At 41.7% G+C, this 288,358-nt stretch overlaps 1 protein-coding gene across 1 annotated transcript; it reads left to right on the top strand.

Annotated features, from left to right (window-relative positions):
- Nucleotides 1-102,319: 102,319 nt before the first annotated feature.
- Nucleotides 102,320-268,842, top strand: SEMA3C (semaphorin 3C). The gene is made up of 18 exons (XM_030559674.1): nt 102,320-102,651; nt 105,855-105,995; nt 194,066-194,226; nt 196,965-197,027; nt 204,561-204,680; nt 211,011-211,101; nt 216,883-217,002; nt 219,004-219,146; nt 221,276-221,390; nt 223,582-223,651; nt 226,815-226,959; nt 233,591-233,813; nt 245,735-245,823; nt 249,105-249,146; nt 250,421-250,578; nt 253,981-254,048; nt 262,763-262,893; nt 264,666-268,842. Exons 2-18 carry the CDS (start codon nt 105,893-105,895, stop codon nt 265,077-265,079), a joined length of 2,256 nt encoding a protein of 751 aa, XP_030415534.1. The 5' UTR covers nt 102,320-102,651; nt 105,855-105,892; the 3' UTR covers nt 265,080-268,842.
- Nucleotides 268,843-288,358: the final 19,516 nt, after the last annotated feature.

Genomic DNA, 288,358 nt, shown 5'->3' with positions numbered 1-288,358 from the left:
CAGACTTTGCTACTCAGGAGAAGATTCCAGGCCTAACTCCCCTGTCAGCATCTCTAGTCCTACAGAGTGATTGCAGAGTCTCCCTGCAGCCCCCTTCTTCTGGGCTGGGGCTGGGGAGGCTCCCTGCAGCCCCCTTCTGGCTGGGCAAGGGAGGAACAGCACTTCCTCTTTTCCTGCACAGCTGTGGAAGGTACGGGGAGATCAGACCCACCTCTGAGTACTTCCCCTGGCTGCAAGAAGCTCCCAGCTGCACTGCCTTCAAAGCCCAACTTCTGTCCTCCCCTCAGAGACATTGATGCAGGGGTCGCTCTAGGTATTTTGCCGCTCCAAGCATAGCAGGCAGGCTGCCTTCGGCTGCTTGCTTGCGGGAGGTCCCCTGTCCCGTGGATTTGGCGGCATGCCTGCAGGAGGTCCGCCGAAGCCATGGGACCAGCGGACTCTCCGCAGCCATGCCGCCAAAGGCAACCTGCCTGCCGCCCTCACGGCGACCGGTAGAGCGCCCCCCCCTTTGGCTTGCCACCCCAGGCATGCACTTGGCGTGCTGGTGCCTGGAGCCGCCCCTGCATTGATGGACCTTTTCTCCATGAACTTTCTGAAAGCCCAAGTACACAATATCCACTGGATCACCCTTTTCCACATATTTGTTGACCCCCTCAAAGAATTCTAACAAATTGGTGAGGAATGGTTTCCCTTTACAAAAACTTATTGACTCTTCCCCACCATATCATTTTCATCTATGTGTCTGATAATTCTGTTCTTTACTACAGTTTCAAGCAGTTTACCTAGTACTGAAGTTAGACTTCCCAGCCAGAAACTGCCAGAATCACCTCTGGCACCTTTTTTAAAAAATGGTGTCACATTAGTTATCCTCCAGTCATCTTGTGCAGAGGCTGATATAAGTGATAGATTACATACCACAGTCATCAGAATAGCAGCCCTGTTAGTCTGTATCTGCAAAAAGAACAGGAGTACTTGTGGCACCTTAGAGACTAACAAATTTATCTGAGCATAAGCTTTCGTGGGCTAAAACCCATTTCATCGGATGCATGTAGTGGAAAATACAGTAGGAAGAGAGAGAGAGCATGAAACAATGAGTGTTACCATACACACTATAAGAGGAGTGATCAGTTAAGGTGAGCTATTACCAGCAGGAAAGAAAAAAAGACTTTTTGTAGTGGTAATCAAAATGGCCCATTTCCAGCAGTTGACAAAAAGGTGTGAAGAACTGTGGGGGGGGGGAATAAAAATGGGGAAATAGTTTTACTTTGTGTAATGACCCTTCCACTCCAAGTCTTTATTCATGCCTAATTTAATAGTATCCAATTTGCAAATTAATTCCAATTCAACAGTCTCTCATTGGAGTCTGTTTTTGAAGTTTTTTTGTTGTAATATTGCAACTTTTAGGTCTGTAATCGAGTGATCAGGACAGTTGAAGTGTTCTCCAACTGGTTTTTGAATGTTATAATTCTTGACGTCTGACTTGTGTCCATTTATTCTTTTACTTAGAGCCTGTCTGGTTTGGCCAATGTACATGGCAGAGGGGCATTGCTGATACATGATGGCATATATCACATTGGTAGATGTGCAGGTGAACGAGCCTCTGATAGTGTGGATGATGTGATTAAGTCCTATGATAGTGTCCCTGATTCAGAGGCGTAGCAAGTGCCCTCCGTACCTTCTGACCGGAGGAGGCCCCGCAAGGAAGGGGGCCCCTAAAAGTGGCAAAAAAAATGTAAGGTATAACTAGGTAAGTGACATTTATTGACTCTATTGCACAATTCATGTTGGTTTTACTGACAAAACCGTGAAGTCATTATGATACATCATAATGCTATTGGCTACATCAGTTGTCTGTCGGTCAGTTTCGAATTTTAGTTGGACCCATTCAAAGAATGTGTATTTGCGTTCATAATGGCGGTCGACGGATAAATGTTATTAATTTAGTTGTTTAGTTTTTTATCATTTCCAAGCGTGCTTTGTGATGTCTAAGAGAATGCATAAGAGCGGAGCTAGTAAACGAAAGGCAGCAAAAGATGCCGAGAAGGAACTTGAGAAAATTCCAAAGTTGTCAACGTATTTTGCGCTGCAATCCAACGTACAGGTACAGGTATATGAAACGGACAGTGCTAGCAGCGACGAATCGTATCCAGACATATACAGAAGTGCTTCATGTGAGGTTGAAGGTGAAGCCAGTTGTTCTACCAAACAAACTGTGACAGATATTCCAGCTGCTGCCGGGAAAGAAGTATCTGAAACTGAACCACTGACTGATGATCCAGGAGATTGGCTGTCTATAATATCGGACAGGCAAGTGTGTGACATTGTTGCATGTGGCCCACTGCAGCAGAATGAAAGTTATGAATTTCCATTTAATGAGGAAAGACGGAGGTTCACAAGTACTCATTTTTATTGAACCATGGCAAATGGCGAGAAAATAAGACTTTCATGGTTAATGTACTCAGTTCAGAAAGATGCCATTTTTTGTTTTTGTTGTAAATTATTTGGCACTGGCGACATACCGCTACATCGTGGAACATCTGCTTGGAAAGCACTGTCAAAAAGACTTCAGCAGCATGAAACAGGCAAAGGTCATCAAGACTGTATGGTGAAATGGTTTGACCTTCAGTCAGGCATAGTAAACCGTGCATCTATTGACCAACTCGAATTGCAGGCTTTTCTGAAAGAAAGAGATTTCTGGAGAAATGTTGTCAAATGCATGGTTGATGTCATTATTTTCTTGTCCGAAAAAAACTTGGCATTTCGAGGAAGTAATGAAAAGCTCAGCGATCCTTCGAATGGCAACTTTTTGGGACTGTTTGAATTGCTTGCAAAGTATGATACTGTCCACAGCGAACTTTTACAGAGGATTAAGAAGGCAGAGACACATGTTCAGTACCTCAGTCACCACAGATCCAAAACGAGCTGATTCAACTTGTTGCCAGTAACATTCAAGAGGCCAACATAGCACAGCTTAAAAAAGCAAAATATTATTCAATTGTTTTGGACTGTACTCCCGACGTGTCACATGAAGAACAGATGTCTGCAGTGTTACGCTTTGTTGAATGCAACGGTGAAGATGGTGTCAATATTCGTGAAGTGTTTGTTGGTTTTCTTAATGTTCATGATGCAACTGGCGAGGGCTTATTGGAAGCGTTTATTGAAAAGGCAAACAACTTAGGAATAGACATTGCTGACATGAGAGGCCAAGCTTATGATAACTGCGCAAATATGAGAGGAAAGAATAAAGGAGTTCAAGCCCGCATGCTAGAAATAAATGACCGTGCCGTGTATGTACCATGTGGAGCTCACACTTGGAATCTTGTGATCTCAGACGCGGCAAAATCATCGAAATATGCCGTTGACTTTTTTGGTCTGATTAACAGAATATACGTTATCTTTTCTTCTTCACCTTCACGTTGGGATATACTTCAAGAACATATGCCAATATCTGTTAAAGGGTTATCGGACACTCATTAGGAGTCGAGAATTGATGCTGTGAAGCCATTGCATTATCACCTTGAAGAATTGTGCAATGCTTTGTCATCTTTGCGAGAATATGCTCTTGAAAAGAAAGATGGCAATACAGCAACAGAAGCCGGTGCGCTTTTAGACCATGTTACTACGTGGCCTTTTGTTCTGACTGTATACACGTGGTACGATATACTATTTCACGTCAATAAAACCAGCAAATTAATTCAGTCACCAGATGTGTCAATTGACGTACTGCAGGCAGAAGTCGGTGCTACAATGAAGTTTTTGGAAGACTATCGAAATACAGGATATAACTCTGTGGTCACAAATGCACGTGAAATAGCAGAGCATATGGGTATTGAGCAAGTGTTTTCAGAAACCAGGGTGCGACGTAAGAAGAGAATGTTTGATTACGAATGTGCTGCCGAAGAAAAATTCAAATCGCAGTTCTTTCTTGTTCTCACTGATCAGGCCATATCTTCTGTTTTGTCGCGATTTGACCAACTCGTGGAGTGGTATAAGTTGTTTGGATACCGCCTTCCAGTTTCTGCATTGTAAGGGGCCCCAGACATATGTTTGGAGGGGGCCATGTTCTTTGTTGCTACGGCCCTGCCCTGAATAGATATGTGGACAGAGTTGGCAACAGGCTTTGTTGCAAGGATAGATTCCTGGGTTAGTGTTTTTGTTGTGTGGTATGTGATTGCTGGTGAGTATTTGCTTCAGATTTGGGGGCTGTCTGTAAGCAAGGACTGGCCTGGTTCCCAAGATCTGTGAGAGTGATGGCTTATCCTTCAGGATAGGTTGTAGATCCTGGATGATGCGCTGGAGAGGTTTTAGTTGGGGGCTGAATGTGATGGCTAGTGGTGTTCTGTTACTTTCTTTGTTGGGCCTATCCTGTAATAGGTGACTTCTGGGTACTCTTCTGGCTCTGTAAATCTGTTTTTTCTCTTCAGCAGGTGGGTATTGTAGTTGTAAGAACACTTGATAGAGATCTTGTAGGTGTTTGTCTCTGTCTGAGGAGTTGGAGCAAATGCGATTGTGCCTTAAAGCTTGGCTGTAGACAATGGATCATGTGGTGTGGTCTGGATGAAAGCTGGAGGCATGTAGTTAAGTATAGCGATCAGTAGGTTTCCAGTATAGGGTGGTGTTTGTGACCATCGCTTATTAGTACTGTAGTATCTAGGAATTGGATCTCTTGTGTGGACTGGTCCAGGCTGAGGTTGATGGTGGGGTGGAAATTGTTGAAATCATGGTGGAATTCCTCAAGGGCTTCTTTTCCATGGGTCTAGATGATGAAGAGGTCCTTAGTGTAGCACAAGTAGAGTAGGGACATTAACTCACATTAACTGATCACTCTCGTTATAGTGTGTATGGTAACACCCATTGTTTCATGTTCTCTATGTATGTATATATTTATATATTCCTACTGTATTTTCCACTGCATGCATCTGATTAAGTGGGTTTTAGCCCATGAAAGCTTGTGCTCAAATAAATTTGTTAGTCTCTAAGGTGCCACAAGTACTCTTATTCTTTATATCACAGTTAGTAGTTCTGCAATTTCATATTTGAGTTTCTTCAGAACTCTTGGAATAATACTATCTGGTCCTGGTGATTTATTACTGTTTAATTTATCAATTTGTTCCAAAACCTTCTCTCACAACACCTCACTTGGGGACAACTTCTCAGATTTGTCACCTAAAAAGAATGGCTCATGTGTGAGCATCTCCCTCACATCCTCAGCAATGCAAAGAATTAATTTAGCTTCTCTACAACACCCTTGTCTCCCTTGAGTGCTTCTTTAGCACCTTAGTCATCCAATAGCTCCAGTGATTGTTTGGCAGGCTTCTTGCTTCTGATGTACTTGAACAAATGTTTGCTATTAGTTTTTTGTATCTTTTGCTAGTTGCTCTTTTAATTCTTTTTTGGCCTGCCTAATTGTACTTTTACACTTGACTTACCAGAATTTATGCTCCTTTCTGTTTCCCTTGATAGGATTTGACTTCCAATTTTTAATATACATATTTTTTCTCTCTATCTGCCTCTTTTACTCTGTTTAGCCATGGTGACATTTTTTTTGGTCCTCTTACTGTTTTTTAATCATTATTATTATTTTGGATATACATTTAGTTTGAGCCTCTATTATGGTGGGGGGAGTGTTAAAGTTTCCATGCAGCTTACAGGCATTTCATTCTTGTGACTATTCCTTTTAATTTCCATTTAACTAGCCTCCTCGTTTTTGTGTATTTCCCATTTTGAAGTTAATGCTACTGTGGTGGGTTTCTTTGGTATTTCCCCCCCTACAAGAATGTTAAATTTAATTGTATTATGGTCGCTATGACTGAGCGGTTCAACTGTATTCACTTCCTGGACCAGATCCTGTGTACCACTTAGGACTAAATCAAGAATTGCCTCTCCTCTTCTGGGTTCCAGGAACAGCTGTTCCAAGAAGCCATCATTAATAGTGTCTAGAAAATTTATATCTGCATCCCGTCCAGAGGTGGTATGTTGCCAGTCAATATGGGGATAGTTAGAATTCCCCATTATTATTGGTTTTCTATTCTTGTAGTCTCTCTAATTTCCCTGAGCATTTCACAGTCACCATCACCGTTCTGGTGAAATGATCATACACAGTCTAGAACCAAATAAGATCTAGATTGATCAGAATGTTTCTGCAGAGAGAGGAACATTATTTCTCGCATCCGTGCTAGGTTTTCAGGAATATGTTCGATTCTTTAGCGTAACTGAGCACTGGAGAATGAACTTCTAAGGGAAGCAAAATGGGCATCACTATTTGAGGTATTCATCTGAGTCCAACTGGTCTCCGTTATTCTGATGTTCACAGCTCATTCCTCTTCCTGAGTTTAATTTGAAGGGATGGGTTGAGGAATATGGCTGGCTTGACAGGAGCCACTATTATTTTATAATGAGCTGATTAAAATAAATAATTGACTAATATATTTACAGATGGGATCAGTTTTGGAAGCAACCGGTAAGTATTGATACTTTAGGGTTTTTTTCATTTTTGTACAAGCATAATTAACCATGGACAGATGCTTTTTAAAATAAACATGTATGGGGCTAGGGTCTAGATAGCCCATTGGGAGTTAGATGCTTAAACTTCTTAAGTGCTTTTGAAAATCCCACTAGGCACCTATCTGCATCTTTAGATGCCTAAATCCCTTTGAAAATCTGCTCCTGAGTTGCCAACAGCTGATTTGGGTTCCATCACTAGTAGGGTAGAGTAGATTCTTTAGCTTACACTAACTCCTTGCTGACCATTTCATTAGAATTACAGGCCAAACTCTGGTCTATGGTTACAGCTCCATCTTGGGAGTTTGCAGAGCCCCAGAACTGTCCAGGAGTGAAGCTGATGTGCCACCCTTACAGACTGCAGTGCCACTCACTGAGCTCCATCTTGGGAGTTTGCAGAGCCCCAGAACTGTCCAGGAGTGAAGCTGATGTGCCACCCTTACAGACTGCAGTGCCACTCACTGATGGGGGAATGGGGGAGGGGCATACCATGGCCCACTCCCTCCCCCACCCCTTTAGCAGATGCTATAGGGACTAGAAATACCAGACTTGGAGGAGAGTTAAAGGTAGGGTTGCCAACTTTCTAATCACACAAAACCGAACACCCTTGCCCTGACTCCTGGCCTGCCCCTTCTCTGAGGCTCCACCCCCACTCACTCCAATCCCCCTCCCTTTGTCACTTGCTGTCCCCCACCCTCACTCACTTTCACCAGGCTGGGGCAGGGGTTTGGAGTGCAGGATAGGGTGCAGGCTCTGTGGTGGGGCCAGAATGGGGTGCAGAAGGGGGTGCGGAGGTGCAGGCTCCAAGAGGGATCTAGGATGCAGGAGGGGGCTCAGGGCTGGGGCAGGGGATCAGGTGCAGGAGGGGGTGAGGGGTGTGGGCTCTGGGAGGAAGTTAGGGTGTGGTAGAGGTTCCGACCTGGGGTATAGGGTTTGGGGTGCAAGAGGGGGGTAAGGGTGCAGGTTCAGTCTGCGTGGTGCTTACCTCCAGCAACTCCTGGAAGTGGCCAACATATCTGTCTCCTTGGTTCCTGGCCAATGGAAACTGTGGAGCCAGTGCTTAGGGCAGGGGCAGTGCACAGAGCCTCCCTGGCCACCCTTATGCCTAGGAGCTGCAGGGACATGCCATCTGCTTCTGGGAGCCACGTGGAGTCAGGGTAGGTGAAAAGCCTGCCTTAGCCCCACTGCACCACCACCGGACTTTGAGCAGCCTGGTCAGAGGTTCTGACTGGAGCTGCAAAGGTCCCTTTTCGACTGGGCATTCCAGTCGAAAATTGGATGCCTGGCATCCCTAGTGCAAGGACTCTCATTGTGCCTACCTCTTGCATGGGACATGGGGGTGCAAGGGAGTAGACAGCCCTTGTGCATCCACACAAGGTCTGGAGAGAGCCTGGCCTACTGAATTTGCTATGTCTCTGTAAATTGAGCCTCTAATGCCATGCAAGATCTGGTCTGGGACACACACAGGTAAATAAGTTTGCATGAGGAGAGCTGAAGTGAGTTCAAATAAGGCAAGAGATTTGATTCATTGAAATCTTTCTTTTTGAAGTGACTTAATTTAGGTTTGACTGTTAAGAGTGCTGCGGCTCACAGTATCTCACTTGTGGGACCCATTTAGACAGCACTCACTTTCTATATTAAACCAAGGGTTGAGGTCAGGGTTTGTTTAAGCATGCTGACTCAGCATCATCGCTGCTATATGCGCAGTGTAGCATGAAACTTAGCTGCCTTATGCCGGTCTTCTTTTCGTTGTTTCATTTGATAGTGCTGTCAATGAGGGCCAAATTGCAATAGGTCCTGAGGCAGGTGCATGGGAGTGAGGGAAACATGCCAGGTGCCTCCCTACCCTAGCACGTGTAACCCACTGTTCTGAGTATGTTATGCAACCCCTCTGTGCCTGACCTACAGAGACTGAGTTTGCTGCAGCTACCAGTTATGGAATTTAACTCTTTTCCTCGGGCAGTAGAGGCTCATGCTCTTAGCTCTGAAACATAAACCTCAGTGATCACCATGATGAAGGTTAAGACAAATTCAGACTGGAAATACAGCAAACAATTTTTGTCAGTGAGATAAAACAATTTTGCCAAGGGTTGTGGTGGATTCGCCATCAATGACAGTTTTAAAATCAAGATGATGTGTTTCTAAAAGATCTGCTCTAGGAATTATTATGGGAAAGTTCTCTGGCTTGTGTTATACAGGAGGCCAGAGGAGTTAATCACAAAAGTCCTTGCTTGCCTTGGACTCTATGAAAAAAATACACACACAAGGACCTGTTGCAATTGCAACCCTTGTGCTCAGAGAAGCACCGGGACCAGTTCCATGGTGTGCCCCTGGGAGCGCACAGTGCTCCAAAGGAAATGGCAGATGGGGAGGCTATCACTGTGTCATCCTCACCTCTGCACACCCCAGACCACAGAACGGGGTGCCCTCTTGGAGGGAGCCACATGTGCAGTCTCTCTTGGGGATGGACAGAAAAAAAATGACACTGAAAATCAAAACAAACAAAATAACCTGGAGAAAGATTTTAAAAAAAAAGACATATATGATCAGTAATGGAAAAATGCTTATGGAACACCATCATTAAGGAGAAAGGGAGGGTCTGAGGCTGTCGATGAGATCTTAACAAGGCCCAGCTCAGGGTGGTATTTCATGATGTAAAACTTCTGACAGCCCTCACTTGGAAAACACAGTCTGAAAACTCAGCATCCCAAAGGCTCTGATCTGATTGTGAGCTGAGTGCATGAACACTTTTAAACTCAAATGTTAGGACACTGGCTGGCTAAACCTAGGAGGCTGCTTTCAATGTCCAGATTCATTTCTCAGCTGAGATAAATTTCTCCATGGTTAATGACATTTCTGTGAACTATTTCTCCCTTCTTTCCAAATGCATACATTGATGCAAAGCTTTAGGAGACTGCCTCCTGCTTTAGTTCCCTGTTTTTAACTACTCTTCTCCTACCTACTCTCTTCATGGTACACCATGGCACCTAGTCTTTCCCTGGGTTCTCCTCTTCCCTCTCTGCTAAACAGAGGGTGACCTCAAACTTCTTCCCAGCAGCCTTTGCTGCTGCCAGCTTCCTGGGTTTATACTAGCCTAGCAGTGAGCTTCCTATGATCAAGGCACTCTATCAGCCTATCTCTCACTTGTTTGCTACTTACTTGGCTAATTGGGCCTAGCTGGCCTAATTCAGCCCTCACAGAACCGGTGTGGGGAGCATACCCCATCACAACTAAATAATTACAGGTTTTTTCACATTTTCATATCCAGGCTCTATGTTTTGAGAAGCAATTGCCAGATCCTATTAATACTTACACCCAACATACTTTATATTTTTGTGACATATTGTGACATTGCCATATGTCATCTCTGACATAAAAATGTCAACCTAAAATAGGCTAAGCAGTTAAATTTTATTCTATGTTATGATTCAGAAACAATGGAATGGAGTAGGCTTTAACGTTTATTTCAGCCTCTAGGTTATGCCTTAACCTTGGCATGTTCATATGTACATATTGTATGCTGACATTTTTATGTGAGAGATGACATATGTATATGACAAAGTATGTGACAAAATTGTGAAGAATGCTCGGTAAAAGCGTTAACAACATCTCGAAACGGTGAAATGCAGATTTATCTCCACAGTCTCTGTTTCATTCATTTCACTGTAGTTATGCCATTTTTTAAAATCTATCTTTTGGCATCTTCTGATGAGCTTAGAACTGAACAACTGCAGCATTCCTGACTACCACAGATTTTGACCAGTCTACCACTGACACCAACAGGTGTTTCTGCTCTTTTGAGGAATGGCACTCATGCAGTCCCTCCATCCCTGCTCCCTCGGTTTAATTTCTTTGGGGCTGGATGCCAACAGAAACGACAGTCTATAAACGTATCACTTCACAAGAGAAACAAGCAGTGTGAGCCTGTGGAACCAACAGATTGACTCATTTACACTTGTGTAAATCAGGAGTTCCACCGCTGAAGTCAACGGAGTAACAACAGCATAAAGCAGGAGTACAGGAAATGACAGGAGAATAAGGCCCAATGTATCAACGTCAGTATTTGCTTAACAGCCAACTGTTTGCAAATAACAGGGAGTGGAAATTTCCAGAGACAAACTAATTAAGTGCCAGATTGCTCACTACCCCAGGAAGGAGCACCAGGTACGGAGAGAGAGGCTAGGAGCCCCTCCCACCTCCCTGCACTGCTGAATACAATGACAGTTCAGGCTCACACAACTGAAGCTGTGCAAACCAGTGGCCAAAAAAAAAAATAAAAAAAAATAAAAAAAGTTTGATGTCTAGTGAAAATGAAAATGTTATGATTTTTTCCAGTAAACACAGAGTTGAAAAGAATTTGTTTGAGGACAATCTGTTTTATTTCACTTGAGCTTTTTGTAAACTTAAAAAAAATTGAATTAAATCTCAAAGCAAAAAACCATTTCAAACAAAATGCCCCCATGAATTTAATTTAAAAATGTAGAAATCGGAGGGGGTACGGGGGGAGAAGTGTTTTTGTTTTTCCCACTGAAGCCATTCAGTGAAGACATTAACTGACAAAACGTTTCAAGTCAACTGAAATCTGCATTTTTCAGTACAAACCAGTTTTGGATGACAAAATATCACCCAGTGCTACACTCAATGTCACCACCCTCCTAGAAAGGGGTTGGACCATGATGGCAGCCCCACCCCACTCATGCAGTGGAAGAACATTCTGTACCCTTACAAATGGATTTGTAGCAGTCATAGTCTTTCTGCACTAAAACAGGCTTTGGTGTAGGTCTTCAAAGGCATTTAGTCAATGGAAGTTAGGAGTGTAAATGCCTACCCTTAACAGAAGGAGCAGGGAATATCTTTGTCACATACATATACAGTGCCTAGCATGACTTTGCCCTGATCTCTAAGTGGTGCCTCTCAGAGTTATCGCAATCCCTATAATAATAATAATAATTGTTTGTATTGTAGTGACATCTTGGTACCCCAGTCATGGACCAGAACCCCACAGTGCTGGGCATGGCACAAACCAGAATAATGACTCCATGAGCAACTGCTGGGGTAATACATCATCCTCTCCTCATAGACACAATTTAGCCCTATAGCTTTGCTTTTGCCCATTCTCACCCCCTATTTTATTTTGTTGTGAGCTTATCTGCCTTGAAAAGCCCAGGTTTTTTTTCAAAATTAGGAAAAAGTTAATGCAAAAATGCCTGGGGAGAATAAAGGATACATGATCAAGTTTTTTTCTCTGTCATCTGCTACCAAAGCATTTGTCTAATTTATTCTCTTCCTATCAGCTGTTTAGAGCGCATCTGTTTTCCAGCTGGTTTGACCGTTCCTGGAGGTCAGTAACTAATCAGTCTGACCTCAGTGAGATCTGTGTAGACCTCAAGCAAGTCGAGGAGTTGTTGCTTCAGCAGCATAAGGATTCTTTAATGCTTTGAATGCCAAACTTTAACAACCCCACCTATTTTCTGTATCACAATTCCAAACATTGTTTATAATCTTTACTACATTTAAAAAAAACCACCTTTTAAGCAAAGTATACTTTTTCATTTTCCTATATTGTGCTTCATCTTCTTAAATTACCTTCCTAGGCAAATTGAATGGGGCTAGTTCTAAACTTTCATTTAGAATAGTCCACATTCTACATATATATTAACAAAACAATAATAATAATGGCAAAGGTACATGGTGAGACACTTGCACAGCAACTGTGTTGTGGTTTGTAATGGCTGTGTGTTGTTCTAACTTTTCTCTGTGTTACAAGGTTTGGATTCCAGGTGCAAGCTATTTTCTTGTTGAGGGGCAAATAAACTGACATAGGAACAGTACAGAGTTCAACTCTAATTTATTTATGAGTATCTACATTCTTACACAGTTATATTAGGCAGCCAAAATGCAGCCTATAACTCAGACGTGGCACAACACTCTCAGAACTCCAGTAAACAACTGTGTTCAAATCTTCAGCTGGATTGTTTTTGACTGCTGCTTTCAAGCACTGATCCAGCTTTCTTTAGCTATGAAAAAGTCCAGATTTAATATCATCCTCCTCACCTCACATGGCCTTCTTTTCAGAAAAATGCTGAGCCATCTTTTTCCATGTGGTTCTGAAAGTTGGAAAAGTGGGTCACCCCATCCTCTGCCAAAACCACACACACATACATGCATGCATGTCTGCGGTTATTTTACAACAAAAAGAAGATACCTAAGTTTAGGTATCAACAACTGTCCTTCATGGACAGAGGAACTTTCACATCTGCTGTTAAAAGGCCATGAGTACAATCTGGACCTTTGTACTTTCCAGTTAATTTAGTTATTTTTATCAGTTTAAAACAAGTGCAAAATAAGAACATAAGAAAAGCCATACTGAGTCAGACCAAAGGTCCATCCAGCCTGACAGTGGCTAAAGCCAGGTGCTCCAGAGTGAGTGAACCTAACAGGTAATGATCAAATAATCTCTCTCCTTTCATCCATCTTCATCATCTGACAAACAGAGGCTAGGGACACCATTCCTTACCCATCCTGGCTAATAGCCATTAATGGACTTAACTACCATGAATTTATCTAGTTCTCTTTAAAACCCTGTTATAGTCCTAGCCTTCACAACCTCCTCAGGGAAGGAGTTCCACAGGTTGACAGTGTGCTGCGTGAAGAACTTCCTTTTATTTGTTTTAACCTGCTGCCCATTAATTTCATTTGGGAGCCCCTAGTTCTTTTATTATGGGAACAAGTAAAAAACTTTTCCCTTTACACCTAAGTAGGTGTAAAAAGCTTGCAAATCAGAATGACAACATTTTACTTCCAGTATACACAGATATAAATTACTACACAAGGTTTAAGTCAACAGTTAATCAAGTACTCGCTTTGCGCATTTCAGCAGCCATTTTTTTCTGAGAGTTACTGCAACCTGAAGCAGAGGGAACAATCACACTCTGCTCACTCCTGGAGACTTTACTTTTGTTCTTTCTCTTTATTGTTTTTGCTGATTTAAAATGAAACCCATAGCACAGTGAAAGTAGATAGGAACATGGAAGAAATGCAAGTTTCAAGGAATATGTCATGTTTCAAATAATACATCCTTTTTAGTAATTGGAAACACACTATAACAGTTAAAAGGTTAATGAGACAGCAGATAAATACGATAAGTGAAATGATTCAAACGGCATAAAATGAGAAACACAAAGTTCAACATTACATTTTTTTCTTGGCGGTAGTTATACACAAAGTGATCTCTTACATTTATACTTCCAATTAATCCTGATTCCCTAAAGATTCTTCTGGTTTCAGTGGCTGGAGATTCAGTCAGTGAGTGACTTAATGTTAAATCTCAGAGAGGGATTTTGTCATGGTTAGAAAATCTCTGCTGCTGGAAAGAGCTTCTAAATGAGGGTAACTCCTTTTTTATTTATTGTTTAAATCTAATCATATGGTTTCTTGCCTTGCACATCTGTTCTGAGATAGTCAGGCCTGGAAACTATAACTTCATGCACTGTCAACACCGCCCAGCAGGGTCAGTTAGAGCCTGATCCAATATCCACTAACACCAACAGGCATCTTTCCATTGACTTCAATGGAATTTGAATCAGGCCCTTATTGGTGTTTGCAGATGACATACAAACTGGGGGGAGTGGTAAATGTGGAAGAGGACAAGTCACTGATACAGAGCAGTTTGGGATGCTTGGTCAGAGGGGTTCAAACAACCAATGGGTGATTTAATATGGCTGAAAGTAAATGTATACATCTAGTAACAAAGAATGCAGGCCATACTTGTATGACGGTGGACTCTACCCCAGGAAGCAGTGACTCTGAAAAAACCTGGGTGGCAGGGGAGGACAATCAGCTGAGCATGAGCTCCCAGTGCAATGCTGTGGCTGAAAGGGCTAATGCAATCCTTGGATACATGAACAGGGCAATCTTGAGTAGGAATGGAGAGGGTACTTTATGTCTGTATTTGGCACTGGGAGTTTTGGGGATAAGTTCTGCTCTCACATTGGTATAAATCATGAATAACTCTCTTGTAGTGACTGGTGTAAATGAAAGCTGAATTTGTCCCTAGGTATTCCCTAGCCCCTCTTGCCATACTGAGGAGTCTTGTTTGCTATTAAATGTAAAGGTTCATTATGATTTATTCAGGAAATAAACAATGGAGTTGTTGCTTTTATTATGTGTCACTTCATGTTAAACCTGGATGTGGGGCAAACAAGTTTACCTTCCCAATTGTGTTCCCCTTTAAAAGACTCCAGAGTCTCATCATAGTTAATTAAAGTGAGCTCCTCTGGCTAAGACAATGATCCATGTTCTTTAGTGCCATTAGTTGTATAATGCCAATGTAATGATTCATTATTAATTCGCAACACATTTTTGATGAAATGCTAAGTCAGTCTCTCTTGCTTAGAAAGCAGGAGAGCAAGCCACAGCTTCCCTTCATTCTAATAGTATTGACGAGGTTGCTCCCCTAAAACATTGACAATAGAAGAACACTGTGTATAATAATAATAATGAGCCAGACTGTAATTTTTCCACTATGAGCATGGTGTGTGTGTGCGTGGTGGGTGGACCTGGGGGGGATAAGGGCCCTAAGGAATAGAGCTAGAGCACTTAAGAAATTATTTCTGTGAAGAGCAGACTCTGCCTGAGTCCCTTGGGGCATATGGGTAGGAGACAGGGAGAGCAAGCTTAGCAAAAATCACTCCCGATTGTTTTGAACATTTGCAGCATGTGTTACTGCAGTGCCTGCCTCTTGGTGCTGGTAGCTGTCCCTAAGGAAAGGAAAAACGCCAGCCCAATCCAAAAGCTGGTTAGCTAGGACCAACTGGGGTCAAAACATGCTGCCATGTGCTTTAGCTGGTTCACGAGCCCAGGGTGCAAAAGAATGGTAGATTTATTCCATATTCTGACTCATATAGTAGTGTTGATGCAGAAGGGGTGTTGGGCAGGAAAAAGACTCCTGGTGCTATTCTCTCTTGCCACTTATGCAAGGAAAACTGTCATTTTAGCAGCATGAAAATTTGAGACACATTTTTAATCAATGTAACCCTTCTGCCCCTCTGAATTGGCAGCAACAAGGGCTGGGTTCAGTATCCAGGGGTTCCGTTTCAATAACACCATGCATAACCGGTTCGAGCCCCCACCCAGTGACCTGGGACACTTACATACCACACCCCCCTGGGCACCTCTAGGAGGCAATACTTCCCCTCTCGCAAGCACGGAGTCTGAGTGTAACAAAATCTTTTTAATAAAGGAAGGAAACAATGCGGCATCCCACTGGAGAAACACCACAAACAGGATTATAACATAAACCATAAACAACAAAAAAAACCCACCCCCAGGTACGTTTGGCAATGTTCTTTTCCCCTAAGGGTCTTAAGTCCAATTACCCCAAAGAGCAACAACCCAAAAGTCTCTGGTCAGTGCCACCCCAGAATTCGAGAGTTTATCTTCAGAGTTTCCCCCGCCCCAGCCTGGGTGGAAATGGGGGGGGAAGTCCAAACAGGGTGTTAAGGGGCACCTTATATGGGCCAAGGCCAACTGCTCCGCCTTTCCATGGAGTTCTGCTGCAGGGGGGAAGTCCAAACAGGGTGTTAAGGGGCACCTTATATGGGCCAAGGCCAACTGCTCCGCCTTTCCATGGAGTTCTGCTGCAGCCTTCACCATGACCAGCTCCACCACACCAGCTGTGCTGCTCCTCCAGCTGTCCCTGCTAACCACTTCACTCCACTCACTGTTCCATGGGCTGCTCCAACAAGCTGCAAACTGCTCTGCTCTGCCAGCCACTTAACAATAGGTCTTCAGGCTCCCCCACTAGCTAACACAGGACTCCATGATCTCAATTCAGCTCTTTCAGTGATTTCAGCTCTTAGTAAGGAAGCCCTGGTGCTGGTGCACCATTAGCCCAACATGAATTCAGCTCAGTTGTCTCTAGATGAACTCCTAATAGAATCAAAAATTAGCTCTACTCTTTAACATTGAAGAGAGAAGGATGTGTAATTGGTGTTCCAGATCCTCAAAGGGGGCCATACCATTAAGCAAACACACCAGTCCCCAACCTCTCTCCATTCATGGGGAGTTGGAACCCATGTCCCATGTTTAGCAAGTACCACCCAACTGAGATTGAGTCATTTCTGTCACAAAGCAGTCCCACAGCTCCCCATTCACACAATCAGGGTGACAAACTTTTTTTTTCCTGCCCCAATAACAAAGAAATTGGGGATCCCAGAGCTGTTAAAATCACCATCCCAAGCTGCTGTGGGGTTATGTTAAGGGAGGGTGGAGGGGGTGGATGCCAATGCAAATTCTTGAAATTCTTTCCACACTCTCTACAATTCACCACCAGATGTCAGGGTAGCGCTCATCCTGACTCTGCTTACATCAATATTTTACTATTTCCATGCCCCAGATATGCCACCATTTATCTAATTTGTAAATCATCCATCACTGTAATATTAGATGCCTTAAACAATATCTTTCTATGAATGTATTGCCTTTCTTATATACAAAACCACCTGACAGCATAGCCTTTGAAGTCAATGAGAGGCTTTCCATGGGCTCTGGTCAACCAGTGAGGGAAATGAATTCCAGACGCAATTTCCCTCAGCTGAATGTCAGGCTTTCAGCCTGCAGATGTTCAAATCTCAGGACTAAGGGCAAAGTTCCTCAGCGGCCTTTAATAGTGATGGTGCCTGGGAGAGAGAAGAGGTTGACTCTATATGGCTTTTCTGACCATATTTTCCTGAACTTGTCTTCTTCTTACACTAAAAACCTTGAGGAAAGGCTTTGCCTGAAGCCCTTTCTTGGAAACCCCTGAAAGATGTGTTCTGCTGTGTCTGTGACTATCCTTGAGTCTTTCCAGAAACTACTGACTCACATATATGCTAGTAAATTGTTTAAGATTTCAGTGGCGGGGAGAGGGGGGCATGCAGATAATGCAGGGGAAATATGTAGCAGATCTGGTTATTCGAGGTGTTATTCAAAGGTCAAAATTTCATAACTGCACATCATTAATGTTATGAGATGAGCTGTTTCATTTGCTGTTTTCATTTAGATTTTCCTCATCTCTCCTTCATTGTATCACTATATTTCTATATCCTTTCCTCATGAAGTATTCTTGAAACTGGGGCTGAATTTTTTAAAAATTGTTATTTGTTTACTTGAATGTCTGTGAAAGTGCAAAAATATTTCCATTTCTTTCCATTCTTATCTCAGGCTGGTCCGCACCACTTCCATTCTGTGCTGCTGAAAACGAGACTATTGTGTATATGTGTGGGGATGAAGTGGAGCAGTTATGAAGCAATCTGGTAGCTAGCATGAGCAATATGTAAAATTGTTGTGCTGAAATTGTGTGGATGGTTTCAAGTGCTGGGCTTTACTTGGATTTTAACTCTTCCCTGTTCTCCTGTGGGACTCTTTCCATAAACTGAGACAGTTTATCCCAGTGAAAATCTAGTCTCTTAAGGTCCTTTTCCCTTTGTATTGTTTTAAAGGATCCTTGCTGCATGGCCCTAGCTGACATGACAAGTAAGCCTGGCAATGGATGCAAATAAAAAATACACAGAGCCCTGGGGAGGAACTTGGTACCATCTGTCCATCCTCTTGGAAGCGGCAGGTATTGATGCTGGAGTCTGCCACAAGTCCTTTGCAGGCTCTAACAGTGCCTTTTTAATAGAGATGGTGAGTCTATCTACCAGTTATGGAAGGGTGCAAAATGCATAGCAGCTTGTGTTACTTCTCTTGCACTACTTCCTCTATTTTGTCAGGGCTTGGAAGTCTTCAAGTTATCTGTCAGACAAGTTGCAGAGAGATTGATTATCTTATTGGAGAGGGTGATGAAACGGTTGCTGAGATAATTGTTCCTCCACTTCTCCCTGATGTTTTGGAGCATGAGCTTTCATGGGTGAATACCCTCTTCGTCGGATGCATCCGACAAAGTGGGTATTCACCCACGAAAGCTCATGCTCCAAAATGTCTGTTAGTCTATAAGGTGCCACAGGACTCTTTGCTGCTTTTACAGATCCAGACTAACACGGCTACCCCTCTGATACTTGACACTTCTTCCTGTTGATTTTCCTCATGCTTAGAGGAAGGGAATCTAAGGCCATGTCTACATTTCCACTTATGTCGGCAAACCTTCTGTCACTCAGGGATGTGGAAAAAACCCACCCCCAAGTGACATAAGTTTTGCCTGCTTAAGCGCTGATGTGAACAGCACTCTGTCTGCGGGAGACGCTTTCCTGCTGACATAGATACCGCCTCTCTTTCAGGTGGTTTTATTATGTCAATGGACAGCTCTCTCCTGTCAGCAAAGTGTGGCTACACGTGTGGTCTTACAGCGGCACAGCTGTATCAGTACAGATGTGCCGCAGTAAGCTGGCTAGTGCAGACATAGCCTCACCCTGGTGACAGAGGTTTCCAGCTTGTGTGCAGTTAGCTGCATAGACCAGGGTGCTCAGGAAGGCTGTGAATGATAACCCTATGTATACAGGTCTGGCGGTCACAGAAGACAATACCAGGGAGTCTGTGAGATCCAGGCCTTCTCCTCCTCAAAGAATGTGGAGTTCCTCCTTGTCATGCCCAGGAGGGGAAGGGGATGAGCAGCAGATGAGTCTCTCTGTTGTGTTGGAGAAGATGAAAAGGACTTGTCCACTGGAAGGGCTCCCCTTTCTAGTGTGCTAGGGCACTGCTGCATCCCTTCTATCTGGATACAGAAAGAAGGAGATGTCTTAATTGACTGAAGTCCTAGTATGAGGGCCCATGGATCCCAAACCTGGATCCACGGGTCCCCAGACACCTCTCAGACTGCAGCCACCACCCAGCAACTTGCTGGTAGTAGTAGGGAGGGTGGGCTGGGGGACCCTAGCTCACCTGAAGCACCACCCACAAAACTCCTGATTGGAGATGTCTGGCCTTTCTGATTGGGTCAGACTCAAGAAATGGTCTGAGCAACTAGGTGAATCCCTGTCTGGCTGCTATACTGGATCTTGCCTTGTTTGAGATCCCTGAGTCTATGCTCCATCCCTGGCTACGAACTCTGACTCTCATCTTTAGCTTGGTTCCTAACTCTGACTCTGACTCTGCCCTCCAGCTCCATTTGCTGGTGCCCGACCACTGCTCTGACCACTAGGCCTGACCACCACTGCTCTGACCAGTAAGTCTGTCTGTCTATGATCCAGTCCATGACACCTAGTTACCAATGCTGATATTGTACAAATCCACAAGGGGAGGAGGGGCAGGGAGGCTCTGGTGGCAGGCCCACAGAAAAGTCAGGCACCGAAAGAGGAGACAGTATCGATGGGCTGAGTCCAAGGCAGCTGGGTACCAAGAAAACGCATGCCAAAGAGTCACTGCTGGAAGATAGGCTATCTGTGAATTTTGCTGGTACTGTAGACATGCGCTTCACAGCCAGGATTGAGGCACCAGAGAGAACTCTCTTAGGTCATTGGCTGCCCTTTGGCTGAGGAGCTTGAGAAGAGTCTAACACGTTGACTCTTGTGTCTCAGTTCTGAAGGTCCTGGAGACGGAGACCAACATCTCATCTCATCTCTGCATTGATGCTCCTTCCTACCCCTTCACTCAGCTCTGTGCAGGATATAAATTAAGATAGCTACTGCCTGAAGGAGCTACAGTCAATTAGGCTCAGATTCAGCAAAGCACTTCGGGCTACATTCACATAGGGTCTTAGGCAATGTCATGCTCAGCATCACAATACCTTAACTTTTAGGATTCTAGAAAATCAATGGGATTCCCAAAGCCCAAGTTACTTACAATTAATGGAGGGAGCTAGGTGCATAACAATGGGATTCACAAAAGCCAGCACACTAGGTAGCTCCTAGCCTAAAGTAACCAATGAAAGTTGCTGGTAAAATGGGTGTGTCCTTAGCCCCATCCTTCTCAGGGAGCTCAGCACCTATCTCTGCTTGGGATGGGAAGCTGGGAACCCTCTTGGGGTTAGAAGATAAGGTAGGGAGGGAGCAGGCACTGATGCTCCCTCACCCTTTTTAGCCCAGGGGTAGGGTACTCAATTGGGATATGAGACACCCTTGGTTCTAGTCCTCCCTCCACCAGAGGGGGAGAAGGGATTTGAACAAGTATCTACCATCTCTTAGGTGAGGTGCTCTAATCACTGGGCAATGGGCTATTCTGCTGTGGGACTCCCTCAGTCTCTCCTGTTGAAGTTGGATAAATAATTCAAGAGTCATTAGACTAGACAGAGAGAGAGAGAGAGAGAGCAAACACAAGAATGACTCTATAGTTTGGTGGTTAGAGCACTCAGCCAGCATGTGAAAATTCCAGCAACCAGTCCCCCTGCTCCAGTGAAGATTTAATTATTTATCCAAAGTGGAACAGCTTCAACAGGAGAGAATGTGGAAGCCCTGCATCAGACTAGCTCATAGCCCAGGGCCTGATCTGGTAAGCATGCTCACTGCATAACTATCTTCCTCTGGTTCATGCATCTTACTGGGGCTTGGGCATCTAGATGCCTAGAGTGGAGAAGCAGTGCCCATGCTCAGAGGCAGAAACAAACATAATCAGCTAGGGAAGTTCTACTGCAAAATTGTAGGCACCAAGTGATTTTACGGTGCTCGGTGGCAGCTGAGCAGGCATTTTGTGAGCACTAGTTGTGCCTAATTCTGGGACTTCAGTGCCTAAAGTGGCAGTTAGTTGCCTAAACTCTTGTGAATCTAGCCCATAAGTTCATGCTGAAGTCCCACTGAAGTCAAGACCACGTTGGATAGGGATGGACATATGCACATCCTTAGAGTTAAACATGTGGCTAACTGCTTTGCTGAACTGAGCCCTTTACCTTTCAGTAAAGCATGTAGAATAGTACACCTGTTTGGAAATTTTATTCTTTTTCCCCTGTGGAAAATTTCAACTTTCTGCTGAAAAATCTAAAATGGAATTATTTCAGCTGAAAACTGAATTTATCTGATTCAGAAATGCCACTGCTATGCCACGCCTCATGAGAGTTGTAATTTGGTCTCCTTGTGTTCCCATTCTCCTATACAGGTTGGGCTCCCTGGTTGGACTACATCTCCCATGATATGCCACTGTCTCCCCTTTTTGATGGGCATCACGGGGGCCCATGGCTGTATGGTAATATGAGAGATGAAGCCTGGCTGGAGGGACATGGCCCATACAAGAGAACAGATGCCTGAGGAAACTTCAATACAACTTCCACGAGGCAATGTAGCAGCATATTTGAATACATTTTTTTGTTTAACACTTGAAATATTTCAACTTTCTGAATTAAAAAAAATCCAAAAATTTCAGTTGAGAACAGATACTTTCTGTGAAAAATTAATTTTAGTCAAATATCCAATTTTCCATCAAAAAACTGTTTTGGATGTCAAATTTTTGACCAGCCCTCTAGGATACTCTTGGTTTTCCAGAAAGACCTGCAGTGGAAAATGTGTTGATTAAAATGAACAAAATATTTTATTGAACAAAGATATGAAACCTCACTGGAATTTTCATATAGACCAAATTAATTAACTCACAGACTTTAAATCACATAGTTCCAGACCTGTGGATTTTTCAGCATCCTCACACTGGAGAGAGTTAAAGGGGTCATTGTATCCCTCAAGTCTGCAATCCACAGCTCTGATTCATTCCTCTGATTGACTTTACACACATCTTTCGTGTAACACCTGCTGCTCAGCAGTATTTTGGGGAAAATCCAAATAATCTGAATACACATTTTTTTCTGATGATTTAATGTTAAATGTAAGCTGGTGACGTACAAGCCTTCACTTTGTTATGAGCACTGCTTCTGATCAACAACCTCTCCCTCTCTCTGGGGGCCCAAATACTGAGCTGTAAGCTTGGGCTGTAAGTATTCCCTTAATCCAATTCTATTCCACAGGCTAATGCAGAAAATCATGTTTGTTTTCAATATGTCAGACTTGTTATATTAGTGCATGAATTTCTTTCCATCAGCAACTATTACATAGGTCAACATTTACAAGTTTGTAAATCTACAGATACTCCCCATCACAGCAAACATTTTGACAAACCCTGATTTCTGCTGGATAATAACTGTTGTTTACTTTCTATTTTGTTTACACTGAAAGAAATTGATAATAACTGGAAACTGCTAGCTTAGTAATAAATTGTGCCTTTTGTTAGACAAGCAAGAGGAAACATTACAGCTTTATTATCTTGTCTTTCAAAGGCCAACACTAATACTGTTTGCATTCAGCAATATGTGTCTCATCAGCATCTTTGCAGCCCTTTTAGAAATTCAGTTGATGCAGATTGTTAGGGCCCAATTCTGCGCATCTAAAAGTTGTGGTGCAAAAAACACTGGATCCCAGAGACAGAATTATCCTTGCAGATTCACACAGTCAAAGTGGACTGTGATATTCTGCCCTCTTCATTTGTACAGCACACCAGTTTTCATGAATGGGAGTTCCCCACACGCAGGGAAGACAGCATATCAAAGCTGGTCTCATCCATGTGGACTTGAGGAGAGAAGGTTTTACTTCCTGAGTGGCTTTACTCTGTAACAGCTCCACACATGGAACGCTGGCTGATTTAAATGAGTATATCTATACGAAGAGGACAGAGTTACTAATCCCCACATCCATGCAAACTCAGCATATAGACAGGCTACATAATCTGGTGCTGGATCTATCAAATTTGGGGGAAAAAACCACCCTGGTTTATTTGGCAAAGAAAACAAAAATTGCTGAACATAGTGAGATCAGATGCATTAGCCAGTTGAAGAGTCTCCCAGGGAAATGGTGCACACTCCAATGCTAGGAATTTTAAAAACGAAATTGAACAAACTGCAGGGAAGAGATCATTAGGGAACAATGCAATGTTGGCAGAAAGACATACTGGATAATTTAACCAGTAGAGTTGGTCAAGAATTATATTTCTGAAAAGTTTGTCATTACAAAAATACAATTTCCTTCAAAACAAAATTTTCCTGGGAAAGAGTTAGTTTCAACAAACTTCTCAGCTCAAAAATCTATTAAACAGAGTTTCCAAAAATTGTCAAAGTGTCCCATTTTGACAGTTTTGAAACAGTTTTCTGGTTTGAAATAACTTTTCATTTCTAAATGTAAGCTAGAGTTTTAAAAATGTTGGAATTCAAAACAAAATGTTTTGATTGATCCATATCAAGAGCATTTTCACATTTTGGTTCATGACAATTTTAGAGCTTTAGACTTGTTTGTCTCAATTTGGGATAAGAATATTTTTTGAAATCTCAAATTTTTTCACAGGCTGGCAAAACCATTTTCTGACCATCTCTATTGACTGGTTGCTTCCATCTCTGACCTGTAGGAAAGTGGGCTAAATTAATTACTGGGGTAATGTCATTGACTTCAGGGGAATTACACTAGGGATACGTTTAGCACAATGGGTCAAATTCTGTCATGAATTATATTGCTATAGTCATCCATGCAGGGCCGCGCGGGGAAGTGGATGGGCAAGCGGGGCAATTTGCCTCAGTCCCCGGACTCCACCGGGGCCCCCATGAGAATGGCTGAAGCTCCCTCCCCGGCCCCGGCCCGACCCCACCTCCACCCCTCTCCCCGAGCCTCAGCGCATCCAGCAGCGTCCCCGAACAGCTGCAGCGTGGCTCCCACGGGGCCCCTGAGCTCCGCCCCGCTCAGAGCCCTGTGGTAAGGGGGCGGGGCTGCGAGCTCCAATGGGGCCTGAGCTCCCTCCACAGCCCCTCCCCCTTACCACCCAGCTCTGAGTGGGGCGGAGCTCAGGGGCCCGGTGGGAGCCATGCTGCAGCTGTCGAGGGACGCTGCTGGATACACTGAGGGTCCGGGTGATGGGGGGCTGGTGGGGTTGGCTAAGGGGCAGGAAGTCCCAGGAACAGTCAGGGGAGGGGTGGGGGTGGTCAGGGGACAGGGATTGGGGGGGTTGGATTATGGGCATTCTGGGGGTCTATCAGGACTCAGCGGGGGGGGTTAATAGGGGTCGGGGCAGTCAGGGGACAGGGAACAGGGGTGGGGGCCCGGTGTGGTGGTTGGGGGTGAGGTCTCTGGGGGACAGTGAGGGGACAAGGAGCAGGATGGGTCAGGGATTCTGAGGGGGGTTGACAGTCAGGGGGCAGGAAGTGGGTGGGGGTCGGATGGGGGCAGGGCCAGGCTGTTTAGGAGGCATAGCCTTCCCTACCCTAAAGATCATTCAGCAGTTTGAGCTTGGAGAAGAGCCAAGCTGTTAACTTTTCCATTAAGGCTACCATCCCTTTCACTTCTCAAATGCCAAATTATAGTCTATATTTAATTTCAGTGCCATAGGGAGATTCATGTCAGGGGAGGGTAGCTTCATTTAAAATTAGCCATTGGGGGAGAGATCATATGAGAAGAGCAATATCCTTCCCAACCCTTCCAAGGGAGACCCCCCACCCCTCTGCATTCCTTGAGGCTCCAGAGGGGTTAATTCAGTGGTTCTCAAACTTTTATACTGGTGACTCCTTTCACATAGCAAACTTCTGCGACATTCCCCACCCCTTATAAATTAAAAACACTTTTTTATATATTTAACACTATTATAAATGCTGGAGGCAAAGCAGGGTTTGAGGTGGAGGCTGAAAGCTCGTGACCCCCACTAATAACCTCGTGACCCCCTGAGGGGTCCTGACCCTCAGTTTGAGAACCCCTGGGTTAATTTAATTTTAGCACTCTGTGTCCATTCATATGCATGTGCTATTTTGAGCATTTCAGTTTTCACAACATAGGCTCATCCCACATTTTGGAACAAGCTCAAATGCTCAGTTTGTGGAGTATATATATAAGCTATACTAAAGACAAACCCACAGGAACTGTCTCCAGTTTGTGAGGGACCCCATGGAGCCAGTCTCTAGGAAACAGATAAATGCATGGAGGTTAAGTCCATTAATGGCTATTAGCCAGGATGGGTAAGGTATGGTGTCCCTAGCTTCTGTTTGTCAGAGGGTAGAGATGGATGGCAGGAAAGAGATCACTTGATCATTACCTGTTAGGGTCGCTCCCTCGGGGGCACTTGGCATTGTCGGTGGACACGATACTGGGCTGGATGGATCTTTGGTTTGACCCAGTATGGCTTTTCTTATGTTCTAAGCTAAATGAACCCAAAGTTATGGAGACAGATATGAGTCAAGGAAGCCAGCAGAGTATCAGAAACCTGGAAAAATCTCTGACTGGATGGGCTCAGGCATCTGGTCACAAGCTGAGGTGGTTCAAAAATTTTGGATTTTTTTTAAGCAGAATTATTTTATTGTTTCTTTAAACAATCAAACACAGCAAGCAGCAAATATTTGGCCACACGCTTCTGAAACCCCAAACCATATTCAGGTTTAGGCAGACTAATTTCAGCTTTTCAATTAAAAAAAAGAAACACAACAAATTTTGAAGGAAAGCAGACATTGTCCTTGATTTTTTTCTGCTTTTTAAAAACCCCTAATTTTCAATCCAGAAAAAGTTTTGATGGAAAATATTTTTCCAACCCTTTTAATGAGCTTTAGTGCCTTTTAGCACTAGCTGATACTGAGAACCAGTGATACCTTGTAAAGAAGTTTTCTCAAAACAGAGTTTGTGCCGTGATGCACAAGGTTTATTTTTCCCAGGGTCGCCTGTGGCGGGGGAGCAAGTGGGGCAATTTGCGCCAGGCCCCGCAGGGGCCACCACGAGAATATAGTATTGTATAGTATTGCAATTTTTTTTATAAAAGGGGCCCCCCAAATTGCTTTGCCCGAGGCCCCCTGAATCCTCTAGGTGGCCCTGCATCCATGACTTAGAGAGAGAGAATGTGGCCCTTCAATGTCAAAGTTTCAATTAAATAGTATCTGAGATCCTTATTATTCCTTTACAATCAAATTTGATTATAAAAGGCCAAATTCCACCCCAGATTATCTCTGTGTAACACCTCTGAAATCATTATGATTACATTATTATTACTATTTATTATTTTTATTTCAGGAGCACTGAAAAGCCCCAAAAGGGATCGGAGAGACTATTAACACACATTTAAAAAAGGCAGTGCATGCCCCAAAGAGCTAAAAATTTAAGTATAAATTAAGAAACAACAGGTAGATACAACAATCAAATATGCAGGGAACACAAGGTAATTCTACAGTATAATGGATCTCCTGGTCAAACAAGGAGGTGAGGCAATATCTTTTATTGGACCAACTTCTGTTGGTGAGAGAAACTTTTGAGCCACACGGAACTCTTCTTCAGATCTGGGAAAGGTACTCCAAGCGTCACAGCTAAAAGATAAAAGATATTACCTCACCCACCTTGTCTCTCTCATATCCTAGGACCGACATGGCTACAACTACACTGCATAAAACTCCTGGTCAGAATATTTTGACTATCAGCCTAATTCTCCATTTCTTACATTTTTCGCAATACTTGTTATACCCACCTTGTATTACCCCAAACACAATAGTCATGATTCAAAAGTCAACATTTCTCAAACTATCACACAATAGTATCCAGGATACCAGTTTCTCTGATTGTTAGAACTAGGAAATGATTGTTGTATCTATATAGTAAACTTTGTAATGGTGACCCATGTAATTCCAGCTCCGTCCCTGGTGTGTATAACTTTTATTAAAAGGCTGGTCTAAGCAGTCATTTTATGTGGCATACCTATAGTGAAATATAGCAACACAATGGTAAATGATATTCATAGGAGACAGGTTTCAGAGTGGTAGCCACATTAATCTGTATCAGCAAAAAGAACAGGAGTACTTGTGGCACCTTAGAGACTAACAAATTTATTTGGGCATATGCTTTTGTTCTCTATGTATATATATCTTCCTACTGTATTTTCCACTGCATGCATCTGATGAAGTGGGCTTTAGCCCACGAAAGCTTACGTCCAAATAAATTTGTTAGTCTTTAAGATGCCACATGTACTCCTCGTTCTTTCTGCATTCATAGGCGGGAGAATTGAGCTTTTTCATTCAAGATGCAAATACAATATGCTTTAAAAAGGGCAGTGTTTTGATTGTGCTTTGCTCATAAGAAGCACGATTTTTTGCACTAGTTTTTCCTATTGAAATACAAACACCCAGAGATTAATTCATTTTTTTTTAAATTAAGTTGACACACATTCTCTGTGCCTTTTTCACCAGAATGTTACTCTGGTTTTATGCCATTCACCGGAAAACGAATTAATGAGTGATAAATCAAGTCCTCTGGGTTTTCTACATAAATTCACTGTAAGGGGATTCTCCATGCGGTTTAATGCTCATGCAACCCCTTTGGCTCAGAGTTAGGTTTGGGAAAGGGTGCTGGAACAATTTGTATAGTGGGGATGCTGAGAGCCATTGAACCAAATGGTAAACCCTGTATATAAAGGAAACCACTTTAAGAAGGCAGTGGAGCAGCACCCTCCACACCCCTACTTCCAGCATCTATGGGTTGGTGTAAAGACAGTTCGCTGGAGCAGAGAATCACGTCCAACACGTTTAACAATTTCTCCCATAGCTGAAGTGGTGAAAGATTCTATAAATTTTGCTCATATCCTCCGATTCCTTCATGGCCTTACAATACATACTTAAAACACGTGAGCAAACAAATCTGTACAGTTGATAACACAGAGAGTGGTTTTTCTTCCTACAGAGACAGGTAATAATTTAAAGTACAGAGGGGTGATCTTTGTCCTCTGTTCTGTCATTAGCGGGGTTTACCATTTAACCTTAGAATATGTCTACGCTGCAATTAAAATCCCCTGGCTGGCCTATGCCAACTGACTTGGGCTTGCAGAGCTCAGGCTGTGGGGCTGCTGAATTGTGCTGCAGACGTTCAGGCTCAGCTGGAGCCTGGATTCTAGGATCCTGCAAGGTGGGAGAGTCCCAGAGCTCATGCTGCAGTCTGAGCTAGAACAGCTACACCATGATTAAACAGCCCCTTAGCCCGAGTCCCTTGAGCCTGAGCCAGCTGGCATGGACCAGCCGCAGGTGTCTAATTGCTGTGCAGACATCCCCTTAGAGTCAACAGTAGCAAATGGACCAGCAGATAATCCCGTTCAGATGCACAGAAAACCCTGTATTTGCACAAGTCCTCACACGTTGGTTCAGGTACCTCAAAAGATATTATTAATTAAAAACTGCATGCAAAAAATAATGCACAAGCAAATGTCCCCATGCTTTACCCAAAAGGGCTGCTCTCATGAGACATCATTTTCTCTCTTTAGCATCACTTTAGATTATCCATCCATCCATCACTTGATCATCAATTTCAGCTACTTCCTCTGTGCCAAGTCTTTTTCAGGTTTCAAAATTCCTTCTGTGTCACTGCATTTTCCCTTCATTCTGTAATGTACTGGCTTGTGTATTCTCTGCATCTGCTATCTTTATATCCTGGATGGAAGTCAAACATGCTCGAGCTTTTACCAGGTGCTTTCACTATTTGAGCTAACACACCTAATAAAAGCCTGTGCTTTAGTGAATAGGAGTGTGGAGTTGTATCAGTGCTATCCTTCCACCCCAGGATTGGGGTGGTAATGGACTACCATGCTTTTCCTTCTTCAGCAGTGATGGGAAGGGTTGTGGGACCTTATTGGGATACTTCCTGTACCCTTTTATTCATGCGACTCCAGTGCTTTTCTTTCAATGCTTTGCCCCCAGAAGTGTCCTGTATTACAAACTGGGAGAATCTGTAAGCAAATCCTGCTCTCCCCTTACAGTGATTGTAAGTCTGGGGTAACTCCATTGAGCTCAGGTACCATGTATTCTATGATCTGCTTGCATCACAGGGTTCCTGTGGAAAATCCTTATTATTGCTATTAAGATAACACCTAGTGGCCAGCCAGGCTCGATTGTGCTAGGTGCTATGCAGATGTATTGTACAGGATGGTACCTGCCCCCATGAGTTATCCTTGAGATGATCCCCTACCAAAAGTTGCTTGTGCTGCTTCAGAGCTCCCCTCCCCACCTCATGATTTTATATTTTGCCTATTTCTGTGACTGGTGATACCCACTTCAGAGGGAGTGGTTTTCCCATGGTATTGTGGGGTGTGTGTATTACATATTTTCTTCTTCCCTTAGTGCCGTCTGGAATGCCCTTGTGGTGCTCTCGTTGTTGCTATTCTTCTGTGGTTTGGTGTTTTTAATAAAATAGATCCAGCCTGACCAAGAAGGAGGCTGCACCAGAAATATCCCAAGGAAGACTTCTGGCTCTAGTTCACTAACGGAAGAAGTCTGGATAGCTCAGATAATTGGCTGGATGTGCAGCTAAATATGTGCATGCTTATCCTGACTGAGCCCAAGCTACATGTCTTTTGAGAGTCACCGCTCTATGACAATAACCTTATTTGGCTAAAGATACATAAATCAATTAATGTTTTTTAAATGCATCTAGATACTTATATGGTCAGAATCCCCATAGTATGTGATTTTGTTGCAGTCACTAATGGATTTTATCTGTGAGGAAAGGGAGTATTATCCCCATTTAACAGAGAGCGAACTGAGGCAACTGTTGTTGAGCCAGGAAATGAACTCAGAACTCTTAAACCCAGTATACTCTTGTCCACTAGACCATCCTTTCCAATCTCTCTGTTCTCTGCAGCAGAGAGATTGATCATATGCTGGTGAAAATTAGGTGCATAGTTACAATGGTGTACAACCAGTGCCCATAATACCAGAACCTGACCTAAAATGACTGTGTCAAAGAAGACCCTCATGAGAGAACATGACAGAAGCAAATGACTGACCCTGTGCTTGCAGGAAAAACATGGAGTGTGTTCAGTTTCCTGGAACAGTCTCTGTACAGTTCTTTAGGGTCTGATTCAGCACAAAATATTCTTGGCCTTTCTGACCAAGCAAGCCTCTACGTCTCCAGTTCCTGGCACTGTGGGAGACCGCTCTATTCAGCAGGAACCCAGCCCAGTCCTGATACCAAAGTCCCACACAGCCTTTTAAAAAAAGCCCCAAACCTGCTCCGCAGCCAAGAGCTGCAGCCAGGCAGCAAGAGGGAAATAAATACCCGCTCTAAGCTAGAGCAACAGTGCTCTATAGGTCTGTCTGTACATGTGTGAGTTAGTGGTAGGTGGCCAATCTCTGTGACTGTTAAAAACACCACCACATTGTGACAGTTTTCAGGGTTACCTGAGGTGTCCAGGGTGAATCACTACCACCTGCTCACAGTGTGAGGAAGCCCTGTCTTTGCCCTCCAGGGGAAATTCTGTCCAGTTACTAGCTTCTGGCAACAGAGGCATTCCCTTCTGGACTTCATGAGTCCCACTGTTTCCCTCTTCAGACTAGCAATTTTATAAATTGTTCTACTCTAGTGCCTAATCCCCTCTCTTCTGGAGACTTGCAATGTATAGCGATCTGCTGCCTCTGTGGAAGCAGTGAACCCCAATTTGTTACTTTCACCTCAGTTCAGCACTCTCCTTAGCACAAGGCAGGATGTGCTAGTAAAATGAAACTGAACTTTATTTAACAAAGCATGAGATAGAGATTCAAATAAAAACAAGTTTAGGGATCTGGAAACACAGGGTTATTGTAAAAGAAAATCATAAAACACATATACTTATTAACATTTTACTTTCATGTCTTATAAGGTACTTTTCACCCAATTGTCAGTCAGTCTTTACAGTGCTTGTCCAGTCCAGAAAGCTTGGATCTACCTTTCGTGAGGCACCTATGTTAGCAGAGTGTCTTCTTCATAATGGATACAATTTTGTGACCTCTCCTATTCTCAAGTTACAGACTATTGTCTCTTACCCCAAAAGGTCCCCTATTTAGAGACTTCTCGGAGTTCTTTTGTCTTTGTACATTCTTGAACCTTCCCCTTGAAACATAGGGCTGGCTCCACAGATATCCATTGCTCTCAGCATTGAGTTAGCCTTGAGACATACTTTGTCTCGTGATAGGTTTCATTTCAAAAGTTTTGAAACCATATATTCTACATATCTCTTAAACTATATATCATACAAACATATTGCAACAATCTTGATGATCAGTTGGACCTTAGCATTTGACAAAGACCGTGCATGACCCCCCTCCGCCCCTTGGTAAGATATTGAGAAAATGGTTAGACACATATAATATACCTGTCTGGTAGTTCTGTATCATACACACAGCAGTCACTGCTTGTTGGAGATTAAATGAAACACCTTTCCCCTCTATCTGTTTGTTTGTTTCTCTGAACATCCTTGGGACTATCTGAATGTTCACAGCTAGACCCAACAGTGTATTATTCTTTTAACAATGCTACTCCTACCTTGTGTTGTGGTTTTTTTGGCACAGTAGACTTCCACTGGGTCTTTTGTGTGCTGAGAGAGGCGATCATTTTAGTTTTAGTTGGCTAGTTAGGAAATTTACTAGCTTTCTTCTTTGTAATATGCCTATAAAAATAGTCTTCCCAATATAAACCCTTATCTTCATTCTTTTATCTTGGCTAAAAAAAATAAGCAAGTCAAAAAAAATAACATTAAAAACCCAATATTAGAAGCAAGTGAACTAGGATCCCACAGAATTGAAAACTCTGGAAGGCTTGATTGCTTCCCAAACAAACATAAGTAATCTTCTGGTCACAAGAGCCTGGGTAGTTGTCTTCTGGAGGTATATCAATCATGAAGTGAGGGCAAATAGCTCCATTATCTAATTTCTTTATATTTATATTCAGCAAAGGGGATCAGATATCTGCTGAATATCTATAAAAGGTAGGTCTTCTGAAATGGAACACTGTTATTTTATCCATTGAAGGGGAAAAACACACACACATGAATCCAGGGCTAGATTTTGCCAAAGCACTATTATGAGGAATTTCTTGAAGCCACTTTACTTTTTCCCTTCTGCACTGGAATTTTCAAATGCAATATAGCAATTTATTTTTGAGACCACTTCCTACTGGCTTATCAGAAGATATACATTTTGCAATTACATTGTGGCATTTTGTTATTATTAGCTTTTGAAAGAGAGGAAAGAAAATTCAAGCATTTCCCTCAATGAAACTTAATCACCAATTCTGTTTTTGCTATTTTTTCCCTGCTGGCAGGAGGAACTTAATATGCAATACGATTGCTAATTTGTTAAATGCATTTGGAATCTTAACATGGATGTTACTAAGTGAAAGTGAGAGAATCAAAATACTTTTATAGTGAAGAAAAATAGCACTATTTCCTGTTAATTGTACTGGTGAGTTTGCTTTAGTTATTTATGGTGAAGTGACCAAAAGGAAGTGGACTGAGACTAGCTCACTTCTCCTAAACCACACTGTAACCATCAAAGAGTAGAGATGTTCAGGCAGTCATTTTCTACTTTGTTTAAATAGGCCAGATCCACAGCTCATTTAATTCTATGGAAATATTCCCAGTGACTTCAATGGGTTTTGGATTAGGTGCTACAAGATGTTAACATCTCCAGTGGGCTTGCTCTTATACCTGTTGAAGTGAAAAGCAAAGCTCCCCTGGATTTCTGAGGTGTAGGAGCAGAGTCTATGTCTTGACCAATCTCTTTGTAAAGTTGGTTGCTTATCTTAGTCTGGTCCTGTGATTTTTAACCATTGCTACAGTCAATTGGTTCTACCCTGTGTTTTAATGAAGCATTAGTTTGATTATACAATTATAAAGATATACAATTGTTCAGATCTGGTGGACAAGTCACTCAATTTTTAAGCTAAACTAGACCTTTGTGAGACTTCATATTTTTTTTCCAGCTGAGCTAGCTCCCTCTCTTACCCCAACCTTGCACTTTCCTTTACTCTGCACCAGTCTCACATCTAGTTTCTGTGTCTTATTTTCATATACAACCCATTCTCTCCTCTGGTTTTCTTCAGTCATTGTCATTTCTCCCTTGTAATATTCTTTATTACTATACATAGACTATTCCACCCATTTATTTCAATTTTTAATCATTACAAAAACTGCCCGTCCAAACTGCTCTGGATGTTTTAAAAAATTAACCCCCACAACACCAAACCATAACAATAAAGTGACAAAATGCTGAGATACCTTAAACATTTGCTTCCCAAAATAATAAGCCAGATGTCTCCAGAATTCCAATCTGCCCCCTGTCCAAATGCTGAGCTAAAACATTTTCACCATGTTACTTTTACCATCCCATTTATTTCTGAGAAGTGATGTCCAATATCCTTCTGGCACAGAGCATTAAAGAAATTTCCCATTTGTCATATTCTAACTTTAGTTGCCTCTCCCATATGATGCTGGCATCACACTCTCAGCATTTTGACATAGAGGGATAAATCCTCAAGTCCCTGGTTTTCATGCTTTGTTCTGCTGGGATTCTGGCTATGTAGAATGCTCTGTTGGTTATATGCACACTCACTCCCTCTCTCTTGGCACATGTAAGATCAGGGTTGGAAGTGACTATAAGAGATAATCTATAGTCCACCCCCCCTGCTCAAGGGAGGACTAATCCTCAGACAGATTTTTACCCTAGTTCCCTAAATGGCCCCCTCAAGGATTGAACTCAGAACCTTGGGTTTAGCAGACTAATGCTCAAACCACTGAGCTACCCCTCCCCAAACATGGCAAATTGGGGCATGTTATGCTGCTATATGTTGTGACAGGGGCTGTTTCAGCCCCTGGCTGGTCCTGGATAAGGAGAGAAGATAGGTTCACGTCATCTTTCCACTCCCTTCTCCTTAGTTACACTGAGAGCAAGCTCAATTTAACTGAGAGCTGATCCCTGAGTGATGTTTTATATCTTGTCCAGAGTCTTCTTCTGACAGTCTATTGAAAAAATGCCTTGTTAGAGCAATGTTTCTTCTGGGTTAATTTCCCTAGACCTAAATGAGGCCAAACTTTGAGAAAGCTTGGGTCTAATCTGAGCTTTGTGGCTCACCTGAGCAAAGGGATGGATTCAGAGCAATAGACTCAGAAAACAAATGCAGTGTCAGGTGTTGTTTGGAGTGGTAAGGTGCAACACATGATTTGGGTTGGGTGTGACAGCAGAGCAGGAGAGGATATAAATTTCTAATCATAAAGGTATATTTTCTTTTTTCTTTCCCACCATTTATCTTCTGTCTCTTTTCTGTCTCACTTTCCTCTTTGCATCGTTTTATGCTTTTCTTATTTTTTTCACTCTCCCTTTTAATATTTTCTAACCTCTTTTCATCTGTACCCTTATTGCATCTTTTCCCTATTCCATAGATGCCTAAACCTGTAGCTATCTTACAGGCTGCTTTTGTTCAGTCCTTAGAAATGGACAGGTTCCTGGAGGCCTCTGTATGAGGGAACCACAAAGGTGACTTACAGTCACCATTGTCCCCACTCCCAGCAAGCTGTTTGGGTTATGAAGGGCAGGTCCCCGTAAACTAACCCTGAGAATATGCATTGACAGTATTCACAGTACTTTTTATTTTCCACAAACATTTGTGCCAGCAAACTTTTCTTCTCAGGAATGTTGATGGAAAAACTGGAAATACCTCAGGCAAATATGTTTTCACATGAAAATTTGCACCAGAAGTGTGTGGGTGGGGCCATCTTGGAAACTCATTGTTTGCTTGGGAGACAATGGGTTGGAGGGAGGTGGATGGAAACCATATGACACAGGTGATCTGTTACACAGCATGAATAAGGACATATAAAGACGGAATATTGGAAACAATAGTTGCAGCAAGCAGAGTGTGTACAATCCATAGGTTGAAATGCTTTCAAAACTATTTATTGAACAATTTCAAGTAACAAACAGAATAGTAGAAATCAAAATCTGTTCATGTATAATTCAGAATCCTCCAGCACACTCCTGGACCCAGAATTGTGCAGGGGAGATCCCCTCACCTGTTACCCAGGGTTCTTTCAACCTAAAGCTCTTGGTAACTTTTACTCTGTGCGAGGAGGTGTCAGGTAATAAATCAGGGGAGACACGGCCATCCAACCGATAGCTGGCTGGCACAAACAGGACAACACAAGGCAACAAGATTAGTAAAACGCCCCCAGCCCTTGATAATTACCAAAGCTGAATGTGGCTCTCAAGCGACACAGCGGCAGGCTTCTGGCGGCCAAATCTTCCATCTGCCAGTGGGGACCGCAAGATGTATCCAGAGGGAGAGTCCAAAAGAGTCCCCAAATGAGTCCAACTATCTCAAGCTTTTTCCTCTTATTTATGCATTAGTAATAGAATGACATGTCCCTTAAAGAAACCTTGTTAAATAAGCAATTTCAATGATCAAGCAAGAGGCTCCTTCTGATTATTGATTAAGCAGGTGTGGGTTTTTTCAGAGTCTGCAGCCTTGAGACCCCAAAAGACATTCCCAAGGGTACATCCTGCTCTTTTAAAATGCATGTATCAGCAATTTCAACATAATTCTTATCAGGAAGGATGTGGGGTCAAGCTGCCCTTGCTGTAACCCCCTCCCCTTCTGCTTTGGTCAAGCTGAGGTTGCTGAATGGCCAATTTACAGCTTGCTGACTAGGCTGCCTTTAACAATAAGCCGTAGTGGTTTTAGGCACTTTACTGGTTTGCTGAAGTCTCCTCGTACACACCCTCCCACCCAAATTCATACATACATTTAGGGGGCATTATACCCAGGTGATGACTCCCCACTTCACTCCTCCCTGCTGTCATTTGGCCTTTGGAGAAAACTGCAGAGAGCAGCCAACCAGAGACTCCAGCCAATAGGGCCAGAAGCAGCCAAAGCAGAAACCTTTAGTCCTCTGGTCATTCAGAGGACTTTCTCTGCCCTATGCTGGTCAGCTGTTTGCACCAATCTCTTTCCCACAGTCTCTTCATCTCAGCTTCTCTCCACACCCGGCCCATCCTAGCCACTTCTTCCCTGCCCAATCCTTCTCACTCCCTTCCCTTTTCTTTTCATTTAGCTGATCCCCTCTTGACTATAATACACCTCGACAAAAAAAAAAAAAAGTGGGACTAATGATGTTTGATGCCATCACATTGGTCACTCTGCTGGTATGTTCTGCCCCTTCTCCCAGTTGGTGTCTGTCTTGTCTACTTAGATTGCAAGCTCTTTGTGGCACTGACAGTCTACTCGTCTATGTTTGTACAGCATCTTGTGCAATGGGGCTTTGCTTTCGATTGGTCTGTAGGCACTACTGAAATGAACATGATTAATTAATAAATACATAATAAAATAATAATTCAAGAAAAGGGCGACATTAATTGAATACATTTCCCATAGACAATAGTTTGCCCAAATCAAGAGACAGCAAAGTATGCATGTTTAGGTAGTAACTTTTGACTTATCAGTTCTGTGCTGGTAAAAAGATTCTTCCCTGTGACATTGTCCCTTCAGCAGTAAAGGCACTCATGAGCAAAGCAGATCATGCCTGGTTATTCCATTACCTCCTCCGGAGATCTATAAAAATGCTACTCTGATTTCCACAGTTACTTTTATTGTTTAGTAGAACATGACCCATATCCACGGAGAGGTCACTTTTGCATGTGCATATCATTGGCAAGCCCTTTCCACTCAAAAGATGTCTGCAATTTAGACATGGACAATTACTATTACATATTGGAGTTGCCATTGTTTATATCTTTTTACAAAAAATACCTGGATGTTCAGTTTTAGCTATTATTATATTTATTTATTAGGTCATATCAAGCTGATGTTTTTAAATAATTTTAATTATCATTGAAATTATCCCTGGAGATAGGACATTTTGCATGTTATAACAGGGAGTATACTGCAATTAATTTTAATTGTACGTATTGAAACTCCAGACAAAGGACTGGCAGCTTAAAGCGCGTTACAATGGAAAGTTGTTCAAAAAATAGGTTAATCTATCAATATCTTATTTGAGATGTATATTAAATCCATATTATATGAATGAATTCCACTTGCTTCACTTTGTGGACTGGGAAAAGATCCAAAAGCTTTGGATTGCCAGGTTATTCCCTTTTTGGAGATTAGCTTTTTGCCTGGATCACCCTTTCCCATACAAAGCATTATGGAGGTGCAGGGATATGTCATATGCTAAGCACCAGCTCTAGGACTCCCTGAATCTCCTCTATAAAAGTGGGTTACCTGGGCATGGATCAATTGCCACACAGTAGATAATACAGTCAGAACTTATATAACTAAGAATCAAAATAATGGATTCTCCTTACCTTCCAAGCCACCTGGGGGAAGCTGAGCCAATACAATCTGACTGATCATAAATACATTTTTGGCATTTTCAAACTCCAGAAAATGGGCTCCACCCTCTCACCAGGATTATTTCTTTTATAAACTTACCTTGAGGTATTTCTTTTCATTAAGCAGTGTTGACAGCTCTCACAATCTTACCATGACTTGTGATATTTAATGGGAACATAAGATGTAGGACTGGAAGGGAAAAAGGGAGTCCATGAATCTAGTCCCCTGGTATTTCAGGCAGCCATGTCACTTAATCCAAAACCATAACCAAAAACCATAGACAGAAAATAACATTGGCGCAAGAGGAAACTAGGAAAGTGATCACTTTTGGGAATCATTCATTTTCATGGAATAAAAGACATTTTGTTTTGCCTTAGGGATTCTTCTTCTTTAAAAGCTACTGACTATATTTAAAGTAATGTAAATGCATGAGAGAAAATATTTATATTTGAATTTTAAACACAAGTAAATATAGCTCCCAGTTCTGCAATTTTAAATAAATATTTCAGAATATAGAAATTATAGGATGAAAATGCAAAACTATGTTTTCTTTATTTTTAACAAGCCACTTTAAAGATCAAAGCATTTCTCTTTAAACACATTTTATATAAATGACATGTTTTAAGCTCAGAAAACTTCAGAATACATTGATTATAAACATTTAATTCACCCTGGCTTTTACTCTGTTATTGCTCGATGGATTCTGATTTTTCATGAGAAAACCAAAAGTGCAGCCAAAAATCAGAATGTTTCAGTTTGCAGCTGAATTTTTTGGTCAGTTTTTTACAAAAATTCAAAATTGTTCATTGAATATTTTTAATTTTTTTTCCCAAAAATTTTCTGTGGGGGCTGAGGGGAACGTTTTCCAACCAGCTCTAATCATTGTATAATAGTTATATTACTTTGCTAGCATGTCACATAGTAGAACCATTATAACAAATAAGACACACCTATGGATGGCAGCTCATTCCCAACCTGTAAGAAAATCAAGCTTTCCCACAAAGAGTTCTCCATCTGTCCAAGGAAGACAGATGATCTTTCTTGGGGATTCAGCATTCAAAAGAATCAAAAGCACATACTGGAATGTACAGGATGACAACAGGATGGTGTGCTGCCTTCCTAAAGCCAAGAATAAGATGTCACTCCAAGATTAGATACATTTCTGAAGTCTCCAGACAAGAATCCATTGATGATGGTTCATACTGGCAGTAATGACACATATCAGGATATCTCGCAGATAACATGACTTCAGGGAACTTGGAAGTGTGCTGAAGAAGTGATATTCTCAGAGATCCTTCCTGTCCCATGAATGAATGAAGAGAGAAGGCAGAAGTGAACTGCTGGCTAGGTAAGTGGCATAGGGTGGAGCATTGGTTCACCTTCTCTGAGGAGAGGGGGCTGTATAGTTTGGATGGTTTCCATCTGAATAGAATGGGAACCAATCTCCTTGGGGACAGGCTAGCTAGAGTACTCAGGAGAGTCTTAAACTAGCAACAAAAAGGGACTGTAAACAGAGGGAAGATAGGAGCATTCATTAAGCACAAAATTGAGATGTTGAGAACAAAATTAATCAAGGAACCGAAGGACATGAAGAGAAAAAGTTCTTTAATTGCCTGTACACCAATGCTAAGAGCCTGAGTAATAAGTAAGAGGAATTGGAATTGCTCATTTCTGAGCATAAGTTTGATTTAGGTGGTATTACTGAAATCTGGTGGGATCATTCACACAATAGGAATGTTAAAATCAATGATTATAACCTATTTAGAAACGATCAAGTGGGGAAAATGGGAGAGGAAGTGGCAATCTTTTTAAAAAATGCATTATCTGTTTTCAAGTCACCGATAACTTGGAAGAAAATGATCTTGGATGCTTACAGATCGATATCCTAATAGATAAAGCACAAAATGGGGTATTAGGTGGTGTCTGCTACAGAGTACCAAATCTCATTAGGAAACAGGATGACTGGCTCTTTACTTAACTATCTATAATGTGTAGGAAATAAAGTTGTGTGACCATGGGGGTCTTCGGTTTAATTGACAGATGGTCAAGATCTCATGCTGTCAATACTAAAATATCATTGGAATTTCTAAATATTATAAATGACAATTTGCTAACTCAAAAAGTGTTGCATCCAACATGAGAGAATTCTGTATTAGACCTCGTCTTGACAGATAAAGATAAAGTAATTACAAAACTAAAAGTTAATGGTAGCTTAGGTACAACTGATTATAACTTGCTCACATTTATAATGTGTAAACAAAATAAAACCCAGATCGATTATATATTGGGGCTTTAAAAGGCCTATTTAACAAAAGTTGAAAACAATTATGAGTCAAATCAGCTGGGAGAAAGACTTTAATAAAAAAATGTGAATGACAATTGAGAATTGTTTAAGAACACTTTAATTTAGATATGGCTTTTTATGCAACCTCACAATCAAAGAAGAAGGCTACTGGTACTGGTTAAAAAAAACTGATCTCAGAGGGGAAGTGAAGCTAGGTATATAAAATCATAAGTGGTGTGGAGAAAGTGAATAAGGAAAAGTTACTTACTTGTACCCATAATATAAGAAGTAGGGGCCACCAAATGAAATTAATGGGCAGCAGGTTTAAAACAAATAAAAGGAAGGTCTTCTTCACACAGCGCACAGTCAACCTATGGAACTCCTTGCCTGAGGCGGTTGTGAAGGCGAGGACTATAACAGGGTTTAAAAGAGAACTAGGTACATTCATGGAGGTTAAGTTCATTAATGGCTATTAGCCAGGATGGGTAAGGAATAGTGTCCCTAGCCTCTGTCAGAGGGTGGAGATGGAAGGCAGGAGAGAGATCACTTGATCATTACCTGTTAGGTTCATGCCCTCTGGGGCAGCTGGCATTGGCCACTGTCAGTATACAGCATAGTGGCCTGGATGGATATTTTGGTCTGACCCAGTATGCCCATTCTTATGTTCTTAGCTATGATAGATAGATAGATAGATAGATAGATAGATAGATAGATGGCTCTAGGCACCAGCAAACCACGTGCTTGGGGAGGCACATTTTTCAGGGGCGGCATTATGGCCATCTTTTTTTTTTTTTTGCTTAGGGCGGCAAAAGCCTAGAGCTGGCCCTGGCAGCAGGAGCAGTGTGTCATGCGCCGGGGGTGTCTTGGGGCCACTGCAGTTTGCACCAAGGGAGAGCAGCACCCTCACCTTGTGGCTGGGCCGGGCAGGCTCCAAGTAGAAGACAGTCAGGCTGGAGGCCACCCCGCGGGGCACAAGGAGCCTCCTGCAAGTGCCACAGGGCGGCCGCCCCCCAGTGCTGCAGCTGGGGCTGGGCGAAGTGGGCCGAGCCACCCAGGGACTGTGGCACGGCAGCCAGAAGCAGCAGCGGGGCCATACAGGGCAGGGCACTGCTGTGTGGGACCCGTGTTCCACTTTCTGGGGCTCCAGTCCCTCTGGGGCTACCCTGCCCCAGCTCCTCAGTCCCCTGCCAGGACAGTCCCCTGGCTCTGCCCTCCTGGAGGCAGGAGCCCTGGCTGGAGGAATCCTGGGCTGACGCACAGCCTGGGAGCCCCTCTGTTTACCCTGACCCTGACAGCGTCAGACCGGCTGGAGGTGAGGGGAGAGCAGGTTGAGTTAGCACTGGTGTGGCGAGCCCAGGGCTGGGGCAGAAGGGTGTGTGGGTGGGGTGGAGTGTAGGGGGGTGAGATCCCAGGGCTGGGGTGGCGGGCAGCTAAATTTTTTTTTGCTTGGGGCAGCAAAAAACCTGGAGCCAGCCCTGGATAGATAGATAGATAGATAGATACATCTAACAAATACAATAAAGGGGAGGTTGACAGTAATGAATATAAACCATAAGCTAAGAATTGTAGAAAATTGATAAGAGAAGCAAAGGGACACAAGGAGAACTCTATGGCTAGCAGAGTTTAGGATAATGAGAAGGAGTTTTTTCAAGTACATTGGTAACACCACGAACAAAAAAATCCTAGCAATGGTATTGGTCCATTGATAAATGGAAATGGTAGCTTTATCAATAATAAAGCAGAAAAGGCAGAAGGACTCAATAAATATTCCTGGGGGAAAAGTGATTATGTAATTATATATTATGATAACACTCTTGCCATTTCTCTAGTTTCCCAGGAGAATGTTAAACAGCGGCTACTGAAGTTTTTAAATTAGGGGTCTGAATAGCTTGTATCTAACAGTTTCAAAAGAGCTGGCTGAGGAGCTTGCTGGACTGTTAATGCTGGTTTTAAATAAGTGTTGGAAGACTGGGAAGTTCTAGAAGATTAGAAGGAAGCTAATGTACATCCTAAAAAAAGGATGACCCAAATAATTATAGCCTTGTTAGTCTGACATCAACCTCAGGCAAAATAATAGAGCAGCTGATATAGGACTTGATTAATAAAGAATTAAAGTGTGGTAATATAATTTTAATGTCAATCAGTGTGGGTTTATGGAAAATTGATCCTGTCAGACTAACTTGATATCTTTTTTGATGATAGTACAAGTTTATTTATTCATTGTACTAGCACTGATGAAATATACTGACTTCTGTAAAGTGTTTGACTTGGTACCACATGATCTTTTGATTTAAAAAAAAAGACAACAATATAAAACGAACATGGCACACATTAAATGGGTTAAAAGCTGGCTAGCTGATAGGGCTCAAAATGTAATTGTAAATGGGGAATAATCATAAAACGGGTGTCTTTCCAGGGAGATCCGTTCTTGGCCCTACGCTAGTTAACGATTTTATCAGTAACCTGGAAGAAAACATGAAATCATCACTGATAAAGTTTGCAGATGACACAAAAATTGGGGGAGTGATAAATAATGAAGAGGACAGGTCACTGATACAGAGTGATCTGGGTCACTTGGTAAGCTGGGCACAAGTAAACAACAGGCATTTTAATATGGCTAAATGTAACTGTATACATCTAGGAACAAAGAATGCAGGCCATATTTACAGGATGAGGGAACTCTATCCTGGGAAGCAGTGGCTTTGAAAAAGTTTTTTTTGGGGGGGAGTGGGGTTCATGGGAAATAATCAGTTTAACATGAGCTCCTAGTGCAGAGGTGGGCAAACTACCACCCGCGGGCCACATCTGGCCTGCAGGACCGTCCTACTCAGTCCTTGAGCTCCCAGCCGGGGAGGCTAGCTCCTAGCCCTTCCCCTGCTGTTCCCTCTCCCCTGCAGCTACTTTACTGCACGGGCAGCACTCTGGGTGACAGGGCTGCACGCTCCTGCGGAGCAGAGTGGCAGCTTGTCTAGCTCTGGCTGGGCAGTGCGGCACGGCTGCCAGACATGCTGCTCTGAGTAGTATGGAAAGGGGGGTGGGGGTTGGATAAGGGGTGGGGAGTCCCGGAAGGCAGTCAGGTGACAGGGAGCAGGGGGCAGTTGGATGGAAGGGAGATTGGAAGGGTTTCAGGGGATGGGGAATGGGGGGTTGCATAAGCATGGGAGTTCCAGGGGGCCTGTCAGGGGGCAGGGGTGTTGGGTGTGGATAGAGGTCAGGAGACAGAGAATGGGGGAGTTGGATAGGCATGGGGTTACGGGGAGCCTGTCGGGGGCAGGGGTGTGTATAGGCGTTGGGGCAGTTAGGGGACAGGGAGTAGAGGGGTTGGATATGGGAAGGGGTGCTGGGGCAGTTAGGGTACAAGGAGCAGGGGGGGTTGGATAGGTCAGGGGTTCTCAGGTGGGCAGTCAGGGGTCGGGAAGAGGAAGGGGGTGGATAGGGGGCAGAGAGCAGGCCTTTTGGGGAGGCACAGCCTTCCCTACCCAGCCCTTCATACAGTTTTGCAACCCCAATCCCTCGGGCCAAAAAGTTTGTCCATCCCTGTCCTAGTGCGACACTGTGGCCAAAAGAGACAGTATGATCCCTGGATGCATAAATAGTAGAATCTCAATTAGGAGTAGACAGGTTATGTTACTTCTGTATTTGGGACTGATGCAACTGCTGCTGCAATACTGAGACCATTCCTGGTGTCCACAGTTCAAGGATGTTGATAAATTGGAGAGAATTCAGAGAAGAACCACAAGAATGATTGAAGGATTAAAAAGCATGCCATATAGTGACAGATCAGAGAGCTCAATCTATTTCTCTTAACAAAGATAAGTGTTAAGGTGTGACTTGATTGTAATCTCTAAGTACATGGAGAATAAATATTTAGTAATGGGCTCTTCAGTCTGGCAGAGAAAAACATGGAAACCAATGGCTGGAAGTGGAAGCTAGATAAATTCAGACTGGAAATAAGGTATACATTTTAAGAGGGAGAGATAGAAAACACTGAATTACAATGTTAGTTGAGTGGAGCTAACTTCTACACAATACTCCTTTCAAATATGGACTTGACATTGGCATGAAACTTTGTGCAAATAATCAGTGTATCCAACTCTGGTCTCATTCACACAGGTGTTACACTAGTGACACTCCATATACTTCAGTGGAGTTACTCTTTGTTTATACCAGCGTGAGACCAGAATCAAGCCTGGTAAACGGAGGGCAATTCTTGAAAAATCTTCTTGATTTTAGAAACAATTTATTTGTTAGTTGAGAACTGCCATCTTCTCAAAGGATTTAAAGAGTTAAAACTTTCCCTATGCTGTTTTGCTTATTTTCCTAACATCTAAACTGACTTATTTTTCCTACAAAAAATATAGGGACAGCTGTAATTATAGCTGCTCAAATTCGAAGGGGATAGCCACTCTGCATAGCATTTGAAGAACTCTAATTGACTGCTGGTGAAAGCTGATATAGCCATTTGAAGATACTATATCATACTGGTTGGCATTAAAGTCTGTGCCATTTTGCCTTTTCCTGATTAATCTTGGAAATCGCTGTAATTATTATAAAGAATACTGAAGTATTGGCAATTAGTGACAAGCAGGAATGATAAGTTCTAGGGCATATGACTATACTCCACATTTTCCTGAAATACTTACATAATACTTGGTTATTGAGAGAGGGGTCTGAAAATATGCTTGTGTCACAGCCAAGCGACTGACCTAAACTTGTATAGTGACGTCTTAGACAAAGCTGAATAAAATAATAAAGCACAATCATTAATAAAGAGGAATTCAAGTAACCCTGAATTGGAGCTTCCCTATGCATCCTCTCCAACTGCAGCACTTCAGGATTCTAGCAGAGCCATACTCCTGCCTAAGCTCCTGCTGAAGTGATCTTTCCCTCCCTTGGCTTCTGCTTTGACAGAGTCTTGTGGCACCTTATAGACTAACAATACGTCTGTTAGTCTATAAGGTGCCACAGGACTCTCTGCTGCTCTGACAGAGCAGATTACGCACATTGTAGTGCCTCAGTTCCTGCTGACCAATTATTGCTGCATCTGTGATGCCTTAAATTAGCTACAGCTGTACTGGTGAAGATCTAACTGCTGCCACTTGTCGGGAAGCTGATGTCTCACTCTGTGGATCCTGTTGGAGAAAGGGTAAGTCCTATTTCCCCTCAGACATAACTTCTACCTATGGGAACTGGAGAAGTCAGGACTATACCGTGAGTCTTTTCCAGCTCCCAGCTTCAGCCAAGCTGCAATCCTCCTTTAAGCCCTTCTGTAGAGAAATAAGAAAAAAGTTGTTAGTTTGTTTTTTCAGGGAAAAGTATGAAATTGAGAAAGCATCTCAGCAGTCTAGGAAAGCAGAATAATGGAATAGATTGTTAAATACTTTGGGCTAGATCTTCTGCTAGTGTAAATCAGTGTAGCTCCTTTAGAGCTTGTGAGGATGACGTCCTGGTCCTATTGAAGTCAATGGGAGTTTTGCCATGAACTTCAATAGGGACAGGATTACACCCTGAGGGTCTGGCTCCTTCTCCATGCACCATTTGTATCCTGTTCTCTCATATATACATGTAAATAGGGGGATTCTGAATGCAAAAGAGGAACTAAAGAATAAAGGGGACTAACCCCAGGGTCTTAGAAAGGGAAGGGAGTAAATCTTCCACGGTGCCTACTCAGCAGCTTTGTGGAAAGGCTCCTTTTAAATAACTAACAAATAAACAGGAAACTCTTAAGTCCATATTGAGCTACTGTAAATTCACGCATATCTCCTTCAAAGTCAGTAAGAGTTACTCTCTAATGGCGTCCAGAGAGGAAGAGAGAATGGTTCATTCATCAGCTTCCTGAGGGACTTCAGTAAAGCTATGCTAATTTACGTCAGCTGAGAATCAGACTCTATTTCTTTCCATGCAGTTTCCTAGGAGTCCTTATATCCCAAATAAGCCATTTTTATAGATACAGATAACATTGATATAGATAATCTCCATGTCACAGCCTACAGCTTCGTAAAAAGGATTCCTGGCTAGGACTTTTAGCTTTCCTCAGTTTTATGTGCAGTGGAACTGATCCTATCAACTTTAAAAAGTAAAGAAATTGTGAAGCTACATAAATAGTTTATTTCTACAGCACTTTCCATGGGAATATCCAATGATCTTTATAACTATAAATTCACAAAGCATTATGACATATCTGTTCTCTCAACACCTCTGTTTTTACTAGAGCTGTGCAAAAAGTTTTGCACAAAAAAAGTTCCATCAAAAATGCAGATTCAGTGACACCAAAACACGTTGCTAATTTGGTCAATTTTGCCTGATTATTTCAGTTAAAATAAAACTCTAAAAATCCAAAAAAGATACATTTTGTTAACATTTTTTAAATATAACATTTAGATTTTTTTGTTCAAAACAACTTTATTTAAAAATTTCCTTCAATTTTATTAAAACATCAAACATTGAAAAAATGCTTAATCAAAGTATCTCATTTCAGATCAAATAAAACATTTTGTTGACCCAAAACAAACTTTTTCTTCATTTTTTTTGATTTGTCAGCGAATCAAAAAAGCAGTTATTCACCCAACACTAGTTTTTACAGCTGGGGGAACCGAAAGAAGGAATGGCTAAGTTTCCAGGTCACATAGCTATAAAACCCAGGTCACACACAACACAGGACCAGGAATAGAATCCAGGATTAAGATTTTCAAAAGTGATTCTGAGCACCTCAGTTTTTGGGTGCTCCCCTTGAGACACGTTAGGGGCTCTAGATTTCCAGTGAAGAGCTGCTCAGACCTTTCTGAACATCAGAAAGCATCCAGCTCCAGCTGGACACAGAGTGCAGTGAGGTGGCAGTGTGTGCTGCAGAGGAAGTGTGCTCGTCAGCCTTCAGGTAGGTGAATTCAATTACATACTTTTTGTTATCAAAAAACAAAACAAGATACAGAGATTCTAATTTAGTCACAGGGGCTTGCCATGCTGCTAAGGGAAGTCAGAAACACAACTGATGACAAACTTGAAAATTTGAGTTCAGAATCTGAGACGAAGTACCCTCACTGGCCATCACTGCTGTTTTGAATGGGGGGAGGGATAGCTCAGTGGTTTGAGCCCTGGCCTCCTAAACCCAGGGTTATGAGCTCAATTGTTGAGGGGGCCACTTAGGGATCTGGGGCAAAATAAGTACTTGGCCTGCAAGTGAAGGCAGGGGGCTGGATTTCATGACCTTTCAGGGTCCCTTCCAGTTCCATGAGATAGGTATATCTCCATTTATAAAGACCCTTTTTTCATGCTCATGAGGGCCAGGCAGAATTATTTATGATGAGCTTGACTTTGCCATTAAGCCATTTTAAGGATGACACACAGCTCCAGGGAAACACCAGCACATTCCCCTTTGGGGAGATTCAGTAGACTAAGGCTGAGCAATGGAGCAGATCAGGAATTTTTTAATGACATGTTTTTCTCTGAATTTGTCAAAATTGAAACTGTTCACAGGAAAAGGACAATTCTGGTGAATTTTGCACTTTGAAAAAGTTTTGATTTTTTTTTATTTCAGTATCTGAGGTCTAAACACCTCTTTGTTTAGAAATTGACATGAAATGTTTCTGAATTATTGGAACATTTTGATTAAGTTGGTCTGAAGGGGATCTTTAGCGTGTGATTGACTTTTGTCCTGTTTGGGGGGGTGGGGGGAAATGAAATCTTAAAAATTATTGTGGGATGGGAAAGCTGTTTCCCACCCAGCCCTACTGAGCATTCCCTGCTACCTCCTTCTATGTGCTAATGGACTGCCTCGTGTACTGCCAGCCATCACTCTGGGAAGGAGTGAAGGGGGAGCAGAGATATATCCCCAGTTCTTACCTGCTCCCTCTGCAGTTCTGTTATCCCCACAGGACCCCTGGACTTCTCCTGAGCATAGGGACTGGAATTCTGCCCTGTTCTTATATGGATCATGCAAGTGTGGGAAAAGTTCCTCACACACTCCCTCCCAGTGTATAGGTGACTAAGGGCCAAGCAGAATGTGGCCATAAGGCAGTTTTGCAAGGTATGTAAGTGTGATGCCAGTACTGCCTTCCAGCCTTCTGCATGCATTTCCAAATTAGACATGCAGACACATTGTAACTACAGATGGGCTGGAATCCAAACCCCAGATCTGAATACCTCTGAGCATTGTGAAAGTCTGGAGGTAGGTTTTGCAGCTTGGGCTCATCTCTAGTTGTAATATAATCTATCGTTGCTCTTTTACAGCCTCTTACAGCTTTTTGTCAAAGACCAGTCAAGCTCAGCCTGCTTCTACAACAAGTTTGGTTCACTGTATGACATATCAAAGCCATTAGTCCTTCCTGGAGATCAGTAAATATGGGAAGTCACTCATCAATGCCCAAGCCTCAGCTGTGCCTGGGTTCATGGAGAGTGAAATATTGCAGCATCTGCAGAAGCAGCAGCACCAGGAAAGAAGAGATTGAAAAGGATGGTGGTAAGCACAAGGTGAGTATATTCTTGGTTTATTCCCTCTATTTCCAACAAACAGATGATGTAGCTGCTGCTTTTTGCTCATAATGCCTGGGCACTGGGCTTCTTTGATGTTATGCCTGAATCTCCTTACACACTGGTTTCACCTTAGTATAAACCCATTTATTTCAGTTTAGTCAGACCAACATAAGCAAGAAGAGATTTCTACCTGTTCCATTAATTCCTGAAGGTCAAGCAAAGACTGAAACTAATTAAGTAGTAATGGGTGATAACAGTGTTCACTGATATGTAGAGTTGAATAGCATAATGTAATGGACGGAGCAAATGAAGCTTTTCTACTATAAAGCTCAAGTAAAGTAAACTTCTAAACAACTATTTCCATGCACCTTATAAGACATGACAGAACTTGGCAGGCCAAAGTGGTTTGTAGCTTATATGCTCTTCTACTACAGAGATCTGTTGGATTTACCTGAAATTCATAGGTTCAGAATGGTCACTGACTAGAGGAAGAGAATAAACTAATGGATTCCTGCTAGTCACTAGCAGAATCACTCTTAGGACTGTACTTCTCAATACAAAGTCATTGTTTTTTTCTAAAACACAGAGACTATGGATACAATATCAATTTTTGATTATATGAAGGAAACTCTGTGATTTAGGCCATGATCTAGCATGTTATTCGAGCATGCACTTAACTTTAATGGGCTTACTCACATGCTTAAAGTTAAACATGTGATTAAGTGTGTTGCTTGATCAGAGCCTACTGATTTTCACAAGATCAGTTATACTAGCAATTTTTGTCTTGTCCCAGCTCTGCAATGGATGTCCTAATTGCTTGAAATCTCCCTGTTGCTATTTTGGTCTTTGGCTAGCTCTTGTTTACATAGGTTTAAGGGAGGCCAGGTGGCTTAATGTTTACTTAAAATATTAAATGAATTAAAATTAATTTACTACAAAGTCTCCCAGTATGTTTTGTGTTATCAGTGTGTTTAGATTGGAGAAGTGTCCATGTCTCCTTCTTCTTGAAAATGCAAGAATGCAAGTACACTGTATATACTCAGCAAATAAATAATCATAAACTATACAGCATATTTTCTAATTATCACCAAAACCACAAACCAGAGTAAGGCAAAATTTAACTCTAAAACAATTTAACTGATAAACAAATAACTTTCGGGGCCAAATTCTCTTTTCTTTAGTCAGAGCTGCATGTTATTACTGTATATAAAATGACCACACACCAATTGCCTTGGTCTAGGGCCTAGAAACCACAGATTTCTTCAAGAGAAATTTAATTCTTGTGTTCTCAAGTTTGCTCAGTTTACTTAAAAACAAACTGTCCGTTTTAACATGACTTAACCACTTAGCCCAGATTCATGCAAAGAAAGTCCTCTTCTGCTTCAACAACTCCGTTCTATAGGTATCCTCCTTAAAACGAGTTCACTTAATATAATCTTCAGTCCAGACTTCCCCCTCTCCCTAGTTTAGAACAATATTAGTGAAGGTTATTTCCCCCCAAGCTCCTACCTTTTCCCTGTGGGAAAAGTTTCACTACCCACATTAAAGCCATACAGCATTTTATTGTCAAATTGACAAAATTTGACGATGCTGCTGGGACTCAGACAAACAACAAACCAAATCTGCTCAAGACGGCAAGCCCTAAAATCTTCCATCATGACAATACTGCAAGTTGAGTAGACACTGGAGGGTGGGATTTTCAAAAGGACTCAGAATTGGCCTAACTCTGCTCCCAGTGATGCTGATGGGAGTGGTTTTCAAACGCTATTTTGAAAATTCCACCCATCTTTCTTCAACTTCTCAGTATGCTATTGGCTTGATAAGAAGGACTAGAGCTCTGCTTTGTAAATCCTCCTCTACTAGGTTGTGTCATCTAGTGGACAGGTCACCAGACTCTGAATCACAAAGCCCCAGTTCTGTTCCTGGCTTTGCCACTAACCTCCTGGGCAAGCCACTTCACAGGTCTGTATCTCTATTTCTGTGATGTTGGTGATTACTGTCTAGCACAAGGGGGTCCCAATCTCTATTGGAATAATGATTATTTGAGCACATCCAGCCAATCAGAATTACAAGTGTGCCCATAATTTATATAGATATTTAATCATGACACCATTAGAGCCTTATGGTTACTAGCTCTGAGAAATCCTAGATTCCTAATAAGGAACTTTAAAAAGGGAAATTGCTGCCTACTGGTAACTCCTCTTAGTACACATACACTATCCTTCACTGATGAATAGAAACTCCCAACATGTTGCAATACTTGAAAAGCCATGTGTTTGGGCTGTCAGTATGTTAAATATCAGAGGGTAGCCATGTTAGTCTGGATCTGTAAAAGCAGCAAAGAATCCTGTGGCACCTTATAGACTAACAGACGTTTTGGAGCATGAGCTTTCGTGGGTGAATACCCACTTCCTCAGACATGACGTGCATCTGAGGAAGTGGGTATTCACCCACGAAAGCTCATGCTCCAAAACGTCTGTTAGTCTATAAGGTGCCACAGGATTCTTTGCTGCTTTTACAGTATGTTAAAGTCTCTGCATCAGTAGGTCACCGTCCTGGCCCCACTGAAATCAGTAGGCATCATCAACTTCAGTGGGGCTAACATTTCAACCACGTTGTTAAAGCCACCTTTTGAAGAGACTGAGAAACCTTCAATATTGCTTTTATGATTGAATCCGTGATGTTATAAAAGTAGCAGGAATGTGAAAATAATCAACTGTAAGTAGAGATAAAAAAATGGAATCAAATAAATACAAAACAAGGTATCCATTTTTTGGTTTTTTTTAGTGTAGGAACTAATCTAAAGTTTCTCATTACAGGTGTCCATAGGCTTGTGTTAAAAAGGTCACATTTTGCCAGAACAGTGGTAAATAGAGTTGCCAACTTTCTGATCACACAAAACCAAACACCCTAGCCCTGCCCCTTCCCCAAGGCCCCACCCCTGCCCCAAGATCCCCCCCAATACATTCCCCCTCCCTCTGTGGCTCCTTCTCCCTCATCCTCACTCACATTCGCTGGGCTGGGGCAGAGGGTTGGGGTGCAGGAGGGGAGTATGGGCTCCAGGTGAGGCCAGAAATGAGGGTTTCAGGATGCAGGAGGGGGCTCTGGGCTGGGGCAGGAAGTTGGGGTGCAGAAGGTGGTGAGATCTCTGACTGAGGGTGTAGGCTCTAGGGTGGGGTTGGGGATGAAGGTTTTGGGGTTCAAGAACAGACTCCAGGCTGGAGGTGTGGGGCTAAGGGATTTGGAATGTGGAGATTAGATAACTGGGTCTGTGGATGAGGGGAAAGCAGTGGATGTGTTATTCCTTGACTTTAGCAAAGCTTTTGATATCATCTCCCACAGTATTCTTGCCAGCAAGTTAAAGTAGTATGGGCTGGATGAATGGACTATAAGGTGGACAGAAAGCTGACTAGATCTTCGGGCTCAACAGGCAGTGATCAATGGCTCCATGTCTAGTTTGCAGCTGGTTTCAAGCAGAGTGCCCCAAGGGTTGGTCCTGGGGCTGGTTTTGTTCAATATCTTCATTAATGATCTGGAGGATGGCGTGGACTGCACTTTCAGCAAGTTTGCAGATGACACTAAACTGGGAGGAGTGGTAGATACGCTGGAGGGTAGGGATAGGATACAGAGAGACCTAGACAAATTAGAGGATTGGGCCAAAAGAAACCTGATGAGGTTCAACAAGGACAAGTGCAGAGTCCTGCACTTAGGATGGAAGAATCCCATTCACAGTTACAGACTAGGGACCGAATGGCTAGGAAGCAATTTTGCAGAAAAGGACCTAGGGGTTACAGTGGACGAGAAGCTGGATATGAGTCAACAGTGTGCCCTTGTTGCCAAGAAGGCTAACAGCATTTTGGGCTGTATAAGTAGGGGCATTGCCAGCAGATCGAGGGACGTGATCATTCCCCTCTATTTGACATTGATGAGGCCTCATCTGGAGTACTGTGTCCAGTTTTGGGCCCCACACTACAAGAAGGATGTGGAAAAATTGGAAAGAGTCCAGCGGAGGGCAACAGAAATGATTAGGGGGCTGGAGCACATGACTTGTGAGGAGAGGCTGAGGGAACCTGGATTGTTTAGTCTGCAGAAAAGAAGAATGAGGGGGGATTTGATAACTGCTTTCAACTACTTGAAAGGGGGTTCCAAAGAGGATGGATCTAGACTGTTCTCAGTAGTAGCAGATGACAGAACAAGGAGTAATGGTCTCAAGTTGCAGTGGGGGAGGTTTAGGTTGGATATTAGGAAAAACTTTTTTTACTAGGAGGGTAGTGAAGCACTGGAATGGATTACCTAGGGAGGTGGTGGAATCTCCTTCCTTAGAGGTTTTTAAGGTCAGGCTTGACAAAGCCCTGGCTGGGATGATTTAGTTGGGAATTGGTCCTGATTTGAGCAGGGGATTGAACTAGATGACCTCCTGAGGTCCCTTTCAACCCTGATATTCTATGATTCTATAAGGGGGCTTCAGGTTGAGGGGGAAGTTGGGGTGTGTGGGAGGGATATGGGCTCTGGGCTGTGGATGGGGATAAGGGGTTTGGGGTGCAAGAGGGGACCCCAGGCTGGGGGGTGAGGCTGAGGGATTTGGAGTGAATGAGTGAGCTATGGGTTGAGGCAGGGGGTTGGGGTGCAGGAGGTGGTACAGGCTCTGGGCTGGGGGTGCTGGCTCTGGGATGGGGACAGACATAAGGGGTTCAGGGTGTGGGAGGTTGCTCTGGGCTGGGGTAGAGGGCTGAGGTACAGGGGGATGAGGAATCCAACTGGGGGTGCAGGCTCTGGGGTGGGGCCAGGGATGAGGGGTTTGGGGTACAGGAGGGGGCTCTGAGTTTGGGGGGGGCTCAGAATTGGGGCAGGAGTTTGGGGAGGTTCCCAGTCAGAAGCACAGCGGGGCTAAGGCAGGCTCCCTGCCTTTCCTGGCTCCTTGCTGCACCCTGGAAGCAGCCAGCAGGTCCAGCTCTAGGGGTGAGGGGGTCGGCAGAAAGCTCCATGCACTGCTCTGACCTGCAGGCACCTCCTGCCCAGCTCCCACTGACCATGGTTCCCAGCCAATGGGAGTGCAGAGCCAGTGCTCAGGGCAGGGGTAACCTGCAGAGCCTCCTGGCCCCCATGCCTAGGAGCTGGACCTGCTGGCTGCTTCCAGGGCCAAACACGGTGCCAGGACAGGTAGGGACTAGCTTGCCTTAGACCTGCAGCACCGCTGACCTGCCTTTTAATGGCCCAGTTGGCTGTGCTGACTGGAGCTCCTAGGGTCCCTTTTCAACCAGGCATTCCAGTCGAAAACCAGACATCTGGCAATGCTAGCACTGGAAAAGAGCATGAGGCCCAGAATTGTTCAGCTTAATCTGAAGTTTCTTTCCAATATCATTCACAGTTTACACACAACAAGAAATGCTTAACTCTAGTGTGTTAAAATTCATGACTAAATATCTCATGCAAATCTAGACTGAGTTTTAAAGCATAATATTTATGCAAGTCTCCAAATGGTTTCTTTTATTATTTTTAACTAAGTCTGTATCTTGGCATCAAGAAGCAGAGATTTTACCATTGCTGTGTCTCATCCAGCATGAAACCACAGAGTTGCAAACTGTCGGAACATCAAGACAGCCTCTGCAGTGTTTCCCTCTGCTTGTCATGCTGGAAGGAGTGTGTGTATTCATAGCTAAGCTCAATGAATCCTGACTGCTCAGTTAGCTAGCAGCATGTTTGCTTAGATATGGTAATGTAGAATAGTTATTGGCTCCGTTTATCAAACGGTTTCAACATAATGGTTGAAGGCTACCAAGGTAGTTTGACTTGACTGAGAAGAATAATCACTTGTTGGCATGTAACATGCAGGCTTGCCAACATAAATTGCTGCTGTTGGTATGACCTGGCAGGCACACAGTACCTAGCAACCTAGATTTGTTTAGGAATCTCTCTCTAACAGTTAGGAATTTAATATCTTTAACTTTCAAAACTGTATGGATTATAAAGTATATTTTATGGCTACATTGCTATTAAATAGCATGTGATCTCTCCCTTCCTGAAGTAAAAATAGCCTATTCTTCCTACCTAGGAATGGAAAGTCATTTCTCCTCTTTTGCCCGTCCAAATGAGACATGTGGCTCATTTTAATAGTCTACTGAATCCTGAGCAACTTCCAATGAATGTTGGCATTGAGAACTTTGCGGTCAAGGTCTGAGGATTTTGCACAGTGAGGGGTGAGAGAGGGACAATAAGGATTTTTTGTTTTGAAACAGTCATGTGAGGTAAGGCCTCTAAACCTTTCAGGCTGTCTATATTTAATAACAAGCCAAATTCACTAGTTAATATGATATACTTCAGCTACTATAATTACAGTCCATTATAGCAGATATAAAACAAGAAGTCTTTTTAGGCTTTAAACTCAGACTTTTTCTGTGGGGGCACACGTGTGTGTAATAAAATAGCCGCTACATTTTGCCATTTGGCCATGAGAAAATAAATAACAAAGGAATGAAGCCTTTGTCAATAATTATGCTTTAGATATAAATTGTAGTTGTACTACTGAGCAATTTAAATGAGACCTTCCACACACATACCCCTTTAGTCAGAAATAATAAAGGAACTTTATCATTACATAATATGTGCTAGGTAAAGCCATGATCAAATATTAACATTGACTGGAATTTTCAAAGGAGTTTAACGGAGTTAGGCATTTACTTCCACTGAATTTCAGTAGGATTTTTGCAATTAAATCGGGTAGGCTTCTTAGTCAGTCCCACCCATTATTCATTTTCAATACCTTATTACACCAAGAAAGTGAATGTCATCTAATTGGATTTACAAATTACTGTTTTAAACTCCATAAGTAAACCTCAAGCACATAAAATTAAAATGTTGCTAAAGTAAAAGCTCTGGACTAGTTATTTGCAGACTCTAAAGTCCAGTGACCCATACTTATCACAGGGATGGAAGAAGTCATAGAAATGATTGTCTGTAATGAACATGGAACCAACCTATTCATGAGAAGTTTGAAAAATTTCATTAATATTTTCCTTTTAATTGATTTATGAGTATTTGCCCATTTCCTGGTCTTGGTCAGAAGTAGACATGGAAATTGTGAAATTATGAAAGAAATAGTATCTTTTACAGTATTTTCAGTATGGCCTGAATCTTAAAATCTTGGAAAGCTCCTGAAAGCCTGTTCTCAAAAGATTTGCAGTTCAATTTTTTAACCAAAGTGGTTTGGATAAACACAAAGCTCATATGAACCACCAAATCTTTTAGTTTGCGCCTTGACAAGTGGAAAATTATGGTTCAAAGTTAAAAATATATTGGCTTTGGAAAGGACACTAGTAAACACACATTGGTTTTGGAGAAAGAATGGGGCCCAATCCAAACCAGTGTAAATATAAATGATAGTACCTAAAGTAATAGCATATAATGTAATTGAAACCAAAATATAGGAACAAAACCAATACATTTTGGTTCTAATACATTTTAGAGCACATGTGAATTTGACATTGCGATGTTTTAGCTCAAAATTCTCCCAGCTCAGTGCAGACTCTCTCTCCAAGTTCCAAGTAAGTTATTCTCTCAAACTGTGATCCGTTCTAAATAATCTGAACCGGTTTGTCTAAACAAAAATAGTAAACCCACAGACAATTGTTTAATGGTTTAAAACTGTCTTTAAAATGGCAGCTTTTTTAAGGTAAGCAACCTCCAACACGTCAAGTATGTATCATAAATGTATGCATGTATGTATCACAATTCCCATTTATGTATCATTACCATAATCATTTATTGGGTCCTAATCAACATCCGTAAATGTTAATTTTTGCACTTTTTGATTCTAACCAGAAGGAGAAGTGCTGAGACTGGTGGTTCCCCAACTGATTCCACCCCAACTTGAACCAAGAAGCACTTGGAGTCTTTTTAGATCATTTATCCTCAATAATATATGATGCCCCAAAATTTTGGAGAGTTTCCTCTCTCCAATAATGACTCTAGAACATTGGAATAATGAGCACTGGTAATTCTTGGTTATAAAGAAGAGCCACATCTCTGCGATCTCTGATACATTTTTTGCATTCGCCATAACAAACATCTCATACTAATCACCGAAGTCTTGTCTTCAGGTGAGCGTGTCACCAAGATCCTAGGCCAAGATTTAGAGCAAGGTGACTAGTGATTTTGGGTGCCTCGGTGACTTGGCTCACAGATTTTGACCAGCATGCAGGCTTCCTAAATACAATAATTTGGTCAGGTCACAACTTCAGTTTTGTACTGTATTTTGCCATGCAACTCCAGTGATGACAACGATGTAACACAATGCAGAATTTGGCCCCATATTTCAATATACATAGAAGAAAAAAGCAAAGAAGCAACAAAATTAATACTTAATGGATTAAAGGGCCGAATTCATTGGGGCTGAAAATGGTAATGTCAGTTACTGCCTGAGTATGAATTGATCAGAAAATGAGATAAGAGGTAAACACCACTGATTTGGCATTCAAGGAGTGTACAAAATGAGCATAACACATTCATCTGGTATTCACTAGGGACCAATGTCAAGTTTGCCAAAGAATTCTATTTAAAATAATGGGAGTTAAATGCATGACACAAAGGCTGAATTTGGCCCTGATGCTATTGGGGTGGTGTGGGTTTACGTCAAAGTGATGGGGTTATAGAGGTAGTGCTTTATTTTACATCCTCCTTTGAGGTGATTTCTCTGCCACACCATCCTTTTTTCCTCTTTGTAGTTTGGTTACACTCACTCTGCACATTCACTGAATGTCAAATCTGCTTTGCTACTTTCACCTATATTATGACCAACTTGTATCCATTAGGCAGTTTACCTCCCCAGTTACATCACTGCTGGATTTGGCTCAGCGATGGATATTTACACCAGTCTGCATTCATGGGTGAAAGTTCCCAGTTAGGACTGGTATTTGAGTGATGCATAGACCTTGAGTTGACTCTCTATCTATGGTGAATTTCACCTGAATTTAACATATAGATTGAAAAGTCTAAAGAATGCTTTTCTTGGAAAGCATAGTTTAAAATACTCCTAGGTAGAAATAAAATTGAATTGTTGTAATTTGAGATTAATATACTTATTTCAGCTTCCAACTTTCAACTATTTGACTTTAAATGTAAGAACTAATTTGAGAGGCACTTGCTTACATTACATGGGAGAAAAGATGTGTTGATCAATAATATCTACCATGGATTAGAAAAAGAATAACAGGGCTTTTACCTGATATTTTATTTTTATATATAATAGTTTTAATTAAAATCATTTTTGTTTACTGTACTTCATATTTAAATGTGGTTTCTCTATACACAGAATTTGTAGAGTGCATATTCCTTTTATTCTTAATCATGAGAATTAAGGGAGTCCACTATGATAAAAATGTAATTACTGAAACATCTAGTTTAAAGTTTACTGTGGTTCTGCTAAACAATTAGGAAATGCTAAAATTCAGAAAGAAGATACAGTTGATTCCAAAAGAAAGAAAAAAAAATCATTAATTCCAGAAACAAAAAACAGTTCATTCCAAAATGTTATTGAGTCTTCTGAGTGCCAATAAGGCATCTACCTATTGAATGATTTATAAAAACAAGCACTTAAAAAGAAACAGGTAAAGGCCATCATAATTCTTAAGATGCTCACATGGGCCAGAATCTCAGCTGGTGTAACTCCATTAACTTCACTGTAACTATGCCAATTTACTCCTGTGGAGAATCTAGCTTATCATTCTTTTTAAGTAAAACATTCCTCCTCTCCATAAAAAACAACACATAGCTGCAAAGATGGGTGTTGAACAAGCTCTTAGTCCTTGTTAAAAAGCTCCTAATATATAGGCCACTGTCATTTATACTGAAGAATTAAAGTTGGTCAGATAATTTTTAAAAAAGAAGAAAATTTTTTTAACGAGAAATGAAATGTAGTACATTTGTCATGATTTCCTCCTCACACACTTCCTGATGAGCTCTGTAAAGGAAGCTCTTAAGCCCCATCCACTTAAACAAACAAGCACAGGCTTAACTTGATGCATGTGAGACATTCTATTGATTTCAATGTGACTCCTCATGTGCTTAAGTATTTTATTGGGTTAAAGTCTTACTTAGATAACTGTTATATAAGGACTCCTATGCCCATTCCAAACTGCAAACATTCAGTAGGCTTCCAAAATGCTAAGATTTATACACACATAACATGTAGCCTGTGAGTTGTCCAACTGAATTCAATAGGACATGCTTAAAACTGATCACATAAGTGTTTGCAAAATCAGAGCCAGAGAGGGCTATATGATCACACATACACACACCTAGGGACTGATCTAAAGCCCATTGAAGTCAGGGGAAAGACCCCCATCCCATGACTTCAGTGTGCTTTGATGAGTCCCATAGTTCCTACTCCTGCTCCCACAAGAAGTCAATGGTTATGTCTACACTGCAATGTAAACCCAAGATTCAAACTCATGCTCAAGCCTAACCTCCTCTTCCCTCTACACACACAAATCATGGTAACCCAGGGCTGGGACGCAGGGTCCCAGGACCTCATAGTGGTGGAGGATGCAAGCCTTACAGAAGCTGGAATACAGGTTCAAGTCCGATTGCTATGCAGTGTTGATATAGCCCCACCAGACTCTTGCTCTGGGAGTCCACCAAAAGTATGCTACAATCTCACAGGCTGACTTTGTCCTCTGGACAATCAAGTTTGGTGAACAGTCAAGTTTTTCCACAATGCACCATGAGCAAAGGACTAGAAAGACCAAATTTTGGAAGGGTACTAGGAAATTTGGGATGTGGGCAGTTGGACTCAAGCATACATTATGCAGTGTAGCTGCTGGACCCTCAGGTTGGATTTAGAGTTCAGCAATTCCTAATCTGGTTAAAAATGAGTGTAGATGCTCAAGCCGTAGGTTAACAAATCCAGGGTCTGATTATTTGATTTCTACTAACCCTGTGCTTATACTGCAGTGTAGATATACTCAATGACAAAAATCAATCAATGGGAGCAGAATTGAGTCCCAAACAAAAATCATGAATAACTTTTCTTAGTTACAACAAACTGTTTCTTCAAATATAGTCAGGATATGTATTTGCACTTAGATTTAACAATATGGAAAGTTTGAAGGATAACAAAATATTTTTATTTTTATGCAACTAGAACAGAGTGATTACCACTGTGCATAATGCAATAAAAAGACTATTATATTGATTAGGAAAACACATTTTCTTCAGTGAAGAAAATGGAGATGTGGTTGTGTTGTCTGTTTCCCTTTAGCAGACGCCAAATACAAATATGTATATCTATTTTGGAGTTTGGTTTAAAAAAAAAAACCCTGGGGACAAAATAGATGCATATTCCTAACAAGTTAAAACACAGGATAAAGAAGGATGGCTGTTCTTTTTATTTTCTCATTTCTAAGTAAACTTGCCCAGAGACAGATGATAGTTTTGTTTATTTTTATTTTTGCTTATTTAAATGCCCCTTTTTCATTGCTTTTTAAGACCCCTCGGCAATCTAAAAGCATCTGTCTTTTGAGCTGTACAAAGGTTTGGTTTGTGGAGGACTTTACAGTCTGGGTTAGAAATGAAGCAACCCCAGGTTTATTTGAAAATTCACACTGAGATCTCTGAAGTGATCCTCAGCCCCAGCTAACTTCTCCCTACAATAAGCCATGGGGACACCACTTCCTTCCCTTACTTTAAATGGCTTTACAGTGCTCATCCCCTTATTTGGAAATGACACTAAGGAAACAGGCTGGAGCAGAGTTTGTCAGGTTTCCACCAGTGAGAGCAACCTTTTTCCATATTCAGTAAACTTTCACAACTCTGCACCCTTTATATTCTTATTCCATGTCCATCACTTTGGTATCTAAGCACCTGTGAACCCAGTGTTCGTGGTTCTAGTGGGCTTCACATCTGATGCAAGTATTTAAGACCACTCTAAATGGGCTCTATATATTTTGTTTAAATGGTTAAAAACTGCTACTCTTCATAATCCTCACAGAGCTCTAAAATTTCAGATGTTGAAACTTTTTCCTATTTTTTTCCAGGTTTTTCTGTTTCCTTTTCTCTATTCCACCAACCACAACACATCACCTCTCCCTACTGCCAAGCTTACAAGCAGCTTCTGTGGTATTCCATGGACCACCGAACAAGGATTGTCTAGCGTAACATGATCTGCACATTCCTATTACAATGGTTGCTAAAGAACTCTGCATCTTCTTATCCAACCCTTCCAATCCACACAACAAATTCTGAGGCTTGGAATTCCTATGTCTGCCTCCAACTCCAGTCTTGCAGATAGGACTTGGAAGATCTCTCTGCTGGCATTGTGCCTGTAAAATTACCAAATGCTTTCATACACAGTTCTGCACACCCTTCTCCTTGAACATAATTTCATATGTCTTTCATTTCATTTATTGAAAGAAGATTGTCAGTGCTTAAGCAGTCTAGAATACATATGTTCTTTTAAAAAAATGGAATTCGGGTTCAGTTTGGATCTGAATCCAAAAGTTCAGATGTTTCTTTGAACTCATTCCTGGATTCTAGAGGGGGGCTATGGACTTCACATTGCTATTGCTTATGCATGCATGTTTCAGGAGGCGATAAACAGAAACCAATAGTTATACTGGTGTGAAAGAGAGGGAAAATAATCAGGTGTTGCATCTCCAACCCCGTGGGAAATGCATATGTTCGGTAGATAACTACACAGCACAAGACAACCGAGAATTTAGCCCTCAGTCTTCAGGGTGAGAGTCTGTGCTTCACCTCTCAGGGTATGTCTACTTCACCATTAAACTCCTGCATCTGGCCTGTGTCAGCTGACTCGAGCTCGGGCTACAGGGCTGTAAAATTGCGGTGTAAATGTTTGGGCTCAGGTTGGAGCCCAGGTCCCAGAGTTCAGACTCCAGCCTGGGCCCAAACATATACACCGCAATATTACAGCCCCATAACCCGAGTCCCGGATATTTAACTGCAGTGTAGACATACTCTAAAGGGCCCAGCACAGGATTCACTGCCCGGGGCAAGTGAAGGCTAACGCAGCTTTAAGCCATGTTGGAGCCTCATGATCCTGGGCTGCTCCAGAGGCTGGAGTGGTCTCTGGTGTAACTTAGTTATGACATACTCCTCAGGCTGCCTGGAATCTCCACAGTGCTTATGCTGTCACCCCAAACCTGACATGCCCTTCCCATTCCCACCCCCAGCTGGGCGTAAGAAGAGGTCCCTGGGAAGCAGCCTTACAGATGTCTTCTACCTTTCATGTGCCAAGGGAACCCTCCTATGCTTGAACTGGGGCTTTGGGGGCCCCTTTATGCCACTCTGGCCCTTTTATGTGACATACAAGGGCCAGAAAGAAAGTGAGAATCTCATCCTTGGTGTCTGAAAAATTGGGCTCTTTTTGGGTCACTGCTGCCTTCTGAGCACCCTGTCATGGTCTGGTGTGGGTTTGTGGACCCCTGCCTCAGTTTACCCCTTGGACTTGGACCTCCAGCTTAGCCATCAACAAAAATCCATCCCTTATGTGGAAAACCAGTCAAAAACAAATAGCAAATACAGTCTATAAATGGAATTCTAGCATCAGCAGTGAGAGCAGCTGCCCCAAGTACAATCCCACCTGAGACCCTAAGTACATACTTGGAGAATAGTCCTCTTCCCCCCACTCAGTGGCTAGTGCTGCCACAGCGACTTTTACTTTTAGCATGGTCAGTCAGAGCTAGGACGGGTATGTCTACTTGAATTGGGAATTACAACTTCCATCTCCAGTGTAGGCATATTTTCAAGCACTCTTGTGCCCACCCTTCTGGGCTCAGCTTTCACCCTTCCTGGGCTCTTTTCATCTCTCCCCTGGATGCCTCCTGGGCTCTTCTGGGCTCCTTCCTGCTCCTTCCCATGCAGCTTCTGCCAGGCATTCCTATCCAGGATCTTTCACAGGCCTCTGCCTGCTTGCTGCTATACTGTGCTGTCCAGCCAGCCCTCTCCTGCTGGGCTTTCTTCCTTATAGCCAAACCTACACAGGTATAGCAAGGCAAAGTGAATGGAACAGGGCTGATTGGCCCATGGCCTCTGGCCCTGAAAGTGGCAAGCCACACTGTTATAGGCTGACTATTTCAATATCTCTCATGAGATTTTTGCTACTTATCTTTTAGTCCAGATTGGAATTCAGAAGTTCAAAGGAGACTGAAATTGGAGGAATTAGAGTTATTGAAACATTTCAGAATTTCAGTTAAAGTTCAAGTCTAATTTGGTTTAAAAACAACCAACCAACCAATAAGATAAAGTTTGGGTGAACTAGAAGTTCCAGGAAGGGTGCAATTCTTATTTTTTGTCTGAATCTTACCCATCCCTAATTTACAAACCCCAGATATCAGGCTAAACAACTACAAAGATAAGTAACTAAATAAAACAATTAAAAATCCAGTAGCATCATGAGTAGAGATGCAGAAATTTGTTCAAATAAAATAAAAGCTAGCTCAATGCCTTGACATCCCTAGAGGCAAGCCACATCTTGAAAAGTTCACCTCACTTTTCTTTTTCAAGCGCTTATTTCCTGCCAGAAGTTGCAGTGCTGTATTAGCTTATGAATCCTGGAAATCATATAATATAGTCTCTTCCTGTGAGGTTTCCAACCACATTTTGCAGCCTGAAAAGATCCAAAGTCTCACATTAAGCTTTGAGAGGTATGTGAATTTCTGGGTATTTAGCTGAACCAAACACTTGAGTTTTGCCATTTGCTCATCATGATTCCCGAAAGAATCATTAGCTTGAAACAACAAGAGTCATTAATCTACCTTTTTAGGTAGGAATGGGAAATTGAAAAGATAAAGCGTTTCCCATAAATTTTCAATGAGTTGCACTGAATTTGTCACATCTCCCACTTACTGTAATGAATGGAGATTTAAAGCCATGTGATTCCCATTACCATTTATAGAAGAGTAACGTCAGTTATCCACACTGGGCAGAAATGATACTTCTGTGCTCTTCACTTATAATAAGTAAGGATGAGTGAAGACTGAAAGAGAATTAAAAACTAAAGGAACCGAGCAACTAATTGATTTTTCAGTTTGGTAGCCAAAAAGGTTCATTTTCTTGCTGAAACAAAAAAAAAAGAAAAAAGTATTCAGGTTGAATGAAATGTCTGAATATTGTTTTGAAAATGACACTTCAAATTGATGTTTCAAGAATGTCAATTCAAAACAGGTTTGAAAAAGTGTAATAAGTTTTGACATTTCTAAACTGTTTTTCATCTGAAACCCTTTTCCAAATTCAGCCCAAATTTATGAATAGCTTAGATGCCCTAAAATGTGCATTTTTCAGCAAATTTACTATTTGCCAAAAATCTTTCACCCAGCTTTAATTAAGAATACTTTCACCAACCAGCCCACTTCTTTCTCCATTTCCAGAACTCCACCCTATGAAAGTGAAGCTTTCTGACAGCTCTGAAACTTCAGTTAACTTTTTTTAATATATTTTTTTGTTTGCATGTCTCTGCACTCCATCAAAACAAAGGAAATGCCAAAATATCATGACAAGAGCTGCATTTTTTGGTATTTCTGGCCTAGCTGACAGAAAGAGGGATTGTGTGCAGTGCTCTTGTAGCTGGTTAGTCCCAAAATATTAGGGAGACAAGGGGGATGATGTAATATCTTTTATTGGATCAACTTCTGTTGGTGAGAAAGACAAACTTTCAAGTTTACACAGAGCTCCTCTTCAGGCAGATGACCTGAAAAGCTCTGTGTAAGCTTGAAAGCTTGTCTCTTTCACAACAGAAGTTGGGCCAATAAAAGGTATTACCTAGCCCACTTTGTCTCTAGAGAAAGAAGGATTGAAAATCTCACAAACAGACTATTCTAGCACTGTTTCCAGCAAATTTTTGCAGCCTAACTGGTCCAGCTAAGTGTTTAGGAGCTAGATTCTACTACTTTACATTATCGTGTATAGTACCTACTGACATACATTGACTTCAGTGGGGCCAGGGTTTCACTCATCGTCCTTATGGGGCATGATTGTTTGACCCCTATTTATGTGGAGTTATATCTGGCTCCCTGAGTAGTCCCAAAGACATCAGCCTGTACGATGCTGCTCATTGTAAGTAGGAATATCAGACTCAGACACGTACTAAGCATTCAAACTTTATCGGTTGCTTATCCAAACTGGACCAGGGATGGATTTTGCCACCTACCTCACAGTGACTGGGACTGCAAGTGGAGTAAGGTATTACACACTGTAAGTAAGAGTGGCAGGACAAGGCACCAATGACCAGATCCGAAGCCCATTGAACTTAATTGATGGATTCACTGCAGTCAGTAGGCTTTGGAGCAGGACCTATGTGAGAAAAAATACTTTTCAAAGCGGTGTGCTGTCTCTATGGTGGCATGGTGGCTGCAGTGAGATGTACCAGGAGGCAGCTCACAGATGCATGGCTGGAGACATAAGCTTTCCTAGGGATTCTAGTTTTGAGTGCCTCCGTTTCTGTTGGTACCACTTGGAACACCATATTCAGTCTAGACTTGAAGACAACAAGAGATGGAGAATCCATCACTTCTCTTGGAAGTTTGTTCCAACAGCTAATCATGCTCACTGCCAAAAAAAAAAAAAAAGGTGCATTATTTCTAACTTGAATTTATCTGGCTTAACTTCGAGCCATTGGTTCTTGCTATGCCTATCTCTGCTAGGTTAAAGAAGCCTATTTTCTCCTCATGAGAAAGTTATTAGCAAAGGACACTCTCTTAAACTTCCACATTTGAATCACTTACAGATTACTTCAGCATTCCTTACAAATGTTGACCCAGTGAAGTCAGAGAGACAATTCACCAGAGTAATGGCCTGTAGATTGCACTGGGTTTGATTAGAAGCATTGGCATCTACTTTAAGTTAGTATAGGTATTTAGGGCCTGACTCAACAACTGAAATAAAAGACTTTCCAGTCAGTTAAGTGGACCCTGGATCTGGCCCCTAGTTAATATCTATGATAGTCATTTTCAGCCCAGACTGATCCCCGCTTCTCTATGGGAGTGTAAGGGGGGGCATGAAGAAAGCGTCAGTGGCTTCCTCCCTGATTTCTGTTGTCTTCCTGATGTGACATTATTGATATAATCTGGGACCATATAGAACATGGTTGCAACCAAGGTCCTGTAGTGGCACCAAATCTTATGTTAAAGGGGGTCATATAAGGTGTCTAAGACCAGGTTATGGTTTGCTGGTTATGATTATGCTGCCTATATGCATGTATCATTTTGCAGTTGAAGTTATGAATATTGGCTCTAGACTGTCTGTATTTCAAATTTGTGCTGTGCTTCTGGGAAACATCCCAGACAAGTTAGTGTTAGCTCTGCCTAGCCTGCTTGATGGCCCATTAAGGACCATCAGCTACACAACTAACCCATTGAGAGAAGGCAGATAAGCCTTGTAACTCTGCAAAGTATGCAAGGACTTGCCCATGCAACTCCAGACTCCATTTTGCTGTAATTTTCCACAGTAAGAACAAAGAAGTATTCTTACACCTGGAAAAGCATATAAAAGGCTGATGACTCTTCTCCACCTTGCCTTCAATCCTGCTTCTTACCTCTGGAGGAACTTTGCTACAAACTGAAGCTCTGCACAAAGGACTGATGACCCATCCCAGCGGGGGATGTTCTCCAGAGACTTGATTTAAACCTGCAGTTTACGCCATCACTGCTACAAGCCTGAACTAAGAACTTTGCCATTACTGTATGTAATTGATTCCATTAAACCAATTCTAGCTCTTATCTCTATCTTTTTCCTTTTATGAATAAACCTGTAGATTTTAGATTCTAAAGGATTGGCAACAGCGTGATTTGTGGGTAAGATCTGATTTGTGTATTGATCTGGGTCTGGGGCTTGATTCTTTGGGATCGAGAGAAACTTTTCCTTTTATTGGGGTGTTGGTTTTCATAACCATTCATCCCCAGGACGAGTGGGACTGGTGGTGATACCGTGAAACTGGAGTGTCTAAGGAAATTGCTTGGGTGACTTGTGGTTAGCCAGTAGCATGAGACCGAAGTCCTCTTTGTCTGGCTGGTTTGGTTTGCCTTAGAGGTGGAAAAACCCCAGCCTTGGGCTATAACTGTCCTGTTTAAGCAATTGGTCCTGAATTGGCACTCTCAGTTGGGTCCTACCAGAACCGCATTGTCACATCTGAACAATAGGGACACAGTTGTACACTCAACAGACAATGGGAGCAGTTGGGGCAATGGTGCTACCTCCTGAATCAAGCATTGGCTGCCAGAGATGGGGAAGCTGCATGCTCTGAAGAAATAGAAGAAGCCATGCTCACCCATTCTCACAGAGCTCCATGAGGAATTCTCTTTCCCTAAATGGTACAGAGTTTCACTTCCCCCAACATGGAGCTGAGCCTACGTGGCACAACTGAGCCCATAGGGAGTGACTCTCACGTTAGCTACGGAATCCCTGTTAGGTCAGCCAGCAGCGAAAGGGAGGAGGAAAATCTTGGACAGGGAAAAAAGCCATGTGCATATGTACTGGCTCCAAACCTCTCCCAGTTGAATACTACAGCTTTATTTCTTTCAGGTAGGAAGGACAAAAATCTGTTAATAATTTAGTTTGAGTGCCCCATCTTTGTGCATTTGTTTGTATGCCAGTAATGGCAGAATTCATAACAAACAGATTTTACATTTCATTTATGTGAATGTCATGTCAATGTTTTTGTATTTTTAAGTGTTCCATCCTAATTGAGGATAAGTTTATAGAAAAGTAAAGTGTTACCTACAATTACCAAGGGAAAGATTTGTGGTGAAATCATACCTCAGGAAAAAATACAAATTAGTTCATTCTAGCTTGGCTTGCATAGAAATAATGCTAACTATTAAAATGTGAATGCATGAAAATGTGATAAAGCTCAGATCTTATCAGAGGTCAGGTTCATAGGGACAGAACGCAACTGGAAGAACTTTCATAGTGTTTATTATAGACTCCACAGCCTGTAGTACATCCTTATATTTTATAAATAAATCATTCAGGAAGATAGAACCTACAGAATAACAGAGAAAAATATAATATGGAACCAATCTAATTTTATCTTTAACATTTCTCATCTTATCTGGCTATAACATGGTTCTTATTAAGTGTTAGCAATACCATGGCTTGTCTGAGACAATTGCAGAACCAATGCTGGCAGTCACAAACTTTTCTGAAGCACAGTAGCTAATGAATGAGAACTTTCTTTTTTTTAAGTCATCATTTATGATATTATAGGCCTCATTCTCCTTTCACATACACACTGAAAATCAGGAGTAACTCCCTTGAAGTTAAGTGAGTTACACTGGCATAAAACTGGTGGGAGAGGAGAATCAAGACCTATATGCCTGTGACCAGAAAGATGAAAGCAAAAGGATTACCATATAATATTTTAGCACCGGGCATATGTGAGTTACATGGAATCAAGATTATCTGGTCAGATTTCTTAATACATATGCTAAGGGCCAAAAATGATTTCTACGAGATCTCTGTGTGGGCAGAATGTGGCCATTACTTTCTGAAGACATCCTTTGTGACTAACTCAGGCCCAAAGTCAATAGGACTTAGGCACATGCATAAGTGATTTCCTGAATCACGGCCCTAGACTGCAAATGTTGGATTGCTACATTTGTTTTAAGATCAATCTGGTAGTATTAGCAACTTAAAATTAGTTTGCATTTAAGATTTAACTAAGGTGACCCCCATTACACAGTATCTCAGCACCTCACAATCTTTAATTGTGAGGCTGGAAAGTGCTATTATCCCCACTTTACAGATGAAGAACTGAGGGATAGAGAGACTAAGTGACTTGCCCAAAGTCACACAGGACATTTTTGGCAGAGCAGGAAATTGAACCCTCATATCCCAGGGTAGTATTATTCAATATCCTTCATCTTTGCATTAAGTACTTGAGGTGGTATTCAGTAAGGTGAGCTTCACTCTTTCGGTAGTCAAGGCTTAACATTAAATGTGAATAACTCTCTATATACCCAGAAATGTGATAGCAGGGAAAAAATGCAGAATTGTCTTTATATTGTTTTTAGTTTTCCTGGCTATTGGTAAAGTAAAATCTGAGAGGCTTTGAGATTAACATCTGAGCCACAGCTTGAGATACAGGTTTTCAAAGCTCACACAAGCGTGGGAGTCAAGCTTTTCCAGTAATTACTTCCTCCATTAATTTAATGGAGTAGTTTATAAGTGACACGATATACACTATAAAGGGCAAATTGCACAGCTGAGTCACCACTGGTAATACTTACCCTCATTCTACACTCTGTAACTGTTATATAGGGTCCAGAAAACTGAATTAATTGTAGCTAATGAACATGTGGTTTGCTTTTGTGTTACTTATGGGATTTCTATCATGAAACTGCTTACGGTGATGGTTTATTTAATTTATTTTCAATATTACAAAACTGCTTACATCATATCATCTCAGGACACACGTAAAGCATACTTGGTTTCTGTTGCTTTTGAATAAAGACAGTTTACCAATGATTAAATTACTTACAATATGCCATATTCATCGTGGGTTGGACTCAGTTGAAAAGTTATTACACAGAATTAATAGATCAAATGCATTATAGTATGCTTTATATCAACCACTCTAATATTGACAATGTGTATTATATGACTAATATGTAATTATTTGGAATAAAACTTTTCTTGAACACTAAAATTAAAAATAAAGCTATAAAAATTCTTCATTCCAACATTACTATTCATTTCAGTTTATATATGCTGTTTTATCAAAAAAGGCACATTTCATATCCTGTACAGTGACATGGAAGATATTATGTCAAATTCCAATAAAAAGTCACCGTCAATGCCATCACAGGTAGATGAGTAAAAGCCCAAGAGATGCTTAAATTGTTAATATAAATGAAAAACAATATGTGGTGCCTTGATTCAATTATGGCAAGTGCCTTAGAAATGCACATGATATTACTAAGTGCCCCTTACATTATTAATATTGCCATTGCACAATACCATTTTGGAGCACAACAAAATGTATTTTCCAATAGATCTAAAGCCAAATTTCCACTTTATATGCTTGTCTAATGCTGGATAACACAAGTGAGAATTGTACTTGTCTATCAAGAAGATAATACATTAATATTAATAATAATAATATATTTACGTATATAGCTCCTTTCAACTCACTATCTCCTCACCTTTACATAGCTTGGTAATGATCTCCACCATTTTACGGAGGAGGTTATTAAAAGTATAGTGGGGATATAGTCCAAAGAATGCTCTTGTTGTTTCTGGATGGGCCGTTGTTTTCCAAGATTGGGATTTATGTTTTCATTTTGATTTAATAACACCATTTTTGTGACAATTGGTCACTTGGTAGCTCTCTCTGTGCTCAGTCTAATCCTGCAAACCCACAGAACTGAATGAAGCTTTATGATTTCTAAATTTTTAATCCTTACTGAAGGAGCTGAGTTTAACAAGCCCTCCCTGTAAAGACAACAGGATTTGAAATTATACCAGACATTCATTTGAGTCACACATTATCTTAAGGTTACATTTATAAATAGTTTATAAAGGTTGAATAATAGATTAATAGATATTTTAGTAATTGGTTAAGCAATTGTTATAGAGTGCAATAGTTCAATAGGTTACTTACCATCATGGCTTATAACGATCTCTAAAACTTCTGCTGATGTGCTTATACCCATCTCTAATACATATTACTCGTATGCATCCACTTATAACATCTATTAATCATTTCTTAATATTTTTATAAACAGTGTATAAATGTACTTTTAATGCAAAATATGACCTTGCTTTCATATGAACTTGTGTTTTAAATATTAAGACCTGATTTTTTTCTCATTTATGCTGGTATAAATCTGACTTCTTCTGTTGAAGTCAGTGGAGTTTTATTGTTTGTACAACAGCATGAGATTAGAATCTAGCCTTAAATTTTAACAAGTATAATTTGCACCAGAAGTGCTCACATCACTCCATGTTTATAAAGTTTTGGTCATACTATCAAAGAATAGAAACACTAGCATGTGACTTATGAGGTAGCCAAACCTATATAATGTAAATAATGAACATTGAATAGTTAAAGGCAGAGTGGAAGTGAACAGTCAGGCCATTTGTTGAAATATATTTCCATAAAGTGTTCAAATGATTATTAATAAAAAAAAATAAGAAGCGAGAAAATTCTGGAACAGAAAAGCAGGTAAATATCTTTAATAATTTGTTCAATATGAATAGCTTGCCCACTTCACATTATATTTTACCTTGCTCACAAAACTAGATTAGGAAAAATGGGACTCAAAAGTATTCATCTTGAGATGTCTCTTTTTAACTGTTGTTTTTAGCTATTTAACATGAATAGATAATATTTAATAGAATCATATGAATTAGAGACAGAAGAGATATATAGAACATCCATCCCATTCCCGGTCATGACGACCAGTGCAGGGGGACAGTCCTCTATGGCACGCTTTCTACTGTATTTTAGCCTTTTTTTTAAAAAGATAGTCAAACTGAATTTAAACAACTTTTTGAAGTTGCATTCTGTCTATGAAGCAGCTTTTAAAACTGGTGTGATGTGGTCATTGTCACTTTAACTATTGTCTGAAATATTAAAGAAAAGGATCAACTAGATGACTGAATAAACTTTCATCTAGATGTCCATAAAGATGTAACTTAACCTGTCTCAAACACAGCCCCTCAGTAAACAATATGGAAATCTTAATAGTGGCACAGAGTCAGGGCAGTTATCTGCAAGTGATCAGAAAGAGCCCAAGACACTGCTGTTGACAGATTTTCAAAGTGGAGTGAATACTATAGCTGATATGTTTCCCCACTGCTTTGAATTACTGAGGTAAAATGAAAGCTGTACTTTCCCTAAAAAGAGGAACCTCATAATAAGTATCTGACATGATGGATGTCTTTTTGAAGTTCCACTGGACAGAACTGCCACCTGATAATGTCCTTATAATCTGGCTAGGAAAGATACATTAATCGTTACATTGAGCCAACTGGCTTGGAAAATGTCTCTAGTGAATTTGTCATTCAGCTCAGATAGACTGGTGCAACCTTTCATATAGCTTACTCAGGCTCAATTTGATATTACAACTCTTGTTCACGGAAGCAGGCTTTGCTCACAGGAATAGTCCCATTAAAAACAATGGGAGTTAAGCGCAAAAAATCTATTGCAGAATTTGACCCTTTCTCTCTATTTCACATCCCATCTCCTCCCTACATTGCTTGAAAGTTGTGTAACTGAGGCTTCAGTTAGTTAGCAGTAAGATTGGTTTATGGAATGGTGCTAGACGGAGACCTGGAGACCACAAAAGGACTAAGGAGCCTAATTACCATTTTGGGGGCCCAAATTCAACATTAAGTGCCACTGAGATCCATAAGTGGCACTGCTTAGCTACCACCTATCCCTGTAAGCACCTGCAGTCCCCAAGGCACCTAAATTTCTGCCAGTGAGCATGAGCACAGCCACCTCAGCCTAGGCCCATTGGCACCACTCACACCTAAGCCCCAGTTTAATTCTCAAACAAGTCCTGCTTATCTTGCTTGTCTGAGCATGCCTACTCTGATTCAGTGGGCATGCTCAACATACTCTTAAACTCACACAAAATGGGCTAAGGAGATGAGACAGCAGGGGGACCCCTTATAATCTTTAGGTATGGCACCAGTCCAGAATATGGAAGTTCAATTGCCCACTCTAACCCACATCAATAAGGAGTTTGAGCTCAGGTTTCCCCTCCATCAGATAAGTACCCTAACCACCAAACTAACTACGGAGTCATTCTCACATGCCTACTGACCCACTACATATTTAAATATTTATACCCAATGAACAGCTTCAACGGAGAGACTGAGGGAACCTGTACCAGAATATCCCACAGTCCACTGGTTAAGGCACTTACCTCAGAGGCTGAAGATCCAAGTTCAGATTCCTACTCCATATCAGGCAGAGGGGGGATTTGAACCTATGTCTCCCACATCCATTTTGAGTGTCTACTGGGCTACAAATTATAAGGGACCCTCTTCATTCCGCCTCCCTTTCCCCAGTGTTTCTTGCAGAAATTGCTTAGGATCCTGACTGCAAGAGAGGGTTAACAGCTGAGAATCCCAAGTGAAGATAGGCCCTTCTTTCTACCCTAGATTTAGGCACCCAGCTCCTTGAGAGGGACAGGGCTTAGGACCCACACCTCTCCTTGGCTTATCTAACTGTCTAAGTTAGGCAGGTACCTGCTCAGCATGCTAGTTTTTGTGGATCCCATCCTTAACTCTCCCCATACACTGTATAGGGAGCCTGGACACCTAATTCTGGTGCCCAGCGGATGGCAAGGCACCTAAAAGTTAGGAGTGACAACACCTACGTCCCTTTTTGGCTTTAACCCCTAGATTCTATTCCTGGCTGTGATGTGCTGTGTCACCTTATACAAGTCACATTCCCGCTAAGTTTCTCCATTTGCAAAATAGAGCTATGCTATATTAATCTAATTTATAAAGCACTTCAAAATCTACTGAGGAAAAACAAGATAGGAGCTAGATATTATCCTGTAGCTATTTTAATTTCAAATCACTAAGGGTCTTGTTTTGTCACACATCCACATTACAGATCTCTGAAATTATGTGTATCAATTTGCATAATGCATATAATAGTGCATAGCAATTATATATGTGAGAAGCCCCCATACTGAATGTCTGAGTTAGCAGCATTCTGCCACCTTCCAAAAACTGTGGATATGTAGGATTTAAAGTCTTGCATATTTGTAATGGAAATGTAGCAAAACTGGATTTTGCAAAACAATTAAGTTCTTCCTATGCTATTATCAGAAACAGGTGGATCTGCAGCTTAAATCTGTTAAATGTAAATTACTTCCAACCTTATCTAGAATTATATACCACAAATTTGCAGTGAACAGTACTTAGCTGTCTGGCTACTTGACTTTGCACAAATCCCTTCACTTAAATCAATAAATCAAAGATGTGCATGAAAAACCAGGCATCAAAAGACATCATATCAGTTTTGTTTCAGAATCCATAAGCCGGTAAACGAATTACCCTCCTCGTTGCATGTACTGCTCTCAACTGTCACCTAATACAGTATGGCTAACAATCTACATTTCATATTCTTCATTTAATGATTAGTCCAGATATGATGTAATGCAAGTTATGCGTATATGTGCACACATGCATGTGTGTAGATGAATGATTTCAAAAACATCAAGTCAAACTGACATTCCGCACAGACTAAAGTTTTTCATTTTTTGTTCTAGTAAGAAAAAATTCAGTTTCAGTTCAAAATGAAGTGAATTGTTTCATAGGTGCTGGAACTAGGGATGCTGAGGGTGCTACCGCAGCCCCTGGCTTAAAGTGGATTCCATTATATGCAGGGTTTACCATGTGGTTCAATGACTCTCAGCCCCGCTACAATGCAATTTGTTCCAGTGCCCCTGAATTGTTTTGCTCCCCCTCCCCACAAAAAAATCAACTATTTGCTCAGCCCTAACCAGGACTTCCATGGTTCCACCAGTCATTCTGAGATCCTGCAATTGTTCTCAGTTCCATCATCTTTCAGAATTCTTCCTGCCATAACCTTCCTAATTTTCCTACAAACCAAATGGGGGTGTTTCTCATATTACTGTCAATCAGGTTTGGGTTCCATAGGGTGCTGTGCCTACTGTATTATCCAAGGCAATGCTGAAAGCACTGAGGAAAAGTCCGTAAAAGATAGAATTCCTGCTCCTTTTACTCTAGGAATATTTTTTTTCCCCCATTTGGTCACATACTAGTGGTGTCAGGGTCTAATCCTTTACTGTGGATAAGATACAATGAACAGCCCCTACTCAGATTTCCACTGCCTTAGCTTTTTTTCTAAATCTTGTTCTTGAGTTTTATTAAAGCTTATTTTTATAAAGCGATTTTTTGGACTGAACACATTCCTTTAATGTTCTTGCCAGACTTTCAAACATGCCCCTTTAGCACCATGTTTACTCCATACTATGTTAAATAGCTTTTATAAAGATGTGACCAACGGTATTTCTCATTTCGTGAGCAATACTTATGATGTCCTTTCAGGGAGCAAATATATTTGAAAAATGTCTTTGTTCAAAGAGTGACAGTTTCTAAATGAAAACTGATTTGTTTGGAAAAAAAAAAAAGCTTTTAAATCCTTTTTTCCTCCCAGTCCGTGCATTACAACCATGTGAAAATGGTAATGATAAATCTAAAGTCATTTCCAAAGACACTGGTTGCACAGAAAGGGGCCTGTTATTACTTGTTATGTCTGAGATCATCCAGGCAGTTTTTGCTTCTTGCTTTTGGTTAAGATTCCAATCAGCTCATTTATTTTTTTTCATATTTATCATACAAGTAATTATAAAAAAGTTCAGACCTCTGAGCAGGCAGCAGTTTCCCAAACAACACAAACAAAAGACATCTTGGGAGATACTCACTGAGTCTGGAACAATTTAGTTCCAATGAGCCTATTAAACTGTTATGGATTATCTTTAAAATCTAGATGAAAACCAAGTAATTTATTTTCTGCTGTGTATGCTTGTAATCAGTAATTCTCAGGTCAGCGCTTCTGCACATACTTCAGGTAAGGCTAGAGACTTAGTCTAACGGAATTCATACATGTTAACTTTCAGAAGTTTTAATTAGTGCATTTCTTGGGAATTAGACCAGTTTGTACTCAGTTTTAGTGCAAAAGAAAATTAGCATATTGCTGGCAAGTCAAAGTGGTATAAATATACAGAACAGAAGAGTGCTAGGGAATATTTAGGCTGCCACTGATTAGGTAATAACCAGCTGGGGATGGAATTAAGTAGAGAACTATCAGGTCAGAAACAGAAGACTTGAACGTGTTTTTGTATTAATCAGGAAGTGTTTGGCATTTTTTTTTTTTTTACCAGCATGTGCTGTAGTTACAAGGACATCTCAATGCTATTTCTATTATTCTTCTTCTTTTAGCTGCCTCCTTTTGAATATTAAAGGATAAAGCAAGACAGCATGCAAATATATAAATGGCCTGATCCTTCAACTAAGGAGCTTCCAAGCATTCCCCATACTATTGGGCCCCAATAGGAGAGGAGCTGGAAGCATCTGCACCACCACCAGGCACTCTGTCTCCCAGTGCATTGCTCTGCCCCTCACCTTCACAGCCCCAGCTCTCAGTAAATTAGTCTGCTACCTCTCCACCCCACATATAGCCCCTCTAGTGAATTAATCTGCCTAACCCCACAGATCTCAGCATAACCAAATACACCTCCTCAGATACTAACACTGCTCCCACTCAGACTGCTCTCCTTAGCGCTGGGCCGCTTTCTTTTCCCCAGCTGTGTCACTCCCCGCCTAGTGCTGGGGGAACTTGAGGAGGTGCGGGCCAAACCCCAGGAGTTTGTTTCTTACCAACCCTTCCCATCTCAGCTCCAGGAAGGGTGAAGCTAGGAGGCAGAGGAGTTGTTGCCAATAGGGCCAAGTGCTTCAGGAGCACACCTGAGGCAGGAGGGAAACCTGCCTTCTTCATGTGTGGAAGAATCTCCTCAGCATGTGTAGCCACTCTACTGGATTTCCAAGGAAGGACAGTCAATCACAGGGGTTTTCTCTGGAGGATCACATGTTTTCCCTACAGACTTGCAGGAAAGTCTGAAAACCTATAATCTGTGGGGATCAGTGATAGGGTTGGCAGCTCTGGGCTCCTTCACTCTGCAAACAGTCCAGTCAGAGACTGTGATGGACTTACGTCAATTTACACCAGGTGAGGATCTGGCCCTGATTTTTGGAGCCTTGCTGACTTGACTGAAATAATTAAAAATGTGTTTGTGGGGAGGAGGGGATAGATAGATAGATGTAGATAACTGAACAGATTTTCTGAATAAAATACCAGCTGTGGTATTCAAGGATTCTATAAAATTGAAACAGCCTTAAAAACATCCTTTCTTTAGAGTCACTTTCAGGCTTTCTAGCTTAAGAAAATGAGGCATATTCTGTTCTCAGCTACCTTAGTGCATATGCATGTTCATTCCATTGGAGACAATGGAGTGATTCTGGATTTACACTGGTATGACTCTAGCTGGTAACCTACACAGCAACTTACCTATGGCTGACTCACCATTAGTTTCTCTGAAAGCCTGGCACAAAAATGGAAAATGTTGGGGTATACACAAAAAGGAGAGGCTTTGCATTACTTCATACAGCTGTGACGAGCACTCTTAAATTCCTTACTTCCATGTGCTGGCAAGAGGTCTTGATTTAACACTGAACTTCTAAGGTTGGTTTGTTTCGAACCATTGCAAAAGCAGTGGGCTGTTCCATGTTGTTTACCCTACAAAGCATGGGAAGGCCATTCAGAATTTAGCCATCTTACAACTCAGGTCTTATCTCCTCTGCCTAGGTGCAAAAGATCTTTAGGAAGTTTTCATAAGAGTACTGGTCTGCCCAAAGGTTGGCTCCTTCCCAAGCAGTGTTTTGCAATGTGTTGTGTGTGAAGCATTTGATTGCTACCCTCCATTCCACAGGTGGCTGCATTTTAATAGTGCTGAACCCCAGCCTAGTAAAATCTAGAGTTGATTGGAATTTTCTGAGTTTCAAAAATTTCAATTAAAACTCTCATTGAAAGTTCAATTTTCAGCAAGTCATCATGGCAAAACCAAATGGGATGTGGTCTACTTGGAAATTGAGCATCCCATTGACTTATGTCTGGCAAGATACTTAAGGAGGTCTGATTGTATAGTCAGTCTGCATGCATCAGTGGCAATCTTGTCCCATCATCAAAGCTTTTAGTGTCATGTGATCACTGGACATGTAGCAGCATTTCTTGGTACACATGCTCTGGAATTTGTTGGTCTTCCAGTCTTACAATATGTCAATACCAAGAAAGATGCTGAAACTGAACCAGTGCTGATGAAGACTGGGTTTGGCTTTGAATATCATTGGTTCTGACCTTGTCCTGTTACCTGATAACCTGATATGGAGTAGCTGTTGGAGACTTCTTCCTTCCAAAAATGATGTATTTAAACCATTTCTAGTGGAACCCTATCCTAGGTAAACTGTACCTACCTCTAACAGAGAGCAGAGGGTTATCTCTTTATCTTCTATTTTGGAGAAACATATGGTTTCTCAAGACAGTTGTATTAAATTGAATTCATATACATGTACCATATAGTTTTTGAAATTCTTTTGTAATCCTATAGGCAAAAGACATTATATTTTTACATAATTATGTTTGTAGGATTTGTAAGGTGACCTCAGCACTAAACAGAGAGAGATTCTCTTTCATAATCAAAAGTACTGTGAACTGTCTTAAGTTTCCACTGTGGGGCCACTATCCCCAAAGAGATTGCACAGGTGAAACCAGGGGCATAATGTGAAGATAATGAGGTTGCACAGGTGTCACTGAGGGCAAATCATAAAAATAATGGAGTTGTACAAGTGTAGCCAAGTGCAGAATTTGAAGAAAATGGTGTTGCACAGCTCTTAATGAGAGAAGTTTGCGGGCAGCAGGATTACACAGCTGTAAGCGATTCTTTCTTGTTTATGATGCACAAGCAGGAAAGATCTCAGTTGTCAGCCTGTGCTTCTAGAGTAAGTGTGCAGGACTGGCAGTGAGAGAAAACAGCATTTAGTTTTAACTTGGGCACATCTGATATGGAGTCACTGATGATCTCTCACAATGTCAGAGAAAAATGAAATTTTGAAGGACTACCTTCCGTTTGAAAATCACATTTCTGTTATGATTACAAAAAACATCTGTGATCACTCTGACTGAAGTTTGTTTACTTTGTGCATTTGACAGCGCTTTATATATAGCTCAATTCTCTGTTTCCAACATAGGAGTGAGATTTAGGAACCTTTTTTATCAACAGGATCTATCTCCTCATAATCTTCTCTCTCTCTCTCTCCCTAATATAAAAATAGCAACATTTAAAATCTATTGTACATCAGAACTCCAAATGACAAACCGAATATAAATGGTTCCATGACCCTGCTAACCTACTTAATCTGACATCTGTTGTTATTGCCTCTGCTGATGCTGAAGGGAAATTGCTTCTTTCTTTTCCTCTGCAAACATTTGTTACGTCTTGGGTCAGGCCAGTTGTTCAAAGTCCACATAAAGAGGAAGCCTAATTTTATGGCCTGAGACACTGAACTTACAGTGCAAGTAATGTCTAAATTCTATTCCTTTTTGTTTGGGCTGGGAATTTGGAAGGGTGAGCTAGGGAGCACAGCATGCTGAAATTGGATCCTGTACCCAGTGAATGCAGTGGTATACTGGAGACAGCATGCATGGGGAGGAACAATGATGCCTATGTTGAAACGTCATAGTAATAGTTTGTACTGGGAGGGTATTAACTTCATTAACAAACGTAATCACAGCAACAGTGTCTGTTGTGCTTTGGACTTTGACATGATGACCGCTCAGTACAAGACAGAAAACACTAATCAGAGCTGTCAAACAATAAAGATTGTTTGCCACTTCAAAATATCCATCTTGTATATTGCCTTTTCCTATGATACAACGTGCACAGTTGTATTCAGTAATACAGGTAGGTGTGGAATTATTAGCCAGATAGTGTCATTATTATAATCTGTGATAGTCTGTCCCTCAAGAAACACATCCAACTACCTTTTCATTTTCCTGGGTGGAGCCTACGCTGTGGGGATACTTGTAACTATTAATTCAAGGCCTGATTTTCCGAGGTATTTAGATACCGATAGATGTAGAGAAGCACACAGTGGGATTTTCAAAAGTATCTAAGCAAATAACTAACTTAGAGGGAAGAGTGTGTGTGTAGGTGTGTGTTTATATATATATATACATATATATGGGGTGTCCAGGGAAGGGTAGTACCTCTGATGGGGGGACTTGTTGTACCCTTCGGGGTTGGTCTGTCCACTTTGGTCCCCACCTGTCACTCAGCTCTCACTTGTGGCTCCAAGTAGCTTCAGCATGCACAGTGGCCACACCCTGGGCAATGGCTTTGACAGGCCGGCTAAACCAAGTGAGTGTAACTGATGGGACTCAAACCCTCAGTGAATTAGGGATATGCCTACCCTGCATACAACGTCAGCTCCGGCGGACTGGGTGAAAGAGATCACTAAGATCCAACAGCCAAGAAGGTGGTTCTGCAATGCTTTGTGGACAGTGAAGGGCTTGACGAGGCACGAAAGACGTCAAGACCATCCACTGCAACCAAAGAAGTTACCAGTCGTGACGATTTTTCTTACCATTGGTTTCTGGCTTCTAAGATTGAGAGAGTGGGATTGCTCCCGTGCAACGGCTCTACCACTTAAAAAGCTTTCGCACACAGGTCCTGTGCAAATCATCAATCATCATCATCATACCATCCAAGTCCTGTGGCGATGGGGGAGGGGCAAAGCGACAGGTGGAGGTTACCACTGGGAGTTGTAGTCCCAAACCTGCACGCAGGTGGCCTGTGGATAGGTGGTTGTCCAGCTCTGTACCTTGGGCAGCAGAGTTGCCCGGCAACATCCCAGGCATCTGAGCAGCCCTCTTCAGGACAGCACTGCTCGCCCTAGTAAGGGAGGGGTCTAGAAAAGGTGGCCTAAAAATTGCCTGCCCTACAACAACTGGCCAGCAAGCCACGGCTGGCAGTTTAACCCAACCTGTGGCTGAAACCAAAAGAAAAATTTGAGGAAACTTACCATTAGTGTATGGAATGTTCGTACCCTCATGGATCGAGAAGCTGTTGCAAGAGCTGAGAGAAGGACAGCTCTCATTGCTTGAGAACTAGCCCGCTACAACATCGATATAGCGGCATTAAGTGAAACAAGATTGCCTGGGGAAGGTTCCTTGAGTGAACTAGGAAGTGGTTACACCTTCTTCTGGAAGGGTAAGACTGAGACAGAGAACAGAATACATGGAGTTCGTCTGGCAATAAAAACCTCATTGATGCATCAACTCCCAGACCTTCCAGTGGGTATCAATGAAAGATTGCTGAAACTACACTTCCCACTAAATGCCAAATGTCATGCCACCATCATCAGTGCATATGCACCCACACTAACATGCTCTGACAACTCAAAGGAACAATACTATGAAGATCTCGACAGGCTGATCAAGGCCACACCTGTAACAGACAAACTACTCCTACTTGGAGATTTCAATGACCGAGTCGGGGTTGACAGCGAGAACTGGAAAGGAACAACCAGGCCACATGGTGTAGGCAAAATGAACAACAATGGACTACTCCTTTTGAGCCTTTGTTCTGAAAATGACCTGACCATTACCAACACTCTGTTTCGACAAGCGGACAAATACAAAATGACGTGGATGCACCCTAGGTCCAAACAGTGGCATCTGATAGATTATGCCATTGTCAGAAGGCGAGACATCCGAGACATAATGATCACCAGAGTAATGCGAGGCGCAGAGTGCTGGACAGATCACAGATTAGTCAGGATGTCTCTTCAACTTCACATCACTCCCTCTCCGCACAAACGCCCTAAGCATGTGTGACCTGCTTTCAACATAGCCAAACTGAAGGATGCTCAGTGTTTCAACAATTTCCAGAGGAGTCTTGATGACAAACTGACATCACACGGACAATTGATCAGTACTATAATCTAAATGTGGGACCACTTCAAGCAGATAGTGACTGACACAGCAATAACATCTCTTGGACCAAAGAAAAGAACACATCAGGATTGGTTTGATGAGAACCAAGAAGAAATATGCTCAGCACTGGAAGTAAAGAGAAAAGCCTTTATCAAATGGCAGAATGACCCCTCCTCAGTCTCTAAATGGGACCATTTCAAGTACCTTCAGAGCAAAACACAGAAAGACCTCCATCAGATACAAGACAACTGGTGGGAGAGCAAAGCCAAAGAAATTGAGCACTCTGCTGAGACTCACAACTCAAAGATATTCTTCAGTGCTATTAAGACAGTCTATGGACCTTGTAAACCAAGGACCACCCCATTGCTCTCATCAGACAACACAACGCTGATTAAAGATAAAGAAGGCATCAACGAAAGATGGCGAGAACACTTTAGAAACCTTCTCAATAGACCATCAACCATGAATAATAATGTCCTCAGTGAAATTCCACAACAACCTGCTCTGACAAATCTTGACGTTCCGCCCACTATAGATGAGATTAAGAAAACTGTTAGCCAGATGAGTTCAGGAAAAGCTCCTGGGAAAGACGGGATACCAGCAGAGATATACAAAGCAGCAGGTTCAGCAGCACTAGCAGCATTACACAGCGTGGTCATCAGCATCTGGGAGAATGAAAACATACCACAGGACCTCCATGATGCTACCATTGTCTCTCTTTTCAAGAATAAAGGCAGCAAAGCAGAATGTGGAAACTAGAGAGGCATATCCCTCCTCTCTGTTGGTGGGAAGATCATCGCCCGCAAAATCTTGAACTGCCTAATAGCCAGTATTTCCGAGGCAAATCTACCTGAAAGTCAATGTGGTTTCCGACCTGGCCGGAGCACAGTCAACATGGTGTTTGCTGTCAGACAAATATAAGAGAAGTGCATTGAACAGAACATACACCTGTATGCTGTCTTTATAAGTCTGACAAAGGCGTTTGATACCGTCAACAGGGAGCCCTTTGGACCAGGGCCGGCTCCAGGCCCCAGCACGCCAAGCGTGTGCTTGGGACGGCATCAGGACCGATGCTAGGGTTTTGAGAGCCCTAGGCGGATGGCAATTTCGCCCTCCACGCGCTGGTCCCACAGCTCTGGTGGAGCTGCCGCAGTGGTGTCTGTGGGAGGTCCACCGGAGCCGCGCGAGCAGCCGACCGTCCGCCTGCCGCCCCCTCCAGACACCCTGGACTGCCGGCTGCCGCAGCGGCGCCCTGACCCAGGGTCAGGGCACCTCCGCGGCAGCCGGCAGCCCAGGGTTTCCCTGGGCCAGGGGACCCCCGCCCCTGGGCTGCCGGCTGCCGGGGCGGCGCACTGACCCAGGGGACCCCCTGGACTGCCGGCTGCTGGGGCGGCGCACTGACCCAGGGGACACCCTGGACTGAGGGCTGCCGCGGAGGCACCATGACCCAGGGGACACCCTGGACTGCGGGCTGCCGTGGAGGTGCCCTGACCTAAGGGACACCCTGGGCTGCTGGCTGCCACGGAGGCGCCCTGACCCAGGGGACACCCTGGGCTGCCGGCTGCCACAGAGGGGCCCTGACCCAGAGGACACCCTGGACTGCGGGCTGCCGCGGAGGCGCCCTGATCCAGGGGACACTCTGGGCTTCCGGCTGCCATGGAGGCGCCCTGACCCAGGGGACATCCTGGACTGCGGGCTGCCACCGGCAGCTCAGACTCCTTCTCTGTCCCAGCAGCAGTGGCTGCTCAACCATTTAAAAAAAAATTGGAGGGTGCTTTTTGGCTCCCTCAAATCTCGGCCGCCCTAGGCAACCGCCTAGTCCGCCTAAATAGTTTCACCGGCCCTGGGCGGCATGCCGAGGGAGGCGCTCTGCCGGTTGCCAGGAGGGCGGCATGAGGCTCCGGTGGACCTCCCGCAGGCATGTCTGCAGAGGGTCTGCTGGTCCCGCGGCTCCGGTGGAGCATCCGCAGGCACGCCTGCGGGAGGTCCACTGGAGCCACGGGACCGGCGAGTGGCAGAGCACTCCCCTCGGCAAGCTGCCGTGCTTGGGGTGGCGAAATGGCTAGAGCCAGCCCTGCTTTGGACCATTCTAACACGACTTGGCTGCCCAAGAAAATTTGTCCAGATTATACACCTTTTTCATGACAGCATGACAGGCGAAGTATTGTCTGATGGAGCCACATTAGCCCCCTTCAGCATCACCAATGGCGTGAAACAAGGACGTGTTCCCGCTCCTGTCCTATTTAACCTGTTCTTTGCGTGCATCCTTAACCACGCAATGAAAGATCTGGACTGAGGTATATACTTGAAATACTGGCACGATGGTTCACTTTTTGACCTCTGTCGCTTGAATGCAAAGACTAAGACAGTGCAGAAACTCCTTCTTGAGGCACTCTTTGCCGACGACTGTGCCCTCATGGCTCACACTGAAAATGATCTTCATTGTCAACAAGTTTGCTGAGGCCTTGCAACTCTTCAGACTATCAGCCTCAGAAAGACAGAAGTTCTTCATCAACCTGCACCTGGATCAAATGCTTCTGTGCCGAGTATCTCCATTGACGGCACCCATCTTAAAGTAGTGGAGAACTTTAAATACCTGGGTAGTGTCATATCCAGTGATGGATCACTGGATAATGAGATCAACGCACAAATGTCCAAAGCAAGCCAGGCACTTGGCTGTCTACGTGTCAAAGTTTTAAACCACCACAATATCCGGATGTCAACAAAACTGCTTGTGTACAGAGCTGTTGTTCTCTCATCTCTTTTGTACGGGTGTGAAACATGGACACTATACAGGTGTCACATCAAGCAGCTTGAAGCATTCCACATGCGCTGCCTCCGTAACATCATGAAGATCCGCTGGCAAGACAAAGTGCCCAATCTCGAGGTCCTCGAGACAGCCCAGATGTCAAGCATCGAAATGATGATCATGAAGTCACAGCTACGTTGGACCGGTCATGTCAGCCGCATGGATGCCAACAGAATCCCCCACCAGCTTCTGTATGGTGAGCTCTCACAGGGCATCCAGCATATAGGTCGTCCACGGAAACTTTACAAGGACACCATCAAAGCCCATCTGCAGTACAGCAGTATCAAACCTAGGGACCTTGAGGACGCTGCCAGCGACAGAACAAAGTGGCGTGCAACAGTTAGAAATACCTGCATCACCTTTGAGGAAGACCGCTGCCAGTGTCTACAAGAGGCACGCGAAGGACACACAGAGCATCAGCAGCGCACAATCCACTGACCGTGAACTTCCCATGCACCATCTGCAGCAAAATGTGCACCTCTAGAATTGGCTTGTACAGTCATCAGAGGGCACACCATGAGACCAACAATAGATGATCTGCACAGATAAGAAACTCAACCTACTTTTGGTTCTTTTGAAAATCTCAGTAGGTGCTTATTTGTATCTGAAGGTTCTGAGAACCTTTGAAAATTGAGCCCTCAGTCCTTCGTACTTTATATATTTAACATTGCTAAATGTGTATAACCTGAAGAAGAGCTCTGTGCAAACTTAAAAGTTTGTCTCTTTCACCAATAGAAGTTGGTCCAATAAAAGATATTACCTCACCCACCTCGTCTCTCTAACCTCATGTAAGTGGCCTGGATCAAATCACTTTGAATCCAATCATTCTTTTGGTGTTGACTAGACCTTCCAGTTTTATGCCTGCTGCATATTTTAATACTTGCTTCCATGTTCTTTTCTCAAGTTATTTGAAATAGGTGCATCTCAGACTGTCTTACAAAAATTCCCACAGTACCTCATTTTCTGCTTTCCACTCCATCTATAGATTGTTTTTTTCCATGTGTGTTTATACATACATACATACTTAAAATAACTATGCGCAGAGAAGCACTTACGTGATAACCTGTATCACAGCTATAGATATTATGCCTTTGTGCATTTAGTGGCCTTTGCTCTCAAAATATCATATTATGTTACAGGTATTAGTATCATTACTTCATAACTGGGTCACTTACACTAAACTAGCACTACTATGTTGTAGTAATATAGCACATCTCAGTGCTGTAGTATTACAAGTACTATTCAGTTCTCACTGCAATGCATCTACATCTGGGATGGAACATGTGAGTCATTCTGCCCCAGTACTCACTATACCACATTTTGAGATGTGGAAGCAAAAAACTAATTTAGCCACTTGAAACCAGAGAGGGCATTTTAGGCACCTGCAGGAAGAATAGATTTACCTAAGTTGGAATTTGGTGGAAACAATAGGATTAACACCCCTGCTCTGGCTAATGGTCTTACTGTGACAAGGCTGAGCCTCTATACCCTAAGGGCTTGTCTACATCAGAAAGTTGCAGCGCTGGTGAGGGAGTTACAGCGCTGCAACTTTGAAGGTGTACACATCTGCAGGGCATCACCAGCGCTGCAACTCCCTGTTTGCAGCGCTGGCCGTACTCCCGTTTTGTCTCGGGTGTAGAGGATCCAGCGCTGGTGATCCAGCGCTGGTAATCCAATGTAGACACTTACCAGCGCTTTTCTTGACCTCCGTGGAAGGAGGAAGCCTCTGGTAATCAAGCTGGTCTCCTTTCCCGGTTTGCTCTCTCGTTCCCGGAATCCCGAGCAAGCAGGTCTCCTTCCCTGCGGTTTGCAGGGTGGCTCCGGGAACGCGAGAGCAAACCGCGGCGAAGCTGGTCTCCTTTCCCGGTTTGCTCTCTCGTTCCCGGAACCCCGAGCAAGCAGGTCTCCTTCCCTGCGGTTTGCAGGGTGGCTCCGGGAACGCGAGAGCAAACCACGGCGAAGCTGGTCTCCTTTCCCGGTTTGCTCTCTCGTTCCCGGAACCCCGAGCAAGCAGGTCTCCTTCCCTGCGGTTTGCAGCGTGGCTCCGGGAACGCGAGAGCAAACCGTGGCGAAGCTGGTCTCCTTTCCCGGTTTGCTCTCTCGTTCCCGGAACCCCGAGCAAGCAGGTCTCCTTCCCTGCGGTTTGCAGGGTGGTTCGGGGAACGCGAGAGCAAACCGCGGCGAAGCTGGTCTCCTTTCCCGGTTTGCTCTCGCGTTCCCGGAACCCCCCTTGAAGCCGCCCAACAGCGCTGCAGTGTGGCCACATCTAACACCACTTGCAGCGCTGGTTGCTGTAAGTGTGGCCACTCTGCAGCGCTGGCCCTATACAGCTGTACTAATACAGCTGTAACAACCAGCGCTGCAAAATTTTAGATGTAGACATGGCCTAAGTCAATAGGAGCTGCAAGAATGCTCTTCACTCTTCAAATCTGGCCCTAAATATGCTACTGAGTGCTTACAGCAAATAGACAGTTTTATATCTCTTCCAAAAGATGGCACTTTTTACAGCACAATAGCTATCAGCATCATGCTGAGACATGTGTAATAACTTGGAGGGAAATGTATTTAATTACCAATTCAGCTGGTTGAAAAAAACAAACTTATTATTCCTCATTTGCAGAGCTCCTGCATTTTGGCTGTATGATTCCATATCCCTGGGTGCATTAGGCTACGTTGCACACTGAAACAACCCTCTTAAGGCTAGGCAGTGAAGGGCAATAAAAGGGATCCTCTTACAAACTATATTTTGCTCTGGAAAAAAGAGACAATTTTCAGGTCAGACATATTATAACATAAAACATTATTTACACCTCCTCTTTTGAGCCAAATGCCAGGCAAACAGGGAATCCAGCAACACTCTCTGTAGCCTACAGATTAGTGGATCTAGCAAGTCACACTATATCCTATAACCATCCCCCATTAAACTGAGGTTTTAAGAACCATAGCTGTATACTAGCAAACTTTTAAACCAATAAATTTTATCCCATGTAGGGATGCACTTCAGCGGCTCTATTGGTTTTCAAAGTTGGATTTAGGTGTAGTATTTCTGTGAGGATGAGGCAGGCTTTAGAATAACTTAACTAACAGTAGAAGCAACATTTAAAGTGAACGCTAGACTGCTGCTGCTGTTATTTAACCTGGCGGTACACTCTGTCTTCGTAAATGCAACTGATTCATGTCTCTGTACGAGAGACAGTCTGAGAAAGAACAGGACTTCTGGCACTGCGTAGCGTCCTGCAGAATGGATAGCAACCTTAATCTTCCTGCTGGAGCTTAAATCTGTATAGCACATTAGGTTTGCATATCATGGCAAGTGTTAGGGCACTTAGCCTAGATTGGAAGACACCACTGCTGTGTTAGCAATGGTTGTGAGTTCGGAGTGTTCAAATGCAGAAAACATGATCCTGGGTTAATGTGGTTCAGGGACCATTATATTTCTTGTGCTGCCATTTTTTGTTTAGATGCAAGTGCCCTACAGAGCGGATGCACTGATGGTCTGGTCTCTCAGAGAGAGTTTACTTTTGTTCTCTCTGGGTTTATTCTCATAACATAAAACATAGCATAGGTTCATGTTTGCTATGTCCTAGTTGGACTCCATCTCCTTCAGCACCTGTTTGTCCTACTCCTACAAAGCTTCAGGAACAGAGCCCTTGGGAGGGGCGCACCCTTCCCATGCTCTGTGTATGGACTGTTTTGACTCATCATCAGTTCCCGTCTGTTCACTTTGGTTTCAAAGGAACCCAGGAAAGAGAGAGACTGGAGTGTAGCACTTTAAACTTTGGTACGTCACTGGTTTCATAATAAGCTATATCAAGACAGGTTTATTTAAACAAGTGCCCTTGATGTGCATTCGGCTTAAGACGTGAGCAAAAAGGCATGTTCCCTACTCCTAGGAGCATACAATATATATGGTCACAATATAGATGAAAAGGAAAGAGGTGCAATCTAAAACTAAAGTGGTAAAAGTGCATTTGGCGCACTTCTGGTTAGTCCCAATGTTTACACTCTTTAAAGTGTAGTGTGACTTCCATTAAAGGAATATGAGAAAGGGCAGGGGAGGGAGAACAAGGTTGGATGGTTAATAGTGGATTGCAATCCAAAGTTTGAGCAAAGCCTTAAAGGAGAGAACTGTTATCTGGGGTACTGGCTGCAAGCATTTGGAGCTACAGGTTTCTTCAACCTAGACAAAGAGACAAAACAATTATTCACGTACACACATGCAGACTCCTGGCCCCATGTTAGAACATTTATTCATAGCATGTCTCGGCTGAGCATTCAGAGCTGTCTCAAAACTCAGTAACTCAGTCTGGAGCAGATCCCCTATTATCAGAAGAAATAGGGGGAGAAAAAAGCACGCAGGTCTGGTTGTCTGGTATCCTCCTCCTTTTTTAGGAGTCTAACTGTAATTGTGTCTCACTCTCTCGCTCGGAGGGAGGCCACTCAGGCCAAGAACCCACAACAGGGCTGAGTTATTAATAGTCCCTGTCAGGATTTACCCTGGGTTTGGGTAGCTCAAGCAGTCAGCCCTTAAACAGAGTCTATCCAGGCTGGCTGTGGCCTGGGCAGAGCTCAGGCAGCCAGCAAACAAAACAGTCTCTAGGTGAGCTGGGCCTGGGCTTGAAAAGACTCAGGTGGCCCGCAAGCAAAACAGTCTCAGGGCTGGCTTCAGCCAGCAAACAAACACTCTTTCAGGGGAACCAGATCCTGGGCTTGGAGAGGCTCAGGGTTGCCAGTAAGCAACAGTCTCGTGGCTGGCGTTAGCCTGGGCGGGGCTCAGGCAGCCAGCAAATAAACAGTCTTTCAGGACTAGTAAGGGAGGCTCCTCTTCAGAGCTAGAGCTTCCCTGCACACTGTAGGGAGTCAGCTACCCCAGGGTGGGATGGCAGGGGGACACAGGCCCACTCTACTCCACCACATCCCAGCCCTGGCAGGGGCAGGATTGGCTGCCCCAGCATCGGCAGGGATCCAGCTGCAACATGCCGACCGAGCTACCCCAGCTCTGCAGCTACTTCCTGGGCTACTTCCTGCCTCCCCAGGGTTTGGTACCTGCAGCTTCCAGGCCTTTTCCAGCTCCTCAGGGTATACAGCAGCAGGCACTCTCGGCCAGTCCTGGCCAGCATCTGAGAATCGGGAACAGCCAGGTGTAGGTTCCTCTTGGGGATGCCTCAGAACCAAGCTGTGCTGCAGGGCCAGCCTTTTATACTTCCAGCCATGCCCCCGTACTTCAGGCGAGGGGGGTGGGACCATCTAGGCTCCACCCTCCAAGGGGTGTGTAATGGTCCCACTCAGAGGGAGGCCACTTGGCCTCACTACACCAGCCACTCTATTTTAATTTGAAACCACTTCAGCAAACCCCATGAAGAGAAGTAGGGGTAGAAGGGGACAAATTATGTGGGGAAAAAAACTGTTGCCAGGTTATTTACTGATTATGTTTTTCTTCAGAAGGGACCATTATCCAGTCTGACCATCTGCATTCACAGGCTACAGGCTTTACGTGAATTAATTTCTGTTTCTTCACTGTAAATTAAAATTTCATTACAGACAGAATTGCAATTTTCACATTACAATACATTCAACCAAAACTGAATTTTGATTGTATTTCATTTTCAACTGGACATGAGAAGCATAAATCTGGATTTCACGTTCCCTCCTTTTAATGCTGCCTTAATCCCAGGGTGCATTCATCCAAACTCCCAGAATCACACTGGATCACACAACTTTTCCACAGCCCCAGATATTTTTAAGGTAGCAATAGCAGACATATTCAATATCACATGCTGAACTTCATGAGTTCACAGTGGAGAATATGTGTTTGAGTGTGGTAAGAATCATGCCACCCTGTTATCTTCACTCCACCCTATGATCTTCACTAATAGTTCGCTCATATGATGGATCACAGCATTTTCAAATGCCCAGATCATTTTTCTATTGTATTATTTTATCTCTGAATCATTAAGGTTGGTCATTCAGAGGTTGAGTTCAGACCTCAAGCCCATACTCACCCCATAATCAGGTAAGACTCCAATGAAAGTCCACACTTTATCTAAAGAGTGAATAGACTTCCTGATTGTGCCTACTGTATATAAAATACATTGCTGAGGGGAAAAACAACATGAGCAACAGAGTACAAATGCAAAAGAACTAGTCACTCATATTAACCTCAAGCAAAGGTAAATTGCTAATTGACTGAGACATAAAAGATAATAAAATGAATATTGTGGATCTTGGTTTGCGCCCATAAATATTTGTTTGGTCAGATTATGGTCAGCTATGTTATGCATTGTCTGTTTATCCCAAAATATCTGCTTACATACATCAATTTAAGAAATAATCCAAATTCTAATATACCTTATATTCTCTTGATGAAACAATACATCATCAGGACAGCTATTTCTCCTTTACCTAATTACTATTCTTTGATGGTCTTAAAAATCCTGCCAATTGCCCTAGGTAACTGTGGTCTTGATTCTGTAACCCTTTCTGTGCTGACGAGCACTTACTTACATAAGTAGTTCTGTTGTCTTAAATGAGACTGTTTTGTGTTACACAGCATTATTAGCTCTTAATTATTTTGCCTTATATAGGCATCTGCAGATAACCTCAATATTTGAAGTATATGAAGTATTTCCTATGGTAAGTATAGAGAAATTTAAGGGAACATTGTAGATACTGAAGACACCTGCTTTTGGTAAAACTGGACCATTTTTAAGGGCTACCACCTCTGCCAGTCATCATTGTAGCATTCTTCATACAGTCAGGATATATGCATGTTTTGCTTTTTGCAAAGGCTTGAGAATGCCAAATGCACAACAGACATGCATTTGGAAGTGAAACAGCAGAGCAGCATGATGCCGCCAGCGCCATGCCCGTGGGCCAGCTGACTTGTTTTAACGAAAAAGTCACCTGAAACCTGAGCATTTTGTAATGCTGAGATCTGAATTTACTACTCTGAACATTAGATACACTAGGCCAGATCCTCAGCGGTGTAAATGCACATAGGTCCACTGACGCTGGGGAAGCTGTGCCCATTTCCACCCGCTAAGGATCTGGCCCACATTCTTTAGCTCACTTCCTTTAAGCAGCAGCAGTGAGATTTCTCAACAGGCAATGATAGAATAGTCTGGCACATATTTTTTCCCCCCAAATCGCAATCCTAAATTAAAATTGCACAATAATAGCATGTGCACCTAAACTTAGGTACTAGGGTGAGCAACGGTCTAGAAATAGCTAAGTACTTAGATTAGACAGATAAGCAAATTCTGTAAATTAGACATTGCTGAGCAGGGTGTTCCACAACTAGCACACCATGTTCTGTTAGCCCAGAAGAGGAGGTTGTCTCATACTGAGAGAGAGATTGATAAAATAAATTTTAGATTTTAAATAGAGGTGATTTATGCAGCAATATTATTAAAAAGGTTCCATTTGAGTAGATGGGATTGTCTGTGAGCATTCAGTAATAAAGGCTTTGAATTTATTTTGACACTAATGGTTAAAAGGGCAGGATGTTTCATTAATCATCATGTTTATCTGGTTGCATTTAAAAATCTATAATGCTATACAAAGTTTCTTTTATTTCTCTGACCTCTTCAGAGGCTTTGGTAATAACTAGATGTGGGCTAGCTTAGATTTACAATACTGAATTCCTCTAGAGCAAGGGACTGCTAGCATGGATTTGCAATCTATCTGGTACTGATGTTAAGCCAGATCACCCTTCCTGCTCACAGGAGTTGACTGAGATGGGGAGGAAAACTCTTTAAGTTTTCACCTTGGAATTTTCCTAGTAACATCCCATGAAAAAAATCCTTCTGGGTGGAATAAACATGGAGGGGTATTTCTATGACACTGCATGTATAACATGTAGATGGAAATTGATCTGCATACATATTCTCTGTGTTCGTGTAACCAAAAATCACTACCACCACAAAAGATGCATTGATGGAAACGTATGCTGGCAGTTTATTTTCATGAGACAAGGAAACTGAAGAACCGGTGTGATGATATTTTAATTAGAAACACTGACACAACGGGCCTTACTCTTTACAGCCATGCACCATGCACACTTATTACACTTGTGCAAAGGGAGTGTTAAAATCTTACCATTCTGATTTGGCCATGTTTTGCATCCACTTTGCACAGGCATCACTACACGAAGTGATATCTTTAGTAGCTTTATTGTCAGCATCATTTCTGTAACGGTTAAGGAAGTGAATTAGCATAACTAAACTTCAGATGGGTGCAAATGGTGCAAGAACTAATGTGTATTTTGATACCACACCAGGGAAATCAACATCCTTCACAAGCTGGAAATTGAAGCAGGCAAGCTATTCAGAATGAAAAATGTATTCAATAAATTGAGCCCTATTATCTGTCCATGGATTGTTTGTGAATAGACATTGATTTTTATGAATTTCCTCATTATTCAGAGCTATTCATTTTTTTATGTAAAAACATTTTAGCCTATAGATTGCTTGCCAATCATTTGCTAAGACTATACTGCTTTTAGTATTCACTATTCATAATTCACTACTTGTGCTCTGTGATTGGTTATCTAAGTCAAATGGTATTGTTTCTGCTCTTTGATTGTCTGACTGTAGCTCTTGTAAAGAGTCGAAGAGGCCCAGTAAGTAACAGGCTGCTTCAGGATGGTTGAGCAAACACTTCTGTCAGAAACACATAGTGTCACAAATGTTCACATGACTTTTGCTTTAAAAGTATAAGAATTGTTCTTCTGAATGTTTGCAGGAAGCAGCCAAAAGGGGGTGCAAAAAACCTTGATTATTCCATGATGTTATTTGGATGAATAGAGTAGGGGAGACTCTTTTTTTTTGCAGTAAACACATAGATTCTGTTGTAACCAGGTTTTCCAGACTCAGGTCTCTTCTTGCTCTGAAGATATGCCTCTTACAAATACTGTATGCTGCATCTCTGAGACATTGACAGAGACCAAATAGATTTGTATAACATTATAGACAAAATAAGCCTATGACATTCTGGAACTTGGCCCAGGACTGCTTGAGAGAACTCACTCCTTAACTTTATCTTTGTTAAATTAAATAGGTTGAGCTCTTTGAGTCAATCACTACAAGGATTGAGTCCTATGATCCTAATCTCGCATAAATAAGCATACTAAATCTGTTGCTGATGACTGTTTGCACATTGGTCCTGGGCCCATAATGTAGTTTGTCATTTCAGAAATTGTTACCTGATACAGTGCACAGAAATCCTGGCATTCATCCTACACCAGAATGACTGTGGAAAACCTATGAAGTCATAATGCAGGATTTCATAGATAAGAAAAATATTTTTCATTTTTCACAGACAGTGATGGTATCAACTGATATGTCCACTCCTGGGGTCTGTGTCCAGTCCTTGCATAGGTATGTACTTGATGATCTAATAGTATCCTTCAAGCCAGATCATCAGCTGGTTTAAATCAATGTAGCTCCATTGATGTAAATAGGGCTGCACTCTTTTTTTCATCAGCTGAAGATTGGGCCCTTCAACTCTCAATAAAATAAGCATAAAATGAAGAAGTGGCATACACTGAAATTTAAATATCCTGTTGAAGATACTAAATGTTTTCCAGACAAAATTTGTTTGTAGATAATTCTGATAGCGGAACCCTCATAAAATTAGATCTGTTTTAGGCCAAAGTAACCAAATTCCATCCTGCGCAGCATTAATAAATGATGGACTTTTGTATTTCTCAGTTATATACCAGTCCAGATTTCACAGTGTGAATTGTCCTTGGGGGGAAACAGACCTGACAGGCCGGTCAAAATCCAAACCTATCTTAGAGTAACTTGTATTCTGCTTGTCAAAAGTCAGATTGTTCAGCCACATGCTTCTTTGCGAAAGTGAATGAGAGGAGGAAATCACATTGTAAATAAGAGAATTTTAGAAAAGAGGACAATGAAATACAAAGCTAGATATGGTGTAATAAACACGTAAGAACAAGTATCAGAGGGGTAGCTGTGTTAGTCTGGATCTGTAAAAGCAGCAAAGAGTCCTGTGGTACCTTATAGACTAACAGACATTTTGGAGCATGAGCTTCCGTGGGTGAATACCCACTTCATTGGATGCGACGAAGTGGGTATTCACTCACGAAAGCTCATGCTCCAATACATCTGTTAGTCTATAAGGTGTCACAGGACTCTTTGCTACATAAGAACAGTGTTCAAGCCACCAGATTTAAATACACCCTTAATTTACCCCACTGTGCCAGGATATTGCAGAGCACACAGTATGTTTGATGTTATTTGCAACACATGACAACACATTTTGCTTTTCTCAGGCAAGTGTTTGTGCCTTAACTGAAATTTCTTTGTGGTGTTGGTTTGAATTGAACCTTAGCATTACCTGAAAACAGGTATTTTTTAAGTAAGATGACCCTTCCTAATATTAACTGATTATTATTGCTGTCATCTCTATTTGTTGTTCAGCATCTGTACTACAGAAGACTAAAATAAGGACAATCACTGCTTCAGGCAGTTTATGGTCTGTAGCCTCAATCCTGCAACTGAGTGCATGATTCACCTTTGTGCCTGAGCACAGTAGAGTGCATGATTGATGCCAAAACCACATCACAGTTCTTTCAAGGATGTTCGTATACAGCATGTTAATCTCTGTAGTGAGTTTTCTTCTTTTAAAAGGAGGAAGCTTTAATCTTTGAGCCTACAGAGCCCGATTCAGGGCTTTGGCCGAGTGAATTTAACAGGAATATTTCCATTGTCTTCAGTGGGTTTTGGGTTTAGCCCATAACAGCTGACACAATGACACAAATTTCTCCCTAGTTTAACATACTGGCTGCACTGGAATTCCACCTGGCATAAAGATCACTCAGTGCCTTCCAGAACATCAACAGAGTGTAACTGACTACTGTTATGAAAATATGGATGTCCTTACACTTCCATATTAGTAATTTACTGCAGTTGTGCACTAGGTGGTTTTTAATTAGACAACTTAGTTGATTTAATTTGAAACTGAAATACTTGGACAGTTCTGTTCAAACTGTAAACTTCATGGCCTGTGGAATTATATTGTAAACTCTATTTGGAGAAATGTGTGTGAGAGGGGATTATAAACTTTTTTTTTTCTTTCTTTACCTCTATCTGCTAAATGGATGTTTTAGGAAATTAGTAAAGGCAAAAACAACAACTGTTACGCCTGGTCTGAAACCTTATGTTGTACATTACATTTTTTCTAGCCTGAACTGAACATTTGTATCTAAGTAGGAAATATTGACCCCAATTAAAGACAATACTTGAGCATGGGCTTTCCATGGGTCTGAAACAAGTGTTTAATGTTAAGTGTCTGCTTAAGCACCCTTCCTTAAAAGGGGCCACAGGTAAAACTTGATGTTTTGAATTTTGACTTTTCCAATGGCGATCTCTAATGCTCGGTCTACATTATCAACTTATGTCAGTTTAAAAACAATGAGGAGTCCAGTGACACCTTAAAGACTAACAGACTGTCAGTATACCTACGTTGCTCTGGGGTATGGAAAATCGCTGGTGCTGATTGGAGGGCTTCTCCCGTCGACATAGCTACCACCTCTCAGGGAGATGAGGTACCTACTCTGACATGAGAAGCTCTCCGGTCACCATAGGTAGCGTCTTCACTAACCCCTATAGCAGTGCAGCTGCACAGTACAGCTGAGCCCCTGCAATGTTGTGGGTGTAGATAAGCCTCCAGCTGCAGCAGGAATGCCTTGCCTCTTCCCTAGTTTTCCCATGTGTTTTCAATATATCTAGGAAGCAAACTCAAAGGTAAAGGATCTATGTCTGTCCTATTAATCATGCCAAACTCCCAACATGTTAATGGGTGCAAAGGGCAGGATTGATATTCAATCTACAAAGACATCAACATTTTCCCTCCAGTGACCAATGAGTGTTGGGCATTGTCACCCTTTAAAATGTACGTGAATAGGGCAAGATGAATGTTCTATTCAAAGTGCATAAACAATGCCCTCTTATGGCAAAACTTGGGTATCCCCAAAATTCAGCTGTCTGAGGTCATTCAAATTCTGATTTCACATTCCAGTAAACTAAATAAACTTTACAGGAAAAAAAAATGATGAAAAAGTCAAATATGCTGCGCATTGCATAACAGTAATAAGTGATAACATGCGCAAATCCCTACTTTTTTCCACTTTTTTGAAATCTGTGAAGAAAATCCAAGTATTATAACTACTACTTGTATAGATAGGATGGAAAACTCTTTCTATGGCTTCTTGATCAGCATTCTGGGCCAACTGAGCAAGATTTGTTTTTGCAGAGAAAATGGGAAGGTTTATATAAATACTGTAATGGTTCCGAAAAACTAACTACTATTACTGATTCTGGAGATGTTCAGAATGTAAATAAACTATGAAGAGTAAATAAAAAAAATGTGCTGAAATCCTAAAATAAAATACATTTATATCTAATTTCATTAGAGCTCCTTTACAGTATGCTGCAATAGCTTTGGTTTTCCACAAACACATTTTAATCTTTTAGAAATGTTGATATTACAGGACAAAGCCTTTAAGAAACATTTCTTATCTGTCCTGTCTTTTGCTTTTCTTCCTACTGACACTGAATAACTGATTCTTACTGATGAAGGTGTAACCAAGGAAAGGATATTGTACTCTGGCTGCCGTCCAAAATATAGATTATTTTTTGTCTTTTTGGCATAAATCAACCTGCTGTTAATAAATACATATCAATGTTCAGTTAACAGCTGTTCTGGGGAGAGGGAGAGAGAGATGGGGGGGAAAGACAAATATTTAATGAAGCGCTTATATTGTGTGCGTGTGGCGGGGGGAGGAGGGGAATTAAAAGTAGACTCACTCAGCTGAGATTCTTTGAAGAGGAAGCCAAGGCCTAATATAAAGCGGCAGAAATTTCTCATTGTATTAGAGAACTCTGAAGCTTAATTCATAATGATATTATGGATCCAATGCTAGATTCCTTATGCACCAAATCTACTGAAGTCAATGTTAAGTTTGAGCAAGCAAGAAATGCAGGATTAGACAATAGATGTCATCTTACTACACAACAATGGATAAATGAATGTTTTATGTCAGAACCTTTGGATTTATTGATTCATATTCATTCAGTTAATAAAACAACCCTTGAGGCAAATGGAAGTTTTGCCTGGATATAGCTTGTGGTATATGGGCTACTGCCATTCCTAGTTCATTTTAAATATTAGCCTACACTCCATCTGTTGTCCTAGGGCCCAAAACAATGCCTGTTGAAGTGACTGGAGATACTCCCATTAACTTCAGTGGACACTGGATCTAGCCTCAAAGGCTTGCATTGTACAAGATCAAAGCATGCTCACTTTACTCATGCAAGAAGTACCAGTGGAGCCCATGGGACTAGTTTGTTCAAGTAGAATTCAATAATTTGCTATCCTGCAAAAATGTTTTTGAACTATCTTTCAAAATATCTATTGCATTGAGGGCCTGGTGGAATAAAAGAAATAACTGTCCCTCTCACACATCAGCATTCAAAGACATTTTATAAATATGTATAAGAAGAGAGAAAGAGCAATCACATTAATGTACAACACATACGGCATTTGAAGTTTATCTCGTCTGGTGCCTTGGAAGAACGCATTGGGTTCAGAACAATATAGCAATGAAGAGATCAATACTGAAGCTGCAACATCCATAAAATACAATTTGAATAATGCTTTTATTCCAAAGACAAACCTTGATACATACCAAACAATACAAGATGCTTCTTAAGGAATGTAAAAGGACACATTATGATAATCTGCTGGGAACAAAGACTGTCCTCCAGATTTCAAGTACTGAGGCAAATTCTTCCATCAGTTTCTTTGATGTAAAAAGAATAACTCAAATGCCATAGAGACTGAAAGCTTTGCATCATGCCCTTAATGAAGTTAATCTGGAGTTGCACAAATGTAACTATGAGCAGATTTTGGCAATTATATTCTTCCTGCTGCTTAAATTCCTTACAGAAAACTTAATAGCATGAGAACTCCACCCTGGTGTGTGCTGGGCACAGGGGCAACCAGGGGGCCATGACCCCATCACTTTTAAAAGTGGGAGGCCTATGCTGTAAGGAGAAGTGACAGGGGGAAGGGAGAGGAGTGAGCAGAGAGCTGGGTCTTGGGGAGAAGGAGTGGCGCAAGAGAGGGAGTTACGGGGTGAAGGCATGGGGGTGGGGCCTCAGGTGGGGGGGCCTACAGCTTGGGCCCTGGTGGCCCCCCACTTTTAGGGAGGTTGTACCACTCGCGGTTGGGCAGTAATCAAACAAGCCACTCTCCGTTGGCCGCCCCAAGCACCTCCTTGCAGTGCTGGTGCGTGGACCCGGCCCTGGACCTGGTACATAGTGAAAGAAACCAAAGGTGGCCAGGTTTGATTCCTTCCCCAATTAAAATGAGAAGGAAGGTGGAGAAAGGCAGAGAGTAGGGCTGAGTCCTGAGGCAACCGTGCTTGTTATATTAAGGTAGAGGAAAGCATTCTATATTCAGGTGTTTAGGAGTGTGTTTCAAACCAAAAATGAAAACAATTCACAAGTCCTTTTAAACATTAAGTGGTTGAAAGTGTTTTATAACTATTGATAGTTGAAAAATAGTGTTGGAATAGTTGCACCAAAAAATCCCCTTCATCCAGAGTGATAATATTCCCTTTGGGGTGGCTCAGCCTTCTGTGGTATGGTCCAGTGGGCAGGGTGCTATGCTGGCACTTGGAAGATTTGGGATCTATTTCCAGTTCTGCCACTGATCTGTTATGTGACCTCAGGCAAGTCACCACAATGCTCTGTGCCCCTATTTTCCTTCTCACCCTTTCTATCTTGTCTATTTACATTGTAAGCTCCTCCATGAACTGCCTGTCTCTCTCCCAGCACAATGGGTTTCAAATATTAGTTGAGGACTCAAAGTACCTCCATAATACAAATACTGTATCTTTTGTATTCCTTCGCCACCATATTCTGAATACTTTCTTCGTTCCTCCTTTAGTCAGGAGCCATCTCTGGTGTGCCCTCATTATTCAAATCCTTAATTTAACCACCAGCAAAGGAGTGCTAACTTATTAGGTCTGTTAAAAAACACAAACCCAATCACATTCAAAGCCACCACATAAATCAGCAGTGGCTGTATCCTCATAGTCTCCTGCACTCTCAGGAATAAGAAGTTGAATGACACTGGATCTTGCAGCCTTCAGGAAAAAAATCCTTTGACACAGCTGTATCACACCACAGATAGACATATTTCACACACTGCAAATCTCTCCTGGCTGGGGAAGAAAGGACAGAACAGAATGGAGATTAGTTCTGAACTGTCCACCTGGTGACCCCGTATTTCAGTGAGGAGCTCTGATGCTCCACTGATGTGTGAGCAATAATAGAGGGAAGCTGGCCTCACTCACTCTTGTCACTTAGGCTCTGGCCACTGGCGGGATATGCAATTGTTTTTCATTTTACTGCCAGCAACGGATTGTGCTTGATGGTAATTTTACTGTGTCTTTATCAGCTAATGATTGTGTCTTCTATCAGAGTTGGCATTTGATCTAGTCTGATTTGAGAGTCAGTGTTTGTGTTAGAATGGAAACTGATTGCTGCACCTCTTGATATTCTTAATAACTTCTTTCCTGCCGATCCAATCCAATTACACCACCTGTGTTCAGCCACCTGCTTCTCATCACTGCCCTGTCCTCCTTTTCTCCATCACCACCTTTCTGCTTCTACTCCGCATCATCATCCCCTAAACTGGTATGGCCCTTTACCCATTCTGCTGGTCTCCTTTAACTCTTTCACCACCTTTATTCCATTTTGCAAACATAATAAATTCTAAAAGATAACGAAGAGTGGAGCCCCATTGTTCTACGCACTGTACAAACAGAGAATAAGTGGCAGTCCTGCCCCCAAAGAGTTTACAACTTAAATAGACAAGACAGAGTAAAGAAAAGGGATATAACTTGTATGTTCTACCCTTTCCCTCCCCTTCTACCTATCCCCTTATTATTTGCAGCTATCATTAGGTGTGGTATGTCTTAAATTGCCCTTTGATTCTGCATGGGTGAAACCTTGGACCTAAGTCAGCAGGTTCTCAGCATGCTTGGTGTGGACATGAGGGTTTGCCCAGACAGATCTCTTAGCAGGAATTAGAGCCTTAGACTGTGAATAATCTGAGGCAAGGATCAAGATGTGAGTCTGTTCTGACATAGATAACAATGAACCTGGAGTAACTCCATTCAAGTCCGCAGCGTTGTACCATAGTAAACGTGGTGTGTGTGAGATCACAAGTAGGCTTTAAAGCAGCTACCATGCAGTGTGTACGATATAAATCATTAATACTGATCTTCAGAATTGGGCCCCTGTTCAGACATTTGTATCTCTGTGTTTGGCTTTAAAATCCTCAGCCAGGAAAGCATGTGTGTTGCATACCTTTCATTTCGCTCAGAGGCCTGATTCATTCCAGGAACTACTCCAACCCCACCTCATAGTTTGGAAAAGTAATTTCCATTCCACTGTCTGAGCTTGACATTAACACATGCTATTTATTGCAATACAGTTAAAATAAAACTTTAACCATTTCACTCATTGCAGATGTGTGGTGTTTTAAAATACGGTGTGAAGTTAACGATTAACTGTTAATCAGCTCGCTCCTCCTCTCTCTCTCTCTCTCTCTCTCTCTCTCACACACACACAATGAATAAAGCAAGTAAATAAATACAGAATGGTTGTTCACACCTAGATTTGCATTTTGATTTCTGAAATAAGCGCAGTTCCCCTTTCATAACAAGATTACACCTCCCTGATTAAAGTTCTGTGTTCATATCTCTTCTTATAGCACATTTGTTGCTTTATGAACCCAAAGGTCTCAAGGGAGTGTCAGAAATCCACGTACTTTTCCTGCATGCTACATCTGACATTTGGATCTCTAAACTGTGCTAACATTTTTGAAAAAAGAACACAAGTGGCCACATGGATCCTTTGTGTCCACACATGTGAAAATACTGAGATGTGCAACTGATTCCAGCTAAGGCTAAGAGCAACTTACATTTGAAAATTTTCCTCAGGTATAATGGGGTAGGCTGGTGTATTGATGATCCTGGTTGGTCACATTTTTTGTGGGTTTTTGTTTGTGTGGTTAAAATTAACATTTTTGGGGGCAAAAATCTAGGTGGCATTTCCTGAATTCCCCCTCCCCTCCTGTTTTAGACCAGCATTGCTAAAGTGTTCCCCTGAAGTGTTACTGTAACAATGCTCCCTTCTGGAATCTGCAATGCATAGATTTGGGCATAGAGCAGATTCACTTGGAAGAATGGCAATCTTAACTCAGAAGTGTCTGGGTCTGCAGGTCAGACTGAATGTACAGGGTACTCCCAAAAGAGTTCAGGGAAATCTTGCACATGTTTACACTATGTACCAGAGCCTCATCTGAGAATCTGATAAAGCTTGTATGTTAATACATGTTTTTTCTTTTAAAGCACCTTGGGTAACATTTGCAAAAGTACTCATGTCCCATCGAAGGAGGGACTTTCACTAAACAGGATTTAGGCACATGTATCACTTAGGTGCTTTTGAAAATTTTACCCTGGTCAAAATATTTGGAGCTATCTACACAATCTTTATTTTTAATATTCATAATACTGATCTAGCTAGGTCTAATCAGTGCTATCATCTGCCCCTGTTATAAACTCCATTCTCACCCCCATTTAAAGTTTTAGAGAGAAAGAAACTCTTACAAGAATCAGATTTTGCACCAATTTTTTCCTCCCAATCAAATGTTTAGTTTTTCTTCCCTGTCCTCCTCCCCTCTGTATGGCGACCTCTGCTGGGTTTTAATATGTTGTAATCCCTCTCCAGCAAATGCTGTTAATCTCAGGGTTGAGACCCAGTCCCCGAGCCTTTATACGTCTGGCTCTTGACAGAATTGCATTTTTAACATGAACATCAAAGCACGTTGTGTGACTCTGACTTGGAGTCCTCTCCTTGGCTTGCAACACTTCGGTTTGCAGAATTTGAACGTTCACAATAATCTTTCTATATAAAGTTGTAGTGCGGAATAAATTCCTTTGAGGCAGGTAGGGTGGAGTTAAACGATTGTTAGGGGGGAGGAGGAAGAAAAGGAGAAAGTCCGTTTGTAGAGGGGTCACAGACAATACTTGCTTCAGGGTGCAGAGGAGATAGTAATAGGAAACACTAGCCGTCATAAACAGAACAGGGATTGCTTTCTAATTCAAAGGTAGCTCGGATCACAGGCATGCTGTGGAAACTAAACTTGGCTATTTCTCTGGCATGCGTGTATAAGGAGTGTCCCGGAGAATCAGCCCTGGAATCCTGCACAGAAAGAAATCTTTTCCTTAAAAGGATTTAATCATTTTTTCCACTTAAAAAGCATGGTGCAGTTCCATATTTATGACCAAAGTGGGTCTGCCTGCTTTCCAAGTACTGTACGAAACCCTCTTAAGCCACCCTGCTAGGCACTGACTCCTTTACAACCAGTGTCAAGCAAACTGATTTTGTGAGCGGGCATCTTTATGTTGCACAATCCAGGATTTCTTTCCCTGACTTCACCTCTCTGCGTTTCGGCGCCTTTCCCTCCTGCTGTCTGTCCCTCTTTCCCTCTGCCTTTCTTTCTGCGTCTCACTCGCTTCCTTATGGGTGTGGCCTCTACAATATTTATGAGATCGGCCCCTACTTGCTCAGCTAATGATGTATTCCAGCCTTGGGTTAGCCGCCTCTGTAAAGCGGTTGCTGGGAGGGCAGTAGGACCAGTGGGAGTGGTGACTGTAATTGGAAACCAAAGCTTTCACCGGCAGGGCTCAGCTACTTTCCATTCACTCTTAGGTGCTTAATTAAGGAATGGGGAGAAGAGCTCCCGGTGCCTGATTGCAATAAGGATTATTTTTCAAAGAAACTGGGAGTACGTTTGCAACTGCCAGGAGGAAAAGGCTTTCTGCAGTGAGCCAGGTTTGGAATTAAAGTGTTCTGGTAAAAGGAGCGGAGTCCATGCACTGATAGAAATTTGATGGCATTGCACGACTGATCCCTTCAGTAGCTGGGTAAGCATGATTGAAAGTTCTCTTTCAGCACTGTCATAGATGTGAAACGTGACTGCTGAATTTTGCCACAGCTTCATCGATCATTACAATGCTGTTTTTTCACAACTGCATAATCCTTATTTTTCTTGCACTGGGTGATTTGACGTGCAGAGAGTAATTCTGGGATTCAGCCTTGAGCATATGATACCTGCACGGCGCTTCACACTGAAGTTATACACGACTTTAAGCAATGGAGCATTTCTTGGAGGGAAAAAAAAATTCCACGTGAATGCAACTTTCCGTCTTTACTTTAACAAGTTTGTTATTCACGCTGTGAAAACAGGAACGCACAGTGAGGAATGAAACTATTTCTTCTGTCTGTGCTAGAGGGGAGCGCTTGTCAGATTTTAGTGCAGTTGCTTGCCGGTAAAGATCATGAGCTCAGAATACGTTGAGTTTACTTATTGTTATGACTTTCTAGAGAGAAATACAGAACTGGGATATTAGCCCAAACTGGGATTTTAAACTGAAATGAAACTCAACTGCCAAGCGGCCCTAAAATTCCTAAAATTGAACATATTTCCATCCTCTAACTCACATGTCAGAGGAGGCTGTAATAACAAAGCCCTGAGATACCTTTATGGCAGCAACATGCCTTTATTATCCCTACCTAACAACAGGGAAGGGAGCGTGCAGTTTATTGTTTGGATCTCCTATTGCCTGTCACGTTTGTGTAACAGTGGAAATTTGCAATACAAGCAGTGAAGTATAACTGATGAAATTAGATTTGGCTAGGAAGGTGGAAGGAGAAGGGAAAGAGGGATGAAGGATTTTTTTGTTTTGTAATTTTTGACAGTTCCTCCCAATATGATTTAGCAGGACCCTTTAGTTTTCCCTCTTTTCCTCCCCATCTGTATTACAAAGCAGGCACAGTACTACTACTGTAGAATACTAATCCCATTGCGTTGGTTAAAATCACATGTTTGGTATGATTGGCCATTTGTTTTGGCCCGACAAGGCAGTCTTATCAGGATTTAATGGCATTTCTGTGTTTTAAAGAAGATTATGCAGAAGGCTATCCCAGGGGCTAGTGGTAGGGTATTGAATTTAAAACCCACAAAGCAGCGTTAATATTGGAATTGGTGCAGCTTGTTTAAAAATTATTTTTGGCAAAGGCTACACAAGTATAATTGTATTAATTTTTACAGGTTTGTTAACTAACTGGGGATGGTCCAAAATGGGTTGTTTCCTTTTGTATTTCAGATCTGTATTTGGTAAATTGCCCGCATCAATAGTTTTGTCAGTTAGCAGAGAAACACCACAATACCTGATCTTGATGCATTAGTCAGCTCCAGATCAGCTGCAAGGGGTTAACACTGCTGAACCAGTCTGACTGTTGTAGAAACTCTCCCTCTCCCCCCACAACCCCAGTTTCGTATAGAATTCTTGTGCAGATTGTAGCTCTTTTTAAAAAGATTTACAGTAAGTGAATATTGGATGACTCAGGCGGGGTAATGAGGCCCTGAGCCTTTCACCTCTGAGTCAACTGTGAATCCAATCCAAATTGGGACTGATCTGAAGTTGTCATTATCTGACAGCTGTTTACTGCCCTATATGAAACTAGTTGGAAGTTAGAGCCAGTTCTTTTAGGACAGATGTTGGTCTCACCAGAGAGGGCAAGGACTGAATGGACAGAGATACAAACTACTCCACACTGCATCTCAACTATACTCTAGCAGGATTACCTCTAAGGGTGAAGACAGTAGCTCTATATTAGCATAGTCCAGGTAATGACAGTTCTCAGGGTAAACAAAAACTTTCAGTCCCTAATGTTATTACTATGTGGGAATTCTTAGACACTAGGGGCCACATCCTGCAAGGTGCTGAGTGCCCTCGCCTTCCATTGAATCAGTGTAACCTCTTTATGATAGCACTCTCAGAAGCACTGAATAGCACAAAGAAGAGGGGTCGTTCTTATTAAAAAGTTAGCCAGAAGTTGGTATAATAAGAATGGGGCTAGGATTCAGTGTATATGGAGTCAATCGACTGGGGAGCTAATTCCCTACTCCATTGCACCAGTTTAAAGCTGGTGTAAATCCATTGATATCAAAGGAGGTGCACTGATGTAAAATGGGTGCAACTGAATCAATGGGGAATCAGAGCCTAGTTGTGTGTGACCATAGGAAGGTCCATTAATCTGTCTAAGCCTCCATTTCTGTATCTGTAAAATGGGGCTAGTTATACTTGCCTGTTTCTCAAGCTGTATCCATTAGCCTTTGGAAAGTGGTTTGAGATGCACAAATGGGAGGTTGTAGAAGTGCTAAGTCTTAGTGCTTAGGTTTGAATGAGGTTTTATTTTATGAGCTCTCATTGACTCCACTAGACTTTGGATCAGGCCCTATATGAGCCACTGTGGAATTAGAAAAGCAGCACGTTCCTAGTATTCTTCCTTGAAAAGCTACTCAGAAAGGTGAGTTCTCTCAGATATGCAAACGCACCCACCAGGGTTATGTGAAGGGAGTGAAGCAATGGACTGAGCAGAGTATTTATATATCCCATAGTATGAAGTATTCCCATTATAAAACACATCTGGGATTAAACTCCTAAGCAACAGTTGATGAATGTTAGGTGTAAAGAGTGAGGGTGAAATCCTGGCTCTGTTGAAGTCAATGGTAGTTTTGCCATTGACTTAATGAGGCCAGTATTTCACTTTGTCCTTTTTGTTGTTACATGCTAGAAAATACACTATTTGAAAAAACAAAAAGTCAAAGGCTCTCTGGAGCAGGCCTGAAGTTTAAAAATGGTATCGATTAAACATGATGTACAGTACGGAAAGAGGTCTAAAAATATCAACCAACTTTTATTCATGAAACGTTATCTCCTGCCCTTGCTTTGCTCTGCCTTGACATTTAGCATAATTATTTTTCCAGCAGGTGGAATTGTCCTTATTGAAATAAACTGGGTCTAATCCTGCAGTCTTTACTCACCGAAAACTTTATCTCTATGCGTCCTAAGTAGAATGCTTACAGTTCTTTTGGTGCCAACACAGAACGTATCCAGACAAAACATTTTCAGATTTAAAAAGAAAAAGCAGAAGTGTTGTATACTATAGCTTCAATCTGGCAAAGCTCTCTGACACCTACTGTTCTGTACTGTTGATTTTGGGCCACACAAATTATATAATGTAAAATTAGTAATGGGCTCTCTCTTTTTTTTTCTTTTAGGTTTTATTTCTTGGATAATAAGTTTCACATCTGAAGATATGGCACTTCTAGCAGTCCCTGTGTTGATTGGGATGTTTATTTACTCTAGCACTGTAAAAGGATCCTCACAGCCTCAGGCCAGGGTGTTCTTAACATTCAATGGTAAGAAAGCAGATAAACATTCCTAAGCAAATGTTATTGTAGAACATTTTCTTCTTTTCATTCAGTCCAATAACTGAGTAATAAATAAGGTGATGGCTTCTAAATGTGTGTCCACATAATTATTGTGTTTTTTAATTATTTGCAATACTGTAGTGCCGAAAAGCCCAATGCTGAGGTTAACTCTTACACAGAGGCTAGTGTTAGCAGTAATTACAGGCACAAATACATGGGGCTTATTTTATTTTTTTCTTTTCTTTTTAAAAGTGTGATTATGGCATAGGCAGAATTAACGCATGTATTCCTCTCCTTAATGTTTGTATTTTTAAATGTAATTATTACAGTGCATATTGCAATGTATAAAGTACATGGCCAACCATTGCAAAAGAGATCAGTGATTCTGGTTGCCTCCATTTTTTGGTGCCCATCTAGAGACACCTTTAAAGAGACTGGATTTTGCGAAAAGGCTGAGGACTCCCCATCTGAAAATCAGGCCTTTTTAAGGGATCTTCATTTGGGCATAAAAAAATCACCTGCCGTTTTGTACTCTATTGGTTTTGTGTGTATTGTATACTGGGTATGCTTATGACATTCACATGGGGTCAAATTACTGATGCCTATATATTGTAAACAGACTATTAAAATGCTTGTTTTCAAAATGTTTGCACAGTTCACTTCTAAAACGTCCTTCGTTTAAAATGCTGAGCGGTATTTTTTCATAATAGGTTGTAAATGTTTTAAAAAGCTGCATTTAATTGCAAAACTGGACCTCCTTGCATGCTGGCTGTTAGCATTTATGGTGGTGGTTCCATGTGTTACTGTAGTAATTTTTTCCCCTCCGGGTATTTGTATGAGAATGTCCTGGAGGTTTTGACAAATGCTGGGCTTAAATGAAAAGAATCAAATGCTGCAAAATATGCTTTGAATTGATGTTTTCTGCATATGCTGTTCCAGGGCTGGAATGGAAATTTGTGAGATTACACATTTCATGAAATTTAGAAGGAATTCAAGCCTCAGGCCAAGCCATTACGACAGACTTATCTCTCAGCCCACGCTGCTCAGGGTCCAAACCTCTTGCAAATGTGACTAAGTCATCTAGCCCATAATAAAGAAATACAAGAAGAATAAGTAGAAAGGCCACTCAGCCAGTCAGGAGCTATTTTTGTATTTATGACTGACCCCATTTATTCTATTATTGCTTCAATCACCCAAATGTCTGGAAAGCTGTTGCACTTGCTTTATTATTCTTTGTCTGAAACTGTGAGCCCAGTCACCTGTCCAGATACACATGCCCTCTGGGCCTATCAATTCCATTGAATTAATATTAGTAACTATTTGGCACTTAATATTCAGATCCCTCTCCCTTATACAGATGCTGGGCTTTGGCCTGTCTTTGAATCACATGGAGCAGCTCCTGCCTGCATTGGGGCAGTTTTGCATTGGTCTCCTGGTGCAGGGCTGCCCTGAAGGTGGCAGGTCTTGATGCTTGAAGATAATCCGCCCCCCGCATCCGCCCCCCGCATCCCATGCAGGGTAGCATAGAGTCACCTTAGTGATTCCTACACCGTTCTACCACCAGGACTTTAGTGTAGTTGGTATGGCATGGAGAAAGTGTGTGTGACCAGGGTGTGTCTAGTATTAGTTAGAGCAACCCCAGGGTGGTTGTAAGTTGCTTCCTGGGATCAATTTGGTGACCTCAATGCCAGTTAATGGGCTGCATAGTGATTGTAAGTCTCTCCTCTCTTCTAGGCAATAATAAATGCACAAGGGATAGATCAAAGGATCAGTTTTATTTGTTTTTATATTTCCCTTCTTTCCCTCACGGGAGGTGGGGAAGTAGGTCTGTCAGGATTTTCCACTCCACTCTCTATTTTTTTTCCACTGGCCCAAAGATTCCACATGATGGTAACCCTATTTCTAGAGGCAGAATTCCCCCCAAATCGGTAATATCCAAAGAAACACATGGTAAATGTTAAGTATAATGAATGTCTTTTCCATCTCTAATAGTCCTAATTCCATCTTGGAAAAACAGAGTGTAGAGGTAAATTCTACACTTAATAGGTCATTTCCACTTCTAATTTCCATGATTCTGAGATTTGAGGGTGGCAGCCAGTATATCAGGGAAGGTATTATTGGAAATAAGCCGACACAAAGAAGAATGATTACAATGTATTGTACATTGCACAGTAATAGGTGCTGAACACAATGGGCCTGATCCCCAGTGAATGTTAATTGGCATTGGCATTAAGGTAACTATTTTGGTGCTGAGACACAGTGGCCACCTGGAAGAGCAGAGGATGTTTAAGCTGTGAGTCAGTATTCCTCGCTACTGAGTCTAACCTCTCAGGCTGTCAAACTTTAGCAAACTCTGACCCCAGGCTCAGTCTGGACAGAGGCAAAGCCTGTATCAGTGTGATGCTGCTCTAGCCAGAGCCATAACAGGCCTATACAAACCAGACCACACTATTTTTCACATTCAGTAGCACAGAAAATAGCCTACCTGTCCCTAATTTGAGAACATTGAGTAGAGTGTCTTAGTCTGAACAGGAGCTTCCGCTTTTTACAGATCTCGACTGGATGAACTAGCAAGCACAGGAGGAATGGGCCTGCAGTTTGGATGTTAGCCTGAGACTCAGGAGAGCTGAGTTCCATTTCCTGGTTTGCCACAGTTGTCCTGGAGCCCGTCACTTAGTCTCTCTGTGCCTCAGTTGCCCATCTGCAAAGGGGGGTTAACAGTACTTCTATTAATAGTAGCTCAGGAGTGCTGTGAGGATAAATACATTAAAAGATTGTGAGGTACTCACATGCAATGATAATGCAAGCCCTATTAGATATATATGAGGGTCACAACCCCCTTTTGGCCAGCACTACCTACTTTTGCCCCTCCCTTCCATAAGTGGAGTTAGATCTGCTTTATTCCACCGCAACCCATTCTTTTGGTGAAGTGCCCATCCACGAGGGCAATTTTTGTAGAGTAATGAATATTGCAATATCTTTGCTTCGGGCCAGATTCTGCAACTCTTATATAAATACTTCTTTACCCCAGATTGCTATTCAGTGTGAATAACAGTGACCGTCTCTATCCCTTAGAGAAGAGTAGTAGTAGCCATGGGAGCTCCCAAGGGTTGTGCTGTGACTGTATTTAAAAGGACTGATCTAATAATTTCCTCTCAGTGCTTCAGCTATTAACTATATTCATGGATTTCCTCTGAATCTGCTCTGAGTTTTGCACATCAAAATGTCAAGCCGAGAGCAATTTTCTTTTGTTTTTCAATAGAGTATATGTTTTGAATTCCTTGCTTTTTAACAGCTCTTTCTGAGTCTCTGAAGTAAATAATTTATATAAAAAAATTATACATATATGTAATATATTCAGCATTATCTTCAGCACTGAGTGGTAAGCTCTCCTTGTAGAATGAAAACAGTAAGTTTACTTTTTATTAAGTTTGCTTTCCAGATGGTCGGAAGAGCTTTGGGATGTGAAAAGGGATTTCTTAGCTTGCTGTGTTTGATGGGAAAAGTGCCCCGTCTACAGTACAATGGGGCTACTATTGTGCACTGTTCTGACAGAAAAAGGTGAAATGTGATGCTGTTTACTCTCCAAAGGTGACGATACCGCTTTCAACTTTAATGTACTTCCAAGTCCATTCTCTCTAATAATAATCTCTTTACCAGAAGACACTGCATGTAAGAATTGTTGATTTTTGGTAGAATGATTCTCATTTTAAAAAAAAAAGTCATTTTATGAAAAATTAACTATTTTTTTCCAGCTCTTATGGTTTAAACATAATGAAATTAGGCAACAATGACCAGTCAAAACATTCCTCTCAACTCAGGATGCCTGTGCGAGATTGTTCATGGTTTTGGATTGGATTCATGTCTCCCTGTTGTAATAGCAGTTCATATAGGAATAAGAAGGAAAGGGGTGGGGGTGGAGAGAATGCAATGAGGACTGAAAAAAGAGTGATGCATTTTAAACCTGACATGATCTTCTAGGAACAAGTCCTTTTATGTTCACATAACAGCATTTGACATAGGGGAATCCAGTCAGCAACTTGACCCGTTCCATTTTTCATCAGGAAAGATGGAGATCTGAAATGACTGAATCATTAGTTGCTTTTATTCCTTGTCATGCTTTGCATCAAGAAGGAAGTGTAATTAAAAGTAAGACATTTCAATATATTGAGGGCCTGATCAGTTTTGCAATTAATTTCAAAGGGAGCAGGATTAAACCCTTAATTTCTATTTTGGAAATCAGGAATATGTCCCCTTTTCTATTTAAAATAGAGTTTGTGACTCATTTGCTATTGCTAAATGTTTGTTTGATGTTCGTGTGGAATTTAGAATTGTATATGTATTACGTGCCTTAAAAATTCCAATGTCCTGCATACAGTATGCCTGATTTTCTATTGCCTTTCATGTTGTACCATCATGTATATCTGTGCAAGGTGAAGTCAGCTTAGAATCAAACCATTCATTTTACATGGGTATAAGCAACTAGACAAGATAAATCCATGGAGAATTGGGCTCAGGAATTCACTAATCTGGCTTGGCAGTTTTATCATCGCCTCATTGTCCTGTTAGCTGTAGTGGCCAGATCCTCTGCTTCACTGCTTTTGCACTCAGCAGAGCTGAAAAGAGGATGAGGGAGGAGGGAAGGAAGGTAGCTTTAAGCTCCCCTAATTCTGGAGCTGGGGGATGGGGGGGGGGCAGGGGAGGGATAAACCACCCCAGGATACATTAGAGCAGTCTAAATTGATACAGTTTAGCAGAAGACTATCTATAATTACCTCATGGACTACTGAGACCAACCCCTGCTGTATCTGACCCCACCAACATATACACTTGTGCACACACATTCCTCAGGGCTACTACAGGGATGCGAAAATGAGATTTTGGGGCCCAATTCTACAGTCCTCCTATGAGCAAAGCTCTTCTTGAAGCCGGAGAGTCTTGTTCAAGTAAGAGATGCAGTATCAGGCCCCAGGTAGTGCAATATTTGCTTTGGTTTCAATTTACGTATAGCTACAATTCAAGTGTGGGGTTTCATGTGCTCCCAAACCATGTGTGCTGCAGTGTTCTGAAGCAGTGCAAGGCTGCTCCAGATAGTTTTTGAGCCTTGGACCTTTTAGCCAACCTATTTTGACACTTGAATTCATATTGAGATGTCCAGTCTAGGTGAGTTTCACAGGTTTCAGGTTTTGATGTGCACATTTCACAGAGCCATGTATATGACACCATAGTCAAACAGAAGCTTCTCATGTAGATCCCCCCTGCTGTCTTCACTGGAAATGACACATAAGTAATGGATCAGGTCTAAGTTTGTGCAAGTTTACAGACCACTATGTCTCTCAACAAGGCTTAAAACTTACTAGAACAAGTAAACCACTTCTAAGAGACTCACCCAACTTCATCAATAGTAATTAAAAAGCATTAAATGTCACTAGAGCAGCAGCAGCACTTTTTCAACTGTCAACATATTTTAAAAGATTTAATATAACCCCTGTGGTTACCCTCCTGGAGAAATAAAGAAACTGAGAACCATTTTCTTTTAGCTTTTGAGCAACAGCAATACAGCTTGTTTTCAAACAATCCCTCATTGTAATGCTAATGTTACCACACTTAATAAAAAGTTCATTTATTATTTGGGCTACACTGTGGTGTTGACAGTCCAAGTAGTCAATAGTTTTGTGGTCAAATAGCTGCTGGGTTCTTTGGTGTTATTCATGTAATGAAAGCTACTTCCAAAGGGAAGCGACAGTTGTAGGTAATAGACGACTACAGCACTTACAAACCCCCAAAAGACCTATCAATCCGAGATTTTATTTCTGTTTTGAATGCAGAACTCATCAAGCTTCTCTCAGATTTTAACATAGCATCATTGTATTTTTGGAATCCTGGGCTACATTTTTTAAAGTAACTAGTAATTTTCTCTTCCCAACTTTAGGGACCTTTTATGGGTATGTGTCTACACTGCACAATAACCTCGGGTGCTGACTCAGGTTTGAGCCCAAGCCCCGTTTCCATCCATGCACAAATCAGTATGATTTGGGTGAGCAAGCACTCAGGACCCAGGATCCTGACAGGGGGCGTGAATCTGAGCGCAAGTCCTGCTGTGACTCAGCTTCAAACCCTGTCATGTGGCAGTGTGGATGCAGGTCAAGCCACAATCTTGAGTCAGAAGGTTGGTGTAGTGCAGTATGGATGCATCTGCACGGCTGTAAAATCCAGGTCCAGCAACTATAAACCCAGGTTCACAATGCTATGTGGACACACAAGCAAAAGCTTGGAAACATTAAGTTCACAAGCCCAGGTCATACAGACTTGAGCTTAGTAGACATACCCAGAGTGGCCTAATTTTTAAAAAGTGCTATACACCCACCCTCTGAAAATCCAGCCCCTTTATGGCATCTCAAATTGAACACCTAAAATCACAAATCACTTTGAAAATTTGGGACCACAGACTACAAAGCTCAACACTACACTTCATTTTTTAATATAGAAAAGTAGGTACCCTTGCCTCTGACAAAAGTGACAGCCAAATAGTGTGATTGTATTAAAATCCATACATCTAAATTACAAAGACAAAGTTGTGTGGTTTGTTTGGTTTTTTTTAATTGTATTAGCCATTCAGAAGCAAGCAGCCCACCTCTGTGCATAGGAAATGTGTTTATTTTAGGCGGGTTCATTTAGCTTGCTGTTTGGCACAGCACAGTTTTAACAAGTGTGGACATAATGCAGGTAATGTTACATCTGCATAATTAATTGAAATATTTAAACTGGGCACATAACTGATTTTTTTTTTAAATCCTCCTTTAAGAAGCATTAAAGGAAGTGCTGTGACATGTGAAAAGCCCAGTGTTCTTTGGAAGTGCTCCACCTGCAGAGCTTTCATTGATAAATAATCAGTCTTCTCTCACCAACCCTTATTTCATAGCACGATCATTCAGTTGACTGCCGTGGAATGACTTTTGACTGACATCAATGCATGTGAGAGGTGACTCAGACCTGCTTTCCCAAGGTGATGTGTGGGGTGGACTGTGAACTTCAGCTATGAAAAGTATCATACAGTGAGGTCAGGGGGATTGGCAAGGTGAAATAAAATTTTGTCTGGTCTGTTCACCAGTGAGTCTCTCAAGCCATTAGAGGAAATGATGAGTAATAAATGACTGCAAAAGATGGAAGGTGATGGAGAATCAAGCCCAAAATCTGGTAGAAGGCTTGCTAATTCAGTCCTTTTCTTTGCTGAATTCACTAATTAGTTTACTCATCAGAGTGCTAAGAGCTCTATTTCTTTCACTCCACCACAGTAACAATCTATTCTAACAGAGAGGGGCTTTGTCCCTTAACTTACTCCCATTCTCAATCCTTGGAGATCCGGATGAGTGGATACTGGCTCTGAACTACCTCTGGTTTTGACTTTCGTTTAGCAAAAGCCAAGCCGGTCCGAGCTCGCTTTGACAAACCCTCTCTATTTTAATCCTCTAGTTATCACAGAAGAAATAGAATGGTCAGTTCCATTATTACCTTGCTACAATTTTCCCTTCTGTTCGCTGTTCCAGGCCAAACACTGCAGTCCTTACTCAGGTAGAGATCGTATTGACAACAGTGTACAATGCATCTTCTGTTACTTAAAAAAAATTGCAAATAGAGAAAGGCATTGACATGCCTAGTATCCTGACATGAATTATATGAATATCAGTAACAAGAGCTGCACCATGGGCCATTTTCTGTAAAACAGTATGCAGACTTGAAGAGTTCACAGTGTTCTTTGATATCCGATGCTTCAGAAGCCTGTGTGTGTGTGTCAGAGATTATTACTGACATGTGACACACAAAAATTACTCATTTTTATTGGAGAGTGTTGAATGAGCTCCTTCAGTAAATACGCAAATGCATTAGATGTTATGCTCTCTCATTTGGACTGGTTATTTCTCCCTTCAGCATGGATGCTTTGATCTTTACCATGTAGGTTTCTATTTGACTCCAGCAACACTCCCTTATCGAGGACTGGGTGTTCCTGTGGCTGGGTGTTCCTGTGTGCCACTCTCCACCCCTGGCCTTTTTATTTCTTTTTAATTACGAAGCTTTTAGGAAAAAGGACACCATTTGCTAGTGCATTCTATGCCTTCCTGTAAAATGTTACATTTATACAAGTATCAGAGGGGTTGCCGTGTTCGTCTGGATCTGTAAAAGCAGCAAAGAATCCTGTGGCACCTTATAGACTAACAGACCAAAATGTCTATAAGGTGCCACAGGATTCTTTGCTGCTTTTACATTTTTACAGTGATGTTTCATTCCTAAGGATCCCAATGCATGTGGCATACTTATGGAATCCTTATGGCACCACTGACAGGGTAATTGTTTGGGGGATAGAATGCCTGCTCACTAATGTGATTTTCATGAGTCACTTGTTAAAATCCTACTAGCAAAGTGATGGGAGGATTGGGAGTAACTGCACTGCCTCTGCATGAAAATCACTCCTATGGATATGGTTACATCACCCTGATATTGATGTTTTTTCCCCAAGGGGTCATAAAAAACTTCAGGAGAGAAAATCATTTGCCTTTAAAATAAACCAGATTTTGCTTTTAGAATGGACTCAACTTTGTACACCGCCTAGAACAATGGGGTCCTGGTCCATGATTAGGGCTTGGCAATACAATTAATGATCCCAGAAGTGGGTACCCCTGGGGTCCTTACAAAATCTCCACTCCCTCTCATTTCAAAGTACGCAAGTTGACCGCTGAACTCTAGTGAGGATATTTTCAGGAATATAGTATAAATATTTTCTTCCTACAGACTTAATATAAGTGCATTTGCCAATCTATGTAATCCTTTTCATTATATAGTGTGACAAAGTTCCTCCTCTACCTTGGTGGGTCCTATGCTTATTGGCAGATTTGCTCACCTCAATGATCTCCCCCACAGGCTGGATCAACTCCTCCTGTGTCTGATCAGGAGTTGGGAGGTTTGGGGGGGAACCCGGGCCCGCCCTCTACTCCAGGTTCCAGCCCAGGGCCCTGTGGATTGCAGCTGTCTATAGTGCCTCCTGTAACAGCTGCATGACAGCTACACCTCCCTGGGCTACTTCCCCATGGCCTCCTCCAAACATCTTCTTTATCCTCACCACAGGACCTTCCTCCTGGTGTCTGATAACACTTGTACTCCTTAGTTCTCCAGTAGCACACCCTCTCAGTCTCAGCTCCTTGTGTCTCTTGCTCCCAGCTCCTCATACACACTTCCTCTCCTCTGGCTCCTCCCCATGTGACTGGAGAGAGCTCCTTTTAAAACTCAGGTGCCCTGATTAGCCTGCCTTGATTGGCTGCAGGTGTTCTAATCAGCCTGTCTGCCTTAATTGGTTCTAGCAAGTTCCTGACTACTCTAGAGCAGACCCTGCTCTGGTCACTCAGGAAACAGAAAACTACTCACCCAGTGACTAGTATATTTACCCTCTACCAGACTCCTGTACTCCACTGGCCTGGGTCTGTCACAATATAGACATGTGCCAGTAATTGGTTTAAATGAGAGAATGAATGAATAAAAAGTCCCAGTATTTCACACCTCCTATCTACATGGCAGCCTGGTACATTAAGTTTATCATGCTCTAAGGGGAACATTTTTTTTCTGGGAGCTCCCTCTTAAAATATACTGGCAGCACATCACTTCAACAACTGTTCACCAGTGCAGTCACAGTAAATTCATATAAGGGAGTGAAAAGAAATACAACATCTATTTGAAACTGTAGATGCCATTTAGGTAAGCATTCTGGGCCCAAACCTGCTGGGTGCTGAGTACTTCCTGAGAGGTTCTGAGCACCCTCAAATTGAAAGGAGTTGAGGGCATTCAGCATTCTGCAGCAGTTTCTCAGTACCTCATAGCACTGCGCTCTTAGTACTCTCTCAAAATAGAATTTGGCCAGGACATCAGGACATGACACCCCTATGCTTGTTCTAAGTGCCATGTGATTTTTTTTTTTTTAATGACCGCAGTAATCTTGAGGACGGAGCATGGTGTAATTTTTTTACTATATGAAGGATTTCTTTCTAGTGCAAATGTCAAGTACCAGTATGGTTGCATGTAATATAACATTTAGCAGTTGTTTGGGACTTCACACACATACTTTTAAGGTGTCCTATTTAATTTAGTTAGCTACTGCTGGGATAAATGATTACCTCACTAAAATTACGTTCTAGCATGTGCGTTGCCAAGTTGCTTAATGGAAGAATTTTGTCTTAAATTGGATTTTCTACAAAATTAATAACCAGGAGGAGGTTGGATCCAAATTCTTTCATTAAGGGTATTGCTTTCACCCATTAAAAGGGTCAGATTTACACTCTGAAATGTGGAATAAGGACTTTATAGTCATACGGTAAATGTAAATGTGTCAGATCAATGTTCACATTCTTTTGTGCTTTCTATTCATCTACTTTTACTCTTCCCTTTGCAGTTCTAAAGTTTCCTTTTTGCCTTAGGATCATTTATTTCATATTCCAGCAGCTCTAAGCAGTCTCCTATGTCCTTCTCATAGAATGAGAGGCTTTCCTGAACTCCTTTCTCTGAGCCTTTTTAAATTCCCATTGTCCTTCCCAATTTCTTAGTGAAAAATCTTTATTATAGCCTCAGCTTTCACAAGTAGCACGTGATATAGAATAAATCGATTTATGGAGATTCAGCTTGGCAAATATGTTGCTTCTTTGAACAGCTGCATAAATCATTCTGTAACCCTTCATGGCCCAGTTTAAATGAGCTGGTGAAGTGGATATACATGGCAAAGGGAGTATGTTATATGAGGCAGCTGTTTGACCACTATATCACTTCAAGAAGTGATGGTCAGGATTGGTGAGGAGAATTTTTTTCCCTACCTCTTAACGTGCCAGAGCAAGGCTGCCAAAATCTATACAGGAGGAGAAAATAAATTGAAAGGCAGATAACTGAATGTGTCTGCAAAATTTAGATAGCAAATCAAATGATGGGATAAATGTGCTGGGAAACCTCCTACAACCTCAGTTACTAGAGATGGAAAAAGTCAAATGCATATGGAAAACATGCACAGCTTTAATCCCTCCATGTAGATGTGTACGTGATCTGTTTGATCCCAAAGCACTTTAGAAAGTATGGGCCTGACTTCCGTGTTTGGAACTGCCATTGCCACTCTGCTCAGATGAATTGCAAGATTGGACTCTGGATCTGTTCAGGAATCGCCTGGCCTGACACTGAAGCACAGCCACCCCTAGAGTGAAACACAGCCATATTTTTAACAGCATATGCTATTTGGGGACAGGGAATGGAGATGAATACTGTATTCTACTGAATTGCTGAGGAAATTTGAGACGGTAAGATGTACTTACCCAAGAATTTCACCTAGTTCCAAAAGCGAGACTGATGTGCCCGTGTGAAAAGTGCCACCTCGACTAACCTTAGGAGATCTAGACCTCAGTTTGAATCCTTATCCAAAAAGATGGTGTTGCCTCCCAACACCAGTATTCACCCAGTCTAAATAAGATGAAGAGCTTAACCTTCTTAAATTGCCAGCACTGTTTCCTGCAGCACCCTGAAAATATGATCAACCTCTGTGTTACTGTTCAGCTTCAGCACCTGAAAATGGAAGAAATTGAGACTTTTCTGAGAATATTGCCCTTAAAACATTTGCATGGTAAAAGGACCCCTTCCAGTTTTTAAAAGTTCCTTCTCATTCTGCTGTTCCATTCACTCAGACCTACAGAATCACAATCGTTTCAGTTTTGTGAGAGGGCTTTTTTGAGTGAATGCAGTAATATGTAGAGTGTTCTTAGAAGCTAGACTAGCAAACTGTAATAAAACAATGCAAGTATTGTCATCCCCAAAAATGGCATTTTCTGTTTTATTAGTAAGAACCAATTAAGATTTTCTAAGAAAAGGCTGGCATTTCTTCAAAAAGTTACTTTTAGAGGCCTGATAGGGCTTAATTGGCATGGAGAGCTGATCCTGGACTTAGATTTTTTTGGTGGGTTTAATGAGAATACATCTGGAATTTTTAAAGCTCATTCCGTTAAAAACCTCACTTCCTGCCACAGTTCAGAATAACTGTATCAGCTGCACTATTTCCTTAATGTACATAACCTACAGCAAAGAGAAAAGGGGCTAAAACCTTCAGGAGTTTTGTTGTATTTTGTGTTCAGGATATTTATATGGATTTAGGCAAAGGAAGTATACTTGACTATGGAATATGAAGCTGTGTTTGTCTGGAGACCCATCATGTCTCAATATCAGTATCCCTATCACCTAGTTACAACAGCATTTTCCTCATGCACATGAACTGTTTGCTACACCAAGAGACTATGACCATTGCTCTTGTTATGGATCTTTGGGAATATAGGACCACAACTTTTAAAGCACCATGAACTAAAGGTTATGAGGCATCTAATGTGAGGAAGCCTTGTCTGTGCCTGCCATGGGTCAGCTTTCCAACCCTACCAGCCTTGGGCAACATAAGCTCTCCCCGCTAGGCCTCCCAGGCCCCGCTGTTACTCTTCGGGTTAATGATTGGCACACTCCAGCCCTCAAGCATCTCCCTGGAGTGTCCAGTTCCTGCTCCACTGGAGACACCCCGTATTCACCGCTCCGCTGCGTCCAAAGAAGAAGTACAGCCCAGCTCATCGGTTCTTCCTCACAGCAATTTGATTTGTTCATATCTACATCAAATATGCTCATTTCACAAAGCAGGCAGACTCAAATAGAAGTATTGGAAACAAAGGGTTACATATAAAATAACATGCATTTTAGAGCATAGACTTAATTAATAAGATATTTCATGTCTAGTAGAGTATTGCTCACCCAAAATCCTTGCAGCGCTTTACAGCCATGCTGGCTGTGACCCTTCTTTCATGAGACAAGCATGCTGCCAGTTTACCTGCTAGGTGAAGGGTATTTCCTTGCACTCCAAGATATACCAGACCAATCCTTTGTCTTTATTCATAAACCAGACACCCCTTGCTGTTTCTTCCTGTGGATTTCCTCGTCTCTCAGTTCACATCTGGCTTAGTATGCAAATAAACATGCAACGTAAGGCGCAGAACACAGAAAGGGAGGGAAGTGTAAGTTACCTCCTGCATGAAAGGAACATCTCTGATGAATGGAACCTTCTGGTGAGCTGCCTTAACTCCAAGTCCTTAAAAACAATTTCAGTATAGATACATATCTCCTCAAATATTATGATGTAGGTATTGGACCAGATATCAGATCCCTGTAAAACCTTATGCACCCTCTGTCAGTTAGCACCAAGGGGTCTCTAGGTCACATATGAGATGGGTGCTGCAGACATTCTCTACAGGAGATAAATAAGACATCCACCAATGCCAGCTGCTTCTGTACAGCAGAGAGCATGAGTGTATGCAGGTGTGTTCAGGCTCTGCTATCGGTGAGGAAACAAATTGCATAGTTAGGATTCTGCACAGCGCTTGTGCCTGGTTCTGATCCACTGTGACAATTTGGGATTTTTAAAAGCTGTCATTTGATGCAGAGCAGGTTGGTGGTAAATTACTGTTAAAATGTTAGCATCTGCTTCAAGTAATGGCTTCAGGGCAGCTGGCTCCTTAGACACTGTCCAGAAGAGAAAGGGTAACTTCTCCCAAAGTGATCAGAAATGTGACCCAAACGAACAGTGCATCTCACATGGGAGCCTCAGGTAATGAGCACCTCCAAATGCCAGTCACTTTTGTTTCATACGAAATAGAGTGCCTAAAATGTTGGTACCCAAATTTAAAAGTTTGGGACTAAATGCAAATTATTCTATTTTAAAGCAGTCCAGTGCTCTGCCCCAAAAGGGAACAGTGTGTGTCTATTTTATATATATATTTGTGTTTCTCTGTACTATATCTATTATATTCAGAAAGATCCTTCTTAAGAAGAGATAGAAATCCTATATGTGAAACTTGACATGAAGCAACACAAAAACAATCTATCACTTGATCCTGCCTACATTTTCTGCACTTCATCTTTTTAGCTGTCTCATTTAAGTGAAAGAGAGATTGCCTCTTTGTTGTTGCACTGAACTTACTCATAAAAGGATGAATAAATCACTGCACAGGTTCTGATGAGATGCGCAGAGTGAGTGGAATTAAATGCAGTCTTTTCGGTGCAGAATTGTATTTTATTTTATTTAGTTAGTTTTGGAAATTCTATTGACTCCTTCAACATTAAGATACAGTTACTTCTAAATTAAACAAAGAGAGTTTGTGACCAAATCTCAAAATAAACATTGGTTTTAAGACAGGCTTGAGTCCTTTGCTTACTGCAACATCTGGATAAAGTTTATTTCAATTTCACCATTTTCAAAGTGTGTGTCTGTATAATATTGTATATAAAAGATAAAACAGACATTATATAGTGTGTATGTGAACTTGTGAACAAGTTTTATATTATTAGCCTTATGCACACACACTATAAATATTGTGTGTGTGTGTGTGTGTGTGTGTGTGTGTGTGTGTGTGTGTGTGTGTGTGTGTGTGTGTAATTTGCAATATATATTACAGACGTGTAATTGCAGAGGTCTGGTAATATGACACTTGTTCATAAGTTTATCCTTTTGAGACATGTTACTAGTAGCTATATTATTTCTGAAATGTGAAAGCTGAATTAAGAGTATCTAGGTTTTAATATTCTCTCCTTTTTCCTGGTAAACTCACCTCATCATCCATGACAGACAGTAATGGTCCTTTATAATATTGACTATGAAAATGGTAGATTTCCCTCGTCTTTCCTTTTCTCTTAAACTCTTAGGGCCAGATCCCAATAGGTGAGCAGTTGATTTCAATGGGGCTGCTGTTCAAGAAACTGCTCAGCAGCTTCAAAGTCTTAACCACCTGTCAGCTGTCATTCCACAGAGATACAAAATACCAGTATTAAACCGATTTCTGGTATTGGACAAACCCACAAGACATATGATCTGTTGACCAGACTAACTTTTTGTATTTCCTATGAAAACATAAGGGCCTGATTCTGTTCTCACCATTCCAGGGTGTATTGGACAATGGAGGCACACCAATTTAAAACTGATGCAAATAAGTTCAGAATCAGGACCATATTATGTTTTTACCATTAAATCCTTGTGTGTTTGGAGGGGGAAAGTGCTGTATCTATGGAAGTCAATGGGAGTTTTGGCAATGACATCAGTGGGACCAGGGTTAAACCCTTCACTTCTGTGTCAGTTATGGCCAGTGTGGTTGTGGGTTTTGAGGGATAGCTATCCATCCACTAGGAACTGGACTGACACCACCACTTCATCACAGACACCTTCGGATGGTAACTTTTGGTCCCTACCCATGACATGAGCTAACTAGCAGTGAAAGCCTCAGTTTCCCATTATCAGCCCCCTGTAGGGAGAGTAACTGAGGTATTACTTTAAGGCAAATATTGGATATAAATACTATAAGTATTAATTGAGAGCCCTGCCACGTATCTTAAACACTAGGCCAACTTAACAGCAATGAATAGAAGTAAAATATAAGACATAGAAAAGGGTATTGACTCTAGAAACCTAAGTGGATTGACTGGTTTAAACTCTACCATCTAAACCAATGCATTCTGTGTCTCGTGAAGGATACAGGCATATTGGCTATAAAGGGTTATTCATTTTTAACTGATCTTACTTAATCCTAAGGATATGGATTTAAATCCCAGGGCCATTGAAGGATATTAGCATGAAGCTGCCATCAGCCTTCAAAAGCTTCAGGACAGAAGGCTCTCAGCAGGTGTTATCGATGGTAATAAATACCACTGAAAAAGATTGTGGGTGAGATAAAGATGACTTCATTTGTTCTTCAAAAAGTATCAACTTTTAACATGAAATAATAGAATCTCTTTGTAGTTTTGTCTGAAAAAAGTATCAATATCTGTCTTCGTCAGACAAGGGTTATTCTTGGATAGAACAGTTGTTCATCTTCTCTAGTGAATAAAACTTGGGATTTTTGTTATCACAGCAAAATATGCTGCCTGTTTTCCCAGCTGCCACACCCTTTCTTGCATAACTCCTGCTGTATGTGGGAAAAGGAAACTGAAAAGGAGAAATAATAGATTTATTGCTACTCTGGTTTTAAAACTTAACTAATGTCAACACTGTTGCAGAATAAGGCCCCTCTGTTTCCATTTACAGTCCCCAGCAAAACAGGGCAGTCAAGATCCAGTACTTACAGTGTATGAATTCTCAATATGAGAGGGCAGCTCTGTTTCTTTATGACTGGATAGGATGGTGATCCTGAACCTAGGAGAGTGGGATCCCAAAACTGTTTTGCTGTTGAAACTCATGGTCATGCTATGGAGAAGGTTAAAAACTGCTGCTCCAGAGTAAAAACAGAAGCAGATAAAAACCAACCAACAGCTTTCAGGGCTCCTTAATACATTAACGGGGGAGGTAAATGGGGCACAGAAACTTCCCCTCTGCCCCTTCATTTTCAGGTCAATGTTAGAAATTCTGTATGAGTTGAAATAAAAATATGTCTGCATAGCCCTGCAGTTTTGACTGGGGGAGAGGGGGAGGAATTGAATTGCAGTGTGCATTAGCGTGCTACGCTCTAACTTGCCCATGTGGATGCTGCAGGCACAAATTAAAAGATACCTAGGTTATAACTTAGTTCTAGAGGACTAGTATGCACTGCAATTCACAGCCCCATAGTCTGAATTGTGGGATTGACTCTAGACAAGCCCTTAGGTAGCTAGTGTGACAAAACATTGGCTACATCACAGTTTAGTAGGAGACGCTATTCAAAAGGGAGAAGATGAGCTGGAAAAGAGATTTAATTTTAGTGAAAACATAGGGTGTGTTCTAATGCTCACTGACATCACTGGGCTTTGGATCAGGCCCGTAAACAGGAAGAAAAAGAAATAGAGTGAAATTCTGGCTCACGCTGAAGTCAGCGGCAAAACTTCCATTGCTCCACTGAAGTAAAAAATTTCACTTTAGAAATCTCCACTTTATTGTAAAAGTTAACAAAAAACCTGTGATTACAGAATACCCTCAACAACTGCATGAAAATAAATTGTTTTTTTTCTCACTATAAGTAGCCCAGAGATTGGGTGAGATTTATAAGTGAAAGTTAGAATTGTGGAAGTGCATCAGTTCTATTATTTGGAATCTTGGTAATGTCTGAACTCCTGCCTCAAAACGTAGTCTCATTACCCAACTCCAGTATGTACTACTCTTTATACCCCTGTTTAGCTAATGCCTTCAGATATCCATGAAATCTTTTGGATTCATGCGGATGCAACTCCAGAAGTCAGGATCAACAAACAAGATGACAGTTGCATAACCTCAGGACATGCATACTTTACTGTCCTAAGTGTGCTCTTGGAAATAAAAAAGGCACACCCTTGCTAGGCTCCTCTCCTCAGTGTATGTGCCAGTAATTGCTACTTTATATAATTTATAGATACAAAGCTTTGGTTTGCAGGTTTGAATTTTTTTCTTTTCTTTTTAGCCACTAATCCTCACAGCTGCACCCAAACTTTTTTTGAGGTTTGCCTGGTTCAAACTGAGCTAAAGATCCTTGTGTTTTTTTTGCTGTCTGATAATAACTGGGAGCAACTAAAGTGGGGCATGTTAAGCAACTACCACAAAAAGAAATCAGTAATTTACAAGTTCAGGTGAAGGTCAGAGAAATATTGCTCCTCTGTAATTGTGCTGTTCCATACTAATATTTTCATATTTTAGTCCATTTAATTTTCCCTAATCGAGGGAATGTTGTACTACAACTCAGGAAAACCAAAGTCAAAGGATTATTTTGTCTAAGTAGTGCAAAGGCCTGTGATATTTCAGTGGGAAAAATATGGGTGTGGAAGGAAAGCAGTAATTTATTATTGTCTTGCACACAGGAAAAGCAAGAGCCTCTCCCTCCTGTTCTCCTAACAGGTTGGATGCCTTTGGGCTTTTCTATGTCCTTACCTTCAGGCTAAGGCGTCTGGTCTCTATATAGGTGGGGGCATTCTCTTTAGGTGTCCCCTCCACCCACAGGCCTAACAGCCCTTTAGGTGGGCGCATGGCCTGTGGGGCCTGGAGCTCACTTCCTGCAGGATCCTGAGCAGATAGTCTGCTCCTTGGCCAACCTTGCCAAGCAGAAATATCTGTGCCTCATCTCTGCCTTTTTTTTTTTTTTTAAAGACCTGCATGAATAGGGTCTGGACTCCCTTTTGCTGTTTCTCAGCCCCCTTCAGCAGGAACTCTGAAGCCCACCTCGAGAGAGAGTGCAGTTGCCTTCAGCAAAGCAGGCCTCTGCATAATACAGCTCCATTGTCTATTTCCCTGTTTCTTTCCTACTTCAGTCTCTCACCATCCCCTTGTATCGGGGCAACTAAGTGCTCACATTCTCCCCCAGAGTTGTAAGGTAGGCCTCCACCACTGTAATACCCAGAGAGTAACTGCAGGCTTCCTCAGTGCAGCTCATTTCTGCTGTCAACCCCCTGCCTTTATACTAGCCTCTCCCCGTCCTTCTGAGCAGGGCTCCATAATCAATCAGCAGATACTCATAAGTGGCCTACCATTTAATCAGCTCCTTCTCATCCTCATTAACCCTTTCCAGTCCAGCAAAAGGCGGTTTTGCAAAATCAAAAGCACCCCCAGATTTTCACATCTCTAAATGAAACACAAGTCTGTTACTCCATTTCGGTAAAGGGGAACCGGTTTCCCCACTCACTGGAGCATTTTAGATAACCTGTTAAAAGGGATGCAAGATACTCTTCAGCTGAGAAAATTAGTGATATTCAACCTGGCAATGATAAAGAATTGGTAATACATCTAGTTTGATCAGCTATATGACCATCTGTAAATGGGGATATTACTGCTTCCCTACTGCACAGGAGTGTTGTGAGGATAACACCCATTATGACTGTGAGGCATTCAAATGCTGAGGTGACAAGAGCCACATAAACACCTTTATGGATGATTATGACCTGTATAAATACAAATCAGTTTTTCTGTGTCTAAAAATTTTTACTGACTCTTTCCTAATTAATAGTTGGATCTACTGAGTATTAAACAAAATTATGGAACATGTTCAAAATGTTTCACCCTACGTAAAACCACAGATCAATGGACTAATAATCTGAATTATAGATCCTGATTCAATATAAGAGATCCCACCTGAAATCACAGATTTTCCCATGGTGAATCCAGAGCTCCCCTACTCCTTTTTATTTTTGTTAAAGCCAATTTGCTCTCTTTCAAATAATATAATTATAGAAGGGTTTCATACAGCTGATTTCATTAATTCCCCTCTTTTTCTTCTAAAATCCTTTCTTTCTAAGCTCCTTAGGGGACAACCTGCTATTTTGCAAAGCTAAAATATGCACTGGCATGACAATTCTTAGCACTAAACAGCTCCTCCAGTTTGATACGGCAGCCCCCAGGAAAAGAGATCTTCGAGCCCCCGAGCACACTGCTGAAAGCTTTCTTTTTCTATACAGGGGTACACAGGCTATTTCATATAGAAAAAACAGCATAAATTATGAAGATTATGTGTGAACAGTGAACTGAACAGTGAATGGTATTGTCAGTTTACTTTGGATTTCTTCACAACCTCATTAGTTTTCCCCCTGTTTTATTAGACTAAAATTTTACCAGTCTGACAGCTGGAAAAACAGGGGCAATAGGCTGGCTTCCATTTTCCATTGCTTTCTGCCCCTTAGAACCAGAAGGCTCCATCTTCTGCCAAACCACGTTCACCCACAGCGCACACAGGCCCCTTTCTTGCTGCTTTAAGCAATGTGTGGATTAAACTTCATTAGTTGAGTGAGTTTTCAGAAAAGTTCAAACTATAATAGATGGAAATTTAACAAAAAGGAATTTGAGTTTGTTTTATTTTTAGGCTAAGGCTATAGAAAAGAGGAGAGATCAAGCCTCCGTGGCGCTTTTGTGTTGATAATGATTAAAAGTTGAAAACCACTTTTTTATAATGTTTCTTTAGAAGCCTTCTAAGCCTGATATCCAAGTACTGTGAATTTTTTTAAATTACCACATGCACCAGAAGGAAGCTCACACGTATGTCATTAAATAAACAAGAATATGCCTATATATAATTTACCTTAGAACAAGAAGTTGGAATTGGGAGAAGAAGTTGTATTTTCAGTTTTTCCTGGCAAACATGCTACCAGTGGAGCAAAATGATCAACAGGAATAGATAACTTTTATACCCAGATAGGTTGGATTTGCTTTCTTCTGTCACATTAAACTGTCGTATTAGACTATGGAAGTCTGAAAACATGTTATTTCCCCATTTCCCCAAGCTCTGTTTATCTCAACCTGGGAGCAACGCTAGCAGAGGGATGGCAGATACCTGTGAAAATTGATCAGCTGGAATTTTAAAGGCTCAAATATACTGTATGTTTCACACTTTTAATATGTACTGTACAGTCCCTATCATAATGGGGCCCTAGTCCCTAACTGAGGCCTCATGGCACTACTGCAATACAGAGAATACTAAACTAATCTCTCTGCTTGAACATGTCCTACAAATTAATAGTGGGTGAGCTTCCAAAGATTAGTTAGTAGTAGTAGTTATGTATTATTTGTCATGTCAGTATCTTTGATGTTTTGCCATAGATCGGAAGACAGTCTTCGCAACAAGAAACGCTTCCAAACTAAGAGGTTTCTCCAGCTCCTACTGAGGTCAATTGGAGTCTTTCCACTGACTACAAAGGACACTTTGAAGACAGCTTAAATACCTTAGGGGAAATCCACCCCCCATTCTGGCTCATTAAGCCTGACAGAAGGGCCAGAGCAGCATGAAGAGGCCTTAAGTGCCCTATTTCTGGCCACGGGATAATTCCCCAGGGACAGCCATTGCGGAAAACAGTGATTAGGCTGCCTTTTGAGGACCCTCTCTCAAGCCCTGGTGTAGGGGGTATGTCAGAAGTAGGGCAGGAGAGGCAGGTTGGAGATGGGACCACAACACTTTGGAGGGCCCATGGAAATGCTGGGGCCCATAGGGCAGCCAGACAGATTGCTGTAATTTAGATAGGCACCCAGAGCTATGTTAAGCAGAGGGTTGCACCAGCCCTAAAACAACCAAGGTTAGGGAAGGCACAAAGGTGGCTTAAAGCCATTTTAGCCCCTGTTAGCCCTTGGCTGCGAGTTCTGTGCTGCATCTTTAAAATCTCACTGAGGATAACCAAATGCTACTATGGCACCTACAACTATCATAGACTAGATTAGATCATTTTAAATTACATTAGAGAGATTAAGCTCCATCCTCAAAATGGTGCGAAAGAATTTTAATTTTTATTGTGTTTTTATTCTTGTGATCATCAGTTAAATTCTGAAAGATGTTACCGACGAAATGTGTTTTTAGGGAGGGTACTCCTGACGAGCACCCAAGAGGAGGGAGATGGAAGGAAGCACAAAGATATGAGTGGGAGATGATTCAGAGATCTGCCTGCCTTGCAAAAATGAAGTTTGGAAGCCTATCTGAAGTCTATCCATACTTATCTGAACCTCTGTGGCGGTGAGATGTGACACTGGCTGCAAGCCTCACAAAAGGATGCTTTAACTGGATGCCAGTTTTCTACTGAAGACATGATTTTCTTCTCCCATAAACTTGTGAAAGGTTCTTCACAAAGTCCATATTCCAGGGCAGAGGAGAGGAAATGCTTCAGATCCCGTTCAAACTCCCCGTTCCCTACCACACAAATGCAGGATGAGAGAGATTACTGCAGATCCTTTGCACTGGAAATAGCAGTGATGTAATTGGGCACCTAGTAACTAGCTTCTCGTAACTTTGGTGAGGTTGGTAATTATGCCCTGAAATAACTAGTGCTTAAACTGGTAACATATTTTGCCACCTATAGGTGACTATTGCAAAAAGAACAGTATTTTTACAACTCTTATAGCTGTTTTAAATATTTTTAGTTCTCAGCAGCTCAAAAACACGTTCAAGCTGCAACTTTCTTCCAACTTCCTCTACAACTGCTGATGTAAGCTGATGCAGCACATTGACTTATGAAGCTGTGCCAATTTACACCAACACATTATGTTCTTTTCAGTGAGTGTTGTGTCCTGTAAGTCTCATGTTGTGAGGGGCAGGAAGCAACAGAGATGTGAACTGAGAGCATTTTGTTGAAACATAACTAAATATCTCTAGGTATGCTAGCATATGTGCTGGACAATGTAGATAGTATATATGCCTATGTAAGGGCTGTGTCTATCAAACAGATCAAATTACGATTAACACACATCCTTTCTTTTGCATACATGTATCACGGAATTGTAAATGTTAGAGATCATATCTGCTCTGACCGATCTCCCTGCTAATGCAAAATTTGTTCCCTGTAAAATACATTTTACTAGTGTTTTGTCTAGCCCAGCTATGAAACTCCCAAGCAATGAGACTTCCTTTGTGCAGGGACGGGAACTATTTTCTTAATATGAAACCTTCATTTTCTCATATTAATTCCATCCCAGTAGTGGTAGTTCTATTCTTCTTCACCATCCTGCTAATTCCTTTCCTTTCTTGGAATTTACACCTCTGACATAAAGAAGAACTGTTATGTTCCTTCTGAATAATTTCTTATCCAAGCTGTGCATACTTAGCTTTATAACTTTTTCCCCATAAATCATTCCCTTTGGCCTCCTGATCACTTCACAGTTCTAAACTCCCTCTGGTTCATCCATATCTTACTGGTAAAGAAGGAGCCCAAAGTGAACACACTTTTCCAGCTACGGTCTCACTACAGCTGTGGAGGGGAGCACTATTGTCTTCTTGTTCCATGATGTGATTTCACCATGTATGCAGCTCAAAGATGCCCTGCAGGTAGCCCAGCATAATTTCTACTGTCTTCTTGCAAGCATTTGTGTCCATAGACACATTTGAGCTCAATTAAATTAGTGTATATCCAGAGTAGCCCCACTGAAGTCAATGTAGCTACACTGGATTTACACCAGTGTATTTATTCTATTTAGTTAGTTTTAAAATAATAAAAAGACACTAATCCAAGGCTTTTGGCACCCTCATCTGTCATTGTGATACATGAATGCTGCTGGCATTTTATTGTAACTGAGATCAAAATCTCACTTGCATGTTTATTGTTACTTGAAACCTGTCACTTTGACGTTGGCTGAACAGCTGTACAAATATTCAGGACTGCAGCCTAGGATTTTTGATTTACATAGACCTATCTCTGAGGGCCATTTGTACAGTATGGCAGGTAGATTGGCATTAAGGTATTGAGTCCAAAAGGCTTCCAGAACACTTCACAAAGGCATTTGTCATTAAGTTTGACTGAGGATGTTATATATAATCATGGGACTTCCTTACCTTCCCGCCATTTCTATAAGGAAACAATGCCTGATGTCCTACATGGTGTTCTGCTGCAAATGGAAAGCAGTCACCAACAGCCCTATGAGAAAACAGCTACAGAGGGGCCTAAGCAGCATAGTTTGTATCCAGTTCAAAATATTCCCCAAGTTGTGGGGATGTTTCATTTGTCCCACAGAGGCAGCCATAATATGAACCAAGTTTCATTCTTTCCCAACATTAAGGAAGGTTCAGATCTGGGATTTTGCTCTGGGCAAGTTTTTTGTTCTTGGGGGAAGAGATGGAATAACTGCCTCAGCACTATCTACCTGGGCTAAGTCACGGATGCTGATGCTTCTCACACCTCAGAAAGCTGCAGCCACCCAAACCTCTGTTTTGGTGCCAAACCACATTCTTCAAAGAGAAGGCAAGGATACAGGCTAAGCAATCCCTTAATTTAGTCATCCTTTCTCCCACGCCCCAAAACAATACAACACAAGCAGTGTTTAATTTGTAATGAAAGAGGTCTCAAGCAATTTTTTTTTACTTTCATAACTGATGTGGCAAGCCCAGAGGTGCCAGGGCTATGAACTGCCAAGCCTAGAGGTGCCAAGACTCAGCCCTGCCAAGCTCTGGCACAAATTAAGCCCTGGACACTAGTAGTAGAGAAGAGCTAAAAAACAATACAAAGTATTTTGTGGTAACAGCCTGTTATAGTTATTGTGCAACATCTGTGGTGTTTCCTAGAGATACAGACAAGCAGTCACTCCCTCTAGGAGTTTCCAATCTAGGTTTAACCTCCTGAAGAAAAAGATCAGCTGATCCATCACTTCTCTGAAACATAGTTAAAAGGTATGAAGGAAAATAGACACAAATAGGGAGTGAAGTGGACTTTAAGGAACAACAGAGACCAGGGAAGACTCTCAGGCAATGTGTTGAAAACAAGCTTGTTTATTGTCTAACACGTTAGATAAATTATTCAAGATGTCATCCATGCAAAATATGATCTGGGCAACAAGATCTTTTTGTTACTGATCCATTATTATGTTCTGGTTTATGCAACCGGTATCAGAGCCTCGAGGCAGTTTTAACTCTCACATGTTTCCAAAGCTAGTATCTGAATATCTGAAAATCTTTTTTGTTCAGTACCTTTTGGATATATGCCTCTATCTCAACACAACACATGCACAAAATATGACAAGTTTCTTCAGGCACATAGTAGTAGTAATGGTTTGGTTGATTGTAACGGGGTGATCTGCTCCTTTAAGGGTCTGGGGCCAGCCAGTCCTGTTTGATTGTCAGACACAGCTTGGAAACAGTCAGGTAATTCCTATAAAAGGCCAGATAATTCAATTGAAGGGGAAGCTGCAGAAAAAGAGGTTTTTTTCTGGTAGACCCTGGAGCAGGGGAGAGAGGTACAAGGGGAAAGGCCTCTAGGCTCATGCTTTGGTCAGGGGAATAGCTTTATTTTTGTGCTACTTTGTGAACTTTTGTTTGAAGAATCAAGTGTGCACTGAAAAGAAAGGCCTGAACAGACTTTGATTGTGGTGTTTAATCTTTCCTTGCCTGGAGATACAAGCTATCAGCCTATGGTGATGCTATGCATTAATAATGCTAAATGAAATTACATATGTACATTGTACTGTTCAATAATTGTTTTATTTGAGCCTGATAGTTGCATCACTCCACTGAAAATAGGTGACAGTATATAAAGTATAGAGTTCCATCTGCCCAGACTACATTGCTAGGGCCAAATGCTGAGCTGGCAAAATTCCACTGAAATCAATGAAGTTAGCAGCTCAGCATTTGGCCTCTGAGCTTTTTAAGCAGTGTTTTGCCACCTACTATGGAGAAAGACTAAAAACAGAAGCCAAAAAACTTGGATGAAATCCTTTAATTCTCATTGTGCAGTGAGTAAGTAACTGGCGTTTCCATGTGACAGTTCATCTGTTCAGTAAGATACAGAAATGGGGATCCAGATCTATAAGGTTGAAAGTACTTCTTCACATGATGGACAGTCAACCTGTGGAACTAATTGTCATGAGATGTTGTGAAGGCCAAAACTATAACTGAATTCAAAAAAGAATTAGATAGGTCCCTCAATGGCTGTTAACCAAGATGGCCAGGGATGCAATTCCATGCTCTGGTTAGGGTTGCATGCCTAAACCTCCAATGGCCAGAAGCTTTGGGCACTGCCAGAGGACACCTATGGACCAATGATCTGTCCAGCACATCTGTTCTTATGTAAGAGAGTATAGAAAGCTTTCTGTACTGACTACAGTATATATTACACAGGCGGAGACCGACGGGAAGGAATATTAAATCAATCGATCCTATCCTTTAGGGTTTTTATATGTAAATTTCCCTCTCTTTTCCCTCCATCATTCTTTACTTCAGCAATGGGAATGAGGTGAAAGACTCGAATTGGCTTGACCCTTTGCCTAGATCCATGAGTGCTACCAAGCTAGCTGACAATCTTTGTCTATCCTATCACTGAACATACTTTTGTTAACTGGAGAACAGTCTTTGGGTGGGAGAATTGCAATTGAACCAAACTGTGGCTTCTCATCCACATTATAGCTTTAGAAGTGCATGACTTTACAATTAAACATGTGCCAGACTCATTAGGAAAAGTTCAAGAGCTACTGAGCATATGTATATCTGTCCTCTGACCAACTGGTTAGTTTAAAAAAAAAAAACAGTGAAGATGACTCTGCCAAACTTTAGTTGAATTAAACTGAATCAAACTTTTTTTGAAAGTTTAGATTGGATGGGTTCAGTTTCCTAGCATATCCAACCAAAAGTAACTTTTGCTCACAGATTTCGTTTCTTTGCTGACACTCAGCAAACTCCACTGTACACTTAGTAGATCTGCCAGGCTTAAATGCTACACGGCTTTCCAGAGGTTAGAAATTCACAATGCATCATGGGATAGCTCTAACTGAGGTAATGATTGAAATGAGTGAGGCTTGAGGACAACAGCCAGTGCAGCACAGTGGCAGGCTTCCAATGATCCTGCAACGAACAACTTGGCAAGAGTGAGGGAGGTCACTAAATTAAAAACAAAAGTGGTTTGAGTTTTATTTTCTGACAACCAGGAAAGTACTTGAACTGTGGGATTATGCTGAGGAAGTGAAGAAAGGGTAAAGGTTTGGTTGTTGTGGCATGCAGCCTGGGTACTATAATCACAGTACACCCCTATGAACACACTAAGATGTGTTAACACATTTTACTTCTGCTCTTCTTGTATCCTGCTTTTCTGACTGAATCTGACTGAGCTAAACATTGTGGTAGAAAACAGCAGGTTCAGCATTTCTACAACATCTTTGAATGTTCATTTTCAATATATCTATACCGTGGATCCTTATTTAATAACTATTTATTGGGCATTCTAAAGTGTAGTTAGAAATCTTTGCAGTTTTCCTTTCATTAGCATATCTCCTTCTCTGATGTGTCTGTCCACCTAGAAGCAAGCAGAATGGAAGCCAGAAGAGCTTCTAAGGTCTATGGGCATAGTCTATGGGCATAGTTTGTTATGAGTATTCCATTAGAAGTACCAGAGGACCAGAATGACGTGCAGCTGGTCTAGGATGCTTCAAGCCTGATGCCTGAAATAACCATAGTGGAAACAAAATTGTTTGATACAAGAAGCTTGTGTTGCAGACCTAAAATGAGAAGAAGAATTAAAAAAAAAAACACCACTTTCCTTCCTTATCATACCCAGGCTATCATTCTTCAGAGAACATCTTTGGAACTAAAGTCTTGATCTACTTTCAGAGAGCTACCAGATCAGTCGTATGCTGTTCAAGGATCTACCACATGAATTGTATGCTCACTCACTCATTACTAACACGACATGATTCTGAAGGTTCTTTGTATTCTTCTCACCATATATAGATGATGGAAACTAAGCTCTGATTTAACCACCAGAGGTACAGGCATAGTCAGTGGAGCTACATTGATTTACATCAGTTGGTCCTCTTTGCTGCCTAATGACAATACTTATGTATTCTTCCTTTTGTATTGATTCATAGGGTATACTTAAATTGTCTTGAACCCCTTCAGTCAGCGGTATTTTCACTGGGTATAGTGGATCACCATTGTAATTATCTCAGAAGACTGAAGCCTGTATTCATAGTGCCAGTAAATGGCTTGACACATTGAATGAGACATTTGACCTTTATGTAACCTAGATAGAGGGGAGGGGAGTCTATCTACTTACCAGTTCTGTGATACAGAGTTCCTTTCTCTGACAAAGTATTTGCAGAGACCATGAATTCATAGAAGACAAGAAGACAATTGGATTTTCCATATGAATACTAGAAGTGGAAATTATAAGAAGATTCACTTTCTTTCTCTTAGGAATCCAGTATAAGTCTTTACTATAAGACTGTTATGCACACACAATTAATTTTCAAAATTCCTCCTACTGATTTTTGAATGTTATGATTCCTGATGTCAGATTTGTGTCCATTTATTCTTTTGCGTAGAGACTGTCCGGTTTGGCCAATGTACATGGCAGAGGGGCATTGCTGGAACATGATGGCATATATCACACTGGTAGATGTGCAGGTGAATGAGCCCCTGATGGTGTGGCTGATGTGGTTAGGTCCTATGATGATGTCCCTTGAATAGATATGTGGACAGAGTTGGCACCGGGGTTTGTTGCAGAGTTTGGTTCCCGGGATGGTAGGAGAACACTTCAGTCTCTCTGGTCACTCAATAACAGACCTGAAAATGGCAATTATTCAACAACAAAACTTCAAAAACAGATTCCAACATGAAGCTGCAGAACTGAAATTAATTTGCAAACTGGATACCATCAGATTAGGCCTGAATAAAGTCTGGAAGTGGTTGGGTCATTACAAAACCTAAACCAAATTTCCCCAATACTAATTTCTCCCTACTGTTACTCACACCTTTTTGTCAACTGTCTGTAATGGGCCACTCTCATTACCACTTTAAAAGTTATTTTTCCTCCCTTGGTATCCTGCTGTTAATTGATTTATCTCATTAGACTGACCCCCCACTTGGTAAGGCAACGCCCATCCTTTCATGTATTTATACCTGCTCCTGTATTTTCCACTTCAGGCATCTGATGAAGGGGGTTCTAGCCCACGAAAGCTTATGCCCAAATAAATTTGTTAGTCCTTCTAAGGTGCCAGAAGGACTCATCATTGTTTTTGCTGATACTGACTAACACGACTACTACTCTGAAACCTGATTCCAAAGACAAACCATTACAAGCACAGCAATTACAATGTACCTTAGCTGGACTACCACGACCACCAAATAGATAGGTTATTTACCTTTAAATGAATGTAACAGGGCCTGAACCCCAACATAAAATATATCATACCTTATAAAGTAAATACAGGGATTGGGACGTCTAACAATCTGAGATCTTTGCTTTCACATGGGCTCACTCTGTGTATTATATTGACAAGTAGATAAAGCATAAATAACCAGTTATTTCAGCTTCCACAACACTGATCACATACACAACTTCATATAAGAAAGAAAACTTGACAATTATTGCAATTGTTAGGCTCACACGGTCTCTGGTTCCATGATGTAGTACACCTCCTGAAGACATATGGTCTCCAATCTGCAATTCCCCCTGAATGGTGTTTCCCAGTTTCAATCCCACTGACTTCTGTAAAATGCACAGGAAACTGCACTGAGATCCACCTCCCACCCACCCAATTCAGTCTGAGTTACCCAAGGCAGCTCTATTTTCTCCTTGCAGAGCTGGGTTGGATCTGACTGATGCTCAAATGGAGACCAGTTTTGTACTTATGACAGAACTTACTACTGACTGGCCAGGTGTTTACAGCTTCTAATTAAAATGGTGTGTGGTACACGCAGGAACGTTTGCCCTTAATGACTCCTGCAACGTTGGCTTCAAAACAGCTACGGAGCCTGGTTAGCAACTTCCTGCACTCCCTCTAGTATGCTGAAATAGCAGCTACTCCTTTACAGTCACTCAAGGCACTATACTGCTGCCAGGTCCAGAATGTTTCCATACCAACTCAGAGCATGTGGAAACAGCAGCTGTAAATACAGCAATAAAAGTGTTATTGGCTGAACATCATGAAATAAGTATAAGAAGTTGGGGTTTACATTTAGGCTGCACTATTTAAGGGTCATCATTCTGCTAACTCTGAATTTGAGATTTGCATCATACATTTAAGCATTCTGCTTAGTGCAGACGTATCTGCTGCTCAATGTAGACTGGAGTTTATGCAAGTATTCGATGACTAGATACAGAAAGCAAAAAAAGGCAGGTCCCTATTGAGCACCTCTGCTGAGGTCTTGTCACCTAAATCTAGGTTTTAAAAATTAATTGTACATGTTAATATTCAAAAGTGTAAATGAATCTGATTTTATGCTAAATGTGGAAGTTATGATACACCAATATATAGACATGTTGAAAGGAACTCAATGGGGTAAAAAAGAAATTTCTTTTTCAGGTGTTCTTTTCTCTAAGCCTGATCCAAAACCCATTGAAGTCAATGGAAAGAGTCCCAGTAACTACTACAGGGCCTGATCCAAAGCCCATTAAAGGCATGTCTTTTACTATAATCTGAATTCAAGTTTGTAAAAACAGATACTGCCTAATACGGTCTTCCAATACCTAGCTTTGGTTCAAAATTCTAATGTGTTTAATTATTAGAACCATAGTACTAAAGCATTACCAACTACTGCTGAAATACAGAGAAAGACCAAGAACCTGTATTTAAGAGAGCTCAGTCTAAATACAATTAACATTTCATTTTTAAAAGAAAAATAATGAAACAAGAAGTCACACCGACAATAAAGGACTTCATTTTTTCTTTTGTCATCAACATGTTTTACCCAGCAGGTCTAACAAACAGCCATATGCTCTGTAGTCTCAAGGGGATCAGCTGCAGCTTGAAAATCAATATGTCACTAGCAGCTTTGTGGTAATGGATGCTTACAGCAGCAGGTTTTTATAAGCTAATGGTACACTGTGCAAAAGCAAGTCATTTAATTGAAAGGGTTTTGCAGCCTGAATTAGGCAGCAAAAGATGAATGTTTGTAAAAGCTAATCAAAATTGTAATTTATTCATTGAAGATCAGGCTGTTGATAGCTGGTTATACTGGAGATGTTACTGTGGAACAATTTCAGGGTATGTTGGTCTCTTTTTCCAATCTCTTTTAATATTTGTGGACTAAAGAAGCTGTGGTCATCTCCTCAGCTGATGTCAATCAGCATAACTCAACTGAAGTAGGGCTATGGTGTTATATACCATCTGAGAACCCCAGGCCCTGCCTATTTGTTCACAATAGCTCCAATGGACCAGATCCTATGTTTTCCCTGCATAAAAGTGGAATGGTAAATGTCAGTGGGAATTAGGCCAAGACACCCTCCTTCCATCAATACTAACAAGTGGTCAGGACCGTGATTTTGAATATGATCTGAAAAGAGAAGACGAGACAGGCCTAGTATGAGTTGGGATATTGAAAGCATTCTGGCCCCTCTGGTAAATTACCTTTATTTTTGCGTGGTTGGTGGACCAGTGACCAGGTCAGATATCTTCTGCACTAAAAGGTATAGAAATGAATACTACTGCGCAGTGCCTCTAGAGCCCCCCACCCCTGTCCCGACACACACACACTTTCCTGGTAAGAAAGATGACTCCAGCCAGTACCGTTCAAGCATTATCTCTTCACTTTCCCTCACTCGGCTCAACTGGGAAAATCTGTACTTCAGTCCCATGGACGGACCAAGCTGTAGGTTCCAATTTAAAGACACTCATTTAGAAAGAACTAAATTTGCATTCAGCCTTCACATCACGCGCAATAAGATATTTTATTACCTGTTTGGTGTAAACATTATATACAGTTTCTTCCAATGTATATATTATTGTAGTGAGGTCAAAACAGGGGCATATAGCTAGGCAAGAAAAGGAGTGCCTCAGCTTGAATGAGTGCAGACAGCAAGACTTGTACTATTCCAATTATAAATGGGTGATCCTGAAAAAATTCAGAGTTCCTCAGTGGTTCAGTTAGGCAAGCATATATTTGGCCTAGAACATATCATGTGTCCAGATCTTCTGAACTTACTTAAATTGCTGTGGACATCTCATCAGAAGAGGCCCTCACTAGATTCTCTGTTTTTCCCTTCCAGATAGAGCAGGAAATACATTAAAAGCAAGTCTTGGCACATCCACGCAGTCCTGTTTGGAAATGAGTGGTGAAAACAACATCTGAATATATTTAGGATATATATTTTAGAACACCAAAGTAGGTTCTGTTTGAGTTCAGTGATAGAAATGAGAGCTGTAACTGTTCCTAATCCCCCACCCCCATCACTTATTTCATGCTGAATTATAATGTGGACAACTCGGGTATTTTGTTTTAAGAGCAATGCAAAATATTTTCAATGTAAATTCAAATCTCCTGTCTGTTCAAACATATACTTTTCAGTTTAAATAACTAACTAGTTTTAAAGAAGGTTTTTACCAGCTCAAAAACAATACTTTGTAATTTCTAGGAACCAAAGATTGTCTTGGCAAGTTTTTCAAAAGTAACCAAGCTATGTTTTGTGTGATGTATATGTCACTGTTTATTTATTCCGCAATTCTTTAAAACAGTTTTACATATAGTATTTATGACTGAAGATTCTTCCAGAGGACCTCTTGGCCTTTTGTTCACAGGTTTATAATACACATCAAAGGACATTATAAACACACAGAGAATTTCTTTTAGCTAGAAACAAAACCACTGTACTATTTCTACTGTACATGTGTTTATAGTTTACATCAGTGGCCTGGGTTACCTTAGTTCTGTGCTGGTGAAGCACGCTGCCAATGCGTGCACAGGCCAGGACCTTATTTTGTATATACACATGCCATACAGACTAAACCTGGGGTTTACTATAATATCGTATAGTAATTCTATATCATGTTATCTGAACTATAGGATTATTAGCACCCTGCTCTTTTAGAGCCTAATCCACAGTCTATTAAAGTCAATGAAAAGACTCCCCTGTCGTGAGTGGTGGTGTTGGGGCTCTTGTCTCTCAGAGAGACCTCTAGGTCTCCCCACTCCTCAGGGCCAGGGTTGGATGAGAAATGGGAAGCTGACAAGCTGTATTATCAAAGATCAGTGTCATGGGGTACACTCACCACTGGGGTGCCTCCTCCTGACTGCTCTGGGGAATATCTCTCTTCTAGGTCTGATGACTCTATTTGCTGTCTCTCAACATGCTGTCCTCTCACTTTGTGGCCCTTCTCTCACTCCAGCAGCTGTGACTTCCTTTTCATGACTTGGTCCTCCAGCCAGGTCACTATGTGTGTTCCCCTTCTGAGACTCCTAACCCCATTGGACCTGCTATACAGCCAATACCATTCCATCAGTGGCTGCTAGGAAAACCTAGGCTCACTCATTACTCCAGGTTCCAGCCCAGGGATCCTACAACATACAGCCAAGATCTGCTCAGTCCCCAACCTTACTGTTTTCTCCCTGGGCCAATCCTACTCCACGTCCTACAGGCTTTGTTCGTACACCCTTCCCTCAGAGCCAGGCTCACTGGGGTTCTGCCCTTCTCCTGGGTTCTCTCCTTCCTTCTGTAATGCACAGAGGATGACTGGAGCCCTGTCTAGTTCCAGCTTCCGGGCTTTATAAAAGCCCAGCCCACACCTGGTCATCTGAGTTCCATCTTCCAATCAGGGATTACTTCTCCAATCTAATCCTCTGTTGTGGGCTCTATCACACTAATTGGCCCTTTTCCCCCTTCAACACATTCAGGGCTGGTGTGGGGTGAACACCACGTCTCAATCAACAAGTAGAATAATTTGCATATAGAAAATGGAAGCCATTTAGTGTAATAGGTCAATCATCCCTTCACATCAACATGTAACTGGAATGGTCATCTCTGTATATGTATTACATGGAAAAAACTTTGGGAAGAGAATGTTAAGGTTGCAATGTCACTCAAAAGTTAGGAAATTCCAGAGTAGAAAGATTGTCTGTGCAATCTTAATTCCAGCCCTTTGTGCATAAGCATTATGATACAGTTTTTAATTACATGATCACGTGCTATTTTTTCCCACAGGATCTCTACCTCATTCTGTGCCCAGAATATAAAATGCTCACGGAGCAGCTATTCAATATTTAGTTTTCACCTCATTGTTCAATATGTGGCCCCATGCCTTCTTTCCTGCGCTCTGCTCAAACCCTCTCTGAAGATGGAAATATTCATTTCCTCATGAGCTTTTCTGTGGTGCTCATTATAGTAGCTTCACAACTATTCATGAATTTATTTTCACAACATGTGAAGTAAGAGGGTATTATAAACTCTGTTTTACAGATAAGGAACAGAGGTACACAAAGATTAAGGTCAAAAAAATCCACTGATTTTGGGTCCCCAATATGAGATACCTAGAACTCGATTTTTAGGAATACATAACATCATCTAGTACTGTATATGTTCAAAGCACAGCTCCCCTTGACTTCAGTGGCAATTGTGAGTTCTCAGCCCTTCTGCAAATCAGACTCCAGTCAGGCACCCAGAAAATGAGGACTGCACACAGTTAGTGACCACCTGTGAAAAATGTGGTTTAAGTGACTTGCCTAGCATCATATAGGAACACTGAGGCAAAGACTCCAATTCTCTATAGCAGCATTCAGTTGCCTTCACCATGAGATCATCCTTTCTTTTCCTGCAATCCCCTGACTCGTTCCCTACACATTTTCCAATAAGGCCTAAAAAAATGAGGCAGGGCTCTTATGGACAACAGCCTCCTTCACTTTCACAAGCCTGATTCAGTGCACAGGATGGGGCTATTCTGGGGATGAACTCCAGAGGTGTGTAAATTATTTACAACCACAAGTGAAAATTCTAGAAGTGTGCTGATTCTTTGCATTTCTTCACAAGTTTTGAAGTAAGCCTGTTTCTCCAAGTAGTAGTACTACGTTTCACAATTTTTTTCTCCAATATGGGCCTCTTCTCCAGTGAAAATGAGCCCATTTCCAAATGAAAATGAGCAGTCCTCTAAATCACTGAAGTGAATAGACTTTTTGGCAATGATTTCAATGGGAGAAGTGCCGAGTTTTTTCGTGAGCAAAAAAGGGACTCCAAAATTCAGGTTTCAGATACTTTTTTCCAAATAGCATATTTCCTGCTACATGTCTGGGACTTCTGCCATCTCTGAGTGCTGCCATCACTTGTACTGTGGTGCGAAGTATTACAAGTCTGCCATTTCCCACAATTTTCATTCAACCTTCATACATTTATGTTCTTTTTGTGCTCCAAAAACACTGATTCAGTTTCCTGTATTGAGGATGCCTGGATACATTTCTGGAATTCCTCTTGGGATGTCCCCTGTGCTTGGGCTGACATTAAGGCAGAAACGTAGACACCATAACATGGTATACACAGAGCAAATCCATCCCAGTGGCTCAGATTGTACTATATGTGGGAAATAAAAAATATAATGTGAGACATAAGGTCACCCTCATTGCCAATGACTGTTGCCAGGATAATTCTCTTGGTTTGGCTCTTCTAGGCATTAGTTTTAAACGTTAGCACTGAGTAATCATTGTGAACTCAAACTTTTATTGTTTTGCTCACCTTTAATATGTGCTTACAAATGTTTAAGTAACTTTGGCCATTATTATTAAACAAAATGCGACTCTGTGCACATCCATATGCAATAGGGGAAGATAGTACCTGCCCCCAGTACATTTAGGAACAGATTCTGATACCCTAACTGAGACTGAAGTTATGCACTTGTGCAAAAAAATGCTACCAAGCACAAGTAAGGTTACGAGACTCTGGGTCTTAATATGTTTTTTTCCCCAAACACTTTTGACCAGAGTTGTGAACATGGGTAGCCTGTGGAGCTCAGATGTTCATGTCAAACTTTGCATAAAGAATGTGCATGTGTGTGTGAACTGCACAATGAATGAGGCAAATTGTACTTCACAAATTGTGGATCTGAACAGAAGCAACTTATTTCATTTTTCTGTACCTCAGACCTTGTCTACACTAGAAAGGGCTTCTCAGTGTAGCTATACTAGCAAGCCCTCCTGATAGGTTGGCCAACTTTCTTTTTGCAGAAGAATGAACACTCTTGCCTGCACCCTGCCATGCACCTTTTCTGAGGCCTCATCTCCACTCACTCTATCCCCCCTTCCTCACTTTCCCCCATCGTCGTTCATTTTTACCGGGCTGGGGCAGAGGGTTTGAGGTGTGGGAGTGGGTTTGGGGGCCAGGCTCTGGGTGGTGCGTACCTCAGGTGGCTCCCAGGAAGCTTCCTCCTAGGCAGAGGTGCAGCTGGGTGGTTCTGTGCGCTGACCCAGCCTGCAGGCACCGTTCCTGCAGCTCCCATTGGCTATGGCTCCTGGCCAATGAGAGCTGCGGAGCCGGCACTGGAGGGAGGGAGCAGTGCTCGGATCCCCAATGGCCACTCCTATGCCAAGGAGCCAGAGGGAGATGACAGCAGCTTTCTGGGAGCTGCATGGAGCTGTGTATGTATTGTGATACCATATTTTTCAAATAACACAATTTAGTTTTGTGTACAATTTTCCACAACACATTCCTCAGATGGTATAATATTTCTCTTTTGCTATAACATAGCTGTAATGGTTCAGTTTCTTATATTAAAAAGAAAAAATAATAGAAAAGTTGAGGTACAATAAAAACTGTTACATCCTCTTGAGAAAACGTAGGGGACTGTTTCAGTCCTGCCTTACCTCCTTTCGCATGGGATAAACTCGGTAGAGAGACATTACTGTACAACCGAACTAATGCATGGGTGAATCACACCTTGTATTTTCAATAAATGTGACAGTTGCATTAACAATAGTGTTAGTTTATAAACTAAACTGAAAATTCCGAAGTGAAAAAATAGCTCAATGCATCTGGCCCCACAAATGCAACTAGTATTTTGTTAGGACAGCTGCCTGGTTGAATAAGCAGTGTCCTGACGTGGTTGCCGCCCCCCCCCCACCTCTATCAAGACAGGAAGGGGAACAGACAATTGACACTGCTGAAGAACTGAGGGGCAAGGAGCCAGTGGGCTCTTCCAGAGACCAGCAATAGTTCCTTCAAGGTGCAGAAGCGGGCTGGGTGAGGCTGGGGCTTGGGTAGATTTGTACCTAGGGTATAATTTCTGCTTGGAATATCACCAGGTGATACAAGTACTTTATCTGACCTGGCCCTTAGCCGCTGACATACAGAGGTAAGGATAACAGCAATTGGGAGCTGGATTCATTTGGCATGCTGGATTGGTGTGTTTCATTATGGTGATAACTGATAAGAAAGGCCACTGGCTGCTAATAAACAGGTGGGGTTGGCTGGAGAACAGGTAAATACAGACCTTAGTAAACTGTTAAAGATGTAAAAAGCCTGTTGGGTTTGCAGAAGCGTCCCCAATGTTAGTTGTGAATATGGCAGGCTTTTAAACATCATTAACATTTTTACGAGGGTCAGCAGTTCCCTAACACTTTTACCAGCCAAATCCACCTGATTATTAGCCCTTCTTAGTAGTTATCACCACAATGCCACATAAAAAGTGCATCTAGCATCCAATTGCTGCTGCGAATCCAAGTGTAAATCCAGTTAATTGCTTCCATGATTTAAAGATTAGGCCCATATGGAGAAGGTGTTTGGTTCTATGAAACTGCCATCGCTACTCTATAAAGGCCTTGTAGTAGGTGGGATCCCTGACCTTACGTATCATAATTCAGTTGATTAGATATGGGCCATAATCTGTTTTCTGAATCTGGAGCCAAATTTGGATCAGACCTGGGACTATATTTCAGATTTGTGGATCTATGAAATTGTCTTGCTGGGGTTTAGGAGGTGACTATATACACGATGAAACCGTGCTAATCTCCATCTATTGCTAGCACAGTACTCTCTGCTGACTGAGTGATTGGCTGCAAGAGCAGCCCCATGTTTGTTATCACAGCTCACAGCCTTGCCACCCAGGGGTGGCTCCAGGCACCAGCACAGCAAGCGCGTGCCTGGGGTGGCAAGCTGGTCGCTGTGAGGGCGGCAGTCAGGCAGGCTTCAGCAGCAATTTGGCGGTGGGTACGCCAAAGGCGTGGGACCGGCAGATCATCTGCAGAAACGCCGCCGAATCCGCATGACCAGTGGACCGGCCGCAGGCATGACACAAAAGGCCACCTGACTGCCGTGCTTGGGGCAGCAGAAAACATAGAGCTGCCCCTGTGGCCACCACCCCAGTAACCCAAACACGTGGTGCCAGAGATAGGTACAGTGGCCACTACGGGTTCAAATGTGTTAACTTTGCATTTAAAATCAAAACCAAAATATTAGGCCCCCACTTGTAGAAAACCAATATTAGGCCCCCACTTGTAGAAGGGGTGGGAGAAATCCCTCCCCTGACACTTGGATGCAGAGAGGTGGCAGGGTTGCTAACTCAGTGTTGGAGAAGATCTCAGGAGTATATGCATTCCTGGGAGGAAAGAGGGTTGTTGGCCAGCAGATGCATGAGGATTTATCCTGTGACTAGCTGCTGCAGATACTCTAAGCCTATTTAATGTATGGCAACAACACCCTTGTGTCTCCTAATTCATCACTTAGTGATTGGTCTGAACCAAATACCTGTAATATTTATATGTGCAATAGTTCTGTGCTGTAGCAGTAGAAAGAACTGTTAATATGGTACAACTGTGACTATTGATGCAAGCTCTAGCTATCTCTCTCTATCATACTCATCACTACTATCTGAGTGACTTTATATAATGCTGTAAATGGACATAGAATTAGACATGGTCCTTCTGCAAAAGAGTAATGCATCTGTGTTTGAATTATAATTGAAAAAGTCATTCTTTGCTGGGGACATAACTGTAGCACTCCTCACCTGCCTAGGCAATAAAATATTTAATGGCAGAGCATCTTAATAGGCTGATGGTGAGCGAGAAATGTTTACTGTACTTGAGACACTATGGTTTACTTCCCAGCCTGCTGATTTGATACGAGTTTCCAATTCAACATGTCTAACACCTAGCCAGGGAGTTGATTTTGGAGCTGCTGCTCCTTTCCAGAGAGGGAAAACGGAATGGCTGTTGGCCACTTTTCACTATTGAACTTAGAGTGCTGTAGGGACAATCATCAATACAACTTCTCTTCAGTGAGCTCTGGATGGACAATGTGGTCTCTCACCATCCATGAATTTCACTTTAAGCCCAGGAACATTAAGCCTATGTCTACACTACTGCACTGCAAACCCTGCAGCAGTGGGTCTCAGAGCCTGGATCTGCAGACTTAGGCTTATGCTAGGCACCTAAAGCAGTGCAGAAATTGCTGCTTGGAATGGAGCTCAGGCTCTGAAATTCACCCCTCCCCAGGCTTCAGAGCCCAGCTCCAGCCTGAGCCCAAACACTGGCACGGTTGTTTTAGCACTGTAGTGTGACCCCAGGTCTGTAGAACTGGGCTCTGAGATTCACTGCTGCAAGATCCTACTTGCTATGTAGATGTACCCTAAAAGTGGCAGAAAGGCAGAAATAAAAAGTAAAATTGGCTAATACATGACACATATGACTGAAATAATAGTTTTTCCTTTTGTGAAAGCAGAAGGGGAAAGTTGATCTTGTATTTCTCCATAAGATATTTACCCTAGGAACAGACATAGTGGGTTGGGAAACCTAAGGACCTCTTTTCTCCCCAAGCACCTAAAACTTGCAAGTTTCTAGAACCCAACTTAAGCCGAGCCATTTAAAAAATATAAACATTTACAGTGACGTATCCAGCCTACACCAGAAAGGTATGTGGGGAATTTCAATTTAGAGCTTGTTCTTATGAGATTTCCAGCCTGATTTTGCTGACTCAGAGCAAACTTCAGTGACAAATATTATTTAAGCAAGATCTCAAAATATGAGAAGGGCAAGCTGCGGTGCAGTGAAGTTAGGTGAGGTGTCCAGGTGCTGATAGGACTACAGTGCCCCTTCAGGCACAGCCATTAGCAAGGGATGCCACAGTGACAGTGATTAAAGAGGTGAAGCCAAGGTTGTGTCCATTGCCCACACACCTGATCAGGAGGGAGGATCATCCAGTGGTTAGAATGCAAGTCTGGCATTCTGGAGACCTAAATTCAAGTGCCTGCTCTACCACAGACTTCTTGTGTGACCTTGGGCAAGTTAATCAGTATCTCCTATGCCTCTCTTCCACATCTGTAGAATTGCAACAATAGTACCTCCATACCTCACAGGGATGCTATGTGGCTAACTACATTAAAGATTTTGAGGTACTATAGTAATAGGATCCAAGTATTTACGAGTAAAACAGACAGAAAAAAGAGCTACTCTCTATATGTTTGGAGTTAAGATCTGGTTGCCTGAATACGGATGTAAAATGGTTCCTCTCTCATTTTTCCCTTGTGGCAACTTATAAGCCAAGTCACAATGTAGCCCAGAGAGATTTAGAAGCACAGCTAGAAATAGTGTCCTAAACTCTCTATTAAACCAAGCTGCCTCTAGTTAAACTTTGCATAATCATCTTAATTCAATCTAAAACATTTTTGCCCATCCATAATCTATTGTGCAGGAGCCATACATGCATACATATGTTGTACAGAACCTGGGTATTGTACATATGAGGAGAAAGAGTTCAAAGTGTGGATCTAGATAATGCATAACAATCCCAGTGAAAAGCATAGCAAGTGCATTGAGATGGCGTTGTAAGGAGTGAAGTATGGTATTTAGACATGAAGCATTATAATACTGTTCCAGCACTCCTTGTTATTTCCAAGCCAGTCTGTAAAATACATAAATAAAAAGAGAGATTACTCATCCAGCTTCTTTACTAGCTGTGCACTTCTTTATGAGTGCTGCATCCACAGATTGTAACCTTAAATGGAATTAGAGAATTTGATAATTGTAAACTAATTACACAATTAAAACGAAAGTCCTTATTCATATTTGGCATTGGCTTCTTTTTCATTTTTATGCATTTTGGCACACAACAAGAAAGCTTTTAGTCTGTATTAAGTGCAGCGCACAGCATGCCTGTACTTTGAAGGTACTGTAAGCGATAAGATACAGTTTTCCTATTCCCCCTAAAATATTTGTTTAGGGTGGGGTTTTCAGAAGAACACAGGTGACTTAAGAACACGAGTCTCACTGAAAGTCACCAGGGCTTGTGTTGCTACATCATATAGTGGATTTGAAAATTCCACCTACAGTGTCCAGTTCATATGGATGAAATCTGCATATTTTACTCATCAAACACGCAGCATGGATCATGAAAAGTCATTAAATCATAATAATCAAAGTCATAAACACATCGTCGTGGCAATCTTAACTTGTTTATATTTAAATAATGTTTTACATTCCAGTCTCCAACAGGATTTATAGGGACAGGATTTTCAGTGTTGGTCTATTTCTTCTCCCATTGAAGTCAGTGGGAGTTTTACTAAGTATCTCCATAGGCTTCTTAGCATCCTGACTCTGACTGAATCCAATGGGGCTCATACAGGCAGAAGAGAGGAGGGTTTTGCTCACCAGGATCCATGCAGGTAGTAGTGGGACACAATAAAGAATCCCATCCCTGTGTATATGTCATAGAATCATATTGTTCTCACTGTGGTTGCACAGGAGGTCATCTAGTCCAATGACCTGCTCAAAGCAGGACTAATACCCAACTAAATCATCCCAGCCAGGGCTTTGCCAAGTCTCTGACCTTAAAAACCGCTAAGGAAAGATGTTCCACCACCTCCCTAGGTAACCCATTCCAGTGCTTCACCACCCTCCTAGTGAAAAAGTTTTTCCTAATATCCAACCTAAACCTCCCCCACTGCAACTTGAGACCATTACTCCTTGTTCTGTCATCTGCTACTACTGAGAATAGTCTAGATCCATCCTCTTTGGAACCCCCTTTCAGGTAGTTGAAAGCAGCTATCAAATCCCCCCTCATTCTTCTCTTCTGCAGACTAAACAATCCCAGTTCCCTCAGCCTCTCCTCATAAGTCATGTGCTCCAGCCCCCAATCATTTCTGTTGCCCTCTGCTGGACTCTTTCCAATTTTTCCACTTCTTTCTTGTACTGTGGAGCCCCAAACTGGACACAGTACTCCAGATGAGTCCTCACCAATGTCAAATAGAAGGGAATGATCATATCCCTCGATCTGCTGGCAGTGCCCCTACTTATACAGCTCAAAATGCTATTAGCCTTCTTGGCAACAAGGGCACAGTGTCAACTCATATCCAGCTTCTTGTCCACTGTAACCCCTAGGTCCTTTTCTGCAGAACTGCTCCCTCGCCATTCAGTCCCTAGTCTGTAGCAGTGCATGGGATTCTTCTGTCTTAAGTGCAGAACTCTGCACTTGTCCTTGTTGAACCTCATCAGGTTTCTTCTGGCCCAATCCTCTAATTTGTCTAGGTCCTCTGTATCCTATCCCTACCCTCCAGTGTATCTACCACTCCTCCCAGTTTAGTGTCATCTGCAAACTTGCTGAGGGTGCAGTCCACGCCATCCTCCAGATCAGTGGTTCAAAAACTTGTTTCGCAGCTTGTGCAGGGAAAACCCCTGGTGGGCTGGACTGTTTACCTGCTGTGTCTGCAGGTTCAGCCGATCGTGGCTTCCAGTGGTCACAGTTCGCTGTTCCAGGCCAATGGGAGCCGCTTGAAGCAGCTGCCAGTATGTCCTTTGGCCCGCGCCACTTCCAGCAGCTCCCATTGGCCTGGAGCAGTGAACCGCGGCCACTGGGAGCCACAAGCAGCCACACCTGCGGACGCAGCAGGTAAACAAACTGGCCTGGCCTGCCAGGGCCTTTCCCTGCACAAGGGTTGGAACAAGTTTGGGAATCACTGCTCCAGATCATTAATGAAGATATTGAACAAAATGGGCCCCAGGACTGACCCTTGGGGCACTACACTTGATACCGGCTGCCAACTAGACGTGGAACCATTGATCACAACCCATTGAGCCCAACGATCTAGTCAGCTTTCTATCCACCTTGTAGTCCATTCATCCAGCCAATACTTCTTTAACTTGCTGGCAAGAATACTGTGGGAGACCGTATCAAAAGCTTTGCTAAAGTCAAGGAATAACACATCCACTGCTTTCCCCTCATCCACAGACCCAGTTATCTCATCATAGAAGGCAATTAGGTTAGTCAGGCATGATTTGCCCTTGGTGAATCCATGCTGACTATTCCTGATCACTTTCCTCTCCTGTAAGTGCTTCAGAATTGATTCCTTGAGAACCTGATTCATGATTTTTCCAGGGACTGAGGTGAGGCTGACTGGCCTGTAATTCCCAGGATCCTCCTTCTTCCCTTTTTTAAAGATGGTCACTACATTAGCATTTTTCCAATCATCCGGGACCTTCCCCGATTGCCAAGAGTTTTCGAAGATAATGGCCAATGGCTCTGCAATCACATCCGCCAACTCCTTTAGCACCCTTGGATGCAGCGCATCCGGCCCCATGGACTTGTGCTTGTCCAGTTTTTCTAAATAGTCCTGAACCACTCCTTACTCCACAGAGGGCTGGTCATATCCTCCCCATGCTGTGCTGCCCAGTTCAGTAGTCTGGGAGCTGACTTTATTCATGAAAACAGAGGCAAAAAAAACATTGAGTACTTCAGCTTTTTCCACATCCTCTGTCACTAGGTTGCCTCCCTCATTCAGTAAGGGGCCCACACTTTCCTTGACTTTCTTCTTGTTGCTAACATATCTGAAGAAACCCTTCTTGTTACTCTTAACATCTCTTGCTAGCTGCAATTCCAAGTGTGATTTGGCCTTCGATTTCACTCCTGCATGCCTGAGCAATATTTTTATACTCCTCCCTGGTCATTTGTCCAATCTTCCACTTCTTGTAAACTTCTTTTTTGTGTTTAAGATCAGCAAGGATTTCACTGTTAAGCCAAGCTGGTTGCCCGCCATATTTACTATTCTTTGTTCCTGCAACCTCAATAAGGATTCTTTAAAATACAGCCAGCTCTCCTGGACTCCTTTCCCCATCCTGGTATTCTCCCAGGGGATCCTGCCCATCAGTTCCCTGAGGGAGTCAGTCTGCTTTTCTGAAGTCCAGGATCCGTATTCTGCTGCTCTCCTTTCTTCCTTGTGTCAGGATCCTGAACTCGACGATCTCATGGTCACTGCCTCCCAGGTTCCCATCCACTTTTGCTTCCCCTACTAATTCTTCTCAGTTTCTAAGCAGCAGGTCAAGAAGAGCTCTGCCTCTAGTTGGTCCTCCAGCACTTGTACCAGGAAATTGTCCCCTACACCCCATACACCATGCAGGCAGTGCCCTTTAGCCAACTGTACTCCACACAGAGACTCGGAGGTCTACAGGGAGCATGCAGACTCAGTGTGAGGAAGGAACTAAGAGCCCATCCTTAAAACTGTGTGGGGAGGGAAAGAAAGTGTTTTTTTTATATTAACAAACATGGATGCAGATAGGTGGAGAGCCTGTAAAACAAGAATTTTAGTGTAGTCTTTGCTCTTGGTTCTGCCCTGTGGTGATTTGGTGGTTCAGTACCTCCCCCTCTCTTCTTCCTGCTGGGCTGTGGTTTGAACACTGGTAACTGGAGAACTCTGTTACCCCTGAGGTGAAGAAAGTCCTTTTCTAATGGTAATTTCAGTTTCCTGGGACTTTTCATGCAATCTGCATCATGTCAGTGAAGTAATCTTCACACTAGACAACAGCTGGGCATGAGTTTGTGACAGATGGTATCCTGTCATCTTTTTAGCAGCTGCTTGGACATGGCAGGGTGTGAACACCACCGTGATGTAACCATTGTACGCCCTTGAAGCTATCCTCATGTGACCCTTCAGGCACTTGGCATCATGCTGCAGGTGGCATATTTTGCAGGAAAGGGTCCGGAAACATGAAATTTGAGCATGTGTCACATGTGTCCTTTCTCTACATACTTTTATGGGTAGTGACAAGTGTGTTCACACTTTTTAACAATAAGACTTGTGCTGGTTGCAGGCTGAGATGTTAGATTCAGAAGGATTTGGTTTTGCCTTGAATGTGATCTCCTTTATGCCACTTTTTCACCACCGTGATCCCATTGATTCTAGTGAAGTTATTCCAGGTTATCCCAGAGAGCTGTTAGGAAAAGCTAATCCTTTACATCAAGGCCTTAACTGAAATGTTATGCCCTGTCTATACACAAGTGGTATTGGTTGAACTAAAATCAGTCTGAAACATGACTTTAGTTAATCCTACTTGTGAATGCTTTTAAATGTATTTAAACCTATCGTATGTTGAGTTAATTCAAGTTGATTCTCACTAAATCAATATAAATCTAATTCAAATTAAGAGTTTCCACACAGGGCTTTGCCCTGGTTTAAGTGAATGGAGTTAACATATTTAATTACACCATGTTTAGAAGAGGCTCAGGAATCGAGGGGAGGGGGGAACAGTGTGAAGTGTTAACTCAAGCTCATAGTTAATAAGTAGACTGATTTAATAACTAGCAACAGTATTGTTCCATTTTAGAATTGAAATGTTTAATCTGTGTGGTCTAACAAGGCCTTCTTTACATTTCTAGCCTGTAATATTGGAAATTACCCAAAAATCCTAAGCAATGAGATTTCCATCTAATAGCATGATATTCTTCAGTGTTTAATTATGGCTTTCAGCGATGGCAGTGAACTATTTGTCATATTCACCTTTCAATTAATTGTTCTCAGTGTTGCTGCTCACTGTGGCTGAGAACAATATTGAGAGTCCAGACCCAAATTCTCAGAATTCTTGTTCAGCAAGCTTTTTAGGTCTAGATATACGTATTTGCTCCAAGCCACTACCTCAGAGTTCAAACCATCTGTAGTTTGAGTCCAGATGTAAATTGCTTTGATCAAGCCTCGTATACCACAGGAACCTCATTTCTGGTGCCTCTTTGCCTGACCTTTTCAGTTTAGCTAATTCTCAAGTATCACAGCCACTGGCAAGTGGGGCCATCTATTCTACATGGGATGTTAGCTCTAAATCATGCCACCAAGCAACAGTGAATTAAGCAATAAGAGAGGAATGCTAGAGCAAAGTTAATTGGCTGTGAAATCATTCTGTAATCTTCACGGTTATGGAAATATTCTAAAACTGCAGTACAGTGAAAATATCTTACTACATATTAAGTCAAGTGTTCAAAAATAATTTTGCTTTGTGTTTGCCTTATTTTTTCTGACTTTATTCTATTTAATACAAAATAGTCTCAAAGCAATGGTTGATTCCCTGTAGCTTTGGGGACTTATATCTCATTATTATGATTTACACCCCTCCTTAAAAGAGAGGGGGATGCGTGGATCTTTGCCACTCCTCTTTCATGGAGTTCACCGTTTGAAGGGACCAACAGATCATCTAGTCTGACCGCCTGTAAATTACAGGCTACCAACACCCTCATACTAAACCCTAACTGGATTTAGACCAGAGTATTACAGCCCTCCAAAGACTATTCTGTGCCACAGGCAGAGAGCAGGAAGGCAAGGGCAAGGAAATGACTAAGTGAGCTATACCCAGATAATCCTGGCAAATCACCTGCAACCACATGCTGCAAAGACAAAGCCCCCTAAAGTCACTGCTATTTTGACCAGGGGGGAAATTCCTTCCTAACCCCATTCATGGTGATCAGTTAGAGCCTAAGCAAGCTTGAGCAAGAACAAAAGAGAAACCAAACTTGTTATGTGGAAAAAAAAAGGCCCTGCACTAGTCCTACCTGCATCAATGAAACCCTGACACTCCAGAGTCTCTAGCTAGATACTAGCCCCACCTGGTCCATCCTTCCTTCCTTCCTTCCAGGTAGCCACCAAGACAGTTTCTGTTAGAGGCTAACCTACCTATGCCTAAATCCAGGGGCTTATTCCTTCTCTCAGTTAGCCAGTACTGAATTGCCTCTTTTATCTCCTCCCGCCAGGCTTGACACCTCTCACAGGTGTAAGGGGGAGGGGCTCATTGGGCCCACAGGCTCTCATTAACACCATTCTGGTCAGCGTGGGGTCTGTAGTCTCCATCACATCAAATACAGAAGAAAATTCCTGAGGAAAATTACTCATGTACCCAAGGAAGTGAGACTTGATCTGCTAGGATGCAAAGTATTTCCCTTCCAACAAGGATTTTCAACCATTTCTTGTGATTGATTGTAGCATATATATTTTTGCCAGCATTTTGACAGCTAATTAGTGTTAATTATGAACACTAATCTTAGACATGCTTATTTTCAGCCTTGCCAAATGTGACTACTGGAAACACTTAACAACTCTTTTTAAGCTCTTTTTCCTGGCTAGTAGAAGGGTAGCGTAAAACTAATATTTTTGACAGTTTTCAAATGGGGTATTCAGAAGCGTCCCCGGTTTATCACTCATTTCAAAACATGACTCTCTTATATTTTAACTATAAACATTTTTGGACAGTTAGCAACTTAATGTGCTTTCCATACAGCTCCAGACATCACCCCACCTAAGTTTTGCAGCTGTGCTGTTTTGTGCAGCGATTCTGCCAGCTTTCCACAGATAGAGCCAAGCTGGATCAACATCTAGGGCACACGCAGCTTCTACAGCTGCTTGTGCTGATGATTCATTAGGTGACACTCCCCTAAATCAGTACACCAGTTACAGTGCACACTGTGTGGCTGGAGGTGCAGTCTTCTGGGTGAAATGTTAAATAGAGGTCAGCTTAGTTATTTGAGTCTGAAAAGTCAGAGCAGAATGCAGGGTGTGAACCCCCACATAAACCAAACCCCAAAAGTAAAGCTCTATGAAAAAGAAACCCTGAGTTTCACACTTATCCCATCCTGCAATTTTGCTTGGATTCTGAATTCTTCATCATTCTCACTTCTAAACCTTTGTGCTGTTTACTATGCACTGTGAGAGTTGCTTCAGAGCTGGGTGTTAAGAAGTGTGATCCCTCTAGAATGCTTGCTTTTCTTACAGGTGTGTTAGGAGACTTAACTGAATGTTTGTAAAGCCCTTTGGGATCCCTCGATGAAAGATGTATTGTTGGTCTGTGTTTATTTCATTACCTACTGTATTAATAACCCATAAAGGCAAAATACACTTTTTCACTATGTCAACGTTTGATAATATAAGCTTCAAAACACAGAGGAAGGATGGTCTAGGAATCAGAGCAATAGCTGGGGTCTTGGGAGACCTAGGTTCAGTTATTTGTTTTGCTACAGATTTCCTGTGTGACCCCTGAACTAGTCACTTAGGCGCAGGTCCTCAAGGGTATTTAGGCACCTAACTCCCATTGATTTTGAAAATCCAGTGTCTCCGTTTGCCGTCTGTATAATGGGGATTATAGTACTTCCCTACGGTGGTGGGATGTTGGGAAGATAAGAACATTGCATATTGTGAAGTACTCAGATACTCTGGTAATGGAGTCATATGAGAACTTAAGATAAAAAAGTAGGTTTGCAAAACCAAACAAGGCTACTAGAGTGTCATGCCTGTGGAAGGAGCCAAGGCTTGTTATTTTTCAGAGGAACGAAATAATTTTCTGAAGTATACCTGGTAATTGTGCAATGCTTTTTTTCACTGTGGGAACACGGGTGAGAGGAAAGAGAGAATTCCTTCAGGACCCTGGTTTTAAGACTGTGTGATTTCCTTGGGGGAAAATCCTACTGGAGGGAGAAAATGTTTATTTACTGCAGGCAATAAACATGGATGTTTTATTGTTTTGATAAACCAATTTCTATTGCTTTCTCAGCCATTGGCTCCGTGAACAGCACCTTTATTAGTTTTACCATATTAGCTAATTGCTACAAGTATTTTATGTTTCTCTGCTCATTGAATGCACGCATTGTCTAATAGAGGACCATATTTCTCAGGCAGTTATTACAATATAGCCAGGGTGGATTAATAGAATTCTTGTACTAATGGAGTTGAATGCTGCAGCTTTAACAAATTAATTAAAACCTGTTATTATTTAGCCTGCAGCTTGGACTATGTACAACTTAATCCTGATTGTAATAAATACAATATTATTATTATGAGTCCATAAAGACCCGCATATTTTAACTAGTTTTATGATTTCCCTATTCAGTTTTAGGCAACAAATTTAACTACCATGAAACATTTGCACTGGGAAACATTATCAAAAGCCTCATTATTATGTGGCCTGTTTTTACAGCTCAGTCAGTTATTATAGTCATGGGAAACCCTCAAAAAATCCAGGATTTGGTTCCTTTCAGCAAAAGTTTAGAGGCCAAATCTCGAAATTATCATTTGTTTTGTATTTAGTCCATCTCAGGATTACTCCGATTTCCTAACTTCAGTGTCAGCTTGTCAGAGTTAGAAGTGGGTGGTAACTGTGGGCTTGATTCTGCCTTATTCAAATCAACAGACATTTTCCCAGTGACTTGAATGGGGCAGGATCAAGCCCTGTGAGTGGACTTCAGTATGCTCATCTGAACTTTCTCAGATTGAAATGGTGGCTCCATCCAAGTCAATGGAAAAACTCCCAGGATTTCATGCCTAGTGTCTCCAGAATAGGCTTTTTCTGAAATTCCCATCCTAATTCTCTTCCGCTCAATCAAGGCATAGCACAAGAATAGCATTTCCTGTGGTATTTTGGCCCCCATTTGTTTTAGTTGTGGGTGGACCCTGAAAGAACAGAGGGGAACACAATTACAAAATAATAGTGCAGGGGAGAACTAGGAAGACTGTTTTCAATCTCAAAGGCTTGGAGTCATTTTGGAGAAAGGAGGAAGGGTTTAATATTTTATCTAAACTGATCCATTCCTCTCTACCAATCCTCCCCATTTGCTTTTCATCACAGTGTTGCCAACTCCCCTGATTATATCATGATTCTTGCAATAGTTTGTGTTCTTCTTAGAGCCCACACTGCTGGAATTCTGTGATTATGTGAGAATCTTGGCTTTCAAGGTTTATAGATTAAGTTTCCAGTTCCCTGGGGTTGCCAGGAAAGCCTTGAAAACATGAACCCTAAAGACTCAAAACCCAGAAGGCAAAATAAGAACCTCATATTTGTGATTTTAAAAATCTCATGATTTCTAAGATTTTTGGAGGACGGATTGATGATTTTTTCAGTGCTTGAGGCTGGCAATCCTGCATGCAGTAGCTGGCCACCATTTAAACTTCTGATAATAATATTTACACTCTGTTAGTACCTACAGGCTGGAGACGTGTTCCCTTTATGCAAGGAACTGAACATAGGATTCAATAGTCTCTGCACTGAACAGCTTACAGTATAAGAAATAATTGCTCCCAAGACTGGATATGTTGGAGGGGAAGGACTAGGAAGCCTCTTTCCTCGTGGAATTTCTACAGTAGCAAGAAGCAGGAAGTGCAGATGCTCGCATTCCCTAAACTCAGTGCTGGACATCTCAGAGGAGCTAATGTGGGCACACTTGGTGATGCTCCTGGCCCCCAGCCCTTCTGTGGACCTACTAGCATTAAAAAGTCTGGACCGAGGGGCAGAGGTGGCTCTATGTATTTTGCCGCCCCAAGCATGGCAGTCAGGCTACCTTCAGAGGTGTGCCTGCGGCAGGTCTGCTGGTAATGCGGATTCGGTGGTGGTTCTACGGGAGATCCGCCGGTCCTGCGCCTTTGGCGTACTCATCGCTGAATTGCTGCCGAAACCATGGGACCAGCAGACCTCCTGCAGGCATGCCGCCAAATGCAGCCTGACTTCCGCCCTCACGGCAACCAGCAGGCCGCCCCAGGCACGCGCTTGGTGTGCTGGTGCCTGGAGCTGCCCCTGCTGGGGGGCGAGTACACTCAGCAACTTTTCTATGGGCTGGTCTACACTACGGGGGAAAATCGATCTTAGATACGCAACTTCAGCTACATGAATAACGTAGCTGAAGTCGAAGTCTAAGATCGAATTACTGACCGTCCTCACGGTGCGGGATCAATGTCTGCAGCTCCCCCTGTTGATTCCGCAACTCCGTTCGGGTTGGTGGAGTTATAGAATCGATATAAGCGGGTTTGGGGATCGATATATCGCGTCTAGATGAGACGCGATATATTGATCCTTGAGCAATCGATTGCTACCCGCCGTATCGGCGGGTAGTGAAGATGTACCCTACAAGTGTACCAGCTGCTTCTGGTAAGCATGTCTTTCCCCATCCCACCTCTGGAGGCAGTGTTCCAGAGCCTTTCTTGTTCAGTAAGGAGTGCATGGCTCTGGTTTCTGGTCTTCATTAGCTGAGTCCTTAGTATTTTCTTGCTTATTAAAAGAAAATGCACTCTGTGAACTTTTGGCTTGTACAATGTTCCTACAGAAGGTATCAGAGGGGTAGCCATGTTAGTCTGGATCTGTAAAAGCAGCAAAGAGTCCTGTGGCACCTTGTAGACTAACAGACATATTGGAGCATGAGCTTTCGTGGTAGAAGGTGACATTTATCAGGGCAATGAAACTTTTCTGCTCAGTCTAATGAATGAAGAGAAGATAGCAGGGTTAACCACAGATCAGAAGATACCAATGATTGCCACTGTGTGCTCGGTGGCAAATATGCATTCAATCTGGTTCCCTCCCCTCCCTGAATTTTCTTTGAAGCATGTCTCTGCTAACAGAAATGTCAGCAACTGTTTCAATAATTCTTCCATTTTTCTGAGCCAAAGCCCTTCCTTTGTACATTAGGGATGTTTACTCGCCAAGATATACATGCCTGGCTAAAAGATGTATTTTTCTAGAAAAGGTCAGAATTTTTCAATGTACAATGTACATCTGGATTTTTTTCTTTTTTCTTCTTTCTTTACTTTTTTTAATGGCTGTTGTTTTGGTTTTAGGGTGGTGAGTTTATGCATTGCAATGCAGTGACATAAATCCTGTGACAATGAAAAACAGAAATAAGAAATTACTTAGTTCACATTCAGTGCAATGCAATTTAAGCATAAAAGCCAGGCAAGTAGTGTCGAACAGGGAAGGTGGAAATCATTAACACTAGTCAGACATAGATTCTGATGCAAAAATAAACAGGTACCTAATTCAGTGATAAGGTGCAAACATATGTCGTTTCACATACTGTATTTAAAGTGTGATTGCATTCTGAAAAGTGACTGTAAAAATGGCATTGATGGGGTTGCGTGTTTATTGTGTGTCAGTGATATCAGGTCATTTTTTTTCAGATTACAAATAAAAAGAGGTACTTTTTCCTGACATCAAACTCCTTCTGGACTCTCAGTGTCAAACTGTGTCCTTTCCTTTTCAAGCATTATCACCTTGACAGCACCTATCAAGGTTTCATGGAGACTCATCACAAATCCATCCTCCCTTAACAGCACAATCTGGAGGATTGAAACTCATGGCCTTTCTTAGTCATAACATGCAAGATCATTTGAACCAAAAAAGAAAAGCAAATTCACATTACATTTCTGGCTATTGTTATTTTTAATTAAAGCCACAAACCATTCATGACTGTTTAGAGTAAGAGCTTCCACACATTTCTCCTCAAGCATGTGCTGCCAATCTGCTACCCATAACAAATACACAGTACACTCGTCAATCCTTGGCACCCTCAAGTGCATTGGGAAGGGTGCAGGAGGGCTAACTTGCACCTAAAGCTCCCACAAGGAGTGTTTTCTGAGTCAGCCAGTGCCCCCTATACAGGCTGCCAGCATGCCCATTCCAGATACATTCCAAAGTGGTATCTCCACCTTCCTTGGGAGGCTCCAAAATGCTACCTGTGATCAAGTGGACCTGGCACTGGGACTCAGGAGACCTGGTACCATTCCCAGCTCTGCCACTGCCCTTCTTGGTTACCTTGGACAAGTCACTTTCCCCCCAGTGCCTTGGTTTCCCTCCCGTATCTACTTAGATCAAAACCAGTTAGGGTCAGGGACTTTTGCCATGTTTATGGAGCACTGTGTGGAATCTTGATTTTGTTTAGGTCCTCTTGGGGCTACTGTAATACAAACAAAAAATATTATGTGCTCCTTACTTAGCTGGGGTTGAGGAGGAGTGGCAGGATATATCCTGCCACCCTACCTCACTTCTCCACATTTGAACAGCAAGCATGGGTGTGGGCTCCAGAAAGGTGTAATGGCTGTGCTCCTCAAAGGCATTCAGTCCAGCCTGTGCAAGGGCAGAAGAACTCTTGGTATTCTCAGCCCTCCTCTACTCCCTCACAGGAACCAGTCTTCCTTTATATTGCGAATCTGACTTCCAGATTGCTGCTGCTGCTGCTGCTGCTGCTGCTTCATCTTCTTCACTTCTTATTTCCCAAGGGCTCTTTCCCCTGCTGGCATATTTATTTATAATAGTGGTAGCCCTGGGTTTATTTACAAATTCTGGCTGTTCCTACAGTTCACCTTTTTACCTGCCTTGAGGCAATGCAAGACTATTCCCTCTTGCAGTAACTAAACCAGTAATGTCCACTTCATCTCATTTCCTTGTTTTCCTCCCGAAAGAATGCCTTTCTTCACTTACATTTTTATCCTAAATTAAAGCCTGATCTACGAATGCACTTAAAGATATGCCTTGCTTTATGCACCTGAGTAATCCTATATGGAACTGTCCATTCACTTAAAATTAAGCTCAATGCTTAATTGGTTTGTTAGGTTAGCACCTTATTTAGTCACATAGATGCAGATGTACTACTGAGGATCTGCCTCTTAATCTATTAATCATAGACATTTGTCATAATTGACATCAACATTTGTCTTCCATGTTTAAGATTTGAATCTTAGCTATTTCTTTCTGTCCCCCCGTTTAGTTTATCATGTATTAATTTGTCCATGTGAAGGGAAAATATGGCCACAATCCTATAATGGGATCTTGTGAGCTCATGAAGTCCAATTGATTTTAAAAGGTGTAAGAGTCCACATAGGCAGATCCTTTGGTTGGATCAGGCCCATAATAATAATGGTGACATAGGAAGGGAACATGGAAGTGTAATCGAATGTAGTCATGAGAGATACTGTTCATAAAATGAATTGTGTCATGGCAGAAATCACAAATGCGGCTACACTTCAAAACTTACAGGAAAAAATAGAACTACTGACCGAAAGGACAAGCCTGGTACAGAATTGGCTTTTCTGAATGGTGGCCAACTGTCATTCATCTGACAAGGTGAATTTCCAGTCTATGGCCACGTCCAGACTAGGTATTAAAATCGATTTTAGATACGCAACTTCAGCTACGTGAATAACGTAGCTGAAGTTGAATTTCTAAAATCGAGGTACTCACCAGTCTGGACGGCGCGGCATCGATGTCCGCGGCTCTCCGTGTCGATTCCAGAACTCCGTTCGGGTTGATGGAGTTCCGGAATCGATGTAAGCGCGCTCGGGAATCGATACATCGCGTCCAGACTAGACGCGATATATCGATCCCCGAGCAATCGATTTTAACCCGCCGATGCCGCGGGTTAGTCTGGACGTGGGCTATGTGACTGTGTAAGTACAAAGTTTGTCTCTTCCTGGGATATCACCAGTAAGAAACACATTAACAAGAACACAGTGGAAAGCCCAGTGTCAGCCATTTTCCCAGCCTTGGATGCTCCTTGGATTGGTCATTCAGGGCTGCTCAGCCCAGCCTCTTGCTAGTCTGTATGCAGGCTGTAGGTCTGAGGGTGGGAAGGTGGATTTCTGGTCTCTGAAAACATGCACTCTGACTTCCTCCTTTGGTGACATAACTACAGTCATTCGATGGCAGCTCTGACATTGTGCCTGTGGTTAATGCACCCTCACAATGGATTTCTGACCTTTCACGGCACTGACTTAGTTATGTACTACTCGGGGGCCATCACTGCACATCACTTTCCCATGGTCCCTGGCCCTATGTCAGGCTTTATTTCCATGATGGGGGATGATGGTATTGTTCATAGTTCTGTGTGTCAGCCAGGAGCTGGTTGAAGAAGTCAGTGTGGTTGAGCCACTAATTAACAGCAGCCATAATATAATGATCTTTGACCTCTGTACAGGGTGGTGCAGACCAAGAGGCAGTACCATAGGCTAAATGGCAAGCTGAAGGAGGAGGAGTTATTAAGTCGCTGGAAGGGGTGAATTGGGAAGCTAAAAGCCACAGGCAAACACAGTAGCTGTGAGATTTAACAAAATAAATAAATAAAAGGATTAGGCATTTCTATTACTCATCCTCATTATTACTTGTGTTTCCGTAGAGCCTAGAAAGAGATTGTGCTGGATTGTCTACAACCACATAGTAGGAGACAATCCCTGCCCTGAAGAGTTTATGATCTAAATAGACAAGACAGACTAAGGGCAGGAGGGGAGCAGAGACACAGAGAGGTGAAGTGACATACCCAGGGTCACACAGGAGGTCAATGGCAGAATTGGGACTATATCCCGACTCCCTTTCCTGTCCTCCAATCCATTAGACCAGTGCAGAATAGGACACAACTCAACTTCTGTGCCTTAGGTTCTCCATGTGAAAAATCAGTATAACAAGACTCATCCACCTCACCTGGATATACTGATACCTAATTATGCATTTTTTTTGTTATCTTCAAATAGAAGTCACTTTCCAGCTTCTAATATAACACTGTTCCTGGTTCTATTGATAACTTGCTGTGCAGAATAGGACACATCTCAATCTTTGTGCCTTAGGTTCTCCATGTGAAAAATCAGCATAACAAGGCTTATCCAGTTCACCTGGGTATACTGATACTTAATTATGCATTTTTTTAAATTATTTTTTTTGTGATCTTCAAATAGAAGTCGCTTTCCAGCCTCTAATAGAACAGTGCTGCTGATTTCACAATTGGGAAGGCTGCTCTGAGCATGCAGCTCTGTGAGAGCATGTCATAGTGTGTTGTCATTGTGAACTGCATTCTGAGCACTGCTGTTTCACGTGCATTGTACTGCATTGCCCTGCAGATCTAAGATAATTAGTGTAGGAAGTCTAATTCCTTATCCTAACCATGTGAAGCCTGGCAGGCTGTCCCATATGCCACTTTACCACTTAAAATTAGGGTATGGGAAACAATATTGCAGTTTAGAAGTAATGAACGACAGTTTCATGGCTGAGATCTTTGAGATCACAGTGGCTCATCAGCTGAATGATGAGTGATTTACAACTGGTAAAGTAAATCGCACAAAAAGGACTTTAGTTCATTCACCTGTGGCTCTGTAGTAGCTGATGCATAAATCATACACTAACAGAGAAAACATATAACTATTTCCTGAGGCTTTAAACTATGACACAATAACCACAATAATCATATTTTAAGCCTCAGTTTGAGAAAACCGGTATAAATTCTCACTTTTTGTGGGGGATGGGGAGAAGGGAGGGGTGTCAGGATATTTGAGGAAAGAGGCAGAAACAAACAAAAGCAAAAATAAGCCTTCATATGCATGTTCTGACACTAAAGAGTAGCAGTGAAACAGGCCCAAACTTGGGATTCAATGGAAGTTTTGCCATTGACTTCAGTGGGAACAGGCAGGGTTATTCCTATAGTATTTTTCTATGTCTGAATGATAACTAGAAATATAACAAAAGCTTGAATCAACTCACCAGAAGACCATGAAAATCGTTTATTTCTGTCTTCCCACATACTGGTCAAATTGATATATCTGGACTGGCATACAGGTTACATAACAGAATTCAGTAATCACCCCCAGTTTGTAACTTCAGACACCACTTGAAATACTGCATACACAACGTGTTTAAGTTACCTTTGGTATTTCAGGATATGAGTATACGACAATGAAACAGTAGTTGTCAAATAGTTAAATAAATATTTAAAAAAAAATCTTACTGATTCAGTTTGGGTCTGGAAATTGGCAAGGGCTCTTCTGTGTATAAATTTATATTACAGTGGCACCCAAAGGCCCAAATCAGGATCAGGGTCCCATGGTGCAGGGAACTGTACAAACACATACTCTCATAGAATTGATAATCCAAGAAGGCAGGTGACATTCACGGGGGAGAGGGGGATTGAATATATGCAAATTGAAATATTTCATATATTGCAATACTTTTTTTGTCTGATTAGAGAGAGAGAGAGAGTATATAACAGCTAATCTACTTCAGTGCTTCAGGCCTTTGTAAACTGTCTGGCTTCTCATCAGCATCGTGAAAGAGGAGCAATACAAACCAGGGTCCTGATCCTGCAAACCAATATTTATGAGAGTAACCACATTGTTTTCAGACGGACTAATCATGTGAGTAAGGCTACACTGATGATTCTTAGTGAATATGCAGCTATGGTTCACTAAAATCTTGGTGCTGATTATATAAATGATACTGGTTTGCTACTGGGCAGACATTTTTTTGTTCTCTTTTCCAGTCAACACAAAGGGCCAGACACACACTTATCTAGTATAAACCGATATAGCTCCATTGCTGTCAGTGGAGCTATCCCAATTCACACTAGAGGAGAATCTGGCTTAAACTGTGAAATTTGGTATCTTCTACCCCTTTCACCAATGTTTCTCCTCTAAAATTCTTGCGTACATTTGCTGAAAGCAGATTTCCTTGCTCAAAAATAGCTAACAATCTGCAAAATCAAAGTAACTGACACCAGGCATTAATTTAATTGTTCAACTATGATATACTAAATTCTAGACAAAGCTATTTATATAACTACAATATGGTTCTAATTTAAATAAGCCCTATCAATTACACTTAATTAATAGTGGTAGCATGCATGTGTATAACAACGTACAGTATAATATGTTTGGCTTTCTGTTCTGCTGTGATGATACTGTTGCTCAGGAGACATTAGCACTTGGCTAGATTTGACTGAATAGAGGAACTATATCAATAGCCTTGGGGAAAACATCCTAATCAGAAACAAGATACTGGACACTGAAGCAATAAAAAAGCATAAAATAATCACTGATGTCAGTTATAGAACAAGAGTGTTGCCATTATGGAACAGACAAATGGTCTAACTATCCCCAGAACTTTGTCTCTAATGCTTCAGAGGAAGATATACAATGCTTATTATGCATGTAATTGTGTATCCACAATCTTATACTACTGGGGAGGAGGATTTATTTCTGATTCTATCTGATGACTATGGATTGAAGGTTCTGGTAACCTTTCCCCGTATCTGTGTAACATCAGAGGCTATTTTTATTCGTCTAATGCAGTGGTTCCCAAACTTTTTCTGCCGCTTGTGCAGGGAAAGCCCCTGGTGGGCCGGGCCGGTTTGTTTAACTGCCACGTCCACAGGTTCGGCTAACTGCAGCTCCCAGTGGCCGCGGTTCACTGCTCTAGGCCAGTGGGAGCTTCTGGAAGCGGTGGCCAGTACGTCCCTCGTCCTGCGCCACTTCCAGGCCAATGGGAGCTCCTGGAAGTGGCGTGGACCAAGAGACGTCATAGTTTAAAGCCTCAGGAAATAGTTATATGCTTTTTCTATTAGTGTATGACTTATGCATCAACTACTACAGAACAGCAGTTGAATGAACTAAAGTCCTTTTTATGCGATTTACTTTACCAGTTGTAAATCACTCATCATTCAGCTGATGAGCCACTACGATCTCAAAGATCCTAGCCATGAAACTGTCGTTCATTACTTCTAAACTGCTATATTGTTTCCCATACCCTGATTTTAAGTGGTAAAGTGGCATATGGAGTCAGAATTCAGAAGGGACAGCCTGCTTTGCTTCACATGGTTAAGATAAGGAATTAGACTTCCTACACTAATTATCTTAGATCTGCAGGGCAATGCAGCACAATGCACATGAAACAGCAGTGCTCAGAATGCAGTTCACAATGACGACACACTATGACGCGCTCTCACAGAGCTGCATGCTCAGAGCAGCCTTCCCAATTGTGAAATCAGCAGCACTGTTCTATTAGAGGCTGGAAAGCGACTTCTATTTGAAGATCACAAAAAAAAAAAATTAAAAAAATGCATAATTAAGTATCAGTATACCCAGGTGAACTGGATAAGCCTTGTTATACTGATTTTTCACATGGAGAACCTAAGGCACAAAGATTGAGATGTGTCCTATTCTGCACAGCAAGTTATCAATAGAACCAGGAACTTGAGTCCTGATTCCTAGTGTCTTTAACCACTAGGCCATATTGTGACAACTCTTGGGACACCTGGGACTGCAAGTCACCTTGTTACCCCCTGCTTCTAGGATGAGGGAGTCTTGCTTGTGGTAACTGGATGTTAGCTCCCTAACACCACCAGCCTTTAGCCACACAAGCACTCTCCTCCATGCTATGCCAGCCTTGACTTTGCCTTGAAGGTTAACAAGAGGTGCATCCCAATACCCAAGTCCCCTTATAGCATTCCCCTGTGGTATCCGGCTCCTGACACTGGCTACTCACAGAAATACCAGACGCTCAGCCCCCAAAGGAGCAGTGTATCTGAGTTTGCCAGTTTTACCTTTAACCACCACTCCTGTAAAATACACAAGACTTGTAATGAAACAAAAGAAGACTTATTTTAAAAAAGAATAAAGATTCCACCATAAATAAGAGAGAGTGATGGAAACAAAGGATTACAATACAAAACAATATCACAAAGTGTGAACTAGGGCCAACAGTTACTTTTCCTATCCAATAAATTAGGTGCCCCCCCGAGTCCAGGATGTTGCAGCGCTCACTGGCTTCACAGGAACCAGGATCCAATCGGTCATGAAAAATATCCCCACTCAACAAGATGTATCCTCAGTGAATGGAAGCAGAGGGTCTTTCTCTTCCCTCTTATATACTAAATATACTCGAGAGCAACACCGCCACATGGGAAACCCTCGCACTGAACCGTCCAGCATGGCGCAGCCTCATTCACACAGGCAGTAATATCTCTGAGGCGAGGCGTACTGCTGAGGCTGAAAGAAAGCGTGAGTTACGCAAGTCCAGAGCTGCCCGCACATCGACAGTGCCATCACATATCTGCCCGATGTGTGACAGGACGTTCCATGCCCGAATCGGACTGATCAGTCATCTTCAGATGCACAGAGCCCGGTCATCGAACAAATGCGTTGTTGAGGTCTTCATCGACAACGATGGACGAACATCATATACTAAATCAGCCTTTTTTCTCTATTGGCAGACAGGGTGATTCATCCTTGTCTGTTGTAATGTTCCTCCCCCTCCCCCCACCCCAACTTGTTTTGACTGGTTTACAGTCGTCTTTGATTTGCCATTGACTGTTCTGGGATGGGGCAATTGAATAATACACTGCATAATCAGCTGGCCGGGGAGAAGTGACAACTCCGTGCTGCTTGAATGGGTCATCATCAAGACATATAATTCCCTGGTGACCAACTTTCACTTTAAAACCATAAGGGTATAATTTTCAATATAGTTACATTATTCCTTAAATATTACCAATATGCACATCTCACAATGATCATGCATATTGATAAGTTTTCAGCAGAGACCTCACAAGCTGCCCTTCATAGATAAATACCATGAAGGCAACATATTTGATGTAGTGAATGTGTCAGGTCTGAGACAAGAGTTGTTTGCAAAGAACAGGGGACCTTTTTCCCAAGGGCCTTTGTGGTGACACCCACCTCCTCCTATTTCATCATATGTTGCCAGCAGCCAATTGGGAAGGCCACTCAGATTCCCAGGCACCTCTCTGACGATTGCACTATTTGTAACACCCTGCTTAGTCACCCAGGGTTTGATTCTCCAATGCTTTACACTGCTTAATTATGTGAATCTCTGTTGAGTTCAGTGGTGGTACAGTTCCGTAAAACTGGAGTAACACAGTGGCAGTTTGCATAACCAAGGGATTTATTGTCTAAGGGTATGTCTACACTACGGGATTATTCCAATTTTACATAAACCAGTTTTGTAAAACAGATTGTATAAAGTCGAGTGCACGTGGCCACACTAAGCACATTAATTCGACGGTGTGTGTCCATGGTCTGAGGCTAGTGTCGATTTCTGGAGCGTTGCACTGTGGGTAGCTATCCCGTAGCTATCCCATAGTTCCCGCAGTCTCCCTCGCCCATTGGAATTCTGGGTTGAGACCCCAATGCATGATGGTGCAAAAACAGTGTCGCGGGTGATTCTGGGTAAATGTCATCACTCATTCCTTCCTCCGGGAAAGCAACGGCAGACAATCATTTTACCCCCTTTTTCCCTGGATTGCCCTGGCAGACGCCATAGCACAGCAACCATGAAGCCTGTTCATCTTTTTTTTACTGTCACCATATGTCTACTGGATGTTGCTAACAGACGCGGTACTGCAGCGCTACACAGCAGCATTCATTTGCCTTTGCAAGATAGCAGGGATGGTTATCAGTCGTTCTGTACTGTCTGCTGTGCCATTGTAAATTGGCGATGAGATGACGGTTATCAGTCATTCTGTACCGTCTGGTGCTGTCACGGGTGCCCCTGGCTGAGGTCAGCCGGGAGCGCAAAGACAAAAATGGGAATGACTCCCTGAGTCAATCCCTCCTTTATGGTATCTAAAAATAGAGTCAGTCCTGCCTAGAATATGGTGCAAGTGTACTACAGAACCATTGTACCAGAGAACCAGAGAGCACAGCTGCTCCGTGTCAGATCCCAAAGAAATGATGAGCTACATGCCATTCTAGGGGGTGCCCCTGCAACAACCCCACCCGTTGCTTCCCTGCTCCCTCAACCCTCCTGGGCTACCATTGCAGTGTCCCCCCATTTGTGTGATGAAGTAATAAAGAATGCAGGAATAAGAAACACTGACTTGTTAGTGAGATAAAATGAGGGGGAGGCAGCCTCCAGCTGCTATGATAGTCCAGGCATGACATTAAATGGTGTGGGGGAGAGGAGCCCAGCATCCTGCTGCTATCATAGTCCAGGCAGTACAGAATCTTTTCTTTGCAGATGAAAGGGAGGGGACTGATGGAGCTCAGCCCCCAGTTGCTATGATGAAGACGGTTACCAGCCGTTCTGTACCATCTACTGGGAATGACCGGAAGTCATTCCTATTTTTACCCAGGCGCCCCCAGCCAACCTCACCTGAGGCCAGCCAGGAGCACTCACGGGCTGATGACAAGGACAGTTACCAGTCCTACTGCACTGTACCATCTGCCACCGGGGAAGGGAGGAGAGAGGATGCTGCTGTTCAGTGCCGCAGCACTGTGTCTACCAGCAGCATGCAGTAGACATACGTTGACACTGAAAAAAGTCAACGAACGATTTTTTTCCCTTTTCTTTCACGAGGGAGGAGGGGGAGTAAATTAACAAGCTATACCTTGAACCACCCTGGACAATGTGTTTGACTCTACGGGCATTGGGAGCTCAGCCAAGAATGCAAATACTTTTCGGAGACTGCGGGGACTGTGGGATAGCTGGAGTCCTCAGTCCCCCTCCCCTCCTCTATGAGCGTCCATTTGATTCTTTGGCTTTCCATTACTCTTGTCACGCAGCACTGTGTTGTGGACTCTGTATCATAGCCTGGAGATTTTTTAAAAATGCTTTGGCATTTCGTCTTCTGTAACAGAGCTCTGATACAACAGATTTGTTTCCCCATACAGCGATCAGATCCAGTATCTCCCATATGGTCCATGCTGGAGCTCTTTTTGGATTTGGGACTGCATCGCCACCCGTGCTGATCAGAGCTCCACACTGGGCAAACAGGAAATGAAATTCAAAAGTTCGCGGGGCTTTTCCTGTCTACCTGGCCACTGCATCCGAGTTCAGATTGCTGTTCAGAGCGATCACAATGGTGCACTGTGGGATACCACCTGGAGGCCAATACCGTCGATTTGCGGCCGCACTAACCCTAATCCGATATGGTAATACCGATTTCAGCGCTACTCCTCTCGTCGGGGAGGAGGACAGAAACTGGCTTAAAGAGCCCTTTATATCGATATAAAGGGCCTCGTTGTGTGGACAGGTGCAGCGTTAAATTGGTTTAATGCTGCTAAAATTGGTTTAAACGCGTAGTGTAGACCAGGCCTAGGTTTTATGGTCCCTAATCTAACATAACACCTACAAAAGGAATGCATTTGATAATTTATATTCCATGGGCCAGATATACACAGGTCTGAGATGACACTATTTTCTCTGAGATCGTTTTTTTAAAAAAACAAATAAGAGGTTCCTGATTTAAGGAACTTTTAGTCTCAGTTAGGCATAACATAACATGGAGTAACAAACAAAGACAGATGAGGAGGGTGTGAGTGTAGGTAGGAGTGTAACAAAGGTAATGATTGTGATTATTGCTTTTAGTTGTATAACATGCTAAATGATCAGATTCCTCAAATGCATGCATGTAGTCTCCCTGTGATGTAGCAAGCCAAAATATCATGTATAACGCAGACAAGCCCTATTAAATAAATATCAGCTAAAAGAACGGACTTGTTACAAAATATTTGTGTACAATAGGCTATGTGTACAACAGGCTATGTTTTGCACTCCCTCTTATGAGAAATTCTAGCAAGGATAACACACCTTTGGTAAATGATTTCTCTCATTAAAAGATGTTCAGAGCTGTCACAATTCATTCTGCTACAACTCACATAGTTCTAACTTGTCCACACACCCTGTGGCCCACGCCACTTCCCGCAGCTCCCATTGGCCGGGAACAGTGAACCGCAGCCACTGGGAGCTGCGGGCAGCCATGCAAATGTAAACAAACTCTCTGGTGGCCCGCCAGCGGATTACCCTGACAGGCCGCATGCTGCCCGCGGGCCGCAGGTTGCCTACCACTGGTATACAAGCTTTAGATGATTTAGTGGCAATGTGAATTATAATAATAATGTGTATTTATACGCTCCTTTCCTTTGAGGATCATTGTGCACTTTACAAGCATTTATTAACTGAGTTTAGCAATAACCTTGAAAGATAGAAAATGGTTAAACTGAGACACAGTGAGGTTAGGAGCTTCCAGCAGCTCCCATTGGCCCGGAGCAGCGATCGGTGGCCAGTGGGAGCTGCGATCAGCCGGACCTGCGGATGGGGTAGGTAAACACACCAGCCTGGCCCACCAGGGGCTTTCCCTACACAAGTGGCGACCCCTGTTTGAGAAACTCTGACTTAGCAAGTCCCCAGGAGTTCTGACTCACAGTTCATGAAATGACATTCCCTTCTTCTAAATGCTTTTAAACTCATTTTCTAAATGAATGCTGATGTTACCTTCTTGGTCATGCTTTCATGAGAAAAAATGTATTACATACCGTGCATACATAAAGGGCACTGCCCTGTAGTCCTGACATAAGCAAAACTTCCTTTAAAGTTAATGAGCATTTTGCTTATGTCTTGACTGGACAAGGCCAGAGAGTCATGCGTTTGTATATGGAGAGCACATTCCAGTTATAACACTTATTAATCTAGGGCCCAGTCCTGTACCATTTAAGTCCATGGGAATTTTGCTGTACACTTCATTAAGAGCAGGATCAGAACCCATACCGCTCTTCATAGCAATGCCAAAACCATGCACTGTACTTTAAGGGCCAGGTTGTGTAATCTAAGCTCAGTTGATACAGACAGAGGTAGCATGCCTTGTTCACTATCCATCTGGATGGTGCAGTGTGTTTGCTTTGTATCTGGCCAGCTTTTCTTGTCAATGTGGAAGGGGTAGGGATATGGCCCTGCTTTTTCCCCACCAAGATGGGAGGGCACAGAGACTGCAGTTGTGACTGCCTCTTTGCACCCTATTCACCTTGCCCATGTATGATCTGCCAGTCACCGTCTAGCCTATCAGAGAGGAATCTAAACAACCATGGTCATAATTTGTGGATTTGGAACCCTGGGAGAGACATCGCAGCCTTGAACCTGCTGTTTCAACACCACAGGCTATCAAATAGCTATGTGTTACTTTCACTTAGCACGCTTTGCAGCTTTCCCTGGCTGTTATTTCTTCAACTTGGAAGCAATAATATATCATCCTCTTCTCTTTGTCTGTGCGCTGCATACCCAAAGGGTCTAATAGCCCACTAATGTTAGGAGCTATCGTTATCTATAAGTGATTGCGCTGAAATCAGAAGAGACTAAATAACTCATAGGGTTTATTATCTAAACATGTAGCGTTTATCTAAAATATTTTCATATTTATCTGTGAACAAGAAAGAAGTAAAAATTCTTCTTCTTTCCCCCCCACTCCCCAAGTGCTGGATGATATTGCTGCTGAATAAATATGGCAAGTCTAGTTTAAACATGGAATGAGTGACTGCAGAAGGTTTATTTATTTAAATAGCTTCCCGTTCAGATGAAATCTAAACAGAAAAGCACAAAAGTTATCTCTTAAATCCAAACCAGAGTTTTGGCTGAACTTATTAAGTCTGAAAGTTCTGGATGTCAAGCAAAAAGAAACTGGTTTTGCATGTGAAATACACTTGAAATAACTTCCTACAGTCCTTCCTTTTCAAAGAGCTTTACAGACTCTACTTAACACATCCTCCTAATTTCCCAGTGAGGTGGGTATGTTACTATTATCTTCATTTTACAGATGAAGAAATGAAGGCAGAGAGTTTATGTGACGTGCCCAGTGCCACGGTGGGAAACACTGACACGGCACAATTAGAATGATGTAGTTCCTGATATACCTGCTCATGCTCAGTGTACTAGTCTATGCCTCTCTTTCTAGTTTCTTCCAAACACCAGCTGGTGATCAGCTGAGTATGAAGATTGATGGTAATATGCTCCTAAGTTCACCCTTCACCTATATTCAACCTTCTTTATGGGGTACATACCGAGTGAAATATGGTTATGTAGCATGTGTTTGAACAGCAACCATGTTATTCACAGAAGTATGAGTCCTCAAACAAGAGCTGTTCCTACCAACTTTAGAGATGGCTGGGAGGGTGCGGGGACACCAAAGGGCTGACTCACTAAGGGGACACCCACATCAAATAAAGGGCAGGTGGTAATGGATCCACTCACAACCTCCAAATCAATTATTAAATGAAGTAGCAAAAATAAATAAGGAGTAAATACTCACACACGTATTTACATTTTGGAAGGTTTTTTTGTTTGTGCAGTTAAAACAACATAACAAACCTTAATTAATCTGCTAAGGAAGATTTTCCAAAAGCTCTAGGGTTGTCAGTGAGACAAGTAATGCATGTTAAGGATGCACTTAATGATTCAAAGTTAGTTCTAACTTCTTGAAATTCACAGCTAGGTGTAATGACAGAAACATTTATTTATTTTGGCTTTTGCCATTGACCACATCACCATTCTTCTTCTGGGCGCGGATGCATTTTTGTATACCACAAAAATACATTTTAGGGAAAAACAGGAAAACAAAATAAGAAGAGGCCTGAGCTTTGCTCATCTCCCAAACCAAACTTTCCCTAGCTTCCGGAAATATCTCCCACACCCACCTACAGACATCAGCTTGCTTCTTTCCAGTGGCAAAGGCTGAGTAGCCTTCCTTTGGAGGCTGACCCAAGTTGAACCAAACTCCCCAAATTAGATCCACAGGGGGTAATTTAGTAGTACAGAGAAACAGTACAGAATAGGGCAGGGAGTGAAAAATATTTTGAATAGTTGAAATTACCAAAATTTGTGTAGGTACAATTGTAAAATGTGCCATGGAATCAGTAGTGACCACTTCTTTTCTCAAAGATGGTATCTCCAATAGCACCTAATGCTAGGGCAAACACCTCATAACGTCATGTTGGGGCACTGGTTTATTAATAGCTTGGGGAAAAGTGACACTTACCTGCAATTTTGGCCACTGAGATATACTATCATTTACTTGTTCCTTTATCCCTCCGGTATGAACAAGCTAGAGATGGGTAACTCCCTTAACTTGAAATATGGAAAATAATAATTTTTACATGAATATAGATGTGACATATTGACCTACACTGATACTAGTAGCATACATGAAACTATATGAGAAGACCAATCAAGTGATCTGTGTAATTCCAGCCTCACTGCTGCTCACCTGCCAGAACGGAGACCCTTACTCGTGGTAGAATCATAGAAGATTAGGATTGGAAGAGACATCGGGAGGTCATCTAGTCCCACTCCCTGCTCAAAGCAGGACCAACCCCAACTAAATCATCATAGCCAGGGCTTTGTCAAGCTGGGCCTTAAAAACCTCTAAGGATGGAGATTCCACCACCTCTCTAGGTAACCCATTCCAGTGCTTCAACACCCTCCTAGTGAAATAGTTTTTCCTAATATCCAACCTAGACCTCCCCCATTGAGACCATTGACCTCTATCATCTGCTACCACTGAGAACAGCCTAGCTCCATTCTCTTTAGAACCCCCCTTCAGATAGTTGAAGGCTGCTATCAAATCGCCCCTCACAGTTCTCTTCTGCAGACTAAATAAGCTCAGTTCCCTCAGTCTCTCCCCATAAGTCTTGTTCCCCAGCTTTTTGATCATTTTTGGTGCCCTCCACTGGACTATCTCCAATTTGTCCACATCCCTTTTGTAGTGTGTGTGTGGGGGGGTGGAAACTGGATGTAATACTCCAGATCTGGCCTCACCAGTGCCGACTAGAGGGGAATAATCACTTCCCTCAATCTGCTTGCAATGCTCCTACTAATGCAGCCCAATATGCTGTTAACCTTCTTGGGAACAAGGGCACACTGCTGACTCATATCCAGCTTCTGGTACCATTTCCAGTTACTTTTGTCAAAACAGGACCATAGGCCTGAACTTGGCCTTAAAGGGGAGATGTTTTTTAGTATTGGCCTTCTATATCACCTTGTCTTTGGTCTCCTAGACACCCACATACCTCTCCCCTTTCCTTCCATATAACATGCAGCAACTAAGATCATCTTCCCCAGCTATTGCACTTGCCATGTCACCCCTCTTTGAATTCCTCTGCATCAGATTCAAGCTTTTTGCCCTCAGCTTCCCTTGCTTCCATGCTACTTAATCACTGTTATCACTTGATATGGTTGTGCCTCACCTACTCCACTGCCAGCTTCTAAAGCCCATTTGTTTACTTCTCCTGCAAACATCTCTGTATCTTCCACCTGAACATGGAACATTTTCCTTCAGCTAATCCATAAGGCACTAACCCTCTCCCCCCCCCGACCCTGAGGTGTTTTTACTCAGTCCTTGCTCAATCAAAACTCTCATTACTTCACTGAAGAATGAATTAAAAAAAAAAGAAGGACCTCAGATCCTGATCCACTGTCAGCTAATTCTAAATTGATTAAAAAATGTTGTAATGGAATAGTGACTGTGAAAACATACATTTTCTATTTTGTTACTGTAGTATAGTGGCGAGAAAAGACTGTTGCGGGCAATACCATTGTGTTTTAAGGAGATTTGTGGGTAGTGACGCAGCTCCTGTGCCAAGAGGCTAGAAATGCAGCTGAAATTAGTACATCAATAAAGTCAGAGTTTAAACTGCAGTAATACCAATCCTAGATATATGGAAACTGGCTGACTCTTCTTTTGCTCTTTGAGAAAGAAAGGAGTAACAGGGAAAGGGGTTCTTTCGTCTGACCACAATGGAGATGATTCTTGCTTTTTTACAGAAATCGTAATGAAATATCTTAGCACTTGAGATGTGCTTTGTCAATGTGTTTTTATTAGCGCTGGGAGTGAATGTACTTCTGCATCAAAGTGGCTATGAGGGGGAATGTAAGGAGGAAGTAACGGAACATAGGAAAACTTTCTGAGTTTAAAAACTGTAACCTCAATAGTGCATGCTTAAAAACTACCATGTTTTTGTCACTTTCACTCTTTTGAATATTTTGGAGCATTTAACTGTTCTGTTCCAATTCAGGCACACAGTCTGGGCTCTGAACAGTGTTGTAGTATTCAATGGAAAGTAAACTTACTAATCTCTCAAAGCTACAATGAGACGTGATGAGAATGGCTTCCATATGAAATGCACAAAGAGCAAATGATGGCTGTCAATATTCTAAGAGAGGTCTCCCTCAGAAATGTTCCCCCTTAACTTGTGGTACTGGGGGGCAAGGTAGATGGAAGGAAAGGTGTGGGGAGGGACTAGAGTATGTGTGTATCTGTGTTTTAAACACAAACACTTCCTCATCACCATGATGATGAGGGAAGCCTTTAGGGCATTTTATCCTTTGTTCTTGGGAATCTATGTTAATTGCCATTGTGTAAAAAACCAGGAAGGAAGGTGTCATAAACAGATAGCTAAGGGTTAATGTCTCTTTCACCTATAAAAGGGTTAACAAACAGTGACCTGAAACACCTGACCAGAGGACCAATCAGGAGACAAAATACTTTCAAAACTGGGTGGAGGGAAGTTTGAGTGTGAGTTCTTTGTTCTTTGTTCTTCTCTCAGAGGGTCTGATAGAGACCAGACATTACTACAGGCTCTCTAAGTTTCTTTTCATAGAGTAAGTAAAACAGGCGGTTTAGGCTTTTTAATTGTTTTAACTCTATTTGCAATTGTGGATCTGGCTGATTAACTTTTATATGTGTAGTTGCTGGGAATATTTTGATTTGTATTGGTACTGGTGGAAAAGTCTCTTTCTGGTGTCTGTAAGCTATAAGACCCTGTAATATTTACATCTTGAAGTTACAGAGATAATTCTTTACTTTTTCCTTTCTTTTATTAAAAGATTTCTTTTTAGAGAACCTGATTGATTGGTTTTTCTCTGTTCCCTTGTTTTATCCAGGGGATTGGGATAACTCACCAGGACGGGTGGGGGAGATAGGGAGTGATAAAACCTCTCTCTGTTTTCCTTGAATCTGTTTGCCTCTTTGAGGAAGGGAAGGGAGATGCTTCTCTGTATGGTGATTTAAGAGGTTAGATCAGTATCTCAGAATAGCCCAGGGAGGGAAATTCTGGGAAGGGGGAGAGGGGAGAGGAGGGGAAATGGTTTATTTCTCCTTGTTTTAAGAACCCAAGGGATCTGGGTTCTTGGGCTCCCCAGGGAAGGTGGGGAGGTCAGAGTGCTCCAAAACTATATTTTTGGGTGGTGGCAGCCTATCAAATCTAAGCTGGTAATTAAGCTTAGGGAAATTCATGCTAGTATCTCATTTTCTGGACTCTAAGGTTCAGATTTGGGAAAGATTGCTAGGACAGAAGGATGGAGGCATACATATATGGATGGATGGAAAATTGTATGAAGTATAGTGATATTATAGTAAAATGTTCTTTGATTGTAAGCTGTTTGGGACAGGGAGCGTGCTTTCCTATGTGCGTGGACAGTGCCTAGCTCCTTATGGGTGCTTCCATCATACCATTAGTACAATTCTGAACATTAATAATGTTTAATGCCCTCAGTTTCAAATAGCGGTAGTCGGTTGAAAAAGTGGCTGTACAGATTCTGAGGGTATTCATCCCAAGACAATTTCTTTTAGAAATACCTGAACCTGGTGTATCCTAAAAGCTAAAGAATATCTTCTCAGAAGTGTTTTATGAGCACAGAGGGTCGGTAAGTCATCTCTGGCAGGGATAGGTTAGCGGAAGCATCCAGATGTGTGGAGCTGAACTTCAAATAACCCCAATCTTCCCTTCCATATCCCTGGTGAATTTTAATAAGAGGATACTAAGAGCCATCTCTAGCACATTGCAGAAACGGGCAGCAAATATTTGCTGTAGTAGGTTATATCGCTAATGAATAGGCTAAAATGGATTGTAGGCAGGACATATCTGTATCTGTTACATTAAGTAGTGACTGCCTTTGGGAATGACAGATTTTTAATAAAGCTCTGACTTTCTTAGACTTTCAAACCAGCCAGGTTCTTGTTCAAGCTCCTTATGGTCAATAGCAGGAAGCAACAAAGAGAATTAGCAATAGCCTATCATTAAAAGAAAGTAAATGTAAGCTGGGGCACTTAAGAGGAAAACAAGTACAGTGGCAGCAATATTTCAAAACTCCTTTATTCAGCAAGAACAATAAACAAATTCCAGTGTCTCATATCTATTCTTGGTAGTTACTTTGTCCACAGCCTTTTAGTAATCCTCCTGTCAGTAAATACAGAAATAATAACAAATGATAGTTGATTGCAAGTAAAGTACAAATGCAGCTTACTTTTCATGGAGAACTAGTTGGAAAATGTATATTTTCCATGAAAAATTTCAAATGGAAACAGACAAAATTGGTTCTTCATTTTTTCCACATATCTCTCCCACGAAAACGGTCATTTTCCATTGGAACAAAATACTTTGATAAAAAATTGTGATCACCTTTACTTCCATGCAATGCCACCTACTTAATACAGTAACAAAGCAACTTTCTGTTAATAGTAGAGGAGAACAAGAGGATGATTTCATGCTGACTTGTTTCCACTGTATTATATAGCAGCAATAATAATATGGGAAAGGTATTTCCTTCCCTTGCTAAGTGGCGTTGCAGGGTGGGTGTGGTTTGACAGTGGCTGCAGTAATGGAAAGTGAAACTGAATGTTCTTGGATGGATATTGTCTTTTGCAAGTTCTAGTGGAGGCAGACTGTACTGTGTGAAGGCCATGGCTGCATTAAGCAACTGCTGGATTTTGAAGACAATGTTGTGTTGCCTCCTTTATCTGGGGCAATATTTTGCTCTTCTATTGTGACTTCCAATGGGAGGATCTCAAGGCTCATATTTTATAAAAAATCGTTCCTCCACTAATGTTGGCGCACAAGGTGGAAACCAGTCTCTTCCATGCCTCTCTGTCTTTTGCTGCTGCTTCCATTTGCTCTATCATGTTGAGATTTATTATTTTGTCCTCTCTGCAAAGAATTCTTCTTAAGGTTTCTCTTGGGTGTCCTTGTTTCTTCACACAAGTTGGTTTCCACTTGACAACTTCATGTGGGAGTCTTTATCCAGAGTCCATGCCTCACATATGTCCAGCATTTTTTCTAATTCTGGTAGAATCTGCTGGCTGGTGATTTCTCGGATCTCTCAGACATATGATACCACCAAGATTACATTTCAAATGAAAATTCTCAGTTTTGTTCTGATGCTATATGTCTTTGACTTCCGTATGTATTTTTAGTTTACTAAATGCTGTAAATGCCTTTCCTAACCTTGATGTAATTTCCTTCATTAAGTCTCCATTGACTAATATAGTATTGTCCAGGTAGCTTTTCTGTTCTACTTCCTTAATATTGTTGCCTTCTAATGTGATGTTACTGCTTCATGTCTGGGTTTCAAGGATGATTGTATTATCATAACTAATTTTGAGCTGCTCTTGGCCTCCTAATTTTGTCAAGTTGTCTGCCTTCATTTGCAGCTTTTCAGGGATGTTGCTCTGTAGCACAATATCATCAACAAAGTCTAGATTTTCTAGGCATTTGCCATCTACCCCGCAATACTGGTCTTTGTGTTGCTAATATACTTCTTTATTATTCAGTGTATGGCAATGCCAAATAACATAAAATGCAGCTCTGTTGCACTCCAGCCTCCACATTGGACCGGTCTGTTGCCAAAGCACTTTACAAACATTAATAACATAGGCCTCAAAATAAGTAGACCTCTAGGCCAAACAGCTCTGGATCTTCACCACAGTCAGATACCACTGAGTAAATACTCACACTGTGCCTTAAAGGTTAGCACAGACTCAGTGACAAACTAACAAGGAAAGAGAATTTCAGCAATGAGGGCCCTCTGTTGGAAATATCCCCTTTTCATACTCACCACCCCACTCCTCCTCCAGATGTCCAAATTTAGCAAGAGCACCGGAGCTGATATCAGTTATCACAGCAATACACGGGGAGATGAAACCCAGGCCTCAGAGGGCTTTTATATTTCAAACATAACAGCATGAGTGGTGGCATCCCAAATTGAAAAAAAGGGAAGTTCAGCCTTTGCGGCTGATCCATTTTCAAATCCACTGACATCAGCGGTGCAAGATAATGGCTATGGAGTACAGATCTTATATGTCCTATTTGGTTAACACTACTAAGTGGGAGGACAGCATCATTCAACATTAACTGTAGCTTCTGATTCATCTTCAAATGGAAGGAAATCCAGTAATCCAATCAATTTGGTTTTTCAGCTCTCTTTGACTTTTGTGTGTACAAACAAGGCCTCTTTTGTTTGAACTTTGCCTGACAGCTTTGTGAAGCATTTTTCCAGTGAATGAACTTCAAGGGAGACAGCTCTGCCATGCTTCCTTTATGAAGTGATTGTTGGTCCAGTAGGAAAAAAAAGAGAAAACAAAAGACTATAATGAACAGATAAGATGTTCCCAGAAGGAGGAAAGCAATGTGGAATATGTCTGATTTCTCCTTGGGTGTGGCTTTTTTTCTGCCCCTTCAGCTCAACAATAATGTCATACTTGGCAAGAAAAGAGCTTCCTGCTCCTGCATATGGAAATTAAAAATGTCTTGAGCTGTGATTGAAAAGCCTCTGTGTACACGCAGGCTACCAGCTGAGGCATCTCTGGTTTTCAAAGCAGCAAGAAATGTGCTAAGGACCCTCTATATCTCTTTTGAAAAGAAATGAAAAGAGAGCTCTATTACTATGTACAGACACACTCCGATATATACAGCTTAAATCTCCTTCAGAGCAGTTTGAACATTGCAGAGTTGTTGACCTTGTACGCCAGACAGTGAGACAGGAGGGAAACAGAGAGAGAGAGAGAGAGAGAGAGAGGCTTCTATATGAAATGGCTAACTGATTAGCTGAAGGAATTTGAAACCAAATTGACATGTCTTCACTGCCCTTCACACTTGCCACAGTTGTTCCTTTGTTTTGAGGGCAAAGATAATAAATAATCTGGTCAAAATAACAATTGAATAATTGGATGCCTCTTTCCAGAAAATTCCCCTCACTGCTCTAGTTGTGATATTTTCATTCTGAGGTACACTAATTGTGATGATGTTCTTAAATAAAGTGTGTGATGGTTCTCCCCATAAGGATAAAACTGCTCATAAGACTTGCACAGTAAGAAATTAAGAACTTTTCACCTCTCTCGCCCTTTTTATACTGGTGTAATGCCACATACTTCAGTGGGGTTACTCTAGATTTACACTGTTGTAGATGAGAGAAGAATCTGGCCTCCTAATTGAACAATTATTATTAGAATTTGCTAAATCCTAGCTAGACTGCCTGGCTGAAGGGTGTGGGTGGTCTTGCATAATTCTGAATGAAGGAATCTGGATCCTGGAATCTTTGGCAAGACATCGAAAACTCTGCTCCTGCAGTCAGGGGAAAAGTTCACTTATTTTCCCTCTTCCTTTCCAGAGACACCTGGGGTCTGTACTGTGGAATGTAGTATGATTGCACCATAACAATATATCGGTAAATCAAACATTTATGTTAGGCATTTTAATGGTGCCCATTCCTCATATTCTAAAGCTGCAATACAAACACACTTAACCTTACTAGATGGCTTGAATTGATGAATGTGCCACAGAGCCACTTCCCCACACATTGCCACCCACAAAAGAAAAGGTATTTGTCTCTAGTCATGTTTTCACCATACCTCAGAAATTGACCTGCAAATGGATAGTGATCTAGATATCTGTAATCCACCTCTCCTCATTCTTTATACTTTAAAGCAGCAAATTAAAGGCAAGTAGATTTGCTGGTAGATTTTCAAATGGTTTTGAAAAAATCAAAATAGATCAGCAACCTGTCTCCATCAGAAGCAATTCATCATTCTTTAGTCTTTAAAGTAGTAAGTCACTTTCTTCTCCTACAGCTAGGTTGCCATTCAATTGTGTGTTTTTGTTTTAAATTATTTTAAAATCTACCAGCTTTGAAGATTATCAAACTCTCATGATCATGTCTTCTTACTGGCTTGTGAAATGCACGACTTCCAATGGCAAGTATCAATGCACTGTTCAAGACCAACTGTAGAGGATCTGTTCCTCTGTGTTATCTGATGTATCTTTCCCTACCAGCCCCTGGTCACCTTCACAAAGAGTTCCTGAATGTACTGCCCTTAATACACATATTGTGTTACCAAAGGTGACTGTTTTGCTAACATGCTAGAACTAGCTCTGGGTCCTAATTCTCCAAAGCATTTGTGCAATCTTTGATACCTTGAGCTGCCACTGATACCTGTGCACAATGCTACCATTCTGATCTGGGAGTGTTTTGCATCCATTATATACTTATCTTGCATAGGTATAAGTAATTATACAATGTACAAGGCAGTGGAGAATCAGTGCTCATTGGAGCATGATCATTTTTATATCTCCTTGGCAGGACATTTCAGTGTTATTTATTCTTCACTCCAAGCACAGAAACTGATTTTCTTTCATGTAAATTATACATTTAAGCAGTGGCTCTTGGCAGACAGCTCCTTTTTTGCTCTATATTGATAGGGAAATCTTGTCCCAAATGACCATATTAATGAGTTAATTTGTGATTTCCTGAATTTCAGCGTTTGTTTTGTTCGCTCTCTCTTTTTAAATAAAGAGTCACTTAAAACCTAACGAGATTTATAGACTGACTAGATGCATTTATCCTGTGACTTTCAATTCTTATAACTCTATTACGTTGCTATTAACATTCAACTTTTCTTTTAACAAGAATCATGTAAAGTATGATTGTATAGGCTTCTGCGTAATGCCGTGCTGTGGTTTGAATATTGTTAACTGCAGAGCTTTGTTAACCTTGTTGTGAGAAAAGTCCTTTTCTAATGGTAACTTTGGCTTCTTCTGACTTAGCTAACTACGTCAGTAATCAGAGGGTAGCCGTGTTAGTCTGGATCTGTAAAAGCAGCAAAGAATCCTGTGGCACCTTATAGACTAACAGACGTTTTGGAGCATGAGCTTTCGTGGGTGAATACCCACTTCCTCAGATGCATGTAATGGAAATATCCAGGGGCAGGTATATATATGTGTGCTAGCAAGCAAGCTAGAGATAACGAGGTCAGTTCAATCAGGGAGGATGAGGCCCTGTTCTAGCAGTTGAGGTGTGAAAACCAAGAGAGGAGAAACTGGTTCTGTAATTGGCAAGCCATTCACAGTCTTTGTTCAATCCTGAGCTGATGGTGTCAAATTTGCAGATGAACTGAAGCTCAGCAGTTTCTCTTTGAAGTCTGGTCCTGAAGTTTTTTTGCTGCAGGATGGCCACCTTAAGGTCTGCTATAGTGTGGCCAGGGAGGTTGAAGTGTTCTCCTACAGGTTTTTGTATATTGCCATTCCTAATGTCTGATTTGTGTCCATTTATCCTTTTCCGTAGAGACTGTCCAGTTTGGCCGATGTACACAGCAGAGGGGCATTGCTGGCATATGATGGCGTATATTACATTGGTGGATGTGCAGGTGAATGAACCGGTGATGGTATGGCTGATCTGGTTAGGTCCTGTGATGGTGTCGCTGGTGTAGATATGTGGGCAGAGTTGGCATCGAGGTTTGTTGCATGGATTGGTTCCTGAGTTAGAGTTATTATGGTGTGGTGTGCAGTTACTGGTGAGAATATGTTTCAGGTTGGCAGGTTGTCTGTGGGCAAGGATTGGCCTGCCACCCAAGACCTGTGAAAGTGTGGGATCATTGTCCCCTCTGCTATGTACATCGGCCAAACTGGACAGTCTCTACGGAAAAGGATAAATGGACACAAATCAGACATTAGGAATGGCAATATACAAAAACCTGTAGGAGAACACTTCAACCTCCCTGGCCACACTATAGCAGACCTTAAGGTGGCCATCCTGCAGCAAAAAAACTTCAGGACCAGACTTCAAAGAGAAACTGCTGAGCTTCAGTTCATCTGCAAATTTGACACCATCAGCTCAGGATTGAACAAAGACTGTGAATGGCTTGCCAATTACAGAACCAGTTTCTCCTCTCTTGGTTTTCACACCTCAACTGCTAGAACAGGGCCTCATCCTCCCTGATTGAACTGACCTCGTTATCTCTAGCTTGCTTGCTAGCACACATATATATACCTGCCCCTGGATATTTCCATTACATGCATCTGAGGAAGTGGGTATTCACCCACGAAAGCTCATGCTCCAAAATGTCTGTTAGTCTATAAGGTGCCACAGGATTCTTTGCTGCTTTTACGTCAGTAATGAAGTTCTTCATGCAATCTGCATCATGCATCACAGATCACCTAAATGCATGTGATATTGACAATGAGATGTTGACAGGGGCGGCTCCAGGCACCAGCACGCCAAGCATGTGCCTGGGGCAGCAAGCCATGGGGGGTGCTCTGCCTGTCACCATGAAGGCAGCAGGCAGATTGCCTTCGGCAACATGCCTGCGGAGGGTCCGCTGGTCCCGCAGCTTCATCAGACCTCCCGCAGGCTACTACCTAATCCGCGGGACTGGGGACCTCCCGCAGGCAAGCCGCTGAAGGCAGCCTGCCTGCCATGCTTGGGGTGGCAAAATACCTAGAGCCGCCCTTGGATGTTGACACATCTTTGCCAAAAAAAAAAAACTTTACAAAAAACAAACCTATCCTGAATTATATATTCAACTATCCCTTGTCTTGTGTGTGCAAAGAGACCCAAATTAAACTCATATTCAGCCCCAGATCAAAATCAATAATATAAATAGTACACTCTTCCAGGAATATTGCATACACTCTAAAGAAACAAACACAGAAACAAAAAAGTAATGTATTCATGTCCCGTGGTCATGTCATTCTATTGAAAAATCTGGAAGAAGATCAAGAAAAGCTAAGATGATTGTTTTTCTCTTCGTCTGAAGCCTGTTGTCTTTCATCTGGGACTTTTCAAGTCAGTCCCCCAACAAGTTACTAAAAGCACTGTTTAGTCACCACATATCTAGTACTGCAAAGCATAAAGAGGAAAACATAAAAAATACATATTTTTTTAACCATAATTTCTTTGTGAAACTGAAATTATTTGCAGGCTTGGAGAAATTTCATGGAAATGATAGTTGAGGCAACATTCCAGATTCCACTTATATATTCGAAATGTAGGAAAAGCCTACAAGCGAAATTAGAGAAAGTGCTATATATCAATAGTAAATTGTTCTCCTGCTCAGAATTACCCCCAAAAGCAAATGGAGACATTCTCATTTGTGTTTTGTGTGCAAAAGGTATGTGCTGCTAAATAGATACTTCAAGTAAAAAAAAAAACTTGTCTCGTTGCACTCCCTAAGCAGACAAGAGGTCACGTCACAAAAACACATTAGGCACTGCCTGGCACCTTTGTTGGTGTAGAACAAGGATTAAATGAAACCAAAAAGAGTGTTATAGGCTGTGCCTTTATCCAGGGCCTAATCAGACAATGTTGCCAAAGCTGCAGTTACAATGGGACTCTGGCTCATATGGACCTATGACGCATGAAGGATAAGTTGAAATAGTCTTATGTTGTTGCCTGCCAAGTCTTCAGGGCCATGTGGAACTTAGGGTTGCCAATTGTGGTTGGATGTATTCCTGGAGGTTTCATCACATGACATAATCTTTAATTAAAGATTAATCTTTAATTCCTGAGGGTTGGCAACCTCAGTGGACCTGGCGTTAGATGGCTGTTGTTCCCTGGAGGAGCTGTTATTGATAGGACACCAGGGGAACAGGGAATGGGTGAAGTTATTCTGGAAACAACTCCCCTACATGGACAAAGCAGTGCACAGGGTTTAATAAAGTTCCACTTGTTCTATTTAGCCTGCGTTCAACTTCACTCTTTGCTAATGAAAAATGGTGACAGCATCTGAAGCCACCCAGAGACCTGCATTTTACAGACACAAACCTTGACCAGTAATGGACCCAGTGAAAGAGAAGTTCAAGCTGTATGCAGATCTGACTATCTGGGAGAACAATAGCAGGAGAGTAAAACTGTTATTTTACCTTACTGGTGAACAAGGAAGAGAGCCCTGTACCACTCTGAAGCTTGCCACTGCTTCAAGCCTCACAGCTACTCTAGGAGTCCCAGGGAAAGAAACTGTGGAGCAATACAGGTTTCTTGCTATGTACAGATCTGAAAGGAAAGAGAGAGACCCCTGTGTTACTGCCTTACACACACTGGCTGTTACATGCAATTTTGGAAACTTGACAGACTCCCAGATTTGGGACAGGATAGTCTGTGGAACTTGGGATCACCACATGCAGGAGTGGCTGCTCTGGGAAGAGGATCTCACATTAGACAGATACGTAGACTTGGGACATCCATCGGAAGCCTCAAAAGAAAGGATGAAAGCCCTAGCAGGCACAGCTCCCCCTAAGTACATGCAGTGAGACAACAGCAGAGAAGTTCACATAGGCAGGGTTCCAGACCTGTAGCAAGATGCATTTATTGTGGGAGAACAGATGAGTGGATTAAGGAGATGTCATATTCCTTGCAATACTGTCCAAATGCAGGGCCAAGTTGAGCCATTTTTGCAGTGTGTGCAAGAGCAGAGGAAGGTCCCAGAAAGATTCAGTCAGACTTGCACAAGAGGGGAATGGCACATCAGACAGTGGTGATGACATCATCACTCTCTCCTTGACTCCAAGACCATCTCAGCTTCAGGCTGTCAGGACAGGAAAGTAACCAGGATCAATACTAACTTCTGTGCATGCAACAATGTTAACAGGGGAACACCCTGTGCAATTGCAGCTGGATAGTGGGAACTCCTGCAGTGTAATTCTTCAGAGTGTATTGGACTCAAGCACGTCCATTACAAAGAGTAGGCACACTCTAATAATGTGCAATGAGAGCATAATACAGCCCAGTGGAAAAATGTGAATTCATAGTAACTAACCTGAAAAATAACAGATGGTACCAACTGACGTGTGTGGTGGATGGATGTACCACAGACCTCTCATGGAGAACACAGCCATAATAATCATGTATCTGACCATGGTGTAATGTCAGAATTTTAAGATGCAGTGGAAGAAGCAAAACAGGGGGTCCAATTGGCAATGGAGATTATTTTAGAATATATAGAGATATTTTCAAAGATGACAAGTGCCTGAAAGCAGTGACTGGAAGTAGACCCCCAGTGAACCCTGTGTGCTTAGCATGAGAGAAAATTCCAGAGGCAGTATGTAATCCGGTACTAAGGAGTTTGAAAGTCTGCAGAGCATGGGTATCAGAGCACCTGTAAAGGCCTCTGTAGTCTGGCTAAGCAGCATAGTGGTGGTCAAAAAGCCATCAGGCAAATTACACATCTGTATAGGCTCAAAACCACTGAACCAGGCATTGAAAAGATTCCACTACCCACTTCCCATATGTTATTACATCTTGACAAACTTTCCAAAGCCAAAATCTTTACAGTGTGTGATGTGAGGAATTGATTTTGGCAGATGATAAAGAGTCCAGCATCCTCACCCAAGAGCCGGAAGGGCTGCCTGGAGCGAAAATAACTGTGATTATATCCTCATTGTTTGTGAAGGGAATAATGATACTGAAGCTGAATGAGACCATCATGACAGAAAACTACATGCTTTTCTACAGTGATGCAGGAAAAAGAACATAAAACCGAACCCAGAAAAAATGCAGTTGAGCAAGAGGTGACTTACATTGGACATCTACTCACACAAGACAGAGACTGAAATCAGATCCCAATATGATCAATGCAGTCAAAGACATGCCAGCTCCAGTGGATATGAAAGAGGTACAGTGCTTCATAGAAATGATCAGTTATCATCCAAGTCCTGTCCACAGCTGGCTGCCGTGGCAGAACCCATGTGTCAGCTCACAAGGTGAGTTGCTGAATGAAGATGAGCAGGTCCCCAAAGGCAGGCATTTCACATGCTGAGACAAATGATAATGGATACCCCTATCCTGAAGTATTGCGAGCCAGGACTGCCACTGCCATTCCAGTGTGCTTCAAAGCAGAAGGAATTGGGTGTGGTTCTTTTACAGGAGCAGCTGGTTGCTTATCACAGATGAGCCCTGTCAGAGACTGACAGAGATATGCCCAAATAGAAAACAAAAAGAGCTTCTGGTTCTGATATTTGGAGTGGAGTGATTCCATCAAAATACCTATGGCCACTCAGTAATAGTGCAGTCAGACCACAAATCCAATTTCTTGGTGCTCCAAAGAAATTTCAGCTCATGTTAACACACCTCCAGTGGTACCAGCTAGAGATCAGATATTTTCCAGGATGCTTATTGGTGTTAGCTGACACCCAGAGCAGGGCAAATAAACCCAGTATCAGCAAGCTGGGGGAAAGGGATCAGGACTTTGCTTCCATTAACATGCAGCACTATCTCCCAGTTTCAGTAACAAAACTAATGGAAATCAGAGGCTTCGGAGAAAGATACTCAACTACAGGCAGTCAAAAGAGCTATCCTAACATGGTGTCCAGAAGACAAAGGCCAACTGCTGGTAGGAGCAGAACCATATTTTCAAATTAAAGATGAGCAGAGTGTACAAGATGGAATCATATTTTGAGGAAAGAGAGCTGTTGTCCCTACCTCATTATGTAACAACAGAAGGCAAAAATACATACCTCACATCCGGGCACAGACTCTGTTTAGATGGGCTTGAGAGTGGGTTTACTGGCTGGGAATGAATATATAACTCCACTCCTCCACAGTACACCTACTGGTTTTGTGATAACCATCAGCAGAAAGAGACTCTGTTGCCACATGAGGTAATGAGTGGATCACAAGCTAAATATGAGTTAACAATGTAACACCGATACAAAAAAATGCAAATATCATTCTGGATGTATTAGCAGGTGTGTTGTAAGCAATACAAATGAAGTAATTCTTCCCTTCTACTCCACACTGATTAGGCCTCAACTGGAGGATTGTGTCTAGTTCTGGATGCCACATTTCAGGAACGATGTGGACACATTGGAAAAAGTCCAGAGAAGAGCAACAAAAATTACAAAAGGTCTAGAAAACATGACCTGTGAGGGAAGATCAAAAAAGCTGAGGTTTTTTTAGTCTGGAGAAAAGAAGACTCCAGTGGGTGGAGAGGAACATAACAACAGTTTTCAAGTACATAAAAAGTTTTTACAAGGAGGAGAGAGAAAAATATTCTCTTTATTCCCTGAGGATAGGACAGGAAGCAATGGGCTTAAATTGCAGCAAGGGCAGTTTAGGTTAGATATTAGGAAAAACTTTCTAACTGTCAGGGTAGTTAAGCACTGGAATAAATTACCTAGAGAAGTTGTGGAATATCCAGCACTGGAGATTTTTAAGAGCAGGATGGACAAACACCTGTCAGGGATGGTCTAGATAATACTTAGTCCTGCCATGAGCGCAGAGGACTGAACCAGAAGATCTCTTGAGGTCCCTTCCAGCCTACAATTCTATGAACTGCTCGCCTATCCATGGCAAAAGGTGGAAGTGGATTTATTTACATTCAAGTACTTGATTACAGTGTGCTATTATTCAAACTTTTATGAGGTTGATACCCTGCCTAAATACAAAAAGCAAGTCAGTGATTGGTAAACCGAAGGTCTACTTAGACAGATATGGTATTCTGGACATGATATTCAGCAACAACAGACCCTAATTTGCCTCAGAAGAATTCAAGGCATTTGCATGCAAATGGAAGTTTGACCACCACACCTCCTCTTCAGCATATTCTCAGGTTAATGAGAAAGTGGACTCAGCTGTGAAAACAGCTAAAAGAGTGTCACACAAGATTGTTTCCTCTGGTTCATAACTCTGGTTACCATTTTTGTCACATGAAATATTCCACAACAGCGGTGCCAAAACAGTCAAGCACAGGCACTAAGGGAACAAATGAGGGGAGACTTGTTGCAGCCAGAAGAATGGGCATGCCGAAAGGAGATGGCTAACAATCAGAGAAAGCAGGCACTAGCATATGATAAGTCAGACAAGGACCTACCGTCCCACAAGATAGGCACTCCTGTGAGGATCCAGTCATTAGAGAGACACCACAAGGAGTGGACTAAAGGAGTCATGAGGGGTGCAGTGGCACCCAGAGCATATGAGGTTATTATGCAAGAGAGATGAGTGATCCCAAGGAGCAGGAAAGATGAGCCAGCAGACTCAACACCAAGAGAGCCTACAGCAATACAGACTGGGTCATCATAGAATGGAGAGAAAGACAACCATCCACACGGCAACCCCACTGGGAGGGAGCAGACTCCAGAAAGGTATTTGGCTAGACAAGGACATAGGTGACAAGTAGACAGAGCTGAGTCACTTGTGGCAAGGTTGAGGAGACCAAACTATCTCAAAGACTACATAACCTGCTGAGTCTGTGGTAAAGACGAGGCTCCAACTCAGCTATGTGCTAATAATCTCTGGTCAAAGGAACAGAGTTGTGGGGGTCCGGGTATCAATCATTTGTTTTTAAGGTATATATTAAAATGTTCGTAAAACAGGGAAGATATATCATGATTAGTGTAATTGGAGATAGATAAGAAGAGCCCATGTTCCATGGAGGGGCTGTCATTGATGGGGCACTGGGGTACAGGATGCATATAGAGTTAGGCTGGAAGCATCTAAGCCATATGGATCGAGAGTGTTCTGCTAGTTCCTCTGGTTCATCTTAACCTGCATTCAACTTCGCTTTTTGCTGATGAAACAGAGTGGATGGTGGGTTGGGCAGAATGAGTAATGTGTAGGGATGGTAGAATGAGCTCGTCAAGATTTTTCCACTTCATTGTGGCCCAAGGATGAGGCATGTCGCAGGTCTCCTCCTCCTCCATCCATCCATTCTTCCTCTAATTTCATTCACAAACACATGTATCAATGCTGTGCCTGTGCTCAAGGGTTCCCTATGCACAAACTTGCTGCGACTGGAGAGAAAAGGAAGTCACTAATTGTCCTTTGTGCCTCACTGCAAGGGGTTCCAAACTGATAGCTTCACAGAGTACCCATATATACTAGAACCAATCCTGTCTCAAGAGGTTCTGCCCATGCTGTACCTGTTTGTGGATAAATAGAGCACTGCACGTTCCAGGACTGGTAATCCAAGTATCCCTTAATTCACTGTTAAAAAAGAATAATATAGTGCATCTTCTGAAACTCAAAATGTATGCACATACCACTCATTTTCATCTTCTGTCCTTTAATTCCTCTGTTTTTAATAGGGAAACTTTCTGGAGAGAGTCATTTAGTGAGGCAGATACATGTATATGTGGAGTATATCCTAGAACTCATACATTCTTAATGCAAGATAGCTGTCAACCTTTGCAGTTTCCCAAAAGCTCAGAATAGTATATGGTTCTGGGGAGAGAGTTCACTGAACATTTTGTTGTTTGTTAAAGGAAGGAGGGCTAAATAATCTGTTTTTAAGATAAGATTTCTAAGCGTGAATCAGATTGGTATTGATTTAATCATGAAAGCCAAGACCAAACTCACTGACCTATTTAACAGAGAGAACAAAGGTTACTCTTGTGTGGTTACAGCCAGAAGTTACTTACACATGGAATAAATTGTGACCTTTATTTTGATTGCCGTACAAAAATATTAAATACTCACAAAGTGCTAAGAGGCTTAACTTGCTGAGGTCTCATTCTACATACAGAGTTTACTGCTTTGGGGATGTTGGTTGAATTCCCAAATTCCCAAGGCAAGCAACAAGGTTTACTCTGAAGGTCAATAAATGTATAGACTTGATAATTTCAGATACAAGATCCTGTCCTTCTAAGAGGTTTTTCTTATGAAATATTGGGAGGTGCATTGGGGACATTATAGTGCAGTGGTGGGCAACCTGTGACCCATCAGGGTAATCTGATTGCGGGCTGCAAGACATTTTGCTGATGTTGACTGTCCACAGGGATGGTCCCCTGCAGCTCCCTGTGGCCACAGTTCACCGTTCCCAGCCAATGGGAGCACAGGAAGTGATGGCCTGCACGTCGCTGCAGCCCACCGCTTCCTGCAGCTCCCATTGGCTGGGAACGGCAAACCACGGCGACTGGGATCATCACCCAAAATGTCTTGTGGCCTGCAGATGACCCTAACGGGCCGCATGCAGCCTGTGAGCCACAGTTTTCCCACCACTGTTATAGTATCTTTCCATCACTGAGGTTTCAAAATAATAGTCTCCATGTAGTAGCATACTTTATCAAATCAAATTTTGTAAGGCTGTTTTGTGGCAAATTTTGTTTTGTCAAAAGACAGTGTATGGAACCATGATTTCCTCCCCACCTGACAAAAACCCACAGGAGGCCTGTGATTCATTCTTTGGCCTGAGCCCAAAGGAAGTACAAGTAACAAGCTTGTATGGGACTGTATCTCCTGTGGTGGTGGTTTACCACAAGGAGAGTCTTTCCTTCCCACTTGTGGATGCCTCTGACTTGTTTGTAAATGTAACCCTTCTGCCAGGTGAAGCCAGCAGCAACAAGGGCCGGGTTCAGTATCTAGGGCTTCCTTTTCAACAATACAGCAGAAAACTGGCTTGAGCCCACACCCAGTGTCCTGGGACAATTACACACCACCCTCGGGTGCCTCTAAGAGGCAATACTTCTCCTCTCAAAAGCACAGTCCGAGTGTAGCAAAAACTTTTAATAAAAGGAGGGAAGTAACTCAGCATTAATTTGGGAAAACACTACAACTAGGATTCATAAACACAAACCATGAGCAAAAGAGCCACCCCCAAGTAAGTTGGTCAGTGTCCTTTTCCCCTCAGGTTCTTAAGTTGAGCAACCCAACAGCCCTTTAACATGCCCGTCCTTCCTTGCATCCCACTCACAGTTGCTGTCCTTGGCCAGTGCAGCCCTGAAGTCCAGAGGTTCATCTGCAGAGTGCACCTCCCACCTTGGGTGGAAGTGGGGGTAACGAGGCACTTTTCACTCACCACAGCTCAGGCACTCGTTCGTCAGCCCGCTGGCCAATTGCTGCACCTCCCTACTGGGCTCCAATCTGGCTCTCTTTGCCAGCCACCCTGCTGGCCACTTGTCGCACCTCTTCACCAGCTGCCATGCTGGCCATGCTGCTCCACCAACCATCCAGCTGGCCACTTGTCAAGGTGTCTTCAGGGCCCCCCAATTAACACAGCTCTCAGTGATTTCAGGAGCCTCACTGTTGGTACACGCTGGGCAGCCTCTTGCAATAGAGACACTGTCCCAAAGTAGGTCTAATACTTACACCTCAGTATCAGTGATTTCAGCTCCACAGCATGTAAAAAGTCTCTCAATTAAGTCTAAATTAGCTCTTCTATTATACCATGGAGAGAAGGCAGGTCAAATGGTGTCTAGGATGCTTAAACAGAGCCCACCCTCTCTCACTCATTGGGCTTTGGAACCCATGTCCCCTGCCTAGTGAGTGCTGTTCAGTTGCAGGTGAGTACCTCCATTGGGGTATGCCAGGTACAGTTATGCTGCCCTCAGTTCACACAACAAAGATAACAACCTTTTTATTACTCCTGCCCCCATAACAAGAAGACTGGGGATCCAACACCAGCCACAAGTGATCATTTGGGCAAACAATCCCATCATGCTGAGCACCTAGACAGGGTGGGTGCTGGGATCAGCTCCTGAAGTCCTTTTCCACGGCTCACCACTAGATGTCAGGGAAGACCTCATTCAGACTCTTACATAGGGTAGGGTGGTGTCCTGTGGTATCCTTCCAGCCAGTGACCTGTTTGAAACAGAGTAGCTCTATAGCTCTCCACTTCCACTGCTTTTGCCTGTAACCACATGCCTTGTAACAAGAACAGTGCTGTAACAAAGAGCTTGAAGTGCAGGAAAATATAGATATCTCCTAATATGAGCACGAGAACCATGGAAAGGACATGTTCACTGCTTCCTGGGCCCCTTCCTTGAAAGTAGTCATTACCACCCTGACTCACCATGATACCATTCACAGTATCTCTGACTACTCTAAGAGGTATCATTAAAGGAAAGTTTGTACATTCTGACATACTGACTCACTGATGCTATAGTATGTACTTGCCTGTGGGAGTGATATCATGGAGCACAGTAATTCAGCATAGCAGAGGAATGTGATATTTTCATTGGGTACCTCTATGCGGTTGAGCTATAGCTCAGCTCTGATCGTACGATTGGTGAGAAGATTCAGTTTTACCTTACTGCAGCAAAGCAAACGCAATACAATGATTAAAGTAACCAGAAGGATTAATGAGAATGAAACTTCCATAATCTATTTGAAAGGTGAGCCTGAGAATTTTAAAGGAGCCCATGGGAGTTGAATTTTGGGACTTGGGTGCCTATTTCCCTTAGGTGCCTTGGAAAAGCAAACCATTATAGTTTCCACAGAGGAATTTTGAATGAAAAAAGGAAAAAGAGAATGGATTTTCAAGGGAATTAAAAAGTAAATTTGTTGATTTCACCTGTGTGACATGAACAATTTTCATACATGGTTATGAGAACCAACTTGATTTAAGCTATGAAGCAAGGAGTTTGAATCTTACTCATGAATAGTACTATTTTTAATATTACAAGATATACACTGGAGAGACACGCAGTTTCTGCAAGCTGTCACAGCTCCATCAAAGTTGCTAACTTACGCCAGAAGAGGATCTTCCCCATTGTCTCCAAGGTTACTGGCTAAACACCTTGAAAATTAAATGGGCATGAGCTATTATCTATCAAAGTTAATGTGATAATGCAAATCTTTTCTAATTAACTTGATTCTCTGTACTTATATCTGCAATACATATATGGAGGGCCCAACCCCGAAACCTTTGCTCACATGGATAATCTAGAGCTTGTGGAGAATTTCCCATCAAAACTGTTTTCAATGGAAACTTGGAATTTTGAGCTAAACAGAAGTTTTCTATGGAAAGTGTCTACTTTCTGCTGAAAATTTCAACTTTTTGACAACCCTCAAGCCCAAAAATCTGAAAATCAAAATATTTTTGGTTTTCTGACCAGCTGTATTATAGCCCCATTGATTCATTCTGACTGGTTGCTTCAGTAAGGACTAACGGCCAGATCCTGGAGCCTTTACTCAATCGTTATTCAGGAAAAACTCTTGTTAGAGATTGCAAGAGTACTGGGCAAAAACTAAGAACCAGATCTTTATCTGGAGTAACTACGTATAGATCCAAAGATGTTAATGGAGTTACACCACTTTAATCCAAGTACTTGGCTCTGAGTGATGGCAATGGACTTTGTCTTGAAGTGTGCAAATAAAATTTGTAGGATTGGGCAAATGGGGCTTCATTTTCAGAGGTCCTGTGCACCTGCAGCTGTCATTGTCTTCACTTGGAACTGTGAGTACTCAGCACGTCTGAAAATAATGTGCCTGTGGTACAAATACATCATTTTAGGTATTCAAAATAGGTCCTTTTACTTTTTAAAGCTTTACTTTCCCTTCTCAAATATTAAAAATATATCCCCTACTTTACAATTAAATATAAAATAATCAAAGTGGAGGCCAAGGATTGGCTGAGTAAGGAGAAGAAGGCTTATCTTCTTATGTTGTTGGCAGTGTTGTAGTTGTGTTGGTTCCTAACTATGAGAGAAACAAGATGGGTGAGGTAATATCTTTTAGTGAGCCAAGTTCTGTTCTGAAAGAGACAAACTTTCAAGCTACACAGCTTGTCACTTTCACCAACAGAACTTGGTGCAATAAAAGATATTAGCTCACCCACCTTGTCTCTGTCTTCTTACAGCAGTTGTCTCTCCAGAACAGAACAGAAGAGCATTGGCAAGGCGATGTAGGGTTGTTAACATTGCAAATGCTTGTGCTGTTCCCGTAATGGGCATGAGTGTGCACCATTGAATGCAATAAGAGTTTTGGCATTTACTTCAGTAGGGGATGGATGGGGTTTATCTGAATAAACAGATGAGTTCAACCTACAAGAGTGACACAATAGCTGCTGTCCCATTAAAAAAAAGAAAGAAAATTGGCTATTTGTGTTTGATTTCATAATTAGATTTTCTTTTAAACTAACCATAGCCTGTGAAAAGTAGTTAACATTCATTATGGGGAATTAGGAGAAAATTTCATTTTGTCAAAAACAAAGAAGTACCTTTCCCTTAAAAATATATAGGCAGCCATTCTCAGTGAAATCCTCTGTTAGGAAAAGTAACTGAAATGTTTTTATGTAGCTTTTATTGATCTTTTTCTGTCATAAACTTTATAATGTATTGAGTCCATTATTTAATTTTATATACAGTCTGCCTTAAAAGCTAAAGCTGTAAATAATAACATCCATTAAAATAGTGGAGTTCATTAGTTGAATGGATAAATCAATGACTGATTCTTACTTACCTTGTAAATACCATTCACTTAAACTTGGAAAGGAATATTGGTTTTAACTGAACAATAGCTTTATTGCCAACAGCTTGGTATAATTTTTTTCTGTTGTTATTAGCTATACTTATATTCAAACGGTCTTTTATTTAAAATAAGATGCAATTATAAAACTAAGAAAAGCAACTGAATGCCTTTGCTAACTTGTGGTACTCACTATTACAGAGCTGCAGGAAACCAAGACCTCTGAATATTATCGTATATCCCACCACCCACTCGATTACAGGATATTATTAATGGATGAAGATCAGGACCGGATCTATGTGGGCAGCAAAGATCACATTTTGTCTTTGAATATTAATAATATAAGCCAGGACCCTCTGAGTGTAAGTTCAAAAGTACTTCCAGAACCCAATATCATTTTTCTGCATGCCTTTATTTCTAAGGAAAAAAAATGTGTGTTTCATTAGACCAGCAGTAGACAGAAGTCCAGATCCATACCTCATTGAACAGTTAGTACTTGTTTGATGTGTAATATGATATGAACAAAACTTTCAAATGACTTAAAACACTTCATTCAACCTGTTTACTTGTTTTTGAGTCATCTGCGTAGTGGCTCAGTCTCACAAGGAGCACCTTGTATGAGGTGACTGATGTAAAATTTCCACTCGTCTCAAATATTTGAGAGTATTCAAAGCTGCAGCTTTAAAAGAACCCTGTAAGCAGCATGAGGATATTTTTTGTAACTTGTCTCCTTTTTCAGGCTGTGTGAGGAAAATGAATAGGATAAAGTGTCTTTAATCTTATACTAGGTTTGTTTTATTTTCCTACAATAAAGAAAGTCCCATAGCTGAAGCCTGTCCTCTGAACTTTTTTGCTTCTGTTTTATAATCCTTCCCATTTTTGTATGGTAGGGGAGTGATCTATTCCTAGTTTCAGAGACATAACGCTAATCCTGTCTCCTTTGCAGTCCCTCTCTATGCTGTCCTCTCCTTTCAGTTATTGTAACACTCTTTGCTCAGGCCATCACATCCATCTGCTCTCTATATTCCAGCACACGCAAAATGTTCATGCCTTCTCCCTCAGCTGTATGGAAAATGCAGTGACATCATTCCAGTATTTGGAAGCCTCCAAAGGCTTCTGTTTTACTTCCAGAACCTGTTCAAATTCAGATTTCTGTAAAATATACTTAATAGATCTTGTCACTCTGATAAAGAACACATATCTTGTCTCCCTGATAAAGAACACATATTTAATAATGCGATCTTCAGTCTGGCAGAGAAAGGTATAACACAATCCAATGGATGGAAATTGGAGCTAGATAAATTCAGACTGGAAATAAGGTGTGAATTTTTAACAGTGAGAGTTGGCATCACTGACAATTTTAAAATCAAGATTGGATTTTTTTTTTTAAAAGATCTGCTCTAGGAATTATTTTAGGGAAGTTCTGTGGCCTGTGCTTTACAGGTCAGACTAGATGATCACAATGGTCCATCTGGCTTTGGAATCTACACTGATTAAACCTCACTGCAAACTCATGTGAAAACCTGTTTTCTTTCTTTCTTTTTCTGTGTATGTCAGTCTTCTCTCAAACTGCTATTTATTCTATGAAGTGTTTGGGTGGATGTGTAGATAGATAGATAGATACATATGCGTGCACATATGAATGCAAGGAGCATGCTTTACAAAATAATGTTGCAATGCACTGTAATAGTAAAATGAAACCAGAAGTCAGGGTCTACATACATATACCCATAGATAGCGAAACAAAAATAAAAACAACCAAATAAAAGTAAAAGATATCACCATACAGTTCTGACAGATCACATGACCTCCCAATGTTAGGCTGCTTCAAACTGGAATCTATCCAATATCTGCAGGATTGCTACTTAATTTTTCTTTATAGTGGCTGCCTTTTGTTACTCTTGTGTCCCTGGGAGATCCTGTTCAACATGATCTATTTTATGTTGTGATTCATTTGTTTAAATGTCACTAAAAATCTGTTGAAATAATATTATTTTAATATAGGAAAGATGCACAGAAATGAACCATTAGCTAAATACATTTAGACTCAAATCTGTTATCACAATGCTCATTTTATTGTTCTGATATTGCCAGTGGTATCTTGAGACAGAATTCTGATTTACTTTTCCTTATCAAGCTAACTCACTTATGAAGAGTATAGAGAGTATTTCTGTATTACTGCCTTTTCTGTTTCAAGATCAGAGTTAATGATGGATGAACTTTAAAAAACACCAGAGTTTGAGTACGGTTTGGATAAGCATTCAGAGCTTGAGGTGCTTATCTGAAAGTTATCTATACCTCCAGAATCTGCTAAATTCAGCTGGTAATTTTAAGAGAACACATTTTCTCATGAGATATCCAGCACTTCCGCTTCTGATTCCAAACAAGAAACACTGTAATAACAGCCTTTCTTGCTGTATTTCAACACTTCCGATTCCAGTCATGGACCATCCCTGGAAGTAGCATAAAGATATGCAACAGTTTTTATTAATACAAATGTATCCTTTATTCAGACATTTCAGAACCTCAGAAAAGTTTTAGTCCTAAAGTTCTTTTGTTCAGTTGTACAGAACAGCAAAAATTCAGAGGGGTTTGTAGTTTGTCCAGGTTGGTTAACTGATCCTTAACTGGAGTAGCAAACTTTAGGCCAGATACTCAGTATAAACCAGCTTGTCTCCATTGATTTCAAGGGAGCTACACTAATTTATTACATTTGAGGATCTGGCCCATTATTTTCAGTGTTGTACCCTAAAATACAAAGCACTCATTTACCATTGTGTTTATGTAAAAATAAAGTTTTATAAAAGAATAAAAGCAACAGTCTTTTAGGGCCCATATTTTAAACGGATGCATGTCTAATCCAGACTTGTGGGGAAAAGTAAAACTCTCTTTACTGCTTAAACTGGATTTCTGTCAGAAAAATATGTGGAGGAAATAATTTTCCCTAGCAAAAAGGTATGAAATCTGTAAAAATATTGACTTTGTCAACTCAGAAATACCTTGAAGGAAACCTGTAGCATAAACTAGGTGGAGTGATGAATGTTGTATATATTCAGCTAAAATTATGTAGTTCTTAAAATTATTATTTCTTTCCAAATAGATTTTCTGGCCAGCATCAGCAATCAAAGTTGAAGAGTGCAAAATGGCTGGCAAAGATCCTACAGTAAGTTTTATACACGCACACACAATTAAATATTTGGCCATTGAGTCAGAGCACCTTGAGTGCAGCTGAAAGCAAGATGTAAGGGGTGGGGGCTTTTCTTTTTTAATACTCTCCAGACCAAAAGGTAAAGTGAAATTCTGGAAAATGAGAATATTTACATAGTATATGTCTTCATAGTTTGTCTGAAAAAATATGTACATTGCTCACTTTCATAACTGGATTTAGGATTTTTGTTTTGTTTTGTTTTTTGTTAGTGATGGATAGCATGAATAATGTTTGTTCCAAGTATCTCCTGGAGAATATATTGTAGACTGCTGAGCTAATGATAATGTCAGTGCCTGGACTAGCTCCCAGATAATATTTAGTCTTTTCTATGGAAAGAATCTTTGTGAATGGGCAGTGGTTATTCTGCACATTCCAACAGCACACAGCGTTGGTCATAAACCCCCCTCCACACACTTTTATTAGTTCTCTAAAACAATGTTTTAGGCAAATATCTGAGAAATAGTAGTGCTTCCTTAAAACATGTAAATTTGACCACAGTCCTGTTGGTGGGTCCAGGGGCGGCTCCAGGCCCCAGCACGCCAAGCGTGTGCTTGGGGCAGCAAGCCGCGGGGGGCGCTCTGCCAGTCGCCGCGAGGGTGGCAGGCAGGCAGCCTTCGGCGGCATGCCTGCTGAGGATTCTTTGGTCCCGTGGCTCCGGTGGACCTCCCGCAGGCATGCCTGCGGAGGGTCCGCTGGTCCTGCGGCTTCGATGGAGCCGCGGGACCAGCGGACCCTCTGCAGGCACACCTGCAGGAGGTCCACCGGAGCCGTGAGACTGGCGACCAGCACAGCACCCCCCGCAGCATGCCACCATGCTTGGAGCAGCGAAATGTCTAGAGCCGCCCCTGGGTGGGTCTGTGCAGATCCTGACTTCACTGTGAAGCCATGTGCAGGTGTAGGCAGGGCCTACTCCAGGCACCAGCTGAGCAAGCTCGTACTTGGGGCGGCAGATTCTATGGGGCGGCATTCCGCCTAATCCTAGGGCGGCATGGTCGCTTTTTTGTTTTTTTGTTTGCTGCTCCTGCCGCCCTGTAGGGGGCAGCAGCACAGAGGAGGGGAGTGTCCTGCAGCAAACTCGGCAGGGCAGCCAGCATCGTTCCCTCCTTGCCAACCGGAGTGGAGTGGAGCTCTTCTGGCAGGCAGCGTGGCGGTCAGGGCCGCGTGGCGAGAGCCCCGCTAAAGCGCTGGCCGCCCCCCTTCTCTCTCTCCTCCCCGCTCCCTCCCCTTCCCCCCATTAGACCGGGCGCGCACTCTGCAGCACAGGGAGTCCCCTGGCTCTGGCCGCCCTGTATAGTTTTTTGTTTTGTCTTTCCCCTGCTTTGTCGGCCACACCATTGTTTCTCTCCCCACCCCCGCCACTTACCTGCTCCAGCCACACCGTTTTTGTGTTGTTTTCCCCCCGCTTTGCTGCTCCAGCCATGCCGTGTTCCCCTCCCCGCTTTGCTGCTCCAGCTGCGCCGTGTTCCCGCCCTGCTTTGCCGCTTAGGCCACTCCGTGTTCCCCCCCCGCTTTGCCACTCCAGCAGCGCCATTTTTTGGTTTTTTCCCCCTGCTTTGCTGCTCCAATGGCCCTGCCCCCTCCTCCTTTTTTTTTTTTTTTTTTTTTTTTTTGGCTTGGGGTGGCAAAAATGCCAGAGCCAGCCCTGGGTGTTGGTATCTGCCTACCTTCCTCTCATTGCAGGATCAGATACTAAGGCCTGTATACATTTGCTTGTTTCACAAGAAAATTGTTGTGGTCAAACAAATAGCAACATTTGCTTTTCTCCTCAATCTTAAGCAATGGGGAGATGCCACACCCCTTATTGAAATGATCCCAGTCTTCACTTACATCATCTCCTCAGACACATCTATTTTTCCATAAAAGAGTTTAAGCACCAGAGTTACTAATGTGACACAAAGAAAATGTTTTTTCCCAGCACCAATCTTCAGGAGGCACTTGGTTGAATTCTATTTTTACTGATGTTCTAATCCAGAGCTCAGCAAAGTCAAGAGAAGACATTCTATTCATTTTAATGGGCTTTGGATCATGCTTTCATGCTAGTTTAAATACAGGATCACACCACTGATGTTCATTAAAGTGGTCCTGGAATTATGCATTATAAAACAAAGAATATGCTTTTGGAAACAATGGCCTGATGCAAAACACTTTGATTTCTATGGGAAAACCCCTTTTGATTTCAATGGACTTTGGAACAGGTCCAGTGTTACCATATTTCAGGTACATATACAGCTTGAAAATATTTTATTAGCTGCAAATTTCCTAATGCCAAATTAAATGTAATGGTGACATTAAATGCTCATTCCAGGCACTGTCATACTAAAATAGTGAGCTCACTAACCAAAATTAGACTTACATTAAAATTATGTTTTCCTGAGTCTATTATAGTTCAATGTACTTTTGATTATGGAAAAGGAAAACAAAATATATTGGACCTACTGGAGCATAATGGAACATAGTCTTTTCAATAGAACTCTAGAAAATAATATATTCTAGTGCTCCACAGCAACAAAATAATTCTTTAAATAAATAACTAGGGTTGAGACAGCAGCTTATCTGTTTTTCCTTTCTGTATGATTATAGAATTGAAATATGTGGCTTTTCTTAAGGCATTTATGTCCTCTGCTACATTTAAGTAGTTCTTTTCATAGTTGCTATTACAACTTGCAACAGCCTGGATCTATTAGCTTGTTAAACTGCATTAAACAGAGAGAATACAACACAGAGCAGTATATAATTGCATTTTAAGAGTTATGGGTTGGTTTAAGTTTTGGCATTTTTTTTTTAATATCGAGAGATCATCAGTCTTGTTCAAGTCTCCAAACATATAGTGTCCATTTTTGCAGCAAGAATATATCACAGCATGGAAGGTGCTTTTGCCTTGAGTGCAATATACAAAATGTGTGCTCCATGGGAAAAAAACAACAACAACAAAACCCACAAATCTCTATCTTCCAAGGAGCTTCTTTCAAAGTTGATTACTCAAGAGTGAGACTTTTATAGAAGTTTTCCATGATGAAGCGTCTTGGGATGCTCTACAGTGTGATTAGCAATAAAGGCCACATTGCTAAACACAGCCTCCGTTTTTGCACCTGAAATTGATTGTCTCTGCATTCCACTACAAGCCCAATCAAGTATTTAAAATATGAGAATCTTATCATTTGCACTCACATTTAATTTCACCTGCTTTTTGCATCTGTCATTCATTGTAGATCCAATATTGCAGGTACAAAACCAAAGTCTTGGGTGAAGACACTTTAAATATGTGATCCGAACACGAGGTCCACCCTGAAGAGTTAATAAGAATTAAAAGTCTGTCCAAACATGTGACTAGGAAGTTAAAGAGCCAGCCTCTGCTTCCACTGAAATCAGTGATGAGTCTGATCTAAAGTTCAATGAAGTCAATTGTACTCTTTGCCATTGACTTGTTTTTGGAGTGCAGTTGTGCATTCTTAATTTTTTAAATAGTCAAGGGGCTGGATTTTCATCTCACTTGCATCTGTTTTACATTGATATTATTCCACTTAATTTGTTGGAGATACTCTTCATTTACACCAGGGGTGGCCAACCTGTGGCTCCGGAGCCACATGCAGCTCTTCAGAAGTTAATATGCGGCTCCTTGTATAGGGGCTGGAGCTACAGGCACCAGGTTTCCAATGTGCCAGAGACTGTCCATTGCTTAACCCCTGGCTCTGCCATAGGCCCTGCTCCCCACTCCACCCCTTCCCATCCCCTCCTTTCAGCTTATCATGCCCTCGCTCCTCCTCCTCCCCCCAGAGCCTCTTGCATGCCACAAAACAGCTGATTGGTAGGTGCAGGGAGGGAGAGGGAGGCACTGATTGGTGGGGCTGCTGGTGGGTGGGAGGCGCTGTGAGCAGGTGAGGGGGGAAAAGCTGATGCGGGGCTGCTGACATATTACTGTGGCTCTTTGGCAATGTACATTGGTGAATACTGGCACCTTCTCAGGCTCAGGTTGGCCTCTCCTGATTTACACCATTGATAATGAGCTCAAAGTCCAGTAGATCCCAAAAAGCCAATGCATAATAACTAATTGATTGCCAATGCAAAGAGTTACATATGCAAATGCAAACATTTACTTCAGGCAATGTCTAGAAAAATGAGCAATCACTAATATTCAGACATTAATGTCCCTCTTGGTGAAGGTTTATACAGTAAGTCCACAATTCAATAGGTATCAGCACATATAGGATAACACAAATACATTCTCTAGTCCCCATCAGAATCTTAGCCATTATATTCCATTCCTGTTGAATACCAGTAATGTTAGCTGAAAGTCAAAATTCTAGTAGGTAGCAGATTGTAATAACCATTATGGAAGGATGTGAATATCTGAGTTGGAATGATTATATCAGAGACATCCAGAAATTCTGGAAATATTTCCCAAGTATAAAAAATCTGCATCTACTACTGAAGAGATATGGAAAGCCAAAATGAGGCTTAGCTTAATCAGAATTCCCAGTCTCTTTTCTAGAGGCCATGGCTATGTATCAAAATTTCGAAAGGAGGGAGAGAAATGATACCTTAGTCAATGTCTGGAACCAGCAACTTGTAGCTCCATTTTAACAGCATTTATGTATTTTTGTGTGAGTCTAAATAAGTCTGAATAATATGGTAGACATGGAAGAAAAATGAAGAGTGATTTTACAAATAGATTAGAGAGTGTCAGATACACAGAAGTAAAACTCCAGTCCATGTCACTTAAAGTAATTTTGGTAAATGCTGGATAATACTGGATATAAGAGAGAACCATGAAGGACACAAGCTGAAAGGGGAACAGCAGAAATGGAGATGAGAGGGAAAAGCCTACACCCTGTCAGCTAAATATGACAAAATCAGTCAAGTGCAATTCCTGTCAAAGCAATTTAAGATTCCAAAGAATTCACCCTGATTTCATGATTATTGACATTATTTGCAGTGGAAATACCCAGTAATACATGAGCTCATGACAAACCATCATCAGCACTGACAAATTGATCATTTGCATTCCCAACCAAAGCTGTCTTTGTGCTAGCATGTAACCTCAGACAAGTCAGACTTTAAAAGAAAATAAAGTAACATAATAGCTAGAAAGGTCAAATAAGATACTGAAAAGATAAGTGTTGCTGAATCAAAGTTCTTCAGGTCCCAATACTATTTTTTTTAAAGGGGGTAAGTTACAATGCCCGTTTTAATGGGATGGGGACTGTAAGAGAATCACCCTGATTAATCATTTATAAAATCATAGGGAGAGTTCATTGGCACTACACTGGAGAATATTAGACATCAGCAAAGGATCAAAAGAACAATTTCAGAATTGGTTCCATGACCTCATTCTGTAAGGCAAAATTAAAATCTCATAAAATCAGCATTGAGCCAGATTGTGTAACTGACCTGTTAATCACCACAGTGGAGAGATGAGGGCACAGTAAATGTTAAAACATGAGCTCACAATGCTGTCCCTAAAGGAATGTCAGATTCCTCTAGCTATCTTCATACCCTGGCTGCAGATAACTGTGAAAAGAAGACACAATAGTACTGGAGGGGCTTTATCCTTGGTAACAGTAGAGAACAAGCCTGTGTTACACTCAGGTACTATTCATCAACCCATAGACTCCCTGTCTTACTCTCCAAGGAGCTTTTTTATAAGATTACTCAACACATAATCCTTTATGTAGATCTGTTGCAGTAAAGCCCCCACTGACATGAACAAACATGAAAGCAGCATTCTGCCTTCCTGCCATGAAGTTACATGGTGCATATGAGCCAGTAGTGCGTCTTTGACTAGCTCCTCTCCTCCTCTTCACCCACAGCACAAGTAGACAACACTGAGATATTTCCTGTGCAGGACTGATTTTGACAGCCTGACCTCACAGCAAAGCAGATCTTGAGGTGCAGCAGTGACTTATTAGATGTGGGGAAGCGGAAGGATGTAGGGACAGCTCTCAGCTTTAGGAAAATTGTCTATTTTGATAAGGCTCCCATAATAACTCATTTAATGCCGTCACAGTTAAATCTCCTTGCTGTTTGCTGCACAGCATTCCTAATGGGGAATCTTTTATTTCCACCAACACAGAGCTCCTGACAGTTATATAACCACTTTTTGGGTGCCTTTATAAACAGGTGTCATAGCAGAGTGCCATTATATATTGGACTGAAAATGTGAACGTCTTCAAATATAAATAAAATGTGCAGCCTGTTGAGCAAGGATTAGCTCCAATGATTAGCAAGGGAGTGATTGATGGCATAGGTTCCAGCCCTGGTCACTTTGCACACACACAATTCTCAGAAACTTCAAGGAATGTTACCCAGTTGAATACGAGGGCAGAACTGGGATATTGATTACTAAAAATATGGAAAAGAAACATCTGGGTACATGACCTAATCTAAAGTGCAGCAACAGCTGATCAGTGTCAAAAAAAGGGGGAATGAAAGGAAAGAGGTGCTAGGAGGAGAATAGGAGGGAATGCAGAGCAATGCTGATTTTACATGTACATTTGCTCTATGTATGCCGCTTAGAAATTGTTAAAGCAGGTTTTCAATACGGGGCAACATTTTACATCCATTGGGGATTTGCTTATGTTATGAGGCTCTTATTATTTTGGAGGGAAGTTGTCTAGACAAGTAATATGGGCTGTTTTTTTCCAATGACTTCCACCTTTGAACTGGTGATGTTTAACATCAATAACTGAGAAAAAGAATGACCTATTTGCAGAGATTTCCTTGAGGGCACTTCAGATTAAGAACAAAAGCCTGCTCTCCCTTGGGGCCCTGATTCTCCTTTTGCAGGGTATGGGTAACTCCCATTGAAGTAAATAAGATTTATTCCTGGCCTGTGGGGAAAGGATCAGGACCCTGATATACTGTGGTTCTCTGAGCAAAAAGAGCATTTATGTATTTTTGTGTGAGTCTAAATAAGTCTGAATAATATGGTAGACATGGAAGAAAAATGAAGAGTGATTTTACAAATAGATTAGAGAGTGTCAGATACACAGAAGTAAAACTCCAGTCCATGTCACTTAAAGTAATTTTGAAGCTGAACATGGAGAGTCCTCGGTTTCTGCATACTTCATGCTGGCCCATCCATGGCAATCCAGCGAGCAGAACAGGCTGGAAGAAAGGGCACAGGCATGGCTTGTAGGTCTACAGCTATGTAGCCCCACTGGCCACAACTCCCTGTGGATTGGAAGTGAAGCAGCCATAGCTTTTCAGATGAGAACAAGAGTCCCTTCTCCAACCCCCAACATTTGCACAAAGCCTGTTGACTGAAGGTTTTGGACAGGGATCATGGATTTGGCTCTATACAAGCAATGAGAAAGGAAGCAAGGGAGTTTGTCCTAACTCATGAGACTGATTGCAGCAGAACATATTGTAATAAACAAGTTGACAAGGACAGCGTTAAAATTATCAGCTATTCCTGTTCCTTAGTGTTTCCCAACATTCAATAAGTTTTGCCTGCATGCATATTTATTAAGTCTTTTTCCTTCCCTACAGCATGGCTGTGGAAATTATGTACGTGTGATACAGACCTTCAATCGCACCCATTTGTACGTCTGTGGGAGTGGAGCATTCAGCCCAGTATGCACATACCTCAACAGAGGGCGCAGGTCTGAAGTAAGTGTTTTCATTCATTGTTCACATGTTCTCTGTGGTGGATATTTTTAGTACTGGGCAAATACACTTATCCAAAGAGGATGAGTCTGGAAACTGGGCCTGGAGATCTCATGAGATTACTTTCTCCAGTCAGGCTACAAATAGCACAAGGACAGCCATTCTTCTGGTTTTCTGACACTTCTTTTTCCAGTCCCAGCTGCTACCAGAGAGCATGGCATGCATAAAAGTAGAAAATGGTTTGATAGCGTTAGCCTCACTTCAGACTTTGGGTCAGAAAAAGCTCACTTCAGACTTTGGGCTAAGGTTTGGCTAGTTCTCATTTTATCTGAACTGGTTAATTCATTCCTAATTTATCATCCAAAATTGCAAATAAATAGCAGTAGAAGAAAACTCAGTAAGGTCCTTCTCTTATTCCCTAGTCCTACAAGCATTTATCCATGGGAGTAGTATTGTTAAGTTCAATAGAACTACTCCTGTGGGCCAGGTACTCACAGGTGTAAGTCTTTGCAGGATGGGGACCTACAATCCTGAATGTGCAATCTCTATTTGGGTAGAACTCCTAATAAAGCCTCATCGACAAGAAAAGTTTTGCCTGAATAGATGCAGCAAGGTTGGGTCATCGATTATTAGGATGAGAGCCTCAGTTGGTATAAAACTGCTTATTTCCACTGATGGCTCCAATTGAGATATGCTGACTTAATTCCTAAAAACCACTGAAGCAACTTACTTTACATCTGGTAACAGAGAATTCAACAATTAAAGGGTTAAGTATCACAGTAACTTTCTAGTCTTCTTGTGACAAGTCTAATTGTTCTGTAAAGTTTACCATCCATCTACCATTTTAGAAAGATTCCCCTTCACACTCCTGTTTTGTTTTGTTTTGTTTTTTATTTTTCCTTCCAGGCAGCACAATTTGTGCTACTAAGTACTACTTGTCCTCCTACATTTTAAATCGTAAACCATTTTCTCCTTCCCGCATACTGCACTGTCATGGAACAATAGCTAGCCAAAACACTTCTTGTAAAGAGCAGCCTCTTAGTACATTACCTGAGTTAGTTTGCCTGCTTTCAATTGCATTGTATTGGCTAAATATGTATAAGCCCAGATATTTCATAAATGCATTTTCCAGACTTCATGATATCAAAATGAATTTTTTTGTTTCTATACAAATGTAGTAAGCAATAAATGGAATAGGGAAAAGGAAAAAGGAAAGTTCTTATCTGAATCCTGGCACTTTGGTAGAATTTGGGCCAGACTGACTCTTAAGGGCACAGGAAGGAGCAGTATGCCTTCCTGCACATGGAGAAATGGCTGTGCTGCAGGGAGAGGGCAGACACTGCTGGTTAAGTTCTGCCAGGGGAAGGCAGCTGTAAATATCTGTTTCTGCTTCTATAGAAGTCCATGTGGGTTTGACCACTGATTTCAAAGGGAGAAGACTGGGTTTGAAATCCTCAACCCTCAAGTACAGACTGTTTGGAGGGGCTACAAATCAGTGCATCTCCTGGAAGACTTTGCCCCATCCTTCAATGGAATGGTCCCAAGCATTTTGGGGGAGCATTGGCTGGCTCCAGGCCCCCAAATAGACTGTGCACTTCCTCTCCTAGAAGACTGCCTACCACTGGGGCTTAGGAGCCTGGATTCAACAGCACAGAACCGCTGGGATGAATCTCTGAAATTAATGGATCTACTCTTCTGCTCTCAACTAGTTAGGAACTCTCAGTAATACCATCCTGGTGACAGTCATTCTAATTTAATTTTATCAGGAAATTAATTTTAAAATTGAAAGTGATCCCATCTGTAGAATAATCAATATGATATATTTTAAAACGTATGTAGCCATTTTACCAAGCACTACAGAATTATTGACTGGTTTCAGAGTAGCAGCCGGGTTAGTCTGTATCCGCAAAAAGAACAGGAGTACCTGTGGCACCTTAGAGACTAACAAATTTATTTCAGCATGAGCTTTCGTGAGCTACAGCTCAGTTCTTTGGATGCAGAGAATGGAACACACAGACAGGAGATATTTATACATACAGAGAACATGAAAAGGTGGAAGTATGCATACCAACAGGAAGAGTCTAATCAATTGAGGTGAGTTATCGTCAGCAGGAGAAAAAGCTCATCTCAATTGATTAGACTCTTCCTGTTGTTATGCATACTTCCACCTTGTCACGTTCTCTGTATGTATAAATATCTCCTGTCTGTGTGTTCCATTCTATGCATCCGAAGAAGTGAGCTGTAGCCCACGAAAGCTCATGCTGAAATAAATTTTAGTCTCTAAGAGTGCCACAAGTACTCCTGTTCTTTTTACAGAAATATTGAATCTGATGATTTCTTTGTTGTCAGAAATGTGATTTCACTCTTAATAACACATGAGGCTTCAAGATGATGAAGGATGTTAAAATTCTGAAGTTTAAAATAAAGATACACGTCTTGGAGAGTAGCGTTGGCTTCACTTAGCTCGTCTCTGTAGCTGCCTGCCTATGAACAATTGGTTAAATAAACTGCTGTCTCAGACGTCTGGCGTCTGTCAGACACTTGACTAGGCATTGCATTCTCATTGCTGGTACTGTACAGGCCAACAATAGCAAAGCACTTTAAAGAGTACAGATTTAAATTCAAGTATTTCCCTCTGCAAATGCCTAATTAGGAGAGCTGAGTGAAAAATTATGTCATGCTGATGGGACTATTGAGAAGTTGTGTTTCCTTTGCTTTTGCAAAAACCATGATTTCACCTCAAATTTATCACTGTTTTCCACAAACAAATGGTTGTTTTTGCAGGTGTAGAATTGCTATTTTAAACAGGCACATCTATTTCTGCTGCAAACACTCCTTGGAAACCATAAAACACCACCCAGCATGACAGCACCATAGTCTGGCACTCATGGGAGCCAGGTCTCAGATTTTGGTTAGTACATGATTGCAGTAAGAGGGCATCATGTTCCCAGCTAGAGATCGATCCCTCACTGGGGAGGCAGTATTTGGCCATATCTGGTTAAATTGTATTTCCCTGTCACAGTTTATCAAAACACTTCTTTGCTTCCCTTTCTCATCCTGTGCCTTGATACATTGACCAAAGGAAAATGTTCTCTGCAGAGCTGAATGCCGTTCTTGCTATCATAAAATGTAGACTTGTGTTAAACTCTCCCCGTTAAGAACAGGTGAAGAAAAGGCTAATCATTTGCAGAATGTGATTACTGTGAACTTAACCAAGTGTTATTCTAATATCAGAGTGGGTGCAAGTAGAAGCAAATGTTATGGCTGTGTGGATTTATGATGCACTAAGAAAGAATAACTTAACACATTTGAAAAATATATGTGGTCCTGCGGCTTCTGGCAAATTGCCAGTGCAATGGTTGGGCATTTTGGAGTAGTGTACAGTAAGCATAAAATACTAATATACATTAGTATGAAACAACATATTCATTAAGAAAACAGAGAACATAGCCTTATACTTAGATTTGAAATTTTATTAACAAGATCTGTCTAATGACTATAGTGATGGGTTACATAGATAAGATTCCATAGCGATAGATACATAGATAGATAGATAGTAATGGAATTTGGGAACTTGCAGCTTTTAGTGAACATTTAAACTGTCTCAAGTTAGTAGAGACCAAATTTATTACCCTCAGATGGTTGTTTAGTGGCCTGTGTGGCATCTAGGTGCCATCATGCTTGGTCTTATTAGGGAAGGAATAAGTAACAAATCGGTGCTCTTGTCAAGCTGTCTTACAGCGGCTCAAGAGCGTGAGTACCAACTTCAGGGTAGACTGTTAAGAAGCAGGGTATCAACCCCATATTGCTTGTGAGTTCTATACTTAGATTTTGGCAACACATTATCAAGTGTGAACTCATCAGGCACTATATTAGCTTGAACATGGAGTCACAGATAGTCCCCTTGGGTAGTCTGATCTATCTTGCCAGCCAGATAAGCTTACCTTTGTGATAGACAGTCACTTACACCAAAGATCACCTAAACCAAAGATCACAGCAATATTCTGGTTACTCCCAATCCCAAAAGACCAGTCACTTACCCCGGGTCATTTGCACTTTAGATCTCACACCAAAGACAACACTGGTAGCCAATCTTATAATAAATGATCTGAAGATTTATTAACTAGGAAAAAGAAATAAATGAGTTATTTACAAAGTTAAAGCAGGTAAACACATATACACACAAATGAATTCCTGTCTTAAGTTTCAGAGAGCAATAGAAGCTTCTATGTCCTTTAGGGCTAACCCAAGCAAAGCACTGGGGATCTTTTGTATATGCTTAGTAATCCTTGCCACTCAGAGTCTAAGCAGCATAAAAAAAACCATTTTTCCTTCTTAGGTCTTTTTATCCCTTCCCTACTTCTCTTTGAGTTGCAAATTCAGCCACTGGGAGGAATTCAGTTGTATGTCTCCTCTTCCTAGCAGGTGGGGGAGCAATCAACAAAGTCTTTTGTCCTTTGATGTTCCACAATGGTTTGTCTGGTGTCTATGGGCCTTCTTTTGTTGGGCAACTGTGGTGCTGCTTCCTCCCTCCCCAGGCTGCAGGAACACGGAGTGTGCTGCTGTCGAGAGCCATTGCCTCCTTGTGTGTGTTTAATGTGCCCCTCCAAAAGCGATCAAATTAAAATTTCTGCTCGTGCCCCTGCAGAGCAAACACTTGAATGTTACCTTATAAGATGGGATACAGATGTTATAAGTGAGATTATGGAATGCTTATAAATTGCTGCCTGTGTTGAAGTCTGAACACTAAGTACATTTTTATGACTCTAATACATATTTAACAGTACTCACACACAGGTGAGCCATACTGGTTCCAGCTATGTATTTGTCAATGTTCAACTGAGACGTAGGGGGCCTTGGCATGAGCTGGCACCTGGTCTGCCAGTGTCACATGACTCATTCCAGTTTCTACTTGATTGGCATCCACATCACAAAAACTTCATTCTTATTGGCTTTCTTATGAGTATTTGTGATTACCTGTTTCTGGTTGGGACAGAAATAGCCTCAAATCTGAATTGGCACTGTCAAAACTCATCCTCCACTTGTGAGGTAACTTCCTTCTCTTCATGTGTCATCATATATTGCCTGCATCTGTAATTTTCACTCCATGCATCTGAAGAAGTGAAGTTTTTACCCTCAAGAGCTTATGCACAAATAAATCTGTTAGTCTTTAAGGTGCCACAGAAATCCTTGTTATTTTTGTGGATATGACTAACATAGCTATCCCCTAATATTTAAAATCCTTTCTTATCCTTGCAATTATTTTTCTGGTTCTGGCTGGAGTCAGTAAATTAAGAGGGACACCAAGATGGGGTGGGAACACAAGTTAACCAAAGATTGCTTCTGTTTAAGGAACAGGTAAAGGTCCAGATTGCTGCTTCTTAACCTAAACACCATTTTTGAATTATAGTGCTGTGCATGACCTATACCATCTAAACAAGATTGCTCAGTCGTCTAACAGCAGCAAGAGATCAAGTCCTACACTTGCTTTTGTTATCTATAAGACACCTACCACCATAGTGACTGAGCAATGAGTGTAATCCAAGAGACAATGCTCTGAAGAAAATGTGTGTGCTTTAGGAATTATTTTGGATGAGGTGTAAGGAGATGGGCCCAGATTTTTAAAGCTGTTTAGGTGTCATTGCACTCAGTGTTGCAATGTCTAACTGATTTAGAAGCCTAAGTCTCATTTTTAAAAAAGATTTAGTCACTTAGAAGTCTAAATGCCATGGACTGTTGATGGAATTTAGATTCCTAAGTGCCTAAATCCCTTTTGAAAATGAGATTTAGGATTCTAAATCAGTTAGGCATTGTGACACTGAGCACAGCAACATCTGAATAGCTGTACAAATCTGGGCCATTATGATTTATAATATGACAAGCTGACAATGAAAAGAGAGGCTTGCATTCTCAAGTACTCAAGTAGTTTATTGCAAGTGTTTTAGCCTAGGCCTCTGATATAAATACCACCATGAATTCATCAAGTAATTCATAGGTCATTTCAAGACTATAGAAAAAATGTCTGCAGATGTTATTGCTGACATATAAGCTGGGTGGACCACAGACAGAGCAGCTCAGCTAAACTCAGAGGACACTTCCTACATCTGAGAGTGTATTGCATTTGTAATTACAGTGAAAATAATTGGGTACAAGTGAGAAGATAATGAAAACTCATCATAAGACAGTTTTATTGTAAGTAGTAACGCAAAAACCCACACCAGTGCAGACTATTTTTATTGTCGATAACAACACAGGAAAAAAGTCTTCTCTGACTTTATTTTCATTTTCTAAGGTTTCTAAACATCAGCAATGACATGCATGTCTATATTACAGGAGCAAGTCTTCATGATCGACTCCAAGTGTGAATCGGGGAAGGGGCGCTGTTCTTTCAACCCTAATGTGAACACAGTATCTGTTATGATCAGTAAGTAAAATAACCAAAGATCCTGGCGGCTTAAATCATTATGACTGAGCAGAGTGTGAAACGACGGGGTGTCATAAACAAATGGAGCACAGGGCACAGCCCGTAAAAGGAAACCATTGTGTTCATACTGCTTGTCAGGCGTCTTTTGAAGGTCTGCACGGAGCTAAGCATGGATGTGTGAAGGAAATGCAGAAGGAAGCAGCAATGAGGGAGGGAGAGAGGGAGGTATAGAGAGCAAGAGGATGTCCCCTTTTCATTTTTCACATTTTCCCAGGGTTCAACTTTTTGACTTCATTCATCATGGCCAGTTCTTGTGTCTCATTGCCATGTAGTTAAGGAAGCAAAACCTGCTGGAGTCTTTCGAGTTATTCTGCATTTCATATTTGTTGTCTCTGCTATTGAGGCCACCAGCTACTGCCAGGCTCCTTGCTCTGCAGCTGGCATTTCTACCTACCCCTCCCTCACCCCCACTGTATCACTGACTATAAATTTAGCAACTCACTTCCATATGAAAGGGCAGAGAGTGTGACAGCTGGTTCCCTTGACATCTCACTGTAGGTTGTCTGGCAGAGTGTTCAGTGAGAATGAAACCTTTGCACACAGGGCCAGCACAGTGCCTGGGCCCCACTTCAGTGCCACCTAATCTCTTTGTTGAGATTTAAGTGGGGCATAGGCCCAGGGTAGCCCTTTGCACAGGGGTGAATTTCGCCTAGAAAGAGAATGAAAGGACAGCTCACAAATTCCACCTGGAGAAAACAACATATCCTCACTTCAATGTGCCTGATCTCCAGTGGTCAGTGGGCTGGAAAAAATAACAGCACATTAAGGGCCAGATTTTCCCTTTACCTTGCACCTATGCCAGTGCAAAGTGGGTGCAGGCCTAATTCTGGTTTACACTAAGATCATTTTACACTCTAGTGGCATTATAAAGAGCCTTCAAGTGGATGCAAATGTGCATGGCCTTAATGCAAAAGGAGAATCAGGCCCTATCACTTTGATTTAACGGCGTTTTATCCTCACTTGCACTGGCTTTGCATTAGTGAAAAAGATCACAGCAGGCACAGGGAAAGGGGTCATCAGACCCTCAGATCTCCCAGACTGCAGCAAGATATGCTTTAGACATAACTCTGGGTTAGTCAGTCCATAATGAACTCCTCACTGGCTTTCACAGCAAGGAATGAAAAGCATTTACTTTGGAATGGCAGGGCTCTGGTGATTAATTTAAACGTTGTCCTGAATTCATTAAGCATGCTCGATCGATGGTTTTGTTTGCCCTCTGCCTAGTCACTGTCTGCAGTACGTTCTTAGGACTATGACAGCAGCTGGGCTGGAGCAGCAGCTGCCTGCGCAGACAATGCTACAACCACTAAAGCCACACGTGCTCTTGAATGTGCAATGTAGACATACACTTTGCCATTTAGATTTGCAGTGTGTTCAGAGACTCCTGATACCAAAGCTTTGCATTTTGAATCTGTATCTAATCCCTGATCTCTGAGGGCCCATCTGTGCTGCCCCACAGTTTTGATTGCAGGGGTGTGAATAACAACACACAACAAAGTGCTATGCTGTAACTCCCCTGTGTGGAGCTATAGGTGTGAATTAATAGGTTCCTAGTTGGTATTAATGTCGTACTACATGAATGTGAACTGGGAGTCTTTGAGTTGGTGCCTGCAGAATCCACACGGGGGAGTTACAGGACAGCACTTTGGTGTGCACTGCTATTCACACCTAGGATAGACATAGCCTAAATTAGCAGCCCAAACATAGTATGTTTTTAGCCAATGGAAAGAGCAGGAGTTGCACAGATTTCTCAAACTGTCTTAGGATTTTGTTGAACAAAGAGAAGAATTCTGTTGACCTCTGTGTACAGTATGTTGAAACCATGGCTCCATTGAAATCAATGGGAAAACTCTCACTGACAGGTCCTTTGTTCTCTCCTCAACTGAACAGAATCATCTCAGCATCTTACCTTCAAAAATATAAAGTTCCGAGGTGGCTTGGCATGGTAGTGAGCAGAGATGCAAGCAAAAGGGGATTCCAGTCTGCATGGAAGAAGAGAAAGTGTCATTTCTCTAGCATGATACTCTACTTCTTTAAATGATTGGCTACATTTCCATCTTACCTCATCAATGATCTGTGGGCAGCATGTAAAGGAATTTGATCAAAGTCAGTTATAGCTTAGTCCACTCATAAACGGCAATTATGCTTTTCACATTCTTAAATGAGTTACTGCCATCAAAGACTAGAGACTTTCTTTTTTCATCCTGGGGTTTATGAATGCCCATTAACGTCCTCTTTTCTAAGATTCTATACACACAGTAGGACAAAGGCTTGTCTCCTTTGGACACATAGGAGTTTTCTTCATTTTAGTAGAAGTTACTTTATCTGCTTTAATCTCCCAGGTATGTGACTGAGCAGGCCCCCAATATCTAGTTAATCTCCAAAGCAATATTTCTCCTTGAACTTTGAATCATTTCGGTTACACAATTTACAGTGCTCACACTTCAGAAAGTTTCTTCTTTTTTAAAAGATTCAACCAACTGGAGAACTGTACTGCTACTGAGGGAGGAGTAGAGACCCTGTGTAACTAGGAAGCCAAAGACAGAGCTGGGAATTGAGCCCAGAGCTCCTGAGGCCTAGATAAGTGCCTTAATCACAAGACCTTCTTTCCTCCCTCCTCTTAAACTGACGAATGCCACCGGAGCTAGTAAAGTATAATGATATAAACGTTTTATAGTGTGGTCCCTGTTTCTTGTCGATTTTTGGCATCACCTTCCACCTATGCAACACAGAACACAAGCTTGAAATAGAACAGGAAAAGTGAATGGCCCCACAGAGGAAAACACCACATGACAAACAAATTAGAAGATAGGAGAAATTCACCATTCTACAAAAATGCTTTGGAAGCATTTTTATGAAAAATGTATCTTTGGGCACGCAAGGAATAATTAACATGCACACTCCCTTTCTTTCCGCAACCAATGCTCCTAGGTATTTACAAGAGCAGACATACATCAGTTCAGCAATTCCCCCAGTAACAAAGAGACACAGTGTGAATTGGTTACCCTGCAAAGACAAACTGTTGTGCAGAATTTAAGCATTAAACCAAAAGGAAGTGGAGTTGACAGATATCATTTGATACCTGATTAGACTAGTAGGATCTAGAAATGCTTAAGACGTAACTAATAAAGCTGGTATGCAATAGGATTAAGAATTCCATAGCCCCATTCCAGCCTTTCTATTTTTTTCTAGGAATGAACATGAGAGCTCTGTGAGAGCCATAGGCATGATCCATTGCAGCCAATCTATTTAACAAGAGGAATAAGACACCAGATGGTTCTGGGGGGAAATCACATTGCTTTAGAAAGATTCATAATAAGCCGCTATTGATCTAACAGCACAAATAGTGGAACAAACCACACTGTGGCCATGTCTACATCTAAAATTTTGCAGCGCTGGTTGTTACAGCTGTATTAGTACAGCTGTATAGGGCCAGCGCTGCAGAGTGGCCACACTTACAGCAACCAGCGCTGCAAGTGGTGTTAGATGTGGCCACACTGCAGCGCTGTTGGGCGGCTTCAAGGGGGGTTCCGGGACGAGAGAGCAAACCGGGAAAGGAAACCAGCTTCCCCGCGGTTTGCTCTCTCGGTCCCGGAGCCAGCCAGCAAACCGCAGGGAAGGAGACCTGCTTGCTCGGGGTTCCGGGACCGAGAGAGCAAACCGGGAACGCCGCGGTTTGCTCTCTCGGTCCCGGAGCCAGCCAGCAAACCGCAGGGAAGGAGACCTGCTTGCTCGGGGTTCCGGGACCGAGAGAGCAAACCGGGAACGCCGCGGTTTGCTCTCTCGGTCCCGGAGCCAGCCAGCAAACCGCAGGGAAGGAGACCTGCTTGCTCGGGGTTCCGGGACCGAGAGAGCAAACCGGGAACGCCGCGGTTTGCTCTCTCGGTCCCGGAGCCAGCCAGCAAACCGCAGGGAAGGAGACCTGCTTGCTCGGGGTTCCGGGACCGAGAGAGCAAACCGGGAACGCCGCGGTTTGCTCTCTCGGTCCCGGAGCCACCCAGCAAACCGCAGGGAAGGAGACCTGCTTGCTCGGGGTTCCGGGACCGAGAGAGCAAACCGCGGCGAAGCTGGTTTCCTTTCCCGGTTTGCTCTCTCGGTCCCGGAACCCCGAGCAAGCAGGTCTCCTTCCCTGCGGTTTGCTGGGTGGCTCCGGGACCGAGAGAGCAAACCGCGGCGTTCCCGGTTTGCTCTCTCGGTCCCGGAACCCCGAGCAAGCAGGTCTCCTTCCCTGCGGTTTGCTGGCTGGCTCCGGGACCGAGAGAGCAAACCGGGAAAGGAAACCAGCTTGATTACCAGAGGCTTCCTCCTTCCACGGAGGTCAAGAAAAGCGCTGGTAACTGTCTACATTGGATTACCAGCGCTGGATCACCAGCGCTGGATCCTCTACACCCGAGACAAAACGGGAGTACGGCCAGCGCTGCAAACAGGGAGTTGCAGCGCTGGTGGTGCCCTGCAGATGTGTACACCTTCAAAGTTGCAGCGCTGTAACTCCCTCACCAGCGCTGCAACTTTCTGATGTAGACAAGCCCTGTGTAAACTTCTGTCTACTTTCCTGGTTGTTACCCCCTGCACAATGGATTCCCTCATACGTTGAGCCGCAGCTAAGGGAAAGACATGTAAGTGACACAATGCCTGCACTACCTACTGTCTAATCAGTAGGGATCTGGTTCATGACCTAGCAAGCAAAGAAAAAAAACCCTCCAGAGTTTTCATCTCTCAAAGGTGAACGAGTGTTTCTTATTGTTGAACAAACAAAAAATTAAAAGAAGGCTTAATATTTGTGGCTCTTGCCAGCTTGACCACACACACTCATGGCAGCCCAGGCATTTGGGTGAAAACATCAAAGGACCTAGCTGTCTGGGAGTTCATTCAGCCGCTGCTCCCAGCATGGAAGTTAAAAATTATTTTAGCTAATGTGTTGTACTCTGGGGTTGCCTTGCATTAGCCAGTGGAAATTATATATATATATTCTGACATATGGGCTGAATTTTCAGCATCCTGCACCGGGAATTTAGGTACCTAATCCTATTAAAGTAAACTAGAGTTGCATGTCTAATTTTCTTCACACTACATAGAAATTTACTCTGACTCTAGTATATAATACAGGTATTTGTTACTTCCCTTTACACTGAGCCAGGTTCACAGCATCTTCATCCAGTTTCTGCAATACAGAATCATGCTTGAGTCCGAAGTCAGCCTTGAAAACAGTAGCAACTCTGTTGACTTCAGCTGGAGCTATGCCAATTTACACTTGCAAATACTGGCCCAGTATTTTGGCTACTTCCATAACACAGAAGCTTTCTCAAGTACTTTTTTAAAAAATTGAATTTGATTCCTTTTTATACTATTACCCTGTCTGTGCACTGGTGTTTAGCAATGTAAGTTCAGTCACTAAGCTATATTTCAAATAAAAGGTTCACTACACATGTGGTTAGCTTTAATTTATTTAATTAAATAAATTAAATTTATATTTAATCATGTAGTTCCCTAAAGTTCTTAGCAACATCTGATGCTTCCTTCTTAGGCTAGATGATTGTTCCATGATTCAGAGGAAACTCAACTCCCACCGGACTGATATTTCTGTGTAGTGACTGCAATGCAAATAAAGAACTAGCACCGTCTGAAAAAAAAATATGTCACTAGAAATGGATTTCCCAAAAAGCCAAGATAGGCACATTCATGGTTTTTTTTTTCTCCTTTTCCTTTTCTACCTTTCCATAGACGAAGAGCTGTTTTCAGGAATGTACATAGATTTCATGGGGACCGATGCAGCAATTTTTCGCAGTTTAACCAAACGGAATGCAGTGAGAACTGATCAACACAATTCTAAGTGGCTGAGTGGTAAGACGATTACTTCATTAAAGCTTTTGATATGTGACTAAGAGAAAGGTTTTTTTCAACAAAGAGTTCTTTATTTCCCATTCTAAAATGAATCTACTAAGGGAAACTGTGGGCCAGAAATAGGAATAAAAACATGCCACAGACAATGCACTCTGTGTGATAAATAGGAATTCTACATGACATGGGAATTGCCATATTGGAGGAGACCCATGGTTCATCTACTCCAATACAGTGTGCCTGAAGTGGCTAAATCTGCCTCCCAGGGAAGTTTGTTCTTAACCCCTAGTTATTTGAGATTATCTGGCATAGGAAGATTTGGTTCTAATTATTTACATTTAATTTTCAAATGTAGTAAATTTAAATAACTTATTAACTATGTGATTGTCACAAAATGGCACAATGAGGAAAAGTCACCTCTGTGCAATGGTGAGGTACAAGGAATGAAACCATGGCTCCATTGAAATCAATGGGAAAACTCTCACTGACTTCAGTGGGGCCAGGATCCCACTCATGTCTTATATGCTATGCTTTATTTTATTCTTAAAACAGCTACACTTTATGCCCATGCTTAATTTTAAGCACATAAATAGTCCCATTGATTTCACTGGGTTAAAGTTAATCATATGCAATAGGTTTTGTGCTGGCCCTCTGCACAGTGGTGGATTTCACCCAATAGGAATAGGCCAAATTTATCATTCTGATTTGAAGATTTGCATTTATTGCTGCCAAGCCTGCTGAGGTATATTGAAAGAAACCAGTCTGGTCTTTCTACCTCATGCAATTGTACAGGGCAAATCCTAAAACATCTATTCTTTTTATTCATAATTCATGTGATATCACGTGTTTTGATATTAACTTGCACTTTTTGTAAGAGAATAAATGAAATATGTCAAAAGAGGGAAACTCTATCTGTTTTCTAAAATTTGCCTTTAGTTGTCTTCATTCTCTTAAGCTTGCCTACTCTCCTCAAAGTATGTTAGAAAATGGAGTGCACAGAAAGTGCTTCATTGCTCGAAAACTTACATATTGCAGTTACTTGGAAAAGGTGTCTGATACACACAAAGTATTTCCATATTCCTCCTGAGCTAGCATCATGAAATGTGACATATTCATTGATATTGGATTGAAGATTACAGAAGATATCCAAAATTAAAAATGTGACCTTTCCATCAGAGGTCACCAAAAAGTCAAAAGTGGTTTGTATTGAGTATCAACTAATCAAATGGTATGAATAATAGGAAATAAGTGACCTCCAGACTGGAGAATATAGATCATTGGAGGCCTCCAATGCTATTCATTAGATTTTAGCCAAGAAAATTGCCAAAGGAAAGCAAGTGTACTGATAGCTGTGACTGCCTAAAAGTAGTCTGCAGTGATACTATGATACACAAACAATTTGACTCTAGCTCGCTGCAGTCCTCTATCCCTGTGCTCATTCAGACTGTAGGGCATATTTATTTCAATATGTTCACCATATTCTAATATGAATATCTTTGAGGGAACTTCACTCCTCAAGCATTCTCACATCCTCAAAGCCTCCCTTGCTTTGGTTTTCAGTAGCTCTGCCACAACCTTTATCCTCTGATTGAATAGGCTTGAAAAGTAATTTGTTCATTTTCTCCCTAACAGGTTTTCAGATCATTGTTTCTCTTCTCACATTTTTTTTTCCTCAAAGAGTCTTCTCTAGCTTGCTCACTGATTCTTCTCCTGCAAGGCTTTCGATCTCTAGTAAATTAGCACCGCTGTTTCTGCTTCAGACTTGATTTTTTGAAAACTGGGACAAATCTGCTCTAGTATCAGCTTGAGTCTACAGAAACCGTCCTAGATCCCTGTCCTGAAAACACTGACACTAGTGCTTAACTTTACACATGAGTAGGACCAAGTCCTAGCATGTTGGGCAGCAGCAGCAGATGCATTCTGTGGAGGTACCTGGAGAGATCAGTAGCTGTCAAGAGTTGCTTATATTGACACATTGTTTGCTCTGTATCTGTCTCTTTTCAGAGCCTATTTTTGTGGATGCTCATCTCATCCCAGACGGCACAGACCCTAATGATGCCAAAGTGTACTTCTTCTTCAAAGAGAGGCTTACAGACAACAGTGGCAGCACCAAACAGATTCATTCAATGATTGCTAGAATATGCCCAGTAAGAATCATTTTTTGTTCAATTTTCAGGGGCTGATTTGTTGGCTTGATTGAATAATCAAAATGAATTCATTGCATTAAAACAACTTAAAAGCCTTTAATTCCAATAACAAGCAAATTTCCTGTTCCTGCTTCCATCTCCATAATGAAGAAGAAAGGCTGTTGAGTACAGAGCCAAGCCCTGACCTTGTTAGATATATCTGGAATATATCTGTAATTTTAGTAGGAATATTAGCGCTTGATGAATTTGTACACCTTGGTGTCTGGTGCAGTGTAGTTAATAACACTGACTTCCTGAGCTTGCTTTACTTTCCATGATTCAGATGTGAGCTTTACTGAATCACAGAAGTACCAAATCTCCCACAAGAAATTCAATGTAAAGGCATTTGAAAACATTGTTTTTATTCATAAAACAATTACACTTTATGCACATGTTTAATGTAAGCACATGACTAGTCCCGCTGATTTCAGTGGGTCAAAGTTATGCATGTGCATATGTCCATGCAGAATCAGGGCCTTAGTTGTTGCCCGTATTTCTCTTTTTCTGTAACCAGAGTCAATTTGGCTTGCAATGTGATTGAAGCAGCTGTCTCTTTCTCTGAGGTTATGGATGCTTGTACAATTAAAACTGTAAAATGCTCTGTTTTTCTGAAAAGCCCTTTATCCCTTACCTAAGGACAAACTGGAAATCAAGTTTGAAGGTCCCCTCTCTCCCCCTCCTGATTAATATGGGTTTTGTATTCATTGAGGTGTGTGATGTGGCTGTGCAGGGGAATGGTTGTGTGCTTTGGTTTTTGCTCAGTTCCTGTTCTGGCAGTTCAATATGATATATGACCTAGTCTTAACAATATTGCTATTCTTTGTATTTTTGGTTAGGTGCCCAGTGGTCTCTGGGTATTTTTCAATAAGACATTAAACATTATTAGGATGTTATTGTTGATATTATTGTTATAATGAAGTCCAGATTGCTTCCAAAAAGACTTGGACCTGATTGTGCTTATATTGAAATCAATGGCAAACTCCTATAGATTCCAAAGGGAACAAGAGCTGATCCTTCATGTTGATAGTAATCTACTGTAACAACCTCAATAAGGAGTGAATGTTGCTACAAGCCTCCTGGTGTCAGCCTGACTTGCCATGAGCTGTGTTAACTTTAGGTCAGTTAAGGAGACCTATTCTAATAGCATTTTTGGCAGCACGAAAGTTAATGCCCAAGCCTCTTGAGCCTGCTGGTTCAGCTGCAAAGAAAGTATGGACAGGTGGCTGAAAAGGCTTTACTCCAGTTTAAAATGAGAGAGGTCACTTTCCCCCTTCATAGCTAGGCAGAACTCCTCTTACACATGTGCATGAAAGGCAGAATAAAAGTAGAGCTGATCATTTAACATCGTTCTGACGAGTTTTCTCAAAACATATTCCCATTTATGGTGTGCTTTAAATAGTACAAAATTGGTTACTTAGGTCTTATGAATTGAATCTTCCAGGTCACTTGCCCTCAGATAACAAATACCTGCACAGTACATTAATGAGATTTTGTACAAATCTGGCATCATAAAGTTTTACCAGTTATTTCATCTTACATGTACATTTCTGTTAATGCCTCTATTAAAACAGCACTTTAATCTTAGTTCTGTTAACTAAAATAGTTCATCTTTAGAGACCCTGTCAATAAGAAAGGTCAGGGGGACAGAGACTAAGGGGTGAACTTTGCTGTAAACATTTTTTTCTGATTTCACCTAAAATTTTCCTGAGCTATTTCACTGTGATCCTTACTCTATACAGCAAACACAATTTTAAATGATTTTTATAGAAAAATGATTCAAAGCCTGATTTTCAAAGGCTAGATATGCAAAAGTGTCATGTTTGTGTCATGCTTGTGCACCCACTTTAGGCTTGCAAAGTTGCTCAAGATAGTCCTCAATTTCAACATTCATAATTGGGTCTGTATTTTCCCAGATTTGGCAGTGTTTGGCAAAGGAGTTTGCTTCATGCCTATCTCTGTTTATTGTCTTTAATATAAAAAAGGTATTTGCTAGATGATGGATCATAAAAACCTGAGAAAAGATTGCGGGTATTAAGTAAGATTTTAGTTTTGCTTTGTTATACTTTTGTCAAATTTATTTTGCTTTTCAGAATGATACTGGTGGACAGCGTAGTCTTGTAAACAAGTGGACAACTTTCTTGAAAGCAAGACTTGTGTGCTCAGTAATGGACGAGGATGGAACGGAAACATACTTTGATGAATTAGGTATAGCAGTGTAGTCTTTACGAAGTATTATCTATATCATGTTATCTTTGTTTCTATGAGTATTTGAGAATCTTAACTTCAAATGAAAAAAAAAATATACCTGTGCTTAAGCCACAGATACTGGGAGTTAGGACGTCTGAATTTGATTCCCTGTTCTTCAACAAAATTCCTATGTCACCTTGGACAAGTCACTAGGTTAGAAATCTTGGCCCCATTTAGTCTATGCCAAAAATCATATTGACTTTAATAGTGCCAAGATTTCATTATAAATTTCTTTGCCTCGTTATCCTCATCTCTGAAGCAGAAATAATAATGCTTGACTATGCACTGAAGTAGTAAGAGGCTAAATTAATGCTTGCAAAACACGTGGAGAGCTTCCGATGAAAGGAGAGATGTACGTGCAAAATATAATTGTTGCTGTTCCTACTGTTTATGCTAATGATTAAGATTTGCTTATAGTATTTTAAACTGTTTTTAGTGTCAGTTTTTATGTACCACTAATGTCCTTTTGATGACAAGACAGGTGCTTCTTTGGGTCACTTGGTAGAAGTCTCTTTGGAAGCAGAAGTTGTTGATGAGGAGGAGGATACTAAATACTACTGCTACTAAGTATAATTTCTTAGAATTTATACACGCTTTTACATCTGCAAAGCTTTTTACAAACATTAACTAACTAACCCTCAGAACAATTGTTCTGTTTGTGTAAGGTCTTATTCAGGTGTCCAACATAAATATGAGTTATTAACTTCATGATCACATATCTAAAGCTGCGTGTTTGCAGACATCTGATGTCTATGATTGTCATAGGCATGGTCACAGATCTGAACCCCATTTGTTGGACAGATAACCTCAAACAAGCTTTGCCTCAACTGGGGAGAGTGGGTTTGTCTGTGCAACACTCAGCAGGTAAAAATGACAAATTTGATCAACTGCCCCTGGCCTTATTTAACTCAATGAGTAGACTGTAGAGTCTTCTGCTTTGAGAAGCTAAGGACATAAATTCTATTTCAGATAAAATATATGTTGTTAGCTAATGAACCACATTCTAGATCTGAATCGGACTCATGCACATTACTTCCACACTTGTGTAACTATACTGATTTCAGTGGTATTGCCCCTGATTTTCACCACTGTAAATGGGATCTAGAATCTCTGTGGCTATGCATTGTTAAAAATACTTCAGTGCAATTGTTTAGATTTAGAATGTAATGGTGGTTGGATCAAATCCTAATTTAAAGTTCTATGTGAGTAAGGTTATCAAAATCAGATCCTAGATCACTGTACTTTTATCCTATGATAAAACACTATGTGGTATATATTGCTGGTCTCAGTCCCTGACATAAAGCACAAACAAAACCAAATTCAAAATTTAGAGGATCCTTTGACAGCCACCTTTCAAAAGTGCACTGCTCTCAACAGCTCCAAGACCCTGATTCATCAATCCACCCCTATTCAGCAAAGCACTTATGTTTAGCTTTGAGCATTAAGGCTTTGGGGATCATATTGGACTAGCAACTGAGCATGAGCTCTCAGGATAATGCTGTGGCAAAAAGGGATATTGTGATCATTAGTTTATCAAAATGGTGACTGAGAGATGACTTTACTATAGTGTTTCAGTACATTTGTGGGGAGCAACTACAAAGTACTAAAGAGATCTTTAACTTATCAGGGAAAGGTATAACTTGTAGCTGAAAGCTGCAGCCAGACAAATTCAAATTAGAAATTAAGCACACATTTTTAACAGCGAGGGTGATTAACTACTGGAAAAAACTCCCAAGGGAAGTGGTAGATTCTTCTAGCCTTGAATTCTACACATCTTTGAAAGCACTGTAACTTCAACTCCACAGGGACTTAAACATTTGCCTAATGTTAAACACATGATTAAATGCTTTCATGAGTTAAAGTCCTGCTGAGGAGAATGGGAGAAAATGGGTACTGAGCACATTTGAAAATCTGATCGTTTTATGTATGTCTCTAAATAGGGGCATTTGTGTATTGAGTTCATTTGAAAATCTGGCTCAGAATGTGTAAATACTGGTTTTACTATGACCAGTCTTAAATATGATGGGTCCAACCCTGCTTCCATTGAAGTCAGAGGCAAAATTCCCATTGAAGTCAATGGGAGAAGGATGAGGCCCTAAATTTCAAGCTAGAGCAATTACTCAACAGCTGTGTTCTTTCTTTCTCACAGAGGATGTATTTCTCCTAGAAACAGATAACCCTAGAACAACACTGGTGTATGGAATTTTTACAACATCAAGGTAATTTTGAAGATTTGTAGAGGCAGCCTCTGTGAATGGCCTCAGTTCCAATTCCATATAAACACAGAAAGAGGTATTTTGTGTCAAGGCAGTTGGGATTGAATGCATTACTAATATATCCTGCAACTATCATTGCCACCTAGGAGACATCCTTTCAGTCGTGCTTATTCTCATCAATTAGATGAACAATTACTTGTGATCTCTGTTGGAGCTGTACTCATTGTGCCAAATTGATCCTCGATGTATATTCAATACAACTATACCTGAGATAAATTTCCCTTCTGCTCCCAGCTTTCTAAAAAATATATTGAGAAAATGTTTCCTGTTGTCTCCATATGTTTACTAGATAGCGTGGAATAGGGTGAGCAGATGTCTCTATTTTTTAGGGACAGGCCTGATTTTGGGGTCTTTTTCTTATATAGGCTCCTATAACCTCCCACCCCCACTGCCATCCCGATTTTTGACATTTGCTATCTGGTCACCCTAGCGGGGAAGAACAAGTACATAGTGTGTGATTGACTTCAGTGGCAACTGAGGATTCTCAGCACCTCATCAAGGGTCCTTAGAACTTGAAACATCAAGCCCAGAATTCCTAAATAAATTCATGCTAATAGTTCCCAGTCTCATAGCTGGCAGATTATTCCTTATACCATTGGACTTTGGCTCCCAAAAGACACCCTTATATCCTGTTTGATCAAGTCCTTCCTGAATCACAACCTGAGTCTTCAGATCACTGCAAAACATGGGCACTCCTCATCTCATGGTAGATAAAGGCCCACCTTGCCGTAAGGACAGAATAGATAGTTATTTGAGAAAGTTCAAGATTTCTTGTTAAGTTTGCTGGGATGTTCTTTCTGAGAAACAACAGATACTAACTTTACTTGTATTTTGATGTTTTGGGGTTTTTTGCTCTTGGTTCTTGTCTCAATTATCTGAACAATGGAAATGCCACTGCCTGTCTGTCAATGTATTTCTAATACATACCTTGCTGTAACATTTCAGTGTCTTATGTTTTTTTCCAATACCTGGACCTGACCAATTAGAAGTTTTTTTGTTGAAAAATAGAGTTTTGTTGAAACTGACTTTTTTATTTTCTTTCTTTTATAGAAAATGTTTTAATAAAATGAAAAAAAATCATTTCAGTTGAACATTTTCATGTGAGAAAGTCATTTCCTGACCATGTCAACCACCACGATACTGTATGCCCCGTATGTGCCAATTATCAAACTTACATATAGCCAGGAAAAGATAGTTTCGTGATATTTAGGCAAGGGGGAAAAAACCCAACCCTGTAGCTTGTAAATAGCTGAGGTTATCTATACTGTATGACTCTTATAGCACAAGAAGAGAAAATGCTGAGGCAATGTTTAGCGATAAAAACCACACATGATTATGTTATGGATTCAATATGTCTGAGCTGGAAACTGTTATATCTAAATCTCATGGTATTCTTCCAGTGGAAATTGGGTTTGAGTTAAGGCACCATATAACCAGACTGAACACTTGGTCTATTCCAGGCCCTGTAGACATTTTCTCACTTTATACAAGGTTTTACTTTTGTCTAGGTTTCTGTTTCCACAAACCACAAGACTTCTGTTTGCTTTTTTTACTCTAGATTGAACATGTTGTGTAATTAAACCTAGCAGTCATAATGAATTTCATGTACTAGTACTGCCCATATCTTTTTCACCCCTGCAAACCCTCAACCTGAGAACAGTAATTGGAGAATAGGCTACAAGATAAACATAATTATTAACTTTAACTAAACTATATTGGTCTAGGCTGTGACTGACATGAATTATTTTTATAGCAGGAACTATTATCAAACTACTAAAGATGCATTGTCTGCAATGATCAAGTGCATCTTTTAAACCTTATCTTATGGCTCCCGGGGAAAACTTCATAAACCAGTTGTGAGGAAGAGAGAGTTCAGACAACAGATGGGGTTATCATGCATCTGAGGGCTTTCTCAAGGTAGCACATGTGGCATAGAGCAATGGTGATTGCTCGGTAATGTCGTGCAGCAGTTACCACATTTTTCTCTTTAGTGATTTTACCTGTTCAGTGCACAGCAAAGAGCAATTTTGATTTTCCTCATCTCACACTTAATATTGAGCAAATCTGGAATGTTTGGATGTTCATCTCTGAATAAACATTCGAAGTGTGCCTTCCCCCCCTCCTCCAACACACACATTGCGCCCTTCACACAGTGGACACAGAAGTGGACTGTTAATATCATAGTCAATGTCTTAGCTTCTGAAGATCATCTCCTTGACACTGGCGATCATCCTTAATGGAGAGTGCTAGGGGCATGTGCTGGCTGCAAAGTCCCTGGCAAATAGGGTTCCACAGCACCAAGGGACCCAGACAGAGCCTCAGTGGGCCCAGATTAATGGGAAGGCACAGGGCCTGTGCAACTGGATCCGTACGAATCTCCTGGGATCCCTGGAGTTAGTGGATCAGAACCCTAGTGTAGGCTGTGGGAAGGTCAAACCTCACCACTCCTGAGGAAGAATGTATAGGAAACTCTGCAAGGGGAACCTCATGAAATTTCCTGGCCTCTGCTGTGGTGTTTCCATTTAACACCGTGATCTGAGCCCATATTATTTATAGAAAGCTCAACACTGATTACAATATTCTAACTGCACTTAATTGTGATTATTGTTTTAATGAGTGTTCTATCCAGGTGTTTTATAAGGCAGCTATGGGCTCTCATGAGCTGAGGGCTAGGAGAGATGTGTTCTGTTTCCAGTTTAACTACACAGAGAGTGTCAAGTCCTGGTCTCACTGAAGTCATTTCATTGGGAAAAGGTTATGCTCTCATTTCTGCAATATTTTTAACTATTTAACCAGTCTCCGCCTCCATTTTCCCCATCTGTAAAACGGGGATGCTAATACTTTCCCCTCTCATTGGGGAGATAGATACTCTTTGTGAGGAAAATGTTACATACCCTTACAGATTAATGCTGTGTATTGTGAGGGTAAATTAATGTGTGCAATGTTCTTTGAGGTCCTTGTATGGAAGATGCTATAGAAGTGCTACGTATTATTAAATGTGTTATCTTTATGGGCAACGTTGCATCACTGAACCCTTTGTGATGATGGAAAATGTTATGTAAGAAATGGCAGATTGTGGTGCAAATATTTTCCTTGTTTTTTCCAGCTCTGTATTTAAAGGTTCAGCAGTGTGTGTGTATCACTTGTCTGAGATCCAAACAGTGTTCAATGGACCCTTTGCACATAAGGAAGGTCCTAACCACCAGCTAATTCCATATCAGGGCAGAATTCCATATCCACGACCTGGCACAGTAAGTACTAAAGATGTTTATGAAGGTCAGGCTTGGCAACTAATTTTCTTTGTTTAATGTAATGAAGTATCATAAAATTGGTACTAAAGTACAGACTATAAATTATATCTAAAGTTAGTTGTAATTCAATCTATCTGCCTGCCTACTTATTAATCTATCATGTACATCACTATAATATCTGAGAACTATTAAAATTATTAAAAAATCAATCTCTCTCTCACTTGCGCTTTCTGTCCAGCAGGTAGAAGTAAATTATTTCATTAGATGTCTGTTATTTGTTTAAGAGCTTGTGTATATTTGAGAGAGAGAGAGAAGAAACAAAGGAAGACCAGGGGCTATTAAGAGAAGCCAAGTTGAAGAGTTTTATATTTCACCCTGATCATTCTTGCCTCTTATAGTATTGAGTTCTATATTTTAGGTCCAATGCCCATAAAAGTCTGTCTCCTGTGCTCATGAATCTCCCCCAGTTTTCAACAATTTCATTATTCCAATGGAACATTGAGTAGCTGTGGTGGCAGGTCATGGTTGCTGAGGGAGAGAGGGTCTCAAATGACTATGCCAATCCCATGGATGGTATTGATAGTTAGAAAACAGTCCTTGAAATGGACTGTGTGACGGATGAGAGGCCATGACAATCTGTTCACAACAACCTGTGTTGCTGCTTCTTTTTGTACCAATTGGAGCTCTTTCAGGGCTTTGTTTCAAAATATAATGAGATTCAGTGATCAGCCTGGAGATACTGAATGCATAGAACAACATGGCCAGGTCTATGCCTCAAATCTTGTAAGGATTTTTTATAAAATTGGATTGTGCCCTTTTTTGTACAGGTAATGTATAGAAAAGGCCTGCAGTTAAAAAAAAATCCACACCCCTCCCCGCAGAACTGCTTGAATTTTACTTCAGAAATATCAGAAGTCTTCTGTTTTTACTGAGGGGTCTATGGAGGTTCTCTGAGGTGTTTATTCTAAGACATCTTAACTGAAGAGTTGCAGTGTTGTATCTTTAGCTAAAAAAAGTCTTTCTCTAAACTATTCATTATTCACCTGAGTTAAATTGTTGCTCCATGTCTCATAACGAAGAAAAAAGGCCTCACACTCTTCCCACCACCTCTTTATTTATTTTAACTTTTGCCTGTCACAAGAAGACCCTTTAACCACATGTCCATGTAGCAGTCCTGCAAATATTATACCCTCTCTTAGTGCTTGCTCCTCTGCCTGAGGAAACGAAATAGGCAAGTGTCTACTATGCCCACCATGAGCAGCTGTCATTAGTAATGAAACTCTTTGTGGCCTACAGCTCAGACAGGCTCCAATCCCTGTACAGGCATCAGGGGACTTTGTAGCCTTGTCAGGAAACCCTCTGCACTGTGGCTTAAACTGTCCCATGCTGTTCTTCTCTCCTGAAAAGCCCTCATACGCTGTTCATAACTCTAGATGCATCTGCTTGTTATATCATATTTGTGATGAACATCTCAGGTCTTCGATATTGGCACCATAGCAACCTTTCAGTGTTTCTGAACTGACAGATGAAAATACCTTTATTAGCAATGATCATTCATGTGGTTAATTACCTATGAGAGCATTGTAGATAAACTTAGAACTGAAGCATAATAGCTGATAATGGTGGTGACAAAAACACAGAAATTGATTAGCCAACTATAATATAACAGTAGTGATTGTGTAACACCGGCAGACCCCGGTTGTCAGTGGGCAGGCTTCAATTGGGGATCTCTGGAGCTTAGTGTATGAACCTCTACATCCTTCTCTCTCTCTAAGTAGTCTCAGTGCCACTAGATGGAACAGAACACCACATCGAGGAGGTGTATGGATTACAACTGCACCTGGGATTTGTGAAGAATAAAAGTCCCAGGGACAAGAGAAATGTAATTCTTTGTAGCTTTGGGAATATCAGTTCAGCCTCTTATAATATTACTGGCTGTCAGGTTTAGGCCTTTCATATCATAAAATCTTTTCAGAATTTGTTAATAAATACCTGATGTTCCGCTGTGGTTGAATGGTAGCATTCTTGCTTGTGATTAATTCAAACAGTCTTAATCTCCTGAGTTTACTGTTGCTTTAATATTACTGTTTATGAAAATATAAAATAAATGGCTCATTTAACCAGGAAGTTTCATGCTCTGGTGATTAGTCACATTTCAGTGTTTCTTGCTTCTTCAGTAATATTGTATCTATGCATTTTTTCAATCACTGCCATATTATTCTTGGTTCATCTTATGAAGGCTTGTGAAGTATTCCAAATAGGGCTAAACACTGTAAGTGATCAGGCAGCACAAAGGAAAGGAAAATTTAACTTAGAATTGGGTTTACATAGTGGCAAAAATTGTCTAAACTTATCAGATATGCTGATGGGCTCTGAGTTTGAAGGATCCTGAGAAGAAAGATTCTCGGGGATTATTATGGACACTTCAATATTTGCATTAGTTCAGTGTGAAGCTTCAGTGAAAAGAAAAGTCAGAAAATGGTTTGGTATGTTAACAAAGGAAGGTGAAAATAGATAGTATAATATAAGGACATGATTAGTGACAAAACTGGAATGTTAAAACCAAAGCTCTGCACATTTCCAGGGGATTGGAGAGTTGGATCTGAATCTTCCGACTGGAACTCGTCCCTATATTTTTTCTTAGGGTCAAATCCAAACCTCAAGTAGCCGGGTAGTAGTTCAGAGAAGGCCATGAGAACAACTATCCAAATCACCCCATGTTGAGTTTTCAGCCAAATTTTCCCCCTTATGCTGCCAGTTTTTCTAGGACAAGACATGACTGGACTCTAATATTCTTTCCCCAAGACTCTCCAAATTCTTCTACCCAAAATTCTTTTAACAAGCCATTCCACAAACACACAAGGAAGCATGTCACTGATTTTCCGTTGTCATGTCAGCCAATTCCCATGGTACCTCCATTGTTCTGCATAATCCAATCCAGTTCAAATCAGGACAGTAATCTCACCAAATATGACTAAACTCTGCATCCTTATCATTTGAAACTGCCTTATCCTCTCATCTGTTCCCCTGATGCTTCTCCGCAAACCACCCTACTTCATCACAGTCACTAAAAAAAACATTTTCTGACATGAGATTTCTGTAGTTTATCTCTGCTTTTCTCCATTGGCAGAAGGTTCTGTCTCTGACATCATGGAAGGATTAAGGGTTAAATTCTATTTCCCCCTGAAGTCAGTGAATGTGCAGCACCTTTGAAAGTACGACCACTTTTATTTAGAAGCTTAGCAGATGCCTAGTTTTGGGGCATCCAAGTTTGAAAAGTTTGGCCAAAATGCATTCTGGGTTAGGAGCCCCTTTCCTGCCGAACATCAATATCAGCCACTGCTAGGATGCTAGATTCGAAGGACAAGCAATCTGACCCAATACGGCAAATCCTCTGTTCCACTTGCATAAATAGATCTTTCAAATTAAACATTTTGATATAAATGCACTTACAATCAGCCAAAATGCTGTAACTGTAAACATCACAAATGCTTCAGCATAGCTTAAATGGAATTAAATAAAGTCATACATTTGCTAGGCCACTGTCAGGCTCTGCAGTCTTTGGCTGCCCCTTTACTACATACCAATCATTTCTTATTTCTTCCACAAACTAACATTACTTATGGAAAAACTTTTATGACATAATTGGCAGCTTCCTACTACATTCTGAGCTGTTTAAGGGTTGTTTCCATTATCCAGACTTGACAGAAATATTTTTGTACCCATAGCTTGTTGAAGAATTAACTATAAACCAAAGGGTTCCTCTCTTCCTTTAGTTCATCTCTAATGTGTGGGGCTATCCCAGCAGGCTTGTGGGTGCAAAATGTACTGTGAGTGCTGTCACCATATGGTTAAATCATCTGTAGGCTGGTGAGTGCAGCAGAGGTACACTGAACTCTCTGAGGAAGGGAACAGCTCATGTTGGTCTTCAGTGACTTCTCTGTATGGCAGCTGAGAGACACAAGAGATGAAGCTTTCTGAGTCCAATCCTTCGTGGCTAAAGGAATAATTTTCATGACACAGGTTTTGGGGTTGGTAATAGAGGCAAAGCAACAGGTCCAAGAAGGATCTCTGGGACATGCCTGAAACAACTATCTAATTATCCAGCTGCAATTCATGAGGATTTATATGCCAGGGCAGGAATAAATAGGGACAGTTGAATCTGGAAATACACAGGAAAATGGCCTAGGATCCGTGAGGAAGGAAGGTGGGGAAAATATGAACGGCCATACTGAGTCAGACCAACGGTCCATCCAGCCCACTCTCCTGTCTTCCAGCAATGGCCAATGCCAGCTGCTTCAGCGGGCATGAACAGAACAGGCAATCATTGAGTGATCTATCCCCTGTCATCCACTCCCAGCATCTGAGAAATCTGGTCTAGAAGACAGAAAAGGTACCTGTCTTCTAAGGAAGGAGTGCAAGGACAGGTGATATTGGTCTAGGATGCAGGTGGGGAGGGGGTTTTCTGACATAGATCTGGGAGTGCCTTTGAGTTTTGGGGTCCCTTGCCAAGAATCACCTTACTTGGAACCCTCAAAAGCCTGTAGCCAGCCCTGTTTGTCAGTGCTGGTTACAAATTTCTTAAATTTGCCCTGTGTTTCCTGGAAAATGAAAGGCCCATGAGCTGCAGAAAGCCAATAGAGTTCTAGAGCAGCAAGAAATGAAAGATTTGGCTGGGGCTGAGAGAAGTCCCTGCACAGCACAGATTTCTATATTGGAGTTGATTTCTCCTCTTCCTGTCTTCTTCCTCACATTTCCCCTGACATACTCACAACCAGTCAGCTCTCTAAGGCTGGAATTACTCCCTTGTGAGTACCCCAGGGGACTGATAAATCACAGAATTGATTAACGGGATAGTTCTTCATTCAATGTAAAGAAAGGGCTAGAGTTGGGTGGGACTTTGTTACCCCAGATTGCTGCGGGGGGAGGGGCAGGAGGGAACCTGTCCCTAATAACCCCTCTCTATGAGGTCTTCCCATCTCTATCCCACCAGCCACAAAATATTATTTCTTTGTAGGAGGGATGAGCCATCTGCCCCTGGGGTCCTTTCATTTTCTCACAGTCAAGGAAAGAAGGTGAAAGGCAGGGAGGTTCTGCTGTCTTTGTCCCTTAAAGTTGTACAGACACTGAGTGAGAACTCTCACTTTAGAATTCTAGAGGAATCTTTGAGCTCAATGCATTTCTGTTGTCATTACCAACATAAATTTGGCACACCTGGAATCAAGCTAGGGCGTGGGGACCGTTACTGGCAGGTATGCAGTACCTAATCTGGGCAATAGCCTTCACAGCTGGATAGCTTGGAAAATGTGTGGGGCTTTGGAGGACAGGGGCATTGTAAGGCCTTTTCCTAGCACTCTACAGAAAGCTACAGATTCTTCTGACAAACCCCTGGCTCAGAATTTACCTGTCAAATGTCTCTTCATGCCTGGATGAGATATAGGGTCAAATCCCGACCTCCTCACATTTTACAGGGCCCTGAAAGCAGCAGAACTCCAGAGCTCGAAGAACTGCACAGAAGCTGCCTTGTAAACCCTGTGCTATGCAGCAGTGTATTGTGGGTGACTCTTCCAATGGTACCATAGATAGGTGCAGGGCAGGGGTGTGGCCATGTCGCTTGTTTACATGAGTTGTGTGCAGCAGGCCGAAATCTGAGTCTGATTCAGGAAAACACGTAAACACATTCTTAGCTTTAAGTGGTGCTTTCAACCTGAGTTAACTGGCCTGACTGGGGATGTGGATTAAAGCCCAGATACTGTCTGCATTCGGGCTGGGAACCTACCCACTTTGCAGTAAGGATGCAGGCTAACTCACCTGTGGTCTGAGGATGGGTGTAATACCTCCAGGGCCTTCCACCAGTCTCCTTATCTGCCCAGTTCTCTCATGAGTCACTGAGAAAGAAACACAGCATGGCTCAGCTTATTGCACCAGAAGTCCTAGTGAAATACACACGTGAGCACAGAACCAGTGAGGACAGTGAGCACAGAACCAGTGAAGCTACATTGCAAAGCCATTCCTGTAACACAGGAATGGCTTTGCAGTGTAGCTTCTCACACTGGGGTTAGGCTAACCTAGGTACTCATGTACAGTCTCAAAGGGTCTGGGAAAGGCTCCTTGCATTTTCTCCCTTCTTGTGCATTTGCGCAGGGTTTGTCCAAATCTAGCCCTACGTGCACTGAACAATTATAACATACAGCAGAGGTAAGTACCTAATTAGGCATCTAAATATACCTATTGGCCTTTACATCTATTTTTGTACTACCCAGAGGCAAGATCTTTGTATTTTTCCCCTTACTAGTCACTTGCATTCTTTGCAGTGACAACTTTAGGAGCTCAAGGAATGCAAAAATAAGGCCCCCGCAAGCATGGAGTATTGTCATCAGCCTAGCTTTTAACAACACAAATATGTTTGTTTGTTTTGTCCCAACAGAGGATGGTTTATAGACATAGTTATTAGAGTACAACTTTTCCATTATATAAATATAATCATTTTCACATGGAGTATGAAGTGTTTTTTCAAAAAGTGTTACCATGTTGCCTGAACATCAGTCAATGTTTGTGGATAGATTGAACACAAAATATCCTTGATAGGTGCTATGCATTGTTAAGCATTATTATGAATGCTTCCTCACAGTGTCCTGGAGGAGCCTTTACACCCAACATGCGGACAACCAAGGAATTCCCCGATGATGTTGTAACCTTTATTAGGAATCACCCCTTGATGTTCAATCCCATTTACCCAATACACAAAAGGCCATTAATCATTCGGACAGGAACAGACTACAAGTATACAAAGATAGCAGTGGACCGAGTTAATGCTGCTGACGGACGATACCATGTCTTATTTCTTGGAACAGGTAAGATGCACTCAACAGCAGATATGCATAGAATTGTTTTATTTATTTAACTTGATGTACTGCATTGTAGTTTTTAGTCAACTCCAAATCCTGTACAGCCTATTGTCTTCACAAGTGCTTATTAAAACATTATTACTGTATATACAAATATGTTTTAAGAGCTATAATCAGAACAAAAATACAAAGAAAATAAAATGAATATTTATTGTAAAAAATAGAATGGTTCTCATCAGAGACAAAAGCCAACTTTGTTGTGTGCAGTGTATAATCTAGATTTACTTACCCTGAGTAGCATCATACCTATGAGTAGGACCATTAATTTCCATGGATTAATGTACTATTTTCCAGGAGTCAGAATATGGGAATCTGAAATTGTATTATTACTAATTGTGATCATCATATGAGGTGAACTGCCTGTGAAAAGAATGGTAACTTGGCCAGAAAGTTACAGGGGCAGAAATAACAACTTCACAGTGACGTAAATATAGAGGGTTTTAGTAAATAGAAAAGAGAAAACTGTAGTTCTAGTGGGATTATGTTGTAGGACTTTCTATGTCTGATTCAATGATCACAAATATTTCCTTTATAACATAACAAACCAAATTCTGCTCTTAGTTACACCAATGTGAATCTGTAGCAATTCCATTGAAGTCAATGGATGTATTGACCTGACACCACTGTAACTGCCAAGTGTAGTGATTTTCATTAAGAACTGTAAGGTTAGAGGATAGTGATCCAATTTACTTTTCAAATTTATTGCGACATGATTGGAATTGCAGAGAACAATCAATCACTGTCAGGGAAATAAACTAAAGTAGATGATCTAGAGCTGGATCCTGAAAGCCCTCTGCATCTGGGACTGTCATTGACTTAATGGGTGGCTGTGCCTGTGAAGGGCTTGAGGACTGGAGCTCTGATAAACTACAGTCCAGGCTTCTTGATTCTGTTTGTTAGCATAGAGCAGTTTCAACTAAAAATAAGGCAGATAATCCTTTGAGAATGGGTTTATTTCTGAACCTCAGACAAGTCTTATAGAGATGTGGAACTACTGTTCCTGCCAACAAACTACCATTTAGACCAAAGGGGTTTGGGAATCACCATCCTTGTATTAGACTCAGGAAGTCAAGGCTAAAAATCTTTCAAATCGCCAGACTTTTATGAGGAGGAGATTAAAAGAAACTTTCTTCACTCTTCTTAAAGGAAGTCCCCAACCACCAAAGGAAATAAGAATACAGAAAAGCTCTGTTATTGTTCCCATGGCAAACCGTCACGAAGGGCCTCCATTCACTATGTCATGATTCATTAGAATGACACTCACTCTCTCTAGTGGCTAGTGTACATCATTATAAGGCATGGCAGTGATAGAAGATGCATCGAGCTTTGGGTATTGAATTACAGTAAGAATTTAGTGAGCTTTGGATCTGGGCATTTTTATTTTTCTTGGCCATTTGATGCAAAATTAGTTTTAAAATTGCCTTAAAGGCTCCTGGCTTGTCAGGTCATCAGAATAAATAAGAAACTAATTACTAATTAAGACACTTTTTTTCCCTAGTAAGTAGGCAAGGCGGAGAGGGATAGCTCAGTGGTTTGAGCATTGGCCTGCTAAACCCAAGGTTATGAGTTCAATCCTTGAGAGGGCTCCTTAGGGATCTGAGGCAAAATCAGTACTTGGCCCTGCTAGTGAAGGCAGGGGGCTGGACTCAATGACCTTTCAAGGTCCGTTCTAGGAGACAGGCTTATCTCCATTTGAAAAAAAAAAAAAGTATCAGCACTAGTGGTAAGCAACCTATGGCACAGGTGCCAAAGGCAGCACACAAGGTGATTTTCAGTGGCACTCACACTGCCCAGGTACTGGTCCAGGGGGCTCTGCAATTTAATTTTAAATGAAGCTTCTTAAACATTTTAAAAACCTTATTTACTTTACATACAACTATAGTTTAGTTATATATTATAGACTTATAGAAAGAGACCTTCTACAAACATTAAAATTTGTTACTGGCACGCAGAACCTTAAATTAGAGTGAATAAATGAAAACTCGGCACACCACTTCTGAAAGGTTGCCGACCCTTGGCCGAGTGAATCCAACGACAACCTGGGACCTTTGGATCCTTCAGGGTTTAATTTGACACAGTAGGTTCTATATTATCTTCCTATGGAAGAAGCAAAGAAGGGTGCTGTGCATGCTACTGTGGAAATCTCTAGAGGAAGGTCTATACATGCCCTCCCTACTTTTTGTTCACATAGATTAGCATCAGCCATATCTAAGCAAACAAAAAAAAATCTTGGTCTTCTACCAGTATAGCTCCGCTGTGCCAATTCACTGTTTTTAATCACACAAATACTTTGGCATGCAAGACTAGAGCTTTCAAATGAACATTTAAATGTCAGTATAATTTTTAAACTAGTAAACTAAACATATGATTTTTTTTAACTAGAGGAAAAAATACTGCTAAAGATTAATTAAGAAGCCAAGGCATATAAGTCTCCAGCTAACACAAGGTACATGTTATATCAGGTACAAAATATGTAGTAGTAATACTAATGAATAATGTGCTGTCATATAAAGTGCCTTACATTTTTGAAGCTTTGGACAATAATGATATTTAGCATTTCAATGGTTCTTTCCACCTCCGGCTCTCAAAGCTCTTTACTCCCTTTATTAAACTGAAACTCATTAATGATGTCACAGGTTTTAATGATGAACAATAACTTAGGACCCAATCCAACTCAAGTCAATAAAAATACTCCCAGTGACTTGAAGTGGGAGTTGGATTAAGTCTCAAAGTCAACTGCTGAATATTAGTGAATTACTCCTCATCAGATTCCATTGAGGGAGATAAATACAGGCAAGCTCATTTTATACATTGGTTAGGCATCACAGAGAGCAGCTAAGTGACTCAGGCATGGATAAACAATGAGCAGGTGGCTCATTAAAGGTACTAACATACATGGGCTGGTTATGTGTGTTTGTTTTCATTCTATAATCTGCCAGCACACCCTCTTTGCAGCACCTTCTAACCCTATGGTTCTATGATTATATGAAGTCCAATTTAGTGCATCCTCTCAAAGAGTTAAGATTAGAGTCACAACTACTGAAATAATAGACTTGATGCCCTGTGATATGTACTATTTATAATTTCTGCTAGTCTATTTTTTTTGGACGTTACAATTCCTGGGTGGTGCAGAGATTCTTCCTAAAATGCTAATAGCTTCATAGCCCTGCTGTAAAATAAACAGATATGACATAGGTACAGTGCCTCTCAACCCTTGTAAATACAAATGATCGAGTTTCTGTCTCTGTGAGGAAAGACTCTTTATACTTTTCCTTGGCTCCGTGCTTTCTGTGAGACTCAGGAGGATTCGATAAAGATATTAACAGTCAGAAGAAATGCAGAGGGGGTTTCTTTTTATGTAAGTTCATACTAGAAGATGCAAAACACACATTGTATAACAGAGTTTCATTTGATAATTTCTTGGGAGCCCTGAGCCCTTCAGCCGTGGAGAATGGGACTTGGCACCTGGTGACAATTACGCTCAGTCTGTGATGCTTAGTTACTGCTGAACTGAGATGTTCCCAGTCACGTCTGTCACTGTCAGTGACCTGTCTCATGCTGCAAATTGGAGTGTTTTATGTCTTGCCAGATACAGAGCACACAAAATGTTTAGCTTCCCCCTCCTCCTTGAGGGTCTCAGTAGTAAATCAGTTCCTGAGTGCAAATGAACGATAACAAAAGCAGCTCTAAGAACCCCTGTATTTTTCACCATGTGGCCATGGCACAGGAAGGGTACAGACAGCCATGTCTTTTTTTACATGAACGTGAAATAAATGTAATATTTCCTTTACTCCCCCCAGCCAGGCATGTCAAACTCACTGCAACTCTTCCTTGCCAACAGCTGATTTCAGTACAGTATTTCTTTTCTAAGCCACATGACTAGTGAAATAAATCCCATAGATCGACATTGTTCTTGAAACATTACACACAGCTTTTCTAATGATAACGATCTTGCATTTACGCTGTGCCTTTCATCCTGAAGAATCCCAAAGCACTTTACAAAACCCGCCAGGCTGATGCAAAGGCTTGACACAATGGAGATCTCTACATCCACCGCTGAAATGGAGGTGCCTGTGGGGTGAAAAGCAGCAACTATTTAGTGGTAGATAGACAAATGTAGAATACCTTATCATCCCAATAGAAACCAAAGCTGTAATTAGCTAGTCATAGTGTAATTATCCATTTGCATATTTGACAATGACAATGAGGCTAATGCCCTTTCCTCTATGTCGTCTGGTCAAGACCTTGGATTTAGATCTCTTCTTCACTTACTCTGCTTCTCTGCTTGTCTAATTTTGCAGCTCGTAAAGCATTTTATTTCCCTTGCATTTTATTTTAATTACATTACTCCATGTCTCAAGCCTCCAAATTCTCCACTTTATCCCCTGGTAGGTTGTTTTCCATTTGTTTAAGAAAGACAGCAAAGCAGCATGCAGGGATTTGCTTGAGATTAATATTTATTTTTTAAGTTTGCGACCTACCACTTGCACTTCCAACAGAGTGCACCAGATTGCGCAATCCCTTGACTCTGCAAGCTTTCTTTATTGTTCTTAGTGTTATGAAAATATTTAAATATCCGTGTCAGGTTCAGGTGCATTCACCAATCACTGGCCATCCTTAAGAACTTTCTCGGCTCCTATAAGGCATGATGTCATTCAGCTTTTGGAAAGGGGGCTGCATTACTATTGTAAAAGGTATTTCAGATTTCAGGATGATTTAGCACAGTTTCATATGTTTAACTTGGGCCGTGTGAATGTGGTTTTGTTTCCAGTGTCTAGTGTTGTGTGTGTTTGTTCAGTGTTTCTAATTGTCTTTCCTTTCCTTGTCCAATTGTTTGAACCCTTCATTTGAAAGACTGGTTGCACTTAGCACTTTCAGAGCATGAGGGTTAAAATATGGATGTCATATATGTGACTAAATCCCTGAGTGCTTGCTTTTGCAGTGTTACATGATGGTTGTCTTTTTGGAAGACTGATTCTCACTAACAACAGTAGTATCCAGCAATGGAATAACCTATAACATGTAATAAACTACAGATTGTTACAGAGCTAGATAATCTGGTCAGAAAAACAAGCATTAAAGTCACTAGTTTTGAGTTCTGTCTTTGTGCTCTGGAAGAAGGTTTTATACAAGAGTGATACCGAAGGCAGCCTGGTCCCCACGGTCCACTCAGGCATACTGAGCGAATAATTTGAAGTGTTATGATGATTTTCCTGCTAAGCCTTTTTACCCTTACAGCCATTTTAGGAGTTGCAAATTCCCCCCCACCAAGGTGTGTATCCTGAGGTCCCTACTCAGTTCTTACTCAAACTTACATTGACTCTCAGGATTTTGCCTAGAAATGGAATGAGTAGGTGCTGAGTGAAGATCTAAGTAGTTAGCCCAGTAATTCTTTGCACTCACAAATTGCCTTTTGGGAGAGACCTCAAAGTGCTTTACAGACTGTTCATTAAGTTTCACAACAAGTCTGCAAGCTGAGAAAGTATTATATCCATTTCAAGATGGGTAAACTAAGACAGAGAACAGTTCAGTACCTTTGACCAGGCCATGCAGCAAAACAGTGACAGAGCTAGATAGAGAGAACCCAAGAGGCCTGACTATCAGTCCTTAGCTTTAACTGCTAAGCAGTACAACCATGCATCTCAGAATCTCACCTGCTGTCCCATGACTGAAAGGATTTCACACAAAGAGAGTTTAGGCATCATGGAAAACTTATTCTTTTCTTTTTATTTATTTATTTCAAGTCAATGAAATGTGTCCAATCAACAGCCTTAAGGTACAGGTACAACCAGGGCAAAAACACTATAGGTTTTCTCACGCTGCCCCACCAATCTTCCTCATGCCTCAACATCAGGGATCCCCTCAAAGGAGGAGACCTCTCCGTAAGATGTTTATCACAGTAGCAGTTAGTGTCAACTGTGATGGTGGTTTTGATGATGTGGACAGCCAGCCCTTTGATTTGTTATTTTTTTCTGGGATTGTTCTTTGTTTATTCTAAGTCTTTCTTTGAAGTTGGCAATACTGAGCTAAAATGGTCATTGTGGAAAAGAACAGTTGGTGGTAATTTGGAAAGAGAGATGTAAACTCAAATCTCTTCTGTTCAATCCACTGTATTTCAGCCAAACAGATCTGCATTTGATATCACCATTCATTATTTTTTACCTCCTTTGTTATACACTGTGGGCCAGGTCATCAACTGGTGTAAGCAGCATAGCTCAACTGGCTTCTACAGGAACCTGCTGATTTGCACCACCGGAGGATCTTGCACCTTATTTATTTTTTCATTCACAATGTTCTCTTCCTCTCTCTGTATTCCTTTCTTCACAGTCTCTCGCTCTCTGTTTGTTTTCCACTCTGCTGACTCTCTGCTCCATTTCCAAGCTTAGGGGATGTTTGCTCTTTCTCTCTTGCTGTTCACTCTTTCCAATCCCTCATAAAGGGATTGTGATCCCAGTAACGTTCGAGTTCAAGTCAAGCTTTGAAACCTGGGTTGTTTGAGAAGGTTTGGCATGAAAGAAATTGCATTCTCTCAATATTTATTATTTGTACTATCGTTGCCCAAAGGCCTCGGTCAGAACAGAGACCCCTAGTGTGCTGAGCACTGTACAAACACAGAGGAAGACACGATCCCCATGGTGAAGTGAGAGTGAAAAACAATAGGAAAGAAGGAGAAGGGAGAATGAAGTTGATAGTAATAAGATGATCATGTTGTTAAATAGGTTAACTATAGGTCTAATTCAGAGTTTACTGAAGTCAGTGGGAGTCTTTATATTGACTTCAGTAGGCTTTGGATCAGGCTTTATGTTCGTGATTACTTTGTTCCAAGTCATTTGAGAGTTTGATTTATATTTTGGAATTCAAATGAACCCCAAACTCAAAGCAAAGCACATGGGTCAGCCTTGCAAGGTTCACTGAAACCTGTGCGAACTAAAATTGGTGGATTTTCCCCAGGCCTGTATCTGCTCTCTAAACAAGAATACTGCTTCATCTTTGGAACTTAACTCAGTATTTCCAGAAAGTGCTATTGAGATAGCTGCTATGTTGGTCAACATACCAGGCATTGAACCAGGGACCTGGAGGCACACATAATGCACCCTGACCAGTGGGTTATATAATGACAATGACAATGATTATCTATGGCTAGGATACTATTAACTGTGGGGCAGGAAAGCAATCATAGCAGCTTTCTTTATTAGTTTATGTGACTGTAGTCTCCAAAGAAAGGGTGAATGTCACTAGTCGGTAATGGAAATTCTCAGGTCTTGATTAGGGATTAAGGTCTAGCATTCCAAGAGTTTTGTCTACATTCGAAAGAAGCTAATATATAGTACTTGACCTTGCTACAGTAGGTGATAATACCCATGTTGTACAGAGAGAGGTAAGGAGAGAAGAGGTCTGTCGTGTGAAGCAATGGGCCAGATCCTGAGAGGTGCTGATGTCAGAGGAAGTTGCAAGTGCTCAGCAACTCTCAGAATTTTGTCCACTGGAAATTGTGGAACATGCCAGAGGGAAAAAAGTATAGAACAGTGTTTCACATATGTAGCGTAAAGGCCACATATTTAAGGAACTATAGCAGGAGACCAAAGAGGCCGTTGAAGGGAAAAGTAATGTGTAAATGAGAATCTGCTTTAAAAAAGGAAAAAAAGAAGTGGGGAGCTAGGAACTCAAATTATCTTATCGTGCAAAGAGTAACTTCCAGATAACAGAAGCTTAATATATTGTAGCTTCTACGGTCTCAGCTGGGAAAAGACTCCTTTTTGGTTCACATTCTACAGAGCTCAACCAATAGACCACCTATTTGAACTAAGGCTGCACCTACCTACAGCTCAGTCAGATCTCTCCTCTCCTTGGCTCTCTCTCTTTCTCTCTGTTGCAACATGGGTATTGACACATACTGTAGTAAGGTCAAGTGTTGTGTATTACCTACAGAGAGACCAGTGAAAGGCATACATCTGCCATGTAGCTAGCTATATTCTAGTGTTTAGCAGACACAATGACTTGTCTCCTAATTTAGTAGAACTAACACATTCTTTGCCAACTTCATCTTTGGAGTGACTCTAGGGAAGTCAGTAGAGTTACTCTGGGAAGGAAATGGTCCCTCTACTTGTCAGATTTTTATAGGATCTTGTTGTGAACATATCTGTGTTCATTCTGTGTCTTGTATCTTGCTTGCAGAACAATAATGAACTGGAAAACACATCAGACTGTATGTAATTTTGTATATCTCTTGCGTCCATGACTATTTTGCCAGTATCCTTTCCAACTTTCCTTTTGACCCAGGAATTTAATTCCATTAACAGAAGTGAACAAATAAGATTTGCAACAAAACTCAAATGTAGTTATTCTCAGACCAATATGTACAAGTGCATTTGATTTGACAACCATTGTTCTTATAGTCTAGAGAGCTAAACATTTTGGAAAAGGGACTAGGAAAGCCATCTGGGGACCATTATTTTTGTTTCACTTACCAAGGAAAAGACTGAACAATAACAGTAAAACTGGTGTTACTGTGTATTGTTGGGGAACAGCCCACAGGCCAAGGTTACTCCTTGCATAAAAAAATTTTAATGAGCAATTTTCCACTGTCATGCTTTACATTGCATAAAATAGCTTGAAAATATTATAGCAAGACTAGTAAGCACAGTAGAGCGGTGTGGAGATTCCTTATGATAGGGAATGTATCTGGAGAAAAGGATCTAGCTTGCCGTGTTAAAATAATATTGAGACAACAGGCAATAAATTGAGATACATATGGGAAATACTGTCTACTTGCCCTGTTTTATCAAGGATTTGCAGCAGCTAATGATTCAGGAACCCAGTTTTCAGATGTGGAGTTCCTTATAAGGACATAAGTCCCTGAATTTGTGTGCTCATATCAGTGCTTAGTTATATAAATGCCCATACTGGTCTCTTCCTGTAAACTCTAATTTCAGCATTCCATTTCAGGGTTTGTGCATTGGAGTCCAGTTTACAGTTTTAAACATGTGGCATGGATTGCTACACAGTTGAAATACACTTACTTTTGTATGGGTCAGACCCATATTGCACGTGTGAGGATAGGAAGGGTCAGTACCAATGTGTGTTTGAGTCTTTTACATCCTGTAAGTGAGGTTTACAGGACACAGGACAGGCAGTTGAGAGTGTTTTCCAAAATTCATCACAATCAGCAACTCCTCCCCACCAGTATATTGTATATCCTGATATTGAGAGAACAAAGGACATTGCTGGAGAAGAGTCATGACACAATGCTGTGAAGGGAGGTAAAAAGGAGAGGGAGTGGAGGCAGACTATGTGTATAAACCTCACATATTCATGACTATTTGACTGGCTTTATAGAGGTAAAGGCTGGTGCCTTATCCACACAGACGTGCTCTTCATCTCAGCTCCATGGAAGGACATTCCACAGTATTCAGGGAGTTTAGGGATCGTGTAGGTCCTGGCAGCCAGTAAATCTCTTTCAGGTCCTCATAGTTTTGCTAATGCTGGCACCCTGTCCAGACCACTGGGGTACTGTCAAAAGATTTAGTTTCAAGAAAGTTTCTTCTGAAAGAACTGTTTCATCATATCATTGCATAATGAGGACAAACGATAACCATAGAACAAACCCTCATGAAATATTCATGGCTAACATTTGCTGAGCACGTACAGTTGATAGCTATACATTTTTTTATATCTTGGCTGCTTTAAGTTTCTTGATTTAATGTTATAAAACAACAGTGTGGGTTAGGTGTGTGGTCAAGATTATTATATATGAGTACAATTCTTTATTTTGAAGCCAAGGTATGCCTATCTGCTGGCTTACACTGGGGAAAACGAATGATTTAAATTATTTACACCAACCAACTTGCATTCTAACTCCAGCTATGGAATGTAGTCACTGACCTTAAAAACAAAATCACAAGTCTCCCGCTTTTGCTTTCTTCTGTCAACATCATAGATTGCCTGGAAAGCTCAGATCACTTCCCTACAGGCAGAAATGCGCACGCGCGCGCACACACACACACACGGCAGCTCTAACATTTTACTGACCTGCACAATTCAACATTATTATTGAAACATTTCATGACAAAAGTGAGATACAAACTCTTTGATCTTGCTCCTCTGTGACAATATAGAGCAAAATAGGTTTGTTATAGTCAGTCTGAGTTCTCGTCCTTCCGGACAAGAGGAAGCCATAGCCATGGGTGCTGGAATAATTTGTATAGTGGGGGTGCTGAGAGCCATTGAACCAAACTGTAAACGCTGTATATGATGGAAACCACTTCAAGCCAGGAGGTGCTGCAGCCTCCCCTGCACCCTAGTTCCAGCACCTATGCCAATAACCCTTTTTTCATCCAAGGGGATGTCTACACTATGAGATAGAGCTGTGATTCCTATGCTCATGTACATGTATTTGTGCTAGCTGTCTTTGAACTAGCATGAGTATAAATTACACTGTAGCCTCAGTAGCACAGGTAGAGGCAACAGAAGCACAGTGGGTGGGTAACTGCTCAACAGGGCTTAGTGGTGCAATAGCAGCTATTCTGCTGTTCATTCTCACACTAGCTTTGTGAGAGCCAGCACAAGCTATGTATACATGAGCAGAGGAATCACACCCCTATCTCATAGTGTAGATGTAGCCCAAAGCTCATGGTTTTCTAAAGAGCCAACAAGGTCCTGGCTGAGCAGCATAAAATTAGCTGCTAAGATAATCTTTCTGGTCTATCACTCTTACCATCTCAAACCTTTCTTTGAGTCCATCTTCTGACACTGCCTTTTCCACTGCATCAAATGCAATACATTTGTCCCTACCTTAGAGGCCCTAGAACAATGGAGTTCTGGTCTATGACACAAGCCCCTATGGTAATACTAATAATAATAATTAATAAAATATAAATCTTTTTCATTTTATCTGTTTCTGTATCATATTGTGTCACCTCACACACTACTATCCATGCCATCCCTTTCACACAGAATGTCCTCCCTGAACCAATCCCTGAACATCTTCCCTGAACCATAAATCCACTACCTTGCCCTCCTTCAAGTCCCACCTCAATCTCCATTTCAAATGTAATGCTTGCAAATTGATTTTGGGGATAGAGACTACATGCTACTATGTGTTTTTATGATGCCACTGTGGGGAGAGCAGTTTTCATGCATTCCCCATGGACATCCTTGATTGCCATGTGGATCACAAAAGTGGATTCTTTTGCTACATAAGGCCCCAATTATTGATGGTGCACACCAACCCACACTGGCTAGACTTGCATCTCACCCAAGTTAAAACTGATTCTTGCACTGAAATTTGTACCATGCAGGTTGCTTACATGTTATTAGTTTCTGTTATATGTTGCCATGCATTGCACATAAAATTTGGCATTGTATCCATTTCTCCTTTCCTTTGTTTCTCTTGTGTTTTTAGATTGTAAACTCTTTGTGGCAGGGGCTGCTTTTTCCTCTGGGTTTGTATGGCACCCAGTACAGCGAGGACCTAATTCTGACTGTTACTTATGAGTGCTATAAAATAATAATATATAAATGAATGAATAAATAAATATCTGACCATGACTTAATCAAAAAACTGTGGGAGAAAAGTCTAATCCCTTTATACATCTATTGCCTGCTTGAATGAATCCTACTAGAAAGAGTTATTACAGATATTTTAAAATCAAACACAAAGTTATTGGGCTCATTACAGGAGTAACTGGATGAAATTCTATGGTCTGTGTTCTACACAGGGGTTAGACTTAGATGATCTAATGGTCCCCCCAGGACTTTAAATCTATGAATTTATGAAAATCATTTCCACCCTTGTCTCCATTATGCTTTTTCCTCTAATATTTTTTCCTAGTTGGTAAGAATTCATCTGTCCTCTCTCTATGTTCCAGATCAGGGGACTGTACAGAAAGTTGTTGTCCTACCCACCAACTCTTCTGCAAGTGGAGAGCTCATTTTAGAAGAACTGGAGGTTTTTCAGGTTTGTCTTGCTCCCCCTTTCAATCCTCCAACATGTATGTTCACACAAACACTTTGTCTAAAGGACTTTAGCAAGGGTGACTAGCACTTGATAAAAGATCAAATAAATTAGTAGAATGTCAGCTTGATGCCCTCCAACTGTAGGAAGTAGGAATAAGGTGATGTCTAGTGTACTGTGGAGTATAAAGGGCTTAAATCTTTTTTTCTGCATTCAAATGCCTTGTTTTTCTTATGTTGTCATCCTGGCTCAAAGGATTTTGATAATCACATTTTTTAAGAGGTCATGTTATACTGACTGCCAGCAGGAGACTTTTATCATTGGCATCACATATTGAGGCAGCAGCCATTTGCAGCTGGAATCTCAGTTTTTCTTTTTCTTTCTTTTTTTTTCCCTTCTTTGATTATACTATAAGCTTTCTGATTATGAGCCACAGATTTGAAGCAAACTGGTGTTGTTTTTACTTTGCTCAAGTTCTTTAAAGCCAGATGTCACCATACTCAAAAAGCTTTAGGCCTAAATCACCCTAAGCTGAAAAGAGGCATAAACAATTAATGGAAAAAACAATAAAAGAGTCTCTGTCAATCATTCTAGCTGCCTGTTAGAAAAATAAGGAACTGTTCACCCTACTGGTGAAAGCTCTTAGAAATTTGCAAGTGGACTGCCATTTACCAGGTAGACTCAGGGCAAGTGATGCAGATCTAGGCTGAGCTTCTCTGTACCCAGCACAGCTCAGCCTGTTGTGTAGAGGGACTAGACAGCCCACTTGCTATGGTGCAGCTAACTTGCTGTGTGGGCAGGTGTGGAAGGGGCAAGGTCATAGCTCCATCTCCTCCGAGCCCTCTTTGGGCACACCAAGGAAGCATACCTCCTTCTCCCCTGTGAACAGAGGCCCTCCCTTGGACAAGCCATACAAGGAACTGCCATATCTGCACAACCTCCTACTCTGCACACCTTCATACATGCCTGTCCCAACCCAGGTTCCCCAGTTGCTTTGTACCCCAGGATGAGTTACCTGTGAATTTAAATGGTCTTGTTATGCCTTGTGTGGAAAACTGAGCCAACTTTTTTCAAAAAGTGCATATGAATAATATTGTATGGGACTTCTTTCACCAGAAATATTATTCATTCCCTTTAGAGCAGGGGAAGCTAGGCAGGGAAAGCAAGGGCTCATGGAAAGTCTGTACCAAAACCTGGGAAAGAACCCAGGGTCATGACTCTCAGTCCCCTGCTTGGTCTTCTCATCCTTACTTTCTGAGCCCTCAAGATCACTCTAGCATAAGCTCCAGGCTCAAAACATATGTAGTTGGGCTGGGGCTTTATTAATGACTCTCAAAAACAGAGGGGACAAGGGTAGCATAGGCTTAGTGTACGTAAAGGCATAGACTAAGTAAAGCATGTGGTAGTGCTGTCAAGTATTTTCTTTTTGAAAAGTAGCTCTGAGAGGGAAAGTGGAATCTGAGATCCAAAGTGGCATTTGACAGATTGCAGTGAGAAAGACGGCTGGAGCAAAGCTATTTAATCTCGTTTCCATGCAAGACACAAAAGACAGAGCCCCAGGCCAGCACTGCAGACACAAATTGGGGCCTTTTTGATCTACTTCAGTGTTTGTGAAAATGAGACACTGAAATAGGGTGACCAGATGTCCCAATTTTATAGGGACAGTCCTGATATTTGGGTCTTTTTCTTGTATAGGTTCCTAACACCCCCCACCCACTGTCCCGATTTTTCACATTTGCTGTCTGATCACCCCACACTGAAAGAACTGTTCAAAGCAAGGAGGGAATAGGCACTGCATGCTTTCCACAAATTGACCTCTGCAAATTTACTACCCATTAGACATGAACTGGTAGTAACACCTTGGGGGGAGGGATAGCTCAGTGGTCTGAGCATTGGCGTGCTAACTAGAGGGTTATGAGTTCAATCCTTCATGGGCCCATTTAGGGATCTGGGGCAGAATTCTGTCTGGGGATTCCTTCTGGTTTGAGCAACAGGTTGGACTACATGAGGTCCCTTCCAACCTTGGTATTCCATGATTAATCTGGCATTAACCCCTTACAGCTATGTCAATATGACTCATTTCTTACTTACTAAACTTTTACTGCTCCAGTCCTGAGCCCCAACATTTGCTAATGCACTTATCATCACCTCAGGTATTTATGTCCCCCTACTGTAGCATCTGAACACTCTATAATCTTTACTGTATCTGCCCTCACAGCATCTCTGTGAGGTAGGGAAGTACTATTATCCCTCATTTTACAGATGGGAAACTGAGGCCCAGAAAAACTAAGCAACTTGCCAAAGGTCAAACAGGAAGCTTCTGGAGAAACATAGACTTGAACTCAGATTTCCTAGCTCTCAAGTATTCAGACCTGAAGTGTTACAACCCCACAGCCCCAATTCTGAGCAACTTCCAATTTCTGCAAAGCCCCTTGCAATTCCAGCCCTGGGCCTCCTTACAGCTCTTCTGGTGTGCCACACTCTAATCTTGACCTACCACAATGTCATCCGTCTTTTCCTTGATCCCCAAAATAATGATTGTCATTACCATTGCCATCATTGATTGTATTTACCATTAATTTTGATGAGAATAATAGATTGTTTCATTGGTTTAACACAATGGCTGTAGTCACTCCAAAGAGTGTTCTTTAACATTCAGTTCGACACAGATAATAAATGACACTGAAAACTACATACAGTAGTGTGCAGTGTCCATTGAGTGCACTGAGCAAAAACAAAAATTCAGTAACACAACACATCATTTGTAATGTTGGCATTTCTTGTTGATAATCCAAAATCATGTGTTGGACAGTAACCAAAGTGTACGCATTGTAGATACAGTGTGGAAGAAATATTAATTCGTCTTGTCCAGATCATGTGCTAATTACGTATGAGCTGTTACATGATTCCTGCATGCTGTCACCTTCCAAGAACAAAGGCTGTGCCTTCCAAAGAGAGAGAGAGTGATGGTTTGCAAACACATACTGCCTATCTGTAGTAGTGAGTCAGCTCTTAAGAGCATTTCAGCCAGAAGTGTGAGAACTTGTTAATGTGTCTGAGTCAAGTCCAGAGGTTCATGCAGCCAATATATTTACTGACTCAAACTTTGTATTTATGTCATGTTTGTTGAGTTGTGGCAAAAGATGATTAGGTGTGAATGACATCCCCTCAAGAGTCTGGAAAAGAATGGTTTATCTAGAAATGACTGTGGCTTACAAAACGTTAAAGTTTAATATCATGCATAATAAATAAAAGATGGCATAGAAATGTGATTTGTCTTTCAGAATAATGCTCCCATAACAACAATGAAGATTTCATCTAAAAAGGTAAAGGAAAGTGGAACACTCATTTAGTGGTTATTATTTGAGAACAGAATTAACTTAAGGTCCTAAAAAGGCTAACTAGGATGCACCATACTAAATACGGACACATGGATCTTCAGTGTAGCACCTCTGACTCCCAATTTGCACTGGCTGAGGATCTATCCCAGCACCGTCAGACAAAATTCACTAGTGCATTGTTCAATATTGGTTATTTTCAACTGATAAAAAGTCCAATTAGGGAACAAAAAAAATACCATATAACCAATCAAATCACAATCCATAGACTGAAGCTATTTGTCTAAATTATTCATTCAGCACTTGGGGAGTGTAGAAATGGTGGTATGGGGCCTATGATGAGGTTGTGTCTGTCAAGCTAATTCATAATGGCTATTTTGACATGAATCATTAATATGGTGATGGTGATCATAACAGTTGTGTGACTGCACAACCATAATAAAAGCTAGCTAAAATTCTGTATTCAAACAATTTAAATTTATTGAATTCTGCCACAGACTTTTCAGAATTATTAATTAATTAATTACTATTTATGAAATTAAACTCCATGAGATTTGCCAGTGTTATGAGAGAGAGGGACTCAGGCCACCACAGTTCAGGTATGCTCCTATCCAGGGTTTATTTCCACTTTAAGAAATGCTATTTAACTGGCTTTTGGTTAGAACCAGTCATTTTGCTCCAGATTCTGATGGCTTCACTCACCTTGAATGATCCTTACTCCATGAGTGGTCTCATTGACTCCAGTGGCCCCATTGACCTGGAGTAAGGTTCTATTTAAGGTAAGATTCTCAGAATCTAGTCCATAGTGACCTCGTAGTTTTGTGTTTATGGAATCTATGCCCTGGGTAAATCCAACTAGAAGCTTTGCACAGTATTTCTTAAGGAGACTGTATGCAGAGAACTTGCTTATCTCAAAGGCTTGATTCAGTAATCGTCACTAAGGACCAAGTCCTCAAATCTGAACTATACTAACTCAGACCCGCTGCAACAGGACAAAATAATGAAATTCAATGTCCAAAAAACCATTAGCATTCTCCATAGCATTTTAAGTATTTTATAACAGGAGATGGTAATGTTATAAGCATGTTAACCTGGGAGATTTCTATTTATTTTGGCTTTGAACCCTTTAGTGGCTCACTTCTTGGTTTTTAGTTCATTCCAAAACGAATTGAAGGCTTTATGCATATGTTAAGTAAGCTCCTGGGTGAAGCTGCTCCTTTAGGCTCCACATCTGAAATAAATGTTTCCATTGCCTTCCACAGCAACAATTATATGTGAGCTCAGATGAAGGGATCACGCAGGTATCTTTGCATCGCTGCCATATCTATGGAACAGCCTGTGCTGACTGCTGCCTAGCCAGAGATCCTTACTGCGCTTGGGATGGCAATTCCTGCTCCAGGTTCTACCCAACAGGGAAGAGGTGAGGAGTCTGATGAGATTTGCAAGAAAAGTACAAGTCAAGGGTTTACTTTCATATGTAGTCATGGCTCATGTAATGTGATAGCAGAAGGGGATTGGTTTTTGTTGTTATTGTCGCTGGCTTCTTTAAAAATAATACTGAAATACCTGTTGTTTTTGGCATTGCACACTGACCAAAACTATCCGCTAAAGAGATCACTTTTTATATTAAAAACAATACATTGTGAAAGAAAGATTTTATTCTAATTTTAAAGCAACAAGGGCCAAATCCTCCTCTGGCATACCATGTGTGCACCAATTTTAATGGAGTTACACTGAGATAATGCCGATGTGGGAATAGAATCGGAATCCAGTGATGCCTTTGCCTTTGTTTAAAATTGCTGTGAATGTAACTATCATGGTAATGCCTTTCATGCAGCAGAATATCTGGCGCATTGAATCTTTATATTCTGTGTTTTTCCTCACTGAAAAGGACTATTTATCAGGTCTGGTTGGTCTGGAATTTTTCAGAGACATTTTTCAACAAAAAACACTGATTTGTTAACACCAAAACTATTTATAGAGCTAGGTCTATTTTGACAAATCTCTTGACTTTGAAAAATAATGGAATAAAAAAGTTTGGAAATTGTCAAAGTATTCCATTTCGCTATTTTTGAAACAAACCAAACCCAAAATCATTTATTCTGGTTAAAAATGTACACTCGTTAGGCAAAAATAGATTTAAATGGAAAAAAGTTGAAATCAAAACAAAACATTTACAAATTATTGAAACAAAAGTTTTCAATCGACATTAACCGATTTTTACAAATTTTTCAATTTGCAAACATTTTTGAGATTTTGACTTTTCAACTCCATTCAGGATGGTAAATGTTTTCAAACTCTCAAAAATATTCACAGGACAAGAAGACTGTTTCCCACCCTGCTCTGGAAAACAGACCAATTCAGGCAAATTTCATTTCCATATCATACCCACTAGATTTGGGATTTTCAACATAAGGTTCATTAAAGCAGACAAAGCAATTTTCCTTTAATTTACAACAGAAAGTCTCTAGTTCTCACTGAGCACAAACCATACTTTTTATGCAAAATAGCAATCTCGCTCCACTTCTCTGGAGAAATATTTAATAGCAGAAGGCTGTAGTGTGGTCTCATATTACTGGGGCTTCACTGCTTGTACAAATGACTACAGAATAGCTAATGAACATTGTGTGAAATATTATCAAACTAAACTTTTCATTACAAATGGGGTCTTAGCCTGGCCTGTGCAGGAGCACAGTTGTAGATGCAAGGAAGAGCCTGGGGACTGTGTGCATGGTACTTCTCCCTTTGCAGGTATCTGGGGAGCTGACAGAGAGGGATGGGAAATGGGTGGAACCTTGGCTCCATCCCCCAGTGGACCAGCCAGTTGATGAGGTGCTAGTAGTTGATTATTAACATCTGGGAGCAAAAAAGGAACAGAGACAATTTCTTTGCTGGACTTCTCCTGGGTTAGGGCAGCTACTGACCACCCCTTGCCCGGGATTAACTCATATAGCACAAATTAGTCCGGAATGAACAAAGTATATTTTATGGTGCAGGTACCTTGCATTTTTGTGTAGTAGTAGTATTTGTTTACAATTTGCAAAGTTCAGCATTTGACCTCTTGTCTTCACGACAGATTCTTTGGGACACCAAGCAAAGGCCATGGTGGGAGGATGGGGAATCGTCAGGTGCTGGCTCCAGGTCTCTGATTCTCAGCCCACCTGAAGCCAACACAACTTAAACTGTTGAGAGGTATAACAAAGTGGAAGCTCAGGCCCAACATTTATAATTTCCAGCTGACCTCTTGCCATTTCCATCATGTATATCCATGTTATTTCCATTGGGTTTTATACTGCTGCTAACATTTTGCTTGTAATGTGCTTCTTACAGCAGACCAAAATAAACACCAAACACAGTGTGGAAAACAATCTGTTTTTCATATGCTAGGGAAATGACTTGTTTCTTTATCTAAAGAAACAGCTTGTGCTGGAGAAAACATCAGTAATTCGAGCCAAATCCCCAAGTCTAGACAGTAGTGTCTTTCTACGGTCAGTCTTTCTCTCGCCACCTCTCTGCCTGCTGTGTGTCATCCCACACAGCATAACCTCAAAACACCTGACTTTTAACTTATGTCCTGAAAACACCCACAAACATATCCTCCCCAAACAAACATTGCCACTTCTTGTTTCTGGATAAATAGTAAACTGTGAGGATAAGGTCTCTTGATTAGGTTAGTGGGATGTGGGAGCAGCTTCTGAAAGACCACAGCAAATTATGGTTTACCTAGATATTTTCCTACTCTGGTGTTCACTATTTTCTCTCTCATCTGTAGATCATTCAGGCCATGTTATAGTGCTGCAGCATTTTTAATTCTGAATATTAAATATAAAAGAGGACAACAAAATCCTAAGCAACTCAGCACTTGACTAGTTTCAGGTTTTGCTGCAAATTCTAAAGTCAGGCAGAGAGACAGAGAGACATCCACCAAAATTTGTGTTGGGATGAGAGGCATGAATTCATGTGGAGAAAAATAGTTATAATAGGATAAAGCATGACCACCTGATGATCCCAGAGCACTTCACAAACATTAATGACTTAGAATTCTCCATGTCCCCTTGAAGCAGAGCAATATTACTCATCCTATATGACAGATGAGGAAACCAAGACACAGAGAGATTCTGGCACACATTTCCATACCAATCGCCTACAGCAGTACAGGTAAATCCATAGTTAGCACCAAAATAAGTAACGTGATTTTCTGAGATGCAGAGCAACCTCAACTTCGCCAATGAGAATTAGTGATGGGTGTGGGTGTTCAGTACCTCTGGTAATCAGACTACTTAGGCAAGTTGGAAACACTGATCTAAGTAACCTATCTAAATATCAAATATCAAATAGTGAGTAATTGATGAGGAGCAGTCATTGATCCTACAAGACTGCCCTGGCCTCCAAAAGGAACTGACAAAGTTTGTATGAACCCCTGCATGTGAAACCTCTGAGCTTTATGTTGCTCCCCTGTACAACAGAGACTGTTGGAAGGACATACTGCTTGATAGTGAAGAATGGATGAACCAGTTTGGATACAATACAAGGCAATTTAAACCTTTCTCAGAAACTTGAACACAACTCATCTCCTTTGAGGTTCAGAAAAGTCTGTTATTTTCATGAATAGGGTCAATCTTAGCACTCTGCTCTGCTTCCCTTGACTTCAGTGGGAAAACTTCCATTGATTCAAATGGTCTGTGCTTTATATGCATGCCAATTGCAAAACATAGAATTGTTTACAGTAAGTCATGATCACTGATACTAATATATAATTTGGTGAATAGTTTTACAGTGTGACTATTTTAGAGTCATAGTTTGTGCTTCCCAAATATTACAGGCGGAGTCGTAGACAAGATGTGAGACATGGAAATCCTATGACTCAGTGCCGAGGATTTAACTTGAAAGGTACTGTAATTGAAAGATGATCATACTGTTAAAGATCACTTGAACTTTCCTTCATGTGACTCATTCTTCATGTCAGCTGTGTGGTTTACTGGTAAAGCAGCAAAAAAGCACAGTCATTTTCCAAACCTGAGATAGGCTTTTTTTCCTTAACATCCTTTCCTTGTATTTTACATGAAGTGGTGTCTTTGTATGATAAAACGGCATGAGATATTATAAAGTGAGAGTCCAGTAGCACTGACTTGAGTCAGCTCTAGGGAAATGGTGGACTGCTCTAGTTCCCCACACACTTCTGCCCATGTCCTTTACACCCACCTGTTCCAATCTTGCACCTGATGATTATGCTGAACTGTAAAGTCATTTGGGGCTAGAATGTGCTTGTGGGCATAGCCCTGCAAGAGATGGTGTGAAAGCTGTGCCCTCTCTCCCCCCACACACACCCCAGAATAGCCCCAGGGTGCACTGTGACTTGGGCACCACTCTGAGTCACAATTCTTCCTCTTTCCCTCTTTGCACTGAGGGACGAGTAAACTATTTTATCCCTTTTCATGAAGCATTTTACAACCCAATGTACACCGGACCATCCACACTGCCCAATGAGTTGAGGCAATGGAGCTAAGGCTCCTTCCACTCCCAATTCCAGGCAAGGCCAAACAGGGTGAAACCTGTAATTTAGACCCAGATTTTCAAAAGATTTCAAAGGGAGTTAGGTGCCTAAATCCCTTTGAATACCTGTGCCTTACTCCATCTTACTCCCATGCATGGCTGAGTAAAGGCTGTGACAGTCTACTGCTTTGTAATCCCCACACAAATTGAGATTAGGGGATCAGGGTCATTTTCACCTGCAATTTTAATCCTGTTTTGAACTCTTGTCCACTTCACTCTGTGTCAACAGTAGTAGAGTTGATGTCTTTTGCTAGGATATGTCAATTTGTCAAAAACAAAACTTTTCATAGAAACATATCTAGTTTCAATGCAACCTTCATCAGGAAAGTTTCTCAGGTTAGACAGAGTAGAGATTTAAACAGTCAGCTGCAGCGGCACAGGAGGCGGCGAACAGAGCGGCTAACAGGGGAGTTTCAGTGGGAGTGCTGTCGGAGGAGCAGGTTTTTGTGGTGTCTGTGTGTGAGTGAGTGTGTGTGCAGGCTGCTAGGGGCTGTGTGCTGGGAGCGAGGCTGAGCCCTGAGTTGGGGGCGGGGCTTACCTGATTAGGGGTCCTATATAAGGAGCCAGGCACTCAGGCAGCGGCACAGTCGGCGGCGAACAGGGGAGTTTCAGTGGGAGTGCTGTCGGAGGAGCAGGTTTTTGTGGTTTGTGTAGTTTGTGGTGTCTGTGTGTGAGTGAGTGTGTGTGCAGGCTGCTAGGGGCTGTGTGCTGGGAGCGAGGCTGAGCCCTGAGTTGGGGGCGGGGCTTACCTGATTAGGGGTCCTATATAAGGAGCCAGGCACTCAGGCAGCGGCACAGTCGGCGGCGAACAGGGGAGTTTGAGTGGGAGTGCTGTCGGAGGAGCAGGTTTTTGTGGTTTGTGTAGTTTGTGGTGTCTGTGTGTGAGTGAGTGTGTGTGCAGGCTGCTAGGGGCTGTGTGCTGGGAGCGAGGCTGAGCCCTGAGTTGGGGGCGGGGCTTACCTGCTTAGGGGTCCTATATAAGGAGCCAGGCACTCAGGCAGCGGCACAGGAGCCAGCGAACAGAGCGGCTAACAGGGGAGTTTCAGTGGGAGTTTCCAGGGGGAGGTTGCAGGGGAGACCCAGGCAGAGGAACCAGGAAGGCAGACTAGGGAAGAGGCAGGGGTCTGCGAGCAGCCCAACCCTTGTTGGTGGCCTGCAGAGTGGTGTGAGGCGTGGATTGCCAGGCACACAGTTGGAGCGCTACGATGGAGGCAGAGGTAGCAGGTGCAGACACACTGAGGATGACTGGATGCGGTAGCTGCGGCATGTACATGGTCCTAGAGGGAGCACCTGAAAGGAGTTTCACCTGCATGAAGTGCCGCCTGATAGAGCTGCTGGAGGAAAAGGTAAGGGGACTGGAGATGCAAGTGGAAACTCTGGCTGAGTTTAGAAGGGGATTTGAGCAGTTGATGGAACACAGACATGATGAGGCGCAGGGGACAAGCTCAGACGAGCGGATAGAAGCAAGACCAAAGGACTCTGAGGAGGGGCTGCTGGGTGAGGAAAGTGGACGGTGGAAGCATGTGACTAGGAGAACCAGGCAGAGGAAAAGACGGGCCAGTGATGGAGAAATAGAACTCAGGAACAGGTTTGCTGAGTTGGGAAATGAAGATGGAGCACAGCAGGCTGCTGAAGGACAAAGGGCGAGGAAGAAGAGGCGAGCAGCTAGTCCTGCAGAAAGAGGGGAGGAGTCGATGGAGGCGTCACCAAGTGTGAGCCCTAGGAGGACTGTAAGGGCGAATACAAATCGTAAGGAATTGCGACCACCTGCTGTGGGGGATAGACCGCAGAATCGCACTGTCGCCAGGAAAAGGCAAGTTTACGTGATTGGAGACTCTTTACTGAGAAGAGTGGATAGGCCTGTAACTAGACCTGATCGGGAGAACAGAAGGGTGTGCTGTCTGCCAGGGGCTAAGATACAGGATGTGGACCTGAGGCTGAATACGATCTTAGCGGGAGCGGGAAAGAATCCGTTGATTATCCTTCATGTGGGAACGAATGATACGGCTAGTTACTCGCTGGACTGTATCAAGGAGGACTATGCCAGACTGGGGAAGAGGCTCAAAGACATCGAGGCTCAGGTGATCTTCAGTGGGATTCTGCCGGTTCCTAGAGCGGGGCGACGAAGGAGTGACAAGATTATGGCGATCAACAGATGGCTTAGGGAGTGGTGTTATAAGGAGGGCTTTGGGATGTACGGTCACTGGGAAGCGTTTACGGATAGACGACTGTTCGCTCACGATGGACTTCATCTAATCAAGGAGGGAAATAGAATTCTAGGATGGAGGCTCGCCGACCTCATCAAGAGAGCTTTAAACTAGGAAGTTGGGGGAGATGGTTGGGAGATGCTCGGGAGATCTCCACACCGGAATGTAACCTGGAGAGGAAAGTAAACAAAGTGAGAGGGGATACCCTTGTGGTCCCAAGATTTGATCCAAGGAGGAATAGTGGAGAAACCAGAGTAGCGGGTGATGCTGGTGGTAAAAGGTCTCTGCACGACGGGGGAAAGAATGTCACTGATGCCAAACACCAAAAATTAAAAGGCCTGTACACTAATGCGAGGAGTCTAGGTAACAAGATGGAGGAACTGGAGTTACTAGTGCAGGAAGTGAAACCGGATATTATAGGGATAACTGAAACCTGGTGGAATAGTACTCATGACTGGAGCACGGGTATTGAAGGCTATGTGCTGTTTAGGAAAGACAGAAAGAAAGGCAAAGGTGGTGGAGTAGCCTTGTACATCAATGATGACATTAACTGTAGCGAAATAAGAAGCGATGGAATGGATAAGACAGAGTCTGTCTGGGCGAAAATCACACTGGGTAAAAAAGCAACTAGAGCTTCCCCTGAGATAGTGCTTGGCGTGTGCTACAGACCGCCGGGATCTGATTGGGATATGGATAGAGACCTCTTTAAGGTCTTTAATGAAGTAAACACAAAGAGGAAATGTGTGATTATGGGGGACTTCAACTTCCCGGATATAGACTGGAGGACGAGTACTTGCAAGAATAATAGGGGTCAGATTTTTCTGGATGTGATAGCGGATGGATTTCTTCATCAAGTAGTTGAAGTACCTACGAGAGGAGATGCCATTTTAGATTTGGGTTGGTGAGCAGTGAGGACCTCGTAGAAGAAATGGTGGTAGGGGACAACCTTGGTTCGAGTGATCATGAGCTGATTCAGTTCAAACTAGATGGAAGGATAAACAAATGTAGATCTGGGATTAGGGTTTTTGACTTCTCGAGGGCTAATTTTAAAGAGTTAAGGAAATTAGTTAGGGAAGTGGATTGGACGGAGGAATTAGTGGATTTGAATGCGGAGGAGGCCTGGAATTACTTTAAGTCGCAGTTGCGGAGACTGTCGGAAGCCTGCATCCCGAGAAAGGGGAAAAAAACCATGGGCAGGAGTCGTAGGCCAAACTGGATGAGCAAACAACTCAGAGAGGGGATTAGACAAAAGCAGACCGCTTACAGAGAGTGGAAGAAAGGCAGGATCAGTAAGGAAAGCTACCTTGGTGAGGTCAGAACATGTAGGGATAAAGTGAGGAAGGCTAAAAGCCGCATTGAACTGGACCTTGCAAAGGGAATCAAAACCAATAGTAAAAGGTTCTACAGCCACATAAATAAGAAGAAAACAAAGAAAGAAGAAGTGGGGCCGCTATACACTGAGGATGGAATGGAGATCAAGGATAACCTAGGCATGGCCCAACATCTAAACAAGTACTTTGCTTCAGTTTTTAATAAGACTAGTGAACCTTGGGATGATAAACGGGAATGTGGATATGGAAGTGGATATTACCGCAACTGAGGTAGAGGCCGTACTTGAACAGCTCAATGGGACGAAGTCGGAGGGCCCGGACAATCTCCATCCGAGGATATTAAAGGAACTGGCGCGTGAAATTGCGAGCCCGTTAGCGAAAATTTTTAAGCAATCGGTAAACTCGGGGGTTGTGCCGTATGATTGGAGGATTGCTAATGTAGTTCCTATTTTTAAGAAAGGGAATAAAAGTGATCCGGGTAATTATAGGCCTGTTAGCTTGACGTCTGTAGTATGCAAGGTCTTGGAAAAAATTTTAAGGGAGAAAGTAGTCAAGGACATAGAGGTCAATGGTAATTGGGACGAATTGCAACACGGATTTACTAAAGGTAGATCGTGCCAAACCAATCTAATCTCCTTCTTTGAGAAGGTGACGGATTACTTAGATAAAGGAAATGCGGTAGATATAATTTACCTAGATTTCAGTAAGGCGTTCGACACGGTTTCGCACGGGGAACTGTTAGTCAAATTGGAAAAGATGGGAATGAATATGAAAGTTGTAAGTTGGATAAGGAACTGGTTAAAGGGGAGACTCCAGAGGGTCGTATTGAAAGGTGAATTGTCAGGCTGGAAGGAGGTCACTAGTGGAGTCCCTCAAGGATCGGTTTTGGGACCGATCTTATTTAACCTTTTTATTACTGACCTTGGCACAAAGAGCGGGAATGTGCTAATAAAGTTTGCGGATGACACGAAGCTGGGGGGTATTGCTAACACGGAGAAGGACAGGGATACTATTCAGGAAGATCTGAACCACCTTGTAAACTGGAGTAATAGAAACAGGATGAAATACAATAGTGAAAAGTGCAAGGTTATGCATTTAGGAACTAATAACAAGAATTTTGGATATACGTTGGGGGCGCATCAGTTGGAAGCGACGGAGGAGGAGAAGGACCTTGGGGTGCTGGTTGATAGCAGGATGACTATGAGTCGCCAATGTGATACGGCTGTTAAAAAAGCAAATGCGATTTTGGGATGCATCAGGCGGGGTATTTCCTGCAAGGATAAGGAGGTGTTAGTGCCGTTATACAAGGCGTTGGTGAGACCCCATCTGGAATACTGTGGGCAGTTCTGGTGTCCCATGTTCAAGAAGGATGAATTCAAACTGGAACAGGTTCAGAGACGGGCTACAAGGATGATCCGAGGAATGGAAAAACTGCCTTATGAAAGGAGACTCAAAGAGCTTGGCTTGTTTAGCCTGGCCAAAAGAAGGCTGCGGGGGGATATGCTTGCTCTATATAAATATATCAGGGGGGTTAACGTTAGGGAGGGAGAGGAATTATTTAAGTTTAGTACTAATGTAGGCACGAGGACGAATGGGTATAAACTGGACATTAGGAAGTTTAGACTTGAAATTAGACGAAGGTTTCTAACCATTAGGGGAGTGAAGTTCTGGAACAGCCTTCCGAGGGAAGTAGTGGGGGCAAAAGACTTTCCTGGCTTTAAGACAAAGCTTGATAAGTATATGGAGGGGATGTTATGATAGGATTGTTAATTTGGGCAATTGATCTTGGATTACCACCAGATAGGTCTGCTCAATGATCTGCGGGGAGATGTTGGATGGCATGGGAACTGAGTTACTGCAGAGAATTCCTTCTTGGGTGCTGGCTGGTGAGTCTTGCCCACATGCTCAGGGTTTAGCTGACCGCCATATTTGGGGTCGGGAAGGAATTTTCCTCCAGGGCGGATTGGCAGGGGCCCTGGAGGTTTTTCGCCTTCCCCTGCAGCGTGGGGCACGGGTCGCTTGCTGGTGGTTTCTCTGCAGCTTGAGGTCTTCAAACCAGTTTTGAAGATTTCAATAACTCGGTCCTGGGATAGGGGTTGTTATAAAATTGGATGGGTGGGGTTCTGTGGCCTGCCTTGTGCAGGAGGTCAGACTAGATGATCAGATTGGTCCCTTCTGACCTATGAGTCTATGGGTCTCCTACAGCATGAATGAGCTATTGACTAATCTTAATTAGGGTGTTTCACTCTCTCTTTTCAAGGAAGTTTTGATGAGAGTGGGGAAGAGAAGAGCTAGGGTACAATAGGTGGCCCTTCTCCTACTTTTTCAAGTGTAATAAAAGGTAATAAAGAAACCATAATTTAGACTCTTTCAACATATAAATTATATTTTAAGCCATTTTATGGCAAAATAATACACTGAGAAGAAAAACACATCGGAAAACCACCAAAAAGACAAAAGAGCTGATGTGAGTAAAATGTATTAGCAAATTTATAAGACAATTTTGAAACTGAGGCATAAACATGCCATGTTTCATGCCTCAACATGCTTTAACATGTGAGGCTTTAACATTTTTCAGCACAAAGCTACATTTAAATACAGCATTGAGCATCAATAGGTTTGTATGGCCACTCTACATATAGCTATTCTATATATTCTGTAAAGACTTTTAGCATTAACAAATTATTGTTAGCTCTTGGGGCTGTTATGAAAAAGCATTTGTTTTCTTTCTCTGTCTTTCAAAGTGCACATAACAAGTAAAAATAATATGCAATAGATAAAAGTTTCGTGAAAGGATGGACGCATTTAGATACTACAGTGCTATAGACAACTGTAAAATCTGTAGAACACGTACGCAGATCGACTCTCATTCAGTGTGCTGTATGTTCCTGTATGACTCAATCCTAAAGTACATCTATAAAACTCACTTTGACCCCAGTCTTGCAGTAAGCTCCATGCAGGCACAGGGGCCTACTAATTGCCAGATTAGGACCTTTGAATGCCAAGTACTTCAGGATCACTTCCATAACATTTACAATATTATTACTGTTATGTGTTGAATCCAAAGTGTAGTAGGCACTTTACAGAACAAATAGAAAGCAAAGGTTCCCAAGTAGCTTAGAATCCAATTTTAGAAGTGTCTCTATGACTAAGGGCAAGAAACAAAAGATGGGGAATAGAATGAGGAAAGACAGGGTGACAGCCGTATGATGACGCAATTATTTGATTTAGGCATCTATGTCTAGGTGGTTCAATTTACAGTATTTATTTTTAACCATTACTGTTTACTCAAAGATAAAACTTACATATGCCCAAGTATTGCTAGAGTGCTATAAATCAATTGAAAGCCTTTCCCAGGAGAAGAGTGGCATCATCTCCTTCTGTCTCCTGGTCTCAGTCTCTGTCTGATCTATGTTTTTCATTGGATTTTAGGTTTAGAGCTAAGTCCTGTCCTATCTATATAAGTAGCTGCACCAAGTGGGTAGGGGTGGAATGACACTACATGATGGCTACAGGTGACTGAAGAGATCTTAATGCTGCTTTGAAAAAGAAGCTGTTTCTGGCCATTTTTAGCCCCCACCTCACCTCAAAATGCACATTCAGGGAACAGCTACAGGCCTACCCACATCCTTGGAGTAGCAGGCTGTATCTTTTTTGATGCTGGGGCACTGACCGGCATGTTAAATAGCTCGCCCTTCTTTAAACTCATAGACTTTAAGGTCAGAAGGGACCACTATGATCATCTAGTCTGACCTCCTGCACATTGCAGGCTGCAGAACCTCACCCCTCCACTCCTGTAATAGACCCCTAGCCTCTGGGTGAGTTACTGAAGTCCTCCAATCATGTTTTAAAGATTTCAAGTTACAGAGAATTGTATTTACACTAGTTTAAACCTGCAAGTGACTGTGACATACTACAAAGGTGGGCGAAAACCCCCAGAGTCTCAGCCAATCTGACCCAGGGAAAAATTCCTTCCCAACTCCAAACATGGTGATCAAGACATCATGTGGGCAAGACCTGCCAGGCAGATACCTGGTAAAGAATTCTCTGTAGTAACTCAGAGCCCCGCCATCTAGTGTCCTGTTTCCAGATGTTGGGGATTTTTGCTACTGGCAGTCGCTGATGGGCCACAGAGAGCACTAGGATGATGCCCTGGCCTGCTGCTGCCTGAGAGCACCGGGTAGAAGAAGTTCCCTTTGCCCTTTGCCAGGCAGGATTTGAGCCACAAGCAGGTGCCCTAATTTCTCAGAACAGTCTGTGCCCAGGGCTGAAATATTTGCTGTTTGATTGGGCCTGAAGTTTCTCCAAACTTAATTCCTTTTCTTTTATAGATTTTTGCCCTGAATTACAGATTCCTGGACGTCTTCAGTCTAGTGAGTCTGAGACGGGGTGTGACTCAACTAGGTTAAGGAACCTTGGTTGCCAGTTTTGCTGACATGTAAATGTTTGCTTTCCAAGTCAGAATCAGGCATCAGTAGTACAATAGTCTTATCTGCCCCCTCTTGCTTCCTAGCGTACAGAAATGCAGCAGAAGTCATTCAGTACGGAGTGAAAAACAACACCACCTTTCTTGAGTGCACCCCTAAATCTCCCCAGGCGTCCATTAAATGGCTCTTACAGAAAGACAATGACCGAAGGAAAGAGGTGAGTAATGCAGCTGAGCAGCACAGATCAATCTGGGGCTCGGGGGGGAGGGGAGTGCATTCAATCAGGGGGCTCAGACAGTCTGGTTATGATGAAGCAGGTTAGGAAAGTTACATGAATATATTTTAGTTTTGGCATGAGGAGTGACAGCTCTCATTATAAATTATAGCTGAGATTTTCAAAGGAGCTTAAGAGAGTTAGGGACTTCACTCCAGTTGACTTTTAATGGGAATTGGGCACCTAATTCCCTTAGAAAATTCAAGGTTACACCTATATTCAAAACACTAACTAGAAAATCTTTCCTCTACAACAAGATGATTGTAATGGGAATATTTGCTCAGTCAGCACATGCTGTTGATCTGGGGAAACAGGCATAAAAGAAACAAGATGTGTAAAATCAAGAAGCTAGGTCTGGTTACAGCAGCACCTTCGTGCAACGGAGAAGATAAAAGAGAGAGTGAGGGGAAATGGGGCAGGTTTCCTTAGCAAGAAATTAGCCTGAGCTAAAAACACTTAAGGCTACAAGCATTTTCCCCACTGCGGTGTAATCACATTTTCCATTACTGCACGCTCCAAGGTTCTCAAGTTTCAGTACTCTAACATACACTATAATGCTTTCCTTGAGTGATACAAAAAGGAAACATCATTTCCATTTCAAATCTGGCAGATATTCTTTGGAGGAAAAAAAAGGGAACTTCTGTTGTAAGAGTAAGACAGTAACATGGTGCATGTGACAGAATATAAATAATGGAAAGTGTTACACTCACTGTGAAATGAGAAAGAGAGGGCTAATAAGGCATTTATTGAGTAAAACATGCTGTTTCTCAGGTATACTCAGAGAAGGCTCAAACCTTGTGCGAGCAATGTAGATTCAATTCTTTAATCCTTACTCAAGAAAAACATACACCTTATCTGAGTCCCCTTTTGTCTTTCTGTTTGTAACTGTGTCAGAACAACACATGCTGGAATTAGTAACGGATGAACCATGAAAGGATCAGAGGGTTGTTTCTTTTCAGCTAAGCTGAATCTCTCTGAATTCTAAAACCCCTTTTCTTGAGGAACTGGGCTGGAAATTTCAGGAGAATAGACTTACTCAAAATAGATTTCTGCACAGCCTCATGCCATGTGAGTTGCCACAACATAGAAATATTTAAAAAGAACACCATCATCGCCTGTCATAGACATGAAACAAAAACTAAATAGTGTGCTGTGTAAATTTCTTCCAAACTGTGCAACATTGAATACAAAATGACATCCTTCCCTTAGACACTTTTACACCATTGTATGGAATCTACACCAAATATATAATTCTTTATAGAACTGCCCGCTGGTGCCAATACTCAATTAAAGCATTTACCCAAAAGCCACCCAGTGTCCAGTGAGACATCAACCACCAGTCTTACAGACTCCATCTTCCTGTCAGCAGATGTTAGCAGAACACTCTGATGTTAGCGGGCAGACTACCCAGGTCTGTAATGCTGGCAAAGAAAAGTTTCTCTACCCCTAGGGGTCTACTCTCTTTGGAGATGGTTGAAAATCCTGCCTTGTGGTGGGTCCTCCCAAGGGTCTAGGTTGGTCTCTGTGGTTTGATCATCTCAAATGTTAATAGTAACCGTTGAAAATCACAATAAAGATAAAATTCGGAAAAACTCTCCACAGAACAAGCTCCCCATATGTGAAAAAGAGTCATCAGAAGATATTACATGTGCCTTGTATAATTAATTGGCCCATCACACTGTATAAGAAGTTTATTTTTCCTTTTGTCCTTGTAGGTCAAACTTAATGAAAGGATCATATTGACTGAGCAAGGACTCTTGATTCGCTCTGTCCAGGATACTGATAGAGGACTCTACCATTGCATCGCAACAGAGAACAGCTTCAAGCAAACCATAGCAAAGATCAACTTCAAAGTGTTAGATTCAAATATGGTGGCTTTCATGACTGACAAGTGGTCCCCCTGGACCTGGGCCAGCTCTATACGAGCACTGCAGTTCCACCCAAAGGATTTTGTTGGAGCTTTCAGCCATTCAGAAATGCAGATGATTAACCAATACTGCAAAGACAGTAGGCAGCAAGGACAGCGCGGAGAAGAATCCCAGAAGATGAGAGGGGACTATGGCAAGTTAAAGGCCCTGATTAATAGCAGGAAAAGTAGGAACAGAAGGAATCAATTACCAGGGTCTTAATTTTTTCATTTGGAGCCTCAGATGTGTTTGTTCTCCCTACAGGGGGCTCTTGTTTGTCTGTTGAGAGCATATTAAAATAAAAATTAGTAAAGCATGCCTGAGAAACATTCTTCTCCCAGTAAAATGCAGTGTAACTTAATTAGAGAAAATATAAAACCAGCATTTTCTTTGTGAGATGCTCACTGGCATTGCATAGGTCCCTATTGTAGCAGCAAAACTGAATATTTCCCTTAACCCATTTGATATCCTGATATTTACTTACAGTTGAAGAGAAAGAAAGAAAGAAAATCAGTGCATTAATTTGCAGTTTTGGAATTGAGCAGAACAGAAAGGGAGAGAGATAATTTGGGTTACGATGGTTGTTCAAATGAGGGTAATGCCCTGGGGTTTCTTGCACTGCATTTAAGTCTATGAGTTTCTAATTGTTTACGGTTCAATGTTGGGTTTACAATTTTCATTCACTGTACAAGTCATGTGAAAGCATGAAGCTAAGAAGCTGGCAAAAGTAAAGTACAGTAGAAGTGGATAGGACAGGGGAAAAAACTGAAGGTCAAATTAAAGTAAAAGTAGGACAAAAAGAGAAAAAATGGTTTTATACCTCAGGAAACACTGATTATTGTTCATTATATGAGCTGTAATACATTCTAAGACATAATTTACAAATATCTCTGCTCATTTTGACATCAAAGAGCATATTTGCCCTAAAACACTTCATAGCTTCGTAAGCAACATGAGGACTCTGATTATAGGTAACATTTTCAAAAGTAACTAAGTCACTTAGGTGCTTTTCAAAAAGGTTACCTTCCTGTGAGCAGAATGTAGATATATAGTACAACATTTCCTCAAATACTAGAACCACAGATTTCTTTTATAATGTCCCAAATGATAAAGGTTAGAGCTGGTTGAAAGATGTGGAGAAAAAATCATGAAAAATTTTGAAAGTTTCAAAAGCAGTATCTTTTCAAAGTTTTCCAAGAGAGCTGACTACAAAATGTTCAGAAAACTGCTTTCCAAAATTATTTGATTTAAAAAGTATCCAGTTTTCAATTTTTTCCGTTCTTTCATCCTTTTCTCCTTTTTTATTAACCCATATGCTATTTGTTGCTGAGAAGGGGAAAACAAGGGTACGGTTTAGAAAGGGGCAAAAAAGAAAACTGAAAAAATATTTTTTGTCCAAAAAAAAGAGGAACATTTCAAAACAAAATTTTTGGTGACATTTTCATTTTCAAAAGCCATTTTTCAGCAAAAACATTAAAAAAAAAATCTTCACCAGCTCATGATTTGTAACATGCCAGATAGAACTGGTTGAAAACTTGGTGAATGTCTTTCTGTCCATTCATCCAGTTTGGTACAAAAATGTCACCATTTTCCAACCATCTGTAGTGCAAAATATCAGGGGCAAATCCTGCTAGCCTTACATATGTGAGAAGTTTCCTGGGGTCCACTAAGATTATTCACTACACTCAGTTATTAGCAACAGATAGCATCACAGAATATCACATGTAACGCAATGACATTTTACGACTGTCTGCAGCAAAATAAGCTAATTAAAGATATTATATATTCAACCAAAATAACATTCTTTTATGATGAACTGAGGAAAAATAACTTCTAAACCCAGAGGCGGTTTTAAAAAAAAAATGCCAGCAGTTCTAATAAAATCATGCCTTCAAAGGAAGTATCTATATCTAGCGGTTCTCAACCTGTGGGTCAGGACCCCAAAGTGGGTTGCAACCCTGTTTTAATGGGGGTCACCAGGGCTAGAATTAGACTTGCTGCGGCCCGGGGCCCTTGGTCTTTGGCTTTGCTCCCTACAAACTGGGGTGGTGGACTTTGGTCCCCTTCTCTCGGGGCAGTAGAACTGAGGCAGGCTCAGGCTTCAGTCTCTCCTCCAGGGGTCATGTAGTAATTTTTGTTGTCAGAAGGCGGTCGCAGTGCAATGAAGTTTGAGAACCCCTTATTCTATCCATTATTCTTTTAACTTTATTTTAAAACAGTGGAAGCTTTTGGGGCATGATTCTTATCCCACTTCCTTTGGTGTATATCAGGAGTAAGTCTACTGAAGTGAGTAGAATTACTCAAGCTTTACACTAGTGTGATGAAGAGTCTGTCACAATTGCATTATTCTGGTTTCAAACTGATGCATTGGCAGTCAGGCGTGTTACCATTTTGCCGTTCAGTGATGGAACAGCTGGGAAATATGCCTTGATTCAGCAGATCACGGAAGCACAGACTTATGTCCCATTGTCATCAGTGGGACCACTCATAATTAACTGCAAGCTTAGCACAGGCTGAATTGCTTTGCTTAAAGGGGGTGGAATGGCTCATGTGCTTAAATCTGAGCCTGTATTTAAGTGCTTTCCTGAATCGAGGCCTAAATGCATATTAGTGAACTGTATACACTGGTGTATAGTGGCCTGAATCAAAGGCCATGGAAACCAGTGGGAAGATTCTCATTGATTTAATTGAGCTTTGGATCAGGTCTCAAGAGCTGGCAGGGTAGATTCAACAAAGATTAAATTAAAATGAGTAAATGAAACTCAGTTTTTGCCAGGTGTCTTGCAGTGGAGAAAATATCCATTTGGTAGGAAGGGAGACTTTCTGAAAGTTCAATCCTTAAGTTACAATCCAAAAAGTTGTTTTGGGCTCCACAAAACAAAACTACCTCCTAGACTGACATTAGTTCATATACTCTGTATGCTGCACTTGGTCTTCCAATGTTATCCAGGAGATTCACTGCACAGTTAGTATAACATTAATGTCTGTTGTGAGGCTCGTAATTGATTCCAGATGAAATATGGCATTTAATAAGCATTTAAGGGTACGATTTATTCTTTAAGCGGTTGACTACAGTGATATTTTAATAAGCCCCCATTAGGGCTCAAAAATGATAGTTGCATTGTTTATAACTGAATATTGGCAATATGGGATTCAGTTAAAACAATCAGCGTAGCTCTGAGTTTCATATGATTATAAAATAATATTTTTAAAGCTGCTTTACATACAATTCTTATGGTATGACTGTTTAAGGGATTACACTTAAACTAACATTTTTCTGCTGCATGAAAACTTGTGTATACATAACAAACTTCTGTCAATGTGTAGCCAGTCCAGCCTTCCATGCTTTAGCAGGTCTCCTCTGTGTATAATGTAGGTAAGGACTAGATTTTCAGCAGGTGTAAATAGGTGTAATTTCCTTGATGTCCATAAAACTACAGGGATTTATACCTGCTGAGGATCTGGCCCTAAATGTACAGGCTAGACTTACTACAAGTTTTTTCTTTTTAAAGTAGACCCCGGTCCCCATTTGTATGTAACATGGACATTTAAGATTGTAATATTGTTTGTGCTATTTAATAACTTCCTATTTTGAGGATTACTGAATAATGTATATAATTTTATTCCTTTTTTTAAAGAAACACCTCCGAGATAGAACTTTGCCAAATGTAAAGATAAGTTCTCTGTCAAGAACTCCATCAGTACTTTTTTTTGCTGTTTTTATTTTGTGTAGTTTGTAAAGTTTGCTGAAATTCTGATTTAGCAATGTGCTCTTTGAAGCCTCAGTACTGTACATAAACATGTTTCGTTCAGAAAACTCTCTTTTTAAGAAGTGTAGGTATGTGTATAGTTCCTAGCATGATGAAACTGTCATTACAGTGAATATTCATTATATCCTGTGAAAGAAAGAACAAAATGTAGTTTAACACAGTGCTATTTAATTGGAATTATTCTTTGCCTGACAAAATAAAGTGTGTTGAAACCACTTCAGGATTTGTTTTGCTTTTCCCTTTGTAGATCTTTGCTAACAACCAAAAACTTTTTTACTTATCATAAGAACAGCTGTCCCATACATCTTTGCAACAAAACCATGCAAAACATGCTGCTTTCAAGTTTTGTAATAAGTCTGTTTTGCCCTCCCTTGCTCACATTGAGTTTAGTATTATTGGTTTCTTAGAAAAGTCTGGAACTTATCTAAGAGCAAGATTGAATCTCTAGGAATGAGCATCATAAAGGATCTATGTAGCCCATTATGATCAGGCTGAAATGTTTCACTGACCATGATTTGGCAGCAAATTGCTTTTTGACAGAAAATATAATTTAGCGGGTAATTTCTGTGTTAAAATTTTCAAATTTTCCAATTTTTTAACAAAAAGGATTTAGAAAGGAGGGGATATGGGGGAGTTAGTTTTCCCCCTCAGTTTTTGTTTTGTTGAAAAAACTCAGAACATTCAGTGGAAATTTTCAAATGAAACATTCTTGTTTGGAATTTTTGCATCAATTATATAACATTTTTCAAGCAACTCTAAATGAGAGACATGAGGACAGAATGACAACTCAGAGTCACAATTCCTTCAAATCTCCCGCCCTGTTACTGGGTGAAGTAATTTGCACCTCCCCTGTACCACACAACTTTCTTCTCCATGGCACGACATGCTATCTCAGCTGTGGTGGCCAGACACCTCTGCCCACCCATTGTTGGCTTGATGTGGGAGCAGTAGAGGACCTACAGAGCCTGCTTTCCCTCTTAAGAGCTGCAAAGGGCTGGGACGCAGTCCAAGAGACAATACATGTCGTTGAGGTACTACTGAACTCAAGTGACAGTGGCAGAATGAGAGCACAATAACCACCCCATGTTGGTTGAAAGGTTCAATAAATTGTGAGTAAACTTGAACGAAGTTTTGAGGGAGGTGAGCTCAGATTTGAGGGAATGTGAACCTCAGTCTGATGTTTTCTCAGGGTGCCCAGGACTGTGAGTCTCCTTGCTACCCCTGTGCCTCCAACTAGAAGAAGCACTGCTGGTGCTTACCTGGGTGTCAGCTCCGTGCTACCACCACTCTGGTAGTCACCCAGTCTCCTCAGGGCAATGCCAGCCCTCACTATGCTTTGCAGGTTAAAAGTAGGTGCACTCCAGTCTGTCACTAGCTACTCACAGAAACACCAGATTTGCTGTCCCCTATATACCTCACAGCACCGACATATAATTATAGTGAAAACAACCATTAGTTTATTACCAAATATGAAGATTTAAGAGATAGTGAGTAAGGATAATGCTTGAGACACAAAGGTTACCTATAATACAAAATCTATACGCACCTTCTCCAGACTCAACTTAACTTTAACAGGCTAACCACCTGTCTAAAAGCTAGCTTATCTCACCTAAATGGCCTTCACAGTGCTTCCAAACAGGATGGGTTGGATGCCATTTTCATGAATGTAACTGCATTGCACTTCCTTGGGTAAAGGATAAAGTGGGATCCTTTTGCCATCTCCTTATATCCCCCAAATCCATTGTTTGTCCACATAGGATGTGCCCCCGCAATCCAGGGCTTATTTCCTTGTATGCTGAGGTCACATCCTCATGTTGATTTTGTATGCAGACAGATCCTCCATTGTGTTGGCTTACAATGCTTAATTTCCATGTGAACCAAGGTAGACAGGTGAGCAAACCTTTGTCTGCCAGAAACCCATTTGTCAACCCTGCCTTGATTTCGACTTTTTAGGATCATATTTACAGTATACGTATAACTTTTTTACATGGTGTTTGTACATCCTTTTCACAACAACAGTAATGATCAGTATGACCCCACCTGTCAGTGAAGACCTCACATCACATTCTTTATGGAGGAATACTATGGAAGCAGTGTGCTAGTTAGTGCCAGGCCTGTCAGTTGGTACTGTACAGAACAGTGACCCCCTTTGCCAGTTGGCATTGAGAGGTTCTTAGGGTCACATCCAGGTATGAGGGAAAGCAACTTCAGGTTAGAGCAGGGATCAGTAGCCTTTGGCATGTGGCCCATCAGGGAAATCCAATGGCGGGCCAGGACGGTTTGTTTACCTGCAGCATCCGCAGCTCCGGCCAATTGCAGCTCCCACTGGCCACAGATCGCTGCTCCAGGCCAATGAAAACTACTGGAAGCAGTGCAGGCCAAGGAATGTGCTGGCCACTGCTTCTCTCAGCCCCCATTGGCCTGGAACGGTGAACCGTTGCTAGTGGGAGCTATGATCGGCCAAACTTGTGCACGCTGCAGGTAAAGAAACCATCTCAGCCCAGAAGTGGATTTCCCTGATGGGCCGCGTGCCAAAGATTGCCAATCCCTGGGTTGGAGCAAAGGGGAGCCTGGGCTTGAGGAAGCCTTGGACAGTTTATGATCTTGTATAGACAGTGTGCGAAATGCATGAATCCATATGATTTTTATGGTAAAAACTAGTAGAAAGCCAACATTTCCACTGAGATTCCCTAGTCACAGCTACTCACCCCCTCCTGGTTTCTTTGAGTGCACCCCCCAGATCTCATGCCTTGAGCTATCATATCCTTTGGGATGGCATCGTGTGATTCTCCCACTCTCAGATCGGGCTTTGGGCTGCAGTACCCAGGTAGTGATCATGAAAAATGACTTAGGCTCAGCTTCTGCAGTGCACTTCCCTCTGAGAGCTGATACCCAGCAACCAGCCTTGTTAAAGCAAAGTATTGTTTTATTTAGAACCAAAGCATATCAGAGAAAAAAATTCACTTTCACTTCTTCAGGGAATGTGTCTTTAAAGCCTGCTCAGTCTCTTGAGCTCCTCACCCCAACACCTTCACAGGGCTTAAGTCACTTCTTAGCTGTATATCGCCCTTTGATCTGTTAGTGCCTAGGCTTACCAATGCATTTGAGGGGATCCTCAAAGTGAATAGCTTTCCCCGTCATCTCTCAAGACTATGCTTCTGGGATGCATTAACAGGTGTGTTGTAAACAAGACACAAGAATTAATTCTTCCACTCTACTCTGCGCTGGTTAGGCCTCAACTGGAGTATTGTGTCCAGTTCTGGGCACCGCATTTCAAGAAAGATGTGGAGAAATTGAAGAGGGTCCAGAGAAGAGCAACAAGAATGATTAAAGGTCTTGAGAACATGACCTATGAAGGAAGACTGAAAGAATTGGGTTTATTTAGTTTGGAAAAGAGAAGTCTGAGAGGGGACATGCTAGCAGTTTTCAGGTGTCTAAAAGGGTGTCATCAGGAGGAGGGAGAAAACTTGTTCACCTTAGCCTCTAACGATAGAACAAGAGGCAATGAGCTTAAACTGCAGCAAGGGAGATTTAGGTTGGCCATTAGGAAAAAGTTCCTAACTGTCAGGGTAGTTAAACACTGGAATAAATTGCCTAGGGAGGTTGTGAAATCTCCATCTCTGGAGATATTTAAGAGTAGGTTAGATAAATGTCTATCAGGGATGGTCTAGACAGTATTTGGTCCTGCCATGAGGGCAGGGGACTGGACTCTATGACCTCTCAAGGTCCCTTCCAGTCCTAGAGTCTATGAGTCTATGAGTCTTACCTGAGAGCTATTGGCTTCTTGCTGCCAAAAGCCCCAATTGAATTAAAGCAATATCGTCTTAAAATAACAATTCTACAAACCCACTGTGACTGGACAGTCTCTCTCAATGCCGAAGCCACATAGTATTCATAAAGTTATTACATCACAGCTCTACATGCCATGCTCTGCATTGGGCATGCAGCTGCACTATCCTCAAGGGAGACCCCTGGAGTTGCCTGGTTCTCGAGCCAACCACACAAACCACCATACCCTTTTAAGGGGTGCAGCATAATCCTTCCCAGTGGGGCCAGCAAGCTGAACTCAGAGGTTACAATTCTGTCCAGTTTTTACAAGGGCCAAATAAGGGCCTTCGTCCATCCCCAACCCCTCCCCCAGTGCATACCTAGCTCTTTACTTAAACCCCAAAATGAAAGTGACTCTTTAGTGTGCTATGAACTGAAGTGAATAGTAGCCAACTAAAATCTTTGCGCACACCCCTACCAGGCACTTTTCACAGGGATGGAATGAGAAACCATTTTCCCTTTCAGATTGCACTGCCTAATTCATACAGGGTCTGATCCAGCTTCTTTTAATGTCACTGGGACTCCTTCTATTGTTTCAAAGGGAGCAGAATCAGGCCCCCAGGTCACAAACCTTCAACAGCTCTGTGGGCAGAATGCCCATTAACTTCAATGGAAGCACTGCATGTCAAACAGCCAAGAAATTGGGCTGCTAACACCCATTTCCTCTAATCAGCTGTGTTTCTAGTATGCCTTTTTCTATACCCTGTAGCAGTTGGTGGATTTGTCAAGATGAGGAATGCTCTTCTATTATTAGCTCCACTAGCGTAATGCAAGATACCATAACTGTGCTACAATTTAACACTTCTAATCTAAACTAAAGACTGAGATTTAAGGATACTTTGGAGCTGTGAATATTCCAAAAAGCAAATTCAACACAGCTGGTTCAGAAGTCACCAAGTAATTGCATTACAGTGATAGACTGTTCTTTAGCCCGGGATTCACCACTGGATTCAATATATAGCTCTGCAGAGCAAACAATATTTCACGTACTTTGAGGATACCATTGTCTTCATTAGATTTTATTTGAATGCCAGGTTCAGACATGACCCAGAATGTTTGCTGAGTTTTGCATTCAAGGGGATTTTAAAACACTTTACATCTTAAAGTACCATAGAACTTTTCAAAAAGAAATAAAAGACATTTACAGTCAACAAATGTCCATTAGAAATTACTTAGAGTCAACAAAAAAAAAAGTCTGTTTTCTGACTAAGCAACTTATATAACAGCTTGTAGATGGGGAGAGAGTAAATAATATGTTTATTTAATCTCAGGTTCACAATTCTCTTGGCCAGATGGGCCTCCCGAGGTTCAACCACTCAGCTATTTTGCAGTGCTTTTCTTCCTAGTATCTGTTCTTTTTCTCTCTCTCCCTTTCAAAGGTCCCACAGAGACACAGGGTCTCTATTTGCTTCCAAGGTCATATTTCTCTTCTTCTCCTTCCAGGACATCATTTCACCCTCTATATCTAATCCAGCCTTAATAGAAATAACATTACAGCAATCTATAGTATCTCCCTAAAATGTTACTATTTATGCGGTATTTGGAGCAGTAATACTGCAGTACTATTTAAGGGTTTAATCCAAGTAGCAGACAGGCAGGAATAGGACGATGGAAGGAGACAAAGCAAGCAGTATAATTATTCCATAGCAAGAGCTCAAACCCTATAGAAACGGGCATTTATTACTGAATACTGTATTTGGTTTATATGGGAAGGAGAGTTGGTCTTTGAAGATTCTCTTTCTCCTCATCCTCCTCATCCTCCTCTTTGGGCCCCATTCCAAATCTCCGTGAAATCAATCCATCTTTTCACTGCCTACAGTGGAAGTTGGATCAAGCCCTTTCCCTGTCTCTGTCTCAGAAGTCCCCCTCTGTTTTTGTTGTAAATTCTTCCAGCCATCTCTTCCCCAGGCTTCTCTTCTTGTAGCCTTTTTAATCCCTTCCCCTTCTTCAGCCAGTCTCTTGAAGTCCCTGCTGTGCTAATTTGCTCTGATTATAAAAACCAGTTATAATAAAGATAATACCCAGCAAGAGTCGATCTCAAAACACTTTACAAAGGAGATCAGTATATATCTAACCACTTATAGATGGGAAAACCAAAGACCAGATTCAGGGTTTTAATCGAAAGTTCTATCCATTATGCTATGCCATTCTCAAATGTACTGTCTGGTCTGTTCTTGAGCAGATGCTACAGGTCTTGGACAACAGTTCATGCTTTGCTGTTTTAATGTTTGGTTAAAAAAAACAAAACAAAACAACTAAAGGAGCCACTTTTAAGGACCATAGAACCTTTCAATACATGTAGGTCTGTGATTAAATTTCAAGATCTTCTTATTTACTTGACTGCATTCTCAAACCTCCATGACAAAAAGACATATTGCGCCCTATTTTGTTTTCCTCAGAAGAACAATATTGCCAGAATGTATTGCCACAATGGCAGCATATGCCCTATTCCATACCTCATATAAGTTTCCAGAAGAAAGCTCAAAACACAGTAATGGATTTTGGTCTTCAGGCTGTTTGCTAGCACAGGATGGGGTAGTGGGTAGTGTAACTAGATTAGATTTGATTAGTTTATTTTAAAAATAAATGACAGAATGCATCTATTAAGTAGAGCGATCGCTTGATCAGTTTGGGGTTCTGCTCAGAAAAACATCCAAAAATTCAGATCTTTAATATTGATAGTCTGATTATCTGAAACTATGATGCCCATGAAAACTGCTGCCCCTAATGCCTAGACCACATCTGTCATCAAATGACCCAGACAAGGGCTCTCCTTTACCTCATTTCTATACCTAGCCTATGTCAAACTATAGTTTCTGCCAATGTAATTTATGTTGCTCATGGGGGTGAATAAACCACCCCCAGGAGTGGAGTAAGTTACACAGACATAAGCGCTCACGTGCACAGTTCTATGTTGGCAAGAGAACTTCGCCCACTGACAAAGCTTCTGCCGCGTGTGGAGATTGGTTTTTTATGCCAACAGGGGAGCTCTCTCCCATCGGTACAGAGCATCTTCACCACACACAGTGCAGCAGTGCAGCTGTATCGGTACAGATGTGCCTCTGCAGTGCTGTATATATAGACCAGGGGTAGGCAACCTATGGCATGGGTGCCGAAGGTGGCACGCGAGCTGATTTTAGTGGCACTCACACTGCCCGGGTCCTGGCCACTGCTCCAGGGGCTCTGAATTTTAATTTAATTTTAAATGAAGCTTCTTAAACATTTAAAAAACCTTATTTACTTTACATACAACAATAGTTTAGTTATATAATATAGACTTATAGACAGAGACCTTCTAAAAACGTTAAAATGTATTACTGGCACATGAAACCTTAAATAGAGTGAATAAATGAAAACTTGGCACACCACTTGCCAATCCCTGGAATAGACAGTCACATAGCCCTGGAAATAAGGCAGAGCTGCCTCCTCCACATCCTGAGTTTTCCAGGGACAGCTAAGAAGCCTTCTCCCCTCTCTAGGATTGTCAGGGAATCCAGACATGTGAGATTTACCCATACCTGATCTATTCAGCCCTGCCTCTGGCAGCATCTGGTGCCTGATAGTTCAGAATGCACCTGGCTGATTATGCAATGGTATAGATGGAGGGAATATGCCTTGATACCATTTGGTGACCAGATGACATTGTGAAGCATGATATCTGGTTCTTGCCCTCAGTGCTGTTACAGTGCAGTACATATTACGGGCCCAGGGGTCCTATCTGAAATAAGAGACAGTTCATTTTCCAGTGTTGCTGGAGTGCAGTGAGGGATTAACAAAGAAAAATTTGCCCAGCTAGTTTATTCTTTTCCTGTCATGAAGGCAAGCCATTATTTTGGAAAGAGCTAACAACATGAAGGCAAAAGCCTTATAAGCTGAACAGAAATTCCCCCCTGCATCCCTCCAGCCAATTTTAAAGTCAGCCAGCAGTAATCTTGGAAACTGTACAAGTCATTTTGCACAGAGAACATTCAGGTTTGGATGCCAAGAATAAATGTCATTCTGAGGGAACCCTCTGCAGTAATTGCTGTTGACTGAACTATTACAGCCTGAGGAAGGCACAACTGATCATGGCAGAGAGGGCCATACCATGTCAGGTGCTGAATTCACCCATTCAGAACAGCTTCCATCTTCCTTGTCATGGGCAAAGAGATGTCGTTACTCTTAAGCCTCAGAAATTCACTACTTGAAGCAAGAGTGAAAATGCTGCTTCTTTCAGACAGCTACACTCAGAATGGAGAATGTGGGCCTCTTTCATGGTACACTCCAGCCATAAACAGTTTAGCTGGATGGGTAAGTCGGTTTCACAGCTGCTTTTCATCACAAGAGTAGGGCAAAGCAATCACAGTGTACCACTGAATCTGGCCTGTTATTTTAAGTTCCTTTATGAAACCAAACCACCATTTCTGCGGAGGCCCAATCTCAGATCACAAGCAGCAATCTAAATCAGGACACACCTGATACTCAGTGGGACATCCATGCATTACAAACTATTTTTTATTGTGACTTTTTTAGCTGTAAGATGTTTTGATACTACATATCCTTTGCTGATGAAAGCAAATGTCTCTAACAAAGGCTGCAGCTTACGTTCAAAATTGGGTAACTGGAAAAAGCTGGGTGTGAAGGAAACATGAAAGGTACAGAGCTCCTCTTCAAGAGAGTTTCACTTAGAGTACCCCAGTTCTTGTGCAGATGTCATTAAACTCCCTTGGCTGACATGCACGTCTCTGCCTCTCAGGAAAAATCAACTCTTATTTCTCTTCAGACAAATTGGAATGCAATATTGTCCAATACAGTAGAACCTCAGAGTTACAGACACCTCGGGGATGGAGGTTGTCTGTAACTCTGAAATGTCCATAACTTTGAACAAGACATTACAGATTTCAGCCCTGAGCCCTGGCACCCCCCATGAGACTAAATCCAGGACCAGAACTAAGGGAAGCCCAGAGCCCCAGTGCTCCTGAAGGCTGGAAGCCCTAACACCTACCCCTGCCCAGAGCCCTGAACCCCTCCACACTCTGCAGCTGCAGCCCTAACACTCATCCTTCAGCTGAGGCCCTGAGCCTTGATTTTGTGTGTGTGTGTGTGTGTGTGTGTGTGTGTGTCCCCCTCCGCTGCTACCTGATTACTTCCAGTTGGTCAGTAAGAACGTAACTCTGGTGTTCATCTCTTTGAGGCTGTACTGTATATTCCATTTCTCAGCTTCTTGGGCTCATTCTGCAGGTCTTAGTCAAGAGTCCCACTGACCTAAATAAATGGTGAGCATAAAAACTGACAAGGGCTGTGGGGTTTGGCCTTTTGAAAAGTGTGCGCAGTCTCAGTCTCTATGCCTACGTCTACACTGCAGCAGGGAGTGCGCCACCCAGCTCAGGTAGTCAGACATCCACTAGGTCTGCTCAAGGTAGCACACTAAAAATAGGAGTCTGGATGTTGCGGCATGAACTAGCCACTCGAATACAGACCTAAGGGGTCAGGTAGTCCTGTACTTGAGTGGCCAGCCACACGGGTTGTAACATCCACACTGCTAATGTTAGCTTGAGCAGAGCTGTCTATCCGGGCTGGGAGGCATGCTTCCAGCTGGAGTGTCAACATGCATTCTGTGTGGAGGGTCTTCTAGCTCTGAAATCTTGCAGCTCCTCATCACACCTGGAACTGGATGCATTGTGAATAGAGCACTGGACTGGGACTCAGGTGATCTTGGGCAAGTTACTTCCCCACTATAGGCCCCTGTTTCCCCATCTGTAAAATGGAGATAATGGTACTGACCTCTTTTGTAAAGCCCTTTGAGATCTATTGATGAAATAAAGTATATAAGACCTAGGTATTGTTATTTTTGTGCCCATTCTATGCAACTTCATCTGAGTGTGAAAGGCTACTGAACAGGTCACTTTAAAGTTCTTTTTTTTTCAGATTCTGCTACATTTCTAAGATTAAAATATAAAGAACTAAAACTCAATTTGTTTTAGGTCACACTCACCATATGTCACAGAACAAAACAATTAGAGCATGTTGCAAAATGTTACATTTTTGCATGCTGCGTTATTGAGGTTCAGAGGTCACAGTTAGAACCAATGCTGCTAACTCCATGGCATAATTACACAATTATATAACAGAATAGTAATTAAAATACATGTAATTTTGTCTTACTCTGGCATGTCTTACTGTAGCAGTAGCCATTAGATTGGGCTCAATCTTCTGTTCTTCACATTCCAAAAATACTTGAATTTCAAAATAAATGGTTTCTAGCAGCCAGCCTTCCCCTTATACATTAGCAAAATTCTGTCTTATAAAGACAGTTTTGCTAATTTGGTGAAGCATTCAGTGTGTCTAGATTTTTATCTTAAGGAGCATTTCGGTCTCGTTTGCTCATGAGAGTTACCCTAGAAGTTAGCTAGATAGTGCTACAGCACACTTATGTGTTGGCACAGGCAAGTCTCATCTTACGCAGGGGTTCCGTTCCGCAGTTAGCGTGTAAAGCGAAAACCGAGTATAGTGAAACACTCATTGAGTTGAACGGCGGGCAGAATCGCCTGCACTACAGATGCCGTTTTTATATTGTTATTTTTCTGTTTTTTGCCGACCACGCAAAGCTGAATTAGCGCATGTTAAATGCACCTAAGATGCGACTTGCCTGTATATTAACATAACTGTGTGGCTCACAGTCTCCTTACTGTTGGTCAGAAAGCAGAATTCTCAAACTTGGTTGTACTTGTACAACCCTACACTGGGCAAAAAGGCACTCTGGGCCCCAGTCAGCCCTGCCTGCTGCACGTGCCCTAGATGTCAAGCTTGGAAGGAGGAGACAAAAGAGCTGAATTCAGAAAGGAGAGCAGCTCCTCTGGCTCTCATGCAGGGACAGATGCTGCTGAGCTGGCTTGTTGGCAGACAGAGACTCCCTAAGGGAAGCCAGGCTTGAAGCATAACTATAGTACAAGTTCAGTTGCGGAGTCTTGCCTGTGGGTCCGTGAGAGATGGCTGCTTGTCAGAGCCTCCTGGGGAAAAGGGTGGCCGGATCAGGAAGTTTGAAGCAGTTTTGAAGAGTGTTCTTCACTCTGCAGGGTCAGGGAGTGACCTGCAAGGGGAGCTGAGCCAACTCACCTGCGGCAGAACCCGCTGGATGGCAGAAAGGTTTAGGAAGCTCTCTGGACTGAGATAGGTGCAGATACAGTGGTGCAGTGAGCCTGGGAAGAAGCTGTGGGAAAGGCCTAAAGGTAGGCTAGGGTAGGAAGTAATCCGAGGAGGAAGCAAGGGGTCTAAGTAGATGGACTTTGACTGCTTAGGACTTGGACCCTGGCCTGGGACCCAAAATATACAGAAGGCCTCTGTTCCCCTACGAACTCACCAAGGAATGTGGCATAGAAACCCCCCGATACAAGGGATCAGGGGTGGCTCTATGTATTTTGGCACCCCAAGCACAGCAGTCAGGTGGCTTTCAGCAGCATGCCTTCAGGAGGTCCACTGGTAACGCGGATTCGCAACATGCCTGTGGGAGATCCCTGGTCCCACGCCTTCGGCATACCCACCACTGAATTGCTGCCGAAACCGCTGGACCGGCGGACCTCCTGCAGGCGTGCCGCCGAAGACTGCCTGACTGCCATCCTCATGGCAACTGGCAGGCCACTCCCTGTGGCTTGCCACCCCAGGCACGCACTTGATGCGCTGGTGCCTGGAGCCGCCCCTGCAAGGGATAAGGATGACTGAGTTGGGCTAAAGACCCAGTGTGAAGCTGGTAGTATTGTTTGTTGGGCTTTTTGTCCACCCCGCAAGGGGTGGGACTACATGTGGCCTGGCCTGAAGACAGTGGGCCCAAATGGTCCTTGGGCAGAAGCAATGAAAGGTAAGGCCCTGTGATGTTACACCTGGCCACAAGGAGGTACTCTGGCAGTGAGTCACTCTCTGACAAGACTCTGCATCATTTCTTAAGGTAGAAAAGTTAAACTAGTGAAGTACATCTTCATCCCAATCCCACACCTTCTCTGCTGCTACTATTAATGCTTGGCTGCTTTAAAAAGACACAAGGATCAAGATGAGGAAAAACCTCACTGCACTGGAATGGGTGTAGCTGATTAGCTATATATCACTATTTTGTACCTGTGCTATTTATTTCCTCTTCCTCAGTGTAGGCCACTGCATCATTTCTGATTTGCCTTAATAATATTTGAATCATCACCTCAATCTTCGCATTTCTCTGTTGTCAGCAGCCCTTGCCATTCTAATCTCTCTAGCTTACCTTGCAGTTTGGTTCTCTGGTCCTGTTTGTTACCCACTTTGATTAGGGCATCCTTCACACAATTTGACCACGGCTGAGTTTACACCAAAGAAACAAGTTCAAAGAATGGCATCAAGGAGCTGCAGAGTCTATTGAGAGGGGTTTGGGTTTATTGTGCAGTTGGTCAGATAATTAGGTGCAATTCAAAATAAACCATGGTGTATATTGTCTCACATTTCACACTTTCTTACTCTGACAACTACATAGGACCCCAGAGTTGAAAGAACTGAAATGAAAAAGCAAGTCTCAGGGGATCTATAACCTCCAATATACCCAACTTCTCCCCGCACCCTAAACAGCAGGCCTACTTATAATTTCATAAATGTAGAAAGACATTTGGAACAGCATGAGAATGAAATACAATCATATCATTGTTGGGTCTGCATATATAGATGGATCTTCGTCTGACTGCCTTTGTAGAAACACTTGTTGATACTCTACTTTGAGACTAAACCTGGTGAGAATCTTTATGGACTTTCTGCAAAAAAACACACTGCCAGCAACACACCAACCTCCAGACAAACCCTGTCAAGCAACAGAAACAGAATCCTGGATGCAACTCCCCAAGATAACAATAACATTCATTCTAAAAGTAAAATGACAAAACAAAAATACCAGGTGTGGAATTTTAAGCAACCAAAATCATGTTCATCCCAGATGTCAGCCCAACAATGCTCAAGAAAAGAAGGGAACTGATGCAGATCAAACAATTTCTGTTAAGGCAAATATTGATGCAACTGTTTATAGTCATCTAAGAAAAATAATATTTCTTTGGGGACACACATTCTGGAGGAGCAGTTCCCAAGATTATTGCAACAAGGAAAGTGTTGTGTGAAATTTAGAAATCACTACCTTATTTTTAAGACCTGCTTCTGCCACCTTTCCTGGGCAAAGGTGATGGTGAACAAGTATCTTAATCCACAAGTACATAGTGCTTTTGGAGTAAGGACGTGATTGAAATTCATGTCTAATTCTGTTCAAGGGGCAGAGTGTAATTCTGCTGCCTCAGGAACTACACAGTGAAAGTCCAAATTCCTTCTTTGGGTTCCCTCCCACTTCGCTGGTTTACATGAGATGTAATTTACTGGAGTCCTTTGCAGGACCTTACCTCCTTTGAGCTTTTTATTATTATTACTATTATTTTATCCCCTCTGATCCAGGCACTGTACAAATGCTAATAAGAGACAGTCCCTACTCCAAGAGCTTATATTCTAAATCAACATGACCGACAAAGGGTGGGAGGGAAACAGGTTAAATGACTTGCCTAAGGTCACACAACAGCTCAGTGGCAGAGCTGGGACTAAAACCCAAATCACTGTTTTGTTGTCTAGTACCTTACCCACTGAGCCATGCTGCCTCTCTAGGCCACATAGACAATCTGTGGTAGAGCCACCCTCCTGTACTCCTTCATCTCACTGCAATGCTCACCATAGGTCTCTCTGTCCACATCTACTCTGTACATGCAGAAAATGAACAACCGTAGCTTCATCTCTCCCTACTCCCTGGCATCTGTATAGATCCACATAGCTTTTAAGACTGTTTAATTCACTCACAGAAAATCTCCCTTGGCCTCAAACCTCGGTGTAGCAGCTTTCAGAGAGATTGTCTCATCTCCACTCATTACAGCCCTATCTGAACCCCACACTTTAATATGGAAATTGGTGCAGCCCCAGGGGATTGCATTAAGTCATTCAGAAGGAAATCAGGTAATGTCATTTTCTGTAACTGAATCTGCAGTTCCAATCAATAGCTGACTGCCTCTGCATGGGCAGGCAGCATTTCAGCACACCGAGCAATGTCATGAACTAGACAGCACAAAAGCAGACTCCTTTACCCACGGTAGAATCTCCTGGTCTAGGGCAAGTTTTCATTAGTGAAAGAATTGCACGAGCCGTTCTGTTAAGTCAAAACACACAGGAAGGACAGATTTAACGTCTACTTGGCAAAGCATGGCAAGCAAACGGAGCTGCAGTTCCAAGCCAAAGCTCATAACCGGGCCATGTTTCACCTTTAAGACCTGAGTTTGCTAATCCTGCAGGCCAGTTTTGTTCTAACATTTTGAAAGAAATTCGCATTGCTAAGTGCTAATGCAACTGCAAACACAACTTGCTATTCCCCCCTCCTCCCCTTTCTACTGGCTAAAGCCAGATGCAGCTGGTGTTTGCTTGCTAGATATTGCAGTTCTTAGGGTGAAGAGTTTGTCCTGCACATGCAGAATGTGTTCATTTCTCAGGAATCAAATGACCACACCAGAGCTAAACAATATGTGAAGTGTTCAATTTGTTTTGGACTAATATCCCTCCAGATGCTGAAAGCTGGTACATGTATTAACCGCTGGCTAAATAGCAGTTCATACTGATTGCCAGTAGAAAAATACACATGCAGAAGAGCAAAAAATTGTCATCTGTAGCGTTATTTGGACATTCAGTGGATGCCAACAAAGGACCAAGTTCACTTGTGTAAGTTCCCAGCATTTACCTCCCAACTGGCTAGATACAGCGGAACAGGGAACAGCCTGAAGGCCAGATCCTCTTCTGGTTTAAAGGGCCTGAGCCAAGACCTACTGAAGCCAAGGGAAAGACTCGCACTGATTTTAGTGGAAGTTGGATCAGGTACTAAAATGTGCAGGAAAACTTCTTAGCCATATGCACTGCAATAGCTCACACACAGCTATGGGGGCAATCTGGCACTATTTACACACACAATAGTTCCACTGATTTAGCTGTTAGTCACACTTCTCAGTTAGTGTTTCAGGGTCTGCAAACATAGGGAGATATCGGTCACTACTCCAGCTATGCTTAGGTAAAGGCTATGAGCATCCAGAACAGCCAGAGATTTACAGCTGTTGTTAAAAATGAAAGACTGAAAACCTAGATTCTGGGGAACACTAATGCTGCATGGAAGAGGTGCAGGTCTGCCAGCCCCTACACACTGGCTCAATCTGAGCACTGGCTGTGACAAGGGGAGTTGATTTCAAGGGAGCATTGCCTGGGAAAGGAGTCAAGAGTTATGTCCTTGAACATTAGTTATGATCAATGGTAGCTTCTGCCAGGAGAGCTGTCTTCACTACCCTTCGTTCTGTTTAAATCTCTGTAAGGCCCAGTCCGGCAAGGTGCTGAAGTCTCTGGGACCTGAGGCTACTCAGCCCATCACAAAAAGCACTCACAGCCCCCTATAACATCGGGTCCTCACTGTGTTTTTGTTGCTCGTCTATGTACACAGTATGTTCCTGGGGCAACAAGGGTGTGGTTGTGCTGAACTGAGCACACTCGCTGCATGTAACAGGCATGTATTAATACTCTGGCCAGATTGTCAGTGGGAATTGACCCTGAAATCTCTCACTGTAGAGCACAGATCTCTGTCACAAGGCTAAAGGACTGTCTGCTAGCTGGAAGCAATCTGTCTGTGTGGTCCAGTCTCTAGATGTACGGGTGGGAGGGGAAGACTCATTCTGCCAATGTTTTACAAATACAAAACAGCAATTAGTCATCAACAATGCCTGGATTTTCCCCCTTTTTTCTCTGCAAGAATGGTAATGTTGGCTAAGAAGCTGGGGGAAATCCTGTACTCATTTTGAGTGCCATGAGATATTTCACATATTTAACATTACTGACCCCTGCCTAAATTTCACCCTTCTGAGTCACCCTTTTACCAGATTTTCTCCCTAACCCTAGCAGTTGCAGAAATTTGGTATAGTAGCTGGTTGTGTCGGGAGATGGCAGGTTGGTAAAGGGGTGTTTTGCCAAAGTGGGTAATGGCAGCCTGGCATCCCTGAGCGCAGAGTTAGGTTGTGGTGCATGGTGGTCACGGTAAAGTGTGTGTTTGTGGGTGGGGGAGTAGAGAGGGTGTACTGTTTTGTGGCTTCTTCTTTAATTTTCTTGATTTTGTGGGTTTGCGTCTGGTACGTTGTGTGTGGAACAACCCGAACTGCTTCATGGCAAAGCTTTTTGTGTATTAATAGCCAAGGGCTTTTTAATGCCCACTTGGATGTGAGCACAATAGGCACCAATAGGCAGGCAGACTTTTGTGGACAGAAGTACTGGAGGAGAATAGCTTATCTGTCAGCAGCTCTGCATGATTTCTCATCTGTCAGCAGCCCTGCATGAACCCTTCTCTGCTGCAGCTCCTCAAGGAGAAGGTTTTCTGTGTGCTCCACTTCTATCAATTAAGTCTCCGTGTGACAGTCCCTCCTTTCCCCAAAGCAGCAGACTATTGTGTGTCCAGCCTCCCTGCATCCATCAACCAATCAGGCCTGTGTGTGCTTGGCTTCCCCAACCATCAACCAAGCAGCTTCAGTGTAAATAGTCCTCATCAGCCAATCAGACTGTCATGTGCCAAGCCTCCATCAATCAGGCTTGCATGTATAACACATACATTTTTTGTTATAGCGTGAAAAATGGCTAAAAATCCAAAATTAAAAAAAATTTTCTTCATTGTACCAGTTCTTCTCAGGGGCCACCTCATTGCCAAGTTCTTTGTAGACAGACAATATTTTTTTCAGCAATTTTGGTCTCCAATGAAAAGTAGGACTGCCAAGGAAAAAAATTCAGACAGAGCCCAAAGTCAAAGCTTTCCCATTCAAAATGTTTGAAGAGACACCAAAGACTAGATAGAACATTTAAAGGGCTATACAAACTTATCCTGAGTGCAATATCACACCAACTGACAATCTACTTTTAGAAAATAACAGGAGTTTATGCCCCATTTGTAAAACAACTTAGAATGCGACCATCATCCATGATGCATACAGATTAAAAAGAGAAACGAGTATTTATATTTCTGGCCAGAACGTTGTTCTCGTTCCTATCTGACGTGAGCCTGTACATGCACCATGACACCCCGGCATGATTATTGTAAATAAAAACGAACAACAAATCTCCAACTGGTATAAAACACAGCAGCCCATCTGCTTACTGACAAAGGTGCTGTGAACATATCGTCCTGGTGCCTCACCCTCTGCATACTGAATGCAGAGTCCAGTTAAAATGTCTCTCGTATTCTACACCATCCCTGAAAGATTGCTTCCCCCTCTCCATGACTTCCTGTGATTGCTATCCTCCACTGGAAAAATGAATCAATCAACCAATAAGGGGAGGCTCATGTATGTGAGAGGAAGAACATTCACATAAACTATGGAACTCCAACTGGAAAGAGGTAAGAAAGAAAGCCCCTAAGCCACACCTCCTTCAGAACTAAATGCAAAATTCATCTCATTGGCTTTGCTTTTGTACACCCCATCACCCAAACATAACCATAAACTAACCAAGCTACGGGAACAGAGCTCACCAAAAAATGAAAATCTGTTTTTGCCAGACATTTGAAAGTTTAGAAATTGTTTTCAATTCTGAAGCATTGTTTGGGTTTTTTCCCCATCATTTTCACTGTTTTCCCCAATATTTTCAAAATACATATCAAAAATCTGATTGAAATGTTTGCAAAATGATTATCAGTTTATTTTGTTTACTGAAAGCCCAGTTTGATTAAAAATTTTAACAACTATTTTGATAGTATTTTATAATATTTTCAGTCCAAAAACTATACATATATAAGAAAAATGACTTTAACAATTTTTTACAAAAAAAAATTGAAAAAAAAACTTACCTTTTTTGTTGGAAAAAAATCCAAACAGTTCTGGCTGGGAAGGAAAAGAGAGACTTTCATAGTTACAGCTATTTTTAAATTCACGGGAAGGACTCATAGACTACAAAAAAAAGAGTAAGGCTGGCTGGATAGACACATAGATAGTGGGTAAAGTAACTGGCTAATGATTCTTGAATTTTTGCACCAGCCTGTGCCTGGGATAACATGAGAGCTGTCTGTATTCAAATATTTTCTCATGCGTTCAGAAGCCAAAATGTAATGTCATAAAACACAAGAGCTTAAAAATAAATACCTTTTTATTTCTTATCGAATATCTATGCTAGTGAATTACGCAGTCATTGCACCATAACATTCATTTGTGAGGTGATGCTGCAATATTGTTTTATGCAAAAATCAAGGTTTTAATATTCCCTGCTTCAGTGGTTCTCAACCAGGGGTACATGTACCACTGGGGGTACACAGAGGTCTTCCAAGGGTATATCAGCTCATCTAGAGAGTTTCCTAGTTTTGCAACAGGATACATGAAAAGCACTAGCAAAGTCAGTAAAAATTAAAATTTCGTACAGGCAATGACTTGTTTATACTGCTGTATATACTATATCACTGTTTCTCTGCCTGGAGGTTGTGATTTATTTCAAAATTATATGGTAAAATGAGAAAGTAAGCAATTTTTCAGTAATAGTGTGTGGTGAGAGTTTTGTATTTTTATGTAGTTTTTGTAAGCAAGTAGTTTTTAAGTGAGGTGAATCTTGGGGTATCCAAGACAAATCACCCTTCTGAAAGGGGTACACTAGTCTGGAAACGTTGAGAACCACTGCAACTTGTCCATCCCAATTAGCGGTAGAACAAGCATTTGGAAAACAAAATAGTTGAGATATTGCCATCTAGTGGTCATTGTGGACATTACACACTAAAACAGCCACCTTATATTCAATGTATGATATTCCGTAATAAAATATCTACAGATATAAACAGGGTCATCAGAGTTCTTCAGAGCCTGGTTATTTCTGAGGAGACATAAGAGAATAAGAAGGGTCCTGTAGGGAGCTGACTATGGGAATCCTCAGAATCGCAAGACTCATTTCCTAAAGCACCAAGTACTAGCTCTGATGAGGGACCTGGTGTTAAAGTCAGGGAATTCTGCTATATCCCAGCCTTGTAACTGGACACAAAGGAAGCTGCCCAGGAAAAGAATAATCTCTGAGTTAAATGGTGCAACAGGATTCCTTTTTTCCTGCTCACAAATTTCTTGCAAACAGATTGCAAATTCCATGTAAGTTTTGCAAAAGATGTATTTTCTTACTCAAAATTGTACACACATTGCTTTAGTGACTGAGTTTGCAGATCTTTTATAAATGTGAATAGCGACACTCTACTGGCTACTTGCATCATCACATGGTATTTATATTTCTTCCCTTCAGCGGTGCCAGCTGGTCCTTTCTGAAGTAGAACTGAATGTATCTTTGAACAGCAGATGTGTGCACCTACTTTGTTTAGGACCTTGAAATCTTGCAGGTCTCACTTGAGTAAAATTCCCGGCATATTCAATGAGAATTTTCTCTAACAATACTAGACTGGACTCTTTGGAAGCCTAAAGAAATAAGACTATAAAAGGAGGGGGGAGGGGAGGAGAAACAACTGAAACACCTAGGCAATCACTAACACACTAATTCAGTTGCAATTAAATTCTGACTAGATAATTCTTAAGTAATCAGTACAGCACGCGTTACGAATGGTACATTTTACAGCTGAATATGCCATTCAGAGTTTCAGCCAATAATTGAGCCTTTCAGCTTACAAATTTTTCTGGATCTAGTAAAGCTTGAGCACATGAATTGTCTACAAGACTGAGTAGCAAAGGCTTGGATATACAGCTGAATACAAATCTGCTTTTGAATTCAAATGAATAGCTAGCTGCATCTAATTGTTGTGCCCTTAACACAGCTCTACGCAGTAAGGACTTTAGTGTTTGGCTGTTACTAATAGCAGCAATAAGGAGTGCATAAGTGAAAACCGACAGGAGTCTGACACTCTTT

The sequence above is a fragment of the Gopherus evgoodei genome, chromosome 1, assembly GCF_007399415.2.
Source record: "Gopherus evgoodei ecotype Sinaloan lineage chromosome 1, rGopEvg1_v1.p, whole genome shotgun sequence".
Classification (NCBI taxonomy): domain Eukaryota; kingdom Metazoa; phylum Chordata; order Testudines; family Testudinidae; genus Gopherus; species Gopherus evgoodei.
Note: the sequence above shows the minus strand (reverse complement) of the source record. Positions and strands in the feature narration are given on the sequence as shown.

Bases quoted from the DNA above. Each gene is read 5' to 3' on its own strand.
- SEMA3C (XM_030559674.1), top strand. From the start codon at position 105,893: ATGGCACTTCTAGCAGTCCCTGTGTTGATTGGGATGTTTATTTACTCT. The intron at 221,391-223,581 runs GTATAGCAGTGT...TCTTTCTCACAG, and splicing joins AACATACTTTGATGAATTAG to AGGATGTATTTCTCCTAGAA. The intron at 226,960-233,590 runs GTAAGTACTAAA...GCTTCCTCACAG, and splicing joins CATATCCACGACCTGGCACA to TGTCCTGGAGGAGCCTTTAC.